The sequence below is a fragment of the Abramis brama genome, assembly GCF_963993115.1.
Source record: "Abramis brama genome assembly, chromosome: 20".
Taxonomy (NCBI): domain Eukaryota; kingdom Metazoa; phylum Chordata; class Actinopteri; order Cypriniformes; family Leuciscidae; genus Abramis; species Abramis brama.
In genome coordinates, this window is record NC_139982.1 from 26,845,668 (window position 1) to 27,130,667 (window position 285,000).

General features: G+C 37.8%; 12 protein-coding genes and 1 long non-coding RNA gene across 26 annotated transcripts in view; 7 read left to right on the forward strand and 6 right to left on the reverse strand.

The window, feature by feature from the left end:
* Positions 1-21,032: 21,032 nt before the first annotated feature.
* iftap (intraflagellar transport associated protein) lies at positions 21,033-38,437 on the reverse strand. 6 transcript variants are annotated; one of them, XM_084094597.1, is made up of 8 exons: positions 38,322-38,437; positions 32,294-32,436; positions 32,036-32,202; positions 30,498-30,572; positions 27,548-27,602; positions 23,556-23,695; positions 23,317-23,430; positions 21,033-21,946 (listed from the first exon to the last, which is right to left on the reverse strand). In XM_084094597.1, exons 2-7 carry the CDS (start codon positions 32,424-32,426, stop codon positions 23,320-23,322), a joined length of 681 nt encoding a protein of 226 aa, XP_083950723.1. In that variant the 5' UTR covers positions 32,427-32,436; positions 38,322-38,437; the 3' UTR covers positions 21,033-21,946; positions 23,317-23,319. The 6 variants fall into 6 exon arrangements, with proteins under 6 accessions (XP_083950723.1, XP_083950724.1, XP_083950721.1 ...); XM_084094598.1 differs by lacking the exon at positions 38,322-38,437 and adding an exon at positions 37,535-37,637; XM_084094595.1 differs by lacking the exon at positions 21,033-21,946 and adding an exon at positions 34,450-34,999 and having other exon boundaries at positions 22,725-23,430; positions 38,322-38,342.
* On the forward strand, positions 37,769-40,629 carry rag2 (recombination activating gene 2). The gene is made up of 2 exons (XM_084094592.1): positions 37,769-37,900; positions 38,692-40,629. The coding sequence occupies exon 2, from the start codon at positions 38,706-38,708 to the stop codon at positions 40,296-40,298; it is 1,593 nt and encodes a 530-aa protein (XP_083950718.1). The 5' UTR covers positions 37,769-37,900; positions 38,692-38,705; the 3' UTR covers positions 40,299-40,629.
* Positions 40,630-41,224: 595 nt separating this feature from the next.
* Positions 41,225-49,046, reverse strand: rag1 (recombination activating 1). Of its 4 annotated transcripts, none has more exons than XM_084094757.1 (4): positions 48,906-49,046; positions 47,485-47,817; positions 46,222-47,357; positions 41,225-44,483 (listed from the first exon to the last, which is right to left on the reverse strand). In XM_084094757.1, exons 2-4 carry the CDS (start codon positions 47,796-47,798, stop codon positions 42,736-42,738), a joined length of 3,198 nt encoding a protein of 1,065 aa, XP_083950883.1. In that variant the 5' UTR covers positions 47,799-47,817; positions 48,906-49,046; the 3' UTR covers positions 41,225-42,735. The 4 variants fall into 4 exon arrangements, with proteins under 4 accessions (XP_083950883.1, XP_083950882.1, XP_083950885.1 ...); XM_084094756.1 differs by having other exon boundaries at positions 47,485-47,820; XM_084094759.1 differs by lacking the exon at positions 48,906-49,046 and adding an exon at positions 48,713-48,867.
* A 13,055-nt stretch (positions 49,047-62,101) lies between these two features.
* Positions 62,102-65,812, reverse strand: LOC311071593 (uncharacterized protein). Its single transcript, XM_084095997.1, has 4 exons — positions 65,316-65,812; positions 65,014-65,207; positions 63,455-63,646; positions 62,102-63,368 (listed from the first exon to the last, which is right to left on the reverse strand). The coding sequence occupies exons 2-4, from the start codon at positions 65,201-65,203 to the stop codon at positions 63,058-63,060; spliced, it is 693 nt and encodes a 230-aa protein (XP_083952123.1). The 5' UTR covers positions 65,204-65,207; positions 65,316-65,812; the 3' UTR covers positions 62,102-63,057.
* A 1,640-nt stretch (positions 65,813-67,452) lies between these two features.
* accs (1-aminocyclopropane-1-carboxylate synthase homolog (Arabidopsis)(non-functional)) lies at positions 67,453-83,009 on the reverse strand. The gene is made up of 15 exons (XM_084095327.1): positions 82,116-83,009; positions 79,693-80,297; positions 78,455-78,514; positions 77,371-77,441; positions 77,190-77,259; positions 76,994-77,060; positions 75,580-75,677; positions 75,370-75,447; positions 74,476-74,576; positions 72,376-72,465; positions 72,017-72,062; positions 71,790-71,931; positions 70,961-71,103; positions 70,692-70,845; positions 67,453-69,369 (listed from the first exon to the last, which is right to left on the reverse strand). Exons 1-15 carry the CDS (start codon positions 82,711-82,713, stop codon positions 68,963-68,965), a joined length of 2,730 nt encoding a protein of 909 aa, XP_083951453.1. The 5' UTR covers positions 82,714-83,009; the 3' UTR covers positions 67,453-68,962.
* A 1,457-nt stretch (positions 83,010-84,466) lies between these two features.
* On the forward strand, positions 84,467-172,910 carry furinb (furin (paired basic amino acid cleaving enzyme) b). Of its 2 annotated transcripts, none has more exons than XM_084095923.1 (16): positions 84,467-84,935; positions 89,261-89,539; positions 132,460-132,558; positions 136,668-136,763; positions 140,037-140,165; positions 142,770-142,846; positions 156,482-156,570; positions 157,711-157,883; positions 161,241-161,453; positions 164,944-165,044; positions 167,522-167,625; positions 167,727-167,844; positions 168,040-168,219; positions 169,994-170,118; positions 170,600-170,728; positions 172,063-172,910. In XM_084095923.1, exons 2-16 carry the CDS (start codon positions 89,360-89,362, stop codon positions 172,713-172,715), a joined length of 2,466 nt encoding a protein of 821 aa, XP_083952049.1. In that variant the 5' UTR covers positions 84,467-84,935; positions 89,261-89,359; the 3' UTR covers positions 172,716-172,910. The 2 variants fall into 2 exon arrangements, with proteins under 2 accessions (XP_083952049.1, XP_083952050.1); XM_084095924.1 differs by having other exon boundaries at positions 84,866-85,003.
* A 3,854-nt stretch (positions 172,911-176,764) lies between these two features.
* man2a2 (mannosidase, alpha, class 2A, member 2) lies at positions 176,765-204,255 on the reverse strand. 4 transcript variants are annotated; one of them, XM_084094410.1, is made up of 25 exons: positions 204,139-204,248; positions 201,810-202,638; positions 199,975-200,130; positions 198,634-198,870; positions 197,275-197,419; positions 195,013-195,184; positions 194,319-194,446; positions 194,036-194,209; positions 192,834-193,020; positions 189,935-190,112; positions 189,428-189,630; positions 187,416-187,598; positions 187,111-187,225; positions 186,959-187,026; positions 186,718-186,883; positions 186,398-186,634; positions 185,415-185,537; positions 185,211-185,325; positions 184,958-185,091; positions 184,624-184,765; positions 183,351-183,484; positions 180,436-180,513; positions 179,069-179,263; positions 178,763-178,876; positions 176,765-178,614 (listed from the first exon to the last, which is right to left on the reverse strand). In XM_084094410.1, exons 3-25 carry the CDS (start codon positions 200,104-200,106, stop codon positions 178,462-178,464), a joined length of 3,513 nt encoding a protein of 1,170 aa, XP_083950536.1. In that variant the 5' UTR covers positions 200,107-200,130; positions 201,810-202,638; positions 204,139-204,248; the 3' UTR covers positions 176,765-178,461. The 4 variants fall into 4 exon arrangements, with proteins under 4 accessions (XP_083950536.1, XP_083950535.1, XP_083950534.1 ...); XM_084094409.1 differs by having other exon boundaries at positions 198,634-198,891; XM_084094408.1 differs by having other exon boundaries at positions 180,436-180,603; positions 198,634-198,891.
* Positions 204,256-204,653: 398 nt separating this feature from the next.
* unc45a (unc-45 myosin chaperone A) lies at positions 204,654-213,107 on the forward strand. Its single transcript, XM_084094412.1, has 19 exons — positions 204,654-205,002; positions 205,344-205,545; positions 205,619-205,794; positions 205,884-205,973; positions 206,060-206,227; positions 206,322-206,490; positions 207,172-207,342; positions 207,473-207,644; positions 207,727-208,027; positions 208,120-208,214; positions 209,372-209,513; positions 209,610-209,750; positions 210,150-210,277; positions 210,550-210,616; positions 210,719-210,832; positions 210,908-211,023; positions 211,302-211,419; positions 211,514-211,669; positions 212,492-213,107. Exons 2-19 carry the CDS (start codon positions 205,344-205,346, stop codon positions 212,771-212,773), a joined length of 2,808 nt encoding a protein of 935 aa, XP_083950538.1. The 5' UTR covers positions 204,654-205,002; the 3' UTR covers positions 212,774-213,107.
* A 1,018-nt stretch (positions 213,108-214,125) lies between these two features.
* On the forward strand, positions 214,126-215,627 carry gdpgp1 (GDP-D-glucose phosphorylase 1). Its single transcript, XM_084095443.1, has one exon. It carries the CDS (start codon positions 214,208-214,210, stop codon positions 215,252-215,254), a length of 1,047 nt encoding a protein of 348 aa, XP_083951569.1. The 5' UTR covers positions 214,126-214,207; the 3' UTR covers positions 215,255-215,627.
* A 5,684-nt stretch (positions 215,628-221,311) lies between these two features.
* rhcgb (Rh family, C glycoprotein b) lies at positions 221,312-234,334 on the forward strand. Its single transcript, XM_084094314.1, has 11 exons — positions 221,312-221,565; positions 225,795-225,987; positions 226,510-226,660; positions 227,714-227,861; positions 228,004-228,170; positions 229,283-229,420; positions 229,899-230,035; positions 230,603-230,727; positions 231,044-231,117; positions 232,407-232,483; positions 232,932-234,334. Exons 1-11 carry the CDS (start codon positions 221,349-221,351, stop codon positions 232,960-232,962), a joined length of 1,458 nt encoding a protein of 485 aa, XP_083950440.1. The 5' UTR covers positions 221,312-221,348; the 3' UTR covers positions 232,963-234,334.
* Positions 234,335-244,762: 10,428 nt separating this feature from the next.
* On the forward strand, positions 244,763-256,986 carry LOC311071269. The gene is made up of 4 exons (XR_014603804.1): positions 244,763-245,022; positions 246,191-246,403; positions 247,712-248,008; positions 256,511-256,986. It is a non-coding gene; the product is annotated as an uncharacterized lncRNA (long non-coding RNA).
* A 4,344-nt stretch (positions 256,987-261,330) lies between these two features.
* On the forward strand, positions 261,331-272,976 carry polg (polymerase (DNA directed), gamma; the record flags this gene model as incomplete). The annotated part of the gene is given in 24 exon segments (XM_084094258.1): positions 261,331-261,520; positions 261,929-262,528; positions 262,614-262,809; positions 263,633-263,800; positions 263,878-264,024; positions 264,291-264,370; positions 264,471-264,653; positions 264,917-265,068; positions 266,579-266,702; positions 266,794-267,018; positions 267,103-267,223; positions 267,310-267,384; positions 267,940-268,056; positions 268,133-268,293; positions 268,398-268,451; positions 268,532-268,649; positions 269,777-269,912; positions 270,021-270,267; positions 270,508-270,630; positions 270,720-270,897; positions 272,017-272,225; positions 272,306-272,466; positions 272,896-272,948; positions 272,950-272,976. Coding segments are annotated over 23 exon segments (3,621 nt in total). The 5' UTR covers positions 261,331-261,520; positions 261,929-261,962.
* A 33-nt stretch (positions 272,977-273,009) lies between these two features.
* Positions 273,010-285,000, reverse strand: part of fanci (FA complementation group I) — an 81,709-nt gene continuing 69,718 nt past the window's right edge. Inside the window, exons 16-38 of one of the 2 annotated variants that reach the window (XM_084094257.1) lie at positions 281,308-281,378; positions 281,103-281,217; positions 279,721-279,843; positions 279,527-279,595; positions 279,339-279,440; positions 279,074-279,253; positions 278,355-278,476; positions 278,094-278,258; positions 277,576-277,755; positions 276,924-277,090; positions 276,760-276,839; positions 276,526-276,642; positions 276,393-276,444; positions 275,507-275,634; positions 275,284-275,349; positions 275,102-275,198; positions 274,423-274,607; positions 274,258-274,314; positions 273,843-273,902; positions 273,681-273,758; positions 273,451-273,546; positions 273,239-273,346; positions 273,015-273,153 (exon numbers count right to left, since the gene is read on the reverse strand). In XM_084094257.1, coding sequence (XP_083950383.1) covers positions 273,091-273,153; positions 273,239-273,346; positions 273,451-273,546; positions 273,681-273,758; positions 273,843-273,902; positions 274,258-274,314; positions 274,423-274,607; positions 275,102-275,198; positions 275,284-275,349; positions 275,507-275,634; positions 276,393-276,444; positions 276,526-276,642; positions 276,760-276,839; positions 276,924-277,090; positions 277,576-277,755; positions 278,094-278,258; positions 278,355-278,476; positions 279,074-279,253; positions 279,339-279,440; positions 279,527-279,595; positions 279,721-279,843; positions 281,103-281,217; positions 281,308-281,378 — 2,481 coding nt within the window. In that variant the 3' untranslated portion in view covers positions 273,015-273,090. Of the gene's footprint in view, positions 273,347-273,450; positions 273,547-273,680; positions 273,759-273,842; positions 273,903-274,257; positions 274,315-274,422; positions 274,608-275,101; positions 275,199-275,283; positions 275,350-275,506; positions 275,635-276,392; positions 276,445-276,525; positions 276,643-276,759; positions 276,840-276,923; positions 277,091-277,575; positions 277,756-278,093; positions 278,259-278,354; positions 278,477-279,073; positions 279,254-279,338; positions 279,441-279,526; positions 279,596-279,720; positions 279,844-281,102; positions 281,218-281,307; positions 281,379-285,000 lie in introns of both variants that reach the window. The other variant, XM_084094256.1, reaches the window with a different exon arrangement.

A 285,000-nucleotide genomic window follows, 5' to 3' on the forward strand; every position in this document is an offset into this window, starting at 1 on the left:
GACTTTTTTTGCTAAATGTTTTTTGTTAAATACACAGTATATATATATATATATATATATATATATATATATATATACACACACACACACACACATTTCTATATACATATCTACATGTCATTAGCCATGTTGCACTAAACCTGTATGGCTTTCTTCTGTGAAAGACAAAATGATGGAAGCTTTCAAGATTCAAAAATGATGCAAAAGCACCAGAAAAGTATCAGTAGCCCATATGATGGAATTATTTAGTGCATATAGTCTGAAGTCATCAACTGATATGATGATATCTGTTAACCGCAATGATTAGATCATTGAGTCAGTGGCTGCGTCTGAAATCGCATACTCTCTTATAGGTACTAATTGTGAATAAGTAATTACTTTGCAGCCGCTAAAAAAGTATGTTCTGTATAGAATGAATGTGTGTAAAATGAATTAAGGTGTTAATGAAAGTACTACATTTGCTATGTTGTCATTATCATGTGACTTCACTGTCATTCACAAATCCTCTCCAGTGGCCTCATGGGATAGTAAAGTGTCCATCATATGCAGACTTCAGAATCTCGCCGGAAGAAGAACTGTAGGTCATTAGATGAGTACTGTGAATTTGGACATACTTCTTTTGTCACATACTGTTTTTCATCTACTGTATCGTAGGGAAGTGTGTGTTTTCGGATGTAGCCACTGAGTTCAATTTGAGCGAGCTGAATCAGTTTGATTGATGTATGAACCATTCAGACCAGTTTTGTTCAGATAAACCCAATTAATTGAAAGATTTAGACTCATCACTACTTCTCTCACGAAAGCACCAAGGACAGTCAGGAATATTTAGTAATGTTCCTTTTCCATACTTTAAGCATCAACGGTTCAATTCTCAAATCAATGTAATAGTATAGGGGGAAAAACAACCTGTACATCAATCAAAAATTTTATTTTTGTTACACAGAATAAAGTTACAGAGGCTTGGAATGACATGACGGTGAGTAAAATTATTTATAATTAATCATTTAAAATAATTAATGAACTATTCTAAATAGTTTTCGGGGTCAATGCATATAAAACTCTATCGGTAAGTCTTATTACACTGCTGTTAAAGTTTCATTTCACGTTAGTCCTCTATTGGAGTTTAGTGCGGTGGAGAGCGCGGAGCTGCGGTGTTTGTCGAGGAGGGTTAAGGGGAAAGACGACTTCTAATTACATTTAGCCTCATTAGTCGGACCCTCTGACTCTGCCTCGCCATCAAGTTAATGTATGTGGCCCTTCAGGATTGGGAAGGGAAAATGGATTTGCACTGCATTAGTTGATGAAATGTATAAATTACATTATGAACCACAATGTGATCTTAATGTCACTCATTCAGCCAGAGGGAGGGCTTTTACAGCAGACTCCGCCCGCATCCGTGGTCAAGAGACTGTCCTTCTCACTGGACAAGAATGATAACTAAAGATTTTTATAGTTTGAACTGAAACTTACACACTTTGTGTAACTTTTGGCCCTCTAACAGTTAAAAAAACAAAATTGCATGCATTTTGCGGAAGAACATTGCTTGGTGACTTGCTCTGTGTGACTGTGCGGATGAATATGGTTATCCTACTGCTCATAAAATATTCACTACTACGCCCCGTTTTTCAGGTTCGAAAACGCGAGGCACACTATTTGTATTCAAATAGAAAATAGTTATTTTAAATTGTAATAATATTTCAAAATATTTTAATGTTATTACTGCATATTAATCAAATAAATTCAACTTTGGTGTGCTTTCAAAAAAAGTTCAGAAAGCCCTACCAATCCCAAAACTTTTGAATGGTACTGTATAAATTTGAACTTAAAATTGAATACTCTAAAAAAGAAATAGAAATGCCCCCAACACCAGAAAGGAGACAGACAGACAGATTATATATAACACATTTTCTTTGAGCAACCCATAAATTATAGTAAAGTCATACATTCATAGACATAGTCATTAATGATGGATTGTCAGCATGCAATGACAGCTAATTTGGAGTGTTTTGACTAGAAAGGCATGAAAAACAACTATTTAAGATCTTTCAAACCATCAAGACCACTCTGGCTTCACGTTATGGAGTCAAAACTCAGACAGAGAGCATTCAACCCACACAGATCTGGTCTGCAAATTGCAGGACCAACATGTCATTGGTGACAGTGTCAAGGTGAAAACCAGGGGTATAAATGAGGAAAAACACTCTCTTGCTCTCTCCCCACCCCTTTGACTTTTTCAAGATGTCTTTGACTTGTTTACATGATTCAAGTCAATATGAGATTTCTCAGTGTAGAGATGTCTGGCCTTTTAAGTGATGAATTTAACTTTGGATTTTTAACTGTTTGCATTTTAGTCCATCTGTACTTTAATACAGATACACAAATATCCAACCTACTTAAATTAAAGGGGTGGTATGATGCCCTTTTCACAAGATGTAAAATAAGTATCTGATGTCACCAGTGTGTGTATGTGAAGTTTTAGCTCAAAATACCCCACAGATATTTTTACATAGCATGTTAAAATTGTCACTGTTTGAGGGTGAGGGTTCCTTTAAATACAAATGAGCTGCTGCTCCCGGCACAGAGGGCGGAGCTTCAACAGCTTGTGTCCTTTTACCTCACACAGACATGCATTGAAAATTTCTAAAACTTTTAGCCTTTTATGTTCAAACCGGAGTCAGAAAGATGAAGAGACTCAAGAAGAAGTGAAAACATGTAGACAACATTTCTGAATGGTTAGTTGATGAATTTATGTAGCTTATGTGCAGTTGTCTTCTAGTCATTGATTAGCATATTCTGTCATGATAATCTATAATACATAACAATGATTGAAATTTGAAAGCTGTAGTGTATAGACTAGACCATTTTAAAGGATGGATGCATAGACTGCCACTATTTGTAACCAAATGCACTCTTAAATAAATATGCCATTTATGATTCGTATTTGAGATTACAAAAATAATAACAGAAAACCCTCCCAAAACAATGACAACAAAATCGTATTGTTCTCACTCGAGCTCACCACAGCACAGATGAAGATGAAGACGTTGACATGCATCACGTAATTGGCTGATTGGTCTGGGAAAATTAAGGTTTAGGCGAAGACGCCGCAACTGCACACGGTGAAACGCCCGCCGACCCGCAAACACATCACAATTCCAGCAAACAAGCACAAGCCATCTCAGAGAATGACAGATTACCAAAAACACACACTGTTGACAGGCAAATACCGTAAACTCGCTCACATGATGAATAGCGTACACGGTATCACATTATTGCAATGAGTAATTTAATCAGCTATCGAGTCAAAACAACCCACCTCCAGTTATTTACACACAGAAGGTGAAAATGAAAAGCACATGCGTGATTTCTAGAAATAAAATTATGGGGGGGGGGGGGGGGGGGTTCACTATTTCCTCTTTTTTCATTGCAATTTCTCTCAGTAAGATCAAATACAGGTTTTAAAGGCAGTCAACAAATGCAGTCTTACCTGACTGTGACATTTTGCGGTCAAATAGTTTTATTCATTTTCCATTTTCTATTTCCAGTCTCTTTTCCAAAATTTGCCTAATAATAAAAGACAATACTTTTCCTTTTTTACTCTTCTTCCCTTAAAGGGATAGTTCACCCCCTGTTTGGTTGACATTCTTCAAAACATCTTCATTCGTGTTCAGCAGAATAAAGAAATTCATACCGGTTTGAGGGCGAATAAATGATGACAGAAATTTAATTTGGGGTGAACCATCCCTTTAAAACTGACTTTAGCAGTGTAATTTATTTTATATTCCAAACCCTTTGAGATTGTGCTGAACCGAATGCTCTCTCAGCATGGGCACCCTCAGTGTCAGATAGCCTTTCGTCATTGTTGTTACTCTGCGGTTAAGTGAAAAGAGCTGCGACGCTCCAAAATTACAGCTCTGTCCCTCTCACTCGCTTTCTCTTTCAACGCGGCAACATTCACCGCTTTTTCTAACAGCGGGAAATGTGAGCATCTTTTGTTGAAGGCCTTTGTCTTTTCAGAGCATGTTATCAGCGTACGACACTTTTCAGACTCCACAAAATAGGTATTTAATGGGAGTCCTGTCCAAAGACAAGACCTAGGACAATACATTTGAAATTGTGTGCTGAAATTCATTCGAGAGCATTTTTCATGAAAACAAGGGAGAAATTTTGTTTACAAAGACTTATTCAAAATAAGGGTAAATGGATCACTTAAATTAGTGACATTCATCATTTTGTCATCTTGTGTGTCCCTTTTTCCTTTTAATGTAATGTAAAGGAATAGTTTACACAAAATTCAGAATCTGCCATTATCTACAACGCCTCATGTCGTTCCAAATCGGTAGTCTATGACTTTTTCTTGACAAGAAAAAAAAAAAAAATAGACCAACAGACCAAAAAATATAAACTGTCAGATCTCATTTGTAGGGATTTGCCGATACAGATTAGTTAATATTTTTACTATATAAACTATAACTGGCTGATATGCCATTTTATCTAAATTAATGAAAAATAAATAAAATCCTTAATAATAATTTAAATGCTACAAGTGAATTTATGCATCACAACATCCTACATTATGAAAAATGCATATTCATTTTGAGATTTGCTAAAGATTGCTTTTAACAGTTTTTTAAAGATTCATTTTAAGTGTGCATTAAATAAAGGCAAAGGTAATCTAAATTTAAAAAATAGAGTAAATTACCATAAATATCCAATAAAAACCCCAAAAATGTACAAATCTGTAAAATATTTCAGTACACTACCAGTTTGGGGTCTATACAATTTTTTTTTTTTATGTGAAAATTTCATTTATTTACAAAAGACACATTAAATAGAAATCAAAAGTGACACTTAAGACTTAGATTGTTGCAACAAAAAAAATCAAATAAATTCTGTTCTTTTGAACTTTCTATTCATCAAAGAATCCTGGAAAAAAATTATTACGGTTTCCACAACAAATTATTATTTTTTTTTAAATCAAGCAGCATAACTGTTATCAACATTGATAATTAAAAAAATTCTTCTTGAGCACCAAATTAGCTTATTAAAATGATTTCTGAAGGATCATGTGACACAGATTATTCAGTTTTGCCTTCACAAGAATAAATTACATTTTAAAATATATTCAAATAGAAAACAGTTCTTCTGAACTGTAATAACATTTCACAATATTACTGTTTTACTGTATTTGTGATCAAATAAATGCAGCGTTGAGGAGCAAGAGACTTCTTCCGAAGACATGTTTAAAAAATCTAACCGAACCCAAACTTTTGAACAGTGGCTGGCAAATATGACACCAAACCCCATTGTTTGCTTGAGAGAAGTTTAAATTTTAATATGAAGTATTCAAAAGAGATTTAAGAGTTGCATGCGTGGTTTTAACATTCTGACAAAGCTCTTCTTTTGTACATGTTCCACAGCAACAATTTACATTTTCGGTTGAACTGTTTCTTTAAACAAGTCGTGTTGTACTAGTCACATCACCACTGAGCTGCTACATCTAGTAAATGCAAAACAGTGACTCATTCCAATTTCACAGCGAAGTGCCACCGCACACGGGCGAAAGGACATTCTCATTCTCTCGAGGATGGTGCAAATGCAGGGAAAAAAAAAAAAGTTTCATTTATCAACGAAAGCAATCGGGCCAAGTACAGTCACACTCGTGGGTTGGATGCTATTGTTGGTGTTTACATCTTAAAAACAAAAGAACAAGTCACCTCTCATATTTCATTTCTTTTGAACCGCTCGATTTCGCAGAGCTCATAACAAAAAAAAGTCAAACACAAATCCGCAGGAAGCTTATAAAGAAAACTTGCCTGCTTTGATCCATTTTAGGAAGCAAGATGTCACCTTAGTACCATCTTCACCCCTAAGCATTTATCAAAACTTTATCGAAATGTCAAATGGGCTTCAGAGATTTAAGTAAAACAAATATAGCCCTTTCAGAAAGCAGATTCTTGTTCCCGATGCTGTATTTAAGCCACGTTCTGAAACAAAACAGCATCGGTGGCCTAGTTATATCGCTTTGCATTCAGCCCTCAGCTCAAAATTCAATGGTTTCGGGTCTCTGCGGGATAACGTCTCTATGTTAGCTTTAAATGAAAAAAAAAAAAAGATGTATGCCATATAAGTCCTGTGGAGGAAAGTAGGAAGTGTTTGATAAGGTTGTGCCTCTCGCTTCACTGTCAATAGGGCGGCTGTCTTTAAAATTGAATGATAAATCCTGGCTTCTTAAAAATGATGATCCCCTCATGACAGCTTTGAAAATAAAACACATTATTCAGTATTCTTCCTATTACAATATTAGGCAAACTTTCCCCTGTCACGGGTCCGGCCAGCAGGGCACACTTTTGCGTTCAGAATCAATACATCTTCTTTGTACTCATTGTCTTGAAGTGCTGGATGAGTGACAGATGTTATCCTCGGATGCCAAGCACAGAGGTCTCTCAAGCAAGCCATACAATCGGAACAGCTGCCAGAAGCCCTTTCCATCCCGTTCTAAACAGAGCAAAGGCTGTTGGAAAGGAAGTTTGGCAATAACAACCGGGCCGCCACAACGTCCTTCGGTTTCAAAAGCAGCCGCTCAGAGTGCTCTGCCATTAGCGGCTGACAGGATAAATGCACAGAAAAGGCTGCTGTGCATTCGCTTTGTGTCTCACAGTAGCAAAAAGAAAACAAAAAGAGTGAAGTGTTTTATAACCTACCTACATTTAAGCCATATCACAGAGCTTTATATTGACATGTGGACATGTTTCAGGCCCATTTAGACCCAGGTGAAGTGCTTTTTTAGCAAATGACACTGACATACAGTATACGTTCAGTGGGAAGAACTGATGTTTTCATTTTTGTTTATGTTTTCATTTGACAGTTCACCAAAGACAAATCACTAGATTTGTTAAAGATTTGGGCTTGTAACTGACGTCACAAAAAAAAAAAAAAAATGTATTATTATATTTAGTTTAACTCTGTTAAAAGCCCTTTACAAATGGTCACTGAAGAAACAATTACATTACATTGGCAAACAAAGATGGACGTGCTATGGATTCATTAACATAACCATAAACAGAATTTAAACATAGACCGAATGTAGGCCCAAACATGGGCTACAAAGCATCTCTAAAATGCTTTTAAAATGGTAGAACCACTGATCTATATGTCATTCTATATAGATCAGTGGGTAACACAGAAGTCTTAAAATTGCCTTTCAAAAAAGTAAGGCTGCCATGACAGTACCATGATACAGTGATGGTGTCATTGATAATACCAGTAATAATATCAATAGTAACTTATCAGACATTGTGGTGAATAATTACTGGTCATTTTTACACTGTAACGTTATGTATATAAAAAAAAAAAAAAAAAAAATATATATATATATATATATATATATATATATATATATATATATAAACATTTTTTTTTAAATGCATGCAGTGCTTAACAACTTTTGGTAATTTGCGTGCTTTTGTGTACTTATGTCTTTACCTGCAAGTATGTCGTTGTTGACTCGACAACGTGACCTTGACTTGTTGGGTAGCCGCGCGAGCAAGTGTTGTTGAAATTAAAGATCTTCTGTATCCCTGTCAAACTTATTTCCATGTTTTGTTTCAACTGATTGTCGATTGACATTCACTTAATACAGCGCTCCTTTTCTCCCTTCCGTTTTGACGTTGTACTGTTTTAGTGATAGAGAAAAAAACTGCATCCAGCAATTCAGTGCGTGACTGAGTTGATAAAATGACTCAGATTAGCGAGCCGATTCAGACAGTCTTAGCCAGTTTGGTTTCAACTGAAAAGAATCGACTCAGAAGATTTATTCACTCACGAATAGATCCCAAACAACTGACAGGGAAAAAAACGAACACGCCACTGTTACTGTTGAAATATAGTGAGGGATGTGAAAATCTTTCGCTACCTCGTCAGGCAAAGATTTATCAGTAAAACTGTTGCACGAGCCACATTTTGTTCGACACATCTTAAAATTGGTGCGTTAAATCGCCGCCCGCCAGGAGATGGCGCTCCATGGAAGTCTCTATTTGGGATGTAACCAAAGATGATACAAAGGGTGGTTTCTTTCAAACATTGTAATATTAAAGAATATCTTTTCATCTTTAATTCTACTAATATAAGACACTTTAGATTTAAGTGTCAGATAAACTACAATTATACTTGAGTATGCATGTAATCTGCGCAGCCTTTAGAAGCTATAACTTCAATAAAAACTCACATTCCATGTCAAGGCATGAAAGCTAAGACTTTTGACAAAAGTGTTACATATAACCTGAACAAAGTCACTCAGTTATTGCTCTAGGCGAGGATGAAAGCATGCAGGGGTTTTAGGCCAAAATGGGAGAGAGGAAAGTTTCTTAAAGAACAAAGTGTACTACAAAGTGGCCTCACAGAAGGAAAAGTTGGAAAATGTTAAATTAAAATGTCCATATATTCCATCACACTTCTTTAGGTGTTATTTCAAGATTAAGGGCAGAATATCAAGGAGATGTACGATGCCATTTCCTGACTCTGTTCCTCAGTGCGCCGTGATATTACGGAAAACAAATAGGCTTGGAGAGCAGAAAGGAGGGGAGGGGTGCCGCTTTGTTCGTGCGTATGTGTGAAGAACGCATCCCTTCCTCTCCCATGAAGGTTGCAGAGCAACAAGATTAAAGGATTGTCAGTCAGCACTCCTAAATGCGAGAGTCTTCCTCCAGAAACAAGAGAGGAGAGAGATTGCAAAGGGCGGATGGAGAGAGGTGTGAGAGAGAAGTGCAGCGAGTGGAGATATTGTGGAGGAGATAGAAGAGTAATTTGGGTGAGATGGACGGAATGATGATATGTGAATAAAAGGGTGACGGACACTAAAGAGACGGAGAGAGCGAAGGATGGGGGAGAGAAATCGCAATTGTGCAGCATTTGACACCTCTGCAGAAAACACCTTGCCAGCCTGTCAATCACAGGGGCTCTGTTGATTGATTTTCTCCTGTTCTCAATCAGGTTCTTAAGAGGGTCCTGCTTCTTCTCTTTCTTTGTTTGCCTGACAGCTTTTCTTCCCCATCTCTTTACCTCTCAGGCCCTCGCCCAATCCAAAATATCACCTTATCCTTTGGCACGTATCAATCAGAGCCATAAATTGGATACTTGGTAGAAAAAAAACATAGTTAGCTTAAAAAAAAAATATATATATATATATATATATATATATATATATATATATATATATATATATATATATATATATATATATATATATATATATATATAACAAAATTATATATACTTAAAAATTTAAGGCAGCAACTTTTTACAGTGGGAAATAATTGTGATGAATGCATTATTATTATGCAATTCATTAAATCATTATTCATTACAACATTTTTGTACAATGACAACATTGATGTAACAAGCCACTTAAAGTAAACTAGGTGTGTGTTGTTAGAGCTACACATGATATAAAGTGATTCCTTTAACTGTGGTAGATTTAGTTCAAGTTAAAGTTCAAGTTAATTTTATTTATAAAGCACATTTAAAAACAGCCACAAGACTGACCAGAGTGCTGTACAAAAAAAACACACACACATTAAAATCAAAATATAAGCACTTAAAGGCACAGTACTGACACAAATCCACAATAAAAAACACCAGTTAGTAAGCCAGGGAGAACAGATATGTTTTTAAAAGAGACTTTTATAAAGTGGCAATCTAATCTCTAAAGGCAGGTTATCCGTGGCCCAATTAATAATGATTAATTAGATTATTATGCAATTAATTAAATCAAAATTCTCGACAATGATGTAACAAGCCGGTAAACTAGGTGATTTTTTTGTTATGTAGAGCTACACACAACATAAAGTGATTCTTTAACTGTGGTAGATTTAGTTTAAGTTTAAGTTCAAGCTAATTTTATTTATAAAGCACATTTAAATTTAAAGTAATGCTTATGCCAATTAATATAGTTCAATATAGCCTGTTTATGGTTGCCAAGCAACATAACAATTTAAGACTATATGAAATAATTATATATATATATATATATATATATATATATATATATATATATATATATATATATATATATATATGAAAATGTAATTAAAAATGTGTTATAAATAAAATAAATAAATGAAGGCAAATACAGTAAGACAAAAGAACAAAAGAGAAAAAAACAAAGGATAGGGAATGAGAAACATGGTAACCTTTTCATCTCTGGCTTAAAGGTTAATAAGCAGCACACAAAACCAAAAACTTCCCTTCTGCCTCATTTACAGAAAAGACAGGACATCTGCAGGTGTGTGTAACTTCTTTCTCTCTCACACGCACACACACATTGTGTTTTATTGGGACTTTCCATAGACATAATTCTTTTTATACTGTACAAACTATGTATTTTATCCCCTACCCCAAACCTACCCATCACAGAAAACTTTCTGCATTTTTACAGTTTCAAAAAACATCACTTGATTTATAAGCTGTTTTTCTTATGGGGACCAAAAATGCCCCCACAAGTATTTTGGATATTGCCATCTAACGTAGGGTTTACCTGAAACACACACACAGTATCAATACAAAGCCGTTAATCAATTTCCCTCTTTTCTTGTGGAAAAAATGTTTTGTCTGTTTTCCGTTAAGTTCCCATTGATTTTATTGTATTGGGCACCAAAAGATCTCTCAGAATGCTACAGTCAACATTTACACAAACTAAAAGTATAAAGTTTCTTTTTATATATCAGGGTTAATCTCAGAAAACATGTCAAGAAAACTCCAGGTCATATTTCACCTCAAAATCAGAAGTCTCAGACACTTCTTTATGGGAATATACAGTTCTTGCTTTCCTTTTTCACCTGCAAACTGTTTGCAGTTTTGCAGTTTGCAATATATATATATAGTAGTTTATATATATACTTCAGTAGTTTATACATTATATATATTAAATGTATAAACTACTGAAGACAGAAACATGTACAGCAAGCTCTGAGGTTGAAGGGCATCTGGAAGCCAGCAGTGTAATTCCAAATTCACACACATTAAAAATGTTTAAATGCTGATGCGCCATGCAAACAGGAATGAGAGGAATGATTCAATGACTTATATAATTATAATGACTAAAATAATATTCATGATGATGTAAAATTAATAATTATGTAAGATTCTCCAATGTTTCTAGGTTACTAAATAAACACATTACATTGAATGCTGCTGCTTACAAAGACATCTTTTAAAAATAAACGTTTCTATATTACTTGTAATGAAAACATGCTTAAAATAAAAAAAGAAGAAAAGTAAATATTCACTTGCGGTCTCCAACTTTTGGACCCCACTGTAAGTATGCTATATGCTAATGAAGCTAAGTTGAAAACCTGATACACAGAAACCGACATAGAGCAAGAGAGAGATTGAAGATAAGTGTCTCTGGCTCCCCACACACATACAGATCTGTGTTCGCATGAAAAATTAAGATATGAAAAATGGAAATATTTCATTTTCCACCTCAATCCCCTTTCTGAGGAACGTAAGCGGCTGTTTGGGGACGGAGGGGATTTGTCATGTGATATGCGGAGGAATCGATGGACGAGGGACTTGAGGACTGTACATTTACTTAACAAGATGAGGATCTCCATCTCAGCCTCCGCACTATCAGATACCGTGTGGGAGAACGAGAGACACAGCCAGCTAATTGAGAAAGGAAAGAGAAAAGAAAAAGCTGAATAAATGATACGCACATAGAGGAGAGTATGTTGCGATTCTCTCTTTCTCTTTCTCTCAGCTTGACGCACTTTCGCACCAGCCCATTTAAAACCCCTCAACTGTCAATTACCTCGTCCAATCATTCAGTCGCCATGGCGAGGGCAGGAATCAATCACCTAGGCGTCCTCTCGGCCAGGATCTCAATCATGCAGTCTGTGAGCCTGGCATTTACCAACAGATATTACATACACGTATAAAATATATGACACAGATTAGATATGTGATTACAGAGTCGGTCCCACCTTGCCGGGACCAGAACAGCGAGATCTAATCGAAGGGCCGGGCTGAACACGGCCTGTATTGAGTTAGGAGGAGGGGACTACTGAAGCAGGGAAATGAAAAAGAACCTGGTCTCATTTCCTGTGCGCTATCCGGCAACCTCCGACTCACCGTTGGGGCCTGAGAGCTTATATATGCAGGTGATACATATCGCTAAGGGTGCAATTTTAAATACAACTCAAAATCTCTGCCCTTTTCTGTCATGAGGTCTGTAACAAACTATGCTGTTTAATAATTGTGGCACCCTGGTAATTGTGCAACCCTGAAAAGGCGAGAGCCTTAGCATCTGCTTGAGACGTGCAAGTTGCATATATTGTTGAGAAGAGAATTAAATAATACAGGTGTGTATATATATGAAGAGTTCAGATGCAAAAGCCTGCCATCTGAAATTTTCTTCTAGAATGATCATTTTTATCAAGCTCGTATATTTAAGTTCAGTAATTTCACTTAAATGTCAGTTAATAGGTAATTTTCATTGCCATTTAAGTGAAATTACTGAACTTAAATGTACAAGCTTGATAAAAATGATCATTCTAGAAGAAAATTTCAGATGGCACTTAGAGGCTTTTGCATCTGAACTCTTCATATATATATATATATATATATATATATATATATATATATATATATATATATATATATATATATATATATGGGCGTTTCTCATATGGGCACTTTTAGGCTTGTGAAGTTGAATAAAAAAAACTTGTTCAAAAGTCACGTAACAGTCTCATAAGTTTAAATAATTTGTCTAGTTTTAAGGTCTGTAAGAGGACAAACTTAGATTACAAGAGAAATTGTTAATATTTTACATTTTTGTACAGCAATGAACAAATGTCATTTCCACCACATCTCTATATACAGCTGTTATTTAAAAACAGAATAACTTATGCCACTCAAGAATTGTCTAAGATCATTTTTGTAACTAGTTTTATCAGTTTTTCCATAATGTACAATAATTATACATTTGTCAATGAGATAAATTAACTGCCCTAAGGACCAAATGGTGAACTGTACACCTGTCACACTCTGAAATTTAATATTGGTTTGGGCAAGAGCTTATTAGAAAATAAATAACTTGAATTTTTATATTAAGTAGAGCATGATCTCGTAAATTGTGGATACATTTTTAATGTGTGATGAGAACTTTTTAAATGTTTTTAAAAAAATGTGTCTGGTGATGGAAATGACAGGGTGGTGGTGGAAATGACAATGAATTACCGTGAATGTAGAGAAACAGTAATATTTCGAGAAATATTCATTTGAAAAACTCTTAAACTCATCACACTCAGTAAACTCAATTCACAAAGTCAATCTACTCTTGCAATCTATATCAATTGTACTTTGTAATCATAAATGTCATTTCCACCACATGCTGTCATTTCCACCACAGAGGGCAGTGTGGTGGAAATGACATTTCTGTATTTTTTTGTGAAAAAATGGAAGATAGCTTCACTGATCAGCTTTGAATTAATAATCAGCATTTCATGCATGCAAAATACTCTTATTTAACTTAATTTTTGTTACTTTGTTAAAAACACCCTTGAAGGTACAGCATGTTTCCACCACATGCTGTCATTTCCACCACAGAGGGCAGTGTGGTGGAAATGACTGTGGTGGAAATGACATTTCTGTAGTTTTTTGTGAAAAAATGGAAGATAGCTTCACTGATTAGCTTTGAATTAATACTTAGCATTTCCTTTTACGGTCTATTTTGGACTTTTTCGACAACGAGGACTCATCCTGTGACTCAGCATATGTATGAATGAACGGTGTATAAATAACCGTGCAGTGCATCCTTTTAAAATTGCCGCGGCAGTGACAAGCGCCTCTCACTGCTCTGCTCCTCCGCTTCTGTTGGCTTCAGTCACGTGACGCTGGTTCTGAACGAAAACGCGTTGTGGAAACGCGTTGGCCTAGTACTTTTTGTCCCTCTCTGCTATTATAGTTTTTCAAGATGGCGGAACTACATGGAAGCCTCCGTGGACCTACCCGTCCCATGTATATAAAGATAATAAATTCTTCGTTTACGAGGATTAGTCTGATCATTGGCATAGGTATTTGTACACCATTGAGGGCATATTTATTAATAAAAATATTGATTTTAGATAATAAAATACCTAAAAAGCTACACATAGTCCCTTTAAGGGATAAAATTATTGACTACAGGGGGACTTTAAGTAAACTAATATCTCTATCTAGGTCACTCTTATGACGATGGCTGCATCTGAAATCAAATACTCTCTTGAGTAGGTACTTATTTTGAATAAGTAATTACTTCACAACCGCTAAAAAAGTATGTTCTATATAGTATGAATGTGTGTAGTATGAATGTAATCCAGACACATTACATTCACCTTCTTGTCATTATCATGTGACCTACCATTTGTCATTGACAAATCCTCTCCTGTGGCATCATGAGACAGTAAAGCACACTTCAGGATCTCTCTGGAAGAAGTAGGTTACCCGGGTACCTTTTGCTTACTCTTTTATGAGTACTGTGAATTCAGAATTCAGAATACTTCTTTTGTCACATACTGTTTTTTGCCTACTATATAGTAGGGAAGTATGCGATTTCGGATGCAGCCCGAATCTTCATTTTATGCGAGTTAACATGATTTTAAACACTTTTGTCAAAGGTACTACTTATTTCTTTAGATGTAAAACCTTCAAAAACTAAAACATTAAATACATTGCAGATGCTACAGTATAAAGCCTTCAGTCCATATTTTATTGGTCTTACTTGGTCATAAAAGTTACGTTTGTTCAAAACGGGTCAATAAACCAATGAAAATTCAAAAAGAACTTTGTGTTTTCTCTTTAGAGTAGAGATGCAAGTCCTGTAGTCGCTGAGTAAATGCCACCGAGACTATCTCTTGACAGGATTTATTTTGATGTGCTTTTGCATGGTTCTTCAAGATTACAATGTCTGTTTTTACCCCACACTCAAAGGTTTGCCCAATGTCATCCCTTGACTATGTGACTGGGAGGAAGTGGCGAAAAGGAGGGAGAGAGCAAAGGAGAAAGTTTTGGAAGTTCGCCATATGCTGCGTGACGCATTTCCCCGGCTTGCACGGACTGATCCAGCACCAAATCCCAGCTCACGGAGGTGCTGAGCCCCCATGTCGCTCCCTCTCCAACTGTGGAGGGCAGCCGCGTGAAGGCGGCCAGACCAACGCCGCCTAACTGGGCCTTGGCAAGGTGACTGCCAACCCTAAGGGGAATGAGAGAGAATTTACATAAACTGCTTTGGAGATCATCAGACCTTCCCCTCCTCTATCTCCCATCCCTCTTTCGCTCATTCTCTCTCTCTCTCTCCCCTGCGGCATGATGCTTTATTATCAAAGGCTTTTATTGCGCCATGATTTCACCTGTTGTAAATCAATGCAACCTGAGTGCCGGACACAGGAGTGGAGACGCATATGGCGGAATACAATCGAATAACACACAGACAGTGTTAACTCCTGTTTTCCTCCACTGTAAAACCTGATGAAAGGAAACTGGCATAAATCTCAGCACCGCCATTCCATTAATCCAAGCTCTCCCACAGGAATCCATCAAGGGCTTTGGCACCAAGAGCCATTACTGCAATAATGCAGTGAGGAGAAGATGAAAAAAATAGAATACTCAAAGGCTGTATTGTTAATTTAGTCACTGTTCTTCCAAGACCCTCAATATTGCCGTTCAGGAGTGCACTCAACCTTGAGCCAGGCGAGTTTTGTGTTCCCTGACGTTCCTGGCAGATTATTTATTCATGGAGGCAGATTGGCAAAGGCGTGTAAGTCATGACAGTACACAATCCTTATGCACTGATACTTTTCAAGATTCTTTTTAGTCTTGTGGTAGCACAAGGCACATTGCTCTTGTTTGCACTAGTAGAGTGCTGGAAAATTACATACTTGTAGGTCAATATGGAAGTTGGAATCACCCTGCTTCCCTAGACAAAAGCCAATAGGCTTTTTCCACTGATTTTGGGGTAAGCAGAAAATGAACTGTGGACAAAAAAAGTTTATGATTCTTGCAATAAAAGCTTAAGTTAGCGACCATTTACACAACACCTGCAAAAAATGCAGTTAGCTAACCTACAAGCTATACTAAATACATAGCTAACTACATTGCTAGCTGTTTGCATAAATATCAGAAAAATTGACGGCATAAAGCAGACAGTCATTTGCAACCCATTTTACTTACTTTATGTGACGTATTTCTGAGTGAAACAGGATATTCAACGAGAAAAATCTGATTTGAACCTGATTTTATCCATATGGAATTGACTGGATAGTAAACAGTGTGCCTAAAAGGTCAATTTTGAGCTCATATTGTCTTTAAAACATAACTAATCACAATATACTGCAAAACAGCATAGAATATCGCTGTAATTAATCAATCTTGCCAATGCTACTTGATAGAGCACTGCACAACAACGTAAATAAATGCATTTACAGCAATAGGTCATCCAAAAGTGAACCTAGAACAACATCATTTGAATATTCAGTTTGGAGTGAACTATTCCTTTAGGTTAGTAGCTTCGATGCTTTTAATTTCTAACTCTCCAACCCTGGCATACACATGTACGGATAACCAGCACCCTTTGGTATGTAAGTAATTAGCATCTAAATGTGATTTCATTCGGCGCATGGATGCAAATGGCGTCCATTCCATACCCTGCAGGCTCCACATCTCTCAGCTCTGTAGAAGAATAAGGCAGAAAATGGAGGGGAATTGAACCTTTGGTGTCTGCATCTGTCTGAATGAATGTTTCAGCTGTACTACTGGGCTGCCCACTAGCCGGCCGCATTATCGGAGGGAATATTCAGACGAATAAGCTCCTGCCAGCAGATTTTCCTGAGGTGTACGCCATATGTTCTGCAATAGTATGATTCATCAAGGGCACTGAATGCTAGTCAAGGCCCCAGAGGAAGCATTTATATGTTACATGGATTTGTTGGGTGGCACAAAGTTTAAAACCCTCTGTAAGGACCTGATTAGCCCTGGATGGTTGATTTTCAACAGCTTAGCCAAACTAAGACTAGAAAAGATGCATTTAACAGTGGTTTTCTGTGATTACAGTTAAGGCCGTTTTACATGCTACGCAATAACCGCAAGTTGTTCATTGTCAATAGATCATTGTGTACATCTTAAAATGGAATAGCATCCACAACTTCTGGCGCCAAACACTGAAAAATAAAAATGTATTTTCATGCCTGAAACATGCCATTCAAAACCAATCAAATTATGAAGCTAACCATGCTAACCTTATGTGGTCAAAGAACAACATGGAGGAGGTTTCATCCTAGCTAACAAAAATAATGTTCGAAGAATCTTTTGCTAACATTCCCACGTTAAAACATTTTTCAAACATTATTAACGTTACATTGGAATGTTCTCTGATCATTCTGAAATAAGTAGTAACATTCATAAATGCTAGAAGAACATCCAACTACAACGCCCACTACAACCACTTTTAACATGGAATACAATTTATAGGCAACCTACAGTAATCACCTCACTCAGAAAGTCAGCATTTTTTTAGTTAGTTAGCACCTAGCTGAAGAAGCTAGCATCCTTCTGAACCAGTAGTGGACTTAGCTGTTTAGATTCTAGAAGAATCAGTATTAGGCATTGCGTCTGTGAGGAAAATGTTAGGTCAAGGGGTTAAAGTTGCTAGATGTCAGATTTAAACCCTATATTTTCAGGTCCTGCACTAGCTGAGCAACTGCCATTGAGATGAATGGGAATGCTAACAGTTAGCTTTCTCTAGGTGCTATCACTTTATTTTTAACATAAGAGCGGGAGTAGTCATTTTTAATTTGCTTCCGGTGTCAGTCACTTCCAGTTATTTTAGCTGTACAAAACAGGGTTATGCAACTTGATTTTGTAAACTGGTATTTGTTGTCATAATATTTCTATTTATTGATGTTACTCATAAACTCTCTTGTTTGTAGCGTGAACAGTTTTACCGTTTACTCCAGTTTGTTGTTATTTAGCCGCTAGTCTCGCGTAGCCAGACGGCAGACGGTCTGGACTCTATAGCAGCTTTCATTGGCCAAGGACTGCCCAGAGGCCGTCTGACTGACATGTAAAGCAACCAATCACAGTTCGTTTAGTTCAGCGTCATGTTTAGGGGTGTGAAAATGTAACACTGATGTTCCTACAAAATCCAACATTTAGTTGATCCTGATAAACTCTCATTGTCACAGTTGTTAACATGATGGCTTTCTTCTTCCATGAGGGGGTTTGGCATCACAACAGCTTTGTTTCCAGGCGGACCGTTATGGAACGTGACACACACGTCTCCCAGACATCCTGTAGAATTAAACCAATCAGATTACGCCTTTGAAACTCTTGAACTTTCCATTTTTTGTGCCTTATGCTTCAACCGTTCAGTCAATGTTCCGTGGGTGTGACATCTGAGGCTGAGACTATTTAGCATCTAATGTAAAGGAAGTCTTGTACATTCATAGTAAATAGTTTACTTTCGTATTGAATAATAAGGTGTGTAGGTATAGACCTTCTTGGAAAACACCTGTAACTTAAGAAAATTAAGTAAAATTCCTGCTAGTTTTTTTATTTATTTATTTTTATTTAAATGTAATCAAAAAGGTTTAATTATAATTCAGTGGTCATTTTAAGTGTAGAAAGTGAGCCTTGTGTGTTCTCTTTATGTAGATTTATGTAAATATGCTATGTGTGTTTCTGGATGTGGGTTACTTGGTTGGGCTCAGCTCTGCAGATGATGCTCCTGGAAGACAGACAAGAACAGTCTTGAGGCCAACTAGCAACACAACAGTGACACCCTCAGGAGAGAAACACTGAAAGAATATAGCCCACATCTCACTCAAAAACACACATGGCTGCTAATAACTCAAGAGGATGCTGAAAGACAGCTTTAATCAGGGGCAGAGCACAGGCACTCAGAAATAACAGTTAAAAGAAAGAAAATGCAGAGTGCAGAAAGGCTCGCTTGGTCCGATATGGTCAAGCTATTTAGAAATGATTGGCATGTTCAATTAAAGCAACAGTTACTGGACGCTGGTTGTGATACTGACCGAGCAAGCTAGTAAATTAGCATATGCTCAGTGATTCGAGAAATTCAATCAGTGAGGGGTCGTGGAAATTAAAGTCACATTTTGTTCTTCTCAACTATGTTAAAAATAAAATTGCTTTAAATAAAATTGGTTTATTTACTATCTTAAGAAATGTCCCTGATTCCTGTCCCTGCACACTTCATCAATGCACATTATTCTTAAAAAAAAAAAAAACTTTCTTTCAGCACAACTAAAACATGATTTTAAAAAAATAATTTTAGAGAGATTGCACTAAAAAAATACATGTTTTATTTATTAAAATATATATTTAATATATATATACATTAAAATTACATTTAAAAAATGTATAATTAAATTATAAATTATTATAAAAATGTCCCTGATTTCTTAAGATTTTATGTATGATCTGATAGAAATCACAAATTTACAATTCCCTAATATTCTCTGGTTTTCCATGACTGTGGGAATATTCTAATAATATGAAGCTCTGACACATAGGTCAACCATTGTTCGATAAGGCACAGTTAGCACTGGCTAAAGTTAAGTTGCCTCATCCCAAAGAAAGTTTCTTTTTTCCTTCGCCTCATTCCCTTATTATGCGTGGATGAGCATGTCCTTGATAAATCCTTAATTTAATTAATGGATAATCAAAACTTAAACAGCCTATTAATGAGCTATTAGGGATATGATTGGGTTTTGCATTTCTGAGGATGTAGAACAAAATGGTGAATCTGGCAGCCAGCCTGGAGCAGAGCAACAGTTTAAAGAAACATCTTTTAACTGGTTTCTTAACTTTTTATCACCTGGGAGAGACTGTTGGTGCCCCACAAAACCCTTTTTTTTCTCGTTCTCACGCACCTGTCTCATATTGCGGGGGAAGGAACGGGGTTGCCCTCTTTATCTCTCCTGCAATCTCTCTGGTTTCTCTAACTGAAAGAGTTGAGGTTGTGACAGTGGGAACCCCACCTGGCAAACAGGAGCATCCACCTGGTACTGTAGGCCACTCGCACTGGAAAAGGTCTCGCACACACATACACACACATTAGAAATCTTTCTGAAACAAATCATGAACAGATCCAAAGCTGCAGGCACGGTTTGAGCCGAGATAAAGTGCTGCCGTTGCAGTGGTCTGCGATCTTCCACATGCTCGTTTTCATTGCTCAACTATTGCTTAGCAACAAGGCCAAGTTATAGAAACTGCTTTAAGCTGATTTCACAAATCAAAGAACATGAAGACAAAGTGTGCAATAAACACTTATTTTACAGTGTCAGTGTATAAAAGCATTTATTTGATTACATATTGTTCAAGACCGAAGCAGAGGCATGGGCGTTTATGGTCTTTAAAGGGAAATTATTTACTCGACCTCATTGTTCAATGCTGTTATTTTTTTCTTGAACACAAAATAAGTTTTCTTCCATAAAACAAAAAGGCCAATTCACACTGCACCGACAGACGCCAACCAATGCCGACAGTCAGTACGTCACTTCTCAGACATTCCGTGACCCGACAAACGCCATGTCAATATGTTTGAACTGAGAACATTGGAGCCGACCAACGCCAACAAAACACCGACAGGGGTAACACTGATACGACAGTGTCTGTTGCGGTCTGTCGGTGCAGGTTGAATTGGCCTAAATGGTTAATTGCTTTGTTTGCACAAAAAAACATAATTTACCAGTTTATTTACAATGTCTTAATCTCGAACTCACGTTAATGAGAGCACCACAGCGCATGTGTTCTGTGTTGACGCGAGAGCAGACGTTGATGGCGTTGGAGATTCATATTTTGTAATAATTTTGGGGGGGGGGGGGGGGGTTCGCACAAAGAACTTGCATCGCTTCATTAAATTGAGGTTAAACCACTGGAGTCTCATGGATTACTTTAATGATGTCTTTATACCTTTTTGGGGATTGAAAGTGGTAGTTGCGTAGCTGTCAATGGAGGTACAGAAAGCTTTCAGATTTCATCAAAAAGATCTTTATTTGAGTTCTGAAAATGAACGAATGCCTAACATATTTTGGAATGACTTCAGGGTGAGTAATTAATGACAGAACTTTAATTTTTGCGTGAACTATCCCTTTAAGACAACAAATATGGCACCTGGGCTGCTAATTGTAACATCAGATGTCATTGATTTTCACTTGTTTTGTGACCAAAAACATCATTATGTCAAACCTGCAACATATTTGAATCGAGAATAAGTGGATGAATTGCTTTGAGGGTGAATAATAGCAAATAAATCATGCAAAGCTAGTGTATGACTTCAGAGCACTTGGAATATAGCGCACGAGTCATATGGACAACTTTTAGGGTGCTTCACAGAAAGAAATAGCATTTTATAGGTTTGGAACTATATGAGGATGTATATTTTAACAGCATTGATCGGCGGTTTGCAGAAGCAGCAATCGCATGGAGCGACGAGCGATTTTTGTAGGTTGTGCAAAAAGACTGATTTCAGTGAAGTTTGATCAAAGTCCCTTTCAGGCAAGTCATTTCACTCGGCGGCCATCTTTGAAATGCCCCTCGGGCCGCTATTTCAGTCATGCAAGTGCAGCTCCTCTCTTTGAATGGAGAAACATCAAATTCTCCAAGCTTATGATAACATTTCATATTTCCATATTGGCTCTTTTATTTAGAAGGCAGGACTTATTCCTCCATATTACACATTATACTTTCTCCCATGCGTACGAGAGCTTAAAAGGATGGATGGAAGGATGGAAGGTAGGAAGGCATCATGGCACGTTCGAATCCAATGTTAGTTTCACTTCCTGTCTCCTGAGATACCTTCAACTGACCGATTTTTGAAGGCAGCATAGATGTATCCTTCACTGCCTTTGATATCCCACAATCCTGTGCTTTCCATTCTGTGACAGTTGAGCTAAAAAACAAAGATGGCATCTGAAAGTTGCGGTTGGTGGTCAGTTTGTGCATAAATGTAAATTTTGACCAACATTTTCCACTTTTTTAAGTCATTTCTAGTGAGCATGTTGCTAAGCTAACAGTGCAACACTCTAATAATTATAATTACAAAAAAAATTGGGTAAGACAGTCAAGTATTACTATTTGTCAATGCACATTATCATTAAAAAAAAATTAAGTAATATAATATAGCCTAACATTTCTAAACTTGGACTACAGATGAAAAAAATAATTTTAGAGAGGCAGCACTTAAAAATAAATATTTTAGAGCTGGTTATTTTTCAATTAATTATTACTTATACTTACTTATAGCCTAAGTAATATGTAATGTGTGTGTGTATATATATATATATATATATACAGTATATATATATATATATACACACACACACACACACACACACACACACACACACACACACACACACACACCTATATTGTGAGATTTCCTGCTGTATACATACATATATCATTTATATGTCATTTAAATGCTTAAAAACGCTCCCTCTGTAGGGAGTTCATGTTTGGGAAAAAGAACATTTCTCTGGACATTTTCCCATTGGGTCACAGGGTAACAGGGTACAAAGAAAAGTAACTTTTGAAAGTAGGGGAAATGAAGGGGTGGTGAAAATGAGAGGAAACATGCTGGGAAACAGCAAGACAATTCTTTTACGGTACGTACGGACATTCTCTGAAATGTCTAAAACGATCAATTCAAGGGACAGATTCTTTTCATAGACATGTTGTGGGCTTTTATTCACGTTATGAGGTTTGTACGGAGAACAGAAAGAAAGTCCCTGAGCGTTTTGTTCAAGTGAATAAAACACAGTTAGACAGAGCGAGCAATTAATTACTTTTCCAAGTACATCAGAAAAAGAGTTACACCACAGGTCGCCTATTTCAGCTGTTGAGTCAGAAAATGAAAGCGTCTGAGCCTAGCTAGTTGTAAAATAATAACAATAATAATCATAATGACTACAAAACGAATACACATCATATGGTTTGTTTATGCAAAGTGCTTTTAAAGTGAAAATACACATTAAATTGACTATTTACTTTTTAAAAACATGCTCCTGGTCTTTTTATGAAGGATTCATCAAAGCAATTCTGCCTTCACTCAGAAGCAAGTCACTTTATGGAAGAAAAATGGGTTGTTTCTTAGTTTCAGTGAACTAACATTAGTTTACTGAGTAGTACAGTTTCTGAAAACGGCAAAACAGCTGACATTCATCTTCATCTTCCTACTAGTTCTTTGGCGAAATGAAAACATTTCTGATCGCCTCAACAAGGACTTTACTCTGCAAAATGAGAGATGTTAGAAGCATTTACAGCTCAAGATGGTCTGCCGTTCTGTTCCTGGATCACGTATTTGTGAGACAGCACAACGTTGTCGTAATCAAAGTCCTCATCCAGATGGAAAGGAACAACCTCTTCACTTTCATCCTGGAATAAACATTTTACAGGTTAATTCAGGATTTTACAGAGTCTCTGTGAAATGCAACAGAAAAGTGCATCTCAGTCTCTGAGTTACTGCCTGAGCTTGACTGCTCTCAGAGAGTTGTGTGTACCTGATTCTCAGCGGCACTGGGTGTGTGTGTCATCTGGTCTGTGAAAGTCGAGGAGATCTCCAGCAGTGTGTGGTGACAGAGCGATGAAGAGGAGACAGCTATCAGATCTTCTTCAATCTCACCTGGCAGTGCACATGTACCTGACAACACACAACAAGACACGCATGAATAATCAGTTTCTTTTACGCAAAGCCGTCCATCAGCAGTCATTTACAATCAGTTTCTTCTTTTACAGAGAAACTTCTGTCATTATTCACAGAAGAAGATATTTTGAAGAATGTTTGTGCCGCCGGCGATTACCATATAATGAAAGTGGATTGTGACTGATATTGTCAAGCTCCAATAACAATACGAATTACTCACTGTATGTATGATATTATGAGTTTTCTAAAGCCATTTGGTACATTTTTGAGAGAGAAAAAGAAAATTCCAGTCATTATTTGCTAAATATCATCCCCTCCGTTTTCTGCAAAGTGAAATTTTCACAAAAACATAATAAAACATAAAATAGACTTTTGGTGTAGACACAAGAAACTTTCACGTTTATGGTTTATTGTGCGCATATGAAATTTTTAGGGGAAGATTTTTTTATTTTAGAGATTTCTTGTGCATGATTTTTTTTTTAACAAAAAAATTTACATTTTGAAAAAAGTCTCCACATATGGGAAGATTTTATTTTTTATTTTGACAAGATTTTTGGCAAATAAATTAAATTTCGTAAAAATATTTTTTGCACACATCAAAGTTTCTTGTGCAAATGCAAAAGTAGAAAAACATATTTTAAAGGAGACATATCATGCTTTTAAATCGTTCCTTTTTACATATAAATCATACATTTGTAGTCTATATAAAGCGGAACTGCAATGCTTGGGTCTGAATTCCTCATTATTATAGCTCCACAGGCCCCTTTTCTACCCTCTTTCTGATGTGCGTCTGAGAGCAACTCGTTTTGGTGCGGTCTCTTTAAATACAATTGAGACACTTCATACCCCGCCCCCTCTCCAGGTTGTAGCGGTGACACTCGGTTCAACTCCACCCCGTTCGGCCATTTTTGTAGTTTGATAGCAGAGATACGATTATCTAGCGGCACAGAAACGTTTTATTCACACGTTATTAACAAAATGTCAACAACGGAAGACTTGTCCAGCCAGCCTTACATGTTCGAGCCAGAGCGAGATGAAAATGAAGACGACGAACCTGTAGAACAACGTCTTCATACGGATGTATCGCAATGGTGTGTTACTGTATTTACACATGAAACTTTGGTCTTCCGACCTTTTACCACCGTGTCGATTTATTTTGATTAATATGTGCGAGGGAAAGAGGGCAAGACAGCGTCTAGTTTGGAGATGGTGAAGTCTTGTTTACACTTTCGCCTGGCTCTGAAGAGAGAGTGAGCGCGCGCGCGACCGGGTCTCTCTCTCTGCTCGTTCTTTCAGTTAGACATGCAGCCTGTCACAAGCGCAGCAGTTCATCTACATTAGACGGTGTAATTAAGCGTGTGGGTTACTACATCCAACAACCGAACATTTTAACTTACCCTCTCGTATCTTCTGCATCCTTTAGCTTGGACTACAAAATTGCAGCGAGAAATAAAAATGGCGGATTGCTCGAAGTGGTGGGCCGGAAGTCAATGTCCTTATTTGGCAGTTCCGCTGCAAATACTGTGACGTAATAGTTCAAAAAACGTCATAGATAACAGAAAAATCGGAACAGGTTGAAAAATATGACCAAAACAGAATATAAAGATATCAACGAAGCACCTGAAGAGAATAATTTCAAATTTTCTGTACTTCTAAACACTCCAAATATACAACAAAATGTATTTAAGGGCTAAAAAAGTGGATTTAGCATGATATGTCCCCTTTAAATATACGCAGAACAACTTTCATGTTTGAGGTATCTCGTGTGCACAAGAAAGTTTGAAATGTAAATTTTAAAAAAGTCTCATCGTTGGGGAAGGTTTTTTTATTTAGACAAGGAGATTTTAGACAAATAACAAATTAAATGTCGTAAAAACGTTTTTTGCACACATCAAAGTTTCTTGTGCAAATGTAAAAGTAGAAAACGTTTTAAATATACACAAAAAACTTTAATGTCAGAGGTATCTTGTGCGCACATGAAAGTCTGAAATTTAAATTTAGAAAAAAAGTCTCATAGGGGAAGAATTTTTTATTTTGAGATTTACAAAATAATTTAAGTTTTGAAAAAAAAAAATCACAAACAGTGAAGTTTCTTTTGCAAATGTAAAATTTTACATGCACACAAAAAACGTTTTCATGAAGTTTTCATGCATGTGTAGATAAAATTGTTTAAAAAGTTTTCTTGTGCACAAATAAATGTCTGTTTTTCTCAGCAAATGTCTCTAGGAGTTTTGTAAAATCTTCAAACGTAGCACACGTCACAACAAATGTGACAAAACTGACGTCAAACATAACTGATTAAACTCATCTTGTGAGTGATTCATAAGAGTTTGCATGTGATGATTTGAACGCAAACACAAATTAGATTTGTGCTTGCGTTTTTAGTTTTTTATTGTGCTTTTTTGTCCCTTTTAGAGCCTTCTGGAAAAGGCATTCAGCAAACAAAAATTACGTTCTAACGAAAAAAATAAAGTGTTAAGAGTCTGGAACAACATCAGGATCAGTACATTTTGATTGAACTTACACTTTATGTTAAAAAGGAAGGATTAATGTGCTAACAATCAGTTTTCATGTCCTGCATCTCTGGATTTGTGCAGTAGCTTATGTGTGAGTGAGAAAGACATAAGGTCTGGCAAGAACTCGATTGATGCTGATGTTAATTAAACAGCTAATTACTGTCACAGTGAAAGTCATAGTTTCAGCTGCTGAGTGAGGACCAGGCATCTGGGGTGTAGCATGCATTTCTGCGTGTTTGTTTGAGTGTATACAACACCATGTGTGTGTGTGTGTTTGTGGACTGCACACTTCTAAAGAAACCCCACTCACCCACGGCTTTCAGAACAAGGTGGTCTCAAAAACAAGACCATTAACCAGCTCACTAAGGAAACACAGAAAGAAGCTTCACGCAGCTAATGAATCTGAAGGCTGTTGCTGTGATGCCATGTCGTGAACCTCCCTGACCAGCATGCGGAGGCGTGTTTCATTAAAACTGTAGGTACCCTGTAGCTCTTTTTGAGCTTTGATCCGCTTTGACCAGAACCGCCTTCCCCTCAACCCATTTTAAGATTTAGTTTTCATTCAGCTCTAGTGCACTTTTATATTTTCAATCATACATTTTTTGCCAATTGCCATTTTTATTTTGGTTACCAATTTTTGTTGTTGCTTTTCCATCATTTTAGTTCAGTTAGAAACTTGCAGCAATAAAATGGCTGGAAAGTATTAATCTTATTCAACTATTTTATTTATTTTTGTATTAAACTGGTCATTGGAGTTTAAATGAGCCTCTCTGGCACTCAAGAAAAGAGCGACTCATTACAAGCCTGCACAGCGAGCGCTAAGCCTCGCCAAGCGAGCGCTTGCCCCCGGCTCTAATGATGAGGGAGCGGTTTAGAATTTGCATGCATTGAATATGTGTAATAAATGGTAATATATTTAAATCAAGCTGTATGACAGCTCTAATTACAAAACATAGCATGCACATGATATCCACTAAACCCTATTAAAGGTAAAGTGAGACCATGCAATCCTTACATATGCACATGAAAAGAATATTTATGCGAGCATTGCGCACTTAAAATACATCCATACAGGTGATGCCAACATGTCGATGTATATTATGTGAATATTATGTGAATTTGTGATGGATCCAATTCCATTTGAAGCTGTTGTGAAATATGAAAAAGATGGCAAGAATTCATACTGATGTGCTTTACATAAGAAAAAAAAAAAGTGTAAAAAAACGTAAATAAAGACAAAATGTGCATCTAGGCCAGTGTAATCTAGCTAATCTAAACTGACTCGGTGTAAAGTGACATGTCTTTAAATGATGTTTTTTCAAGAAATAAACACCTGTAGCGTCAACATTTTCCTCTTCGTCCTCCGAATCTCCCAGATAATTATCAAACTGCCAAGGAAAGAAACAGTAATTAAATAATCATTTTTACAAACAGTTATTTTAGAATTGATAATTAGCTTCACACAGAAAAGTTCATTCACAACTAACTTAAATAGAGTTCGACATTTACATATTGCTAAGCTAACATCACATTACTCTAATAAGCATAAACATATAGGCCTAGCACACACCTATTAAGTAAATAGTCAATTTTTATTAAACTGATTTATTAAACTGTTTTGGCTAACAATTGTTTCCAATAAAGTTTGATAGTAGCATGTTGCTTAGCTATGACAACAGTTCAGTGTTAACAGGTTAGCTTAGCATACGTTGATGATCTTAAAAAGGCACAGTACAGATAAATATTTTGTAAAATACTACTTTTATTTTGGATTAAAGTCTTGATTTGCTTGATTCCAACAAGAGTTTAAAGGTCCCATGACATGAAATTTTCACTTTCTGAGGTTTTTTAACATTAATATGACTTCCCCTAGCCTGTATATGGTCCCCAAGTTTCTAGAAATTTTAATCGGTGTAAATCAAGCTTTTGCTATCTTTCTCTGCCTTTGAGAAAATGGAAGCTCAACCGGGCTGATCTTGAAACTCCTCCTTATGACGTCATAAGGAGAAATGTTACCTCCCCTTTCTCTGCTTTGCCCGCCCAGAGAATATTTCTCGCCCATGAGAAAGCGAGCTAGGAAGTAGGAACGCGCGCGCGCACGATTTTAGTTCGTCCACGAGAGATATCATGGCTTTTGAGCGAGCGAAGCATAATAATTGCTCAATAATTGGATGTACAAATGAACACCAAAGGGACAATACAGAGCTGGGCTTGCTGAACGTCTGAAACTAAAGTCTGGATCAGTAACGTTACCAACTCTCTTTGGCTACACACCTCGGACAAGTAAGTCAACTAATGATATACAAGTGTGTGGCTTTACTGTTATGGTTACCTAACGTTAGCTTGTTACACGTAGAATGTGGCTGTAACATTACCTATGCAGTTACTTGCGCTAATGTAAAGGTAGAGAGCATCAAGTATGTGTGTGAATACACACACTGTAACGCGAGTGTTGTATTGTACACTTCTTTGTTATTTGGATAACCGTTTTCCTGTTGGTTATATGGCGCGCGCGATATCCGCATTTCAAGATCGCAGAGCTTGATGTAATTGTAATAAGATAAATTACAGACGTTACAGATCTCTCATGAAAAGGCAACAGTAGGTTAGGTTAGCTACATGATAATAACTGTAAACCATCCGAATAAAGTACCGTATCCAGACATAATATTTTAAACTAACCATTCGGAAACGTCCTGCTGGAGCCGCTGAGTTGCAACTTCTTCATCCGTTGCTTCTCCATCTGGATCAGATTCTGGGTCAAACTGAAATGCTTGAACGACTGCGTGTCTTCGTGCCATTGCAATATATCCAACGTAAACATGCATGGTACCGTTGCGCAAGATGGTCAAGGCCACACCCACCCTCCACCTTGCGCCGCCTTTCTCCTCCTCATTAGTCTTTAAAGCTACAGACACCGAAACGGCCCGTCTGAAGGAAGCTCATTCTGGGACTGGCTTGTAGTGGCTATAATTCTGCACCGAGGCTGAATTTTTGGAAAGAGATTTCAGATACAGTACTAGGGACCACTAATGGCGCTTTTCCACTGCATGGTACGGTACGGCTCGGTTCGGTACGGCACGCTTTGGCGCTTTTCCACTGCATGGTACGTTACGGCTCGGTTCGGTACGGCTCACTTTTGGCGCATTTCCACTGCATGGTACGGTACGGTACGGCTCGCTTCGGCTCGCTTTAAATGGTACCACCTCTGTTGAGGTTCCAAGCGTACCGTACCGATACTAAAATGTGACGTGAAAACATTGCAGATCACTGATTGGTCAGACAGAATCATCACTACCAGCGTCATTGTATTTACGACACGAGACACTAAACCCGCTAGATTTAAATAGCCAGTATAAACTTCAAAAAAAAATGGCTGAATCGTGGTCAGTGGACGAGGTGCAGACGTGCCTCTCGTTGGTTGCCGAGGAGTGGATGGGGAAACACGGAATGAAAAATTTGCATTTAATATGATGATATCATGGCAGTAGAGACGGCAACTATAACGATCAGTCCCACCCACTTTGAAGCGGTACTAACTGCAGTGGAAAAGCAACCGAGCTAAAGCGAGCCGAACCGTGCCGTACCGAGTCGAGTCGTACCACGCAGTGGAAAAGCGAAGCGAGCCGAACCGTTCCGCGCCGAGTCGAACCATACCGAGCCGAACCGAGCCGTACCATGCAGTGGAAAAGCGCCATAAGGCCTATATTAAAGCCTACAAAAAGTAGCATGTCATGGGACCTTTAAAGTTAACATTAGCTTAGCATACTCTAATGATCTTAAAAATGCATAGCACAGAAAGATTACGTAAAAGTCCTTTTTACTCAATTGAATTCTTGACTATTTCCAACACTTTAACGTTATCGTTAGCTTTGCATACTTTTGAGTTTAAAGTTAGTGTCAGCATACTCTAAGGTTAAAATGTGTAACACACAAACGTTAAGTAAATTAGTTATTTTTTATTAGACTGAACTTTTGACTTTATTACAGTAATTGAATGTAAGTGTTATCTTATCATAATCTAATGAGCTTATATACACACAAACATTAAGTACAATAGTTCTGAATGAAATAACAGCCTGTTTATAGGCATCTTGGATGAATTTTCACTAAAAACATCATATTGAATTCTGAGATTGCATTCTCTGTGGAAGATATATGCAATGCTGCCTTAGAATATATGCAAAATAAGTTTTCTTCAAAGGCAGAATTATGTTGCTTTCATCCTTAAAATACTGTCTCGCTAAGTAGCTTGTTAGGTTTTGAATGTCCTGACCATTTACCTTCACAGGTCTGTCTGGAGCAGAGCTTGATGGGCCGCCCAGTCTTCCTCCAACACAGCCGCCATCCAACAGCACCTATACAAGCACACAAACTCATAAACTTACTATCTCATTTCCTTTAATGATGCTCTGAAATGACAGCAGCTATGAGAATTGGTGTGATTACAATCAAAACAAAATTATAATCAATACAGCTCTTTTTCTCTCCTTGTGGCGGAGAGCTAAATAATGCAGAGGCTTCTTTTTTTAGCATTGACTGGCCTGGGATGTTGGCTGATGTGCTTTGTGTTATTGACAGTAACTGGTGCTGTGGCTCGCCAGAGCCCCACTGAGATCAATACGCAAGCCAGGCGGGAGTCTTAAGCACCGTTCACACACACACACACACACACACACACGCACACACACACACACACACACACATACCGACAAGCAAAACACACATTGATACACTGAGAGGAGAATTCCAAAAGCCTCGAGGAAGAAATACACCAAAAAGCCAATGGCTTGCCCACAGCTACATTGCTAACTTGGTTGCTAAGAGGTTTTAAGCTATAATTGCTATAATAATTTCTGAGTGAAATTAAACATGTTGATATGTGGTTGCTAGGTAGTTGCATTCAGAAGAAAAATTATAGCGTGCTTACAGTACAAAAATCACCACCATAACGCAAGGTTGTTATGCATGGTGGCCAGAGCATTGCTATTGCTAAGAGGTTCTTAAATGTTTTAATTGGATTTAAACATTTCTATGTGGTTGCTATGTTGTTGCTAGGCTGTAAAAATATGAGTGGTGCTTAAGCATAGAAAAATCATCATAACTCTAAATTGTTATGCATGGTTGCCAGCGTTGCTATATGATTGCTAATAGATTCTGTTTGATTGCTAATAGATTGTGAATTTTATCCTGTTGATGTGTCATTGTTAGGCCATTGCATTCTGATAAAAATATGACTGGCGCTCATAGGTTGTTTTGCATGGTTGCCAGAGCGTTGCTATACGATCACTGAGTGAATTTTAATGTGCTGATATGAGGTTGCATTCTAAGGAAAATGTGAATGGTACCCTGTTCAGTCTCTATGAAGCCCCTCCTTCCAAAAAGTGTAATGTGCTCTGATTGGCCGGCTGGACCAGTGTTCAGTGATTGGTCAACCACTTTTAGTTTCTGAAAAGTCACGCCCCTTACCATAACCGCGAGTTTCAACACACTACTAGCGCAACTCAACTAGCCCTTTTTTTTAGTATGCCTTGGGCTGGAAATTTTTAATAAGGAATATTGTGACGCATTCGTTCCCAAAAGAAAACTCAAGACTACAATCGAGGCATTTCAGGGAGTTCAGAAACAGTGCTGGACACAGTGAAGGACCTGTATGTGAGTGTGAGTGTGTGTGTGTGTGTGTGTGTGTGTGTGTGTGTGTGTTAAAGCAGAAGACTTAATTATTTTTTAAAACTTTGACTGAAGAGAAGGAGAGCTCTGCCTGAACCTCTCCCAGTAAAGACTTGACGGTTCGAGCGGTTTGAATCTATAAGGCTGTGACCTCTTCCTGATCAGCAGTCGGTGAGCAGCGATTCGCCTGTCCCATCCTTCGGTATACGCTCTCCTCCATCTCTGTCACTCCATCCTCTCTTTGTCGCTCTCGGCTGCTGTCCATCTCTCTGTCTCCATGTCCTCTAGGAGCAGTCAAACGCGTATCCCTCACGTTCTCTGCAATGGGAAACGACAGTGAAGACCACAGGCGAAGGATTTACGGACGTATCCGAGGAAAGAAGATGTATGTGGCGTTCAGTATGCTCACCTGGGGTCAGGTTCGTGAAGGTGGACAGGAACTGCTCATACGTTTGCTCCGGGGAGTTGCAGAACTGCTCCAGAGCTTCAGTCATGGCTTGGTCATGGTTGTCCACAACTGAGCCATTAACTAAACCTGGCATCCTGTCAAACCTATCCACATTGAGAAGAGATACAGAAAGAAACAGAGAAAGAGATATTTAAAGAGATATTTGTTTACACCATGCAAACCAGAGAGCCTGAACCAAGCCAAATGAAAAGGAAGTATTGGTATAAAAACCTGAGAAAAAGAATGAAGGGATTCTGCTAGGCTGCACTTTTTTACAGGTCACTTATCATAGCGATATGCATTATAGCTGCATTAGCCCTGATTGGAATAAAATTATCATTTTGAAGTTCAGCTTAATTACAATCAATGACGGCCGGGGAGGGGGGCGGGCAGTGATTGCCGTGACATTAAAATATAATGAAGAATGGCGTGATAATCGTCAGAAACTACGAGCTGTCGCCGTGTCATTCATCACGAACACGCCCCAGGGAGAGCCTTCTTCAGGTGGCACATTAGCAGGGACAGAAACAGGTGCTACACTAGAGTCTAATTACTCTCCTCTATCAATAATACAGCGCAAGTCCTTGCAGGGCTTCAGGCGTCAGCTGCACTGCTGGTCCACCTCTTCCTTCTCTCTTGGAATACAGCTTGTGCCAGCGCAAATCCTCTTTTGGCATTAAAAAACTACTGTCAGGATTTACTAAAGACACGCATTGAAAAATTAGCGATGAAAGCAGTGGGCACAGTTATTGCATATGCATTTGTAGGAGTTCATGGGAGGAAAGTATTTAAATGAATCACGCAAGGTGATTTACTAAAGTTTGCACTCGTCAATTTACTGTTGTTTGCGGCATTATTTACCTGCCAAAAAAAGCACGTCTCAAACCAACAGACGCTAACTGGTAGATTGCGTTGGTTATTATGGAACTGATCTGTGTTCTTTTATTTTATCAGAACTTTCCACTCCCATCGGCGCGGTTTTGGAATTGTGCTCTCACGTTCTCTCACGCTAATTTGCCCTGTTTAGTAAATCTGGTCCATAGACTGTTAGTGCTACATGTATTGAATACCCAGATTTGCTAAAAAGTGCAGTATAGGAAGTTTGCGAAGTCCTGTATACCACAATGTACTGCATTTAATTAGACCTTCCATTTAAGTCATATAAGCTTAATTTTATATACACCTAAAAAAAAGGTTAAAATATGTATCATTGCATGCATACTGTTTTTAAAGAATAAAACCAATGTTGTTTTTGGTAACTAAATTATGTTTATTAAAATAAAGCTGAAATATAAATATTAGATGAAAAACTTTTTAAAAAAAACGTACAAAACAAAAAATCAGAAAGGTTGCATTCGCAACAAACTGACATAAAACAGGTTTAAGTTGAAGTAATTAGCCAATTAGAATTGAGCCATCTCCTGGAAATTAGTTTTTGCAGGGTTGGATGTCTGATATCAAATCATGGGCGTCGGAAGCAAAAAAAAAGTGGGTGGGTCCTCCCCCAGAAAAATGTTACTAATAAAATTTCATGTATTCTGATGCCTTTTAATTAAACAAGTAAACTAAACTCGCCACCACATTGTGCATTAAATGCACAGCTATCCGTGGATTAACCTGCTGATACCATGGTCATTTGCCAGCATTGACAACTTAAAGCGATGTTTGCAATATTTGACTGGAAGGGTACAACGGGTGTTTTTTTCGTCAGTTGCGGCTCGTTGAGAAATATAATGTAGCTATTTTAGCGGAAATGGAGTTTAATTCATTAGGGCATTCCTCAAGTGGAATGGATTTGACTGACGACGCTCTGAAAAGTGAACAGACATATGCGCTGAATGTAAAAGTGAGTGGGTCCAATATCATGGTCTTAAAAAGTGGGTAGGTCTTGTCCCACCCACATACAATGGTTCCGACGCCCATGTATCAAATCATTGCATTCGGACCAAATTCAATGATTGGACGAACATTTTGTGGTCATACGCCTTCCGCAGACTCTCTCTCTCTCTCTCTCTCTCTATATACATTTAGACCACTTTACTTAGTGATTGCTATCAGGATGTGAAGAGACTTTCAACCAGCATAACAAAAAAATGTTTCTGGAACGAATCACCTACCCTGCTTTTAATGATTTGACCAAATTGATTCTTTAAAATGAATCGGACACCAAACACAAGAAACTACATGCTATAATCAATGAGGTAGTCTGAAAGTGATATCCTTGTTCATTATAATGCAAGCATTGTAGTTTTGTTGTGTTGTGTTGCGTTTCAGCCTCCCTTCCGTCTCTTTGTGACAGAGCTGGCAAACAACAGCATTTATTTGCCTGCGCCGTATGCAAATCCGCGACAGGACTCAACAGGTTTTTTTTACAGCATCTGTAAGTGTGAACACCGGCATGTAAGTGCACTTGAGCGAGAGGATAAAGCTCTCCTATGCGCTTGGAGACACCGGAGGAATTCTTTCTGTGTGTGTTGCGCCTCAGGGGAGTCGCTCATCCTCCTCTTCATGGCCCTGCTCTTCAGACACAGGTGCTCCGCTGTTTGTGTTTTTCACTGTTCTTCCAGGCACTCGTGGTTACGGGTCTTTGTTTTTGCACTCTCGCACACACACACACACACACACATTTCTCGGCCTCCAAAACAAACACGCAACTGCACGAGGGCTCTGAAACACAAAAACATTATGCTAATGAGACCGGCACAGCTGTTCCCTTCTTCTCCCTCTCTCTCTCTCTTTCTTTCAACACCAGTCGCCTAATTTCTTTCATTCCTTTAAAGAGCCGCCAAGCAGAAACAGTTAATGCAAATATAAGCCTGGGGAAATAAGGAGTATTTTTACAAATCCGAGCTACCCCTCCTGCCAAAATGTGATGTGTGACTCACGCATTCTGTATTTGGTGTAATGAGAGTGAATCATTCTGCTCCTCACTGAACCTGATTGCACACAGACCACTCAGATACACAGAGGAGACTATTTTAACAGCACATTACATAGAGACGGGCTACACTGTCACAGATGCGATTATGAAGAGTGTGATTTTGGTGTCGAATGCAGGTCATAAAAGAACCCGAAATATATGTGATGGCAATGTGCAACGTGACACAATCTCAGCCAATAAAAGATATTTTGAGACTTTTCAATTCGAGTGCTCTAATATGCATTAATTCATGCTTAACTAATGCACAGATAATCACATGTTAATGTATGATTCATGAACTAAACCACTCATTAATGATTACTGCATCAGCAACTAATAAAGAGTCTAAATGATTGATAGATTAAGTAATACTGTATATGAATTGCTATTGACTAAATGCGTCATCATGTAATAATTCCTTAACACAGGGGTCTTCAATGTTTATCAGGACAAGGACCCCTTAACTTAGTATTAAAGGTAGGGTAGGCAATTTGTTTTATAAACACTTTTTGTTATACTGGTTTAAACTCTCTTCACATCCTGATAGCAATCAATAACAGAAGTGTTCTAAATATTAAAACGTACATATATCTTCAGTGGAAGTCTCAGGATCAAAAAATGTTCATCCAATCATTGCATTCGGTCCTGAACCAAAACAACGAGCTTATGCAGAGTCCATGTCCAAACCGTAATTACGTTCTACCCTGAGTTGATCACGTCCTCAAACTCAGATTTATGCGTTTCCATGTGAACACTATCAATGGGGAAATGAATCAGTAGCAGTCAGGTTGTGCAAGTAAGAGCTCTGTTAGTTGTTAATGTTCACTTTTTTTGTAATGTTAATCTTTGAGACATGAGGTAATTTAACGCCGTCTCTCGTGACGCGTCGCACAAACTGCTGTGCGTTCATGTGTTTTGAAGGATGCGTGACTTTGGAGACGCTCTGAAGGGAGGGTGGGATCTCATGCTTTCAAAGCTAACTTGCTATTGCTAGCCTCTCTGCAACTGCCTACTCTACCTTTAACTAATAGTGTAAATGAACGCGTTAATTACCACAATTGGTCAAAGCTATGTACTTCAACTTTCAGTTGTTGCTTTAATTTATCATTAGCTAATGATTTGCAAATTTGGCACATGACTATTAACTAATTGTTAAGTTATATACCATTATGGTTATGGGTTTTGACATCCCCTCTAAAGGTCTGCAGGGCAGTTGCACAGTTGAATGTAATGTCACAGAATGTGTTTGAAGGATGGGTAAGTTGGGCAGCACACATATCAGCACACCAGAATCTGAACTAATTACACCGTGATTAAACTTGACGTGACCATTGTCACATCATGCCACAATACAGCTGTCTACACTGGACGTCACCATTGCAAGTCCATTTGTCCTTCGTAACAGAAGTCTTGTAGTACGTCAGAAATAGAATGTGTCATCAGTTTACTGTGGGTTGTGTGGCATCGCACCACATCCAGTGTAGTATCATTTATTATAATGGGTTCTATTGTCTTCGTCCAATCTAGACACAGTGTTATGAAATAGCAGTGCCTGGCCGCATGTTCTCACTGTTCTGCCTTTAAATCTTAGACCTCAAGATTAACCTGACATATTCCTGCGCCATGAACAACAAGGTACTGGATGGGGCAGTTCATCTGGCACAGTGGAATCCCGGTTGTAGACGGCTGGAAATTGAAATCCATGGCTTAGTGTGGATGTCAAAACCAAAATGACATATTACTTAATTAGTTTATGCGCCACAACAAGTAAAGTCATAACATTATAATACCTTTTCAAATCATTAGCTAATGATTAATTAATGCAGATGACTGGAAGTTGAAATACATGGCTTCGACCCATTCTGGTAATTAACACATCAATTTTACGCTATTAGTTAATACTATATGTTATTAAGGAATTAACATATTATGACACATTTAATTAATAACAATTCATATATTACTTAATCTATTAATCATATAGAATCGTTATTAATTGCTGATGCAGTAATCATTAATAAATGGTTTAGTTCTTCATGAGTCATACATTAACACGTGATTATATGTGCATTAGTTAAGCATGAATTGATGCATATTAGTTCATGCGTATTGTAACGTTTTACCGGTATTTGATGTTTAATTGAGTTACATGTGAGTTATAACTTAACAATGTTTGATTTATTGTTAAACATATGTGAGTGTGAATGTATATAAATTAGAATTATTATTATTATTATAACAAGTGCCAATCACGCTACATAGTGTTACCATGGTAAGTGTACATTTTGGAAGATGAAAGTTACATCTGGGAGATCCATAATGTATGGAAAAAAACATCAACTCAGCTGATTTGCAAACTGACAAGTGAATGAATCATCAATTGAACTGTAAAACACAAACACAAAGTCCATATTTATACACAAGCCAATAATACACCGAGTTTGTACTTGTTTTCATTCAAACTTGTGCGAGTTGTGTTCAAACACCTGTTGTTAGCAGCAGTTACAGGCAGTTAACCTCAAGATGAGCCAGTCAACCTTCACAAACACTGAACCTCTGCCACTGTCACTAACCATTTGCTTTAATATCTCAAATAAAAGTTAGCAGCACCAAACAGCTCCCAGATTTCGGAGTGCATTGACCAGGAGGTAAGAAATATACATATTATTAGGATGAATATTGTTAAGACTATATTCTAGATATGGAATATTTGGACTGTGGTCGGCTATTCTGGTGCCATATAGAGTAACGTTAGAATTAAAATAAGCACGTAAGTTAATGGCGTGTTCTTATAATATAATTATTAAAGTATGTCGTGATTTAAAAGATTGTTATCTTCAACTTGTTGTAGTGTATCACTAGTGTTGACAGACAGCGCTTGCTTAACGTAACGTTAACGTTAAACTTACTTGTTTTAATAAATAACAAAAATCTCTAATTTGATTACCTAAAGACATTAATCAAACGACAAACGAATCTAAAAAGTGTAAAAAGGAAAAACGCTGCTAGCTGTTAGAAGACAGTAAGAGAAAAGGAGAGAGGAAAGCTTATAAAATATCTCAGACGTACCGTTTAAATGTAGAACGAGAACCCCCAGTTTCGCATTGGATGCTGGGTAATGTAGTCGTTTTATTGCAAGCTTAACGCGATCATCTAAGAAAAACGGCACTAAAGAAAACTACAACTTGTTTCTTGTGGGAATGTTTCTGTGTTATTATGGAAACAGGGAAAGGGTTATATGGTTCCGCATTTTTTTCATACTTTGATTTTTTTTTTTTTTTGAAGTTAATTGCATACTACTCTTACTAATAGGAGTATGCTGGTATGCTATTCAGAATTCATCCTTACGATCGTGCAATTTACCTGAATTTTATTATGTAATATTTTATTTATCAATAAAAATAATGTTTGTTTTTTTTTGTTTTTTTTTTTTACACAGCTCACTGCAAAAAGATGTCCTTACAGCCTATAACTGCTGTGAACTGTGCTGGCCTTGTGCAACCAGGCTTCTCCTTACTAGAGCTGGATGGTGATGTTTACCTCTTTGGTCAAAAGGGCTGGCCGAAACGCTCATGTCCAACTGGTGTATTTGGTGTCCGCATAAAAAACGGAGAACTGAAGCTGCGAGCCATTTCATTTTCAAACAACTCCTGTTATCTCCCTCCCCTCCGATGTCCTGCGGTAGCTCATTTTGAGCCTCGTGATGGCAGCCCTGAATGTTACCTCATTCATGGTGGCCGAACTCCCAACAACGAACTGTCTTCAAGTCTCTACATGTTGAGTGTAGACAGCAGAGGATGTAATCGTAAAGTCACATTGCAATGTCAAGAAAAAGAGCTGGTTGGAGACGTCCCTAGCGCTCGATACGGCCACACCCTCAGCGTGATCCATAGCCGAGGGAAGACCGCCTGCGTTCTGTTTGGCGGCAGGTCCTATATGCCCCCCACCGAGAGGACCACGGAGAACTGGAACAGTGTGGTGGACTGTCCACCTCAAGTCTTTCTTATTGACCTAGAGTTTGGTTGCAGTTCAGCCCACACCCTCCCCGAGCTCACGGATGGCCAGTCATTTCACGTAGCTCTAGCGAGAGAGGACTGTGTCTACTTCCTGGGCGGTCACATCCTCAGCTCTGATTGCCGACCACCTCGTTTGATCCGCCTACGTGTGGAGCTTCTCCTAGGAAGGCCTGTCATCACCTGTAATGTTCTTCAAGAAGGTCTCTCCATCACCAGTGCCATAACCTCTCCCATTGGCTATCATGAGTACATTATTATCGGCGGGTACCAGTCTGAGACTCAAAAGCGCATGGAGTGCACCTACATTGGCCTGGATGATGTCGGAGTCCACATGGAGCCACGCGAACCTCCACAGTGGACCAGCGAAATAATCCACAGCCGTACTTGGTTTGGTGGCAGCCTGGGCAAAGGAAGTGCCTTTTTTGCAGTCCCATCAGAAGGAAACCCAACCCCACCAGATGCCTACCATTTCTACCAGGTAAACTTCCAGAAGGAACCAGATGGAGAAGCATCAACTCAGGGATGCAGCCAGGAGTCCACTGACTTTGAGGACTCTGCACCTTTGGAAGACTCTGAGGAGCTCTACTTTGGCCGAGAGCCTCATGAGCTGGAGTATAGCAGCGATGGAGAGGGCGACACCTACAATGAGGAAGATGAAGAGGATGAATCTCAGACAGGCTATTGGATCAAGTGCTGCCTCTCCTGTCAGTTGGACCCCAACACCTGGGAGCCCTACTACTCTACTGAGCTCACCCGACCTGCCATGATCTACTGCTCCAGGGGTGAAGGTGGACACTGGGTCCATGCCAAGTGCATGGAGCTCCCTGAAAGCCTTTTGCTTCGCCTCTCTCAAGGCAATAGCAAGTATTTCTGCCTGGATCACGGAGGCCTGCCGAAGCAGGAGATGACTCCACCACGCCAGATGTTGCCATTGAAGAGAGTCCCAATGAAGATGACCCATCGCAAGGCTCCAGTCTCACTGAAAATGACCCCAGCTAAGAAGAGCTTTCTGCGAAGACTTTTTGACTGAATTGTTGATGTTCTGTTAAGTTATATATCATGATATAATATCATTTTACATTGTTGTTGAAGTTTATTTTGTTGTTAATTTTAAGAATATCAATTGATTTTTATATTAACAAAAATTGGAGAAGTGTATTTTTTCATACTGATAAAAACAACAGAAATGAATGGTTAAATCAATGAAAATGCTTATGGCAGTATTAAATGCATTTTTTTTTTACAAGTCTTGTTTATTATTACTAAGCTGATGATTTGTTGCTTTTTTAAATGTGTGGAAAAGATTGTAGAGTATGATTTTCTGTTTTAATAAAGATAATTACAGAGAGATTATATTTTAACCTCATGTTATGTTTATAATTATAATTATGCACATATTATGCAAACACATTAGATAAGTCAATAACATATGTGTGTTTGTGTGTGCATATATATATATATATAGTTCAGATGCAAAAGCCTCTAAGTGCCATCTGAAATTTTCTTCTAGAATGATCATTTTTATCAAGCTTGTATATTTAAATTCAATAATTTCACTTAAATGGCAATGTAAATTATCTATTAATTGTCATTTAAGTGAAATTACTGAACTTAAATATACAAGCTTTATAAAAATTATCATTCTAGAAGAAAATTTCAGATGGCACTTAGAGGCTTTTGCATCTGAACTCTTCATATACACACACACATACATGTTCTTGACTTATCTAATGTGTGTGTATATATATTTATATATACACATTCACATTCAAGAACATACATATATATATATATATATATATATATATATATATATATATATATATGTGCATGTTCTTGAATGTGAATGGAACATCCATGTCAGTCTTATCTACTCTGTTTGTCTCCAACCACATACAAGAGGACACACACACAAAAAAATTACAATCTCAATAAAATTTTTGGTGATTTTTTTTTATTTACCAGATGGAATTGGAGAAAAAAAGTCATTTATTACAAACCAATTATATTCAATAATTCAGAAAAAGTCCACAAGTTCATGAATTACAGCAATCACTGTAATGTTCTTGCACAATGAAAGAAAAAAATAACGATAGGTCATTACAAGAACATCACCAGTGCCTTTGTGCAAGTCTACACAAATTTTGTACACGTGTAGACAACTGTTTACGAACAGTGCAATGCAGTGTTTTATTTCAAATTAAAAAAGGAACATAAAGCAATTTAAACAGATATGTAAAGTTTAACACACACTACTTCAATCATATTTTTAATAGAATGATGTGAGGTACCTTTGGTTTATTTTTAAAAAAAACTTCCCCAAAGTACAAAGAAAAAATTCAAGCATTTAGAAATGTTGTATAATGTATAATATCAAAGAATGCAACGACATAATTCAAATCATGACAAAGAAATCAATCAAGTAAAGACACAAAGAAATCAGTAAAATCATTTCACAAAGAAATCAATCAAGTAAAGACACAAATAAATCAGTAAAATCATTTCACAAAGAAATCAATCAAGTAAAGACACAAAGAAATCAGTAAAATCACTTCACAAAGAAATCAATCAGTTCAAGTCGAAGTAAGAAATGGATCACTGAAATCCTCTCGTTTTAAGAGAATACAATAAACACAATGAATTAAACAATACTATTAAACAAAATAATAGTCAGAAACATGATTAATAAATTGAGGTACAAGTTTGAGATGAACAGAGCACATCTCTGAACTGCAACAAAAAAGAAATTCTGACAATAGTCAATAGGTTTTATCGAGTAAAATACACTGCTATTTCTTCAAGAATATTTGAAAATGTGTTTGTGTGAATGGCATGGTGCAAATGTCCTGAGGGACCTGTAGGATTGAATACTGAGGTAGAAATATAAGGTAAGGTCTAAATAAATGTGCAAATGCTCTAGCATAGTGTCTATGGGAGTCATTTGTGGACCAGTTGAGCACCATCAAAACACTGCATTGCTAAAATAATCCTTCTCTCTAGACCTCCTGCAAAGAAGACAATTTGCGTTTTCTAATTTCATTTTGTCTTTGTCCTGTGTGATATATTAGTACAGCCATCATAAATGTGGGTCTCCTTTAACACAATTTCAGTGACTTACAACTCCCTCATAAGTTTTCATAAACAACCCTTCTGGATGAATTCGTGAAGTTGTCACAACCTGGCAATACAATGAAATCCCTCATATTTCACAAGCAGCAAGAGATAAAACACAGACAATTTGTCTGTCAAATCTGGGGAGAAAAAAAAGCTCTGCCCATATAATTTTATCTCTGCCATAAAACAATTTAGCTCACGTTTATGCACTGGCTTCAAAAAAATAATGAAGTGAATAATAAAGCCATTAAACGTGATATTACATCTCATCTCAAGAAATAAAATCAATTACGGAACAATATTTTCATTAGCAAGAAAAACGGTCCATTAAAGAAAGTCAAGCAGAGAAAAACTCAAAAATCTGGAACTTCAAGAGCCACATCAACTTCATCTGGGGTCTCTTCTGGGTTAAATGTGGCTTGCATTGCTTTTACTGAATTCTTATGAGCCTCCATAAACTTCTGAAGAGACTTGGAGGTGTACAGCCAGTGGTGTTTCAGTACATCTTCAAGTTCAAACGTTTTGGACTGCCTCGCATTCATCTTCCGAAAACGTCTGAACAGCTTGTTCCCAGACTCATTGCCTTCACTGGCCCATGCTCCGATAGACCCGTCTCTCTCCACAATCTCAGGAACATGGGCCAGAGTCTTGTGGAGGTAGTTGGTAATCTTTCCATCATAGCGGTACTTAAATGTGGTGGAAAGGAGGTCAGCAAATTGCTGAGAGTTGTAGCTATATTGACAGAGTTGGTCCGGGCAGTCTCGGGAGGGACAGGTGGCTCGCCACACAGGCTTCATCTGGAGGTAGAGTTCCATCAGTCTCTGTAGAGCCTCACGTCGTTCCTCTGAAGGAACCAACTCACAGACCACCTCCACAGCCTCGCGTGTCATCAGCCGGCGCGCATAGTTTCCATTCATCCTCATCACAGGCTTGAGTTTCAGTTTGTTTCTTAGCTGTTTGTCCAGGGTTGACCGCCAACGACGGCGCTCCTCTCGACTCGGATTGCTCCTCTGGTAGACTTCGCCGATCTCATCCTGAAAGATCTTATAGAATTCAGTCGCATTGCCAATGTCGCAGTGCAGGGCATCCAGAGTAGGCTGGGTCTCCATGAAAGGCTTTGCGGAAACCCCTTTGACCCGGTCACGGAGTTCATCGGCGGACTCTGAGAAAGGATTTTTCCTCCAGATCTCGTAGCGCTCAAGATTTTCATCGTGGCTACGTGTGATGGAATGAAGCACCATGTTTTGAGAGGCTTCAGCTCGGGTTGAGTCGCAGAGTGTGCATACATAAGTGGAGCCTGATGCTTCTAGCCCTTCCATTTCACGAACCATCTTCTCATCATAGCCTGTACCCCGGAAGAAGAATCTAAATGAGCGTAGCAGACCACCAACAGATATGATAAGTCGACTTTCCATCATGGCTTTCCGCTCTGCTACCACAGGCCCCAAGATTGCTGTCAGGGTCTCGTGGTCGGACTCATCCACAAACATGAGGCACAAAGGTCTACAAGAGAGCTCAGAGTTTGGCTTTGGTTCCTGGAAGATGGTGATGCCATCATCCTCACCCTCAACTCGGATGGAGATGGACATGACTGTGAAGGAAAACCTCACCGCCTTCTCAGGAACCGCTGGACCGTTTCCATGCTTCTCGCTGACATCTCCCATACCATCACATGATTCTTTCACCACCACAGTAAAGCCAGAGGTGCAAATGCTGTCATCTAGCCCCCTCTCTCTGAGTCCTTCCATTATGTCCTCCTCCAGGTCTTTTAATGCAGAAACCAGTGCCACATCGTAGCGGAACCGTCTGGAAATGGTATCCGCAGGGACATCCTCAACAAAGGTTGTCCAACCGGAGAGGCCATCAATGATGCCCACATCCCAGGAGCTGGAAACGTTTTTTAAAGCTGGCTGCCATTCAAATTGGTGGAACCCGGGGAGAAGCTCTTTCTCAGCATTACGTAGTGTGTGCAGGGGCTGGAATATCTGGCGGCCACTAGTGGCCTTCACAGTGCGATACATCTTGTGGTACTGACTGCAGCTAAGGAAGGTGTTGACCCTTATAGCCAAACACACTGCAGGATGCAGACCAAATCCCCTGCCTGAAAGAGAATACAGAGGGAAAACAAAACTGTGTGAGATAGAGTCAGAAGTTTGAATTCACATAACTGTTTATCCAGAATAAACTCAAAATAAGTGAGACTGTGAGCCTGAATGTGTGATTATGGGCTGATTTCAGAGCACCAGCAATTGAACGCAACAATATCTGTAATTCTGATTATAACTGCAGCATGGAATATGTCCTAATTGTTCTAGATCAGAGAGATTATTAATGCTTAAGTTAGAAGAGAGGTGACTCAGCTGGGCTGGAAATACTGATATTGGCTGCTGATGAAAACAGGCACCAGCTGGACCCTGTTCCCCTGGGGGGTTTAGACAGTATCTATGTCATTTGCAGATACAAGGGCTACTGATGTTGTTTTCATCCTAACAGGCTCTTTACAAGAATTGTTATTGAGTACTGAGTTTCACATACACTACCAGTCAAAAGTTTTGGATTTGTAAGATTTTTAATGTTTTTAAAAGAAGTCTCTTCTGCTCACCAAGGCTGCATTTATTTGATTAAAAAAAATAAAAAATAATTATATTGTGAAATAATATTACAATTTAAAATAGCTGTTTTCTATGTGAATATATAGTAGTGTAATTTATTCTTGTGATCAACAGCATCATTACTCCAGTCTTCAGTGTCGCATGATTCTTCAGAAATCATTTGATGCTCAAGAATTTCTCATTATTATCATTGTTGAAAACAGTTATTTACATTTTTATTTCAGGATTCTTTGATGAATAGAAAGTTCAAAAGAACAACATTTATCTGAAATAGAAAGCTTTTGTAACATTAAACGCTACTGTTCAAAAGTTTGGGGTCAGTAATAATTTATATTTAATTTTTTGGGGAAGGAAATAAAATAAATCAATACTTTTATTCATCAAGAATTAATGAAATTGATCAAAAGTTACAGTAAAGACATTTATAATGTTACAAAAGATTCTATTTCAAATAAATGCTGTTTTTTTTACTTTCTATTCATCAAAGAATCCTGAAGAAAAAAATATTTACACAACTGTTTTCAACATTGATAATAATAATTAATGTTTTTTGAGCATCAAATCTGCATATTAGAATGATTTCTGAAGGATCATCTGACACAGAAGACTGGAGTAATGATGCTGAAAATTCAGCTTTGATCACAAGAATAAATTACATTTTAACAGTTATTTTCACTTGTCATAATATTTAACAATATTACTGTGTTTTTTTTAACAAATAAATGCAGCCTTGGTGAGCAGAAGATACTTCTTTTAAAAACATTACAAAATCTTACCGATCCAAAACTTCTGACTGGTAGTGTATGTGTGTGAGTGTGTGTGCGAGCACATTCAGTAAAGTGGTGCTTATTCTATTTAAAATGACAGTGAGGCACATAGGAAAATAATTCATACATTTTTTATATAGATAACCTCGTGGATGTGTTTAATTTTTCATATCTAGTTTCAGGTAGTAGCCTAAACATGAACATAATTGTGTAAAATTACATGTTAAAGCTGTTGTTCCATGAAAAATGAATACAATTACTGCAGTCAGGCATTGAAAATTAGGCTAGTTCATTATACAAAACAAATGATGCCATATATTAGGTTGTAAAAACGTTATTATTGGTTGCTCTCAAGCTTATGTAAGTCAATAATGCATTATCTGTTCATTCTATTTGTATTCATCTGACAACAACTGCTTTGACAGTCACATATTGTGGGTGACGTGTTTCTTGGCATTACCTTGCATCATAGCTTCCAGTTCATCTGCTTGTTTGTGTTCATTCCCGGCTCTCAATGCCAGAAGGAAGAGCGTCAAACAGACAGACTTCACATCCCCTCCTTCTTCCTTTTCAGCAAACACCTTCACCTGGTTCTTCAGGTCTCTCAGCCTGTGTTTTTGAGCCCGACGGGTCAGCGACAACAGGTGCTGTCTAGGGCGCCCACCTTTGTTGACTGGCAAGTAACCATTGAGATTCTTCTCTGAAGGTGTTTGTTCTTCCTGAGACTCTTTTTCATGGTAGTGGTTAAGGCAGTGTTCCCTAAAGGAGTCCAATCGGACCCAGTCGCTGCATCCTTCGCTGGGGCAGAGCAGAGGAAGAGAGCTGAGGGTGGCAAGGAAGAACTTGGCTGGCCTGGTCAGGTGGGTTGGGTTCAGGTGTTGGCTACAGGTGGGACAGTTCGGGCCCAAAGCTCGACTGTACCTTACTATGCAGACCCGACAGAACAGGTGCCGACACGGTGACTGGACAGGGTCGGAAAGCAGGTGATCACACACTTGGCAAGTAACAGCACGTAGCAAGTCCGCTGGGACTTCGGGAGGGATGAGCTTAGTGCTCAGATGGTCCCTCTGGCATTGTGTGATATTCTTTACCCATTGTCCTCTCTGCACTGATAGTTTTAACCATTCTTTCCCACCTGATCCCACAGGATTCTCTGTGGTCTGTCTCCACAATCTATTGGCACCTGAAGTTTCTGGGGAATCCCTCTTGATTCTCTTTGGAAGGCTGTGTGCACCTTTAAGTGGTTTGGCCCGCTTCCTTCCCATTCGCTGAAAAGAGATCTTCTTAGGGAAGCAGAGGTTGCAGTTGGAAGTGTGGGACTTCCAGTCTGGGATCCGGGTCCTAGTGAAAGAACAGAAACCCCCTCCCCTCATGGCAGCAGTCCAGCATCTGTGACAAAACAAAGACGGATGTACCGTCTCCATGTCGGTTGTCACATCCACCTTGAAGACCTTCAAGATCACCTCCGGCCAGGTGACCAACTTGCAGCCCATTTTGCGCAAGGCACACCGGCTGGACTCTTCCAAGTCTCCCTGGACTTCATGTGATGGACCTTTAGTCTTCCGTATTGTGAGGCCACAAAGACGACACAGGCTTCTGCAAAAGACGCAAGAAAAAACTAAGCTTGACCCTGATTAACAATGATATGCTTTCAAATACAGTATGCACAAGTCAACTGAACATTCAGAATTCATAAATCACTCAATATTATCATTAGACTCACTTGAGAAGATTCATATGTGTATCAATCTCCTGCAGCTTAAGGTCCACTCTCTCTCGAGTGCTCTCCACGTTTTCCTTACTCTTCCCTCCAAAACAGAGCTTCATAACACTGCCTGGAGAGCCTGCCATCTCCATCTCCACCTCCACCTCAGGCTGGTTTTCCTTTTCCACCGGTGTTTCATTAGACAGAGGGGCCTTCTCCATGGACTTGACCCGAAAGAGCTTAAACTTCCATTCCGAAAACTTAGGATGAGACAGTTCGTCAGGCATGGAGGCTCTGGGAGCATCTTCAGAACTCCACCTCCCTTTCTCCATGGCGTCAGCTTAGATTCCGCTGCTTTCAAGAGAGAGAAAAGAAAGTGAGAAGGAATAAGATTAATTCTTTATGAATCGAGAGTTTATGAGACTATGAGATTATGAGATTAGTTTGGCTGCCAAGGAATATTCTTAGGTGTAATAGAAAAAGGGGGTTTCAGGATTACAAATCCACAAAAGAAGAGGAAAACAACATTATTTCCAGGGCTGTGACACAATCAGACAGATTTACTTAAGTCTACTGGCATTGTTTATTAAAAGCAGCCCTGAAATCCCAGCCCAAGCTTGAGAGCTTTGCTCTGACCCAGAGTACAGCATTATACCATAAGTGGCATTTAGTGCCTCTGTAAAATGCATGAGACAAGCGTTAAGAAATCGATCCACTGCTGAAAACTTCATTTCTCTCCTTCCTAACACTCTCGCTCAGGGACCCACCATGTCCCTTTTTCTATCCCTCATCTTTTTTCATTCCCCCCCCTTTGTTAAATGGACACCTCTAGGGCTGTCAATCAGTTATAATAGTCATTTACTGTGCTGAAACAGGAGTTTAAGTCCGTAGAGGAGCTTGCTGGCATTTAACGGAGAGCTCCAGAGAAAGAGAGAGAGTCCAGTCTTATGATGCACAGCGATTGACTGAAGTCAGATGAAGAGAAATTGTAATGCCAGCCATTCCCTATGAATCAGACCCTATCCTGTGTTTCAACCATGTCACTCACTGAGTACGAAGATATGCATAAACAGGCAAATAAAAACAAGGACTAGATCAGAAGTCACATTACTCGGACTAGCAGTAGCTGTCAAACCCTTGCAGATTCACAAAACAACTGTGTCACGATGTGACACTCCTCTCTCATCCCATCCGCAAGAAGGCAAAATGGTCCTCTTCCCTGATCAATAAATCAACAAGGGCTTACCATAACACTCCCATGGTGAATACATGCTGGCATTTTCTCTTTTTTATCTCTCTCTCTTTTTCTTTTTCTCCCTCTCAGCTTGTGTTTGCACCCTGGGTTTCTCCAGCTATCAGCTCTGAAGTGAACTATTGAGACATGCATACACAAAAACAGCTGAGAGCATTCAGTTTGTCAGTCAGCTGGGTTGTCCTACCTTGTTTTTGAGGCTCAGCTGGCGAATTCTCCCCTGGGGTCTTTCCGCATGGGGGCACAAGGGAGGCCTAGTGCGTTTCTGTGTGCGGATGTCTTCCAGGCTCTCGATTTAAGAGTGCCTGGCTGGATCTCAGTCACTTGATGCTCCTATAAAAGACTGTGTCTCTCCATAGGAAGAGAGTCCTATTTATACCCCACTATGGGGTCCCTAACCGACACATTTTAGCACCTGAGAAACATTGGAGGTCTCGGGAAGGGGGTGGGGGTGATACTAACCACATTCACACACACACAAACACACACACACACACTTTTACTAAGCTACCTAATGAGGGCATGCCATAGATTTCTTGTTTGTTTTTACATTATGGTAATTATAATTGGCATACATATTAACTCTAACCCTAAATTAAAATATTTTTTCCAAATCAAGACAAGCCTAAAGGACAAATTGTGTAATATTTAGTAAACTTCTTGGACATTTTTTTCACAAACTATTTTAAAGTAAACCCTTACACACATACAGTATACACCAACACGAGACATCATAGACCTAACATCTGAACAACCGTCCACAGACACTCCAATACACAACATAAATCATGCATTAAGACACACAAACATATATACACATTCTGCATAGTAATCGTGTCAGTGCAAGGCACATGGATACAAACTAACGCATCCCCCTGCTGTTTTCACCCGGTGCTCTCTGAAACTCATCTCCAGCAGGTGGTCCAAGCCAACATGCTGCAGCTTTGCTATTTGATCCTCCTCTATATAGAAAAACAGACACTGTTAAAACACATCGGATCAAAGGAATACATTTAAAAGAGAGCTGACAACCATCTACTCAAGGCTGACTGACTAAAATGTCCTTTATGGTATATTCAAAAGTTGGAAAAGCATAGCAAATATAGGCTATAGTCCAATTGCATTTCACAATTTCAGAATCCTGCTGAGACATGGTTATTTTTCGTTGACTTTATAAACAAATTATCCATAGTAGGGGAAACTAGGATGTCACTATAATGAGCATAACTCTACAAGTGGGCCTTGGTGCAGTCCCATTATGATCTGTGTTGGTGTCATTAGCAAGTATGAATTAAATGGATTTATTCGTTGATAAATAAAGCAAGGGTGTATTTGCAGAAGAGTTATATGCTGTAATTGGTCCTGTGCATTTCTGAGGCGATTCTGTCTGGACTTCTCACAGACTAGTCATTAAATAGTCACCAAGTGCCTGCAAACATTGGGTGGCCTCTCTCATCTGAGAGTCACAAATTCTGCAAACCAAACAAAGAGAAAACATCATAAATAATAGGTCATTTTACAACATGGTTGCTATTTGTACCCTATATATAAATGTATAAAAAAATGACTGACTCTGTTAATATTTGCAACAACAACCATAGAACGACCCATAATACTAAACACATTAATATGAAAAATAAATAATTATTTAAATTCACATTATTTGAATACCTTTAAATGGACGAACAGACAGAGAGAAAAAAAAAAACAGAGGAAATAAATAAAGCCTCATTATTGTGAGTAGGCTAATAAAGGGACGGAAAGTCATTTTTATGCAAAAGAGTTTGCTTTCGGCCAAAGTTTAATAGCCAAGTCTATAAACTGAGCAAAATTAGAAAGGTCATTGAAAATGCCAATTTTTACAAGTGCTCATTCATCCTTGAGGACTTGAAAAACATTTGAAAACATTGAAAAAAAAATTATTGATCACGATAGAGGTCACGTGTGTGCATGTTTATTGATATAATCTGTCATCATTTACTCACCCTCATGTTGTTCCAAACCTGTATGACATTCTTTCTTTTGAGAGGTATTTTGCTAAATGTCCAAGCTGCTCTTTTCTATACAATGAAATTGGACTGTGATTCACTCTATTAAACAAAAAAAGTGAGAAAAACAAAAGTACATGCAATTTCTGTGTTTTAATGAAGTAAAAGTCAAATGGGTTTGGAACATCATGAGGTTGAGTAAATAAAAGAATTTTAATTTCAGGGTGAAATTTGCACTTTAAAGCAGTAGTTAGGCCTGCCAGAGCCTTCTGTCTTCACAAACCTAAAGAACGAGATGGAAAAACAGAGAGAAACTGTAGGTCTGTTGCCATGGCGAAGCAAACAGAGCTGCAGATGTCCATCTAACAAACAAGCGGTGACCCCTAGAGATCCGCGCCTCTCTCCGCCTGCTAATTGACTTGTTATTGATCAGCCCAATGGCAGTTTGATTTATGTGAAAAATGTCTTCAGTCGACAGCCACCTGGCATTAAGCAGGGTGTTTATTCTCCACTGCATGTGTGAGTTTTAGGGGATAAGTTGTTGAGGTGCTGTCTTCACCAGACCTGCATGTGGGGTCAAAGATGTTGGTGTCAACGCAGAAGGCAAAATCAAACTGCACACCAATCAAAAACTTTATTTGAGTGAGAAGGTGGATCATTGACACACATCTTTTAAAGAGCACTAATCTTTGTTTAAACAGCTTATCATCCTCTGACATTTATGTGATGTTATGACGTCAAGCTGCCATTTTTCGTCTTTATCGTATCACAGAGTAAACACCTATCCCACAATGAATGCAGTGCTAGGAAGTGCATAGCTCCACTGCTAACAAAGCATATTGCAGCATACCTTTTCGGTAAGCTACTTGCTTGTTTGGGGTAGGGTTGTCAAATGTAGCGGTACTACAAAAAAAAAAAGTTAACGGTACCAGCATTTCTGCAGTAAGCTACTGGTAGTACCAAGTACCGGGAATATACGGTACCCGCTGATAGGCGCCGCTAGACGTGTTTGTTTGAGGTTTCTATTAAAGGTTTCTATTAACAGCATGTTTTTTACAAGCGTTGAACATTGTAGCCAATCGCAATCATATCTGTTGAGCACATGAATGCAACAGCCAATCAGAGATACTAATAAGTAAGTTAGTCAGAATACGCTGAAATATTTACTGGTAAATTGTACTGGTATTGGTACCGACTACTGAAATGTTGGAACCATGATAACCCTAGTTTGGGGGGAAATGTTTAGCATGTCTAGCTAGTTAGCCTAGCCCTTTCTGTTGACAAAAAAAAAAAACAACAACAACATATTTTGGCCATCTAAGCGTATTCTGACAAAGTCACAATTTCACAATAATAGTCGCTAATGAAGAGCTTAGCTGTATTCAGTCTTGTGGTGATATTCGCCGATTTGCAATTGATTGGAAAAATAAATTAAGTCCGAAACTGAGCATCCAAAATGGCACATTTCCTGTGCTAACCGAGCACCTGTCTATGGGAATGCTACAACTATATTTCTCCAGGTATATATCTGACTTCCTTGTTTGAAATCTAGAACCATTCTAGAAATAACACTCATTATTAAGACTCATCTTTAAATTATAAGAAGCATATAACCTAAAAAGCTATAATTTTAAAGTCTTCACAAACAATAATGTCATGCAATTAAAACATGTAAATATATCTGTGATGTTTTTCCAAAGTGGATGAGGCCCTGTTTCAAGGGGTTAAACAAATTAATTCTTCGCAGACCTTCCTTTTTCCTCTTTCCTCCATCTCTGCTTCCTTAAAGTTTATTTTGTAAATTAATATTCCAAGCAGTGGTCCCGAGTGAACAGCCATTAGTCAAAGTTAGCTGACAGAAACTCTCCCTCTCATCACCTTCCCCTGAGCTCTGCCTAATAATCATTAATGCAATTATCAGGATACACACTATTCATTACTGTCCTTCCATCCCTCTTTTTCTCTCTGTCTGTGTCTGATCTGAAGGGTCTCTCTCACGCCATGTAGCCGGGGCCTGGAAAAAAATAGACATGCCATTGTTTCTGTCTGGCCGTTTCTTATGCTGCCTTCAGGTTCTTTACTGTCACTCTACCGAAATTTAATTAACTTCCAACATTGTGCCATTCTGTGTGTCGTATAAGCTTTTCTCGTTATCCAATAATACAGAATTAGACTCAATCTACTGCAGAGAAGATGGCGTTTGTATTCCTCAAACATGTAGTAAGACCTGCATGTGTTTGCGTGTGTGCTCAGGAGATCACCAGATGCACGCTATGTACTCAAGTAAACCTTCAACGACAAACCCCGTCAGCTTGAATCCGGGACAGTCGGGTGAGAGAGAGTGGAGGGAAAGGAGCCGGGTGTCTTCAATCAAAATAACAATGCTCTTTAATTCTGATTTAATTAAATCTGCTTTTTCCCCCCCGAGTGAGGCGCAGGATCAGACAGCCGTTAGAGACTCGCAGCCCCACAAAAGTCTCTCCTCCTCCGGGTTTGTGTTTAATCATTGCTTCTTTACACTCCGTCAGAGAGCTTTTGATTCCAAACTAATGCTGGTTTACACAGCTGGCCTTCTGAAATAGAAAAGCTTAGAAAAGTGAACATTGAAACTACCAGATTTCGACTTGATCAGCACACAATGAAATTTGACAGATATACAGACAGAACAGACAGACACATATTCAATATTTGTATTTTTCTCAGGGTCTCGACTTTTGCATGCACACAAGAAACTTCTTGTGCCCTTGAGAAACTATTCACATGCACACATCAGGGAATTTTTTGCATGCTTACGCAATACAATTTCTAGTTTTATATAGCCTATACTATAAGCTATTTCCTTTGTGCGTCACTGCCATCTTACTAATAAGAAAACAAGAGCATGGATGCACATTAATTAATTAATTGAGATCTATTTGGTCAAATTTGGCTTTCCTTATAGGGTAGTACCTCTAATATCAAGGGCTAATGTCCAATCTAACGCATCCTCTGCGGTGGCAGAGAAACCATGACACGAAATGGGCTAATGGCACAATACGGCTGTGTGCATTGTCTTATTTGGCAAGTTCAAGGGTCTATAAAAAAAGACGAGTACTGTAAAAAGGTGTTCAAAATCTGGCTTTCGTAGAGGCAGTATGTCATATTTCAAGACCATAACTCTGTGGCGGCCAAGAAACCACACCGTGCGAAATGGGTGCATTGTCATGCTAAGTTTAATGGTTTCTCATGCGCACATGAAAGTCTGTATATATTAAAAAGGATTGTTGTTGTTGTTGCAAAGGTCCTTTTAGAGGCTCTGTAATACGGTGTTAAGAATATCATGAAAAGAAAAACAAATTTGCATAATGAAAAAGTGCACCTTGAATTCATTCTATCCTGTTTGACAATCACTAAACAGTTGCCATGAAAACACACATCTTGTGTGATAGATTTATTTTCATTAAATTCTTAATTTTCTATTATAGAAAAAAAACTAAATAGGGGCAATCATCTGGAAATGCAAATATTTGTTCCATACTCTGCTTTCTTTTTTCCATACTTTTCCAGACGTGGAAATTACTGATATCAAATTCCATACTTTTCTATACCTTTCCAAACCCTGTAGTTAGACCGACAGATACATATATATATACTAAACAGCTATCTTTGTGTTCCGGTTGTCGAAATGAAAAGAGCTGAAAAGAGCAGCCCTGTCTCGTCATCACAACTGAACCTCGTTTGTCCCTCTAAAGTTGATTCCGCAGGAGTGACAAACGACGTCCGCTTTCCGCGATTAAGTCTGCTTATTATTTCCCTGTCCTTTAACTAAAAGTCCATTATGAGAAATGGCAGGGCTGCTGTGGCCTTTTCAGAGGCGCTGGTGTCACACCGCAGCCATGAAGACAATAGACCCCCTGACAGCTGTTAATTCAGGGCCACCTTAAACAGTCTGATCTTTAAATCTACTCGCTCTGTAATCATACTGGAGGAAGGAGGGGTGAGGGTCCACCTGTCAGAGCACAGAACTGTGTCCAGGGCACCACGATACGGTCAGGCAGGGCCTGAGATCGTGGCAAGTGAGCATCTGTCAAAATATATTGTTTGTTTACAGCAAGAGATGGCCGCTGGGATAGCATATGGCGGCCGCTGATGGGTACAGCGTAGCAGTCGATCAGAGACGGAGAAGGCGAGCAGATGCTGGGTGAAGGACTCAGGAATGGGCCGCTTTGTGGCACCCAAGAGGAAGATATCATTGCTCAAGCGTTGCTCAGAGTTCTCATTTATGCACCAACCTAAAAATAGAGAAATACAAATGAGACATGCAGTAAGAGTATATAGCACTATAACGTTAATGTATATAGCAGCTTAGGTAATTTGATCTTGAAATTTTAAATAAAAGTAGAGTTTGAGTATAAAAAAGACACAAAAGTAGTATTTTAGTTTCCACCTCAGAGAATTAAGAGTATAAAAAAGTATTAAAAGAACAAAAGCTAATTGTGATATAAAGTTTAAAGTATAAAAATGAATACATGAAACTTATAAATAAATAGGTAATTGTGAACAAGTTTAAAATATAAAAATAAAATCTGCAAATGTGAGAGAGTTGCATTAAGGTAGAGTGGGGAGAAAAAAAAGTCTAAGTAATAAATAAAGTTTCAAAAAAGATAATTATAGGCACAACTAGAAAATATAAAGTTGCAATCATGACAAAGGCGCATTTCAGTCTATGATAAACAACCAAGAAGTGATTTTCCTTTCATAGGGACGCCGTCTTGGGAATGGCATTACGAGTTCAGAGGATTGATGAATCATGGCAAGTTTGTTGTGACTCCACATTGCTGACAGTGGTACAATTACTGAAGCGTTGCTTCCTGTTACAACCACACTCACTGCAAAATGAGCCACTTATTGTAATGATGGAAGGAAACAATTCTTCCCCTTTCTGTCTCCCACTTTCTTCTCTACATTTCCTGTTTCCTCTCTCGGCCCCCTGGGGAGCGCATCGTTCTAATAAAAATGGCTTTTCATTCTCTTCCACTAAGCTGATGGATGAAGGAGGAACGTGTGAGTTGTTTATTCTAAAATAGGTGGCTGAAATAGATTTGATTTGTGGTAAGCAGCTTCCGAGATCAGGCCAAAGTGACACAGCTGACACAACGGCGGACGATAATCAAAAGTATACATGTTTGCGTGGTTGTAGGTATGAGTATGTAATGCCAGGAGCGTGTGCTGGCCATGTTGCAGCCACTCTCAGAGTCAAGTTGACATATAATCTGTGTCTACACTACTACAAATCAAATCCTTTTATTCACTATCACGGTAGACGAGATTTGTCGCTTGCCTTACCCTAGCCTGTCTGTCTGATTAGCATTGCCTGTTTGATAAAGGTCTCTAGGCCTCTGAAATGAAGCAAGTTGACAAAATTGAGTTTGGAATGAGTAACCAGCTAAATTTTTGGTTCCCAGAACGTTCTTTTTTAAGGTCTGATTCTGGTTAGCCAGGAAAGTTTTCTTAACAGAAATAGGGAGGTAGTTTTTGGTTTGTAGTACGTTATTCTAACGTTCCCTTAACGTTATTCAAACATTCCCAGAACGTTCTTTTGTTTTTGGTTAGTTTTTGGCTTGTAGAACGCTATTCTAAAGTTCACAGAACGTTCCTTTATTTCCTCCCAGTGACTTCAACACAATCAATGGTTTTTATATGAAATTGATTTCAATTTCAGACATTAAAAATAAATTAATAATAATTTGACTTAAAGTAGGACATCATTACATTTATTTCTTAACTCTTGTACAGTTTATGCTTCTTTTGGTCTGTAAACACAAGAATTTCTTGATTAGGGTTAGGGTTAGGTTATCTTCAATAAGGGTGTCAAATCTCTCCAAAATCATATTTACTCTCATATCTATATTAATTATAAGTAATTATTCAATAAAGAGATAGATAAATTAATGATAGTCAGTAGGCTACACCAGTAAAATGTACTCGAATTACTAACGTAACTTCGGTGATTACGGGAACGAGTACTGCATCGCTAGAAAAAGTTATAAAAAGAACGGTTCCTAGAATGTTATCATTTGGTTCTCAAAAAAAAAAAAAAAAAAAACAGAAACCAAATACTAACATTAAGGGAGCATTCTGTGCAGTCAAACAGATGTAAAACAGACGAGTGACACGTAGTGCAGAGCTATACTCTCTCTTCGCTATTGAGCTGATTATCAGCAATGCACATTTCAAAACACGCCCACATGCTCATGCACTTATCCGCCGCAGATGCGCCCCACAGCGCCCACTCTGTCATGAAGCTGTCCTTCACAATTAGCAACAGACAATCTTGAAGTGAGCTGACTCAGAATGGAAACACGCAAAACAACTGAGAGAGTAGCTGAGGTTAGCACAAGAGTGTCAGAAATGGCACACAGTTCTGATTTATCCTGTATCCACATGCTTGTGGATGAGTCAAAATGCATACAATCTTAGCTAATCATAGCAACTACTACAACTCTATGAAATTCATAAGCCTTTTTGGATGTACAGTATACAGCACTGAAAAATGTATGATATGAACGCGAACGCTATCTATGCAAGTTTGATTTCACACAGTGTTATTCTAAAATGTGTCCGAACAATTTAACAGGCTTTAGCATAAACTCTGCTTCAAAGCAAGCTTGATTTAGATACATCATTGCATTTCATAACATAAAAAAAGTTGCATTCTAAGTGGTATAATGGACTTTAACGTAACCGTCTGCTTTTACGCTAAGAAAGCTTGATTTAGATACATATAGTTATAGGCTATAGTACATCATAGCAATTCTTAAGACAACAAAGTTGCATTTATAGCGGTTGTGACCTTTAGCGTAAATTGTCTGCTTCTGCCAAGAAAGCTTGATTTCATACATCATAGCAATTCAGAACACAAAGTATTCTTAGCGGTATAATTGGGGTTTAGCATCTGCCATACACTAAACAAGTTTGATTTAGCAACACGCAGCATTTAGCTACGTTATAGCAATTCATATCACCAAAGTTGTATTTTCAGCAGAGGGCTTTTCACCACTAGCTTTCTGTCAGCTTCTACTCAAGCTTGATTTAGCAACATGAGCTTGCTTTCATGCCAAACTGCATCCCTAAAAATGTGTCATAGCAATTCATAACACAACAACGTTGTATTTTTAGTGGTATACTGGGTATTAGCATAAACCTTTGCATCAGTTTTTTTCTACAACAGTTTCAAGAGAATGTCACTGTGAGCTAAACAGTTGAAATGTTTATAACTATAGCATCCCCAATAAGATTAGTGTTTAATTGAACTCAATTACCCTATTAAGCGCTAAGGTTTGTTAGCGCAACAACAGTACAAAAATGCATACCAAACAGGGCTGCAACCTTTGCACTGAATTGAACAAAGATTTGTGTCTATATTTACGTTTAACCAGCAAGCAACACCCTGCATAACAACATGCTAAAAATCACTCATAGCATACTAACAGCTACATTAGCACCACTCACATTTTCTCCTGAAAATCTAGTTATTTGTCGAAGATAGTGAAGCCATATGAGGAAAACATACTGTATAAGAGCTAGTCTTTCTTTTTCCTGAGACCATGTGACAATGATAGGCCTGAACTTCAATTTATTGGCAAAGTTACACATTTCAGAAAGCTTTTCTGCTGTGTAAGGATGTTTCGCTCCCATCAAAAAGCCTATAAAAGAAAATACTGCCAGCACAGAAAATATGTACCAGGAAGCTGATTTAGATCCTTTTAACACAAGCAGTTGTCAGTGGACTTGCACAAAGGTTTTAAACAAATCCTTAATCAGCATTTTTAGGTAGAAATGTCTTCGTATCGACCTTTACTCGCTCATCAAAAGTCAAAAACAAAACGTCACATTTCTTTAAAACTCTCACGATTACTGTTAGCTAGTAGTGTTTGCTAGTGCAAGCTATCATTGCTAACTTCCAACAGTAACCGTTCACTTGTGCAGCGACACGGATATGAATGATACTTTAAATCATGTAGCTATTCGAAAAGAGGTGTGCCAATACTTACATGCTAAAATATAAGCAAGTAACATACATTTTAACACATTAGCAACTACTATACCTGGCATTGTGACAGTCTTGCTACTCACATTTTCTCATCAAGTTCACATTTGTAAACAAATTGCCAGCGTAACTATTGTTTTAATTATTGTAAATAACTATTAGCTAAAAGTGTATGCAATAGCACCTAAGCTACTCTACTCCCCTGATGATAAGATTGATTGAGGACTGTAACGTATTGAGATTTGGTTTTGTTGGTGGAATAGCTCAATCCCAAAGCTCTTCCCCTGGTTCCCCACTTCCAGATAATAAAGCTTTAGTGTGCTAAAAAGAAACGAGTATGATCAATAACAGCTGTTAGTGGTGTAGATGATCAGCCTGACACCTACATAAGACAAGTCATAAAAATGACCAATGTAGGGGCCAGTCTCACAGGCATAGATTGATTTCAAGTCTAAGGCTAGACAAGATCAACCATTAGCAAGGACACGAAGTGGAAAAACTAGCCTCATCTTGCACACAATCTGTTAAGAAAGACAAGAGAGGAGGTTAAAGAGGATTTTTGCAAAGTGAATTGTACTTCAAAGTCCATTTTAGCGGGGGAACAAGGACCTGCTGGGAGACAGGTAGTCAAATATAATCCAAATTTAAGGTGACACTCGATGGATTTTATTCTATTTTACACTCATCTCCTCTGTCATATCAGGTTTTCCCTCTTTCCATCTCTCATCATGGCATTTTTTTTATACCAATTTATCTAGAATCGGCGGTCTCTCTCTTGTTGTTTGACTCTTTGTGGTTAAAGCTGAAAGCATGCCTGGTAAACCATTAAAAAAAAAAAAGTCCAATTACACCAGGCTGAAAACATTTTATAAAAAGCTAATGAATATTTATTATTTATTATATTCCAGAATACTGAATATTGTCTGGTTTTTAGACGACATTTTGTCCAGATGTGCTGAACAAATGAAGCAGTCCACAGGTGTAGGCACACTTTTTTTTTTCTCTTTCGCTACTCATACACATACAAGCAAACAACCTCTCTGCATGAAATAACCTTCTTGATTTCATTATTCTTCAAATAGGAAGAAATGAGACATGGAATTGGTATCTTTTCACAAGACACGTTACAACACTGTCACCAAATGGCGATGTCATATAATTACACCTGTTTCGAGCACAGAGTAGAAAAAATAAACACACACACACACACATACAGAGGGAGAGAGAAAGCACTGAAAATCTGATTAAGGTCGGCTCGCCTTGGCAGCCTGTGTCTTTATTTATTTATCTCAGTAAACACACGCTCACTTTATTCTGGGAATGTGAAGCGTAGCATAATTAGCTGAACATGGCTCCCTAATTGGGCTTTAATTGATATGAAGAGTGTTGCCAGGGCTGAGGCCTTGCGTAGTGCACATGCTGAGCAAGTGGGCGTGGCCTAACTGCCAATCAATCCCACTGGCGGCTGATGAGGAGCCATTAAAATGGCCGCCTCCAACCAATTACTGAGTGAGGTTCGGTTTACAAGCAGAACACAGGTATTTTAATTGTGGATAAATGTTTATAGAACTAGAATGATTCTAATAATACTATCAATATACTGCAATCACTCGGTTTAATTAAACTAATTTCTGCAAAGCACCAAAAAGTCAGATCTGAGATAGCCTATTCCTACTTGAAATCTCAGAATAACGATATAGAAATAAACTCAATGGCATATTGCTTGCGCTTATTTTGCAGGAGTTAGATTACTAACAGAGAAGCTCATTAATTGTTTTACATGCCCATCTTTGCAGATGTTTGCTAAATAGCTTTTATCATAGCAGATAGGTAAAATAAGTCCTTATATTAATGTTTTATCCATTTGAAACTGATTGATCATGAAAACAGGGAGCCATATATTGAGCCATATAATTTTGAAGAGCAGGCCTGAAAAGTAAAAGGGATTTGTGACATCAGCTAAAGAGAGAGAGAGAGAGAAAAAAAAAGTTTCAAAAATAACAACATTGAAGGAAACTTTAAAAAAAAACAAAAAAAAAAAAACACATGATTTGTGCATTACTTCACTACTTACACTTGTCCAAATTGGAAATTCTGATTTACGAGTCAAATGGAACACAGTAATATTACTACTGTAAAACAATGGCAATGTCCCAACTAGCACACTTCCCTTAATACAAAGCAAACAAGATCAGAATTAGTGTGTTAGTATTCCAAAGGTACCATTTCCAACAGCATGTATGCTTTTTTTAATCAATTATTTATTTGTGCATTGCCATGGAGGAGTTGTGACAGTTCTATAGAGTGTTTAAAAACAGCAACATATGCTGCATCTGTACAGTTGAACTAGGCTACTAACACTAACATGGAAATGAAAACAGTATGTGTCAGAAATAATAAAATATCATTTTATGACATTGTCTTACCAATAAATGAATACAAAGTCTTTGCAGGGAACAAGGACCAAATAACCAAAGTATTTTTGTAGTAGCCTAACTACTGTAGGAACTTTGGCTGTCCTGTTATAAGGGTAATCAGAAGTTAATTTTGAACAGTAGACCTGTATGCCCTGACCAACGGGGACACTTAAGGCCAGGCTAAAGTTAGCTGTCTTTTAAGTGGAAAAAGAGGTCCCAGCCTGGGAACAAACGATCATAAATAACACTCAAAAGCGTAGCCTACACCGCAGAAAAAGAGCACACCTGCTTGTCAGCATTGTGGACAGCAAGTTCCTCTGCTCTGACAGTTGCACTGCACTGAAATTCTCCTCAAACGAGCATTTAAGTGGCTTCTTGCATCCAGAACACACACCTTCCACACACAGAAACCGTCGATGTCAACCGGTGTGCACTCAATCTCCCGGCGTCACAACCTTCAAGGACACTCGAGTTGTGTTCTGAGGGTCAATTAATCTCTTTCCTGATAGTAAATTTAAAAAACAATTCTCTGTGGATTTAATAAGCACTTTATTAAGCACTTCTAAAAGGACAGAACTGCATTTTAATTAGACCCGCACCTGATTAATGCACAATTAACACAGCCAGTTCATTCATCTCGACGTGGGATCAGAATGTAAACACAAAAAATAAAATAAAATAGAAATATTGCTTTAATAACTAACTGAACTAAACAAGTTTAGGTTGATTCACTAAAATTACTAAAAACAAACAGAAATAAATTAAAGCTAAATTACAATTTATTTTATATTTATATAAAATATTGCAAAAATAATATAACAAAAAGAAAATGCATACAAATCAGAAAACGTATTTAAATACAAAATATAACTGCTTCTAATGGTGTTTGACCCCACCACCAGACAGACAGACAGATAGACGGACAGATGGACACTGACTCAACTTAATGTATACATTTCATTTATTAAAAAAAAAAAAAAGTACAAAAAGAATAGTTAAAATAGTTTATATAGACATGATGCTCTTTGTACTATCACCAGTAGAGAGCACTGTTGGCACTTTTAAAAAAAAAGATCAACTGGAGCACCATCAAGTAGTGTTGAATTCTGCATTAGCACCTGGGAGTCCCTCACATTAAGTGTTAAGCAGTAGCCTATAAAAGTGCTTTGAGACTATTTGAATCAGAATATTCTGTAAAACTGTAGAAAACTCTGGAATAAAAAAAAATCACAACTGCCAAATTTCAAATTAGATAGAATTCTTACGGTTTTTCAAATGTTTCAGTAATGAAATTAGTTATTCAGATTGTTTATTATCAGGTATCAGCTATTTTTTTACAGTCTATGGTATCAAGGAATGTGTTTGAGGTAACCATAACATTACACTGATTGAACGATTCCCATCGCAATCTATTTCAGCCATTACGCCGATAAATTATTGCTATACACATCACTTTATTATAGGTTTGCAAAAACAAATTTAGTGTTTTTTTTTTTAAAGATAACTGACATTTAATTTTATATATATATATACACATATATATATATATATATATATATATATATATATATATATATATATATATATATATACACACACATATACATATACAAGATCCTTTCAACTTTATGTTTCACACTTAGACCGTGAACTCTGATGAGTAAAAAACACATTCTGGGGCATCCCCGTCCAAGTACAGCTGTGAAATCACTGCCAAAGCCGGCACAGAACCTTAATATATCCTGTAGCTTTGTGTCCCATATCCTGGAGAACAGTTACAGGTTTCTTATCCTGGTCCTTGACACCTGTTTTGAGACAAATGCTGTGCTCATATATTTGGCTACAAGACCAATGAGACGAGAGTCTCTTCTCTTGTGCATTTCCTTGCTACCTCTTTCCTCTTGTTCAAGGCATTGACATGTACCTCCTGAAGTCAGGATGAGACTTGTGCTGTGAATGAGGGCAACCTTCACTAAGCGATCGTGCGTGTGCAACCTCCGGGGCCTTCCACCACATATCGGTGGACTCTATTAGCTCCGGCAGGATGTCAGGAACCACAAACTTCTCCGCCAGGAAGACTACAGGCAACACAGCCAATAGCAAACCCCAACCCATCACTCCCAACCAATAGGACAGTCCAAGTCGAGTGATGTCATCCCTGATCTCACCAATATGTTGATGGGTGAAAAGCGCCCAGCTGAGAAAAAAGAAAAATCCTGTGGGGAGGAAAAAAAAAAATGGGGAGAAGGTTAAAACATGTGCATTACATTGCAAAAAGAAAGCTAAATATGGAGGTACTGACCTGTAGGTATTAGCGTGAGCATTAGCAGGGTGGTCGGGTCAAGCGCCTGGCCTGCCATCAGCAGAGAGCGAGTGTTGGAATAGGAACGCACCGTCTGAGACGTCCAGCACAGGCCGAACATGAGACACAGCACTCCAGAGCTCACAGACATCAGGAAAGCGACCACAGCAAACACTCTCTCAGCCTCCAGAGCTGTTGAAACCAGACCAAAACACCTTTAATATTCAAGAATTTAATATACAGCGAATGTGGTTTGGTATAGCCTGCTCACTAGACCCCAAGGAAGGGGGTACCCCTATTAACACTGAATTTAAGTGATGACCCTGTCCAGAAACTAAACAGTTATTGAGTTTAGACTTGAGTTCAATTATTTTATGATGATGATTCTCCACTGAATGGACCCTAAGTGTATAAATTACCTAATTAATTTTATACAAAAAAGACATACATATACACACACACATTAAGTCACGCCTTAAGACACTGTCCATGAAATTTTTTTGCTATCATTTTGTCAACTCGTGTCATTCCAAACCTTTATGCAAACCTGCATTTCTTTCTTCTGCTGAACACAAAAGCTAATATTTCAAAGAATGTTTGTTTTGGTTCCCATTTCACTTCCATTACATTTGTTCTTCCACATAACGGAAGCCAATGGGAACAAAAGCTGTTTAGTTCACAACATTCTTCAAAATATTTTCCATTGTGTTCCACAGAAGACAAAATGTTGACTATCCCTTTAAGAACATCCAGCATGAAACCATGACAAGTAATTTCAGTTTGAGTGCTCTTGAAGAACATCACATTGTGAAACTATTTAAAACTGAACTGATCTGTCATAACGTCATCCATCATCATTTTCATTTGTCTTGTTCTGAAGAAGAAATGAACTAAGGGGAAAACCAGACAGGCTACAACTAATAAAACATGCAAATATTGTGAGTTCTGCATCTCATAGCCGGTCTGCTGCAGCCCACCGAAGTGTAGAAACCCCACCAACACAAAACCATATCATTACTTTACATCAACGTTGGAAATTTCAGAAAAATTCAGGAGATGTTTTCATTTCAATTCCTCTCATTTGGCTGCTCTGTACTTCTCAGCAGGTCAAAACTTGCAAAAAATGCCACAATTCCTCTAAAGCGTTCAGCCCCCATGATCAGACCGTATGGTATTTTTAGACTCAAAAAAGCAATGCTAGCAAAGGCCTAAAAAAGTAAGATACAACAGGAATGCATTATTAATAACGTATGTTTTATAGAAGCCACATGAATGCAAGTTTCTAAGATCCAAAGCAGTTGTATAAAATGAATGTGGGCCACATGAGGGCTACTGAAATGTTTCTGTCCCCCACGTGTATTTAGACAGGTCAAAGCCAAGTTAAAGAGCTTCGGAGGCGTCATGAACATATGGTTTTAGAGGGGGCACTAGTAGCAGTCATGATTCACTTCTTTCCCAATGCAAGATAAAATAGGACCAGAAATATATATATATTGAATGACACTTCTGAATAGCTTTCATTTCCGAAGGTATGTGAGAAAAGCAGACACATCACATACCTTTAGTGATGTCCTCGTTGGACCAGCTGATGTCCGGTGTGGTCTCATTCCCTGAGGACCACAGACCCCTGTCATCCAGCCACTGAGGTGTCCAGATCGCATAGCTGATACACAAACAGCCCATCAAGCCAAGACATGATTCAATAAATCGAAAACGACTCCTCGAGTCCACCAGTTCTGGTCCTTGCATTGCTCTGATGATTAAAAAACAAATAATGGTTAAACATAATATTAACTGAACAAAGTGTAGCTGGAAATTTAACTCAAAACAATAGTCGTTAATCGCTGATGGGTTTCCTTACCTTGACTGGCTGTGAAGTCTTTAAAATGAATTCAAATGATTTGATTCCACACAGTACAATGACAGTGACTGATCACGTTCAAATATCAAATGAGTCAGACGCGCAAAACATGAGATTTTAGAGGATGTACAGACACGTTCTCACTTCCCCCTCACAATGCTGTAAAATGAGACTGTAAAGATTTCCCTCTGCCTACAGTGGAGACCCACTCGCAATGGAAACTCCCCCTTACATAAACTTACACAAAAACACAGGGGTTTCTGGGGGAATTTAACCACTTGCGTTGTGAAACCGTTACAGAAACCTCTTTGAGTCAGTGAGGTTTGGAAAGTGAAAATGATATTTAATAAATCAGTCTACAGTGCTCAGAGAAGAATGTGTAGCCTATATTTGACTATACTTGCATCAAACATCTAGAACTGGGTTATAAGAAACAGATACTATAACAAACTATATAACATACATACACATATGTACTGTGTATGTGCATGTATATATATATACACTACCGGTCAAAAGTTTTAGATCGGTAAGATTTTTAATGTTTTTAAAAGAAGTCTCTTCTGCTCACCAAAGCTGCATTTATTTGATTAAAAATACAAACAAAAACAGTCATATTGTGAAATATTATTACAATTTAAAACAGCTGTTTTCTATGTGAATATACAGTAAAGTGTAATTTATTCCTGTGATCAAAGCTGAATTTTCAGCATTACTCCAGTCTTCAGTGTCACATGATCCTTCAGAAATCATGATGATTTGATGCTCAAGAAACATTTATGATTATTATCAATGTTAAAAAAAGTTTTTTACATTTTTATTTCATGATGCTATGATGAATAGAAAGTTCAAAAGAACAGCATTTATCTGAAATGGAAAGCTTTTGTAACATTAAACACTACCCTTCAAAAGTTTGAGGTCAGTAAGAATTTTAATTATATTTTTGGGGGAAATAAATAAAATAAATCAATACTTTTATTCATCAAGGATGAGTTAAACTGATCAAAAGTTACAGTAAAGACATTTATAATGTTAGAAAATATTCTATTTTAAATAAATGCTGTTCTTTTGAACTTTCTATTCATCAAAGAATTTAAAAACAAAAAATTGTACACAACTGTTTTCAACATTGAAAATAATAAAGAATGTTTTTTGAGCATAAAATCAGCATATTAGAATGATTTCTGAAGGATCATGTGACACTGAAGACTGGAGTAATGATGTTGAAAATTCAGCTTTGATCACAGGAATAAATTACATTTTACAATATATTCAAATAGAAAACAGTCATTTTAAATTGTCATAATATTTCACAATAATACTGTTTTTTTATTGTTTTTTATCAAATAAATGCAGCCTTGGTGATCAGAAGAAACTTCTTTTAAAAACATAAAAAATCTTACCGATCTGAAACTTTTGACCAGTAGTGTATATATATATATAAAAAGATATATATACACACATATGTGTGTATGTGTGTTCACATATATATATATATATATATATATATATATATATATATATATATATATATATATATGTATGTATGTATGTGTGTGTATGTGTATACGTACGTACGCACACACACACTGTGAATGTATGTGGAATCGACTAAAAATGCTGTTATGCTGCCAGGCCAGTAGTTAGTGGTCACTTTGTAAAGAAACACTATGCGCCTATAGACATGGTGTGTCAGTTTTCACAAATTCACGTTTTTTTTTTAGTTTACACGATAACAATACAAACTTGCACTTTTAAAACATTTTTTTAAAAATTTGCATTTTCAGTTCCCCAAAAAAACAAAATGCATTTCATTTAGTTGAAAACGGTAGCATGTAAATGGCCTTTTTTTGCTTTTATTGTAATAGTGGTGACACCAGAGGCTGAACCACAGTGACCATAGGAATACATCACGTGTTGCTGTGTCGTCATGGCAACAGCTAAACGGCACAGGAAAGAAAAGCTCTGCTCTCTCCGGCAAGGTGGGCTCACCGGAAACCCCTAAAAATGGTTACTTCCTGTTGCTTGCTTTCTGCCACAGAGCTGAGATCAGTTTAGCCATAGTCTTACGAATACATGCGAGACAGCGGCCTCTGGTCCCAGTTCGTTGTAAAGGAGCAACATAACACGATGAAAATATAATTTAACATAAAACATTTTAATTGACGATGAATTCATTCGTTCAGTCAGGAGCCCTTAAAACATTTAACACCAATGAAGATCTCAAACTAACAGCTTCCAAAGATGTTTTCCTTAGAAACTGAAAAACACCCCTGATGGTGTCAAGAACAAGGCATTTATGTAACAAATTCATCTTGTAAAGATAAGTAGTGCTGGAAAGTAAAGAAATATTTAAAACGTGAACTTCCCAAAACTGAGAGCATAGTCAATTAAAAAGCTTTTTTTTCCCCAACAAAATCAACAAAAATATTTAAATCAATTTAGAGGGGTCATAATATACATTATCATTTCACCTGAGGTTCACTTTATAATGTTAGTAACATTTCATCTTTCTTTTTTATACATTTTGCGCTCTCTCTGACACTTAATTAGGTCTGTTTGCAGCATTTAGTCAATAAAAGTTTTTAATTTAATAAAAGTCTCTTCACAAAGCTGCAACAGATTTTTGTTTTGTTTTTTTGCAACAGCTCAAATTAACATTTTACTCAAAAGCTCAGGGGTCTTCTAAAAATAAATATCTGTCTCTCATTTCAAATGTTGGGATCTTTAACAGGATAAATTTACTTGAAAAGCAATAGCATAAAATATTGAGACTTGACAGACTCTATCTTGAATAGACTTTTATCTTGCTGCACTATCAAATACAGTTTCACTTGTATTAATGATATATGCAGTAATGCTTAAAGGGATAGTTCACCCAATTTTTTTTATTTTGTCATCACTTACTCACCCTCATGTTGTTCCAAACCTGTATGAGTTTCTTTCTTCTGCTGAACACAAAATAAGATATTTTAAAGAATGCCAGTAACCAGACAGGTGACAGTAGCCACTGACTTCCATAGTATGAAGAAGAAAAAAATACTATGGAAGTCAATGGGGCCCATCAACTGTCTGGTTACTGGCATTCTTTAAAATATCTTCTTTTGTGTTCAACAACATGAACAACATGAGGGTAAGTGATGACAATTAACATTTTTGGGTGAACTATCCCTTTAAGTAAATTCCTCTTGTTTTAAGGATTTCCTTGATATTTTAAGAGGAAAATTAATAATGCGATTGTTTTTGCAGCGAATAGCACTGAGAAGCAAGTTTTAGGTTCAGAAAGTTACAATATATTTTCATTTTTAAAAAATAAAATCGGTTCCTTATGATAAGACCCCTTTAAATCAATTTAAAGATAACAGAATGGATACTCAGAATTTGAAATGAGCGCAATTAAAGGGCCAGTCTCCAATTACAGTGACGGCCAAGGAAATAATTGAAGTATAAAAACACATCCAAGAATAACAACACCTTCCTATACTGCTGCGGTGACTCTCCACAATTCTGTTTCAATCTCTAATTACAGGGTTTGCAGTGGTGCCGTTTCTGCAATAACAGACTTTGTCTTTAAACTGTACATAAGGTGAACATATCATTCATTAAAAAAGTATTTGTTTTGTAACTTGTTTCTACCAACTGTCACTCTATTTCCTGGCTTTTTCTAGCAGGTCTGTGAAAACATCCAATTGCGTTGGGTCCTTTCCGGGAGCTAGCTCAGGCTTGTGCTTCTCCAGCCAATCAGACGAGCGGATCTGCTGCCGCAGAGTACCAATCAGAGAGTCCAGACTCTCGGAGCGGATGTCGGATTGGCCATTTAGAATCACAAAGCTCTCATCAGCCAATGAGACGGGCTCTGCCTTAATGTGCACAGTGTCATGTTTGGTTTGAACGCTTGAGTTCTTGAGTGTTTGTTCTTTGCACTCATCTATTGTCTTAGCGTCTTCCCTCCTCGCTGTCCCGCCGCCGTCATCCCGTTTGTCTGTCGTCCGTTGTGTTTCAGGTATCAAAGAGTCCTGAAGCTCTTCTAATGCGTTTTTAATCCTCTGCACACCTGAAGAACAGTGATGTGAGAAGAATTAATGCCAATGTCAGATAGTTTGGGTTAAGCTATGCCACTTATTTAAATTGCTGCACAACACTTTTTGCACTTTGATAAATTAGGAAATGGGTTTTTATTCAGAATATTTTGAAGTCAAAACCGATTTTTAATCAATCTGCAATATTATTTTTTAAATAATAGGAGTATTTGTCATAGTATTTCCTGCTTTGGAGGCAAAACTTAGTCACAAGTTTAGTCCCTGGCACAGTTTACCCCAAACCCTGTGAAACACTTTACCCCACAGGATACCTTCTTATCTTTGAAATAAAAAGGTCTTAAAAAAGGTCAACAGATAAATAAAAATATACTAATAAAACAAAAAGGAACAAATAAAGCAAAGCATGCAATGACTGTGGCAACTTTAACCATAGAAAGGATAACTATGACAAAGGTATCGCTTTCCTTTTTCATGAATATATGATGTACCCGAAGAATGAAAGCTGTGTCAAATACTTGAATATTTATATGAGCAATATAATGCCCATAGTCATGCGAAATGTCTTCATATCTATATCAGCAAGCATAAATTTGCATGAAAATACTGTTTCATTGAAATAATTAAACACTACTTTCATATATATTGTCTTTCAATAATCCAAGCACTTTTTAAGAACCTCTTCAAAAATATGGCTATTTTCAAGGGTTTCCCAGGACTTAAATTTCAAAAAGTCAAAGTACTTCAAGCACCTTGTACGAACCCTGTTATTTAATCATTTTATCATTATTAATATTAATAAATAAAAAGGTCACATAAAAAAAAAAAAAAAAGCAAATTAGTGACACAGCTTACCCACTGACACATCTTACCCCACTCCGCCAAACTACATATGCAAACTGCATATGCATAAGTCGCACGGGTATATTTGTAGCAATAGCCAACAATACATTGTAAGGGTCGAAATTATCGATTTTTCTTTTAGGCCAAAAATCATTAGGATATTAAGTAAAGATCATGATCCATGAAGATATTTTATAAATTTCCTACCGTAAATATATAAAACATTTATTTTTGGGAGTGAATGCAGCACAATCACGAACATAAATGGACAATTTTAAAGGCGATTTTCTCAATGTTTAGATTTTTGCACCCTCAGATTCCAGAATCCAGAAAAGTCAGATCGGTCAAATATTGTCATATCCTAACAAACCATAAATCAATGGAAAGATTATTTATTCAGCTATTTATTCACCATGTGACTGGTTTTGTGGTCCAGGGTCACATATAAGATACTACAAGACCGGAACTAAAATGGAAAAGAGATTGATCAACAAACCTAGCTGTAGTTTGTGCTGTTGATCAGTGAAGATGATTCTGAACCAGCCTGGAGACCCACAGCTGAAGGCCTGACCGCAGCTCAGCAGAACCCTGTGCTTGAGGAAACACCTCCACACAGACAGCTCCTCAGCAAACGTCTTTTCCTTCAGAAACTGCACAAACATCACACACAAACTTGTTGAACTTTAAAGAGTTTAGATGCAGACATCTGTTCTAAAGGTGCTGTGAGAGGTTATTCTGTAGTGTAAACGCCCCCAGTGACCTCACCTTGTTCAAGTCTGCCCAGATGAAGAATCCCCCTCCCCTGTGCAGGAAAGGTATGTCCAGTTTCTTCAGCTCTTCCGTCAGGAAGATGTGAGCCTCTCTTAGCCTGCGTCGGTTCTCCGGGAGGAACTCACTATTCAGCCAGTCTGGAAACAGCAAGAAAACTCCCTTAGTTATTTGCTGTTGTGAACGAATCATTCTTTTGAGTCTAAATGATTTGTTCATGAATTAGGCTCTTATGGTTCTTGAGTTCAACTCAATGACTCAAATTGCCCACTGGAAGGAAAGATTATTAGGAAATAATGTGTGATATTTTGGCATATCCATGGACTTAGAAGGCTTTTAAATGTAGTCATATAGACCATTTTAATTATACTTGTATGGTGCATTTTGGAAGCTTGAAGGCTAACATTTTAAAATGTAATTCATTCCTGTTTCAAAGCTGAATTTTCAGCATCATTACTACTCTAGTCTTCAGTGTCACATGATCCTTCAGAAATCATTCTAATATGCTGATAGAGAGACAATTTTCAAACTTTTGCCAGTAGTGTAGATACTCTGAGTAAGAATTAAGCCAAGTATGGGGACATTTTGGAATTCCACAACAGCATAAAAATCTTTTTAATATAGAAAAAGAGAGCCCTTGCATTTAGCACAAAGGGTTTAGTCCATAAAAGCATGGTGAAAAAAAAAAAAAAACAGAAACAGTACTATCCTTTTGACATAATGTGATTTGGGACACACTAATACTAATCTTGCATAATAGACAGAAAAGAAAATATGGGAACTGTGAATCGGGAAAATGTTAAAGCAAGGAAAACAATGTGTGTACCTCTATCTCGGAAAAGCTGGGCCATCTGGTATTGTGTGAGTCCCGGGACTCCGTGGAAGGCGCCCAGCTGATCCAGGGCCTGTACCAAATCTCTGTTCTCCGAGTGGACCACACCAACTCGCATCCCTGCCATTGCAAAGTCCTATATTTGTACATAACAGAAAGTCTGAATGCAGTGCTGCAATGCCAAGAATCCGAGGAAAGGCTTTTCTGACAGTTCAAATTACCTTACTGACGCCCCACATAACATGGGTTCTCTGGGGATCTGGCAACCTGTGGAAACATTGGTGTAGTTTGTGATGATTAATACAAACACACTCACACGCACCCTGAATAAAAGCAGCCATTTCAGTAAAGATTAAAATAATCATTAAAATTTTAATTTGGACAACATTTTCATTTATGGGTTAAGTACACTTTTAAGTGGTTTGACTTGAATTCATTAAAATATTCAATTTAACTTGACACCTAATGATGCATACTTCAATTTAAGCAAAGGGCATATCAGATAAAAATATGCAAGACTAGGTAAATTAGAATAAACAAAACACAGAAATAATAGAGAGTTTATGTGCATGTCTCTCACCCGTCCAAGCTGAGAACGCTGTGAAAAGTGTCTGTCTCGCTGAACACAGAGAGCATGTAAATCTCATCTATGATCACATGAAGCTGGTGCCTGGAGCATGTGAGAGAGAAACAATGCGTAAATGAGTGCAGTTGAGGCTAGAAATTAACATTCATATGACATGCGTGAGCACAAATGCAATTTCTCATCAATAATGTGCAACTTAATGAAGCATATGAAAACATTTGGAAAACAATGTGTGATCAGAGACCCAGTTAGTTAGCCAACCAAAAAATTAAAATAGATTTTTTTTTACTCGTTCACTCGTCCTCATGTTGTTCGAAACCTTCAAAGAAGTTTTGATGAATGCCGTTTTACATACTACAAAAATATAAAGTGACTAGAGCAGCACCCTGCTCTCACTATTCGCTTTCATTATATGGACAAAGAACAGCATAAGCATTCTTAAAAACAGCTGTTGCGTTACACAAAAGTAAGTCTAAGTTTGGAATAAGGGTGAATAATATATGATCATTTTCAAATTTGGAATCACTATCCCTTCAATATTTTTATATTGACAAAATTTCACTGGCTTCCAGATATCAAAGATCTGAATCTGAATGAAACGCTAAGCGCCGGTTTCACAGACAGGGCTTATATTAAGCCAGGATTAGGCCTTAGTTCAATTAGGGCATTTAAGTAGCTTTAAAGGGGACCTATTATGCAAAATTCACTTTTGTATGGTGTTTGGACATAAATGTGTGTTGGCAGTGTGTGTACACAACCACCCTACAGTGATAAAAATCCACTCACTCCTTTTTTTTAAATCCCCATAAATCATAAGCAGTCTCTCCAAACGACCCGTTTTCAGAATGTGGCTTTAGTGACATCACTAAAGCCACAGGCCCCGCCCCCGAGTGTTGACTGACACTGCCGTTATAACTTAGACCCGCCCTGATCGAGTTCACTGCGAGTTGTACACATCAGCCATTGCTGCAGCAATGCACTCACGAGAAGCGTCGAAGCATCTCCCAAGCGTTGAAGGTGTTGTAGCTGGATGTATTCATTCACATAGCTCTCTCTATTTACTCTTGAAATCTGCCAGCCACTGAAGATGAGGTGGATTCATTTTGTTTTCAAAGAAAATGCTCCCTCAACTCTACAGAAATTTATGTAAATTACTTATGCACTTCGTATACTGTTTACTCAGCTCTAACAGTGATTTTCTGAAGAAAAACTGATGCTTCATCTTTTGTGTGACATACAGTAAACTTTATTAAACTCATCAGTATATTTTGTGTCATCATTCAGACAATTCAGATCGTCAGACGGAGTCCTACAGCAGGCTTGCATTAATAGTGTATACAAGCAATGCCAAATAGGTTATAATCGTAATTAAACTAAACTATACCTGTTCCAACATATATTCTCTGACTCTGTAGGCATTTTTATGGTCAAAATGAACACCATTACTGTGACTGTCTGTTTTATTATTATCATCTTCCCTGTTCTGGCTCTGATCGCGGCTGCTTAGGCTCCGCCCCCCGTGCCGTGAACCAGCAGCTCATTAGCATTAAAGGAGAAGCACTAAAACAGTGCGTTTTTCACAGACCCCAAAAATGATGATTTAAACGTGCTGTAAATAAAATTCTGTTGGGTATTTTGAGCTAAAACTTCACATACACACTCCGGGGACATCAGAGACTTATTTTACATCTTGTGAAAAGGGGCATAATTGGTCCCCTTTAATAAACGTACCTTAGAAAAAACATTATTGGTTTGCATCTTAAGACAAAACAATGACACTGACATATTTTAAGATATGTCAGTGCATGTTGCTTTCAGTTAAAACAGCTCGAAAATGCATTTTAGTCTGGGACTAGCTTAAGCTGTGAAACCAGGGGTAAGTGTGTTCGACTTGAAGCGGCGCTGTGCAGGCCAATCGGTGTATGACATCAAAGCACTGTTAAGGGCGATTAGAGAGCCGACGGCTCCATATGCTTTCGAATCATTCTCACTGAACTTTGATGTCATACACCGATTGATCTGTGCAGCGCCGCTTCAAGTCAAACACACGTAACTGTTTTAGTTCAATGCTTGTGAGAAACTGTTTGAACTCACATTTTGGCAAATTGTAGAAAGCTGGTCATCTCTTCAGCCGAGTACACTTCTCCAAGTGGATTCTGGGGGTTTAACAGGATAAGGGCTTTGATGTTCAATCCCTATATAAAGAAAATAAAATTTTAAGAGATCCATACATTGAGTTTTAAGTGAGTACAAGTATCTTTAAGTTAAAGTGTCTTCATTATGTATTTGAAAGGCTCCTAACTGTGTTATGGAGGTCGCCAACAATAGGTTTCAATACATTAAAGGTAAAAAAACACTTGAATTTTCTCATAATAAACATTGCACATCACCGTCATTGTTCGAAGATTCAGTCTCTATATATCCCTCCTTTCTGAGAGCCTACTCTGCTCTTATTGGTCAGACGACCCAGTCTGTAGTGAACTTGTGATTGGTCTACCGTTTACAATGAGTGTCGAAAACGAAACGGCGATTACCATATCTGAAGTTCACCACTGGATCTTCCTCAGCACTTGATACACAATGATACAAACCGTAACGACGGTGTCAATTCCAACGCAAGTCCTCATCCGCAGTGCTAAAAATGACCTTCTCGACATGTTGACAACACAAACCTAACTCTTCCAGGCTTCAGCTACAACTACAGTGTTTGAGGGTCAAAGTAGACGTTGTTCACAGGTAGCCAATGAGGACCACAGGCTGGCATTATGCAAATTTGTTACATTGTTACATACGTTTGTAACAGCAAGAGAGACTGGAATTGCTGACGACTCGTTTCAGCAGTTCAGAATCTATTCTTTCTTTTGGGAGACAATAAATGTATTTATCGTGCACTTTGCAGACCTTTTACATTCACAAACAGCTACATTACACACTGCATGAAAGGTAATATTAAAAAACGCATAATAGGAGCACTTTAAATAAAATAACCTCTTTTTTGGCATCTTTAAGGGAGTTCTCCAGTTTCTCAACAGTTAGCTGGAAAGGTCTGACATCACTTCCTGTGAGCTGCACAAACACAAAAATATACAAATAGAAAGATAAACAGAATAGCCACACAAAACAAAAATAAAATGGAAAACCACTGTAACATGTCAGTGTTACATTATTAAATCTTACACCTGAGCTTTCGCTAAGCACCTGATTATAAAGTGGCACATGGTGTAGTACGACACTGCTGTACAAGCCTACGTCCTCCGTTATAACACCATAGAAGGGCGACGGGATGAGAATGGCATCTGTAAAACAAGCACAAAAAAAAGAAAAAGAAAAATGTCCTTCAATTTGTATATGTGAGGCTAAAACACAGATGCGTGTTTGAGATTGATGCACTGGTAAAGAAAATCACTGAAATGGAGAAGTTGAATTCGGCTGAGAAAAATAGACTGTACAAGTACTTTCTGCATGAAGATATCTTACACAGGAAAGTTAAAAGACTGCAGTGAGTAATGCACAAGACAGGAAACGCATCAGCAATCGGTCATGTCACTGATGGTTATCAACCTAATTGAATCTATTTGAACCAAATTGAACAATTACTGTCTAACCTGCCAAATACAAGAGCTGAAAATTGATTTAGAGTTGTTCCCTGTGTCCCCTGTGGTTGGCTGATGCTTTTTTCGAGTTAGAAGCAGAAACTGATGTGTAAAATTCCCAGATAACTCAACACAGATTCAGTTCACATAATATAACAAACAAAAGAAGAAATCAAAGAAGCTCAAAGTCCAAGATCCATTGAGAAAATGTTACTTTACATGAGAATCTTCAGTAAAACATTTTCTCGATGGATCTTGGACTTTGAACTTGTTTGGTGTGTGCATTCCTTCTTTTGTTTTTTTATATCAGTAAACCAAGCACACATTATCAGGTAATATTTTCAGACACATATGGTCACTTATTTGGTTTAATTTTGCTCAATTTTGATTTCAATGTTTACACAATTACTAAAAAAGCTAAAAAAAAAAAATATATATATATAATAAAAGTCAATATTTTCTCAAATCAATCCACTACTCTGTAAATACTGTAGAAATTGTTTATCCATATCCAATGATTTATATATATTTTGAAACACAAAGGAGAACTAACATTTTGTTAGTTCAAAGCAGCCAATGCTACTGGTCTATGCTAGTCATTTCAAAATGGCTAAATATGAACTGATTAATTAGTCTGGCCAATATACCCTACCATTCAAAAGTTTGGAGTCCGTATGATTTAAAAAAAAAAAAAAATTAATACTTATATTCAGCAAAATGCTTTAAATTGTTTAAAAGTGACAGTAAAGACCTTTATAATGTTACAAAAGATTTCTATTTTAAATAAAATCTGATATTTTGGACTTTCTGAATCCTGAAAAACAAATATTTAGCAAATATTTTTTCAACATTGATAATAAGAAATGTTTCTTGAGCAGCAAATCAGCATTTAGTGTGATTTCTGAAGGAACATGTGACACTGAAGACTGGAGTAATGATGCTGAAAAAGCAGCATTTTCAGCAATTCATAGTAAGTATGAGATTGAGAAGTATTCTGTAGTGATCAGATGGTCTCATACCTCCTGGGTCGCAGAGCGTTGCTGCTAAAGCCGAGAACAGAGACCCACAACCGTTCATAACAACAACCTGCAAAAAAACAAAGAAAATAAGCATGTGGACTGGATTTATCTTTCTAAAGAAAGAGGAAAACTAACAGAAATAACACAGATGGTTTAATAATATCCTGCTGATGTGTGCAAAAGCAGAAAAACTCACATTCTCTGGTTTTAGAGGTTTGGGAGAATGGCAGTAGTCTGACAGGAACTTAGCAACTTCCTCTCGAAGGCTTTGGGGGAAAAGAATTCAGACACGAACTTTAATACTGTGAAATAAAAACCTAAGCACTTGATTTCAAGGAATTTTAGTTCCTACACAGTTATGGGTAATGTAAACTTACAAACTGTGGCCTTTCCAATCGTGGTATTGTAAGAAAGCAGGGTCAATGTGAAGCATGTCAGGTCGCATCAGCTGTCGGAGAAACCAAGAATCACAATGTGCAACAAACATTGAAAAGTGATATCCAGGCAGTGTGACAATTCTTTATATTTTTGTGCATGCAACGATTTTTGAAAGGCTTTCTTTTTGTAACACTTTATTATTCTTCTGAAGACAATGCAAGTGGCACTTGCATGTCCACAACTTAATAGAGTGGTTGCTAGGACATTGGTATGCTGTTGCTAAGGTGCTCTGAGTGGCATTTAGCTTGTTTTTATTCATGGTATGAGGTTGCTATAGGGCTCTGAGAGATATTCGGTTGCTAGGGTGTTTTGGGTGGTTGCTCACTGTCTAAAATAGCACATCCTCAAGACTCCATGATATTGTGATATATAGCTCACATTCTTTTTCTAAAGTAAGGGAGTGCTTACATAACACGGCTGTGTCTGAAATCGCCCCCGTAGCCTTAAATGGTGCACTATTTGAGGAGACAGCCATTTGTAGTGGTGTCCAAAACCAAGTGAACATGGACGTAAAGTGGACGTTATTGAGTGCACTCGTTCAATCCCACAATGCACCACCAAAACTGATGTACGTTCAACAGCTAGAGAATACCCATAATGCACTGTGAGAGTCGTGCCGTGTTAATTCCATGTCTGACCATCCGCAGCTGAATCATCCATTCATTATCCAAACTGCTGGTCCAATGTGGCTACAGCGTCATATCATACAGGCATAATCCCTACTTAATTATTACATTGCTTAATTAAGGTTTATTTAGTTTCCATGACAGAGTTAAAGATAACTCTTTTCATTACTACTGGGGCTACTAGTTTGCGAAGTTTCAATTGATTATTAAACAGCAAGCACAAACTACGCAAAACTTCAGCCCTTCAAACACACTCATTATCTGAATTCACTCACTCATTTACATTCACTCCCTCAAGTGAACTATATAAGTGGACTAATGTAGGGAACAGTGAACAGGGAACTAATGAAAAGGATCTTTGCTAATGAATGCAAAACAAGTAAATCACATCTCTTACCCTTTTCTGTAGGAGGTCAAAGCATAGCTTGTTTTCACTGGTTCCCAAGTTTATAATGCCCTGAAATAAATAGTATAAAAAAACACAGCAAATTACCACACAGCAGAAGCAAGATAAACACACACACACACACACACACACACACACAAAGTGTATTAAAATGAGAAAAACCACAGATTTTCAGTTGAATTTCCTAGAAGTCCCAAGAGACTTGTGGCCACTGCGTTAACCAAAGCAGTGCCTTAAAACCAAGACTTGCGTTATACAAGGCTTATAATATCAGAACAAGCGAGAACTCTCAGACAGAGACCGAACTAAGCAAGTGACTACAGATGGGTAGTTGACATGAAATGCAGTAATTTGTCTCAATAATCTCTAATATAAGCAGATTTTATGAAATCATTAAATCAGATATTACATGGAATATTATCCTGTAATTGGAATATGTCAAACTGCAAGATGATTTAAAATGAACTAGTTAAAGAAAAAGATTATTAAAAATTGTACAAAAAGGCCAGGCACAGAAATGTTCACTTTTCATATGTTCATTTTGAAAATATGAAATGTTCAGTTAATTTAAACTAGGTATAGCCCCTCCTAACTAACTCTTATACATTACTATGATTTACTACCATGAGGGCCTGCACTGTGAAGTAAAATGGTTTTTTTTTTTTTAACTGATGGTGTATGTCTGGATTTGGAAAAATAAAATATACATTTTATACCTTTATATACTTACACAACATTCAAAAGTGTGGGGTTTGCAAGACATTATAAATGTCTTTAATAAATTTAATGCATCACTGCTGAATACAATATATATATATATATATATATATATATATATATATATATATATATATATATATATATATATAATATATCTTACTGCCCCTAAACTTTTGAAGGGTAATGTATACATACTACCCTATCTATCTATCCATCTATCTATCTATCTATCTATCTATCTATCTAACTGATAACTTATCACATCTAACATAAAAGTTATATTACATATTTACAAACTTTTATGTTAGATGATTTGACAGCACATACATATATAGACTATGACATGAGAAACTTTCCCTAAATTGTAAGGCTGATAATATGATTTGTAATGCAAATAAAAATGCATTAACTTTAAATGTAAACTTGCAACATTTTCATTAAATTGTGAAAACACTGATAATGAATAATAATAATAATAAAAAAGTGGTACTGTTTCCAGGGAGACTAACATGAGGGTTTGAATTCTCGTCGTATTTGTTGTCATGATACTGGTTGTAGCCTTCCCGCAGGATTCCCTGGTGCAGCCGCATGCTGTTGCCACGGCGAGACAGGTACGGGCTGTAGTGGGGTGTTTGATCACCCCAAAGCATGTTGGGTACAGCTTTGGCACTGTTGGGTATCAAGGTTTGTGAGGAGCTGGGCACAGGGGGCATTTCCCTGCTGGTGATGGCGCTCTGGTCTTCCGTCCCACGTGCCGAGCTCAGGACTCTGGTTAACATGGACATAAGACGAAACTCATGTTCTCTCTCTTGCTTCGCTCGTCTCTCCTCCTGCTGCTCCCTCCGTTCCTCAGCCCGCGCCTCCTGCCGCATCCGGGCCTCCTCCAGAGCGAGGAAACGCTCTTCTGCTGTCTGCTGCCAGCTTAGATACCCAGCCATAGCGCTTGATAACCCCCCATCTGCCCCGCGAAGCACCCGCCGACGCTTCCTCTGATGGAACGATCCGGAAACCCCTTCCTGTTCACCATGGCTGCCTCCGTCTCTCATCGCCATGGGAGCAGTTGCCGGGGATACACCTGCACCGGAGGAGCCGGTCATGTTCTGGTCACTGCAATCTGTGGTGTGATATATATATAAAAAAATAAACATTAAATCAATCCTGTTTAAAGTAAAAAATGTAATAATAAAAAACTCATCAACTGATAACATAATTAAAGATTAAACAATCCTCTCAAAATTCTATAAAAACAACAGTTGGTGTGATAACATGCCAATGCTGTCGAGAACATCTGCGGTGCTGAAAGTAAGGCACTGGATAACAAACAGTGCCAAGAGCAGACACAACAATTCACTTGGCATAAACACTGCAATGCCTATGCACTGTTAAACCACACAGTCCGCCTAATTAAATATGGATTATCAGTTAAAACTGGTAGGTCAGGTGACAGGTCCATAGATATGTATACGTAGATGCCACATTCGAACACTCCAGATACATCAGCGTGTGTCACTCACAATGAAAATCAATAATGCCACAACATTTCACAGGTGAGAATGTGTTGGGTTTGTGTTATTATATGCATTAACAATATTACAGATTTTTACTATGGTACTTATTAACGGATTTACTTTTACTATGGTAACTTTTTAATGTTGTGTGCTGCTGAAGTCTTTTGCAGATATAGATATTCATATTCCAAACCTCTAAGACTTTTGTTCATCTTCAGAACACAAAGGAAGAACTTTTTGATGAAATCTGAGCCAGTTCTGACAGCTACGCAACTACCAGTTTGATGCTTCAAAAAGTTAATAAAGAGATTGTAAAACTAATCTATATGAATAGAGCGGTTTAGTCCAAATTTTCTGAAGAGACTCGATTGCTATGATGAACAGATTGAATTTAAGCTTTTATTCACATTTAATTCATATGGATTAGTTTTACGATCTCGACTTTATGAATCAAAGTGGTAGTTGCATAGCTGTCAATGGAGGAACAGAAAGCTCTCAGATTTCATCAAAAATATCTTCATTTGTGCACCGAAGATGAACAAAAGTCTTACAGGTGTGAAACAACATGAGGGTGAGTTTAATGATGAAAGAATGTTCATGTTTGGGAGAACTATCCCTTTAAAAATCTTGATGTTTTTCAACTTATCAAGGCAAAAAAAGTTAATTAAATTGAACAAAAAAAATTCAAGTAACTATATAATGCTACAAAAAGATTTCCATTTCAAATAAATCTGGTTCTTTTTTTATACATTTCTCTGTTCATCAAATAATTCCACAAAAATATTAAGCTGCACAATCAATGTTCCAGCATTGATGATGCTGTTTCTTGAGCAGCAAATCAGAATACTAGAATGATTTCTGAAAAATCACATGACAAATTAAGCTGTCATCACAGGAAATTATTACATATTTAAAAAATATATATATAATAGAAAACAATTATTTTAAATTCTAATAATATTTCACAATATAACTCTATTACTAAATTTTTTTATCAAATGAATGCAGCCTTGTGAGCATAAACGTCTTTTTATCATTAATTAACAGAATAGAGTAGATTAGAATAGAATATTACAAACCAACTGGTAATAGTATTACATCACATGCACATGTCAGACCTACTGTCTCCTAAAATAACCCTTATTATTGAGTCACACTCCCATACACACTCATCTATATCTTTCTATCCATATAGGCAACAAGTGCGTGGGCCTGTATTGTGCAATATCTGTGTATATGTTCACTACATAATGCAGATGCTGTTTGGTTACTGTTGCACTGAAATCACTGACATTTGCATCCATAAACATCCATGTTTGTTTATCTATTCATCAACTGAAATCACTGACGTGACATGTGCATCCATATGCATCCATAAACATCCATGTTTGTTTATCTATTCATCAATTGATTGTGTATGATACCTGACGGGGAACAGATGACATGCGTGTTTCCCTGCTCTCCGTCCATCTCAGCCTGTTCGTCTGTGTTTGGACCAGCATTTTTGTGCTCAGCACCGGCTTCATCCTCCTCATCAACAGGTCCGAACTCGTAGAGCATCTCGGGAGGGCCCGCCGCTTCATCATCCGAGCTCATCACCTCCGTCTTGATCTCCAGGATTTCACCTGGTCTGGGCTGGTTAGTCTCTGACCCCTGCAGCCCGATCACCTGGTTCGCAACCGAACCGCTCCACAAGGGCAAAGTAGAACCCGAGGTTGCGGCCGATCGGTTACTCTGAGCCCTCTCCATCAGCTCGTAATACCTCGCGGATCTCAAAGTCTTCTGTTTGTACTCAAGCTTCAACTTTTTGATCTTCTCCCTGCATTGATCCCCGGTCCGGTTGATGCCCTTCTGCCGCAGAGTGCTGGCGATTCTGTTGAACACATGCTGGTTTCTGAGACAGGTTACCAGCTCGGTTTGGACCGGCACGTCCGACCAGATCTGCAGCAGCTCCAGTACCTCTGGTTCGGACCAGTTGCTGCCGCGTTCGTACTTTTTACCGTACACGTGAATCAAATGCATCGCAGCACTATAAATAAAGCTACAGTGTTATATTTATAGATTGCTGCAAATATGTCCACGCATTGGTATGGCACCGCCACCGCGTTTATGTGACTAAAAGCAAATGCATTAAAATATTAAAACTCCAGCGTGTGTTGCTGTAATCAATCATCTAGAACGAGCACTGGTCGCCTACTTTACCCAGACCGGAACCAGATTCCTTTACTTTCTAAAACAGTCTTGGTGCATTTTCAGCTCGATGCTTTTGTTCTTTTTTGAAACAAGTCCTGATACATCCGGGTTCACGGCACATGCGTGCTGTCCTTATTCCGGGATAAATTTGGACCGTGACAACAAAGAACGGCGCTGCGCATGCGCTGAAAGAGGCCCTTTGAGGAGACTCACTTGTTGCTCGGGCGCGCCATCTAGTGATTACATTAGCATTTTGAGCCACTGCGCGATACTTATTCACATTTACTTATTAGTGAGGTGGATTGACATTTGTTAATAATATTGTATTAGACAACAAACAAATTAACATATGTTATAATGACAATTAAATTATTTATTTAGTGCGTCTGGATATATTGATCATGCACAGTTGTATTTTATATTAAAGTTACAAAGATTAATGTTGTAATAAATGTAATGCTTATTGTTAGTTAATGTTTGTTAATTAATTAACTAATGGGACATATTACTGTAAAATATTGAAAGTTTTCTTATGGTGATTTTTATTATTGCAGTATTATTCCTACTAGACATACCTTCATTGTTGTGCCCCTGATATGATTGCCTGTGAAATATTTGTTTTCCCCTCCTATTTTCTAAAAGAGATTGAAAATGTGATGTAAATAAAGCATGGTTTAGTATTTGAGGGAGCTGCAGGGTTAAGACAAGGTAACCTGTGCAGCCATTTTCATTTCATTTAGATTATTTCATAACAATTAATATATATATATATATATATATATATATATATATATATATATATATATATATATTATTCATTATTTTCACTCCTAGCTTATATGAACTATAATAAGCCTGTATTTGCATTTATTCTTCATTTACATTTTTTTTGTGATAACTTTGGCAATAAAAAATAAATAAAAAAAAGTTTCAAAATAATAGTAATAAAAAAAGAGCTGCAGGGACTAATAAAATCAGCTTAGCAGGAGTAGAGCTGGGTCAGCGAAGAGAAATCCTTGAGTGAAATTCTGTTTTCATTTCGTGACTTGCATGCTACTGCTTTCGGAGTAAAAAAAATATTGGCAAAACTGTTAATCTAATTTATGTCTGTCAAAGTAAAAACGATGCTGGTGATTACACGTAGCCCTTGCTCCACATTGAGAAGGATCCAAATGTAATCTAATTCATTCACAGCAAAAAATAATAATAATTATGTTATCATTTACTTATACCCTTAAGTTTATGAATTTGACTTTCATTGTGTGGAAAAATACTCCATGAAAATTAACAGTTCCTAATATTCCCAACATATTTCCAAAGAAAATAAGTCTTGGAACAACATAAGGATGGGTAACAATTAAAATTTTTGGGTGAAATGTTTCTTTAAGAATTTCATTTCGACGCTAAAGTAACGTTAAATACATATTTGCTACTGCATTTGAAAGAGCTTTGCGATGAGGGAAAATAATAATTATTTTATTGAAACAGTGTGTCTGAATCCTGCAGATGGAGCCCAAGAATAGCAGACCACAAATAGTCCAGAAGCCTCATACCATGACGTACTTCCTGGGAATTGTAGGCCATTTGTGATTAGTAGAGATTTGTGTACGGATGTATCCCGTTATTTCCATAGAACAATAAAGCAGACGCGACCGATGACACATGACACCGGCACAGAGCTTTTCATTTTATTTGCAAACATTTAGATAATAAGTATAGCACGGAGATCTGCCAGACACAAGATTTATAAATAATTAAAATAAAGGAATAACGTTACATTTCAAGGAAGACGCGCGCACTGTTGAAAGTTTCATCGATCTGCGCGCGCTCGCCGCGTGATGCTGAGTTGAGTTCGCGGGGTGTCGCGGAACGACGCGAATACACTCCGTTATGGTTTCTCAGAGGATATACTTAACATTTCTGTCGTGAATGGAGTTCAGTCCGGAGCTGTAGAGAGAAATGTGAGCTCGTTACCGGATTCCGAGGCTGTGTTGAAGCGCAATGACAGCTCGGTCTGTGCTCGAGGAGGGGTCAACGGTCTCATTTCTGAGGTAAATGACAGTTCGTGCGTCGTCTTTATTTAATCTAATAACACCGGAAAACTGAGGTGAAGTTAACGGTAAGAAAGTTTTGATTTATTGAATTTCTGCCATGGTAAGCTTTTACGTTTTCGCCCAACTTCTGAGAGACATTTTTTACAATTTGAGCGAAATAATTGTGTGAGGTTTTTTAAACCCTTTTTATTCATTCGTACAGTATATTTTATTTGTGGGTTTTTTTTTTTTTTTTCGAATGGCAAGACAAATCGACCGTTAAGTTTTGCCTTAACATACACATTTTGTTAAACTGTATTATTTTGTAATGTCAAAAAAGGTGACTTAAAGAGATACTTCTCTCAAATGATAATTCGGTCATCCTACTCACCCGAAATAACGTTGTTCCAAACCAATAGCCTATGACTTTATTTCCTCAGTAACACAAAAGGAGGAGAGATGCTCGGCACAGTAACGCTCACCGTTCACTTTCATTGCACCTGTTTTCCATACTACTAATATGAATGGTGACTGGTCTCTTTTTGTCTTCCACTAAAGAAAGAAAGTCATTCTAGCGCATAACAATATTTTAAACGTACACAAAATCCTTCATAGACGTATCATCGTATTGCACGCCCAGTGCTTTCAGCGTAATTGAATGATTTCCGTTGGTCTGACTGATTTACGGTGCACGTGAGCTCCTCTTAACGCGTGAACCCAATGAAAATTCATAGCGTTCAGTGCAATAAATTAATGTAGTATTGTGCTATTCTTTGTGTCATGTAGTTCATATGATGACTGTAATGATCCTCAGAATAAATAGCATTATTATTAAGTGTCTTTTCACCTCGAAACATTCATTCTGTTGGCAGGTTTGATTATGAAACATGTTTTGTTTGTTTTTTACCCACAGGGCTTTTTTATAACAGGCAGTGTGGTCATTTTCTGTATTGATCTTAACAAGAGAGAGAGGAAAGAAAGAGGTAGAGATAAACAGAGTATTTGTGCGCTGTCTGTCCCTCTCTAATGAGTGACTAAGCACTTCGGTTCCTGCCCTTACGCCCATCATGGATCATAAAAGGTTTAGTTGTAGTTGTGTTTGATGAGGAGTTACTAAGGCATAGTAATTACTGTTCTTTCTTCCCCAGAGAGCACGCTATAAAAATTTGGCCCTCCTTAGCCAGCATTACAGTAGCATCGCCCGGGACTTCGCCTCTTGCAAGCATGCAATCTGTCAGATCTTCAGAGACAGTCAGATAATCGTACTCTCCATTTGATTCAGGCTTTAATGGGTGCTCAGAGTCATTAAATATGAAAAATAAGTCATTTAAAGTGTTGAACAAGATTGATGGCCCGACCTCCAAAATGTTCTACGTGACTGGCTTCACATTTGAATGTCATTTTGGCTTTGTGACCTGCTCCTGAAGCATCAAGAATTCATGATTTACTAGAAATGCACAGATGTTCAGTTCTAGGAAGGCTGTTGATGACCAATTATTTTGATTTCGTTTCTGGTCAGTGTTGCGGTTGCAATGCAATTACCAGAATTCCCTCTGGACTGGTTCCACGTTCTGCTTGTAAACTGAAAAAAAAGTGGTCTTCTGTGTTGTTTCCAACAGAAAAAGCAACACAAAGACCTTGTCAGACCAAATAAAGAGAAGAAAGGACAAGCCACAAGCCCTGTTTGTATGTCAGAACAGCAATAGACTAGGAATCAACAGCCTTTCTGTCACATCTTACATATGTTACGCTCTGAAGGTGAGCCCTTCATTACCTCCAACATTTATCCATTAGAAGAAGCTTTCACAAGTGGCTGCATTATTAAATTAGTCTTGTCGAGACAGGCGAACGATTGAATAAGGGGGACTGGTTAACCTGAAAGGGAGTTATTTGACAATACTGAAAATGTCTTATGTTTAAGAGTGCTAGAGGCGGCGAATAATTTTCCAAGAGCTGACCTCTCATCCATTACCTTTTGTAGATTTGTCTTAGCTGATAATTGACTCATAGAATGAGCTTAATGAAATCTATTAATTGGTTCAAAGAATCGATTAGGTTTAGATATGACAGGCATTGCTTTTTCTGTTACTATAAAACGTGCAGGTACAGTATCTCTCTCTCTCTCTCTATCTCTCTCTCTCTCTCTCTCTCTCTCTCTCTATCTCTCTCTCTCTCTCTCTCTCTCTCTCTCTATCTCTCTCTATCTCTCTCTCTCTCTATCTCTCTCTCTCTCTCTCTATCTCTCTCTCTCTCTATCTCTCTCTCTCTCTCTCTCTTTCTCTCTCTCTCTCTCTCTCTCTCTCTCTCTCTCTCTCTCTATCTCTCTCTCTCTCTCTCTCTCTCTCTATCTCTCTCTCTCTCTCTCTCTCTCTCTCTATCTCTCTCTCTCTATCTCTCTCTCTCTCTCTCTCTCTCTCTCTCTCTCTCTCTCTCTCTCTCTCATTTTCTGTGCTTGCGGAGGTGTGACATTCACAGGTTTCATCAGTAAGACACACATGGTTTTCTCGTCTTTCCTCTCCAGCTCACTGCACTGTGCCAGCCCTTAATGAGCTCTGTAATGCAGATTTTAGACGTGACGATTTGTTTGTTTCTTCAGCAGGCCTTTTACCAAGATCCTCACTTCTTCCTACCAGGAGCTGCTATTTAAATGCCTAACTCTGCATTGTAGCCGTCATACTCGGAGGAATTGTTTTGCTAATGGCACTCTCTTGTTTTAAACGACATTGTGAAGGTTGGCGCTATAATTTTAACTCTATTCCTAGACCTCATGTGTTATGCCTTTATTCTAGCAGGAAAATACTATGAATTTTCACGCTTGCTTTCTTTGAAAGCACACGCCAGGCTGTATTGTTCATGCTCTGTTTTGTTGTAGAGGGTGTCTGGGGTTGTACACCATGCCCTGAGCCAAGCTTTGAGCTTATTTACACAGTCAGCAAGAACTGAGCTGTCTCTAAGGAGCTGCTCAACTCTCACGGGACTCCCTCTTGCTGTCGGAGAGAGCTTCTCAGATGGATGGTGCAATACTCAAGCTACAACATTGTCATCATCCCAATGTATATGTCAGACCTTGAATAAAACACATTCTGTCATTAACAGACCCTGACTGCTGTTCCTAAAATGTTCTTCTGGTAGAAGAATTCAAGGGCATTCTAAAAGTAGTCCATACTTATACTGTATATACACTACCATTCAGTAGTTTTGAAAGAAATTAATACTTTTATTTATCAAGGATGCATTAAATTGATCGAAAGTGATAATAAAGGCATATATATATGTATATATATATATTAAATCTATATATTAAATCTATACATTAAATCTATATATTATATATATATATATGAAGAGTTCAGATGCAAAAGCCTCTAAGTGCCATCTGAAATGTTCTTCTAGAATGATCATTTTTATCAAGCTCGTATATTTAAGTTCAGTAATTTCACTTAAATGACAATTAATAGGTCATTTTCATTGCCATTTAAGTGAAATTACTGAACTTAAATATACGAGCTTGATAAAAATTATCATTCTAGAAGAAAATTTCAGATGGCACTTAGAGGCTTTTGCATCTGAACTCTTCATATATATATATATATATGTAAATATATTATTCATTTGAAGTCATACTATAGCTTTGAGAACAACATTAATTTGATTTCTGAGAGAATCTTTTTGACCAGTTTTGTGCATTGAAGCAACTGATTCAAAAGTTAATTCATCCATGAGGTTGAATGAACCATCCATCCATGAGGTTTTCAGTGAATAATTATTTGAATTTCCATCTATATCTCACACACAGCTATTAAATGACAGATCACACTACTTTTATGATACTTTCATGGTGCTTTTATGCCCTTTTGATACATGAAAGCTTTATTTTGCCTTGTAATTGCATGAAAGATAGAAAACACTGCACATTTTTGTTTTTACAGAAGAAGGAAAAGTCTCAGGTTTGGAATGACGAAGGGGAGGAAATGATAACAGGATTACATTTTTCGGTGAACCTTTCCTTTAAGACAAGCAACATCAGCATGTCCTTTTTTGTGAAAAACATCAGCATGTCCTTTCTTGCTCTAGATACAAGCACATAGCAAGTGGGTACAAGTTGTGAAACGCACATTCTCCTCCTTGTCCTACAAAGCGTTGTTTGTATCCCAGTTTCCCTTTGTGTAGTGCTATCAATAGCACTCAAGACACCTTTATGAAAATATATGACTCGCCACGGTCCCTCTGAGGAGGTTTTCTGACAGAACAGTTATGCTTAGATAACCTGAGCTTTATAGAAAACGATGGGCCTCCTGGTGCTCTAGTATTTCTTTTCTGACACTCTGTCTTATCTTCTCCAGGTTATTACAGCGCTGAATTTACAGTGCAACCCACAGATGCATTAGAAAACAAACTCCATCTAGAAGACCAGAAGGCTTGGAGACGAAGCACTCCTGTTCATGGAGGGCCGCTGGACCGTGCCGCTGTTTCTGGGGGCGTACCTGGTCCTCCTGGCTTCTGAGGTACGCTTGATTACAGGCCAAGGCATCTACACCAACACGTGGGCCGTCCACATTGAAGGGGGAGCCGAGGAGGCTGAGAGGATTGCACAGAAACATGGATTCATCAGTCATGGGCAGGTGAGTGGTATCAATGCTTTATCAAAAATTCATCTCCTGTTTCTTGTGAGAGTTGCTATGTTTGTGTATGTGGATATAATGCTGCAGGAGGTTTGTAGTGATGTTCTAGTACATCACTCACCTTCTTGCCGTCAAGCTCTGTTGCTTTACACAAGAGGAAGACAGATTTGCACAAACACACATGCTCACACAATTTGCGACGGCCCCTCCGAGAAGTCCTTGTAGATGCTTGTCGAGTCGCCTTTCCCTTGCATCTGTCACCGTTCAATTCTTTAGAATGGAGATGCGTCAGCTGTGATTGGGGAAATTAATTTCGGCTTATGTTGTATTCTGTTTCCCTGCTGCCCGCATTGTCTCATTTGTCTCGCCAGATGTTCCCTCTTCTGTTGTTATGGTATTAAACGCTTAGCTGGGAAACGAAAAGCAGGAATGTATCTGACAGCTGAAACATTGTATGTGAATTAATCCCTGTGAGTGCAATGCCCTCTGAGCTCGCTGTGAGGAGTCTGTGAATAGCACATGTGGGAGGACAGGAGTGGAAAGAGCTGCCAAAATGAAGCTCTCCTATCCCTTCTTCTCCTCTCCTTTCTCCTTCCCTCTCACATTTACCCTACTGTAAATCAGACCACAAACAATAAACACTTCTAACCCTGCTGAAATCCAGATTATAACAATTTAAAACATTTCTTGACCTAGTTGGTCCAGTAATTCTTTTTGCTTGCCCTGCCAACATTTTCACTGGCCCCACCACGAAATGATCAGTTCTTATTTTTATCATGTAAGTTTTATAGAAATAATAATATTTTTCTATTAAATGCTTTGTTCTTATTTTTTCCAATAAGAAATTAAACCGCAGTAATGTAACTCCATAAAAGCTTCTTTCTTGTCTGTCTGAATTCTCCTTTGGGTCTTCTTGTGCTTGAACAGACAAATACACACAAAACTGTCAAAATGTCTGTCTTGGCGGGTATTAGGGCTGCACGATATTGAAGAAAAATGCGATATGGGATAACTCATTAAATAATGCAATATTCGATAATGCTTCAAGTGTGTAAAATAAACTTAAATTGTCTTTAAAATATGTTTAAATTTTTTTATTTTATGACCAACATACGTGTTTCACATTCTTTTTGTGACAAGAAAACATCCCTACAGCTTCTGAAAGTGAACAGCAGTGTTTTACTGTAGCATAAGAAGTGTTACTTTAACATCAGTGTAAACCACAGGGTTTAGGGTTTCAGGTTATCCTACATTAGGTTTATTTAACAACAGAAACTGAATAATCAAATGTAAAAATAAAACACTGCTTAGTTTTCACTGTATGAATTAAATATATATACTGATTCTTATTAAAGCTACAAAAGTTATTCAGCCAAGAGCAGTGAGTGATTTTCTCTTTGTCTTTTGTTCAAGACCCCAGTTGCAAGCCGTTGCGATATGCATATCGCGATATATACATTTGCGATATTTCGATAATTTCGATATATTGTGCAGCCCTAGCTGGGTATCCACGTAAACACGGTTGGTTATTAGTGTTGGGCGATGTTCTCCATGGTCATATCATCCTATCGTCAAAAGTTTACTTATTTGATTATTAATTTACTTGTTTATTTATTCGTTTTTTAATTATTTACTTTGTTTTATAATCATGGAGAATGATAATCTTTTTCCATCATTTTGCGAGCAAAGATGGAATTTGTGATGAAGAAAAATGTCATGTTGCTTAGAAATATTTCACCTAAAAGGCGAGGCCTTTTCATTGATGGCTGATTTGTGCTGTGTTCGGACCTAAAGACTGTTATTAGGCCTATATAATTTTAATGATATTATAATTATTAGTAGTAGTATAAATAATAATTGGTAATTGTATTGTTATTATTGTCATTAAAGGGTTTTGTTTATCTATCCATCTATCACAAATCGCCTCTCTAATGTAAACTAACAGAGCTGAACTAATTAAGTCACTCATTTTTGACCGATACAAACCAGCGATTCTGATACACACATCTCAGAGCAGTAGCAGTATTAGATAATTCAGTTTTAATTCCTCTGTTTATGCAGTGTCAGAAGTCAACCAAACACATTAAAATAACTATTCTAGTGGAACCTCAATTATTCCTCTGATCCAAAGTCATGATATTACGCTGCTTGAAAAACAAATAACTGGAGTCCGATCAGTAGGAAAGGGCTCTACCTATTAATAGAAGCATGTGAATGTAAAAGTTTCCATTGGAAGAATGTCACATTAATGGTTATGTGTGTGGGGTGACGAAAGGCAAACAGTGCCCTACAGTGCCAGTGAAAATTAATGTGAGCAAATCTCGCAATTTTTTTTATGCACACCACTTCAAAAAATTGTGCACTTGTGTATACAATACCTTCAGGGTAAACGTGTTATTATTTAGTTGTTGGTCATAGCACACATGCATGAATGTCTTTGGCCATTCTATCAAGGCCACCGAATTCTTTACTTTAAAAAAGCATCTCAAGACCCTGTATTTTATTCTATTCCATAATGGTCTGTCTAGCATCTGAGGTGATTTTAGGGCCTATTTACACTTGTCACTTCATGTGTAAGATAGGCCTAGCTGTCTGATTTGTTCAAACTGTTCCATTTACAGTTGGCCTCATAAATGTGTTTCCGCAAAACGAATATAAATCCGATCTTCAATTCCCACACTATATGCAAAATGATGCAGTGCCGAACGTTGAGTTTCATTTGCTGCAGTTTGCACCTCTGCTTGCTGAAGAGAGATGCTCATCTCGGCAGGCCATATCTGTGGAGATGCGTGTCGCAGCCATGCTGTGGTATCTGGCTACAGGGAGCTGATAACACTCTCTCACACCTTTATTTCTTGCCATTTAGGGAGGAGTAAATTTACAGATGCTGGGCTCCAGACAAAAATAAATAAATTAAGGAGCCATTGGCTCCTATAAGGGGAAAAAATAGGCGCCAAATAATTTTTTTTTAGTGCCACAAAAGAATAAATGTGTTTTACTTTTGTCATGTGTTGTCACGTCTCCCCTCCTTTTACAGCATCAGCATCTGCATACAAGAATTGTTCTTTACACAGAATCTGAGGCAGTGTCACAAACCATAAAAATGTCAGCATCACTTGGCCAATGAGTATAGTTTGGCCTCCTCCTAATGCATCCTATAAACGTTGTAGTATGTCTTGCACACACCCAATCTATTTTCTTCATTAGTAATATCTGAGAGGTAAATTTGGTGAAAGGCAGGTCTTTATATGCTAATATACGGGCGGTGTTGAATTACATTTTTTAGCTCCTTGCAAGTAAAAATATAAGGATTATGTGATATAGTCCATATATTTAGCAAAATGCCCCTTTCTATAGTTATTTTTCTTGCTGACTAATGAGTTTATGAGCATTGAATGGCTTTTCTGAGGTAAATTTGACATTACGTAACATGATTGTTCTCAAGCTGTTTTATACACGTTCTTTTTAAGGTCAAAATGCTGATTGAACATTCAGGACACTTTACAGAGCGCCAAAACGACATTTATTGCTTGTATATTTTGTGAAGCTGAAAACAGCGTGATTGATTCTGTGGTACCAAGGGATGCACCGAAATGAAACTTCTGGGCCGAAACCAGCAATTCTGGATGCACTTGACTGAAAAACGGAACTGAAAATCCTAAAAAAAAATAAAAAAAATAATTCACTGTCCAAATATTTTTTGGAGCCACCGTAGCTTTCATCTATTTTCTCCTATTTCCCAAATCTATTCTGGTTGACTTGACTTCATGAATTAGAGTCTTGAACTTTAAGAAAAACAAAAATGTAACTTTAATGTAGGTATATGAGTGCTCTTAAACAAAAATGTGAGTGTAGATGACCCTTTAATGACTGCACAAACCACCATTCAAGGTGCACACGTAGACACGCATAAAGTTTGATTTAAACAGCTTGAAAACTTTTTTCACTCCATCGTTGTTAAAAAGCTTGCATTGTGATAGATTGTAATGTGTGTACGTGCTCTTTTTGTGTTTGCACAGAATTTCTGGCGTTCATTAGTGTGGCATAATGAACAAGCTCTTCCTGCATCTCCATTTATTTATGCCTGACACTGACCTGTCAATCAAACACGGGACACTTTCACACCCAGCACGGCAGATTGATTTTTCATTATTCATTTCAGACTCTCAGACAGATTGTGAGAGTCCTTGAAGGATCCCTGTGTTCTGAGTTGAATTTTTGATGCCATATGGTGCTTTCTCTCGTCTCCATCTCTCTCTCCTCCATTTGATGTTATTTTTTGTCTGCTCAGATAGTGCAACTTTAGCTAAGAGATTTGCGATGCAGCTCTCTGGGTAAGAAGACGTGGCTCGCTAATCTGAGCCGCTGCCGTGGCCGTGTCTTGGCGTGGAGCTTCCTTGCATCAGAAATCCTACACCTCTGAAATGATATTGCTTCAAAAATGTGTTCTATAGAGGGAGGAACAGAAAGCGAGAGGCTGTGATGAAAAAGAGATTGTGAAAATGGGAAGAGAATAAGTAGCCAAAAAAAATGGATGAAAGCAAGAAAATTATTCAGAGAGAGCTGAGCAGTAAGGCTCTGAGATAACAAGAAAGTTGAGCAAAAAATAGGCAGGATATAAAGACCAAGATATTAGACATGGACCAAAATACTGCAAGAAGAGATGGAGATTGTGGCCTGATTAAAACAAAAAGTAATAACACTTTTTATTGAGTCATGCCTGGTTCAGCCACAGTATAATACACAATGCACCTGTTTAGTCTGTAGTGTCTTTGGTCGCCCCTGAGGCTCAGCAAAAGCCCAAAACAGTGATTACGGCTTACAAAAGTGACATCAGGTCAACAAATGACCCACCCGAAATGACAGAAGACATCTTATTCATCTCTGAAAGCTCCTGTCACTCTCCTCTGAAAAACGTGCGAGACATTTATCCAAACCCATAATTGCTTGATTGCCTGTCCGGAATCCTGCGGGGAAGGCTTCGGCCTGTTTGCAGACGAGGATGGAGATAGATGGAGATGAAGGAGCGAGAGTGGGGCTTAAATGTCATGTTTCTAGAGCTGTCATCCCTCAGAGCGATAGGATGTTCCTGTGAGGAGGTGGAGGAAGGTGGAGGAGACTCGGGGGGTAGTAAGACTGAGCCGCACACGCTCTCACGCTGGAGGCTGTGAATGTCACTGAACAGGTGAAGAGTGTGTGTGTGCATTGTCTCTTAAGCCTGCTTTCAACACCTTACCAATCCTTGGCCATAACTAAAGCAAAATTCCTGCTGAGCAGGTAATTGTACAGTTCAGTTAAATACATCTTGACCTGTTCCCCGTCATTTCCAGCACCATTTCAAGAGCTCGCACAAGTGCACTGTATAACACTGTGCCCTAACTACACGCGCCGCGACACGTGATAAAAGGTATCTTTTCCATGTTAATCAGAGTTTTTGTCCTAACCAGCCGTGACGGCGACACGCGACGATTGTATTTTAGAAACGGTTTCTATTTTTCTGCGACGTCGCGATGGAACAACAAACACAAAGTGTGGCACTGATATCTCAGGTACTGTTTATGTGCTTTATTTAATGTTAAAAGCGTGTAATGTGACTTTGAATATCATTTAGTGCTCCAGCTTTGTAGCTGTAAAAGCAATTCACTTCAGATCTTGAAATTAAACAAATGGAAACAAGAATGTTCAAACTGTGAACAAACAAGTGTAATATTCGACAAAGATTGTTTTAGTAACTCAGTAGCCTATGTATTTTTAATAAAGTTTAAATGGTGTAATATTTGTGATTTTGATTATGTAGCTACTTATCCATTTTCTTGCAAGTGCCGTCAAGATTACTCTCTGGTGCTGTGCACTCGCCGAGAGACTCCGCCCACACGCTGTTCTGATTGGCTGTGGGTTTTGATTGATTTTGACGCATCTCGCAGTCGCGTCGCGTCTAGTGTGGACAGACAAATTATTTGTCACTGGAATCTTATCGCATCGCGTCTGGTTAGGACATGGTGTAACACACAAGCTGAGTCAAATTGACTTTCCCATCTTCATGACTACTAGACATTTCAAGGTCCTCCCATTGTCCACAAACCTGCCACTTTTCTCCACCACTGTTGTAATGAGCATACCTGAGGAATGTAGACGTTCAGATGGGGAATAAGGAAAAAAACTGAAACAACTGGTTCTTTTTGCTGAAACTAAAAGGAACGAGTTAAGGGAACATTTCAGGAAAATGAATCCTCAACATGAGAGTTGTGAACAGCTGCTAAACCTATTCAGCGGAAAAGAGATAAAATAATTAGCAGCAGAGAAACGCCATATGCTCTAGTTGTGCATTAGGGTGGTTCGCTGCTGTAGCTTTAGAAACCATTGACACCTTCTGTGTCTTAAAGGTCAGTAGTCATTTAGCATACCTTTTTATCTGTAGTGATTTGCTATACATAGAAAATGGATAAAATATAGCACCCTGATGGGTTTTTATCCACTACCTTTTGCTTTTCTACTGCCTGAGGTCCCACAAGTCTGCCACTCTACTTCTTGTCCCCAAAAAGCATGTTATTATATTTCCAGTACCCTTCCAGTTGCTCATTGGGCTAAACCAAAGACTGTAGTGCTGAATGCCGAAGGCATTGTTTCAGAAAAGAAGAGGAGGGTTGGGGATTTGCATTTGGAACAGGATTCTAGCATTTGTGAGGGTTTAATTTGGGATTTGAGCAGCTTTTCATTGTCCTGACTGCAGTTGGTGTTGTTTTTGCAAGTGCTGCGTTAATGTTGCGTGTTTGTTTGTGTGTGTGTGTGTGTGTGTGAGAATTGCAGCTTAACAGGCAGCTGATCAGCACACTTTAGTGACGCATTTCACCCATCTCTCCCCACCTCTCTGCGTCTGCACACAAAAACACTCGTGATTGCTCCCATCGCTGAGCACGGCTCTCAAAGGCCTCTCTGCGCTCATAGCTGTTGGTGAGGGAAATGGTGGCTGGTGTATTGTGGGCTGATTGCTTTTGCTACAGTGCCTCAATATCATTGTCTTCTGTTAGTTTAGAATCAGACAGGTCCTGAGATTTGGTACACAGATCAAGTCTTTGGTATCTTGCCTCCAGTGATTTTTAGTGTTTGTCTGAACACACAAGTACACTTAACACCTAAAAGGGAGTGATGATTTGGTGCTAAAAGACTAAAGGAAATGTATATGTGATGTTGAAAGATTCTCAAACGACACCAGCATGATTTCAAATCATAAAAGTGTTTGAAACAACCACTGTGAAGATGATGTTATAGAAATAGCATTATTATAATATATCAAAACAGCAATGTGTGTCCAACAGGGAAAACAAGATCTCAAACTAGAAGAGTTAAGTTTCTAATCAGAATGTGGCACTCTGTACGATAATTGGCGTAGTATCTGTTTTATTAGCGTTTTTCCCCCGTTTCCGCTGCTTGAGCTTAAATGCTTTTGTTCTTTATATTTTTTTGTTTACACATATTGTTCAATGTTTTCAACTAAAAGAAAACCTTAAGATATATCATAAGCTTGTTGTGTATATTGTCTAATCGTAAGCTTGTTCAGAAATGGTGAAAAAAACTTGAAAAATGCCAATCCCTAATTTACACAGGGCTCGACAATAAAGACAGCCTGGGGCCAGTGTGAACGACTCCACGACTATCACTCTGCATCATCATGAAAGTTTATCATTTACACGTCATTTACGAGCCGTACCAATTTAAATATTCAGTCACAAGTTTTTTGTGTGCAACACACACCCGAAGCACGCACCCAAAAAGCCACGCTTCAGACGCAAATACTCATTGCAAAAATACTGAATTGAGTTCTCTTTCATGTCTTCTTGTGTTTGAATGGACATATTCACACAAAATTATGTCAAAATGCCCGTATTGGCGAGTTTCCTCGTAAACAGTCTGTTATGTCTGAAGTGAACATAAATAGTTGAGAAATAAAATGCATGTTTATCAGTATACACAAATCCGCCGCAAACTCTATGGGCGCCGCCATCTTGCCTGCCGCCATTACTGCGTGCCTGCGAAGTGTGAGGGTGTGACACTTGCCGGTGTCCTCTAATGACATTTCAATGAAAGCAGATCCTGGGGCTTAAATATTGTGGTTACTAAACATTTTAGTTACTAAACTGAATTTTATTAGGTTTAGTGACAACATGTTGCAATGTTTATATTATATGGTATAATTTCTGGTACGTTTTTTTTTATTATTGCTTGAAACAATTTCAGGATTTCAATTCAGTTCAATTCTTGTGATTTGTTTTAATATTGACTAATTTGGATAAATATTAGGTACACAAGATAGGCGTTATTTTTTCTCAAGAAAAAAAATTCTCACCTAATGCTGTAAGTTAAACATACAGAGAGCCTTATCAGCTGGCAGTATTATTTAAGGTTAAAAATAACTCAAATTAAATATAATGCGTTTTTTTTATTATAATAACAACTTTATTTAATGATATAAGAAAACATATAATAAATATGTAATATAGTACACATATTTAGCAAAATACTCTCTAGCTTTTTTTCTTTCATGAGGTAAATGTTATGTGACATAATTGTTCTCCAGCTGTTTTATTGACCCTTTCCGCGGTAAAAAAACACTGATTGATCGATATTATGTATGATGAATATACATTTCGGTAGGTTATGCTACTGTTTCTTTTAACATTGTTCATTCGTGTTTTTTTGCTATTAAGTTATGATCGGTTCACGTGCCATAGGGATCTGTCACGTCACATTTACAAACGCCAAAATATTTATTGTTTGAATTTCATAATAAAATTGACAGAATCTGAGAGCTGAGCTTTTTTTTTATATCATAACTAACCTGCTCTGTCTAGTCTGTCGGTCTCCGTGTCCTCTTTGCTTCTCGATTTTTATGTGCGTGAGAAAATGGATGTGTGGCGTGAGAGTGTGTGAAAAGTGTCAATTGCGTGTGTCTCACGGTGAAAGCGTGAGAGTTGGCAGCTTACAGGTATTCAACATTATTTTATTAATCATCTGGCATGCGAGCTTTAGAAACTAAAGTACAGGGCATTGATTGAAGGTCAGAATTACATGAGCTCCGGATGGATTGGCCAGATACTGCATACCTTTGCAGATGAGCTCACATTAAAAGGTGTCGTGCGGTTTTCACAGGCAGTGAACTCGTACCATAATGTTTCAGTAACAATATAGAGAGAAAACTGCAAAGTTCTCGAAGTAGTGTGTGACTGCATGGCCGGCCGAGGGAAGTGTTGTAGCCATACAGCAGGGCGACTGTACAAAATTAAAGATGAATAGATAAAAATAACATTTCGTACAGCTACATCTGCTACAGCCGCCTACGGGACCAACGCTACTTCGCAGCAAGGCACGCAGTAATGGCGGCGCTGCTTTACTTCCGTGTTTCGCCGGATTTGTCTATATTGGATCCGTGCAGCTCTTAAAGTGAGAGCAGCCTAATAAACCTGCAGCGGTCTCTTTTTAATGATAAAAAATCACTCACTGCTCTTGACTGAATTAACTTCTATAACTTTAAGGATTACATTACATCACATTAATCTATATTTAATTACACAGTGAAGACTATGCAGTGTTATTTTACATTTGTTTACTTTATTCAATTTCTGCACCTGAAAACTACTGTTAGACCAACCTAAAAAACCTGAACAGCACTGTTTATTTCATTTGTATGTTTGTTCTATTGTATCTATTTGTTCTATTGCTCATAATTTGATTTCTTATTTTATGATGGAGCATTTACTTGTCTTTAACAACATTTGAAGTTCACGAGTAAAGGCCTGTTCACACCAAGGACGTGCAAATAAGTGTAAAGATAACAATAAGGATATAGTTCTAAAAATCGTTCTCAATATTAAAGAATAGCAGAGTTCACACCACGGCTATAACGATAACGGCACAGTATATCGTTGGAATCACTTTCAAAACGATTTTATCCAGCTGATGAATGATAAAAAAATTGACAGCCAATCAGAATCTATCCTGCTGTAACGAGCTCAAGCATTTAAAGTGACAGAGATGCACACGTTTAGAATAAACAGAACGGTATCGTCTGCTGGTGTGGACGCTAATATAGTTATCTTTATAGTTATCGTTCTTGGTGTGAACAAGACTTAGCCTGTCAGTGTTGAGCCTTGTTACATCATTTACCCTCATGTTGTTCAAAATTTGTATTCCTTATTTTCTTCTGTGGCACACAAATAATAATAATTATTATTATTTATTTTATTTATTTATTTTCACAAAATGAAAGTCAAACATTCTTCAGAATATATTATTTTCAAATTTTCAGTTTTGGGTGAATTACCTATATAGCATGTATATGTATATAGATACATGCTATATAGATACATGATATATGCTATATGTATATCTTTTTTCTTGTAGACCAATTGTCTACAAGAAAAAAGTTTTATTAAACATTTGTAATATTTAATCTAAATGCAGTAAATTGCTTGCCTCTGAAATGACTTTCCTTTTTTTCCTACTTTTTTCCTTTTTTTCCCCTGCTCTATATTCGCCATGAATCTCCAATTAATATAAAAACAACTTCCAATCAATTTCTGATGGGAAAAAAATTGTCTCGGCCTGGGTTGTAAGCACTGTTTCTTGTTGACTTCATTATAGAACTCAGATAGCACATTGTTACATGTAATTTATTTACAATGACGTAGTTTTTTGTTTGTTTTTTTGGTTCCCCACATTCAAATTTCAAATTTCTTTAATCTCAAAAAGTCTTTAATGTCAAAAGTCCCCAGATGCAGACACTAATCCTGGCCATCATTCACGTATACACATCTTTAATGAAGAACTCTCACTGCCTGGCTGTCTGTTTCTTTCCTGTTCTTTCTGTCTATCTACCTGCTGCCAAAATACTTTCAAAGGCTTTCCCCTCTGCCAACTTTTCAGAAATCATTACTCTAAGATGGCTGGAGAGCTAGAAAAAGTTGGAAACCCTCCTCAAGGCTCTTAGCACACTAAGAAAAGAATACATATTGTTGGACCAGCTCTGCAGTCGCAAACACACACACACACACACACACACACACACACACACACACACATCCACTCAAAGATGGAGCTGAGATGAGACAATATATGAAAAGTCACGTTTACTTTGACAGGATTGGTGTTGAAATGCAATCAGAGGTTTGTCAAGAAAGTTTAGAGCACAGATTTACCACAGAGTTCTAAGACCTTGCAAACAAACATACAGGGACAGTTCAAACAAAATGTGTTTGCATTCCTTTTTTTAACTTCATTTTTGTATTATTTTTACATTTATCAGTTACACTGACATCTTTGGCCATAATGCTGATTTCAAGTTATTTTAGTGGATCAACATCAACTTTCAAGTAGTGGGCCAATCAGAAGAATCTGTGGGCTAAGCATATTTACATATTAACAAGTGTATTTACATATAGAGAAGTGAAGTGTTTATATTAGCGATTAGTGTTGTCACGATACCAAAATTATGACTTCGATACGATACCAGACCAAAATACCTCGATACCGATACTGAATCGATAGCACGGCAAAAAAACTAAAACAGTAAAAGTAATTGAAAAATATGACAGAACTTAATCATTGTTTTATAAATTAATTTATTTAATTGTATCTTTGTAATTAAAAAAATAAGCAAAAAAGCAAATTACAAACATTATAACAAATATTATAATAGACAAATAAAATAAACAGTGCTTAATTTCTTTTTTGAAAGCTATAGACCTTCTGTAGCTGAAACAATAAGGTCTTCACTCTATAAATTAACTATAGACTGATTCTTAATAAATAGATTAAATTTATTCAGTCAAGCATTGGGTGACTGTCTATTTTCTTTTGTTGTTGGATTAACATTAATCACACAGAATATTACGCTGCCGGTCCGGCCCTTTAAGACCTGCACGTATCCAATACATTGGAACATATACGATTTATTTTTACAAGCGGTTTACATTCACTAAAGACATACCCGACTGTGTTTACGTGAATACTCGCCAGGACGTGCATTTTTACATATCATTTTGACTATTCAAACCTAATAGTCCGCGAAAGAGAACTGAAGTCGCGATCGTATGCTGTCTGAACGGCGTGTGCGCGCGCTTCAGGTCTGAGCCCGGCAGCGCGAGCACGTCCCGCACTTTATTTTCTCATGCATGCACGTTTCTTTGTCAAGTGCTGCGTGTATATATTTTACTGTTCTGCTTCCGTTGTTTAGTAGTGAATGTACACGTCCTGACTCCTGCTGTCACACAGCTACGCAAATTAAGAAATACTGCTCTTATTATTTACTGTCACTCTTAAAGTACCGGTACTAATAAAAGTTAATATCGTATCGTTTTTAATAGCAGGGTATCGCGATACCTTCCTAGTACCGGTACATCGTGCAACACTATTAGCGATGGTGTACAGAAGTTAATACGCCAATAAACACACCTTCTGTTCTATTCCGTTGCGCTCTATATATCTGTTTCTTAAGCATGAACACGTCCTCTGTGAAAGGCCCTTCAGCCTGCTGCATTCTCTCTGAACATCTGATCCCTCCTGGCAGTCTGGTATACAGAGGAATACAGGATCGTGCTGTTTGCTGCAGGGCCGGTTAGACTGTTTGCTTTGATCTGGTGCCGTGACCCGGAGCTTTCATTGCTTTTCAAGTCTGCCTGGGTTTTGACACAATTCACAGCGGATTTCAAAAGCATTTGTTGATTTGAGATGATGAGAAGTACGCGAAGAAGACACGTTAATTTTTAAGACTAATTATCCATCAGCCTCAAACAGCACTTCCTCTAATCTTTAAAGAATTCATCTGTTTTGTGTAGCCCACAGCACTTGAGAGAAAACTTTTAGTTACAAAGCGCTTGATGAAAAAGTTCTCCTTTTGCCGACTCTAACTAGAGGAGAAGAGAGTCTGTCTTGCAGCTGGAGACGATTCTGTGTGATGTTCTGCAGGAGGTCGATGTGAGATTGATCCGATCAGCAGAGATGGTGGAACTTGAAATATCATGTCCTGGCGAGCTCAGTGTGACTCAATGTGGAGGAAAGAAAGTGAGAGCACTTAAGCAGTGTGTGTGTTCAGTAACTTCACTAAGGCATCCATTCAGAGCATTCAGAACTGACTCGCAAGATTTTGGCATACAGAGTATGTTTAACACTTTTTTTTCCCTTCTTTTTTTGTGTGTGTTTGCCGTTACCAGAGTTGCATGATTTCTTTAGTCATTTGGTTGCTAAATCTCTGTAAAAAGTGCTATTAGTGGGCACAGTTAATTCTGAATCAATTCCCCACACACTGTAATGTATAGTTTCTACATTCAGAACAGAGATTTGACTTCTCATGTGCAATTGGAATTTATTTCTCATAAATAATACAGCAGCCCAAAGCGGCTGGAAACTCTGGATGTCTTCATGCAGTGATGTCCTGATCAAGAAGCTGCATCATTTGCTTTCTGGCAGGAGTTGGATTTTAGACTTGAAAAGGAATACATGCATGTCAACGCCTGTGAAAAGACTATCTTAAACACAGCGCAAAAAGATTAGGGTATTATTAACAAGAAGATAAAAAAAAAAAACTGTTGTTTATTTCCAGTCTGTTTCATCTTATTTGTTTGTGTTGTTACTTGACTGCACCTTTCTCCAAAGAGAGCTGTCAGAAAAGGAAGATTTCCATCAAGCAATCTGTCATTCTCTCTCCCTATCGCCCATCTTCACTCGTTCTATTACATGTCGCCTTTCTCTCTCTGTACCGGCGTTCCATAATAAAAGGAGATGAATGTCTCTCATTCTCTGTTGTATCGTTATTTCCATAATTCACGGTACAGATAGAGCTGTTCTGGGTGAGTGAGTCACAGTAGAGTGGGGTGGGAATGAATATTCATAAGGCCAGCGACAGCACTCCCTGAACCAACTCATCCGTCTCAACTCACGTGCCACCGCCGGGCATTGTTTGTTGCAAGAGGGGATGACATCATGATCCTTCGCTTTCTCAAACAGGTGTCTGGTAACAAATATAGGATTATTTAGGTCAAATAATTTACTTTGATTTTTTTTATTTATTTGTTGCTTTAATGTGTTTTGTATTATTATTAAATATAAATCTAATAAATTCTTTTATCAACTAAATTTTTTTGTAAATATTTTTAAGCACTGGTTTAAAGGGGATGAATTTAGAGATGTAACTTCTCTTCAGGTTATCTCATATTTCGTACTACTCTTATAACCTATTCACTGCATTTAGTATATTAAGACAGTTACTGATGGATGTTAAATCACTTGCCTCGAGCATGTTCTCGTCGTTATACGTCAGTGTTTCCTACAGAATTTAGTTTTTGATGTTATTTTTTTTTTTGTCTGACTTATAATTTGTCTCTATATCATGATTCTTATTTGAATCCATTCGTCATCTCTACATCAGAGCCTAGAAAAGATTGGTCTTCAAGGACATAAATACCTGGACAGAATGAAAAGCAACATTCTGCCTCATCTTGAATATAGTTATGAACCTTAGACCAAAATTCCTGTATTTTAGAACAGGACCAGAGAGCTTGCATCAGGTGTCCAGCGATTCGATAAGACACGCACATTTTGATTCCTCTTATCGATTCCTTTGTGTGTATTTTAATATGACTTTAAACCATTCAAGCACAAGGAGACCTACACACTGTTTTCTGTGATGCACACACATCCAAAACAAGTGCACAGAAAGATGCCTCTCATTCTGTATACTGCGCAATACTGTAGTTTTCTTCTGTGACAAATACACACAAAAATGTGTCAAAATATCCTTGTAAACAGTCGGTTATGTCTTGAGTGAACATAAACAGTTGAAGAAAACGCATTTGTACAGTATATTGGATCCGTGCAGGTCTTAAAGTAACAACAGCCTAATATTCCTGCTGCCATCTCTATAATAACATTAATAAAAAAATAAAAAAAAGACAGAAAATTCGCTCGCTGTTCTTGACTGAATAACTTTTGTAACTATATTTGTAATACTACTAATAACAATTTAAACCGCACTAAGGATGAGCTGATGGGTTCATGAATATTAATCACGTCTGCGTTTGTTGCATTAGTTTCTGCTTGCTCATAAAGAATGAACCCAAATGAACTCTTGCTTTCTCTTTGAATATGTGAGAAACACTGAGCGCTCTCAGCAAAGCGACGGCGAGTCGGGCGTCTGACACTTGTGTTTACTGTGCGTCAAATAGGGATGGGTATCATTAAGGTTTTAACGGTATTCCTACTCTTACTGATACTGCTTATCGATCCGGTACTTTAACGGTATTCTTATCGGTTCTTTTTGTTATAAAAAAATAAATATCTATGGCAAAAGAAAAAGCAATGCTTTAACTAAACCAATAAACATCTATTTGTTATGCAGCAGTGTGCAGGCTTTTTTGTGTTTTATATACATAGGACACGATAAGCAAATACAAAGTACAAAAACATGGTAAAAAAAAAAAAAAAGTAAACAATAAAACAAAGATACAAATTATATACACAGTGCTTTAATTTCAGGAAGGTCTACTAACATTACTGTTCAGGTAAGTAATATGGCCTAAAAAGAAATCTAATTAAGTAATCAAATGAAAGATAACACTGCATAGTTTATCATAGATAGATAGATTCATTCTTATTAAATAAAGTTATTCATTCAAGAGCTGTAATTGATTTTCTCTTTGCTTTTGTCATTTGATTAGCATTATTGGCGTAATCGTCAGCAGGTTTAATAGACTGCTGCCCCTTTAAGACAGAGTGCTTCTGCACCATATTTTCTCCCAACTATGTCCATTTAACTGTGTTAAAATGAATAAACTGTGTTTAAGTGAATCTCCAAGCCGGTCATTTTGACATATTTTTGTGTATATTTGATCAGTTAGTATATAACGCGATACTGCGTCGCTTGCGCAGATTTTTGTGCTCATAAAAACTCTTTTTACTATAAAACACATCCCGTAGTTTAGCAGCAGTAGAGACTGGATTTTACAACAATCACCGATTGTACTGATTCTGACGTTAAGTTTTAGTTTTAATAAGAATCAGAATCGATAAACGGAATCAGAATCGTTAATATTCAAACGATACCCGTTGACACTTAATCACAACTCTGAATTAGCATTTATCTAAGTAACCTATTCTAAGAGGACGATCCTGCTCTCTCTCCGCTGATCTGTGCTTTTTTCCTCATATATTGGATGAGGGATTTTGGGAATAGCCGGTCAAGGCCACATCATGCCTCATCCTTCCACTTTTTTCTCTCAAAAAAAGTTGTAGTTAGGAATTTATAACAAGGTCGTTCACTGGCATACTTCTCGTGCCAAAGTGCATCCTGATCTTCTCATTTCTGTATTTTCATTTACGATTTTAGGTGCAGTGGCACCACGCCCCGTCTGGAGCACACGGGTACCATTTGTCTTCAGTGATGGATTTTTTTTGTATCCTAAGCTTGTTATTTGAACAGTACGCACACATACACAGGATGCACACATCGTGAGAATGGCCTTGGTTTTACAATGTAAAGTGAGTATGTCTGATTATGGGGTATTTTTCTGCCTTTGTAAAGTTCCTCGCAGGAGACTGCTAAATAATTACTCCCCCACTGCTTCTGTTCTCTGCAGCTTTTCCTTTCTCCTTTCACCATCTCTGCTCGGTCGTTTCCTCTATCTTTTCTGCTTCACATTCTTTTTTTTTTCTTTTTCATTTCTTATGCTCACCAATATAACTATATACTCTACTGTTCAAAACTTTGTAGTCAGTAAGATTTTTTTTTAAATGTTTTTGAAAGAAGTCTCTTTTGCTCACCAAGGCTGCATTTATTTGATCAAAAATACTGCAAAAACTGTAATATTGTGATATTATTTTAAATAACTTTTAAAAATTATTAGAATAGAAAAGCATTTATCTGTAAGTGCATTTACTGTAATTTTTGATCAATTGAGTGCATCCTTACACTAAAGTCATACTGTCCCCAAACATTTGAATGATTAATTGCATGGTATATTGATGCATATAAATAAAAAATATATTTGTTACATTAAAGGCAGGGTAGGTAGGAATGGTCTAAAAAACTTCTTTTTCAAATTTGTTTAAACTTTATGTACATATCAATACATAATTAAAATGTAAGTACTCTGAAAAAGAAAGTATAAAAATCGAGTGTCTGTAGACCTCTCAGGACTGTTTTAAAGACAGTTCATTATTTCCATTCACTCCACCCCCTCCCTTCTGGGCTCCTTCCAAAGCCACGCCCCCAAAACACATGAACGCGCGACTCCAACCGCTGAGCTGAAGACGCATTATTTACCTGAGAGAAGCAGAGAGGAAGGAGCACAGTGCATGTAGTGACATCATGTCAGAATCACATGTAATAAAAAAATCTAACGCTAATTGCTTATGAATATAAACAAATAAGATGTATTTTAGTACTCACTATCAAGCTAGCATATTGATATTGGTAAATTTAAAATATATATATTTTTTGATTCGCTAACGAGCTAGTTATATAAGCTAAAAACAGGTTGCATTGATACACTTTTTTACATTACCATCAGTTATATTGTGATGAAGATGAATTTCGTGTAAGATTCATAACATATATGGTGTTCTGCATGTAGGGGTGGGAGATATTGACAAAAATGAATATCTCGATATTTTTTTCCAATATCTAGATATCGATATTCAGGCGATATTTTTGCCATCCTTCAAAGAAATGTGAGCAAACTGGCAAAGAAGGTCCAGTTGGTCTTTTGACTTGCTGCATTTGACCTATATTATTCTAGGCTATAGAAAAAAACAATAAAGGAGCTAACTAAACAGAATCTGTGGCAGCCCCTACTTTTTCCACTTACAAAAAAAAAAAAAAAAAAAAAAACTTAACTAGGCACTTCTTGCAACAGTGATTATTAAATCAAACAACAATATTGTTGATGATCAATTCAAAGTAAAAAAAAAATAACATTTTCAAAACGGTATAAATCCATTCATTTTTCCCCCAAAACGCTATAAATCCATCTTTTTTTTTTTCTTCTAAATTTATGGTTTGTCTTTTTAAAAAAGTTTTTGTCTTTTATTTTTCGTGTTTGCATTTATGAGGAAAAAACAATATTACTTGACAGTTCTCCATTATGGACGCGAGCGCTCTGAAAGCTGCACTAAGACTTTCAAACTTTAACAGAGACCTCAAAACAGAAAGCACAAAGCCTTTCTTTAAAACGAATTTCGTTTTGTATTAATTGTATCTTAATTTTAATATTTTTTTTTTTCATTAATTCATTAATATTTTCATTCCTGGATTAAATACATAAAGTAAATATAGGCTAGCACAACATAAGGTGCTTGAACTGGAGATTATATCATCGTGAACCGAACCGTAGCCTCGCCTCACAGGCCTAAAAAATGTGGAATATATTTACAGAAATCTGGTTCTAAACAAAACCATCCAAAACAAAATAAAACTATGTAGCCTAAATGTGCATTTCTCCGGTGCATGCGTTCACTAGCCTACTGCGAAGATCGCGAGTCAAATATCGTCAACTTCATCTTTGCAGCCGACACAGAAATTAATAAACAATTAAAATGTCTTATTGCAATATTTTACACATTCATAATCATTACTTTTGCTGGTTCTTTGAGGCAGCTTTTTAGGTTTATGGCGTTTTGGAAAAGAGCTCTTCACGTACGTACAAACACCGTTTCACCAAGGCACAGCAGCCCTTCAGCACATAAGAACAAAAAGAGAAAAAGCACGGACTTACTAATTACGAAACTTTGATGTGGTTGAACAGCTGAAACAGTCACAAATTCCTTTGCAACTCAAACCTTCTCAGTACGAGTTATGATGGAAGAGAACAGCATTACAGTTTTCAGCGCGTCCTCCTTTGATTGCTGTGTTGTGACTGGAAAAGTGCATGCAGGAGCACATGCGCAAAATGTAGGTTTGTAAAATGTCCTTTTGTAAAATAAAAATAATTTTAGGGCGAAGCAGAGGAGGTCGTGCAAGAGGCCGTGGCGTGCAACTAGGGTCCGAGGAAGTAGAGGCTGAGGACGGGGTGGTCGCTGGAAAGCCACGATGATATTGACACGCGTTTTATTTCTTTGTTTATCCAAAGACTTTTTGTTCATTACCTTTTCTTGTACTGTCTTCTTTTTTTGCCTTGTTTGCCTTCACTAACTGCATGCCGGTAATGTGAATTTTGATTGCTCTTTCTCTGCCATTGTTTTGCTATTCCTAGGTTCCGTGCCTCTCGAATTCCTCAAATCAAACGTGCGCGCGCAAGAGGGCAGATCCCGTGGCAAAAGGGTGGTTGCCATGGTTGCGAGAGAGAGTGACAGTCGCCTAAGCCAATCCTTTGATTCGTCCCGAATCGAAATAATGAGCTGTGTTTAATACAGATTAAACGGTCTAGAGTCACTTGATTTTTATACTCTTTTTTTCAGAGTACTTACATTTTAATTATGTATTGATATATATAGAAAGTTTTAACAAATTTGGATCTTTTATTTTTATATAGTCCTACCTACCCTGCCTTTAAGAGTAAACATTAAGCTGGTCTATTTCTACAATCTTTAGGAAACTATAACACTATATTCCAAATATTCCGCAAATATTCCAGATATTGCCCCACACAACTTTAAAATAATTTATTTCTGAAATAAATTCCTGATTTTGTCAAATAGATGGACACAGACTGACAGAGAGAAAGAAAAGTCGTTGCACACACCCTCAAGAAAGGGCTTTTTGCTCGGGGGCTCAACAGCAGTGTTTAGAGAAACTGCCGCAAGCTGCTTCTGAATACGAATCTTTATTCATGGTACAGTGATCTCAACCCATGTTTCGAGCTTGAAAAGAAAACAAGTCTCTCGTCTGTCCATGCACACTGTTTTTCTGGACTGATGAATGCATCATATTTTTTTAAAATACACTGAAAACATGTCTGATCTTCCAGGCCTACAGTATTTCTTTTCACACTGTCAACTGTATACTACAGAGAAAGTCTCCATAGAAATATGAAGTGTTAGAGGACGTTTTCAGTCTTATTACAGCTCAGCCATGTGAGAAATCCCTCCAGAGCCGTCATCTCTCAACTACAGCGGTGTTTCGCACAGACAGAAAGACTGAAGGAAATGCACTGGCTAGTTATTATAGTCATTACTGTTCTAAAAGCATTCACAATAAGCACCAAAGCTTCAGGGAAGATGTTCCTTTCTCTGTTAGAAAAAAAGTATTTATTTATTTTTCCTCCGAAATGTCCTCATGCACAAAGGAAGGATTTCAAGCGAAGCAAACGTTATCATCGTAATTATTTCACAAACTTTGCGTGGAGGAAGAGCTTTGCAGGGCGTATTATAATGCTTGACATACATCTCCAAAGAAACATAATGGTTATTTTCTGTTTTTCAAATGTCACATCCCAGAATATCTCATGGGCTGTTTGGCTTTAAATATCTTCTTTCTTTTTTTTAGGCAGTGATCTTTAAGCAGATCTGAGGTCTGATTTTTGACTGTAATGTTCAGTGCTGGTTTATCTCAGCCTTCATTGTCATCTCCTTTGCTTGGCAGTGTATGAGTTTAAAAAATTTAACCCAATGCATTTCTAGATACTTGGGGCTGGGCTCTTTTGAGCAACGACCCAAAACACCCTAGCAACCACATAGCGATAAGCTAGAAACACATTGACAACACCATAGAGCCTATTTACACCTGATCGCTTAAAACGCTCTCATGTGTTTATATTTTTACATTTTTGGGAGGAGTACATTTTCATATGTGGCTTTAAACAACCCGATGCATTTACACTTGTCCAGTTTCATCTGTTGATGTTTCAAACCACCTCCTAAAGTGGTTTGAGTGATCAGATTTACACCCGTTCTTTTCACGATCGCATAGCTATCTGATCAGAGAAAATGCATGAAGTGACCAGGTGTAAACAGGCCCATAGTGTCTGTGTTTTGCATGGACATTTGCCAAACATTTTTAGGAAATGTGGAAATCAAGATATTAGACTTGCATTGCTTGCATTACAGCATTTTTACTTTTCCATTCAAAAGTATTGGGTCAGTACATTTTCTTGTAATTTCTGCAAGGATGCATTAAATTGCTCAAAATGGACAGTAAAGACATTTATAATTCTACAAAATATTTCTTTGTCAAATAAATACTGTTATTTTTAACTTTCTATTCATCGAAGACTAGTAGTGCTGCTGAAAATTCAGCTTTGCCATCACAGAAATAAATTACATTTTAAAATATATTAAAGTGGGAAACAGTTATTTGAAATTGTAATATTTCACAATATTGCTGTTTTATGTGTATGTTATGATGCCATGATTAAGTCCAGTTATTTTCAAAAGGCCAGTTTGTGCAGACGCGGCTAGGGAAAGACTTTCTTACTCTTTCATGCTGAGCTTTTTTCCAAGGCAGAGAGAAAGCTTGTCAGGGTAAAAGAGGCTGAGAGAAGGGATGAAACCTCCTGTTTCTGAGTTACAAACACCTTTGAAATGGCTGACATTAAAGTGTGGATGATGTGGTCTCTCTCTCTCTCTCTTTTTTTCTTTCCCTGTCCCATCATTCCCACATGGAATAGACGTACGCACAAACATACACAGATGCATGTTTCATCTTCAACTGGCACATCTACTGAGAGAATTATATTGGTGTCACTTTGAGGTTTTTTCTCTTTGAATGTCATCTGTATCAGGTCCCACCAACTGGAGAAAGTTACTGACCGCTTAGGATTACTGACCGCACCGGACTGCCGGTGGTTTTTGTCACAGTTGAAGTCGAAATTGAAAGGTTTCCTTTTAATTCAAGGTCTTTCCCAGTACAGTTAATTAAGTCATTTTAATAATCTCACATCATTAAAGCTACATGTAAGATTTTTGTTATAAAATATCCAAAAATCACTTGCACAGTGTACTTACAATATCCCAAAAGTTCCCAAAGATTTTTAATTTCAGAGAAATTCCCATTTTAAATAATGGCTCGTCCCTGTTCACTTGTCGCCTGTCAATGACATAATATCCGCGTTATCCCTGGTTTCTGCTCGTACTGCTATAGTAACCATAATGACAGACGTGGACAACTGCGTTACGTTTAGCGGCACGCTCATGCTGTTGTTGTTTCGTTCTAACATTATGGACCATGGCAAGCAGAGTTTGGGACAAAAGGAGAACTAAAACGAGGATCAATATCAGCGTAGCGTTTTCGAGATGCCGAGAGCTCCACGTCCGTGACAAACTTCGACTTGACAGAGATGCCGCTCCTGCATGCACTTTATTAGACAGGTGAGCAAATGTACATAAAAACAAATCAATGTTATATGGCTCAACATGATGAAATGTTAGAATATGATCAGTATGTTATTCTAATGTTGATCTAGCTTATTGCTAGTCCCGTACAGACAAACTAACACATAGAATAACATTATAACTTTCAACACACTCAAACGCAGTTTAGTGTGAGTGTAGACCAAGTGAAACAGCGCTGCGTTAGCTCACAAGTTTAATTCATCTAATAAACTGACCTGTGTGAGTAGGAATTCAGCACTTGCGGGTAGTTCGGTAGAATGAAATGTCCTTATTCCTTTATATCCGCGGGACTCGTGTGTGGCGTTGATATCTGTCTCTCATTAGCAATCGCGCCCTGCTTCATACCACAGAAATGTTAAAAACATCAAAGTATTCACTCATCCATAAACATTATTAGATCCTTCGGCATGACGACAAGTTCCATAATTCCGCTTATGCGTCATCAACCTACGCCTTTGTTATTGTAAGAGGTTAGCGACTCCTAGTGGAGAAGAAAGCTTTAATATAAAGTAAAAGCCACCTCTATGACACACAAGTATTTAGAGATGCTCAGTATAATTCAAACTGCCATCATTCTGTTGGGAAACATATTCTGTGAGTGTCTGTGCAAGCTGGTTAACCTCGGCCCAACAGCCATCAATTCTCGGATCACGCCTCCGTGAGTTTCACACTTGAATAAAACATCAACAAGCAGACCTTGTGTTTTTTAAAATCACACACACACCTCTGAGATTCAAAAGAAAATGAGCCACTGTGGAGAAACGGGCATTACTAACTCTTGCTCAGGGACATCTGAGCCCCATCGATTTGTTACCGAATCTCCTGTGTGTCAATGCTGAAGCGCACGGGGAATGAATCATTGTCATTACGGCATTTGTGTAGAGGACGTTTCAGAATAAGGTAAAAGCTGGTCGGGACAGGTAATGGCTCTCTGGAGACGTAGCAAAATATTGTCAGCAGACGTATTCCTATTAAGTCGATCTGAGTAATGAGCCCTTTTGAGCATTTACGCTGGGCTTGGGATGTAATTCTGGGTCTGTGGAAAATACATCTTCTTTTAGGAATTCTTTAAAAGGTCATAGTTCGTAATATGCAGCATTTATAAGAGTGATCCCTGGGTTGATGTTGATGAATGCTCCAGATGGTGCTTAACATGACTCTGGAAATGAATTATTTCATTGACCTGGTGTTTTTTTCCCGTTTTATCTACAAATCTTTGTGCATCTAAGTTCATCCCCTACAATGTGAAATGTGAAGTGGTAAGGTTTTGACCGTGTCAAAGTCCCTGTAAAGCAAGTTGGTTCACTCGACAGCTTTTTTTTGCCTTATAAATACAGCTTGTACATCTAATCGAAAAGAGAAAGACCGAAATCTGTAGTCAACTGGGTTAAAAATGGTCTTCGATGGTGGCGGATGAACACAGTCATTCACACAAAGTACCCTCCCCATGTGAACTGTGAATCCATTTCTGACAATAAATTAATTTAATTGCAAAGAAACAGTTTTTATTTTTAACTCATCTCATTCTATTTAAAATAAAAAATAATCACTGTCGGACAGATCATAAAACAAAGTTCTTAGAACTATTTTATATTTAAAAATCTGTAAATTTAAACTAAAAAGTCACTGAATGAATGATTTGAAAAGTGAATAACAAAGTAACACATTACACAGAAAAAGTGGCTGGATTATACATTTGCACTCAAAGACTGCACAGATCATTCAGATTCATGATATTTTTCTTAGTGATATTTAGCGCCAATTTATCAGGAAGTGATGATTTTGTTCTCTTCGGCTCACTGGATGGAAATGGTGTTTGTTTTATCAGATATTCCAATTTTGCACACAAGTTAAATTCGCAACTTTGGGTGGAAACATAGCTACAGTCAATCGGATTCAATTGCGTTTAAATTCAGTTGTCAATCCAGAAACTTTGCAATATGTCGTTTGCAGCATGAAAAATATATATAATATACAGAAAGCAAGCAAAGATCGCTGCCATTATAATCACTGAATCTGTCAATTGCATCACAATGTACACAAAGTTGCACTCCCATTATAATTAAGTGTGCTTGCTGAAAGATAAATTATTCCCAGGAGATAAATTTTGGCCAGCTCCTGCGCATAGGCCCTTTGAGACAGAGACACCGTTCCAACTTTAAAACGTCCGGTCAGTACCGGTGTAAGTTGCTCGCGAAGATGACATCACAAGTCCATGTCGTTCGTCCGCCATATTGGATTGAACAGAAAGCAAAACAAAATTTTCACAGGTCACAAATGTGGTCCGAACTTCACGAAACTGGACGTACATGATCCTTGGACCAAGCCTCACAAAAGTTACTAGAAGGATTTTTGATTTTCGGAAGCATTTGCCCGTCACAGCCAAACGAAATCGGCGGCGTAGTCGCCAAACAGGAAGTCGTCCATATCTCAGGAACTCTGTCACGTATCGAAACCAAACTTTGTACATGAACTCGGGACTCCAATGTGAGGATGCACAAGATCTGAATTACTATTATTATTTTTTTATTTCAGGCTAATTGACAAACCCATTTACTTATGTCTATGCAAAAGAGTTTCACCTCACACTTTTAATGTTAATGCATTTAGACAGTAGGTGGCACTGTTGTATTACATTTCACAGAGCTGCCAATTCTCAGATCAAGCAAACTTCAACGCACCCTTATCCACTACCTGCTAACGTTGAACCGCACCCGAGCAAGCACACTTCGCAGTTCCTCCGGAAATGCATTCTAGTTAATTAAGCTGTGCAATAAATCTCTTATTGACATCGTGATTATACTTTGCTGGTTAATGAAAGTATTCACGAGTGTGCAGAACTTGCGATGAATAAAAACTCCACCGTTTTGAGCAGATTCTGACTAACTTAAACGCCTCTGATTGGCCATTGCATTCACACGCTCAACAGATATGTCTGTGATTTGCTACATTGCTCAACGCAAAAACATGTTGTAAATAAAAACTTTTGATGGTCTTCACAGAGCGCTGTCACAAACACTCACGGGAGCGGGAATCAGCACATACCAGTACTAGAGAACAGCAGGTATCTCATTAAATTATCACATTAAATTATCAAATAAATCTTTGGCTGGACAAATATTCGTTTTGGCGGCCGTCAAAATATTTTCAATGCAGGAAAAACCGTGGAATTCTTGGGTTCAAACCACTTGTTTGATTTGTTTTGAAGTGTTCGAAAAAATGGCTTTAGTGAATGATTCATTGACTGACTCATAATGACAGGTACTTGTTTTGTTCCTGAATGAATCACTTGTGTAATGGTTTCACTTAAAAATAGGGGTGTGCAATATTGGGACAAAATTATATCTCAATATTTTCTGGGTTCTTGTCGATAATGATAATTAGACAAAATTTTGCAGAGTATTTTTTGCTGGTCGTGTTTTTTTTTACTGAAACAACAATGTAACAATGTAATTTGCAAAAAAAGAGTCATTGACAAAGTAGTATGTTTGTTATAGCCTATGCTGTTCTGGATGCCTCCACAGATCTGAAAAAGGGCCGATCGCACATCGCAATATTGATACTAAAACGATACATCGTGCAGCCCTTATATTTATATTAATCAAAGCTTTTTTTTTTAGCTTGCTCTCAAAATTACAATGTGCATTGATGTCAGTGTGCTCAGTGCTGATTATTAATTTGCTCACATAATTATGAAAATTAGAGGGAGCTTTATTGTGACTAGGTACTTGGCCGGAGAAGCTTGAGAACCATTGGTTTAGACCGAATGTGGCTGTAAAGCACTAAAGCGAAACAAGCCTCATTAGTCACCATCAGAACGGTGTAAATCTCTGTCTGTCAGCCTCAGTGGTGTGTGAGAGGAAGAGAGAAAGCTGGAAGCAATTGCTTCATGAAATGAAAAAAGAACACTGATTCATTCAGGAGAGCTTAGCATTCTCTCACCTCTTCACTGCAACTCTGACCTGCTCAAGGGAGCAACGATATCCCTTTAGTGCTGGTTGTCATCTGCCTTACACTGGCTTACAACTGGATTTGAGGACTGAAAGCAGCACCTAGATCAGTATGAATATGCTGTTGCAAACAGGAGTGATTAGCAGATGCCAGATTCCACTATAGGTCAGATCAATAGATCAGCATGGTTCTGTTGTGCAGGCTATTCCTGTGTACAATGCTTGTGGAATGTTTGATTGCCTTTTCTGTGCTCTGCTTTTTAGATTAAAAATGTTTTCCCTGCACCTTTTAATAAGACCTTTTATGTCTTTACTAATGTAGAGAGCTTCTTTCACAAAAAAGGCAGAAAAAATAGTGTAAATAAATTAAATAAAGAATAAAATAGATAAACAAAAAGTTAATTCAAATAAATAAGTGAATTTGACATTTATTATGTTTTTCTTCACTGCTATTCAAATTTTGTGGTCAGTAAGGTTTTTAAGATGTCTCTTTTGCTCACCAAGGCTGCAATTATTGTGAAATATTATTTCAATTTAAAATATCTGTTTTCTATTTTAATATATTTTAAAATGTATTTTATTCCTGTGATGTGATGGCAAAGCTGATTTTTTTAGAAACCATTACTCCAGTCTTCAGTGTCACATGATCCTTCAGAAATCATTCTAATATGCTGATTTTCTGATTTACTGGTTCACTGATAATTATCAGTGTTAAAAAGATTTGTGCTTCTTTCAAGATTATTTGATGAATAGAAGGTTCAAAAGAACAGCATTTATTTTAAATTGAATAGCCAACTTTATTGAAATAGAAGACATTATAAATATCTTTACTGTCACTTCTGTTCAATTTAAAAGTGCAGTAGGTGATCTGGTAAATGCTAACTTTAGCCTGCTAGCATTGAAAGCATACGATCCCAACCTCCCTGCAAATCGCCATTCGGACTGAATTAAATGATTTAATGGTCCTACGCCTTCCTCAGACGATATAGGCTATATTTATAAAAATACATTTAGACTGCGTAACATAGTGATTGCTATCAGGATATGGAGATTTTCAACCAGCATTATTAAAAAAAATATTCTTTGGAGAATCACCTATTGCACCTTTAATGCATCCTTGCTGAATTTATGTATTAATTTCTTTAGAAAAAAAATCACAGACCCCAAACTTTTAAACGGTAGTCTACATAAATAAGTGTAGTGGTCGATTTGGTATCTATTAAATATCGGCATCAGTTTTTCTGTTTGGCCGATGTGTTGGGAGCAGGACTTTTATTTTGACGGCGCTGAGAACACAGTGTCTTCATTAGTTATGGTCTCTGTTTAACTATTTTGTCTAATCTGTTGCTAGATAGAAATGTTGATATCGGCATCGGCCATCAAAAAAACAAAATCAGTCGACCACTAAATCAGTGTGCTCGTATTAAAGGTTTTTGTACCTTTATTCATTGAAATGTCCTTCAACTTGATGTCCTTGGTGTTTTTCAGAAACCGAAACCTGTTGATAAACACAAGCTCTGATGAACCGCTAGCTTGGAGCGATGCCGTGTGATTGTCCTATCACGTGGAAACCCCTGATGGTATATAATGAGTTGTTTTACCAGATTAGTTCAGTCACCCTTTCAGTAGGGGTCTAGACGACAGTGAAGATCTCACAGTTCCCACTGATCATTTCAATGAATCAAAGGCAGATTTTAATGACAGTAATAACGACTTCTTATGAATAATACATTGAGAGATTAACATGTGTGTGTGTGTGTGTGTGTGTGTGTGTGTTTGTGCGCATCTGAAACTCCCTCACATCTGAGTGGAGCTGAGCAGAGTGCTAATGATCTCTCGTTTTGTCCGTGTGTCTGTGTGTACATGTGTTTTTGGTTAGGTGTGTGTGTGTGCATTCCAAACTTGGAATGCCTTTCTCCGTGTCATTAGTTCTGTCTCCGTTTCCCAGGTAATGACCCCTTTCCTCTCGGCAGCAGTCTGACTTTGTGACTGTATCATTCTGTCTGCCTCTCTCCTTTTGGCTTCAGACAGTCATTTGCCTTTTGATTGTGAGGTGTTTCTTGTGACCTTGGACTGCCTTTGAGGTATAAGAATGTTTTCTCTCTTGGAGCTATAAAATGTTATAGTCTGAATAATTCAAACATGTTTTCGTTGACGTAAATGAACTCTCCAGTCATGGATTTTCATCGTTGACTGATTTGCATCCAATTTTAGCCCACATGAAATTCCCATCCATTTGTTCTCAAACTGACGTGCGTTCACGTTGTGCGCACAATGACATTGAGGATCTTGGGGTGTCTCTGTAATGGATAACCAATCAATCCCGGCTGCTGTACTGATTGCGTAAAATGACAGTGATGATTAGGTGAAATGGAATTTCATCTCGATAACGATCGCCAACACCAGTCATCTGATCTGTGGTCAGGTGAGGGTTAAAGCCACCGTGACTTTTTCTGATAGCCTCAAATCTTCCTTTCTTTTTTTACTCCCAAGAAAGTCATTATCAAATGAGAATTTTGCTGTTGTCACACGGCACACCTGATGATTTGATTTCTTCAACATGGAGACGAGTGAGATTTGGGTAGAGAAAGAGAGGTGGAGGAAAGAGAAGAAAATAGACTGGTGGAGAAGGAGCGAATGTGCGGCGTACGTGTTGACTCACAGTCTGTGGGGATATAGACTGGAGCGAGTGTGTGTGTGTGCGTGTGTGTGTCTTTCAGGGAAACAGAATAGAAACAACATGACTGCAGAAACAGAAAAAGGGTATGGACTGTTGAAAAGAAAAGTAAGGTTTATATTCTGCGTGTGTGAAAGAGAGTGAGAGAGAGAAATAAATGGCGTCTTATTACTGTGGCTGTGCAAAAGGTTTTTCGATATTGCGAGTCTGCTAATACGACTTCTGTTGAACTGATCTGTTGGCCTTGACTGAGGAATATTATATAAGCAAACATTTGGGCTTTAGCACTGTGTTTTTAAATTATTGATTTGGTCTATAACATCATGCAGTGTGGTCCAAAAGCTTGACACCACATTGAAGATCTAATTTAAACCTGTAAATGATCAATGTTTTTTTTATTTTATGTCTCTGTTTTGTTTTTGTCCATATAGTGGTGTCCATTGTATGGGCAAAAACAGCTGAACATTTTTCAAAATATCTTCTTTTTTGTTTCGCCTGACGTAGAATAAACAGATTGTGCATTATTTCTAGGTCACAAATCAAGGGAAAGTAAATTTCTTACATTGAGCATGATTCAAACTAATTATTTTTAGGGAATCAAAAAGGTACAATGTGAGCAATCTGGTTCGATTCCTGAACGAATAGTCTAACTCTTATGAAAATGTTCTTTGTAGTGAATGAAAATATTCTGTGTCAACAGTGAAGTCTGATTCACTGATTCGAATCACAAGAGTCTCAGCTTTCCAAAGATGTGTGACATGTTTAGCTTTTCATTTTTGAGTTGTTGAATTAGTATAGTTTAATTCCTGAACTGACTCCAATTCATTTCTTTGTATCAAACTTCATGTTTGTTTTGGAAGTATTCTCCAATATTCTTATTGTTAGATAATGCAGTCTTAATCCATATGTTATTAATTAACTCCTGAGGTCATTCACTCAATTCAATCACAATTTTGCATTTATAGTGCTTTATTGTACTAAATGGTATATCGCACATTCCTACTATGGAAGAGAAATCAGAGAAAAGGCATGAGAGAGGTAAAGCATCGGTGGATATAGATGACTACATATCCCTCTGTGTCGGTTGAGGAATGTGGAAATATGTGAAAATCTGGCCCCGAGAAAAAAGTCACTCAGCAGGGGAGATAAATTACTGCCACCTTTGTTACAGTCATTTATTTTTTAAAGTGCACCATCATACAGGAAGACACAGACCCGACTGGGCTCGATCATATTCCATAGCAAATTGCTATTAACAAGTCAGTAATCAAGTTGCGATTATACATTACATTACCTAATGTTTGTAGCCTTCTCCCTTGTGCCTGAATTTGATGCATTACAATAATCCTTGCCAAGAAAGTTCCATCCATGTTAAGCCGCCTTTCCACTGCAAACGACAAACGACAGCCGTCGGACCGGAAGTCATTCATTTCCAATGGAGAGTCGTACGGGAGCTGCGGAGAGTTCCGATCATATGCGTATGCGGAAATTTCGGATCCGATTTGAGCTTCGGATGCGTTGAAATATCTGAACTTCTGCGGCTAGACCGTATGCGACCGGTCGACCGGATGTGATGTATTCTGATCAAAACTATGAGCGCGAAGCTAGAATTATCAATATTTCAATACTTTAATGTAAACGCTATTCCTGCAAAATGACGGTTATTAATAATTAATGGCTGAAAAAATATTTGTATCATTATTAAATCAATATTTATATTGATTAGCTCTATAAAATCGACTGTTTTTTATATTAGATGTATTGAGGGTCATTCGTTTTGTGTGGATATATTCATGCATGCATTATATTCATTAAAATCATTAATTTTACAATTGTGAATAGCCGAGGGTAACGGTTGCTTCACGACCAATTTCAAAGTTCCTTGCGACTGACACCAGGGGGTGAAATGCGACAATCGAATGCGAATGTCGTGCGCAGTGGAAAGGCGGCTTTATTCCGATTGAAAGAGCACGCTTAATCCACTCATTATTCCAGCTTCAAAAGTCCACTTCGTGTCTCGGTGTCGGATGACAAATGCGACTTTTCAGTTTTGCATTTTTGTATCTTGAGTCAACTCACATAATATGATAACTTCGACTGTTTGCCCTTTTGAAGTATAATAACGATTGCTCGTTCAGTGCATTGGCCGCTGACGTTAGCATTGCTTGTTTGCGATCATCTTTGTGCTCTCTGAGCCGAGTCTGACCAAAAATTTTAGCTATAACTAGACAGTTCTTTTATGATATGAATAATAAAATAGGAGAAAGAAAGTGCTTGCACATCCGCGTTAGCTGGAGCGACCTGAAACAAGCTTTTTAACGCAATCATAGAACAATGTGACAGTTCATCACAGATTTTGTTGCTGATTTGAAATTTGTTATTTAAATGTGAGTATGCAAGGCTGCAAGCAGTTTTTGAGATTTTAAGTGTGTTTGCATCTACTGTTGCACAGAATAGGAACAGAAAAACTCAAGATCACGTGACCTCGCATTAACTCAGTCCGCACTGCTTCTGACGGCTGCGGTCACCGTGTTTTTTTCACCTTATTTCCCGGCATACAAAACACACTCGCAGCACTTACTGACTCTGATTACGGCCGGGTTTTCTCAGATCGACTCGGGTATTACACACAATGTTAAAAATACCCGGGACCCGAAGTAATAGATTGGGACCCGACCCGGACCTGGCTGACTATTTAAAATAGGTTCCAAGGGTCTCGGGTCCTCCATGAAGACCTCTACAAGATATCACACACTTATGTGCTTTCATTGCACTCCACTCCCTCTCTATTTCTGCCCTTCCTTCTTCCTTCTTCCTTCATTTTATTCCAAAAAATGTAATATTATCAAAGAAAACCTCAATGGTTGAAAAAGGTCTCTCATCGCAGTTAGATTAATGTTATCCTTCGTGACTGTGGAGGTAGGACAGAAATACTGCTCCATCACCCCTGTCAGCCACTGTAAAGCAACTCTTAGATCTGAATGTGTATAAAAGAGTGTTTCATTTTTAAGGCGAAAAACGTATGAAACACTGCCAGCAGATTCATATCCTATGCATCATCGACCTGAGGAAATATGTGGCGTATACTAATTTAGTTGAACATATTCTTCAGCCCTCTGGGAGGTTTAAAACTTATGATTCAACTATATGGATCCTCTTGAATTTCCTGCTGCAGTCTTTCTGGATTTGTCACACACACACAAACACACACATCTCGGTTAATTAAACACAATCCTTATTAAACACCATCATTGAATGTAGGGATGTCCCGATCAGGTTTTTTTGCCCTCGAGTCCGAGTCCGAGTCATTTGATTTTGAGTATCTACTGATACCGAGTCCCGATCCGATACTTTGATAAAAAAGAATAAAGAAGAGCAAAAAAAAAAAAAAACAGATCCAGGATGTTCCTTATTTTTTTATTTAATTCACCTTATTTTAACATTTAACAACTCTTACAAACACTGCAGAGCACTTCTGTGAGGTAGCTTGAACAATCATTTATGTAATAAATAACATAAATTCTTCACCTTTGCAGGGCTTGAATTTTCGGTGCGTGAATGCGGGGGTTGTGCATAATTTAAACCATTCCCGCAAGGTTAGCTTTTATAGTGCGAGAAATTCCCGCACAAATATATTTGCTTCATCTCAGAGCAATTGATTTAAAAAAAAATCACAGATGCGAGAAAAAATGTCAAACTGTCTTTTATTTTCGAATTTAATTCGAATTTAATTCATCAATCAGCGCTGGACCGGCTTTCTCTGTCTTCCGCTGAGTCCTGGCCGTAGACAGATCATATGTTTCACGCTGTCAATGCAGTGGTCTGCGTTGCGCTGATCTTATTCACACTATCGAGTGTAGGTGCAGCATTCTATCATTTTGAGTCATAATGAGCTGTTTGTGAAGAAATTACAGTATCCGCTTCCAAATTATGCCATTTTAATCAAGAAACTGAAACATTAAAAAACATGTTGCTCTTTATGGTGTGCGAGTGATAGAGCGCGGCAGCAACGAACCAACTGATCAGCTTACAGCGTAACAACATTGCATGCTCGGCCGAACAGCTGATCATAGCTGTACAGGGCGACTTATTATTTTTCATCTCCATAAATATATCTAGTAGTAAAGCTAATGCAAGGGCTAGAAATCTACTTTGCTGATACTTCCTTGTCATCATGGAGAGCGCAGTTCATGGTTGCATAGCAACGACAGACGCCACAGAGAGCAAGCGCTTGAAGGAGACAGCGGTGCGCCCGCGCTTTCACTTGGTTAGTTTACACATCATACGTCTTTGCAACAAAGTGATGTCATGCCGCACGCGTTGCTGTTTCTGTGTGGATTCTAACTCTGTGCCACCGCATAACTATAGATGTGTTAAAAAATAATGAGAATATATACATATATATCCGAGTCCTGATCGGGAGGTAACATCCGATTCCGATCGAGTCTGAAACCACGTGATCGGGCCCGATTTCCGATCACGTGATCGGATCTGGACATCCCTAATTGAATGTCAATCAAAGGGCATCATCGTGGTATTAAAAGTTGTGGATGTGCTCGCTACAGTTATTTCACAAATACAGACACAGATATTGGTTTATTTTAGTCATATATGTTTGAACCAGAAACTGATTCAGAAAAAGAAGAGGAAGAGTGAGTTATACAGGCAGGCCTGGGTTTAGTCTGAATCAGAATCCATCAGAATCCAATGAACAAAAACCACGGATACACTGCCAATATCCTTCTCTGTCCATCACCTAGGCCTTGACTCCATTCAATTCTCCCCAAAAAATGGGATTTGAAAAGGATGCTTGATAAGATTCCTATTGATCGAAGGCCATTTCTGCTTCAGTTCTGTATTCGTAAGGTGTTCTGTCTTCTCTGAATTGAATTTAGCTGTGGAGCACTACGAGCTCAGTGTCAGTGGCTCCATCGCTTACTTTGGAGCCAAGTGGGGCAGTAAAGGCTGTTAAGATGATTTCCCAGAATAGTTTTTTCCCCCACACGTCCCTGCATCCAACATGAATCTATTCATTACCACTTACTGCGATTGCAATTATGAAAAATTGATTTTTATTGATTTGTGGTATTATGTAAACCAATTATGCAACTACCATTGATGGCAGTGAGTAACATGATCAATAGCTGTCACATGTTTTTCAGATGAGATTTGGCGTTCTGTTTGGTATTGCTGGTTACATCATTGGCCTAATTCAATAAAAATATCTCATGACTTTCTAAACATGAGACTGGAAATGAGCACTGCGCCCCTGAAAATCTATTTTAAGCAGGTGATAGAAAAATAATTATTCTTATAATAATAAAAGAATGCTTGAGGGTGCAAAATTCTCATTTATTTGTATAGCACCTTTCAAAATGCATGTCTTTTCAAAGCAGCTTTACAAAAAAAATGCATGTTTCTACATTTACCATTTAGAGTAATCTGCTATCAGAGGTGACGGGCTGGATATTGGCATGGGGGGTCACGATAGATGTGTCACGATACGATACATCACAATATATTGCGATATATTGCAATACTTCAAATTTTTTTAATTATAGAGGTGAAAATACAACTTGCTGTGGACCACCTGAGGTATTCTGGTATGTGCATCACATTATATTGATAACTCAGCAAAATAATACTAACTTCCACTCCAATTTATTAGCAAAGCTATTTGCATTGCACAGTGTCACTGAACAGTGAACACACTGAAATGTATGAAGTGCATATTGTGTAGTCAGTAGCCTATGCTTTATATTTAACAATATTATTGCTCTGCCTGCATTGACACCATTATATGAGAACTGAACTGAGCTGATCGATGAAATCACTGTTTTCTCCTGCTGTTTTGTAAAAAGCGCTAGACTATATAAATAAAGGTGACTTATTGTCATGATTCCTGTCTTGTGTGCCCCTTGTCTTGTGTGGACTTATGTTATTTCCTGTTCTGTGCCATGTTTTGTAGTCCTTTGTAGTTTTTCTTGTTGATTAGTCATTATGAGTTAATTTGTCCCAGCTGTGTCTCGTTTCCCTGATCTGTTCTGTGTATTTAAGCCCTGTGTTTCAGTCTGTTCCTTGTCTGTCGTTGTTGCGTTATGTTTGGTTGTTCTGTTCACGTCTGTTCTTGTTTATTGTTTCTTGTGATCCAGTTTATGATTGTTAGAGTTTGTTTAAATAAAAACTGCTGCAAGTAGATCCTGCATCCTTCCCTGCTTCAACCTGCAGCGTTACACTTATTCCCTACTATGCTGTAAACAATTTTTTGATATTTGATATTTTGAAAACTCATCTGCGAGTCCGATTCGGGATCACAGCGCGCATCCATAGTGTTCACCATATGCCTCAGGGCTCGACATTAAGGCTTGTCCGCTTGTCCGGGACAAGTGGATTTTTTTGTAGGACAAGTGGAAGAGAAAATTAGTTGTCCCACTGGACAAGTTAAATTTCAAACAAAATAAAATGCCATGTTACTTCACGTTATGTGCCACTCATTACGTCTATAATTTTACAGATTTAATTTTACCGATTTGAGACGTCGCATAACTGCCAGATTCAAACTGTGCTTTCGCGCGTTGGCTGGCGCTGAGCCAGAGTTGGACACGTTCAGCGCTGTCACACTCACATATCACAACTAAGCAGTGTTTTCAACCTCATAATGTTTATTTTAGGTTTCAGATATTTAAATACACATAAGCACGAGTAAAACAATACATTTGGAGTTTGTAAAATACACACTGATGTCTGTGGAAGCAGCAATACTAATCTATTCAAATATAATTTGCCGACATGTGTTATTCATATCAGACAAACATAGTGGAAGTAACTATAAAGTTTACTCTATTCTTCTCTATTCTTCTCAGTTCACCGGCCACTTTCTTGCATTTATTTCGGGAGAAACTGATGAATTTACGTGCTGTAAATCTGACTGACAGGACAAATTGCGGCGCCCATCTCGTGTTATAGATCAAGATTATTTATAAAGGTTTTTAAACGACCAAACACACTCACTTACACGTATTTGAGAATCGGAATATCAGACAGGCATGTTGATGACATGGTAAGCAAGTCTGTGAATATTTTGAATAAAAAAGAAAAAGCGAAATAAAAGCGACACATCTGTCATATGGCGCTTTTCCACTGCATGGTACGGCTCGGTTCGGCTCGGTACGGTTCGACTCGGCGCGGAACGGTTCGGCTCGCTTCGCTTTTCCACTGCGTGGTACGACTCGACTCGGTACGGCACGGTTCGGCTCGCTTTAGCTCGGTTGCTTTTCCACTGCAGTTAGTACCGCTTCAAAGTGGGTGGGACTGATCGTTATAGTTGCCGTCTCTACTGCCATGATATCATCATATTAAATGCGAATTTTTCATTCCGTGTTTCCCCATCCGCTCCTCGGCAACCAACGAGAGGAACGTCTGCACCTCGTCCACTGACCACGATTCAGCCATTTCTTTTTTCGAAGTTTATATTATACCAATCAGTGATCTGCAGTGTTTTCACGTCACATTTTAGTATCGGTACGGTACGCTTGGAACCTCAACAGAGGTGGTACCATTTAAAGCGAGCCGTACCGTACCGTACCGTACCGTACCATGCAGTGGAAATGCGCCAAAAGTGAGCCGTACCGAACCGAGCCGTACCGTACCATGCAGTGGAAAAGCGCCAAAGCGTGCCGTACCGAACCGAGCTGTACCATACCATGCAGTGGAAAAGCGCCAATACAGTGGCTGCGGTGTATCGCGTGACGCGTCGCCATGGAAACATTAAAGGGAACTTTCGCCTTGAAAAAACTCACTCTGGGGGTGGGGGTGTCAGCTAGAATATTTTAAACTTACGCGTGAAAGGGTTAAAGAAAAGATCAAAAATAAATATTTGTGTGTGCTGTAAAGTGGTTAGAAAAAAAATAAATCGGAATCGGCAGGTCAAACTCAATGAAAAATCGGAATCGGCCTAGAAAATTGTAATCGGTGCATCTCTATCTCTTATGTCTACAAAATTATTTTAGATATAGTATACAGTAAGTCTAGCTAGCTTGCACATACTGAGGATACCTACAAGAGTCACCACTTCCTCTGGTGATACACTGCTCACCAGCGTGCAAAGTATTACTTTGTATTATGGAGTCTGGAGATCTGGAGTCTGGAGATCCTTATTTCTTGTTGAAGGGGAACTCTGTTCTTGGGACACGTTCCTTTCTACTGTTTCAACTGAATTTTATTAATATTGATAGTGTTTGGATGCTTTCAATGGTTTGTTCGAATTCTGCATTAGCAAAACACACAAAAAAAAAAAAATGATAAAATTATAAATCTTTACCCGGACAAGTGACTTTTGTGCATGGACAAGTAAAACATGAATTTACTTGTCCGAAGGACAAGTGCCTCAAAAAGTTAATGTCAAGCCCTGCTGCCTTAAGCCAGGGTTTTCAACAACACTATATGGCCGCAAATCCTTACAAATGAAATGCACCACCGACTCCATTATGTTCTTATTACGTCTCTTGAGGTAGACGGAAGCTTGTTGGTGTTATTATCCAGTAGTTTGCCTTGAATCAACAGATTTCGGCTGTGGTTGAAGTGCCTCCATTTAATCTGTGTGGTGTCGTAAGTGATAATGCAAGTTGGTTTTCTGAATATTTTTGTGTAGCCTGGCAAAGCTTACAACTAGCATTTGTTTAATCTAATTCATTACTCCCTGACTTACTTTAAAAACAAAGTGCACCAACACGTCGGCTCTGCAAGCTGGAGGCGCTCTTATATTTTCCGCCATTGCTCGCTCCCTCTTACTTCTCAGACACTGGCCGTATGAATGTATATGACGGGCAACTGTGAGCGTTTAAGACAGCGAGTCATTGATCTACAGGAACTGAGGAGGTCGTTTGACACAGAGGGATTTTAAATCTGTTTAAAACATGATTAAAAAAAAAAGTATCGATACTAGAGGTTGGAATATCGATACACTATTGTGGAAAAAAATATCACGATAGTTAGCTGTAGCGATATTTTTGCACAGCCCTAGACGTGACTGTGTCCATATGTCAAAATTGTACAGTTCTAAGATAATTCAAATCATGCAGTTAGATTATTTAATTCAGGCATAAACAATGATGTAATTAACACAATTATTGCAAGTTGTGATCATAATGATTAATTTGACAGTGGTGCAACTATTTGGAGAATTGAAAATTCAATTGCCGGTGTAGCTAAAGCCAGTTAGACTTTTGGGAAAAAAAAAATGTAATCTCTTTTCTAAGTCACTTTTATTCTCATGCATATTGCATGATGTCTGGCTTCATGCAGCTTCTGATAGTAGGGGCGTTTAAAAGGTACTTTGCTGATGTAATATAATTTTCTGGGAAAAAGCATCTGGAAGCATCAAATCTTTTGTTTGATGCAAGTAGTACTGAGCAAACACAACCATGATCGACACTGTATTTTACAATTTTTCTTTGTCTGTAAAAAACTTGTACTTGTTACTTTCGGACAAAAGTCTACATTCATTTCTGCTCTTTATGTTTTTCTTTCATTGTTGTCTGTACAACCGTTCATCGGATGAGAGGGATATGACAGCCATTATTTAAAATTTCTTTCTTTCTTTATTTTCTCAAGATGATTTATTTATTTTCTCATTTTCTCTCTGTGTTTTCATCTATTTCATATAAACCCACCCAAAATGACACATAAGCAAAAGTAATTGTGTTTGACCCTTTAAATTACTGAAATGTTCTCTCCATGTACTAGTAGGCAGCTCTTGACCAAAATAAGCTGCATTCGATTAAAGATTTAGCTCATATGAAAAACAGTATTTTTTTCCCTTAAACATCCTTTTTAGGTTTGAAGATTAGAGAGAGCGTGGAAAATGGCCACGAAAGAACCAGAAAAGTTGACTAACAAAAACTGGTTCAAAAGTCTGGAATATGACCCTTTTAAAAGTTGACATTATTTTTACAGGATGCAATAATTACAGCAGTAAAGCACTGTGGTAACATGTATGCCTCACTTCACAGACGTTTCTATGTGTGAACCTTCCTTTTGTCGTCCAATAACTCCTTCTTGGTGTGCTGTGCTAGCAGGCTGCCAGTAAAAGTGACCTCACCATCTTTAGGTCTAATAAAGGCACAGTTTCTCCGTATGTGTCATGTCCAGAGGAATTGGCTCTGAGAGCAGTGAGCTAAAAGCAGTGAATCTTTCAGATCTCTGGTCTGTGAGTTTATGAATTATATACTTGCACATCAGGCCAAAGAGAGTAATGATGTTCACTTTAACTTCTTCTGTAGATCAAAGTTAAATGTTATCCAGCTTTCTCTCCATCTCTCTTTTTTCTCTCTCACACACAAATGCTAGAATGTGCTCACAAACACACTTATACACACACAAGTAGTATTAAAATCTTATTATAGGTGTAAGAGAGAATAACTGTGATTGATAAATTATAAAACGAGAGTGAAAAGAGGTAGAGTGTTGTGTGAATTGTAGGGCTGGGACAATACACGTATCTCCCGATTCGATACTATCACGATACTTGGGGGCCGATATATGTATTGCGATTTAAAAAAAAAAAGAAGTGATTCTACAAGTATTGCGATTCGATATTGCAATTTATTGTGATTATTTTTTTTAACACTAGACCATGGGGAAAAGATAAATCATACACTTAGACAGACTGTACATGATGTTTAAGATGAGTCATATTTACAAAAACAATTGACTTATTTCAGAAGCATCATACAGTACTACATCCTCTTTAATAAATGATTCAATAACAAATACATTTTTTAACAGTCACTTGAAACAATGTAATCGATAAATGAGTTAAAGTTTCTATCAAAAGCTGATTTACTCTATTCTGATCGCTATCGTAAACATCAGTGTTCATATTTGAACTTTAAACATCTTGTATCACAGAAATAATGATACTATGAGGTTGAAAAGACTGTGAAGCTGTTTCATGACTACTCTTATTTTCTCCCAGAAAATTGTGACACATCTGACAGCACATGCATTGTGATTTGAGCTGTAAAAGCTAGAAGCTGATCTCAGCCTCCAGAGCGTTAGACCTCATCCTAGTTAAAGGGGTGGTTCAGGATTTTCGACATCGGACCTCATTCCTGAACCACCCCTTTAACAACATGCTACAGGAGTCCTGCAGACTCAGTCCGCCACACTGAGGCAGATCAGAAAAAACTTTATTGTTTACAGGTTACTCTTTTATAGCCCAGGAGGCTTAGGCCGTGTCCACCAAAACGTTTTTTTCACGCGGCTGGCGTATTTTTGCAATTGTTTTCAGTGGGAGCGCCGCGTTTTTAAAACGCCATGAGGAGCTGAACGTTTTTTTACGCTGAAGCGCTGAGCACTCACCGTTTTTTACAGGTCGCCGAGAGTTGAAGAATGTTCTACTTTGGGTAAAACGCAGCGCTCATCACTGTCACTTTTTACACAACTGTCCAATCACAGTGGAGGAGGGGTGGGACAAATGCCACACCGACCAACCGCCACATTCTACTTGTACAACGTCAACAGATGACGACAAGCATAATAACGGAACAAAATAATTTAAAACAAAAGCCAGAGAAAATATGTTACATTGTATCGACATTTTAATATAGAATCAACACAGAAACAAAATATGTGTGAAATGAGATACTAGTAACACTTTCGCGGATATTCCGTATCATAACAAGCAAAGCGTTTCAACTGAAAAAAATGCTGCGCTGCCAAAATGCTCTCAAGCGCCAATGGCTCGACGTTTTCAGCAGGCTAAAAACGCTTTGGTGGACACACGGCCTTAATGGAGCTGTTACGTAACTTTAGCAAGGATGTTTATCATACAATTACTTGAGGAGTAATAACTTTTAAAATTGTATGAGATACTAACTAGATACTACAAATTTTTAAGTCATTATATGTTTATTTAATATTTATTCTGTTACCACCCTAAAGAATTCAGGGAGCAAATTGTCAGTAGATTCAAACCAAACTTAAACTTTGTGAATGTTTTTGAAGGATTTTATTGAAGGAACTGGTTCATAAGGGTCATTTGTTCCTGAATTGGACTACACTGGCTATGCTGTATGTTTGTGTTTGCATTCTGAAGATTGCATGTGTTTCTGTATTATTTTCGTGGTGCCCCGATCTGTTTATCTCATCACATTCAAATCAGTCTGCAAACTCATAACTCAGATAAAATATAATTTGTTTTGCCGTGGCGCTGTACATTCAGCAGCTCCGCAAACACTAGTTGACATAAAGTAGGAGTATAGAGCTATAACATAAAAATGAATATCAAAGCTCACATAATTTGCTTAATGAGAATTTTATTATTACTGAAATTTCTGATTTTAGATTGCAGGCAACAGCTGGCACAGTTTGTGACATTGTTGAGATCTTTTCAAGAGACAGTTTAGCAAAAGTCTCTATTTGCTTTGTTCTCACTGCTGTCTAGGATAAACAGCTGAGATATTAATGAGATCAGTGATTTTTCTTTTCTGAGAGGTTCCAGAACACCGAGCAAGACCCTACCCAATTTAGCACTTCAGACGCTCACGCTGAGTCCTGCTGGTCTCGGAAAGCATTTCTGTCCTCGTGTGATCCCAGGGGACACTTCTGTAGTTTCAGCGAGACAAGTAGATGATGGCAGCAGAGGTCATGTTATTGATCACGAGGACATGGAGTGAGAGAGAGAGAGACGGAGACGGCAAAGGAAGCATCAGGGGAACAGAAGCCCAGCAGGGAAGCATTTTGATAAATGAATGTCATTTTAGGAAGGAGACACTTGACTATATAGTGCAGGATCTATTCATTGACGTCACTTCTGAAAGAAGTGTGTGGGTATTCGGCCATCTAGAAGTTGCTTTCCGTGTTCTACTGGGAACAGAACAAGATGAGTAATGATAGAGGCATGATTCTCTCACATACGCACACACAAGCTCAAAGTACCCAGGGTTATGAGCTGCCCTGCTGAGTGCCAGATCCCACACATCAGTGTGTGGCGGTCCAGATACAGTGAAATTTTTGCTTCTGTGTGATGCTTTATTGAGCCGAAGCACAACAAAAACACAGCTTCTGTGGATTATTGAAAGAAAGGCATATCTCTGCATATGGATATCTTTTCCATCCCCTTTGCTTTGCTCACATTTCAAAACTGTGTATTTTGCTCTGTTTTGTGTGCAAAAAGTACCTGAAGCTGCCTTTCATACTTTTCACATAATTTGTCCCTCAGTGGGAAGATTTTTTTAGGGTTTGTGTATCTGTGTTTTTGGATCTGTTGCGTGTTTTGTAGGACTATAAGAAATAAATGTGTGTGGCTGAACCTGCAGCTCTGCTCTAAGTGTGTGTGTGTGTGTGTGTGTGTGTGTGTGAGGCGCGGGCACGATCGAACAGTGGAAACATAAAAACATACTCTGTCATTTTGTTTATACAGGACATCATTCAAACTGCAAAGTGTTTAAGTTACTGTTCATTCAAATTTTAAGGAAAACAAATATATTAATCTGAAATGTAGCAAATTCATTTTCAATTCATTCAGGTACAATTACCAAACCTATCTCAAGGTCTTTTTGTCTTTTTATTAATTTAATTAATAAACAAATTATATAAAACTATTGTTAGTGCACTACAAATAAACTGGTTCTATGCCTTTACTTTATTAATAAAACTTATTTAAAAAATACAAGGCTTAAGTAATTTATTTTCCTTTGGTGGTACAGCCTGAGACATGCACAAGCCTTCTGCATTTTTGTTTTGCTTTTCCCTCCATTGTACCGAACTTGTACCGAACCGTGACTTCTGTGTACCGTTCCACCCCTAGTGTGTGTGTGTTGGAGAGAAAGATGGCCAGGTCTGTGAGCAGGTGCTGGAGTTAATGAGTGTGTTTCCCTCTAGAGTGTAAGACCATATGACCTTGTGTGGTGGGTAAGACATGGCTCCTTTGGAATAACACACTAATATATCACCTCCGTGTGTGTGTGTGTCTGCAGGTTTTCAGGGACTATTATCATTTCCAGCACAGGGGTGTGGTGAGGAGATCTTTGTCCGGCCATCACGGGGTTCATGTCCGACTGCATGCCGAGCCACAGGTAAAAACCAGCCACACGCAAAGTCACACACAAACACGACTGTACAGCTCACAAAGAGGAGATCGGAGGAGAATAGAGATGAGAAAAGAGTGGGAGGTGATGGAACAAGAAGAGATGAGAGAACACGAAAGGTGAGGAGATGAGAGGAAAATGAATGAAAAGAGAAAGGGGGAAGGAAAAGGAGAAGATATGAGAGGGGGGGAAGGCAAGATAAGAAATGAGGAGAAATTAAAAGAGAAAAAAGAGGAGAGAAGAGGAAAACAGGAGATGAGAGTGAAGATGACAGGAAGGTTTGAGATTCGATGAGAGGTGGAGGAAAAAAGAAGAGATGAAAGGAAGATGTGAAAAGTTAGGAGACAAGACAGGAGGAGATGTGATGAAAGGGAACAAGAGGAGAAGAGATGAGGGAAAAGGGCCACAGACGAAATAGGATGAAATGAGATGAAGAGATGGATGTGAGAAGAGAAAATGAGAAGGAAGGGGGGACATGAGACAGGATGAGAGAGGGAGAGAAAAAAACAAGATAAAAGGAGATGGGACAATCTGGTGCCGATAAGTTATCTGAGAGCAGCTCAGGCGTCCCAGGCGACTGCGTATTTAGGCCGCTGGCTGCAGGCTCCCATAGATCTTCTGCTGACCAGCCTCTTATCTTCACTCTCTGAAGCTCCAGCCGCTAGTTAAAACTCTGTGCACGCTCCGGAGATCCAACTACATGGCTAATACTGATGCCCTCCCAGACCCCACCTGCCCACCAGATGCCAGCGAAAGACATCGATGACTCCTAACACCGATCCATGACAGCAGAGAACGAGAGAGGGGAAGATACAAGCTGGATTACTGCTCCCTTGTGTGCTAGCCTCTATTTATGCAAGGCAAACAGCGTCAGGGTTCCGCTCTGGGCCCATTTCTGTTGCGGTGGGTTAAGCGTTCTTGTTGCCAGGGTTCATCTTGGCACAAGCCTCACACGTACAACGCACACACATGCAACGCCTGCTCTGCATTCCGAGTTCAGCATGGTTTTATGCTAATAAAGCAGATTTCTCAAGGCTGCCGCTTGTAAGCACATTCCCTCAAGCGATGGGAATTTATACAAAATTGAATGCAAGTACGTGAACGTCTACTCCCTTGCTAACCGGAATTTCATTCCCTCGCAAGAAGTCAAATTGGAGTCCTCAGAAGTTTGCTGCTGAACGAAGGGCAGCAAGACGTGAAAGGAAGAGGAAATGCATTCTTCCTCCAAATCTGACCTGGCCCTAGTCCACATTTGCTTTTTTCATGATAAATTTAGACCAGTGCTGGCATTACTGTAAAACAAGGGCGTAAAGGACGACTCACTCAAAGGATTTTGAGTGTGCGTGTGTGTATTGTGTTTGTGTGAATCTCCGTCATCTTTCAGCAGAACACTCGCTGTGAACTCTTGCTACTTAAAAGTATATAATAATAAAATGATTTGTATTGTTAGACTGGAAGGATTAAGCTCATTGTTTTGCACTGACATACAAAAAGTGCACATAAGCTGCAGTTTTTAGATGATCCTTTGGTTTGGTTTGAAGCACATTACATTGCCATCTGGTAATGCAAATCTGGGATTTTAACAACTTTTTGAGTAGTGGTCGACCGATTTATCGCCAAGGCCGATATATCGGACGATATTTAGCATTTTTAAAATATCGACATCAGCCAGTAAGTTTTTCTGTTTGGCTGATGTGTTGGAAGCAAGACTTTTATTTTGACTGCGCTGAGAACGCCGGCTCTGAGAACAGCAGCGCCTGAGCACACATCGCTCCCATTCTCCGTCTTCATTAGTTATGGTCTCTGTTTAACAGTTTTATCTAATACGTTACTAGATTTAACTAAACAAATAAAGTAAACTGTATATAAAAAAGTATTATAGCGTTTGCTTTTATATTATTCGTAACAGAAAGACAAACACTATTAATACTTTCTCATTTATCGTCAGCATTCAGCAAATACGTATTTAAATAATTTACTTAAATCTTTGAATATCTAATAAACACTTAATCTGCAAGTAACAAAAATGTAAGTATCGGTTTCGGCCTAGCTCTGGAAAAAGTGGTATCGGTGCATCGCTAATATATATATATTTTTTATATATATACAAAACAGTCACATTGCATTTACTTCCTCATATCACCTATCCATTAACCAATAGATGACTTGTTTTCCACAGACACTGAAATAAAAAAGAGTAAATTACTACCTCCAAGCACACATGTAATTATGTAAACAATGCTGTGTGGTGAAACGCCAAAGTGTTGTTCAGGTGTCTTTTCCAAGAAGAAAGTTTCTTCTAACTTATCTGTGGGAGTTTTTCAGAGAAGTTGATAGAATTGATTTAAGAATGAGAAAGAGGCAAGAGTTAATCGATTTAATCTGTGGGCTCTCTGGTCGTCTCCTTGTGAAAAGAAAAATGAATCCTGTATATGAGGCAGAGGGTCCGTGGACCTTTAAGCTCATTTAAAACAGTTGTTTTGCAGAGAGTGCACTTCATACGTCCATAAGTCTTTGGGCCCTAATTAGATTTCATACTCCACTGCTAATACCTCTCAGTTAGTGTGAATGCTAATGTCTGAGCGCTGTGTTAGTCGTGTCCATCTCATCACACAAAACTGCCCAGAGGACTTTTTTTGTTTTTTGCTCAGAGGTTGCGCCTTAATAGCTCAATAGACTTAATGCAATTCTTAAGTTATGTTTCATGTAAGTGTTTGTCTCAGATGTTTCAACTAAAATTCCCTTAGAGAGAATAATAGACAAACAGTAAGTGGATAAAGTGGGTAGTATTGCTCAGATAATTTGATATAGAAAGAGATGAATGAGGATTATTTGAGTTCATATACAGATCTCTCACTTTGGAGATTTGGCATCATTGCAAATATGAGCTAAATGTGAGGCGTTTTGAGATCTCGTATGAAACACTAGACAAGAAATGTGTGTGATTACTGATCTTTTTTTAGGAGAAAATATTGAGAACCCATTTTCATAATTGCTGATTAAAGGGGTCATGAACTGCATTGTTTTATTGTTTTATAATGTTTCCTGTAGTGCACTTATAATTTTCCTACCCTGATTTTAGCCATCTGATTTGAAGGAGCGTGTCTGCTGTGAGGCTTTAGTGAAATGCCCACTGCTGTGATTGGCTTGCAGCTTTTGTATATGAAATAGCTAAGTATTACATGTTTAACTCTCTCGAAATCTTTTAGCAAGTTTTTACTATCAGTTCTCAAGGTTTACCAATCGTGAAAAGTGTTAATTATAGCATTATATTTAGATCGTGGCATGAAAGGTTGCAGTGATGTGCATTGTAGTCGATCACAGACATGTTGAGCGCATGAATGCAGTGATCTCGTTATTGCAACTCGATTTCTGCACACTAAGGAATGCTTTCATCATAACTAACAGTGCAAACACAATGTAAATAAGAGATTTATTGACTATAACGTGAGTTTTGGTGTGAGTCCAGAATAAACTTGCGCTGTTTGATTGCAAAGGGAGCATTCTTTGATCGCTTTCTATATGTAATTTAATCACAGATTAAATAGATTTTATTAGATTTTATTTAATAGATTATTAAAATAATAGATTATGTTTATCCTACTAAGATAAACAATGTGAAGTTGACCGTTTCGTCACTGGTCTGATTTACTGACACAAAGAACATCTGAGTGTATGAATCATTATATATCAGAAATCACTGGTCACAGATCAGGCATTAGAATTAACACAGACTTACATGTTGTCGCATTACTGTCGAAAAGTCGTTAAACTCTAGATTGCTGTCGTAGAGATAAAAATTATATATCAATGAGATCTTATTTATTTATTTGGGTGGGATACAGAACCACATAAAAAAATAATGTGCAAATGCTCACACAGAGCTAAATGAAACGCTATAAAATACAGCAGATTGAAAAGATCAGCGGGGGATAGTGTGAAATGTTGTTATTTTTAGAGTGAGGACAAGCTGTGCAGAAGGGACGTATACCTTGAGTTAAAGGTGAAAATAGAGAAGAGTGTGATTTTTCAAGGATGTAGGTGTGTAATATTTGAAAAACTGCCTCTAATGTGTGTGTGTGTGTGTGTATTTTCAGGTGATTTGGGCAGAGCAGCAGATTTCCAAGCGCAGATGCAAGAGAGACATTCATATTGAACCCACAGATCCAAAATTCCCTCAGCAGTGGTACCTGGTATGTTAAAAAGTTACTGTATATATTTATTTGTGGTTGTACATTGAGCTTTTAAATGCAATGTATCTAAAGTGCTTCTACAGTGGAAAGGCATCCACCCTTAATTTGTGAGCTTTCACATTCTCTCTGATTCTTTCCCGCTCTAAATCCCCCATGTCTGTTTTGAAATATATAAATATTCTGTGTGCTCATAGTCTCAAGACGACATAACATCAAAATAGACCCTTTTTTCTTGGTTAATAAATGTCTGCTCTTATTGTAAAAGAAAAATCAGTGCATGTTATTCTAAGGAGAAAAATGTTTGTCCGAATTTTTCATCACAATGTAAAAACTTTCTCAGCCTCTGAAACAACCTTTTTGACCTGACCAAGGACTGAACAGCCGAAGAGTTCATAAGAGGACGATAAAATGGGACACTTTCAGCTTCCCCTGTATCACTTGCTACACGGAAGTGGACTGAATGTTGTCTCTGATGTGCATTTAAGTAGAATTTAAATCTAACCACATAAAGCAGGTGTGATGAACACAAAGAATACATTCAGAGAATACGAAGATGCCTTATGAGTGATATCTTTTACATTATATATTAGAAAACAACTATTTTAAATTGCAATAATATTTCTCATTATTATTATTATCACATTATTAATTTCATTGTATTATTCATCAAATAAATACAGTTTTGGTAAGCATATGATAAATTCTTACCAACCTCATGCTTTTACTTTTGAATGGTAGATATATACAAAATAAGACATGAAATATTTGTCAGATAAGCATACATTTAAATATATGAATTTTAGGAAGTATAGAATGTTATTTTAATTATAATTAGCTAAATATTTTATTTGGATAAAAAGAAGATAAAATTCAGGAGTATTATAGACTAATGTGTTTATATCCTGTCAAATCACAGTGGATAACGCAAGTCCTGCCCTGTATTATTTCCTGCAGAATATTTAGTTTGACTCTAAAATACATCACAGATGTATTCAAATCAAATGGTGGCATACATAAGCCGTTAATATACAGTACCAGTCAAAAGTTTGGAAACATTACTATTTTTAATGTTTTTGAAAGAAGTCTCTTATGCTCATCAAGCCTGCAGTTAAAAAAAAACAAAACAAAAAAAAAACAGTAATATTATGAAATATTATTACAATTTAAAATAATGGTTCTCTTTTTTAATATACTTTTAAAATGTAATTTATTTTTGTGATGCAAAGCTGAATTTTCATCAGCAAGTACTCCAGTCTTTGGTGTCTTATGATCCTTCAGAAATCATTCTAATATGCTGATTTATGATCAATGTTGGAAACAGTTGTGCTGCTTAATATTTTTTTTATAACCTGAGATACTTTTTTCAGGATTATTTGATGAATAAAAAGTTAAAAAGAACTGTATTTATTTAGAATAGAAATCTTTTGTAACAATATACACTACCGTTCAAAAGTTTGGGAACAATAACTATTTTTTTTTTAAAGAAATTAGTACTTTAATTCAACAAGAATGCGTTAAATTGATAAAAGGTGATGGTAACGATTTATATTGTTAGAAATGTTTTTATTTTGAATAAATGCTGTTTTTATGAATAAATGCTGTTAACGTTTTACTCATCAATGAATCCTGAAAAAAGTATTCCAAAAAATATATTAAACAGCACAACTGTTTCCATCATTGATAATAACTGAGTATCAAATCATCATATTAGAATGATTTCTGAAGGATCATAAGACACCAAAGACTGGAGTACTTGCTGATGAAAATTCAGCTTTGCATCACAAAAATAAATTACATTTTAAAAGTATATTAAAAAAGAGAACCATTATTTTAAATTGTAATAATATTTCATAATATTACTGTTTTTTTTTTTGTTTTTTTTGTTTTTAACTGCAGGCTTGATGAGCATATGAGACTTCTTTCAAAAACATTAAAAATAGTAATGTTTCCAAACTTTTGACTGGTACTGTATACATATTTATTATCAGGTTAGTCCCTTGACCTGCACACACACATACACACAGGCAGTCACCAAAAGAGAAGCGAGCTAATGTATTGACAGTCACGTTTCGCTGACAGAGACACAACATCATATTAACCTTCGCAGAATCTTTTTAAATCATTTTATTATGTGATGACAGAGTCTGACTCACTTGAGTATATACAAAACTTGCACAAAATAATGACTGTGTGTGGGTGTATGTATGAATGCCCGCTCACATCTGTGTGTCTTCAAATGTTTGTTTGCGTAACTGCTTTTAAAGCTACGTTCTGTATTCAGAGCACACGCCGTAGTCTAAAACATATTAATGCGTGAACCGAACGACCAAAGATCATCCTAGGCCAAGGATGACAAAACAAATGCGAGAGCTGCCGTTCTCCATTAGCATACTTATTTGTTAAAGTTTTGGCTCCTTCACAACCTTTTTTAATCCACATCTGTACGTGTTACTATCAAACATCACCTGAAACGCTTGTGCATTGTGCTTTTATACTAGAAAATGTGCGATTTTATCATTGTTGACAAGGGAATGAATGCTTTTTAAGTTGTTTACTCTGAAGAAGCAACACAGAATGATGAGCAATTTTATTCTGTCTGCTTAATTTTATGTTTTTTGTTGGGGAGAGAAGGCTTGCGAAGGGGGCAGTTACCTGAAGACGTGCCCATTTAAGTTCTTCATTGTGTTTTTGCAATTTCCACATTTCTGTTTTCTGTTCGTCTTTCCACGTTGAAGGAAATATTCAGCTGTGCCGTTTTAACAGATGGCATTGAACATAAAGCAAAGTGTGAAGAAATGAACTAGAGCGAGAAAAGGAGATAGAACGAGAACTTCACTGGGGAAAAAGCTGTCGGCTTAAAAGGAATGAGTTTCTGCACCTTGTTGGGATTGTTCTGCTGACAGGCTGCCATCTGGGAGGGAAAAGTGTGTGACCGTGTGAGCAGTCATCTTTCATTTACATTAGCTCCAGCGGCTGGACCTTTCTCAATGGCAAGGGTAAAATATCAGCATGTGTGAGTAAAGTACTGCAGTTTGGCTTTCCCCTACTGGGAGGTCTCGGTCAAATTGTGTGAGACTCAGTTAACTCCCCTCCTCCCAGAATGGCTTGGAGGGCTCATGTTCCTCTGCGCCGCACACAGGAGCTTTGCTGAGTCCAACGTTTGCCTTTGCTAGGGGGAAATAAAAGACCTGAAATATTATTTCTTGTTTTGCCCACCTCTAGTGAACTTGCATGTAAAATCTTAGTAATGGTTAAGAGTCTTTTTCCTTGCAGTACAATCCCAGTCACGGAGATCTGAATGTTAAGGAGGCCTGGGCTCAGGGCTTCACAGGAAGAGGAGTGGTCGTGACCATCCTTGACGACGGCATTGAGAAAGATCACCCTGATCTGGCGAGAAACTATGTGAGCCATCTTTTTTTCACAAACTGTAAAGAAGGCTATTTTAAGAGCAGGCATTGATATCTATTAGGGCTGGGTATTGACACAAATTTCACAATTCGATTCGATTTCGATTCACAAGCTTACAATTCGATTCGATTACGATTACGATTCGATTCGATTCAATATCGATTATTTTGGATATCAGGTACAATACATTGCAAATTTTCTCAAGGAAAACAAATCTCTTAACTATTATTGTAAACTGGGAGTCAGTTGTAGCCTATAGGCTTCATTAGCCTACTATAATATTGAAGGTAAAAATTAACTGATTTGTATACAAACACTTAAAATACACTTATTTATTTTTATAATAATAAAGTTATATGAAATTATATAAAAATTTAAATGGTGGCTGTCATAAAAAACTTTCCAGATTTATTCAAACATGCATTAAATATTGAAGAACATAAAAAATTATAATGAATATGTAATATGGTGCATATATTTAATGAAAATACTCCTCTCTAGAGTTAATTTTTCTAGCAGACTAACGAGTTTATGGTCACTGGATATTTTTTTCTGAGGTAAATGTGACGTTACATGACATTGTTTACTAACGTCTTTCCACGGTTGAAACACTGATTGAGCGATTCCATGTGACATGATACGGACTTCGATAAGTTGTACTCTATCTTTTAACACACTTTCAGATGCTCATTCATGTTTATTTCGCGCTATAACTGGTATTATTAAGGCGGAAGAGAAGGTGGAGGGCACATGACCTTCTGGAGCGCTGCTGAGCCAGAGCGATCTCACGCCACAGCGCCAAAACGGTAATTATGTTTTTGAATTTCGTAAGAAAATGGACGTAATTTGAAATCTGAGACTTCGTTTCATATCAATAATAACAAAGCACAAAGATTATTGTGATTTATTGGATGGGATGCGCGCAACAATATTCCATTCATTCATCAACTGAAAACAGGATGACTAATCGATTCTTGGGATTTAAGAATCGATATCGTTTCGTAAAAATGAGAATCGATTAAAATCGAGAAATCGATATTTTTTACCCAGCCCTAATATCTATATACTTATGTCAATATCAAAAGATTGGGGTCAGTCATTTTTTAAGGAATTAATACTTAATGAAGACATTAATATTAGTTTTGCTTGTACACATTAAATTGATCAAAAGTGACATATATACAAATACATTACAATCGAAAACTGTGATTTTAAATTGTAATATTTCTCAATATTACTGTTTTTTAGTGTATTTTTGTTTAAATAAATGCAGCTTTGGTGAGCATAAGAGTCTAAAACATGATCAATTACAATAAAACAATCTTAACCCCAAACTCCAAACTTTTTAACGATAGTGTACATTTAAGTAGAAATACATTTATATAATTTATTTTGTTGTAATTTAAACTTTGTGAAATTAAAAGATTCCTTTTTGAACTACAGTAGAACAAATTAAATTAATTGAAATACAATTGTAAATGCAATGAAAAATATATTTTTGTTGTGATCAATCAATTATCATAATAGTCTGATGTCTAAATTATTATTTTTTTTAAACATGCAGAAATCTATTTCTTATTTAAAACTTAATATATCAGGCTTTATAGGGTTAAGACGAATAGACTTTACAGAGATTTAATTTTCTATAGCATGCACTGATGATCTTGTAATCGTTTTTTAGTTTTTTTTTTTTTTTAGAAGTGGTGCGATAAAGGGCATGAATTAAGAGATGCAACTTTTTGGAGATATTTATAGCATGTTGTTGGCATGTTGTGCTGTTAGTCTGTCAGCACTGTCAGGGTAAAATCTGTGAAGTTGCATCTTTAAATTCATAACATTAGAACAAATTAAATCACACTTCTTCTAACACATCTTTTATGAGCGACCCAGAAGAAACGCATCTGATCTGTGTGTGGTGGACGTGACCCTAAATCAGCCTAATTATACAGGGCTATTTTAACAGTGATGAGTCATTCAGATGGCCCACATACTAGTCGGTTTTGAAATGTAATTTTGAACATTTGTGGTCCACTGAATTCTTAATGTTCTGATTCACAAAAACATCATTTCCTGTTAAAGTACTTTGCACAGTAGAAGTGTAGTTTCAGTAATATACTCAGGATTATGAAAACTTTGCATAATACCTAGTTTTGCATAGAAATTACACTCTTCACAAAGGCTTCATGAGGTATCTGGAGATGTTACCGAACATTCCCGTCCAGCCTTATTGTACATTCTATCCCATAATACTCTCTGCTCAAATTGTTCTTGCCTCAGGTGTCTCAGGGCTTTGCGGCATTTCACCATAGCCATCTCTACCAATTGAATTCAAATGAGCAGGCAGTTAGCTCCTTAAGAGACACGTTGGTGTGGCGGACATGACCCTGAATTAGCCTAATTATACCAACTACTTGATTATTAAAAAATGTAATTTTAATAGTAGTGTGAATATCCAAATATGTCTGTGATGCCTAAAAATGCAGTCTAGGTAGGTGTGCATCTAAGCAATGCAAGAAAAAAATCCAGTGTATTCTCAGTGACAACTGAAGGTCGAGTTTTGCAGTTTGATCCTTTTGATTTATGCTGTGTTATTTTAAGGATCCCGATGCCAGTTATGATGTGAATGACAGAGATCCAGACCCTCAGCCCAGATACACACAGCTGAATGACAACAGGTAAGAATCTCTCCCTTTCTCTCCTGTCTCTTTCTTCGCCGTTCCAATCAGTGCATCCACAGCAGGGTTGCCAGATCTGTGGGGCTGCAACAAACATGCCATATTGCCGAAGCTCTTAGGTGGTAAATGTTTTAGAGGTTCTTTCAGGTAAGAGTTGTGCAAGCATGCATACTGCTAACTGTGTTTGAAAAGCTAGCGAGCCACTTACCTAGATAGCATTTTTGGTGCTTTTGATCTAGGTAGGCTGCTCGCTAGGTGTTGCATCTGCTTCTCTCCTCTTTGGTACACTGATTTAAGCTGTGATGTACCACGAGTAACTGCAGCTTTTAGTGTTTTGTTAGGGATATAAAGTGGTTTGGAACCGTATCGTTCGGTGGGTTTAATGCTGTCAGCGAAGCACCTGTAGTTCAGAGACGTGCACCAACGGCTGTTAAATACTCATGAAAAATGCATTTCAGAGGAAATCTCATAACTGCACAATGTGCCGTCGGTTCCTCCATAGGGAGCTCTTCCTCAGACTTTTGCTTTGACTGTCTTTCTTTTTTTTGCATCTCTGTCTATCAAGTAGTGCCTATCAGTTGCCTGCTGCAGCACCATTGAAATTAACTGACTAGTCTCTCTCTCGTCTTTCACTCTCCACAGCACTTTCCATTTTTTACATCATTATGTTTTAAGAGCATTTTGAGCACGATTTAGAGATGCACAATCCACAGTTTATCTGTCTTCCGTCTTATCTTCCTCTTGCTCCATAAAACGGCTCAGATTTAATTTAGCGCACTGAAGACGTTGGGATGTTTATTCTTTCTTATTGATAGACTCATGCCCATTAAGCGTCACTTGATCAGCTATAATGGAGGGAAGATCCATTTAACCCCCAGACCGTTTCTCCATCCCTCCATCCTGAAGCCCATCTCCCAGCAGCCCATCACTCTGCTGTCAGGGGGATTTGCTTCAAATCTCTTGCACTCTGGGTTTCCTGCCAGAAATCTTTTTTTCCTGTTACTTTCTCTTGTTTTTTTCCTATTATGTTCAGAATCTCGCAGCAGAAGCATGGAGAGGAAAGACTCCAAATTCAGTATCTCCTCAGAACAGTGCAGCTTACAAAGTTGCAGAAGCAAATCTTCTTTAACAAATCTGTTAACGCCGCCATAGTTGTGACGGAGGGCCTCACTCAGCTTCTAACTCGCTGAAGTTACTGTCTTCATACCTGCTAATACCCTCGGCAGCTTCTTAAAGTGTGACAGCCGCTCCGTGGCAACAGTGGAGCTTTAACAAGCATTCATAACCCTTTTGGTGTCCAGGCGCCACATATCATGATCAATCAGTGGATAGAAATGGGGGAATCCATCCCCACACCTCGCCAACCCGGCGCACAGGAAGTGCAGCACATCTCGAGCGCCTTGGCTGTCAAGATCATTATCCTGAATCTGAGTCCATGAAATGAGAAGCAAAATGCATGACTGTGTCAATAACCAGAAACATTGAGGCGGTCTCATAGAAGGCAGATTACATCAGAGGGATTTATTCATTGGCACATTATGGATTCTCATCAAAATTATATTTTGTAAAGAGCAACCGAAAAACGGGCTTCTCTTATGAAAGGCAGCTTGTTTTTTTTTTCTTTGAATTCCCTGTAAAATCTGATCTTGAGATGAATTGGAGCCTCGGCTATTGAGAGTCATCAAGCGTTTTCACTGTGGTTAAATTGGAGATGGTGCCAGTGTTGCCAGATTAGCGTTCATGCATCTTTTGAAGACAAAAACAAATGTATCTATATAGCCTATGTATTGACACAGGCGTAGGTTTCCAAATTGAAGAATAATTGTTGGCTTCATGGCTTTTATTCACGGACGGCTACCAGTGATTTTAGAAGCAGAGGCTTTTCATTGTTTTGTCAGGAAGATTGAGGGGTAGTACAGCTTTTAGACCGATTCTTTTTATTTATTTATTTATTTATTTTACAGAAAAAAGCTTTCAGTCTGTCACTGTATTTTTCTCTGCATTCTCACTTTATAAAGGAACTGAACACATTTTTGGTCCTTATCAAACTTGAATGAATATTGGACACTTTATAGCTCAAGATTCTCATGATGATGTTGTTGTCCTTGATGACTGTCCTAAAATTTCTCAAAATAAATAAGAATTATGGCTGTCAGTCGATTAAGATGAATTTATTAGTCTTATTTTGATAGCCATAATTAAATTATAAACAAATAAGACATAGAATATGTAGAGCTTAAAATATATGTGGATTGTATCACTACTAAAATGTTTTGTTTTAGATGCTGATTACAGACATTAGGTTCCCAACAAGGCTTAACCAATTAACTTAACCAGTCAGACTTGCTTTGTTAACCAGCTCACCATCAATGATTTGCCGATATAGGTTTATTCTGAAACTCTAACGGAGAGTCTTTTTCTCAAGAGAAAAATCTGAAAAAGCAGAAGATGGTTCTCCATCTGCTCTCCATTTCTATCTTCGAGAAACAATTGAGATCTCATATTAATACATAACATGTTCTTTCCTACGGGACGTCGCCAGGTGCTCAAAATAATGCGCTGATCCAAAGACAGCTGCCGTTCTGTTCTCAGAACGTGGCACCAAGAGACTATTTGAATCCGTATCTACTGAGAGAGAGATGAAAGCAAACACAGAAACTTAGACAGTTTCCTGTATTGAAGGGCATCGTAAGATGTTAATTTCTTTTATATGACCTTCATATTCTCTTTGTTCCTGTGTATACAGTAAATGCTGCTTACATTTCTTTGAACCTACTCCACACAGGCAGTGCAAGTGAGCTGAATGCTCTGCGTCATTTTAGCAGCATCATGCTAATGTTAGATATTCATCCAACAACTGAAGAGGGTGGAAGATGATGGCGTACGCCACAATTGCATACACCTGCTTTAATCAGAACCCCCATAACCCATTTCACCAGCACTCATCATTTCCAGGATTTAAGGCTTTTACAGTAGTGTTCAGTGGATCTAGTTCATTTGGATTGAACTCTCTGACAATGATGATTGGACAGTAAAGTGCTTATTCTATAAATAGCGGTAGCAGAAATGGTTTGGCATAGACTGAGAGCTGTAAGGACATCTCTACTTTTCTCTCTTTGTGCTGTGGTTCTGATAAGTGAGACGCTTGCTGTTGTGGGTTAGTAGGAAAAATATGGGCGTACTTGTTCTTGTATGTTTTTTGCCGCTTGAACCACCGATTGCAAATAAATGTATGCATTTTGTTTTTCATTTAATTTTGGAATTTTAATTATGCATGCTTATTTCCTCAATTTTTATATTTAGAATACCTTTCTTTAATCTTTCCTTATCCTTAATCTTTAATTACATAATGACTGATTTAATCTGTAAGTGAATATTCATTTATCACACTACACATTATACTATTGTGATTCAGTTGTAGCATTTAAAATAATTGATTTTATTTCATTTTTATATATATAAATATTTGAAATGTTATAAGTGTGGAATTGTAAAATAACACCCTATAAACCTTCTAGTAATGCCTTAGCAACCATCCAGAACACCGTAGCATTGTGGCGCAGGCTTTTCTGGCTTGACATTTATATGAATATCTTAACTGTTTATTTGTTGTCTTAATTGTGGTGTTTAAGTGACTAATCTTTTGCAATTGGGCAGAAGTCAGCTTGGAGACTCTTTGTTTTTGTACATCAATATCCAGGTCTCGTTGGCCTTATTGAATCAATAAACGAGACCTTAAAAGTCCTCCTCCTTCCTTTCTCTTTCTTTAATTCTAATAACGCCTGTGATGGATGGATTGTGTGAGATGGCTGTCAGCCAGAGGTCTAAATAACACTGGTAGGCTCGAATCCTCTGCCTCTCCACTCAACCCATCAGCTCACGTGACCCAGAACTGCCAGCCTGCCTTTCCAGCGCTGTCGGGCCTCTGGAATCTCATCAGAGATGCTGGAAATCTGCCCTAGCATCCACTGCTCCATGCCAGCCAGGCAATTGAAGCTAGAGACTAACCATGACAGGCTAGAGATGGTGCTTCTGAGTTCAGGAATGTGCTTCTGTAGTAGAGTCAAAGACTTGGCGAAGGTTTCGCCGTCACTTCCATCATCCTCTCATTTCTCATGCCATAGATTCTCTTTCTCTATTACTTGCTGATTCTCTACCTCCTTCTCTTTCTCCATATCCCTTTCTCATTCAGGACGTGTGTTTCCGAAACCCTGCCCGAGGGCTGAGATTAGATGGCTGGAAAACACACTAATCCTTTTAAGAGTGCTTCCTAATCCAGGTCTATTGAAGAGAGGAATAGAGATGCTCTACTCTACGACACATGGATGGATTCCATCAGTCTACCAAACAGCATACTGTACACAGACACATCACGAGTTTTCAAGGGCACATCTATGCATCTGAGCAGGGGAATTGTAAATGCATGAATCAGGGAATTGAAAGGAACATCAAACAAGCCGATAGAGGGCTAAAAAACAAGGAGACGGAAAGAATTAGAGCTTGTCTCCGGTCCTAGTTTCAGTGTGGTGGGATTGTTGCTGGCAGGGAAGGATAAAGAAAAAAACTCGACTTCTATTCAAGTTCATTTACACTCTCTTCTCTGCCTCTCCCTGGTGGGCCTTAGACAGATTGCTGTGGTCTCCGCAGGGAAGGTTGAGAAGGATTGTTGGTAATTTTGCACCTTAATAGAGGTAAGACAGGGAGGGAAGTAGAAAAGAAACTAGTGATCCAGTCCACCATGTTGTTTTTTTCTTCTTAGAGGTAAGAAGTTGTATCCACAAACACTTCACTTTTTGCCTTTAAATGGATGGTTCACCCAGAAAAGAAAATTATACCATAATTTATTCAACCTTTATGTCGTTCCAAATGACTTTTTTCTGCAGAACACATAAGAAGATATTTTGAAGAATTTTTAATTCCCATCGACTCTAAATGTATGGACAAAAAAACCCCCCAAAAAAACAGAGGCATTAAAGAAAGAAAGTCATACATGTTTGGAACCACATAAGGTACTGTATTTTCCTGACTATAAGTTGCAAAAGAAACAGATTCGTTGTTTCGTGTATGTAAATATGTAAGTCACATTTTATTATTACATTCACAAACTATAAGAAATACTGGCAAATACAACAAAATGTTTACAAACTATAACATTTACAAACACTATAACACTTACTTTAGCTCCCCTCACAACAAATCCTTTAAATTGAATGTATTCAGAATAGAACAGGAATGAAAAATAAAGTATAATACAAAGATTATATAGACATTATATAAAGCATATTGGCAAACAACATTTATTACAAATGCCAAGCATAAACAAAATTATTTCAAGTGAAACTGAAACTACCAGTGTGAGGGAAATGCGCTATACAAATAAACCTCTCTCATTAAGCACAAATCCAAATGTGTGCACTGTGTCGGAGTTACTCTGACGTTGATGTGTAGCCAATTAATTAACATTTTGCCACCTCCGTCTTTTTACAGTTTTATGGTTGGACCATCATTTATGTAAAGGGTGACAAGGACACTTGCATCACATGTTAGCATTCTTTTCCACAACTACACATCATCAAGTTGTTTTCAGCTCGTCAGCTTTATTGTGACGCATGGCACTTTAAAAATACTGAGACCACAGTTATCTGAATCAGTGTTTTTGCACCTCGCTGAGCTGTGAAAGGTAAATTAGCTGAACAGCATCTCTGTGGAAAAAGCTTTCTCTGTGGTAGGGAGCTCTAATCATCTGGAATGAGGTTTCGGATTTATAAAGCCGTAGATTTGATCTGGTCACAAGGTACCAAATAAAGTCTGATTGTGAAACATTACATGGACTTGGCTATGAAACAAAGCCCATGTTTGAGTCACTATCAATGATCGTTGTGAATGAATGAATGCTGGTGCCCCAGGTTTACATTCACCACGTCTTTTAAACAAAAACTAACTTTTTACGAATTGACAGGCACAGGCTGTGCTGTCCACACTCAGGATTAAATGATAGTTTGATTGCTTTTATGCCTGAATGGCTGCCAGCCAAGTGACCTTGATGTGTTTCCTGACTTTAGAAGGAAAGACTTTTTCCTTTTTTGTCAGGAAGGACTGTTTGTGATTTAAAAGGTTGTGTTATGGTCCTATGACTTCTTTTGAAAGTCACTGTGTAAAAAGAACTGCCCTTATCCTTGGCTGTGCCATAACTCTATAATGATACCCATTAAGCCCTTGAGTTCAGGACACGGCCACTGATCTGTCTTTCTGACTGCATGTGGGTTTGTTTGAAAGTTGTGAATGGGAATATGCAAATCGAAGCAATATTACAGCATCAGACCTTTTACAAGGTGCATTTCAACAAATTGTTTGATCATTACACATCCTTATAAGATTATACGGCCACTCACCTTTGAATCACTATCAGTCAATCTCAAGGAATTCCTGTACAATTTTAATTTATTTGCTTTAAAGGGGTTGAGTTTAACCTGCAGTCTAAAGCTGCATTCACATTTAGAATTCTTCGGCAAATAATTTTCAATAGTACGGAGCACCTATAAGTACATGGTGATGGAAAAAATATAAGAAACAGTTTTTTTCAATGCTTTTGCATTCTCTTGCACAATTTTGCGTTCCCTCAAGAAACTTTGCATTCGCTCGCAAAATTTTTGAGTTTGTCTGAGAAACTTTGAATTTCCTCACAAAATCTTTTTTTGTAAGTGAGCACTGAGTTTCTTGGTGGAATGTAAAACATTTGTGGAAGAACTCAAAAGCATTTAAATATAAATTTTTCTCCCATCACATATTTTTTTCCATCTCCCTTTAGGGTCTCTGTACAATAAAAATTCGCACAAACTGGAATTTCGTGTGAGGGCAAAATATTTGGTAACACTTAGGGCCCTATCTTGCACCCAGCGCAATTGACTTTCCCCTCCACAGACGCACGTCGGTAAATTAGGAAATGAACTTGCGCTCCCGGGGGCGGTTCAGCGTAAAGAGGAGCCGTGTTCCGGCGCAAAAGTTCCCTGGTGCTATTTTGCAGGTTTAGAAAACAATTCCGCCACTGACCAGGAAAAACCTAGTCTAAAGTCAGTGGCGTGTTGCGCATGTTATTCATATGCTATTTTAAGGGCGCATGCTTGGCCATAATCAATGTAGCGTGTGCACAACTCGCATGCACTTTGCTTATCTCATCTACACACAGACGCAGCAGTTTTCATTTTTAGAAAACCATACATTATTACAAGGAAAAATATTGACACACGAGGGAAATCATTGTTGTGTCCATGAAGATGTGAAAAAATAGGCATAAATCTAGCTTACACATTTACCCAAATTATTATACGCCTGTTTAACCAAAGCTAATTTGGGTGTGTTTCTCCCATCCCCATACAATGTCACTTCTCTGTCTTTTATGGCCCTGACGAGAACGTCCAGGGCCGGCCCGAGGCATAGGCGGAATAGGCAAATGCTAGGGGCGCCACTCATCCATAGGGGCGCCAGAATGAGTGAACGAGTGAAATTTTTTTTTGAAATTTTTTTTATTTTTTAAAATACTATTTAAAAAAAACATTAATTCGAAATACTACCAAATAAAGCAAAAAAAAGTCCGGCTCATCAGACTTTTCCCCCGACCCCCGCCCAGCGAGTGCTTGAAGTGCGTCAGAAACATAGCGCGCGCGATCATTTGTTGGTAATTTGTTGTGTAGCGTGCGCGACGCCGCATCCAATGTAGACAGCATTGCTTTTGTTAACACGCAGCTCGTAGAAACGGGCCTGGCAGCAGCTCGCGCCAGTTCTAGACACGGTGAAAGTTTCCTGATTGTGACGGATGGCCGAATTTACATGACACATTATAAATGAGCATATAGTCTGCGATAGATACAGTGCCAAAAAGAAGAGAAGAGGATAAAAGGGGATAAAGACAGAGGTAAAGTGATGTAGTGAATGAACAGTTTATCTAATTGCAAATGAGTAAGATACTATAATTTCATGGCAGTTATTTTTACCTTAAACTTAATGTTAGCAGTTGTTCTGAGTTCTCCAGAGGGCCCAGACTGTGTGATTTTGTAACAATCATGTCAGTTTTAAGACGCATTTTTTTATTATCACTTTTTTTTTATTAATGTTTTACTCTACAGTTGTGCAGTTTTGGGGGGGATACAGAACAGGCCAAAAGTTTGGAAACATTAATATTTTTAATGTTTTTGAAAGAAGTTTCTTCTGCTCATCAAGCCTGCATTTATTTGATCAAAAATACAGAAAAATAATAATATTGTGATATATTATTACAATTTAAAATAATTGGTTTTCAATTTATTAATTATCATTTATTTCTGTGATGCAAAGCTGAATTTTCAGCATCATTAGCCTACTCCAGTCTTCAGTGTCACATGTGACATCCAGTCTATCACATGATCCTTTAGAAATCATTCTAATATTCTGATTTATTATGAGTGTTGAAAACAGTTCTGCTGCCTAATATATTTGATGAATAAAAGGTTAAAAAGAACTGCATTTATTCAAAAAATATATATATATTTTCTAATTATATAAATCTTCTTTACGATCACTTTTTATCAATTTAACACATCCTTGCTGAATAAAAGTATTGATTTATTTTAAAAAAAGAAAGAAATTACTGACCCCAAATTACTGACCAGTAGTGTATATTGTTGTTACAAAAGATTTCTATTTTTTTTTTTTTTTACTTTTTATTCATCAAAGTATCCTAAAAAAGTATCACAGGTTATGGAAAAATATTAAGCAGCAGAACTGTTTCCAACTTTGATAATGAATCATCATATTAGAATGTGTGATAGACTGGAGTAATGATCCTGAAAATTCAGCTTTGCATCACAGAAATAAATGATAATTTAAAGTATAATAAACTGAAAACCAATTACTTTAAATTGTAATAATATATCACAATATAATTTTTTTCTGTATTTTTGATCAAATAAATGCAGGCTTGATGAGCAGAAGAATCTTCTTTCAAAAACATTAAAAATAGTAATGTTTCCAAACTTTTGGCCTGTAGGCCTACTGTATATGGCATTTTTTAAATTTATTTGCCAAAATTAATAATGATATTTATTTACAGGTTTATTAAAAATAGCAAAGTTCACATTAAATCTGTATTGTAAAACGTGCTATAAAAGATAATGGGGACTTGACTTGAATGCTAGATGTAATGCTCTTGGTATTTGTGTTTAGGCTGTAATGTGTGTGTGTGTGTGTGTGTGTGTGTGTATATATATATATATATATATATATATGTGTATATATATATAGGCTAAATAATCATGAACACAATGACGGGGTGAAATGGGTTGTGATGCATGGGGCACCAGGTAAAATCTTGCCTAGGGCAGCAAATTGGTCAGGGCCGGCCCTGAGAACGTCGGTCTCCTCGGGTGTGAACCGCTCCTGGCAAATCCGCTGCCTGGCAAATCCGCCGCTATAATAGCAATCCGCCATGGAACAAGCGCGCCTGCTCTTAACCCTCTGGGGACCACAAACGCGCCCGCGCGTTTTGCTCGTTTTTTTTTTTTAGCAATGAAAATAAACACTAAATGCTCTGTTAATTTTGATCTTTCATTTTCGTGTAATACATCAATCGATCCTGTTCAGTTTCTATTTTTTTTCTGTATACTCACAATAAAAATAAAGTGTTTTGCTTTTTGACAAATAAAGAAAAATTAACATGATGCGATTTCTGCCTTCTCTCTGTCAGTAAACTCCCATTTGAAACGCGTTCGAAAATGATCTATAACTCCGCGAAAATTCAGTCAAACAGGCAAACAGACCCACGGGCATAAAGCTTGAGATCGCATCTTTTAAATGAAGTCATTTATATAAAAATTAAATATTCTCAGCTTCTGTAATCTGTATAAAAAGAGAGCGACTCCTGTCGAGCTCATTACGAGCTCATTCACAGTAATGTGACCACTCCCCGGAGAGCGCGTGCTATTCAAACGCAAATTCTGAGAACTATTTCAGAGCTGTGAAACGCCCACATCAGCTGTAAACAAAGCGCGTCGCGACTCCTCGCGAGTGAGACATTATAGCCTACCTTATGGAGAAAAGATTCCTCAGAACAGTGCTGATGAGGAGCAATATCTCCTGAAATGAGGAGCAGATTCCGCTGAGGAGTGAGGTAGGCTGTTTTCTTTTCTCACGTGTGGAATAACGTTATGGAATAACGTTAGTGTAGGCCTATGTAAACCGCAAAAAGATGAATCGCATTTCTATAATATTACTCGCCTTTCTGTGAGATGAATGAAGGGGACATATTTGTAAAGACTGTTTAGCCTAAATATGAATCGCGCGTCTGTGTGTGAAAGAATAAACTGCTTTGCTATAGCCTACTGAGATGAGTAAAAATCGACTGGAATATGTTGAAATAAAATGTATTTGTATAAGCAACGTATTAAACTGCAAAAAAAATACTATTTTTGTCAAAAATAAATTCATAGACTAAGATGTTAGATGTTCCAATGTTGGCTATATTCAAACTAATGAATACATATGATAAAATGTAGGCCTATAATCTTTTTTTTTCTTTTTTTTACAAAGAAAGAGTACACTTGAAATATTGTTGAAATTGTAATTATTGTTGTAATTGTAACATTTTTAATAAAATAGCAAAACATATTTACAAGAGAGATGTAAGCGAAATCTTAAATGGTCAATATAAGTCTTCTTCTAAATACATCTTTTGTCCTTGCATTGTGGCTCAGTCAGTTTCACACCTGAGTGAATGGCTCATTATGCAGAGTGGGTGGGACATTCATAATCTAAGGTGTAAACTACTCCTCCCCCTCGCATATTGGCTTTCCAAGCAAAACCTGTTTTACACCATTTAAATCAATGTATTTTTTTTGTGAACGATAAAGCAAGACTATTTTTACATCATTTTGAAGCTAGAACTCAAAGGGACAACATCCATTAGTCAAAAGTCTTGTGGACACATATTTAATATGTGTTTTGTGGTCTTAATTCAGCAACTTTCATTTGAATTTTTTCCAATAACCATGCATAAACATTATTCTCTTAAAAATACAAACATCTACATACACGTTGCTCGCATATTATGGTAGCCCTGTTTGTGCTATATAGAGTGAATTTACACCTTTGCCATTAACATGTTTATAAATAACTGAAAAAAGCACAAATGTCAGGGCATGTCAGAACATCTCAAGGACCCCAAAAACAGCTTGGTCCCCAGAGGGTTAAAGGGAATGTGAGATGTCGCTCTGATTGGTTTATTTCACGTTACGCCCAAACCACACCTATGAATAATGAAGCTACTTCAGACCAACCCATTTTAGATTTGCATCGGGCGTAAGAGTCATTTATCCCGCCGGTATAATAGCAACAGCGCCTGAGATCCGCCCACAAAGTTACTTGCGTTTCGCGCTTGGTACTTGCGTTTCAGATCGTTAAAATATGGCCCTTAATTTTAATTGTCAACTTTAACTTTGCAACTACATATCAACTACGAGTCATTAGAGTATTAGTTGACTGTCTGCTTAATATCTGCTAACACTTTATTTTGTTTGTCTCTCAACAGACATTCTACTGACTATAAGTGACTTTGCAAGTACGTCAACTTATTCTACTTGCTGTAACCCAAACCTAGCAGTCTACTAATACTCTAATAAGAGTTATTTGGCATGTAGTTGCAAATTAATGAGGGTTAGTTGACAAGTAATTGCAAAGTTACTTATAGTTAGTAGAATGTCTAAAGTAGACTCGAAATTAAGTGTAACCAAAGATTTCCCAACACAGAATTTGCATCCGGTTCAGTTGGTAATGCGAATTCACCATTTTGACAAACAGAAAGTTGCTTGGTTTGAAAGTGGCTTCTGTGTGAGGTGTGCTTCGTACATCGTTGTCATTACGCTAATGTAACCACACCTTAACAGTTAAAGTTAGCACAGAGTGTACTGAACACTCTAGTTTAACTTGCTTCTACCTGACTAGTTGGCCATTCTAAGCCTTCCTCAAAATGGAGTAACATATAATATAAAAGGTGTGCATAAAATCTCTTTTACTGTTCCCTTATGCAATACATTATAGCTGCAAACAACCTCCTAAGCAAGCTGATATAAAAACTGTATTGTTTATTCATGAGGTGTTCCCTGCTATCAACTATTCATCATGATAACTGTCACCGCACACAAGACAAAAGGTAGAAAATGATGATTATTGCAAACGAAGGCTTTACACCCTCAGCATGGAAGGTATTTGTTGTTGAAATTCAGGGCTGTTGCCCTTCATATGAGCATGGATAAATGTGTCTGCATTATATTTATTGTGAGGAAAGGGACATATTCAGGTTAACCAGCTAACATGCTTGTTGGCATAAAATAGTTTTGATCTCATTCACAGTTTGAGAGAGATAGATCCTGATGGATGTATCCGAATGACTCGTTTTCGTCTCTATATGATAAAGGGCTTCACCCTGAAGGTATATACTGTAATTCCTCATGCCCTGGAGAATATATTCAGACACAATTACAGTTCGTTTTCAATTACTTGTACACAGCAGGTTTTGTGGAAGGCTGAGAGTGTTTTCATGTCTTGTATTTGCTCAGTAATCAGAAACAGATCTTAACAACCTGCATATGGACACCTCCATCCTCAGCAATTATTGATTTGATGAAATGCAATACATCCAGTGCCCTAATTAGAATCTATTATTGCCCACCTGAGCTTTACACACTTAAAGAAATCACCCATTTTTGTACCTGCTCCTTGTGTTCATGACATGTGGGTATAATGAGACAGATTTTATTTTATTTTAAACCATTTGACTTAATGGGTCAATGATTTGTTTGCATTATCACTAAAAATGTTCCTGGATGTTCCCTTTGGCATTTTACATGCTTTGTTTTAAGAAATACTAAAATATCATTATCTATGATAAATATGAATACATTTAATTTTGTAATTTATTTTTACATTTGCTGCATTTCTTTTTTTGTGTTTTTATAGCAACAATGGCTGAGTGCTTAGTGGCCAAGAGTATGAAGCGTATTGTTTTGTGTCGTTTTTGTGTTGTGTTTATGTCTTGTTCTTGAGTGCTTTTTGTCTCTGTTTGTAGTGAAGGCTCTGGTAAAGAGATGCTGCCGTTTCAAAAACATCTGCAGTCTCATAGGCTCTCCAGTCCTAGTCTGGGGTCCCTATCGTCCTCTTCTCTGCTTTGTCTCGAGGAAACAATGAGCTCCAATAGGACGCAGATGAATGGAGAGAATAGCTCTTGCAGTGCACATACAAAACCCAAAGCCTGCTGCTATTTCTTTAAACAGTGAAGTTCATCCCCACCATGACACAGAGCTGCTGAGATTTGTCTGCTGTACTGTAGGGACGATCAGACACACAAGTGACAATCATAATCAGCCATTTATTTATTTATTGTCGTTGATGTCGCCTGCAAGGATCTAATTAGATTTTAATTAGAGGATAAAGATAATGCATCTGTATTTGGGTGCACTGAGAGCTGCCTCTCCGTTTCAATGACAGCGCCCCAAGAATTTGTCTGTACAAACGTGGACTGAATTTGAATCGAGTTGAACTGAATGTGAACTGGATGTGAACCCTGCCAATGCCACACTGTTCACTAGTGCAAACTCTCTGTCTCTCTAGACACGGGACACGTTGTGCCGGGGAGGTGGCGGCCGCAGCAAACAATGGTGTCTGTGGAGTGGGTGTGGCCTACAATGCCAAAATTGGAGGTGAGTGAAGAATGATTGGCGGTTAGACTTTTGCATATGGTAATAAGATCAATCAAAGAGGTCATGCATTATAACTATCCAAGCACTCTCTCATTTCCTGCCCCCTCTGTGCATCTGTCATCACGCTTCTCTGGACTAATCTAAAACGCTTTATCTTTCAATTATAAAACACATCTATTAAGGTGAAATATCTTTGAAATATTCTGGTCACATTGAGCGCCAGACATCGCTGTAGGCGCACACAAATTCCATATCTCTTGTTTTAATAGTCTTTGTAGGAAAATATTTTTCCATCTAGATGAGGGTGATTACGGCAGAGGGTATTGCCTGAGCCCGCATGTAATTTCTGTGTTCTTGTGTGTGTATCTTTGTAATAAGAGAGTAAGTGTGTGTGTGTGTGTGTGTGTGTAAAGAGAGCAGATGTTGCTGATCTCTAATTGGCCGCTGGGCCGTGTGTGGGGGTGCGTGAAGTGTCTGAATCCTGTTGCTAGGATTATTATTAATCAAATAAATAGCCACAGAATCATTCTTATTAATTAGATGCTCTCTCCCATCTTACATCATGTTCTAGCAGGACACCACACTGCAACAAGCAATTAATCTCAGACTAAAGAAGTCAGACTTTTGAAAATTAAATTTTCAAAAAAAATCTTTTAACTTAATTAACATTTTTGCAATGAATTTGTTTTATACATTTTTTCTCACGTTAGCCTCATAGCATAATTGCCTAAGTCGTATTTAAAAAAAAAATTACTTAGGCAATTATGCTATTAGTATATATATATATATATATATATATATATATATATATATATATATATTTTTTTTTTTTTTTTTAAGGGGTTCATCACAAGTGAATCATCATATTTGTGGGTCCTTGGCATCAGAAAGTTTAAAAACCTCAGTCAAGTCCCAAAATATTCTGGTCGGCTGTGGTTTTGTCTTTATACAGCATGTTCGCTTTCAGTGCCAATAAAAAAAATTGTGCTGGAAACTTGTTCAACTTCCTAATTTGCTTTTCATTTTCTTTTCCAAATATCCATCACATTTACAGACAGTACATTTTTACAAAACCCATTTTTCCCTTCTCTCTGGTTTCTACATTAACGTGCTTTCTGTCCGCCTGTGTTCTGCATGCAGGTGTGCGGATGTTGGACGGAGAGGTAACAGATGTTGTGGAGGCTCAGTCTCTGAGCTTGAACTCCCAGCACATCCACATTTACAGTGCCAGCTGGGGCCCTGAGGATGATGGGAAGACAGTGGATGGCCCTGCCAAACTGGCCAAAGAAGCTTTCCTGCAGGGGGTCACCGAGGTCAGATTTTACCACTGGAGGTCACCTGGTCATAGTACTGTTAGTTGCTAGTTGGCGTTTCTGCCACTGGAAGCCTTATCATTGTTGGTGGATTGCATAACTGGCCATAGCTTTTGAAAATCTGATTACAAATGAGATGTATTGCCAATAACAGAAAGATTTCCTTTTATTTTTACAATAATTCCTTCCTGCTAAAAAGTGTTTGTATATCAGTGCGTAATACGTTATAAATGCTGAAATTTTCTGTCTTATCTATTATTTTTTTATATCTGCATGTGGGCAGAAACAAGTCCTCTCAACTATCTGATAGGAAACACATTGATGCTAATTTGCATAAATTTAAACTTTTCTCAATTTTGTCACTAGACACACATACAAATCACTCATGTCACTAGAAATCACCAAATCTCATTGAAAATGAATGACTTTCATTCGCAGTGTCGCCTCAAGTCAGTGTCAGCATGAATGCTCATGTCAGGTCATCCAAGCAGATTTTAGATCCGTTAAATGTGTCACAGCTGCCATCGGCTTCGAGGACAGAGGAACTGGGCTGGACGGGGTGAGCTGTTGAAGATGTCATCGCCTGTTTAAATGCTTTTACAGAGAGAGAATTGAGAAGGATTGTAGAAGCACAAACACACGGTTATAGAGAATACTTTATTTAGGGAGATTTCTGTGATCTTGGCAGGAGATGAGCATTTGTTTTCTGTTTTCGTTTTTGATATGTTAATTCTTTCTTGTGTGCCACACATACCATTATCCCTTGTGAGTTTATACTTTGATAGAATTTCAGCATACACAACGTTGCACTATGAATATGAAAATCAATTTGTTTTATCCATGATAAAACAAGATGGCTGTCTTTTTCCATTTTTCTACTGTTTTGTAGTGTTTTAAAAGGCAAACACTACTGTTAATTTTGCTCATACACTACCATTTGTGGGTCGTTAAGACTTTCAAATCTTTCTAAAAGAAGTCTTATGCTCACCAGTGCTGCATTTATTTGATTAAAAATACATAATTTTCTATTTTAATATATATTATATTGTAATATAATATATTGATGTAATTTATTCCTGTGAAATCATTATAATATGCTGATTTGATGTTCAAGAATCATTTCTCATTATCAATGTTAAAAATGTGCGGTTTAATAATTTTGTAGTAATCGTGATAAATTTTTTCAGGATTTTGAATGAATAGAAAGTTCAAAAGAACAGCGTTTATTTGAAATAGACTTTTTTTTTCTAACATAGTCTTTGGAATGTCTTTACTGTCACTTTTGATCAATTTAATATGTCTTTGCTATAAAAGTATTAACATCTTTCAAAAGAAGTATTTCAGACCCCAAACTTTTGAACAGTAGTGTATGTGCGAGAATGGATATAATCAAACCCCTAAATTTCAGCGAATCACACACCATTTGTGCTACCGACAGGAATGATGCCTCAAATCGTGCAGCTTACAGAGAAGAGGCTATTACTGAGCGCTATTACTTTTCTATGCAATCAGACTTGTGATTTTGCCCGGGGGATGATAAAACAAGTGAAAAAAAAACAATTGAAAGAGATACTTGAGCCAGATGTGTAAGTCTAGATCTTGCTTGTTCATTACAATATTATGTTTATTCCACTACCTTTTATAAACCTTGTGCTATCAAGTGTTTTAAAGCATATGCTCAGAATCTCTTTAGGCAGAATTTCACGGCAGCATTAATGAAAATTCGCACATCTTCACCTCGTGAGTGTTGACGCATTCTAACAGCTTGCGTTATCTTCGAAGTAATTTAGTAAAATATATTAAATGGAATTAAATCCAAACCACCTGCCTTTGTCTCGCTCTGCAGAAAGTATGAGATTTGATGCAGCGAGAATAGAGCGTGTCGTGTTTGACAGGCAAAGGATCTGACCTTTTTAGGACGGCTGCCCGCTGCGAGTGCCGCTTCTGTTTCATCCCGAACGTGTCCTTGGTAATCACAGACAAGCTTTTGTCGGAGCGCTACAAAAAGATTTTATCTTTTGTTTCGTCTGTGAGAATAATGGCACTATGAAACAGCCGTGCAGAATGAGTTTGACTGCTGTTAATTTTAGTGGTGTTTAAAACTGATTTCCCCCTCTAGTAATTTACTCAAATTATGCATCATATAAACATCTGCCTCAGCGCAGTGACTCGCTTTTTATTTCTCTGCACTACCGTTTTTTTATCCCCAATTTTTTCATTCTTAGAATTGTGCCTCTGAATATTTTGAAAAAAATTGCGGCATCTCAAATAAACAAACAAACAACCCATTTATTGCCACAATAATCCTGAGTCAGTCAGCTGTAAACATTACCCATATGGACTGCAGAAGATTAGAAACAGAAACTTTAATCAAATTCTGCTGACGTGCTTGACTGCAGCGAGAGAGGAGACTAATATATGGGAAAAGAAAAGTGGAGCTTTGTCAGCTGTCCAGCCAAAATTACTAAAGCATTAAATACAGCAGATTTCAGAGGTCACAGTATTGGTTCTAAATTAATCATGACAGCCATAATTGGCTCGTTCAATTGGATTTTTGTGGGCTATTGTAATAGAGATGAGGCCTGTATGCACAGACATTAATGGACACTACACAGATGTTTGATTCATAAATACATTTGTCTCACATACCCAGACATTTGATTTGCATAAAAACTATCAGCAGCTTATTACGGCCAAGAATCACCCACTTACATTTTTTTAAAGATTTGATGCCACAGACCTCGCAAATCCTGTGATTATTTCTACCTTAGAATGTTTCTGTCAGCCCAGCAACTGTAAACTGCAGTTTGTTTTCCAGGCGGTAAAAACCTGTGCACCAAGTCTCAAAAGGCCGGCCAATCAGATTGGAACTGGCAGTTTTCAGTTGCCGCATGCCAATTATGTGAACTGACTGTGGGATGAGACTATAATACATTTAGACAGCAGGTGTCTGTCTCTATTTACGCTACTGTTCAAAAGTTTGTGGTCAGAAAGATTTTTTTTTTTAAAGAAATTAATACTTTTATTCAGCAAGGACACATTAAATTGATGAGTGAGAGTAAAGGCATTTAAGAAATGTTTCCTTTAGCAGCAAACCAGCATATTAGAAAGCTTTCTGAAGGTTCATGTGACTGAATACTGGAGTAATGATGCTGAAAATTCAGCGTTGCTAGATTTGCATAAATTATAATATTTCACAAAAGTGTTATTTTTACTGTATTTTTCATCAAATAAGTGTAGCCTTGGTGAGTAATAGAGATTTTTTTTTTTAAACATAAAAAAAAGAAGAAAAAAAAGCTTTTGAATGAACTATAGATTGGAAAGAGTGAATGACCAGGTTGAGTGCATCTGTTTTAGGGTCGAGGTGGGCTGGGCTCCATCTTCATGTGGGCATCGGGTAACGGAGGGCGAGAGCGGGACAGCTGCAACTGTGATGGATACACCAACAGTATCTACACGCTCTCCATCAGCAGCACCACGCAGTATGGCAATGTGCCGTGGTACAGCGAGGCCTGTTCCTCAACTCTTGCCACCACCTACAGCAGCGGAAACCTCAACGAGAAACAGATTGTATGTATTTAACACTCACGTTCATATGTGCAAACAAATTTTTGTAGTCACACATTAGACTAGAGTCATATAATAAACTCATTTTTCTTTGTATTTTCATACAGAAACAGAAATGCATCTTCTCACAGAAAATATTCTATTTTTATATTATATATATAGATGTATAAATATTATGATGAATTTAATAGTTATGAATATTACATTTAAATATTTTTTTGTGTTTTAAGCATGAACTTCAGTTTATAAAACAAATATATAATGTAATATTTAAATAAATGCTATTCTTGTGAGCTTTCTGTTCATCAAAGAATCTTGAAAAAAAATCATGATTTCCACAAAAATATTAAGCAGCACAACTGCTTTCAATACTGATAATAAGAAATATTTCTTGTGCTGCAAATGATTGATTTCTGAAATGAGAAATGAGGCATTTATATAGCGCTTCACTATGTACTGTTGTACACCCAAAGTGCTTTACAATCATATCAGGGGGTCTCCCCTAAACCACTACCAGTGTGCAGCATCCACTTGGATGTTGCGACGACAGCCACAGAACAACGGCGCCAGTGCGCTCAGCACACACCAGATAGGTGGAGAGGAGAGAGAGTGATAGAGCCACCTGAAAGCATGGGGATTATTATTTGGAGGCCATGATTGATAAAGGCCAATAGAGAGACTTTGTCCAGGACTCCAGGGTCTCGCCCCTACTCTTTGCCTTTGGATTTTTTATGACCACAGAGAGTCAGGATATCGGTTTAATATCTCAACCGAAGGACGGTGCGTATTACAGTATAGTGTCCCCATCCCTATACTGGGGCAATAGGACCCACACAGACCACAGGGTGAGCACCTCCTGCTGGCCTCACGAACACCTCTTCTAGCAGAACCTGGTTTTCCTAGAAGGTCTCCCATTCAGGTACTGACCAGGCTCAACCCTGCTTAGCTTCAGTGGGCAGTTGGTCTTGGGCTACAGGGTGATATGGCTGCTGGTTCTGAAGGATCATGTGAAACACATACACACTTTGCTACAATCACGTCTCATTAAAGGCACCATACATAGAATATATTCACATTTCAGCATTGCAGCATTTACATGTTAACAGCACACAGACAAACCTTCATTTCTTCACACAAATACTGCCATTCTCAGTTGTCAGCAGAACTGTAAATGTCAGAGAAACAACTTGTGTGTGCCAAATTTTCCACACGGTTTAAATGGCCACATCACGACTGTACATGGGGAAAGTGAGTGATGGAGTGCCGCCCTATTCAGCGTGCGGTGGAGTTGAAGTGTCAGGCGGTGAAATGATTTCCACATCTGCTGCTGTGATTTCCTGTGGGCTATATGAAAAAGAGCTCAAGAACACCATGCCCTAAGGAGGCAAAAAATCACTTTAGAGTAGCGTCTGAAAACTTCCCCATCACAGGTGCTGCTGCTGCATGCTGTACACATCTGCTTTTCTGTCCCCAGCGTGTCCTCCAAGAATGGAAATGAGAAAAGTGTGTCTGAAAAAGCAAAGAGAGAAAGAGCAGAGAAATTAGACCAAGTGAAAAAGCAAAAGACAAGAGACAGCAATTTTTGAATACCAAATATGCTGCATTGCAGAATCTTTGGATCTTATTTGCAAGTTTTGTTCTCGTTTTCAGTTACATACCATTGTCTTATCTGCATAAGCTGTATTTGAGAGTGTCTGAGTAGGCTTTTTAATTAGAGCACGTTAATTAGGCCAAAAGACGCCTATAAAAAGAAGTTCTAAAAGTCATCTTGATGGTCTTTGCCTTTGGATCATCTTGAGCATTTTTGCTCTTAGTTTGCACTGTGGAAGTGTTTTCTGCTAAATTTAGAAGTCTTTTCAGAAAAATCTGTCAAATACTCAAACTCGTGTTGTTTTGAAGAATTACCTAGTCACTCTTTTCTATATAATAAAAGTGTATGAGGACTGGAGATGTCAGTATCGATAAAGGCACCATAAAAGCGCTCCATATAGTTTAATATTTTAAGTCTTCTGTCATAAAATAGTCTTTGTTTGTTTTTTGTAAGTCTTTCAAGTCATAAAATAGCAGTTGTGTGAGGAACTGACCGATAGACAAGTTGTTATTCACTGAAAAATTCCCCTAGCTTTTCTTGGTTCTTACATTTGTGTGCTGTTCATTTGAATCAACTGATATTTTTAGTTACTTGGTTGATTCATTGATTAATGATTGATTTGTTCACCTAATTTGGAATGATCTAATTAAGACTTTAATTAAAAGATTTGAAACACTGATTCATGATTTATGAATGATTTGTTCAATTAAATTAGTATGATCCAGTTGAGTCAGTAATTTAAAAATCTGATTCTGAATGATTTGGTGGGGTCATTGATTCAAAGATCTGATTCATTGATCTATGATTGAATGATTTGTTCACTGGAATTTGAATGATGCGGTTGAATCATTAATTCAAAGACTTGGTTCAGTGATTCATAATTTGTGAATTTTGTTCATTGTAATTGGAATGATCTGTTTAAGTCATTGATTGAAAGATCTGATCAAAAGAACTAACTCAAAATATGACACATTTTAGATATTTTTAATGGACAAATAAATAGTATTTTTAAAAATAACTGCAATTTTTTTTTATGTTCCTTAATTTTATATAGCTAGCAAAATAAATATTGGATATTCAAACTGATAACGTGTGAACTTGGGTCTTTTTGACCAATTTAATTCCGTTCAATTCAAACTCACATTGAGGGGAAAATATGATTTCTTGTGCTGTGGGTAGTTATCCGAGCTCTGTTTGAATCTCTGATATGCTCATTCCTGTGAAAGTGATTTCAGACTCTCCAGGCAGGTCTATCTCTGCCAGCTCACTGAAGCTCATCTGAGATGTTTCTGGTGGCTTTAGAGTGTTTGTTTGCTTGATGTCAAGGCTGTCCCAGTATGTCTGACTGCGATAACTCCCTCTCTCCCTCTTCTGAGACCCCTGTTCCATTAGGATGACAAAGGTAATAACAGATTCGATTTAAAAATGGACGCAATCTTGCCGACAGCAGTGGGGTGGGATTTTATGTGTCTGTGTCTGTACATGTTTAAATCAGACTGAAAGGGACAGAGACAAATAAAACAATGATAAAAAACGAGTATGTGTGGGTGTCTGGCAGGTACTCACCTGTGTATGCTCTGATGGTTCTGTAGCCTCGGGCTGGACTCCCTCTCATCCTGACCGTTGTCAATCACACATGTCCCCATGTCTCCTACGGCATGATTAAAACCCCAAACCCTCAGGTGTTGAGGTGCCAGCTTATTAAGTCTCCCAAGCTGTCACACATCTCATCGAATGAGGTTTCTCCTTCCCTCTTGGACTTACATTGTTGTCAGGCACTTTGCAGGCGCCTCTGGCTGACAGACGCCCACACCAACACCTCATATATAGCTACAACCTATGTCCTTTCTGATAACTGGCCAATAACACATCTGACCTTTCCATCTAACTTTGTTTGTACAGGTGACGACGGACCTGAGGAAGAAGTGCACTGATTCGCACACGGGCACGTCCGCCTCGGCTCCCCTGGCCGCTGGAATCATCGCTCTCGCTCTGGAGGCCAAGTGAGTGATGACAACAATGACACCTGTCTCTACGGACAGACATACGCACACATGTTCTACCCACTCCTGTCCATCATTCCCCCTCATCGGTTAGACTTCATTACCCCATGCACATCATCTTCAGCTCTCTGACACACTCTGACATTGCCTTGACATTGCTCATCCAAAATAAAGAAGGAGAGATGGAAAGAGACGTGTGATGGCTGCCAATCTTCACTCCTCGTTCAGGGCCGATTGACCCCAAGGCACCTATACAACATCAAGTCATCATGCTCAATTAAAAGATCCTGCAGAGTATTTAATCCTGTATGCTGTGAGGCGGTAATAAGACATGGAATTCACGTCTCACACAAGCGTCGGGTTTCTTTGTCTTTTTTGTGTGTGGTGGAGTCTCAGGGCTCCTAGTTCGTACACAGTGTTTGTTTATGTGTGAGTTCGCCCCCTGCTGTTCAGGGCTGTAAACCCCGCTGGTGCTAGCTTTGACTGTGCTTTCCCCACAGTGAAAGAGACAGGAATGTTTTTGGATAATTTTTTTCTAAGGTCCTAGATTTCTATTCTCTTTCTGTCACAACTCTGCTCTTTTCATCGGGCAGAAGTCTTTGTGATGTCGCGCTGTAGGGGACTTTTGAACGTCTGTGTGTAAGAAAGGCAGTCATACTCATTTTCCACTGAAATTGTGCTTGTGCCTGAGCCAACGCTTGGCCAGGGGATCTTTGAACCTGTCTCAGAGGTAATTTTGCATTTTAATTTGTAATATAACAAACATTAAAAAATCTATTATGTAAAATGTAAAATGTGTGTATACATAAATATATTTGGGGTCAGTAAGACTTTTTTGTTTTTGAAAGAAGTCTCTTATACCCACCAAGGCTGCATTTATTTGATTAAAATAAATACAGTAAAACGACAATATTGTGAAATAATATTAAGATTTGTATATATTTTAAAAAAAAATATTAATGCATTCCTTCGATAGCAAAGAATTTTAAGCATTATTACACCAGTCTTCAGTGTCACATGATCCTTCAGAAATCATTCTAATATGCAAATTTGATGAAGAAATTCATTCAGTGTTGAGGACATTTGTGCTGCTTCATATTTTTGTGGAAACCATGAATAATTGTTTTTCAGGATTTTTTTAATGAATAGAAAGTTTAAGAATATAATTTATTTAAAATAAAAATCTTTTGCAACATTCATTATAAATGTCTTACTGTCATTTTTGATCAATTTAATGCATCCTTGCTGAATAAAATATTAATTTCTTTAAAAAAATTCTTTCTGACCCCAGCCTTTTCAAATGTATTTGTTATATATATATATATATATATATATATATATATATATATATATATAGTATCATATGTTGTGTTTATATATATATATATATATATATATATATATATACAGAGACAGAAAGCAGGATTGGGGTGTCTGCCAAATAAATGCGTGTCTCAAAGCTTCTAATGTAATTTACTGTTTATTATAGGAGTGATCTAGTGCTGCTTTGCATAAGTCTAGCCGTATTGTTGTTGTTTATGAAACCTGTGAGTGGTGAGGGCATTCTTCCCCCTTTCCATTAATTTTCTGATTCCTGGTTTGAGTCCAGTATGTTTAAAGGCTCTGGCATGTTTTCCAGCACTGGCACTTCATCCATATAAAAGGGGTATCTGTTCAATATCTGTGCAAGTCCTTCTATGTACAACATGAGAATTTCAGTAGTCTGGCATCTATTAATCACTGAATGTAAATCACTGCATCTGTGCTGTGTCTTTGGGTTTATAAATTGTGCGTATGACATGAATTTACCCAAGAATTGACCTAAGTCATTTATTGTGAGGTCAAAAATATTGAAAGCTTATGAATTGGATCACCTTCTTCATAAATCACCCTGAAAACTATACGGATGCCAGAGCAGGATGTTTTTTTTTAATACTGTTCCCTTTCATCTTTACGCTAAATCCATTTCATTTGGGTGGAAATGGCTTTTCATGCAGGTATTTTTGTCAGTTGCAAACGTGGTTTGCCCAGAAATACCCTGTTGAGAAATAACAGGCTTTTCAACCTTGCCCATGGGGCGCACGAGTCCCAAAGCCGCTTGTTTCCACCATGTAGAGCTACAGCCGACAAAATGAATAAGCTGGAGTCGTGAACCAAGGAAAAACTGTTATAAATTGAATCTGATATTTGCTGCATTTTCAGGGAATACAATTTTGGGTCTTTAGTTGGGGGAGATAAAGGCCTCGTCTGCTGTTTAATTGCAAAATGATGCATGACCCCCAGGACGAAATATTTCCATTTGCAATTTTCTGTCTCGGGTAAAAGAAAAGCTTTAGTTATGTGTCTTTCAAAAAGACATCCTGTCACATCCAAGAGGGATAATTATGTGCAAATTATCTTTTGAATCTAAAAATAAATCTGTGGCCCTGCTGCCATGTAATGCTCATGCCGCTTTTCATTTTTTGTACGACATCCAGCATGAACCTGACATGGAGAGACATGCAGCATCTCGTAGTAAGAACCTCACGTCCTGCCCACCTAATAACCAACGACTGGAGGACCAATGGCGTGGGCCGATTAGGTAAATGACAATTCACGTGACCAATCAATTTAATTATTTATTCATTGGACATGTCTGACCTTGTTACTTTTTCCATCTCTCTGTCTCTCTCTATGTGGCAGTGAGCCATTCTTACGGCTATGGTCTGCTGGATGCAAGTGCCATGGTCGCTTTGGCCCAAAACTGGACCAGTATTGGGCCACAGCACAAATGTGTCATTAATATGCTGACCGAGCCCAGGTAATGACGGTCAAACACCTCATGCAGCACAGGCAATACATCAATACACCAGATAGGTAATGCCCACTAATGCTTGCTACCTGGGGAGACAGAGGTCACCTTTTAAGGACAGGCAAACTAGATTCTATTATATTATACTCATTATACAGTTGCTTGTGAGAGTGGAGTATAATTTCAGCTTCTTCTGTGTTGTAGGGACATAAGAAACCACCTGATCTTTAGCAGAAGTGTAGAGGCCTGTTCGGGGCAGCCGGACTTTGTGAGCTCTTTGGAGCACGTGCAGGCCAGACTCACCCTCTCCTATAACCACAGAGGAAACCTGGCTGTTCACCTCATCAGCCCACTGGGAACTCGTTCCACGCTACTGGCTCCACGGTAAACACACTCAGACACGCTATTAGCATATATACATTTGCATACACTGAAGTTCAAAAGTTTAGGGTTGGGAAGATTTTTAAGTTTGTTTTTTAAAGGGACTGTGTGTAGGAATTTCTCCCATCTAGTGGTGAAATTGTATTTTGCATTCAAACGTATAATGCTCTCCAGCGCCTCACTTTTTCAAATGCGCGTTGCATCTACGGTAGCCGTTATGTACTAAAAAGCTATGACAGGATGTCTTATAATAGTACTTCGAGTTTTTCCTCGGGTGAACAGGTTTGTTATTTAAAACAAACTGAAACTTGAAACAACGAAAATAAGAATGCTACAGTATGAATTACTGACTGTGAAAAACATTAACTATGGTAATTAGTAGTAATGCCTTCTTTACTCGTTATATTTTTTGAAGTACGTGCATTGTTAGATATCATCATCATCAGAGCCTTCTCTAACGTTACTTTACTCAATAGCTGCTATTCATCAAAGAGCCTGTTTAACTTTTAACTATAAATGTTCTACTGTCTGTCTATAAAGTACACAACCAAGCAATGAAAAAAAAGCTTGTAATTAAGACCGTAACATTGACTTACCTGTCGAGAAGAAAGCAGGCAACTTCAGGGTCTCTTTTGAAAGCTTTCTCCTGCATTAGCTATCCCGACATTAACCCTTGTTTTTGTAATCTCCAGTGACGTTTCCTTTTACGGTCTATTTTGGACTTTTTCGACGACGAGGACTCATCCTGTGACTCAGCATATGTATGAATGAACGGTGTATAAATAACCGTGCAGTGCAGGATTTTAAACTTGCCGCGGCAGTGACAAGCGCCTCTCACTGCTCTGCGCCTCCGCTTCTGCTGGCTTCAGTCACGTGACGCTGGTTCTGAACGAAAACGCGTTGTGGAAACGCGTTGGCCTAGTACTTTTTGTCCCTCTCTGCTATTATAGTTTTTCAAGATGGCGGAACTACATGGAAGCCTCCGTGGACCTACCCGTCCCATGTATATAAAGATAATAAATTCTTCGTTTACGAGGATTAGTCTGATCATTGGCATAGGTATTTGTACACCATTGAGGGCATATTTATTAATAAAAATATTGATTTTAGATAATAAAATACCTAAAAAGCTACACACAGTCCCTTTAAAGAAGTATTTTATGTTCACTAAGGCTGCATTTATTTGATCATAAATATATTAAAACAGTAACATTGTGCAATTATATTATAATTTCAAATAACTGTTTTTTTTTATTTTATGTAATTTAATTGTGCTGAATTTTCAGCATTACTTCAGTCTTCAGTGTCACATGATCCTCAAAAAATCACTCTAATTTGCTGATATTTGATTCTCAAGAAAATTGTTAATTGTTGAAAACTGATAACTGTTTTCAAAAAAATTTAGAAAGTTCAAAAGAACAGGATTGTTTAAATATATAAATATTTTGTAACAAACTTGAACTTGTAACTTGAATTTAATACATCCTTGCGGAATAAAAGACTTTTGAATGGTACTGTGTAATCATTGAACCGTAGCATGCATATAGACTCAACTAGAATCAACTATAAAATACACAACTACAAAATAAAATACATCTGATGCCCAAGAAAACACAATTACACACTTTTCTGGCCACATACAAACACAATTCACACCATTATCTTCATGACACATAATTATTTGTATTGTAAATACACACTCAATTCATCTTATTGACACATCTCAGATAGACTTGAACACACATAGAGATCTTCTTTCTCTTCTGTTTGTCTTCAGGCCTCAGGATAACTCAGCCGAAGGCTTCAATGACTGGGCGTTCATGACCACCCACTCCTGGGATGAGGACCCTCGGGGAGAATGGACCCTGGAGATCGAGAATGTGGCTGGACTTAATGACTATGGTACTGCAATAAGCTTTTTTTTATAATCAGTGTTTTTGTCTTGTTTTTTACTTCAAACATCCTTTAAAACAAGATCAAATGATGTGACAAAGGAAAATGGTTGGGAAGAAGATAAAATGCATTTCAGAGTATAAATCTTGAATTAAGTTTATTTTTCTTACCCCACTGGCAAATAGATTTTTCTAGTTTTAAAAAGAAATCTCACAAAATTTTGTTTGAATTATGCTTGAAAGAAAAAAAACAATTTGCCATTGGGATAAGAAAACATAAAATTAATTCAAGATAAATTCTCTGAATCTTGCATAAATTGCTTCTGAAGTATATCTATCTTATTCCAAGGAAGTTTAAGTACTTTTACTGCAAAACGAGAAAAAAAAGAATAAAAACACTGATTAAGAAAAGGATTCTTGTGCTGTGTGAATTCTATTTGGGTTTTTGTTGACGGTCACAGCTTCTTTAAAGTTCAAGGTCTTTTCCACAGGTGTTCTTTCTCAGTTCACACTCATCTTATATGGCACCGGCTCTAGTGCAACAGATCCGTCCATTTCCGATTACACCCGGCCTTCAAACAACAGCTGCAAAACCTTTGACACCCAGCAGATCTGCATTGGTAAGACACATGCCCTGGACCAAAGGGCATTCAAATAAACATACACAAGCTTTTATAGGTGAAGACATTCATGACCAGAAGGAAATATTTACACACAAACACAGCAATTCCCTTGGCAAAACAAGGGAATTAAAAAATGTTCATATGTCTCAGTATGACTACCCATTGTGCTTATGAATATTAATATTTGTTTATGAGTATAAATATTGCACTTCAGAGTGATGCCAGAGAGCTTTAAATTAAATAAACGGTGCATTATTAAAGAAGTCGTACACTCCTTCAGAGGGCAGTAAACAAACCTTAATTTTGTTAAATGAATATTGTATTATTTAAAGTTGCTGTGGAGATTTGATGGATTTCTCCATCATGGCCTCATATTGTGCCTGCAGTACTGCAGAGTGCTCAAGGACAAACTTTGCTAAAAAGTTATTTCACTCATTTTTCATAAGGTGTTCTCACTGTGACTGCAGGTACTACTGAATTTTACAAGGTCAATAATTTGTCCTATTAGGAAAATCAGCATAAATTGACCCTATTGACTTAAATAAATGTAGCCTACCTGGTCTTATTCCAAAAACAAATGCAAATACTGACGTGAATGTTTAGCTAATGTATTGAAAGTTTGCAGACCGTAGTATGTACTTACTGTGTCGTATTTAGTGGCAACAAATCATAATACTAAAGGGTGCAAAGTAAATTCCTTCAAATTTCTGCTTCATTGTTTTGACCAGGAAACTAGTTATAAATATGTTGACAGTTTAACTGAAGTTAACAGCCACCTTGGCAGTAGTTGAGCTGATAAGTTACCTAAATGGCCGCTATTTGCTTTCTGACACATTTCAGATCTCTGTGTGGTGTTAAAATTGCATAGCACAATATTTAACATGAATTAACAGTGAACACTCCATTTTTCATACATTGTATAGCATTGATGTTAATTTCTACATATACAAACGTGTGTGTGTGTGTTTTCACTCTTGCTATGAATATGGCTGGTGTAGCTGGCATGGCCTAAATTATTAACAAACAAACAAAAAAGTTAATGATAACTATTGCATTAACTAATGGTAACTAATGTAAAGTGTTACCAAAATGTTTATTTCCATATTCACTGTCATCACAACCTCTGAAACAACCATTTCTCTTCTGCTGACATAAACCAAGGCTGCATGAGTGGGGGAAAAATAATATTAACCAGTATCATAGCCCACAATCCTTTTTGTTTCTCACAAAAGTGTCACATTACAGAAGTAAAATATGTTTAAAATGCTATTTCGTGTTTTTTACAGATTCGTAACATCTGCGATTAAGCGTTCTTCTGATCTGTTTTCCAGAATGCAGCACGGGTTTCTCGCTTTTCTTGCAAGGCTGTGTGAAGTCCTGTCCTCCCGGCTTCAGCTCTGGGCTGCAGGTGCTTAACTTGTCGCTGGACAACTGGGTGGAGCACTCTACCGTACAAGCGTGCTTGCCCTGCCACCCGGCCTGTCTGACGTGCTTCGGGTCTGGGGAGAACGAGTGTCTTTCCTGTCCCCCCCACAGTCACTTAACGGTCACTTCTTGCTTGCACCAGAACCAGGTGCAGCGGAAATCCCCCAGCATTCCTGTGCTCCAGCACGAGGTGGATCCGAGCTCGGAGGAATCCTTGCGTGAACCTGGGCTGTCCTCGAGACTGCCGGTGCTGGTGGCAGTGCTCAGCTGTGCCTTCATCCTGGCCACTTTCGCAGCCGTTTTCGTGCTGCTTCAGTTGCACTCCGGAGCAGCCAGCGCCCCGTTCTGTCGGAGGACCAAACTGCCGGTGACGGACACAAGCGGAGGGGGGATACGAGTCGGCTTTGGGTTTGGACTCAGCCGGGGGAAAGTGTCGTACCGGGGAATCCCCACTGTGTGGGGGGACGAGGATACGGCGATGAACTCTGAGTCAGACAGCGAAGAGCTGGAGTATCACAGCGAAAAGACTGCCTTTATACGGACTCAGAGTGCCCTTTAACGCCCCATGTTGGGCATTTTTTGTACATCTGTCTTCCTCGTACTGGGATACAGAACTAGTCTGCACTACTTAGACTTATAGATCCACTGCGAGATGTTTGTGTGTGTGTGTGAGCGCGAGAGAGAATGCTATATATGAGCTATAATGTTGCAGTTGTGGTTTGACCCGAATGTCATTAAACCCAGGACATCTCCACTGCGCTGAATGATTCCCTTTATTTTCACTTTTATCTGTCCTAGTGGTCTGGCTCTATTGCCCTGAGATTTGAACCACTATAGAGGATCAATAACATCAGTGGGGTGTGTGTTTGTTTGCGTGCCACAGCGCGTAGATGTGTTTGTTGTGAGTGTGCAGGGTTTGAGTAAACTTTGAGCAGATTTTGTAACACGACAAGGGCTGTAATTTGTTCCAGTCAACTTTTTATTAAAAGTTCGGACTGTTTTATGCACAAAACTAATTGCACTTTCTGTAACTTCCATTACTCCATTGGCATCATTTGTGCGATAAGTCCTTGCATCCTGAAAATAAAGTCTGCGTTCTGCTCTCTCTGCTAGTCAAACGCAGCTCCGGGACATTTCCGCTGATTCGATCAGGGATGATTTAACTCTGCATAACTTCTGTTGCAATAGAAATGTTGCAACAACATCAGCAGAGTGAACCATAACATCATGGAATTAGATAACACACACAACCCTCTGCCTGCTAAGAGCCTCCGGCACGGATTCAGAACAGTGGGAATCATAGACAAACGATCGAAATGCTGAACTGAAACAGCTCTATGTGCAGAGATCTTATCTGTCAGTCAAGCTAGAGACAGCACCATCTCTCGGTAAAAAAACAAACAAAAAAACGTGAAAAACATCACATTTATGATTTTTTGTTAACTTTATTTTACAGTACTTTTTTTCTTTTTAGATCGTTTATGTTTGTTTTGTCTCTGAGGTAATTAGCTTGTTCTTTCTCAAATGGCTCAATGGATATTTATAGTGGGTTTTCAATATTAGTATTTGAGCAAAAAGAAAACTTTGTCCCAGAGGTTATTTTAATGATTTTCACACCAGATTTTGACTTCAAAACTCGTCTGCGCTAACACAGAGGAGCCTCAAGAGGAAATGTGTCATATATATATTTCTCAAAAGGTCAGTATCAGCCCTGAGATATGAATTCAACTCCTATTTGAGGAGCTCTTGCTGGGTTCTTTCATAATCATGTGACATTTGAGTCGTACAGAAATACAATTGCACTACAAACCCTACGATCCAACTGATCCAGAAAGCTAGTATACTACCTTCTAAGGCAGCTTGTTTACCGATTTGGAGAGCCACAAAGACATCCAAACTCATAATTAATTAAAATAGAGTTGACTAAGCATGCTGCTAAGCTAATGATGAAAATAATGAAATATGAAAAATGCACTCAAAAATGGGTAAAATAGCTCATTTATATTTAACTGTTTACTACTTGAAGGGCTAGTTCACCCAAAAATTTAAATTTGCCCTCATGTTGTTCCAAACCTGTATGAATTTCTTTCTTTCTGCTGAATACCAAAGAAGATATGAAGAGTTCAGATGTAAAAGCCTCTAAGTGCCATCTGAAAATTTATTCTAGAATGATCATTTTTATCAAGCTCGTATATTTAAGTTCAGTAATTTCACTTGATGACAATTAATAGGTAATCTTCATTGCCATTTAAGTGAAATTACTGAACTTAAATATACGAGCTTGATAAAAATGATCATTCTAGAAGACATTTTCGGATGGCTCTTAGAGGCTTTTGCATCTGAACTCTTCATATTTTGAAGAATGTCGCTGACCAAACAATTGATGTACCCTGTTGACTTCCATAATATTTTTTTTTCCATACTATGAAAGTCAATGGGGCTCATCAACTGTTTGGTTACCCATATTCTTCAAAATATCTTCTTTTATGTTCATCAGAAGAATGGTTCATTTTAACAAATCTATCAGCATTACATTAAAGCATTTAACATTTTTGTTGCTGCTGCCAATACTGCAATCATTAAATTAATTACAAACATCTGTTGCATTCATGTTTGATGCCATTTAAAAGTACTTGAATATCTGTTGAAATGTTTTTTTTTATTGATGCCAATTTGCCATAATTCACACGGATACATGCACCATAAGTCTAAATTAATAACACACACATTATGCACTTCGCTACGATGTGTGCAGTGGAGGATCATCAACATTTCATGTGTACTTTATAGGATGGCCTAAACTTTTTATGTTTCCATGAAGGCAGAGAAAAAACGTACACAGACTGTTTTTCAGTTAGATCTCAGTTAGATCTCTCAGGGAGGAGAGATCTAGTTTATGGAAATGGCACATTTAAAATGCTTTCCATAATTAGCTCAGCTGGGAGAGACAGGATCTCATATTCTGCGCTGAAAGCTTCTGCCTACTTGGCATTATAAGTGAGACTGAGGCTGCTACATACATACTAATTGAGCAATAAGACAGAAATATGGATGGTCCAGCTACTCTTCAGAGTGATGTCATGATGTTTCTCATCTTCACTGCTCTTCTAAAGGGAATATTGGAAATACATTTCTACCATGCTCAGCTCATTCCCATTGATTTGCCATCCAACCGCTAATGTAAAAAGCATGTCTTTGACTAATAGTACTAATAGTAAATTACTTATTTAAAACTCAGTTCCAAACCTGTGTTTTTAATTCTTATTGAGATGTTTTTAACAATGTTCACGCTGCTCTTTTTCATAGAATGAATACAAGAGCTGTCAAGCTCCAAAAATAACAAAGCATTATAAAACTGCTCTATGTTACTTGTGTGCTGTTTTCCAAGTCTTCTGAAACCATATTATATTTGTGTGTATAATAACGAGCTGGTAACTGTTATAACGAGACAAAGAAACTATATCAATGGATTTTCTTTTTTCTTTTTTTCAGCTGATGAATGAAAACATTGAGAGCCAATCAGAATCCAATCTAGAGTTTTAAAGCAGCAGACGACAAAACCACAGCATGCGTGGATAATATATAATTATCGTTCTTGGTGTGAACAGCCCTTTAAAAGGCACTTATAATAAAAGAACATTATCGTGCATTTGTGCGGACACTATATAGATATCATTAGTTAGATATAGACACTATATAGATATCATGGGCCTTGAGTCTCTTGCCGAAAAATCCTCTCGAATATCCTTTTCACTTTCACATTTTCAAAAATTGCGTTTGGTTACGAGACATGCAAGAACCGATTATTTTGCAGAGAACATGATTTTCAGTGGTTATAATATCTTAAATTTCTTTCTGTTCGCCTTAGAATGATTTAGAATACAGCGGAGGAGTCATATGATCTACTTTCTGGAGCTTTTTGGTCATTTTCACAGCTTGACAGTCCATGGTTACTGTACTTCATTGTATAGGAAAAGTGCAGCTTTGACATTCTTCTCATTTTGCGTTCCATCTGGGAAAGAAATCATATGGGTTTTAAACAACATGAGGGGGAGTATAAATGACATGATCTCTATCAGCGCCTCTCTCATTTTATTAAAGTCCTCTGTGGCGATATTGAGTTTTATTGCCGTCTCAGCCCTCAGACTTATTAAGAAGAATGGCCTCTTTCTCAAACGCCTGGGCTCAGAGAGCAAGTTGCCCTTTTAGCACAAAAACCCATCTGCTGTGGAGAAAACCGAATCTGGTCTCAACTGAGCATGAAAGGGCATCTAAAAAAATATATACAAAAAAAAAAAAAAGCCAGTCTGATTTCAGTAGACCTGTCAGCTTACTGAGAAGATGGTGGTATTTCCAGCTGTCTGGGAAATCAATACCCGATATCCCAGCTATCATGGAGGGTGTTTAGATATAAAAAGCAGCATCTCTTGTGAGCTTTTGTTAACTGTACTCAACATTTCACACCCCACGCCTCTCTTCCGCTCAAGCCACATTAAATGGCAGACAACTCCCTACTGCCCCCTGTCTGTGATTCAGAGCACAACAATTAAGCTTCTGGCAACAAAGGGAAACAAATGCGAAATATCACTTCAAAATGTGCACAACCACTTTTTTTTTATCATGTGTGATCTTTATTAAACGTCCACTTTAATATCTTTGCATTTCAATCCACTTTAATTTCTTAAGAAAGAAAATGAAAACAAAGTCTTTTCCATCTCAGAACATACAACAGAAATAAAAGACATTAACAAAGACATGTTATCTGTCAGATCGGAAAGCGTATGCACAGGAAAAACAAGCATGGCAGTGAAATGCACAGACAGCGAATTTGAATCAGATGAGACCGAATTACAGAAGGGAGAACATTCAGGAATAGCAAACACGCCCCGCGTTGGGCGCCAGAATCTGTTCCAAAGCAATCGGACAGACGTTTGGCACTCCATACTCGGAGTTCCTCCTGAGAGGAATTATAGGACGCTTTTCTGGAACTTGATTAGCTGGAGAAGACGGCTGATGGTCTGACTGATGTAAATGGACGTGGGCGTACAGAGAGATAATCAGGCGAGGAGTTGAAAGTCAGAGAAGTGAGAATATTTTTCTGTAATTTAAATCAGAGACAGTACAGATTTTCCTGGGTCAGACAGACAGGATAGGAGAAGCGATACACGAGACGACACAAAAGGTTGACAGACAGCATTTTCATGTTCAAAATTGTCAGATTCGAGCAAACCGAGGTGACAGACAAAAGCCAGAAGGGACGACTGAGATGGCTCTGCTACACATTACAGATGGGTTTCCTACAGCGAGATAAGGCCTAAATGCATTTTCATGGGGGAAATTGGCTAAATCTGACCACGGGAACCCGTTGCTACCCGCACTGGTACCTTTACCTGAAAGTATTGTGAGAAGGTATATCAAGCAAATATACTGAGTCAGCTCTCATCATGCGATTTGAGCAATGACCTATTAAAGAAACAAAAACAATGAAGGAGCTGTCTGAAGACCTGACCGCTGCTGGGTCGTGGACGTCTTCTGCTGTCAGCGAAGTGTTGCGAGCCGCCCTGAAAGAAAGAGCTGTAAATGCCGCGTCTGTTACAGCACTGACAGCCTTCGCAGGCCGAGCGTGGTGATTGACATTCATAGAAAAAAATTAAAAACATGTGGCCGTCGAGCGTAGGCAGAACTGTCCACAGTAGAGCTAAAGAAATAAAGAACTGCGTGAGCTCAAACGACAATGACACGGATTCAAGCGTAGTTAGCTTCCAAGGCTTTATGAGTAAAAAACAAATAAAATGGAGAAATAAAACAGCAAGAGAAGCTTCACATATTGCACTGAGTCCCACAATTTTGTATAGATTCAGGTGTGAATGTAGCTTTTGAGATATTTACATACAGTACGAACTAATAAAAAGATTGTGAAACGGTCAGCGGTTCCAGCCAAAGACAAAAGGGGGAAAAAAAAAACAATACGACGGCTGAAAACAATGGTCGGCACTGCTGGAATAAAAAGAAGTTGATCAATTAGTGTTCTGCCTACTATAATCTGATTTTTTTTTTAAAACAATCATGGACATTCTTATCTCAGCAAACTCTACCAAATATGACTTTGGCTGGAACGCTCTCCTCCTCAAGTTTTTTCCCCCCATTTTGAGGGTATAGTTAGCGCCTTCGTGTTGATTCAGATACGTTAAGTCTGGATAAACGATCTCCGAAAGAGTCCTCTGCTCATCCAGCTGTGGTTCTCTGCTTTAGCACAGGTTCCGAGGGTCCACACGGAGAGCCCGGTTCTGGTGCAACACACCACTCTAGCACAGCTTGAGCTTGTAGGCGGAGATCTCCATTGGCTCCAGATTGATGGAGGAGTCGTTGGAGAGCGGAGGCTGAGAGTGCATTAGAGACAGAGACATGGGCTGCAGGAGCTGGAGATCCAGCCCACGGAACAGCCCAGAAATGGAGAGCTAGGAAGAAAGATCAGAGACTCAGATTCTAGAAGACTAAAAATAGCCTTTATCAGACCTACATGCATCCACACACTATGTATATTTATGTGTGTTTGCTCATTATTTTCTTTTTAGGTAAACTAGTTTTGTCTGTAAGGACACTGACCTGGCCTTGTGTGGTGGAGCAGTTGAAACCAGGGTTCTGGGCCTGCAGACCACAGTCCAAGCCCAGTCGGTGGAGGAGCAGAGCCGTATGAGGAGATGGAGAGTGAGCGTCCTGCTGAAAAAATTAAACGATATGAAATAAATGTTGATTAAAATAAATCTCCCACAATAAATCCACAAGATCTCAAACACTTAAAATGTGACTTTTATTTTCTCCTTCTCATTATGAACTCAAGTCCTCATCAGTTGCTCAGCGGGTGAAATCAATACGGACACACTTTTTTTTCCTCCCAGGATTCTCATTTACCGGGTTTTGGATGCTCCTGAGGTTCAGCAGGTGGAAGTCGCAGGGCAGGGTGCCAGCCAATGGAGCGAATGTACGCATGGGTGGCACGCCATGTTTCCTGGGCAACACAGGCAGTGCCAGCACCTCGTGGTTCAGGATGGTGGAGGTCATGTGACTGAGCAGCGACGGGAAGCTGACTGGTCTACTGTCCACCGGCTGGAAGACACAGACATGCATCAGGAAACACACAAGTAAAACAACCTGATGAAAGTGCACTTACCTTCACATGACACACACTATAACCGCAAAAAGAATTTGGACATGTTTTGGGGTCACTGTATGAGATCAGATTCTCAATTCAGATTCTGCCTCTATATTCTACGGTGACCGGGAGGGGACATGTTCGGTTCACTTAGTTTTGTCATGGCCACAACATATAAACTTGTGGGACCGTGATATTAAGTCGTGGGAACGTCATAATATCTCGCGGGCACGAGATCGCATGTTGAGGGAACGACATCCGTTTCTCATGGCTACGAGTTTTATAACGTGGGAACCGAATCTTCACACGCGACACAGGCTCCTCCTTTTACCCCGGTCATGATTTACTTTGTTATTTGTTCATTTAAGTTTCTCATAATTTGTTTTTATTTATTGCCTTAAACGGGACTTTATTCGTGACCCGAGTATTTCATTCAAGCCAGCAAATTTCCGCCGAAAAAGCCCATTCAACTTAAGAATGTGCTTCAGGTGTCTTTCACTTATAACGTACCCATGTCTTAATGCCAGAGACCGCACTATATCTTTATATGACATTCCTAATTCAAAGTAAAATGTTATTTCATCAGTCGTCTCCATCTCCGACTGCTGTATATGGTTACAGTATTGACTGGTGTGGTTCCCTCAACATAACTCGTGGCCACGAGAAATATGTCGTTCTCTCAAAATATGAAGTCGTGACCATGAGAAAAATATATCTCTTTGAATGTGTGAGACTTCTGATTCATTAGCCACTATAGGTAAGTAACTAGAAGAATAACAAAGTGCAGTAACGATAGATCTATACATTTACATACCAGTGTTCATGATTATGATAATGAATTCGGTTTACAATATCAACCAGCATAACTGACAGTTTTTCTACAAGTAAAATATCTGGAAGCGAATGACTCCAGAAGCCAAAGTGCCAGTTGCCTCGCCCACTCTTACGTTATAAAATAAGGTGAAAAAAAGGTTTGGGGGCTCAGTGGTAGAGATAGCAGACAGGCAACGACCTTTGGCCTCTTAATCCAGGTGGAAACCTGTCGCTTGTTGCTATGGTAACAAGCTGAACTAGGGCTCTCAAAACTGCTACACAGTACTACTCTCCACCACTGCAGTAATGTTACCTCTTCCTGGTCGTCTCCTAAAATACCTGCAATGATTTTGTTTATCATGTTGGTGACTTTGGCATAGGAGCCAGCAGGCTGCATGCATGAGGAGAGAAAGACATGATGATAAGTGATAGACAGACAGGAACAAAAAACAAAAAGAGGTTGTGAAATCAATGAGGAGGGCTGTAATGAAAAGAAACACAAGAAGGAGCTTTGTTAAATCCCCTATTTTATTATCCAATATCACTATATTATTTATAATCTTTCAGGCGACAGCATGATTTGAATGAAAAAGTATATCATTAAAATCAATTCGAGCTGGCGTGTAAAAACTCTAAAGCCCATTAACTATTATTACACACTTGCCAGCTTTTAGACACTAGTCTCAGAACCATACTGTCCCTGGAGCCTTCTCAAAGCTCTCATGAGTAACGATAGAGAGCCCCCTACAGGCCACTGAGTGACATTAGGGTTTATATACTGCTCACACTGATACAGGACATGCAGGACATTTGGTATGCATAACAGTGTCTCTCTTGTGAAGCCGAAATTGCAGGCTCCAATCAGATTGATCATCTGCTACACGACTCGTGCCAGTCAGAGCGCACAGGGTTTTATCAGACAGCCAGGAAATAAAACTGGATTAAAAAGGTATTGGGCTGCACTTCTGAGAAAGAACCAATCATGGTTTGTCACATCTAATACTAATACAGATTCTAATCTGATATAATCAGAAAAATCTAATACAGATTTTTTTTTTTAAATCTATAGAGTTATTATTAGTAGTAGTAGTAGTAGTAGTAGTATTGAAAAAAACATGTAATAAGACATGCCTCTACCCACAAAAATATTTTTTACTTTAAAGGTGCTCTAAGCGATGTCACGTTTTTAAGGCCAAAACATTTTTTGTCACATACAGCAAACATCTCCTCACTATCCGCTAGCTGCCTGTCCCCTGAACACACTGTAAAAAAACGCGGTCTCTGTAGACAGCCCAGGCTCCACAAACGGCAACAAAAACAAACTGGCCCAGCCTGGACCACGAAACATAACAGTGTTCCAGCCAATAACCGACAAGAATGATTTGGGGTGGGGGTTGGGGGTTAGTGCGCGTGCACATGAAGGGGGGTGTGGGGAGTGGAGGAGAGAGAAGCATGAAGAGGGAAGTTAGCTAGAGGAGAGATGTCCTAGACAACGACTAACGTTAAAGCCACACCGCGGAACTTTTGCGGGCGCTAGGGGCGCTAGACCTGTAACTTTCACGTCTAGCGCCCCTAGAGGCCACAAGCGCCGCAGCACTGTCGCAAAAGTCTGCTCCATGAGTATATCAGAGCCTATGGTCACGTGATGGCCGTAAAGCGATACGTTCTCCAGGTCACATGACCTGGCCAACGACGGTCCGTCTTCTCCAAACTTACATAGGCGGTATTTCAAGAGGGCAGCCCCGCTCGGAGCATTAATAGTGTCAAACGCTGTATATTGGCCTGAGGAATCATTTAAAATAACTCGTATGCGTCAACTCTTTAGGTCACAAAGTCCGCGGTGTGGCTTTAAAAATGTATATTCTTGAGAATTTTGATATGGCTGACACATGACCAAAGAGATGACGTTCCGATGAACAAATAGCAAAGTACAGGGAAAAGGAGAAGGAACGCACAAAGTCCCAAATTTACATCAGAAAAGTGTTCAAAAGGTGGCGAGAACTCCAATCCGAAATTCAGGTGGCTCTGTTTTTGCTGGACAGGTGGGTAAATCCAGTTTGTTTTTTCTAAAAGGTTCATGACTGTTTCAGGAAGCACAGAAGGGAGGGGGAGGGGAGGGGGGGGGGGGGGGGGGGGGGGGGGGGATGAGGAGGAGGGAGGGTCGAGCTAGTCTCCGTTTTGTTTGACAATACTTTGAACATCAACAAGAAGTGACGTCACCCAACATCGCTTAGAGCACCTTTAAAAGAAGATCTTTTCATTTTAACTTGTTTTAATTTAATTTATATTGTGTGATAGGCTGCTTTACATGTCTGTCAGGCAATCTCTTCCCCTAAGTAGGTGGAAATAAGCGTGTACTAACCTAAAGTCTGGGGAAGAACTAGTCATGGATTTTGTCATATAATTTCATTCAAACATATTTCATTTAATTTGAGGTACTAAGTACCAAGTAAACTGTGTTCAGTTTTTTTATGTAATTTTAAATTATTATCATTACAGATTATTATTACAGAAGAATCTTAAAGGTGCTGTATGTAATACAGTCATTTTTTGGACCGAACTAAAGCACAAAAATACCATGATATGTTTGCTGAGATTTAGGAAACATGTTAAGTTCACTTGTTTCTCCAAAAAAAAAAAAAACAACAACAATGCTACAGTCAGTTATTCTAATTTGAAATGTGCGTTTCGTGTCGGGATGTCTAATTGTTTTGGTCTCTGAGATCCCGCCCACTGACAATTTACCCAATAGTATTTAAACACCCTGGGTTGCCATTTGATGGAAAACACAGCGTATTGTAGCCATGGATGCCAGCAAACGAACCAAGTCAGAGATCGCATATTATACCTGACTAAAAAGCCTCGGCATGCATCTAAAAAGCTCTATGTCCAGAGGCATATTAAAACGCGGCTAAGTCAAATCATCAACTTACAGCGTAAAGCTCGTCACCTTGTATTGTCAACTGCGCTCGTTCTTGTTGCGTGTCCTCAATGTGGCAACCCGCGTGAGCAACGAGTCTAAGGAGGGGGGCGGGAGGATTTGGACTCCAGTACTCAGTTCAACCACTAGCTCTCAATATTACATACTGCACCTTTAAATGTAATTTTAATTTGTGTGACTAGATTAGTTCATGCTTATTCTGACCAAGAACCGCCAAATGATTGACATGTAAAAGTTTGAGTTTGACTGGTTTAGTTCATTCATGTGCTTGTGCAATCAGAACTCACATCTTCACTGCTGCTCCTCTTCTCCAGCAGAAGGCGGAAGCAGTTGGCCGTTCGTTTGTTGTCCTTCAGGCCCTGCCCTAGACCCCTGTTATCATCTTGCATCAGTCTGCGGTCTAGGATCACCTCCAGCTGACCTGTAGAAGATGGAAAGAGCATAAAAGGGAAAGATGAAGAGGTAGAGGAGGATAATAGGATAGAGGGAGGCAAAGCATTAGACAGTACACTCACTTCATCTTCATTATTGGATACATTGCATCAAATCAATATAGAACCTGAGCGCTGTCCCACTGTTAGTGTTTTCCACCTTCCTGCTGTCTCAGTCCCTAATTCATGTTCCATTCTGCTAAGAACTCACTGCTACGGACCTAAAAAGTACCGGTACTTCGCTACTAGGTCGATACTCAATTGAAAACAGCATAATGAGGCAAGTTTTTCAACAGTATTGGCAGCTCTGCAAGTTGGGCAAATATACAAAAGTTGGGCTACATGCTGTCATTTTAAAGTTTATGTGAATAATATCCAATTAAAGTGGTGTGTTCATTAGTTTTTGCACCAGGGCTTGACATAAACATCCGCCAAATGCAGGTGGATTTCAGCAGTGGCGTGTAACGCAGTCATTCCTACTAGCCAGTTTGGCGGGTTGAAATTTATAAAGCCTATAATATATACATTTTTCAATTGTAGTCTTTTATTAAAAAAAGCATCTGATATAATAAACTAAATGCAATGTAATTTTGTCAAAAATATAGATTTTTCAATACATATCGATACTGAAATATCTTCCAATACTCATTTTCCGCAGAACAGATACACGATACCAGCTGCTCTTGCTCACTCTCTCTCATCTCTCTGACAGCGAGTGACACACAAACCCTCCTCTCCTAAATCACCCACTTCATTTGCTCCAGATGAACACTGTTGGTGTTCCAGGGCTTGAATTTTGCCATGGGATGGCACGTATTGTGCATATTTGTGCTCACACCCAAAGTGCGTGCTCATAAATACACCTCTCAATACTAAATTTAATTATTTTTGCTGCTTATTGCGCTTAAACAGTCAAATACACACAAAATGCCGGTCTTGGCGAGTATTCACATAAACAGTCAGTTATGTTTTAAGTGAACGTAAACAGTTAAGAAAGAAAACGCATATGTAACAGTATAATGGATCAGTGTGTCAGGTCTTAAAGTGAAAGCAGCCTAATATACCAACTGCAAAATGATGAAAAAAAAAATATATATAATATATAAATATATTTGCAAACCCCACTCACCACTGGACACGCTGCTGACCCCCAGGGCCTGGGCCGTATGGAGCGTGAGTCGGTACTGGCTGTCCTGAATATATGCCGTGGTGGGCATGGGGTAGAAATTAGCTTGCAGTGGAAGTTTCTGGAAGTACCGACGAGGCTGCATCTGAAGAGGAGGGAAATGGTGGAGCATTAGCTTGAGAGTCTGGTAGAGTAATCTGGGTCTAGGCCTATGAACTTTTGCTCAATGATGCTTTATTTTATTATTTTAAAGACTCAAAAGAACAACACGGAAGAATGATGTACCACATCTGTTTGAACCTGACAGATTAAAAGTTTGTAGACATGTGGACTTCACCTGGAAGCCGTTGAGGTCTGTGAAGAAAGTGTCTTCGCTCTGGATGTCGGTAACCAGCCGCATGGCCAGCTCCTTGTTATTTTGATCTCTGATGTCCACCATGATGGTGATGTCCAGAGAAAGACCATCAACTCCTGAACGACAGAGACAAAGAGTGATATGTCAGGAATAAATTATCAGACAGGACAAGATGTCCTCACACGATCGAACTTGTGTGCCGAACAGATGGACGCCTGAAGGATGGAGGGAGTACCTGGAACATTATGAATGCGGACCGTCTGCTGGAAGTGTTGATAATGTGCAACAACCTCAGAGAAGAGAGGACCTTCCACCACACGCACTATAGGGGCTTCTCTCTGCGAATAGGGCTGAGAACGAGCGGAAAGGAAGGTGTTAATTCACCCCACGTTGTTTGATAAATCGCTTTTCACCCCAGTCAAGACTACCGGGACACTACCTTGGCATTTCCGTCCGGCAGGAAGAGATAGGCCCCGCTCTTGTCCTTGGAGGGTCGAGTTCCGTATGTGAGGAACTGAATCTGTACCCTCACCTCCTGGGGATCGTCTTTACGTCGAATGCTCTGATGGAGAAAAGAGTGTGAGAGAGAGAGAGAATTAATCATTTTAGACTTATCTGCTGACTCAGATTCTAAAAAAGGACACGACAGCATATGTACTACAAAAATAGGACAGGGATGCGTTTCATTTCATTTGGCAACCAATAAAAATAAAAACACTTATCCAGATGACTGAACATAAAAATAGACTGCTGATGTCATAGATTGGAAACTTCCTTTTTTATTAGCATGCAATATTTGCTCAGTGGAGTTGATTTTCAGCATTTTTCAGGGCATTCTTTCCCTGCACAGATATTACAGTTATGGCTGATGCTGACAAGCTGATAATTATCGTTAATGTATTATAATTCATATTATGGCCGATATTAAAATTCAGTACTATTATCATCAACATTATACAGTATAAAAAATAGATATTCATTGTGAGATTTGCTAAAATTACATTTAACAGCATTTAACATGAAACGAGCATGCACAATTAAATATCCAATACTAGCTGATATATACACCATATAGATGTCAATAAATTAAATATCTCTAATATTGGCTGATAACTGATAAATGGCCAATATTAAAATTCTATACTATTTTGCCAAAAAAAAAATTATATATATATATATATATATATATATATATATATATATATATATATCTAATATTAAACACTATATTGGACAGCCCTGTTTTTTCTTTTCATATGAAACCATAGAGTGAATTCACACATACATATAAGCAAAATAACAAACAGGGGAATTCACTAAACTTCTTGTGACATTTTTGCTTTTTACCCTCAGCCCTGGTTCATTTCTCACTTTACTTCCTATATTTAAAAAAAAAAGTAATGCATAAACATATCATCTCACCTCCAACAGGCCTGTGGTTCCAGAGAAGCCTAGAGTGAGAGACTGGCTCTGGATGTAGAATGGTTGGGCGTCTACCGTTTGCGATCGCACGGGCAGAGGGTCCAAGCCTCGTATGCTCTGACCCCGTCCTGGTATCCTGAGCAGCGTATCAGAGCGCAGGGTCATGGGCGAGTCAGCAGAGTCGTACAGGTGGAAGACGGCCAATCCCAGAGCGGGGAGGCGTGCCATGAAAGAGGCCTGAAGGAAGAAACAAGCATGTAGGTTTTGAGACTACATTTATTTAAGATGCTTCCAAGGAAAATAGACACAATTGGACACACCTGGTAAACCTCTCCACTCATCTCAACGGCGGACATCCACTGCGCGCTGAGTTGAACCGGTAACGTTTGCCCGTCTTCTGTGAGCACCCTCACTCTCGCCGAATTCACCAGAACGGTGACCACACACAGACGCTCCTGCTCGACAGGGTTAAACAGCACTAGATACCTGAGGAAGAGGAAGATGATGAAAATCACATGACCGCATTTGAGGCATTCAAGATCTGTGGATGACGCATCTCACCTGGGAGAAGATTCCAGCTCGATAAGTGTGCGCTGCGGGAGAGAATCCTGTGTGGCGCGTCTATCGTCCTACAGTCACATGGATGGACAGAGGTCAAAGGTCAGACTCTTAAGCTCACTGGCTGATTTAGAAAAACCAACCCTGCTCCTCACCGTCTCTAAGAAAGGCTCCGTCTGGTAGAAGCGGTAAATGTCTTTATTCTTTATTACCAGGAAGTGTGCAGCATTCATGATTACTCGTTTCAGACCGACCAGAGAACGCAATAGCCTGCAAAGGGGGAAAATAAACGAATCAAGAACCGCTTACAAATCAAAAGGATTCAATCCTGTCAATCCAATCCTGAAAATGGCCCATCAAAGATGATATTTCACAAATATCACCCTGAGAGACTTCCTTCGATCTCCTAACATCCTCAGTTATTTAATGAGGATCAAATCTGCAAGTTTTATCCAGAGACCTGTTTCCATAATCGATGACAACAGCCTCTTTGGCAGTGCCCGTGATGGCATCATGGTGCTGGAACAGCCCTATGTTGCGCCTGGCATCGGTCAAGAGGGAGTAATCTGAAATGGGGTAACGCCCTTCCATGCCCGCACGTCTCGCGTGAGCCACCGCCAAACTGTAGAGAATTTCTGCCCCTCTACAAGAAACGAAGACAAACACAAAACCGAAGCAGTTTTCAAATGCAGCAAGACTAGACAAGCAGAAAAACCAATGATAATAGAATTTTAAAAACGAGTAATAACAGTAATTAGGCAATGCCTCGTGCTTAATTTAGGAGAAAAACGCTCACCCACGTGGAGAATCACTATTTTAATTATTCCCCAGTAATACCACAGAGAACAGGCCATTATTCAAAACATAATTGAATCTCTGGCAAATAAAAACAGACACTTTCCAAAGTTGCTAAAATAATGGATTAAATTCAGATACCCCGATGGCAGTTTGTCGGTGTAAATTTAAATGTGTTGCCAATTAAAAATTAAAAGGCCTCCACAAAACCTTGTTAGCAAAAATGTTTGACTGAAAGGTACTTGTTGAATTGTTAACAATGTGTTAAATAACAGCTTTGTGCATAAAATGCTCTTCAATCCCAGCTTAATTTGCAGAGACGGTTATAAATGAACCATTTGTAACTAAACAACTAAACGCTGTGCACTATGCACTGATTAAAATTACATTTTTATATGTTATAGCCAAAAACCAATAAATAGCTGCTGTTAATAATTAATACTTTTAAATAAAACACTAAAACTACAATCAAATAATTTTAAATGCTACAAGTTAATTTAGGCATCAAAGCCATGTAAAGTATAAAAAATGGATATTAATTTTTATATTTTCAGATTACAGGGTTGTTAAATTATTAGTGCTTATTGATTAATAAGTGGCTTTAGAAGACTATATTTTTTAATAAATGCTTTTAAATTAACATTTTAAAATAAAACACTAAAAACTAATATAATCATTTTAAGTGAATTTAGGCATCACAATATTATAATGTACAGTTCAAAAGATATTAATCTAGGATTTGCTAAAGATTACATTTAACAGAGTAATAAAATCATTAGTGTTTTTAATAGATTGATTAACTTTAATTGAACGCTAGATGATGGCAAATGTAATGTACATTGCAATGTAAAAATTGGGAAATGAGCATGAACAAATAAATATCAGCCAAAAAAACCACACCGGGTGACACTCCTGTCAGCTAAGAAAAGGAAACTGAGCCAACAATTCACACAGGCTCATCAAAATTGGGCAATACAAGATTGTCTGGTCTGATGAATCTCGATTCTTTCAAGACGTTCAGATGGTAGGGTCAGAATTTGGCGTGAACAGCATGAAAGCATGGATTCATCCTGCCTTGTATCAGCGGTTCAGGCTGCTGGTGGTGTAATGGTGTGGGGGGAATTTTCTTTTTCTATTTTTCTATTGTCTATTGCCCCTTAATACCAAATGTGCATTGTTTAAACGCCACAACCTACCTGAGTATTGTTGCTGAACATGTCAATCCCTTTATGACCACAGTGCATCATCTTCTAATGGCTACTTCCAGCAGGATAACAGGCCCATGCCACAAAGCTCAAATTCTCTCAAACTGGTTTCTTGCATATGACAATGAGTTCACTAAACTTAAATGGCCTTCACAGTCACCAGATCTCAATCCAATAGAGCACATTTGGGATGTGGTTAAACGGGAGATTACTATGATAACTATGTGACGCTATCATGTCAATTTGGAGCAAAATCTCTGAGGAATAATTCCAGTAGCTTGTTGAATCTATGCCATGAAGAATTAAGGCAGTTCTGAAGGCACTAGCAAGGTGAACCTATTAAAGTTTCTGGTGAGTGTATATAAGCTACTAACTATAATACCAATATAGCACGCATCCCTGACTAAATCAATTTCTTTTCATCTATTAAAAGTGAAATATTAGACATAAGTTGGATGTTTCTCTGACTAACCGTAAGTGAGACTCCAGCACACGGTCCAGGTTTTTGTAGAAGGGACGTGAGGTGTAGTATCCACTCCAGTAATGGTCCTCTCTATCCGCATAGGCAAAGAAGTCTCCACTCAGCACAGGGTAATCGGGTGGTCTCCTCCCCTGGGAAACTCCATTAGCCTTGTACACCGCATTAAAGTAGTCTGTCAGCGTTGCAAACTGGGCCTGAGAAGAACACAGAGATTTGCTTATAGGGCAATTTCAATTAATTCTGCATTTTCCTAAATCAAAAACATTTTCACTCTTTTCTTCACTCACAAACAAGTTAAATTATTCATTTAAATTGTTCCTAGTTGTACATCAATGCTGAGGTAAAAGAGCTGTGTTGGTTTAAAAAAAACTATATTTTTGACATTGCAGCAATAGGTCCAGACCTGACCAAAGAATCCTCCTGGCAAACATGCAGGCAGTTATTGTAGCTTTGTATCGATAGACAGGTCAGAGCCTACATGTTTATCTGTAAACATACCTTCACATGCATTTCTGGGTGGGAGTTCATGTAATCGAACAGTTTCTGGTAGTTGAAGTACTGCTGGTCCCACTCTACTGCTTTGTCGTAGCGGAAGTCGTCCCCCAGAGGAACCAGCAACACTTTACTGCGGAACAGCTTGGACTTTTTACGGTATTGATCAAGCAGAACCCCAGCTCTGAAACAGAAAATGTCAAGTATAAAGTAAACCCACTGGATTGTTTTTTTGTTTTTTTATTAAGGCTGCCAATCGATTAAAACAATTTCAGCATTAAATAGACTTAAAATCAATAAGTTTGGGCTCAGCAGATTTTTAAATAAAGAAATGTGTACTTTTATTCAGCAAGGATGCATTAAATTGATCAAAAGGGACAAAGTGCCCTTTAAAGTTTAAGTGTTTTAAAAGCTTTTTTCACATTAAGCGTTTTGGAATATCCCGAGGAAAACCAACTTGTTAACGTTGGCCGGCAGAAGTGCGATCATGGTTTTCCTGATGCTAAATCCTGGTAGTCGAATCAGGCTCCTCCTATTGAAGAATCGAATCTTTGACTATTCGGGGTCACCCCTAATATATACAGGGAACTACACTGCGACCTTTTGAAATGCCATTGCGACCCTAATTTTTAATGGGTCGCAAATGTATCACTGATTTTTTTTGTACCTATGTTTTAGGCAATATGCTATGATTTACTATGAGCATTTGTTAAAACAGAAATGTGTATTTTAAGAATACGTTTTATAACGTGCTCTGAGCATTCAACACATCAAGTTGGCTTCAGCCCCGCGACCGTTACTACGTACCATTGTATCAGTGCTGCGCAAGCTCTCTCTCTCACACGCGCATACGGACGCGCGCACACAGAGAGAGAAGATAATTGTAGAATGAAAATTGACGGGCTATAGTTTAAATTTTGTTCTTGCTTGTTTGTTTTTTTCTGTCAAAATGCCAGAAAGCATTTTGTATTATCCATCCGTGTTTTTAAAATTCGTTAAATGACGGACGTTTTACTGTTAAAGGAGCCGTATGTAAGATTGTGGCCAAAACTGGTACTGCAATCACTTTCAAATTACTGTAGAGCGGGTGTATCCCCTCCCCCTCCCCCCTGACTCGAGGTTTCCAGATAGGTTGCAGGATCCAGCAGGAACGTAGGCTGCTATGTAGCTGTGGTAACTAGAGCAGAGCTGGCAACCCGGATGCTGAAACACTACTGACTTCGTGATTGGTAGATAGGTGGAGGGTGGAGCATCAGGCCAAAACACAACATGACAACATCAACATCAGTTGAGGGCTGCAACTTCACTTTTTAAATGACAATATCCTGGTCGTACTACTGTTGTCAGTGATATAAGTATTTGAAATGAACATGATTTCTTAATGTCTAGTGACATATCAGGGCCATTTTATGATTAATTGAAATACATTTCTTACATACAGCTCCTTTAACACAGCCCTCGTTATATGTCGGATTCGTCTAACTTGTACTTGATATTATTTTTAGAATAAGTGAATCGTTATGCTATTATTGGACTCCTGTCTATTCATTGTCAACTGTTTTCTATAAATATGTTTGTATTGGCTAACATTTATGCAGCTAATGCGTGTCCTGTTTAAAATGTGCAATGTTCAAACGCAAAGACAGCACGTCACAAATAGAAGCCCTTTTCCCTGTGATATTTAGTGTCATATTTGGATATTGGAATAATAAATTAAGTAGCCTATCTTAATTGTACACAATGTTCCTGTTTTTTTTTTTTTTTTACTGTTTTCTAGGGGTTTCTTAATTGTAGACAAGTTGACCAGCACACATTATATGCAATGCAATGCAATATAATGCATGTGTGTCCTATGTGTGACATATTTTGCACACAGGTAAAGGTGCCCAATATCAGTCATTTCTAAAGTAAAAAAAAAAAAAAGAAGTGTTTTGGAAAATATCTCTTTATTTGATTATCAGTAAATTTGTTTTCTATACAGAGATATCTGTATCGGCCATAACAGCAATATTAATATCGGTTATTATCGGTATCGGCCACAATTTTCACATCGGTGCATCACTACTTAAGAGTTCAGGAGTCTGCCCATCTGTGCCAACCATAGCATGTTGAAGTCCATTTTGCACTTTATTGTGTACTGTATTTTCTATTACAGTAAATCTATCCCAACCAATGTTAAAGAAAACAAAAACAAGAAGGCATGTGGTTTAAAAGATGGCAAGTAAAATAAAAAGCACATCTGTATGCAATACAGTTTCATTATTGTTCATTATTATACAGAGCGGCTTACATAAATAATTTGTGCGACCAAATCATGTTTTGCGCCAGTAACTGAAAAAGTTAGTAGCGCAAGTTCCACCAGTGGAAAAGGTTAGTGTAGTTCCCTGATATACCCTTATATTTTTATTTTAAATGCATGACTATATATTTATGTAGGGGGCATAATTAATTGTGTTCATTTAATACATTTTTATAAATACAAGATACTCATTTAAAATAAAATTAATATTTTTATTAAAGTTTTAAAGTATTCATTTTAATAATTTATTGACATTTGGGAGGAAATTACTCATTAAACTAAAAGTGTCCTCATAAAACCCTCTGCCTATTCCAGTAAACCTCAAAGACCTCTGAAGTGTAAGGACAGGTGCAAATTAATTGCTACAAGCTTGTTAATATCCGGGTTTTCTTCTATGGAGCTAAAGAGAGAGAGAGAGAGGTGGATTTGGGTTTGAGCCCAGTTCAAGCACAACCCATATAAATACAGCTGGCGTCAGCTGGGTTATGGACAAATGAATTTTGTTGGCTAACACAGGAAATTAACCTACATTCATTCTTTGGCTAAACGACCCGAATCACATTAATCTCCTGGTTTCGTGTTAATCAGCCTTACAGCCAGCCTCACCTCTCGGCCACGTTGGCATCTGAGATTGCTCGGGGCGGCACCTTCCAGGGGCAGTTGACTCGACTGCCCGGCAGCCTCTTGAAATCAAACTGGCAGCAAATCTTCGGGTCTGGGCCACACGTGTGAGGCACGTCGTAGCTGTAAAACGGCATCATGTGGCAGAACATGTCTGTGCTCGATTCAATATCTGTAGATTAAAAAAATAATAATTAAGCTCAGATGTGTAGGTCTCTAAGCCACTGAGATGGGTTGGCATTGGCAAGACTCGTTGGCAAAGCTTTCAAAAATGGCTGCCAAGGGTTTGTGATTTCCTAAAACTTCATTAGACATTTAAAGCATTTCCAACATGTAGATAATGATTACAAATTCTATATTCTGATCTATTATAGTTATTAACTAGATTTTAACATCAGTGCTTCTGTAACCGGTCCAACTCGACCCACTCCGAGTGGGATTCGAATCGGCGTCTCCGGTATGGAAGGCGGGCGCGTTAAATAGGAGTCTCTAGTGTCAGTTGCTAGTGGGGCTCTTGAGGATGGGGGAGTGAGGTTTACCTGCACAGCTCTTTACTAACTGGCCTCTGTTACACTCGCGCCCCTAAACCTCCCATCCGGGTCACGGCACCAAATATAACCGGTCCTACTCTACTCACTCCGAGCGGGATTCAAACCGCCATCTCTGGCATGGGAGGCGGGCGTGCTAACAAGGACACTAAAGACCGCAGTCTCTAGCACCAGTCGCTAGTGTGCCTTTTGAGCCCAGGGGGGTGAGGTTTACACGCACAGCTTTTTACTACCTGGCCTCCATTACACTTGCTCATGCAAAACACACTGCCACAATGCTAGGGTAGTTGCTAAGGTGTTGCTATTGCTTAACTTAAAATGAAATAAATAGCCTTGGCAACTAACTGAAATAAAAAAAAGTTGAAGTACTAAAATGACTAAAACTGAAATAAAAATCGAAGCTAAATAAAAATATTAAAAAATAAAACAAAAACTAATACAAATGACAAAAGCATATAACATAATTACTACAATCAAATTTAAATAGAATCTGAAAATAAAAATATTAATAAATTACAGTATATAAATAATACTAAAATAACACTGCTAATAAGGTAACTTCATGCATTTTATCTGTACTAATTTGAAACCATGTGGATTTAAATGTGAATGCATGTTTTTATATTTTTAGTCATTTACCCCAGGCCTGCCTCCACATGAACTCAAGGCTCCGAGTGGCAGCAAAGTGCTTTTTGATGGAGTAATGGACCCTCTGGATCAGCATGCTGGTTATGTTCGCCCGTTTCAGTAGGTAAGGCATCGTGGCGCTGTGCCCGAACGGATCAATGGCCCAGCCTGAGCGAGGGATCACACCTGCAGTAACACACCGATTAAATATTCCAGTTTTACTGCATCTCCCGTATCTAGAGCAAATGCAAATACGGTAACCACTAGGCCACACCACCCCACAAAATAATCATACCCAGATTTCTCTCCAGCCACTGATGGCCTTCAATGAGCTGATCGATCATGGCGAAATAGTGAGCGTTGGCTTCATCCGTCATGACCCAGCCTCCTGTCACCATCTCAAGCTGTCCGCTGAGGATCAGCCTGAAAGAAAACGGGTTTAAAGAGGATTCTTAAAACACAGATCGCAAGACGAGGTGAGGAAATCCACAACATTAGATCAGGCTATATAAGGAACATCTCACTTGTACCAGCATATGGACTAATTAACCTTCAGCAGATTACCGAGTTAAGAAGATGAACTGATCAAGAATGGGCACGTGGGGCTGAATCACACAACAGTGTGAACAAGAGCGCTGATTGGATTGATTGAACTGAAAAATGGTCTGTTTATGACAGGTTCGCTACCGTTCAAAATTTTGGGGTTGCATTTTTAAATTGTTTTTTAATTTTTTTAGTATTTTATGCTCACCAAGGCTGAATTTATTTAATCAGAAAATGCAGTAAAAATAAATATTATTACAATTTTTACAAAACTGTTTTCTATTTGAATATATTTTAAAATGCAATTTATTCCTGTGATGGAAAAGCTGAATTTTCAGCAGCCATTAAAAACAGTCATTTCAGAGGTGTTACATTTTGATAAAAGATTATGAAGACAACCTTAGACCTTTAGCTTCAAATGTTTATCTGATATAAAAATTACTCACTTGCGCATTGCCTCTTGTTTTTGTACATCCGCACTTTCCCACCATTTGGCGAAGTATGATATTTCCGACCAAATGAACTTCCGACGAGGATCTTCCGCCAGCTTCACCAACATGTTGTTGAAGATATGCTGGGTCTGGTCATAGTAGTACTTGTCAAATGTTTTGATCCATCCTGTCGCAAAAGAAGTGCAGCGTGAAATCACAGTTAAAATCATAGGCATACAGATCTGATGTAGTCGCCACCACCACACAATGAAGTGACAACAGAATATGTGCTAAAAACAAACGTTCTTTTGATAAAACACTAAAAAGTGTCTGTTCAAAATTTAGAGGCACTGCAGATCTTTGTTTCAGCGCAGGAAGAACAGAAGAGTTGCGGAAAGCGGACTGAAACATATTGGAACGCTTTCAGTATTACACAATCTGCATTAAACACGCATCACCACAAAGATCAGTGACACGGTACCGACACCAATAAAACAACAGGGAAACGGGTCACTGGCTTTAATGTATTAGATTCACCCCTACAGTTCTTTCAATCATAATGCTGCAAGAAAATGCCAACTGCAGGGGTTTCGCAAGCAGATTTGGAAACTTATCTGTCCTGTGGGTGATGCGCATTGTGTTTTTCATAAGGTGCTTCACAAATTGTGCCTACGCTGCAAAACGCAAGCCCAGCATTGACCCACTTTACCTGCACGGCTCTTTCAGATACACATGGCTAGCTTTTAGACTGAGGATGCTGCATCAACAACGAAGTAAAATGAAAAATGTTGCATCCACTTAAGGACTGTGGGTGAAAACTTTATGGGAGAGACTGAAACTTTACAACATTTTTATGTTGCTTAGAGAAATTAAAGTAATTTAAACTTCAAAAAAGGATAAGAAGATATCATGAAGTAGGCAATGTTTTTTCAATATTTTGTCTTCAATTAAATATTATCCAAACCATGTTATGCTAAAAGCTTTCCATTTCAAATAAATGCTGTTATTTTGAACTTTCTATTCAATTCAAATTCAAATTTGAATTTGAATTGAATGTTATGCTAAAAGCTTTCCATTTCAAATAAATGCTGTTATTTTGAACTTTCTATTCATCAATGAATCCTGAAAAAGATCACAGTTATTTTAAATTGTAATAATATCTCTCAATATTACTGTTTTTAATGATTTTTGACCAAATAAATTGCAGCCTTGGTGAACATGAGAATCTAATGCATGTTTATAAGGAAATACGCTTAATATCAAATTGATATTAAATATAAACTATAGGTGTGGTTAATAAAAATATCTAAATATAGAATTATCGTATTTATTTATTTTTAAGATTTTTTTGGGTGATTTTTGCCTTTATTGTGATAGGATAGTATAGAGTGGACAGGAAGCGAGGTGGGAGAGAGACGGGGGACGGGATCGGGAAAGGTCCACGAGCCGGGATTCGAACTCGGGTCACCCAAAGCACAACAGCGCCATATGTCAGCACGCTGCCCATGAGGCTTTTACTTTTTAATATTACTTTTTTTCCTTTAATGAAGGGAACATGCACTTGTGAGAAAGCGACTGAACAGCTGCTGCTGTTAATATCATTTGCTCAAGATTTTTTTTTTAATAAAGACTTATAACCCGGGTTATTATTATTTCGCCATGTCTGCTTTAGCTGTTGGCGAACATCAAAAATAACAGTTTTGCAAGCTGTTCATAGTCTTCATAACTCTCATACTCTACCTCTGAAAGTGAAGTCGTTTGCATCAAAATATCAATAAGTTATGTGCTCGTCCAAGTCGAAAGATCACTAATTAGTAGCCATGTGATTGGAGCATTGCTACATAAAGGTCCATACAACTCATGTGCTTCTGAAGCCATATGATAGCTTTAAATGAGAAATTATATTTGTTAATTTAATGAAAACTTTCTCCAGTGGGAGGTTAACTGATAATCTAGGGAAGATATAAACATTATTAGTGAATTAGTGAAACTTTTGATACTTTTATTGTGCTTGTGTGTCCGTTTTGAAACTTGAGGCTTTGGTTCCAGTTACACCAACAGAAATCCCAAAACTATAGTTACGCTTAAGACCAATGCATTATGCATGTAGCAAGAAATCCGATTACAGGACAACTTGACATATAAACACAGCTAAAGGCTTGACTCGGGTTTGCCTGTGTAGAGTGAATCAGCTCCAACTTCAAAAAAGAAAACTTTATAAATTCTTCAGTACAAGAGGTTGATGCATGTTTGAGTGAATGAAGTTTCAATCCCTACCTGGATCGTTGTGTGAATGAGGGACCACAAACACTTGCAGGGGCTCGTCGTCCCACTCGTTGGGCTCATAGGTGATCTCAAAACCTTGCTTCCAAACACCTCCGTCCACATTATCAAAGTTTAGCAAGGAGTATACATCCAGCATCTATGGCCAAACAATCAATACAGAGATGGTGTTGAATGACATTCCACTGATCCATCTTGAAGTCTTGATCCATTTCAATATTTCTTTTAAAAAAAATCTTTACAAAAGCCTCAGAACCTCCACTTGGAGACACAAAAATGTGATAAAGATGTTACATTCAGCGATTTTCCACAAAACAGGACATGGCACTGACTTCCTTAGAAATACCACATCTCATGGCAATTTGATATAACTGACAGATGACAAAGGAACTGTATTTTAGAGTAGGCGTGAGTATGCCTGAAGCATAACAATGCACCCAACGGAGATGAAAAGTGCCTGTTCACAAGCATCCATGCATTGTGTTCATGCATATTGGGGGCTGAGCAATGAAGGGTTGTTTGGGTGGATTTCAAATACCAACAGTTTTACCGTTATCAAAAAAAAGCACATTTGATATTATGTTGACTTAAATTGTATATTATGTGTGGGAGCCCCTTGACAAAGCAAGCATAATAGAATACTATTGCCATTCTTGTGAAATACAAGTCATCACTATTCTATTAGTCATTACATGAGTAACTGCAGGAAGACAAAGTCAAAAGTTGCAGACTCAAAACTCTGATTACTGTCAAAAAGTACCGACTTCGGTACAAAGTCGGTACTAAAATTTTTAAATTGTGACGCTTTGAGCGCTGTTGAGCGGAATCGTAAACACCTCTGATTGGCCATTGAACTCATGTGCTCATCAGATATGTCTGTGATTGGCTGCAATGATCAGTGCTTCAAAAACGTTGTAAATATACATCAATGACTCTCTTCACCGAGCGCTTACACAGATACACACGGGAGCGTTTGAAAGCAGGAGTGGTCCGCTGATAGACACATGCTTGTGATTTCAAAACTCCCGCTCCCGTTTTTTTAAAACATTCAAACACTTCCGTGTGCTCTCAAACGCTCCCATGCATTGATCACTGTAGCCAATCAGAGACATATCCGATGAGCGCGTGAACACAATGGCCAATCAGAGGCGTTTACGATTCCGCTCAATTTAAAATTTCGCTCATTTTAAAATTTCAGTATCAAATTGGTACCGAAGTCAGTACTTTTTGACTACTCTAACCACAAGTTAATCCCAAAGCCGCACTGCAATCCGCTCCCAGATAACACTGCATTCAATTGTAGTCCTTACACACACACACTCCAACCCACTGAGACGCTGTTTCGATTCTCACCTGCAGGTCAGTTTGGCTCCTGCGGCCCAGTGCGAACTGGCAATCCAGTGGCTTGACGGAGAGAAACGTGGGCCTGCCATCAAAGGGCAGCACCCAGGAGCCATTGGCGCTCCGGAACGGGAGATGCCCGCTGGGAGAGATGGCCCCCGTATCTGTGAGCTCCAGCACAGAGTCTTTGATGTGGCTGATGATCTGATGGTTCTCCTCCAAGAGCTGCTCCAGCTGCTCGATGCGGTTCTGCAACACCGAAATCTGGCTCTGAAAACAAGGAGGGGGATGGAGGTGTAATCTATCTACCACCACAATCTACAACATCACACGGCCCACCTGAGCGCTCTAGAGGGGACGGCACACCAAGGCACACAGGACTGGCGTGGCTAACCTCTAACACGGCTACAGTACCATAAACAAACGAAACTTTTACATTTTCGAAAGAAAACTTGAGTAGAGTCCTCATGATTCTGAGTGGGGATGCACTGATAATTTATACTTATGACAATTCCCGATAATTTATTTGTAATGTTATGGTCGAAAACCGATAGGGCTGCCCCCTTATAGTCAAAAGAAATTATATTCTAGTACTTAGATATGTATCAAGTCCATTCTTCGGTGTAAATTTATGGGATTTCTTCTGCCATTTTATCATCCCCCAGGCAGATCACAAGTCTGATAGCTTAGAAAAATAATAGCCCACCTCTTCTCAACAAATTGCACGATTTGAGGGATCATTTAGATCCGTAGCACAAAGAGTGAGGGATGAGTTACATGTTAACATAAAACTTAGGATTGGAAGTTTGTTTAAATCCCTTGCCTTAGCAAGTATTACTATTATCAAGTGTCACAGCAGCTGTAAGTGTTCGCTGGTGCAAAGCTCACTGACAATCAAATTGAAAAAAAGAATTATTACAGGCTTTGGATACAAACAATATCTGCATTTGCATAATGTGCGTTATTTTTCCCGAGGCTTCCGATATGAAGCGCATAAAATGTGCTAATTCCCACACCATCAACTATGTGTCATCCTGCATGCAATTTCTAGAAGAACACCAACACATTTTTCTAATAATTAGGTTTTTTGCATTTAAAAAAGCCTTTGGTTCGTGATAGAGAAAAAAAAGCCAGCACTCACAGAGAGTTATTCACTAGCTAATTTAGTAGTTAATTAGCTCCAGACAGAGCCAGAAACAAATTGGTCACACCACTAGCTTTACACTTGCTAGGCTGAAAAAAACAAAACACAGAAGGCTTTGACAAATGGAGCCATTCAAACAGACCAACACAGCAAAAAAAAAAAAATTTAATCAAGGACAAAGGGAATTCATAAAGAAGTCACCGACTCACCCTCGGAAAGTTCCCGGCGTTCTGTCTCCTGGCGGGATCGTGCTGGACGCGGTCCAACATCAGGTAGAGAGAGAAGACGGCCACACAGAAGATGGCCCCGCCACAAACGGTCACCTGCTTCTTCAGCTTCATCCTCCTCTGCTTATCTCACGGACGCTGATGTCGAGGTCAAGGGAGCGGAGACAAAAGAAGAGAATCTTAACATGCACCAACCAGGTCTGATGACGGTGTGTCCCAAAAGTGAAAAAGTGCAGTGTTGCTGGAAAAAACTCTGTGATGGATGCTTAAAGTCCACCTCTGCTCTCCAAATTCTAGAGCAGGGGCTCGTGGGATAGGGGAGGCGGTGTATATATACACGGGGGACACTGATCAGTGGGAGCCCAGCAGTAGTCTGTCAACTGTGACCAAACCACGGCCAATTTCAGCCTCCTTCAAAGTGCCCCTTGTCCTCAACCATTCAAACCCAAGAAAGGAAGAGGGGGGGAAAGAATAACACAGGTTCTAAACAGTGGGAGCCCAGACAGGGATCTAGTGTCCCTCCGGCAAAGCCTGTCTATGTGTGTGTGTGCATATAGATGTCGTTACGGTGAGGACATGTCCCCAGCACTTTATCAAACAGCTTCCGACAGGGGTGGATGTAATACTGAGGAAGCATCTCCAGTTCTTGGGCAGTTTTCATTTTGTTACTAGGTAATGTTCGTTCCTGCTCTGCTCTCAGAAACGCATCGTTAGACTGAAATTACAAAACTAAATGCAAACAAATGTGCGGCCATTCATGAAATTCATCGGGGAAAAAAGTTTATATAAAAGGGCAAATTAGAGCCTACAACCCTTCAAATGAAGTTGATAAAATACATATAAAAAAACACAATATACATACACACACACTATATATATATATGCACACACACACACATACCATAAAATACAAAGAACAATTTATTGTACAATATAATAAAAATATATATTTAATATAATATTTATATTAGTGCTGTCAAATCGATTAATCGCATCTAAGATAAAAGTTTGTTTATATATATATATATATATATACGTACATGTATTTACAAACACATATATACATATTGTAAAATATATACACACAAATTTTTGTTAGATACGATTAATCGATTTGACAGAACTAATTTATAAATATTAGATATAATTCTTAATATTGTTTAAACAGTCTTGTTATTAACTAAAACTCAAACTAAAACTATTAAAAATTATTTGTTTATTGAAATAAAGCTGAAATGAAATAAAATATAAATATTAGGCACATAACTTGAGTATAACAATAATGAAAATTAGAAATGGTGCCTTGCCGACTAACAAGGGTTTAAGATGAAGTTCTAAAATTTCTAAAACTAAAATATATTTAAAAAAAGTAAAATAAAGTAAAATATATTTTACTATTTTTTTTTATAAAAACAATTACAAAAAGCACATACAATTAGTAAAATATTATTCATAAATACTTGAATATTATATAAATAATACTAAAATAACACTGTGTATAAATGATTTTTGGATTTATAATTGTAATATTACTTTTCCAAGTACTGTTATCAGTTTTGACTTGGAAATGAGCAAATACTTAACTCTGCACAACTTAATTAAAATTCAAGAGCTTTCCAAAAAGTATTTTCCAATTTATGATGTCACAACCAGCACATCAGTACCACCCAAGTGTCTTCACCTTGTGATGTCCGTTTGTGTGTGTGTGTGTGTGTGTGTGTGTGTGTGTGTGTGTGTGTGTGTGTGTGTGTGTGTGTGTGTGTGTGTGTGTGTGTGTGTGTGTGTGTGTGTGTGTGTGTGTTCGTGTTCTCACTCACAGGGTAGAGTGTAGTCCTTCACACGGCAGTGGTCGCTCCAGTCTGAGTCGGTCGAGGATCCATCGTAACGAATGCAGGTTTCCACAAGCAGAGAAAGGACCAGAGTGGAATAAGAACGACCTGCCTCAGAACGCCCCCTCTTTCTTAAGCTTTTTTTCTCTCTTTCCAGCTTGGCTGATGGGTCTTCTCGGACACGGATGATGCAGATCTGCTTGTCCACTATCCTTTTAACTCCATAATGTATCCAACAAAGTCACCAGTGTTAATATTTTGCGGCCGAACACGAGCAACGTACCTTTTCTGCACTCAAGGACGCCTGACCTTGATTCTGAATGATTTTGGATTATAAAGTCCTACGACAGGAGGCAATTCTGGAAAGTGCACGAATTGTGCCAAATTTGACAATGGAAGGTGGCGTCTCGCATACAAGATTCGATAAAGAAAGACAAACCCAGAGCAGCGTGGCCTGGATTTGCCTGTAAAAACAAGCAGGTGTTCTTCCTCCTTTGTCTCGCAAATCTAATATGAAGGTAATCCTGTCAGCTCCGAGTCAGGCAGTGTCTTAGCGCTCTCCAGAAAGACTTGGGATTAAGCCTTTCCTCCAGCACTGCTAAACGGCTCAAACGATCCCATGTCCAAAATGGAGAGGTTCCAGGAATGGCTACATAAAACTGTGAAGGCTACAAAAGGGAATCTGCTCTTAATGGAAGATAGCAAACCTAGTTTTAGAAAACTAATGAATAGGGTTGGTTTGAAGGTCTTTCTTCCATGTTTTCTATTTTGAAGCTCAGATTTCCACAGCGAGTCTCAGAAGCGGAGAGCCGAGCACCTGTGAAAACAAGTGAACAGTGTAGTTTAATGCTCGTCCGCTAAAGCGGAAATCTGAACAATGGAAGTCAATCAATACAATTAAAAAACACACATTATTCCCAATGCAAAAGTAGGGACTATAGTCAGTATTAATATTTGTTACATTATATTACTTTTTAATTAGTTTTTTTAGAATTGCTTGATTATTATACAAGCCAAAGATTTTGAAAACAGATCATATTAAATGATATAATTAATAATATAAATAAAGTTTTGGAGGGCCAAAATCTTCGACCAAAACAGTGACTTTTTAATTAACGTTTCTCCAGTGATGCGTTGGAGAAGCAGCGGGAAGCACTTCAACGTGTCAAAAAATTATGCTAGATTTAAAATATGTCAAATTTGTAATATGTAAAACACATTGAGCAGCAATTACCCAAAATGAATAACCGAAGCTTTATTTCCGATTTCAATTTCAGTTTACGGGTAAATTAAAACTTTATTTTCGGTTTCTGTAAAAACATTTTAAAAATAAATAATAATATATTAGTGCATCACTAATAGTCATCCATCCATTCTTTATATCATACATTCAAATATCTGAATAAAGCATGCAAATTTGATTGGAGCTTCACTGTGAATAATGATAGTCCGATATATCGGCCAGGTTGATTAGATTGACAGGTGTTTGATATAGTTGGCTGATAATTAAGTCTGTTTAACATTTTGAATGAATATTGTGTAAAATGGTTTTCTTTATATTGGTCATCCAACACCATCTGTATTGGCTTCAGTCATTAAAAATCCCACATTGGTCAAACACTAATTGTGAACACTGCAACAGAGAAAAGAGTGTAGATTTATAATATCGGCGTTTGCCCATAATTAAAAAATAAAAAATGATATTGGTGCATCCTCGAGACTCAAAGAATCACTGACTGCTTTCAAATGAGAAAATAAAAAGATGTTTAAATGTACAGATACATTACAATATAAGATAAGCAAACATAAGTGAGGACAGAGATCAGTATGTAAAACTACAGGAGCTTGATCTTGCCCTGAAAGTCTCAAAGACCTCAACATGACTGCAGGAGAATTATTTGCAAACTAAGATACCTAGAAATATTGCTGAAATAATTATGTGGGAATGTTATCAGCAGCACTGATATCAGACAGACCATTTAAGCTCACAGTTCGTCATTAAACCAGCTTGTTGCCATAGACAGATCCACTGATATCCACTGCAAGCCTTAGCCTATATCTGCATATGGAGGCAAGTTACTCGTTTAACGCTTTAGATCCGATCTGTCCACCTCTGACTGACATTCCCACTCAAGATCAGACATATATAAGAGTTTATCAGCTTGATCCGCAGGGGAGATCGCGTAGTATTCGCGTGCAGCATGTAAATACATCTGCTCTATTCTTCAACACAAACGCGCGATCAAGCTACAGAAAACACCTTTCTAACGTTTAAAATCATTACAATGCACTTCTAACGCTTTTTGAAACGGCTTACCTGTTGGTGGCGAGGATTTTAGACGAGAAAGCAGTCACGGGACATCAAATATTTCCCCGTTATTTCCTTCTGAAAGACGTCTGTGATCCTGTGCAAGAGCTTGAGAAGGAGCGGAGCATTGTGGGAAGTGAAGTTTTCTGAGGGCTGAGGCGCACTGGCCTCTGATTGGTTAGATTATTGTAGGCGTTAAATGGTATAAATATATAATTCAGATGATGAATTGTATAACTCCCTTATCATTATATGAAGACCGGGGTTAGTTGAAAGTTAGTGTTATAGATAGATAGATAGATAGATAGATAGATAGATAGATAGATAGATAGATAGATAGATAGATAGATAGATAGATAGATAGATAGATGAGAGTTTTAGCAATTAAGTAATAATTAATTGTCACATATTGATAGCTAATTAAATACAGAAAATGAAATGTAGAAAATGAAAATATTCTCTCAGCAGAGTAGAAAACAGAAATGTAGGCCTATGTTTAATTTTATTGTCCTATTCATCATCAGTGTGCAACTGAACTCTAACGTTGGACGTTATTGGACTTATATGGTCAAGACGAGAAAATGAGGCGGAGTTTCGAATCCTACAGCGCTCCAGAGGCTCATGAATATTAATGAAGTAAAAAGACGTTCGACCAGTAAGATTCGGCAGCGTCATCATCGCGCATCAAAACCAGGAAGTGTACAGGCAGAACAGTCGAGAACAGAGTGAACAGAACTACTGCAACTCTTTGGACCACTAGGAATATTTTACGGCGTTTTTAAAAGAAACAAACAGTGTAGACTGTATTAAAAACCCCGACGTTTTTTTTTTTTTTTTTTTACTTGAAAAGCGAAGACAAAGACGCAGAGAAAGGTGAGATTGCATTTGTATGGTCAGTGGTCACCATGCAACTTCACTATAGTTACTGTAACAGCTCTAGACACAGATGTTATGATGCCTGTATATTACAACACACACAATGCAATGTGTATTATTTGCAAAAAAACATTTAACATAATTCAGTACTTTATACATAATTCAACGCGTTTGTTTATTGCCTCTTATTGTCATTTATTTTTTATATTCATTTGTATTGCACAATTTTACCTATTCAGTATGTACGATTTCGTTTGCCCCAGTCAATTGGCAAAAAAAGATTTGTTCTATTGTATTCTATTCTGTTTCCAAATGTAATGTGTTTTATGAATATTTAGATGACCCAGGACTCCTCTGCGCTGAGGGAAGAAGGAAACAGCCATTTTAAAGCTGGTGATGTGCAAGAAGCTCTCAGCTGCTACACCAAAGCGCTGAAGATCAGCGACTGTCAGTCCGAGAGTGCAGTTCTGTACCGCAACCGAGCAGCATGCTATCTTAAAATAGAGGACTATACCAAAGCAGAGGCAGATGCCACCAAAGGTAACAATTATTTTAGACTATTACCTTCATCAGCAATCTCATTCATCACTCTAACCGAGTTGTGTTCCTCAAGCTTTGGACGTAGATCCAGGTGACGTCAAGGCCCGATTCCGTCGAGCGCAGGCTCTGCAGAAGCTCGGACGGTTGGATCAGGCGTTTATGGACACTCAGACGTGTGCACAGCTGGAAACCAAGAATAAAGCTTTCCAGGATCTGCTTAGACAGTTAGGAGCACAGATCCAACAGAAGGTGGGAGGTTATGAGGGATGCTTGCAAAGAAACATATCACTGCTACTATTTATGATCTGAAAATGAAGCCATATTGTGTTTATACATAGGCAGCTCAGCTCTCCTCCACAGACTCACGAGTTCAACAGATGTTCAAACTCCTTCTGGACAGCTCAGCACCGATTTCAGACAGACATAAGGTGGGCAAGACTCCCATTAAACGTATTATGACTTGTAACATGCAGTCTTTGTGATGTTCTCTGCTTATCTTTGCATTTTTAATCAGGCTGCTCAGAATCTGGTGTTTCTTTCACGGGAGGACGCAGGCGCAGAGCAGATCTTCAGGAATGATGGAGTCAAACTCCTCCAGAAGCTTCTTGAGTCCCAACAGGAGGAACTGATCCTTTCTGCTCTCAGAACCCTGGTTGGCCTGTGTACCGGACACCAGTCGAGGGTGAATAACTTCCCATTATAATCAAGTTTGATAGTTAAGCCCATAGGTTTGGTATCTGAAGATTCTCAATTTATGCAAATTGTTGTGGTTGTAGACCGTGGCCATTGTGAATGAGGTCGGCATGGACAGGTTGTGTGGCGTCATGGGTTCCGCTGCTTCCACCGTGTCTCTTTCAGCATGCCATCTGCTCCAGGTCATGTTTGAGGCTCTTACGGAGGGCATGAAGAAAGAGATCAGAGGGAAAGACGAAGCCATACTGCCAGGTGAGACCGACCTTCACTTTGAGAGCTCAGTTCAGCGACCCACTTTAAGCCCATGACAAGACCAGAAATAATTTCCTGCAGAGAATATCTGTTCTACTTCTTTAAGACTGGGTTATGGCAGTGTAGAGTCTAAAATGAGTGTTTATGGTCGTAATCGCAATATAACATGGATCAGACCCCTGACTTTGTATTTGTTTTATGAAAATGCCTGGCTTACAGTACATTATCACACTTATTACATGACTACTCAAATAAGTAAATAAAGAAATGCAAACATAGACACATAAATAAATATTGATGAAATTGTGAGTTTTTTTATTGTATTATTCAAGAAGAAATAGTTATATGAAAAACTAGCACTGCTATGCAGGAAATCGATTTCCTGGGACAGCAAAATTGAAAAATTATAAATATTTCACTACAGAATTCTGCGATTGACCAATCAGATTCAAGTATTCCAGAGAGCCATATAATCATTTTCTTCACATTTTTTATATTTCCTCCAGTCTGCAAACCTTTAAAACAGTCTTCTAAAACATAACTGTAGGAAATTGCTCTAGTAATATATGCAAAACACCCCTTGGTATTATGTTAATACTATTAAACATTTCTGGTGTAACTGGTGTAAAAAAAATAAACTGAAAATGCATCGATTTTGAAAATGCTTTGTATGTATTGCAGAACCGTCCCGTGAGCTGCGTTCCATGTTGCGTCATCTAATTGAAATGCTCCCTGCATCCAGCGTGTCTGGAGCCGGCCGTGACAGCGCCATCAACCTGCTGGTCAAACAGGTGCCGCGGAAATCTTTGAAAAACCCAGACAACTCGCTCACACTGTGGGTCATCGACCAGGGTAAGTTTGACAGTGTTTGACCACAAGATCTGCTCGCATTTGAATTTTAGTTTGGACTGGTTTTTGGACTGATGCTAAACAATCTGTGACACCTGAACAGATTATTTCATGGTTTTCCTTTTCCTTTCAGGGTTAAAAAAGATTCTAGAAGTAGCGGGAACTGTTCCTGAAGTCGAGGGTGGGCTGCCGCTCACGGACAACACTCCCATGAGCTGCTCCGTTCTACTTAATAAGCTTTATGATGACCTGAAGAGTGATAAAGAGAGGGAAAACTTCAGCAAGCTCTGTGAGGAATATGTCCAGTAAGTGACATGTTATATTATATACTGTATTTGTTATTGCTTGGTAGAAACTAGTTTCACTGTCCATTGCCGTTTTCTACAGGCATCACTTTGGCAGCTCAGACATGGAGAGGAAACTACGAGCGATACAGACGGTCTCTGTTCTGCTGCAGGGCCCCAGTGATGTGGGAAATTGCACCCTGGAGCTGAGCGGGATCATGGAGGCTGTCATCTCCCTCTGTGCGTCTGAAAACATCACTCACCAGCAGGTGGCAGTGGAGGCGCTCATTCACGCTGCGGGCAAAGCCAAGAGAGCATCATTCATCACAGCCAATGGTGTGGCTCTGCTGAAAGACCTGTACAAGAAAAGCGAAAATGACCGAATACGTGTGCGGGCGCTGGTGGTGAGTATTCAGACTCAAAGACATCTGCGTTTGGAGTTATCGTTTGTTTGAGGAATGCTGTATGGTGCCCCTGTGTATGTGTGTTTTTTTAGGGGTTGTGCAAACTTGGCTCTGCTGGAGGCACCGATTTCAGCATGAAGCAGTTTGCAGAAGGTTCAACACTTAAACTCGCCAAGCAGTGCAGGAAGTAGGTTTTGAGCTTTGCTAATAACATCGTAGCAATCAGTTATGCATATTAGGCAACCATACTCAGTGTGTAAAAAATCTAGTCTGAATGGGTTTTCAAACTGATGTCAGGGCCTGAAAAATAGGAGATTTAGCTAAATGTTTTTAGGCACTGTCAGTGTAACATATTTAGTTTATATAATAATATGTTTAATGAAATAATTTATATATTTATTAGTGCTGGACAACGATTAATCGCATCCAAAATAAAAGTTTGTGTACTGTGTATAATTATTTTGTATATATAAATACACGCATATGCATGTATATATTTAAGAAATATATTGTATATACTTTATATATATATATATATATATTATATATTATATATATATATATATATATTTATATATAATTTATATTTTATATAGATATAAATATTTTATATATAAATAAAAAAGATTCTTAAATGTATACATGCATATGTGTGTATTTAAATATACAAAATATTTATACACAGTACACATACATATATTATGTAAACACAAACTTTTATCTTGGATGCGATTAATCGTTGCCCAGCACTAATATTTATAATATGTGTTTATTAATGTATTATTAATTGTTATTCAGTAAATATTTTTCATTTATTAATGTATTACTTTTTATTTTTTAAATATTTATTTAATAAATTATTTTATTTTATTCTATTCATTTTGCTTTTTAATTTATTATTTTTATTTAATTATTTGATTTATTATTTAAAATCTTTATTTTATATTACATTATTGCATTGATAAAATAAAATACAATTAAAAAATATAAAATTATGTAATATTAGAATCTATACATCTACATAAATCAAGTCTTTATAATAGTATAATGTCTTATAGACATGAAACATTACACAATTTTCACACATTAACATATATTGTTGCCTTTATATTTTAAGAAGGAAGTCTGTCATATTTTTTACTAATCAAAGACTAATCAGAATCTGCTCGTGTTGAGCTGCATGTACCATTAGCATGAAACCTATGTATATGCTTTAGTTTTCCAGCTGCAGCAAAAGCAATTTTTGCATGGGAGTGCATGTGTAAATTAGACCTCTTTAAAAGGTTGATCTATAATTGCTAAGGTGTTATGTGCAGGTGGCCTTCAGCTGTCTTTCTCCTCCAGGTGGCTCTGCAACGAAGCTCTTCCACCAACCTCCCGGCGCTGGGCCATCGAGGGTCTGGCCTACCTCACGCTGGACGCCGATGTGAAAGAGGACCTGGTGGAGGATAAGAAAGCCCTTCAGGCCATGTTTGAGCTGGCTAAGGTACCGCCCTTCCTGCTGTTTTGGAGATACACATCCCCCATTATACTAATCCTTGACCGCTACAGCAACTCCCTCATGTTCTCATTTTCTTTGCAGTCTGAGGACAAAACAGTGTTATTTGCTGTCGGATCCACACTGGTTAACTGCACCAACAGCTATGATGTTGAGAAACCAGACCCTCAGATGGTGGAACTTGCTAAATATGCTAAACAGCATGTACCTGAGGAGCATCCAAAGGTAACACATAAACACTCAATCATATATCCTCCGAGGATGGATACATCCACCAAAAATGAACGTACTATCATTATTTATGTAATCTGTATCCATTTGTCATTTCAAACCCATTTCACTATATATATGTATTTTTTTTTTTGCGGAGCACAAAAGATGTTTAGCAGAGTGTTAGCATGCTGCTCTCCTCTGTACAACAAAAGTATTCATTGACCAGCGCCTGTCAAGCTCCACAAAAGCACCATAAATGTAGTCATTGCAACTTATTAATTTGCGAAAACAGACCAGAAGTCATTATTTGCTCATCTCTTTCCTGTTGTTTTGGAAGAAAGAAAGTCGAACAGGTTTGAAACGCCATGAGGGAGAATAAATGACCACATTTTTACTTGTGTTTTTGTGTAGGATGCCCAATCGTTTGTAGAGAAGAGGGTGATGAAGCTATTGGAGGCTGGAGTGGTGTCAGCGTTGGTTTGTATGGTGAAACACGAGAGTCCCGCTCTCTCGGAGGCCTGCAGAGAGTGCATCGCCAGGTCTGTTCACTATGAAGCTCAATCAATTTGAAAAATTCTGGCTGAATTCAAAGGCTGCTACTGTAAAAGTACTTTATTTGCACTTCAGCTTTGGCCCTGTCCCACTGCTGGCACAACTACTGTCCCAAATTCAGATTAAGCCTTGGATCAATTTGCTCCATCAGAGGAGATTGTTTGAAAATGGATTTTAGTGTGCAAAATGGTTGATTTCCATGCAAGAAAATGGCCCTTTTATCAGATGAAATGAGCGACTCCCTTTCTCTTCCTGACAGGGTGATTTTGGCTCTAGTGGAGAGGCATGAGGACAGAGGTTTAGTTGTGGCACAAGGAGGAGGAAAAGTACGTATATGCTCTCATCATGCCTGTTAAGCTTCACTTCCACCCAAGACCTCAAACTTTTGAGTGGTAGTACATGACAGTTTTCTCGTTTGCTTGATGCAGGCCTTACTACCGTTGGTTTCTGAGAGCACAGATCGGGGAAAGATCAAAGCAGCACAAGCTCTAGCAAAGATCACCATCACATCCAACCCTGAGATCGCATTTCCGGGCGAGAGAGTACGTCAGCAAACTGTTGAACCTTTCTCACTGATTTCAATCAGGAATTATATGATGATGTATGTGTTTGTGCAGGTCTATGAGGTGGTGAGACCCCTGGTCAGTCTTTTGGCGCTTGACTGCACGATGCTGCAGAACTTTGAGGCTCTGATGGCCCTCACTAACCTGGCTGGCTTCAGTGAGAGACTCAGGTCAGCTGCCAACAACTAAAATTAATTTGTTGTGACGTATAGCTTCTCGAACAAGAAAAAAATGTAGAGCGAGACTTGGTTTTGTCCATCAGGAATTGAGTGGATGGTTGTGGTTTGCTATTGGTCAATCTCATGTAAGTGACAGGTTATTTATAACAAACACTGCAATATTCCATTAAAAAAAACAACAAGAATTGTCCATTTTGATTTCATGGTGTTGACTTTAAGCCTCTGAACAGCAGAACAACCCCCAGTCAAACCACATTTCAACCCCACAGGCAGAAGATCATTAAGGAGAAAGCTGTGCCTAAAGTTGAGGGCTACATGTTTGAGGAGCACGAGATGGTCCGTGCTGCTGCCACAGAGTGTATGTGCAATCTGGCCTTAAGCGCCGAGGTACGTCACATGACAGCATTCAGTTTTTGGACCTAATTTTGAGCTAAATCCTTCTGGAAAAGACTGATTTTTATGGTTTTGTTTGATGCGTCAGGTGCAGAAGAGTTACCTGGTTACAGACAGTGACCGTCTGAAGTTGCTGGTGCTCTACAGTGGTGAAGATGATGAGCGACTGAGGAAGGCTGCGTCAGGCACACTGGCTGTGCTGACAGGGGAACTGCCCGAGCTGTGTACACGTATTCCTGACACGGTGAGTAACGCTTTGATTAAAGTGCGCCTCTATTATGCTGTTTTAAAGGTTCCTAATTTTGTTCTTCTTCAATAGGTTTACATGCATTCAAGGTCAAAAAACATTTTACTTTTCTCATAATATACATTGCACATCACCTCATTTCTCACAGTGTCTGAAACGGTTTGATAAAGGATTCGGTCTAAATCCCTCCTCTCTCAGAGTCTACTCTGCTCTGATTGGTCAGATGGCCCAGTCTGTTGTGATTGGTCTACTGCTTACAGCGCATGTCAGAAATGAAATGGCCATTACCATATCTGAATTTCATCTTCCTCCGGGCTTGTTGTTAAAAAGTGATACGAACAGTAACGATGGTGTTGGTTTTACCATATCAATTTGAGTCCTCATCGTTTTGAAGTGCATCAAAGTGGATTTGCTTTCACAGCTCAGACAACAGGGTCTTCTTGACATACTGTCAAACCAAACCCTTCCAGCTTCAGCTACGACTACAGTGTTTGAGGATCAAAGTAGACGCTATTCATTGGGCACTGCATTGGGCAGTCAATAAAGAGCATAGGCTGCCATTATGCACATTTGTTACACCTCTAAGTAGGTTCTTGCAGGAAGTAAAACTGGATTTACTGATGACTCGTTTCATGCAGTTTAGAATCAGTTATTTTTTGTGAGACAATAACTCCATTTATCATGCACTTTGATCTATATTCTAGCTATATTACACACTACATAAAAGGTAATTTTTGAAAAAGCATAATAGGTGGACTTTAAGAATTCTCGCATTCTTCATCTCATTCTCCGCCCTCTTTTTCTCCTCCTCTTCTCTAGACGAGCCACTGGCTGGAGATCTTCCAGGCTCTGTTGCTCAGCGAAAACCAGGACCTGCGGCATCGTGGAGTGGTCATCATAATGAACATCATGCAGGCCGACAAAAGTCTGGCAGAGAAACTGATTGAGAGTGAGGCACTGGAGATCCTGTCTGTCCTGGCTAAAGGAGACAATCCCAACCAGGACTCCGTTCGGAAAGCCGCCCAGCGCTGCTTGGATCTGGCTTTGGAGTACGGCCTTATCCGAAACAATGAGGGAGGAGTTAATGGTAATTCCATGTAATGCCATCTAATGGGGTTCATTTCCCAACCTGGAGGTTTGGAGCCTTTTATCCATAATGGATAAAAACATAGCACACATTTCATACTGCCTAAATAGACCAAATATTGAGCTTGTTCACTTCCATTCCATTAAATGCACTCAATTTATTTTACATGCACATTCCAAGATATTATACGATTATTCTACTTAAATGTGTGAAGAGCACACACTGAAAATATTAAGCATGTGTTATTTATGCTTTGACCGCCTCACCATGTGTATTCAAGTCTTAATTGTTGAATGTGAATTGTGAAATTATGCTTTTTGATTTTATATAAACACTACTTTTGTTTGAGGTGTGGTGGTCTTGTTTTTATTCTTGCTTGTGTTTACTCGCAGATTAAGTAGATTTGTTTGGGTTTAACAATATTGACTTGCAACTACCAAACATTCAAAAAATAACTCAATAAAAATTGTAATTTCTAAAGATTTAATTTTTATTTATCGCCATTTCCTCTTTGGAATTGGTTTGAATATTTCAAAGGCCATTTTCTAGTGGCAGTTTTCTTGTATATTCTTGATTTTTTTTTTTTTTTTTTTTTTAAGTTTGAGAGGGGTTTCTAAAAATATATTTTTCCTAAAAGGAACAAAACATTAATTTAAATAAAAAAAATGTTTTAGATTTTGTTGAATAAACATTTTAACTGATTTTCTGATTATAAAACAAACAAAACAAACTTGTCATTTTCAGTGGGGTCACTTTTGATGTAATATGCAAATATGTGCATATTTAACTAAATTATTATTTTCATACACTACTGTTCAAAAGTTTGGGATCAGTAAAATGTTTTTAATATTTTTGAAAGAAGTTCACCAAAGCTGCATTTATATGATAAAAAAATACAGTAAAAATTGTCATATTGTGAAATATTATTACAATTTAAAAGAACTGTTTTCTATTTTCATTTATTTTACAATATCATTTATTCCCCTGATGGCAAAGGTGAATTTTCAGACTTGTGTCACATGATCCTTCAGAAATCATTCTAATATGCTGATTTGCTGCTCAAAAAACATTTATTTATTAATAATGTTGAAAACAGGATTCTCTGATGAACAGAAAGTCAAAATGTTCTTTTGGACTTTCTGTTCATTTGAAATATGAATCTTGTCTTTACTCGATCAATTTAATGCCTCTTTTCTCGGTAAAAGTATTCAAAATACTGAACCCCAAACTTTTGAACAGTAGTGTAAATGAACTACAAATCGCGTTGAAACAAGCGGCACGAGCCCTCTCTCTTTCCATAGTTCTCAATTGTGTCATATGACTCTTCGTGACCAATCAGAGACGTTCAATACGTGCTCTACTTGTAGTCCTTTCATTCATGCAGCACTCACTGCACATGTTGGCGTTAGTTGAATGGGGAAATAGTTGTTTACAAGTGTAATGTAACTATGGATGATTGTGCCATTTTCACCTACACTAACAAGGACTTTATAAATGATGTTTGTTCCGGAAATCCGAACCGGTCCAGATTTGACGTCGCGCTGCGGTCCGGGTGGACAGAGAGGATGAACACTGGGTTGTTTCGGTACCAGCTGGACGATCTGGAGACGCGGATCCTCCCCGGTCCCTGTGGATACATCGCTCAGCTGAACATCATGAGAGGCATCGAGAGACGAAAACCTCAGGAGATCCTGAGCGTCCGGCAGAACTTTGACCCAAAGCAGTTCAATTTCAACAAAATCAACCTCAAAGAGCTGCTCTTTGAATTACAGTGTGAAGAGAAATGCCATCAAAATGGTTCAAAACGGAAGTGCAAAGTGATAATAAACGTGAGTCCGCTGGAATTCGGTCACTGTCTGCTCGTTCCTGAACCGGACCGGTGTCACCCACAGATACTGACCCCTCTGGCGGTCCAGATGGGGATAGAAACGGTTCTGCTGAGCGCTGATCCAGGATTCAGGGTTGGCTTCAACAGCCTGGGTGGGTTTGCCTCAGTTAACCATCTCCATCTCCATGGCTACTACCTAAATCACGGACTGAGGATTGAGAGCTCCCCAGCAGAACTGATCCTGCCTAAAAAACACTTGTATGTGCTCCTGGACTTCCCAGCAGGCTTTCTGTTCTACACCCAGGGTCCAAACCTGGATTTGACAGTCAATGCAGTATGCAATCTCACTGATATTTTGGTCGACAGGAACATCGCACACAACCTCTTCATCACCCGAGGTTGTCCTCCACAGAGGGAGCATGAACAGTCTCCATCACGAATCGGGGTGAGGGTCATCGTATGGCCCCGGTTGTCTTGTTTTGGGGCCAAAGAAGAGTCTGCCTTCAATGTGGCCCTGTGTGAGCTCGCCGGTCACCTTCCCTTCAAAAACAGAGAAGACTATGACACAGCCACTGAGGACGGAGTACAAGACATCATCCGGAAATATCTGCTGCCACAAGAACAATTCATGGAATTGCAAAAGCATGTCATGAAATGTTTATTATAGATGGCACTTTTATTCTGAGCACCGATCAAATTATCCTATATCTAAATGAGAATTTCAGGGAATATATAATACATGTTGGTGTATTAAATATAAGGATTTATTAACACAAATGTTTTAATCTGTCACTTTAAGTTGCATATGAAGTGCTGCTAAGATTACATCTATACATATAGGCCTATATATAATATTATATACAATAAAACTAAACTATTAGAAAATTATATATGTGTGTGTTAATTGTGTGCATTTTTTTTCACATATGTGGTGTAAAAAAATATGTATACATATTCACATTTGTATTAAATTATATATATATATATAAAACAAGTGACAGTGCCATCTACAACAATACAATAAACAATTCAAACAGTTGTGTGCTACATTTGTTTTTTGTTTTTTTTTAAAGAGAATGCACATTAATAATTATTAGCACTCGTGTCCATCATATAAATGTGACAGATTTAGCCATACAAGCTCATTTTCATCTGCAGTCCACTATCACGTGACTCCTTACTTCACATTTTGCTTTTTAATCCAATTTTGCGAAGTCAGATCAACTATTGAGTCAGAAATGATGTACATTTATTAACTGTAAAAGGAAAGACATTGCATTGTGGAATACAGTATTTCAGCCAATAAGCTCTGTTGGATACTTTTGCAGAATTTGGAGTTGCATACTAGCATACTACTATTCCTGCCATTGAAAGATGTGGTAAAAGTAGTATGCGGTTCTAAGTTCAGCATTTATTTTAGCAGATATATTTGGTAATCGGTATTTTATACATGCAAAAAAAAAAAAAAAAATGTGCACAACATACATGGCATATACTACAGCAAAGTAGCCTATAGTATGCTTCCATACAGCTCAATACTTGATATCCTTCTCTATAGCTCTCTCTAGTGGTCTGTGAGGTTCAAATATTTTAATTTGGGAAATAAAATAAGCATTTATTTGGATAGTAGGCTACATTAATGTCTCATTACTTTAATTATATTTCAGGGTTCCCGCGGATCCTTAAAAAGTCTTAAATAAGATTTGTGAAATGTAAGGCCATAAAAACTCTCACTTTTACTTATGAAAGGTCTTAATGACACTTTGACTTAGACGTATCTAAATGCTTTATCAATTAAAACTATCTAATTAGCGAACATATTGTTTTTTATTATTCTATCTTTTTGGATTTGCTTGTTCACGTGACAATTCGCGTCACATTCGCGTCATATTAGCCAACGTCTGTCTCCTGCACGCGAAAGGAGGACAGAAGGAGAAGAAAGTTGGTAAATGTCAGTTCAATTGTAAGTTCATTCTTTGTGTGCTTAGGGTGTGTGATATGTATTGTCTATGATGATATTGTAATCATTGTTTTAATGATTGCCGCTTCTGTGTCACCTCTGCACTGCAAAGATGGATTTTGAACTAATGATTTAAGTTGACTGGTAAGAATGGTAGCCTTCTAATATAATTTAATTTGAATGTTAGAATTTGACATAAAAGGTTATGCATACCTCTAAATAATTTTAGAAAAAATGTACATATATATAGGTGAAAATGCCCCTGGAAATCACTGCTGTCTCACAGCATAGAATATGAAAAATATGAATATCTTAGTGAGTCTGCTGTCAACAACAGGCCTAAACCAGCCATGGTACCAGTACAAAAACACAATCAGTAAAATATCATCTAATTATTATTTTTAAAACTTTAAAAATATTGAGATATATTTGGTCAATATTGCGCACCCCTAATGTATGGTATTAATTTCGATTTCTTCAGGTCTTAAAAAGCCTGAAATTGATACTCAGTTATTCAATACTTCATTTATTTCATTATAAAATTACATCAACCATTAATTGTCCATCTCAGGACCAGTGTTGGGAAGTTACTCTACAAAAGTTATTAATTAGGCCTACACCTTCAAAAATGTAATTAGATTACTGAACTAACTCAAAATTATTTGATTGCTTGTTACTTTCTAAATCCCATATGAACCTCTAACCAGTTGAACAATACAAAACACAAAACTGCACTTTTGATTCTTTCAAATAAACAATATACAGTTGCATAAATTATTCTTGAACTAGCCAAACTGTGTAAAGGGAGAAGGTTATGTTAAAAACATACATTTTAACATTTGCAGTTACATCAGAAGTAGGCCTACTTGAATTACAGACATTTTTTAAGTAATCGCTTACTTTACTTTTTCAAGGGAAAAGTAATTAAGTTAATATAATTTGATTAGCCTGCTTGAATAATTACACCCAACACTGCTCAGAACTAATACGCTATAAACATGATTTCTGATAATATCACGGTTCCATTACGGAATGTTCCATCCAAACAAACTGAACTGAGTACACAATGGCAGTATTTCATAGAAACGGCAAGTAAGTGGACACTATTTCGTCTGAATCAGTTCTTGATCGGATTGTGATGAACAAAGCAGGTTGTGCTACGCCTTCACGCACCGCCCAGCTAACGCTCATTCAGGCATGAGGTGTATGTTTCTTCATTACAAAAGGAGCCTGAAAGAGAAGCTAGTTTGATGGTGAAAAGATATTAATCTTCCCTTGTGGCTCATAATAGTTATTCAACAGGAATTTCACCTCAAAGCACAGTTCGACTATCCTGTTTACAGCTCAGTGAGGTGAATATCCCTGCCACATGTCGAATCGAAACCGCACGCCTGAGAGGATCAGGCCCAGACAACGTACATGTGGCCGAGAATACCTATTAATTCCAGGTGATGGTTGCTGTAACTAACACTAAACCGGTCTGAGGAGACCTGTGTCATCTGTTTCACACCACAACAAAAGCCCTGCTGTGCATCGTGTACAGACCCTTTTATCTGCAATCTAACCTGGTACCACAAACACTCCAGAGGCGATACATTAGCCTTGTACTTTACTGAACTGATCCTTTACTGGTTTGAATCAACCAATAGAGGTCAAACCCTGACTTGATTTCAAGTACATTCAGCATCAATCAATAAAACAGTGATGACTAAACATTCAAGGTGCAAATAAGGGTTTGATGGCCCCTCATAACACCTAAACAGAGGACATGCTTATATATAATGTGTCCAATCAGTAAAATCATATCTGTTCAATATTATAAAATTCCAGTCAAATCTGCCAAAAATTAACTTTAATTGGCCAATACTGAAACAATACAAAATAGGTTGAAGGACCGGAGGTGGCAGTAATTTATGATTAATAATTTCTACACGTTAGGCTAATCTCTTTAATTGGTACAATGCATTACATAAGTGAAACAAATCTTATAAGAAAAACACACACATATTCGAATATGAGCCCCTCTCCTCACAGTGTAGTGACCCTTGGGACTTAAACAAGGGAAAACAGAAGTTGAATTTAAATGGAGTGAGTATGCATGACCTTTAAAGCAAATAATAATGTTTTGTTTTTAAATTTGCAAAGGTAAAGAATAAAAAAGAAAAGTCTTGCTTATGCATAAAGCCACATACTCCATGAATCAGTAACAAATATTATTCAGCCCTCAAAGATCCAGGATAAGCAGCACTGAGTGACACCAGCAGAGAGAAGAACGTTAGCAGAGCGCAACGGATAACATTTACATTACACATGAAACGTTTAAACCCTCCAGCACAAGTTCAAAATAAACTGTCTGGATCTAACGAGAGCATAAACATGTCAATGTCTAGGCAGGTTATAGTGGCTACGGCAATTCCCTGAAGCATATCGAGTAGTTTGTGGGACAGAGTGCAACTTATAAAGTGTTAAAGACAGAGCTACTGTGAGCTACGTAGGTTTTTAATCGAAGGTATTTGCTTCTGTTGAAGACATCAGCCCGCATTATTTTAGCTTATTTTAAAATAATCATGTTTAACAGTAGAATTTGTGGTCAAAACCTACATTACCCACGATGCTGTTGTCACGCTGAGTGTCTGTTATAAAGCGCACAGCAATGGAGAATTCAAAACAGTCTTTAATAAACAAAATCCAAAGGGAACACACAAGAAACTTACAACCATTATAACATAAACAACATGGCACAATGAACAGAGGAAACTAAGGGCTTAAATGCACAGGGAGTAATGAGGTAACTGAATGAACAACAGGTGAACGTAATCAGGAACTAAGTAGCTAATAGAACAAGAAACAGAATGAAAATTAAACACCAAGAAAGACTGAGACTGAGGTCGAGCCGGTGGAACTGAGGACCAAGGTGGAGTCGGAGGGAAGGCGGAGTCTGACGAAGCCGAAGGGGTGGAGGGACGAAGTGCAGCTGAAGGCCCAGAAGTCCATGGCGCAGGTAGAGCGATGACTGACCACGGCAAAGCCGGAGGGACGAGGAAGCTCAGTGGAGCCGACTGGTCGACTCGGCGAGGTGAAGTGGCGGATTCGACGGCTTGTCCCCTTGTCAAGGTGGAGCTGGAGACCGCAAGACCCGAGGCAGATCTAAAAAACTAAACAGAACTAATAATCCTGAAAGCTGTACAGAAAATTCCTCCAATCAGAGAGTCAAAAGATCTCTTTAGCTCTGTCCACTCCCATGAAGCACCCTCTCCCTTTTTTGAAATACCCATGGGAGAAATGAATGGAAAAATACTTCAGGAACCAATCCCACTGAAAAAGTGGGCATGCAATGTTGCACTCTATAAACTCTGCCTTAGGAGCCTAAGAAGCATGGCGTCCTAAGACCTTGCTTGTCCTCCTCCTGGTCCATACTTTGGTGACGTAATGCCACATAGCCTGTCAGAACAAATGGAACATTTGACAACCATGTAAGCCTTGTAAGATCACAAGTACACATTAAGTGAGCCATTTGGGACAATGTCAAATACCCAATGGATACAAGAAATGGTCTGTTTAAGCAGGAGGTTTAAGGTGTCCCTTTTCTAAAAATATTCTGAGCCCCGGGAAATACTCCTTCACCATGTCAAAGTTCTCAATCTTCACAATTAATTACAAGGGGAAACAGTGAAAATTAATGGTCTCATTCATGCATACAAGAACATATTCTGTCAGATCAATCATTAACAAGTTCAATCCACTGCCGTCAAACACATCCATTGAGTCAATGCCTGGAGAAAGAAAAGGTTACCAAGTTTAACTGTAACATACGTGCACGTTGCACAAATGAGTGCATTATGTACCAATGATGAAACTGGTGAAAGTTTAAAAATGCTCTACAAATAGGGATAATTACCTCCTTTAGCAAAATACATCCATCCATCCATCCATCAGATTCAGCAACAATTGCAAGAATCCCAGCAAAAACAATATGTTCCTAAAAATGTTTCAATAATTGAATTCATGTATGAAACAAAATCCAAGCACTGACATATCAACTTTTGAGGTAAGTTTGACAGCTGATAGCCAGTTCAACTATACATATTTCCAAGCATTTAACTACTTTTCATCAAAGGTACACAAAATGCATGGCATTCATTTTCTATTAACAGAAAAACAGTTGCAAATTTACCCTAAATAAATCTAGCAAGATAGTTTGGGACCAAATGTTAATTTGTAGGTATTTATATAATTCTTCCAATAAATAAAATGGGGGGAAATGCTAGGTTAATTTCAGATGAGTCAAACTTATCTAATAGGTCTCACAACAAATCACGTGATTTGTATCTTTTCAAAAATTAATAAAATAATGCTTTTAAGACGTCTTGTGAAACCTGAGTGTATGGAAGTCAGGAAGTAGCACACTAGCTGTTCATTTAGAACGTAGCTAAATAATTTCCCGCGCAAATTACGACATCTTAGTAGCGTTTAATGGCGTCAGTGCGATCAGTCAGACGTTTTACCCCGAAATATCCGAATACACATATCAGAACTGAACTGACTCCAAATTCCCCTGCATCAAAACAGGTTCTTTAAAAATCAAACTCAAAAGCATTCTCAATTTGCAACATGTTGCATAACTTAGCAATCAGTCATCCTTAGACATTTCTCGCAAATGTAGCCTATGTTTTCTTTCCTGAGGAATGGGGCGAGTATTGGAGATACAGACACACCTCCCGCTCCCACCGTTTAAAAGTGACACTAATGCGCGTCCACGTCTCTTAACAACATCACCAGTCCTCAGGAACAACCTGCAGACATGGGGAACTGCACTGCAAGCATGTGCGACCGGCCAAAGAACACTAACATCAAATTTAGTTTACCTGCCGTGTGTTTCGTCTGGCAGTTGTCTATGATTATTCTTTTTGGGGTATTTGTGCGGTATAATGAGGAGGCAGACACGCACTGGGTTGACATCAGAAAGGAGAAAAATATCACAAGTGATATTGAGAATGACTTCTACTTCAGATATCCAAGTAAGTGCATCATTTTATGGATCAAACTACGATAAATATAAGAATCTATGATATATAGCCTATTAACAATAACAAAAATCTGTATATATAGGCTACCTAAACAATAATTAACTTATATTTTATTAATATTTGTTGGTTTAATGTCATGGTTTCTTATATATTTTATATTATCCATCTGTCTGTCCATCTTTCTTAAAAATCCAACAAATGCATCACTGTTCATTGATTGTGGTGTTAATGTTTATCAGTTGCTTCATCTGTAAGCTTTTCTCTTGACAACATGCATACCAACTTATGCACATGGGACTGTGGTAGTGGGGGAGGTAGAGGGTTTTATTTGCTCTTTGGTTATGTAAGGATCAGTATCCATTGTCATTTTTTGAATCTTTGAAGGTGTGGTTGAATTTTTCAGTCATGTATAGATCTTTAGTCTTCTGGTCAGACTATCCACTGTTCTCCAACTATCAATGTTTTAAGTGTTGGATGACAGGTGGTATATGATCTTGGACACAAACTATTGTTTGCAGCCCGATCAGATATCATTGGACATGTTTTGTCATGGCTGATGTGTTACTGTCGCTGCAGAAATTCATCTTCTAGTAGTCCACTTTCAGAGTGGTTATGAAAATGTTTACTGATTGGGTGGAGCAAGGATTGGGTGGAGTGCTTGGTATAAGCACAATAGTGATGATGATAAACTTAAGCTCATTTGTTAGCTGTGTGAGATTTGATAACAATTAAAGGGATAGTTTACCCAAAACTTATTGAGTCATTGATTACTCACTCTCATCTCGTTCAAAACCTGTAAGACTCTTGTTCATCTGCAAAACACAAATGAAGATCTTTTTGATGCGCAACTACTAATTTGACGCTTCAAAAAGTTCCTATGAACTTTTTGAACCGTCTGAAAGTTCTAATCCATATGAACTGAGCGGTTTAGTCCAAATTTTCTGAAGAGACTTTATGATGAACAGATGAACAGATTGAATTTAGGCTTTTATCCACATAAATATTAATCAGCAAACATTAACAGAAGCTCAACCGATGCGTGAGAATGAACCTCATTGGTTCTTGCAAAAGCTCAAATGTTCTGCGTGACACGAGAATGAACCTCATTGATTCTTGTAGAAGCTCAAACGTGCTTCGTAACACAAAAACGAACCTCATTGGTTCTCGAAAAAGCTCAAATGTTCTGCGTAACACGGGAATGAACCTCATTGGTTCTTGTAGAAGCTCAAACGCGCTTCGTAACACAAGAATGAACCTCATTGGTTCTTGTAGAAGCTCAAATGTTCTGCGTAACACGGGAATGAACCTCATTGGTTCTTGTAGAAGCTCAAATGTTCTGCGTAACACGGGAATGAACCTCATTGGTTCTTGTAGAAGCTCAAACGTGCTGCGTAACACGAGAATGAACCTCATTGGTTCTTGTAGAAGCTCAAATGTTCTGCGTAACACGGGAATGAACCTCATTGGTTCTTGTAGAAGCTCAAACGTGCTTCGTAACACAAAAATGAACCTCATTGGTTCTTGTAGAAGCTCAAACGTGCTTCGTAACACAAAAATGAACCTCATTGGTTCTCGAAAAAGCTCAAATGTTCTGCGTAACACGGGAATGAACCTCATTGGTTCTTGTAGAAGCTCAAACGCGCTTCGTAACACAAGAATGAACCTCATTGGTTCTTGTAGAAGCTCAAATGTTCTGCGTAACACGGGAATGAACCTCATTGGTTCTTGTAGAAGCTCAAACGTGCTTCGTAACACAAAAATGAACCTCATTGGTTCTCGAAAAAGCTCAAATGTTCTGCGTAACACGGGAATGAACCTCATTGGTTCTTGTAGAAGCTCAAATGTTCTGCGTAACACGGGAATGAACCTCATTGGTTCTTGTAGAAGCTCAAACGTGCTTCATAACACAAAAATTAACCTCATTGGTTCTTGTAGAAGCTCAAACGCGCTTCGTAACACAAGAATGAACCTCATTTGTTCTTGTAGAAGCTCAAATGTTCTGCGTAACACGGGAATGAACCTCATTGGTTCTTGTAGAAGCTCAAACGTGCTTCGTAACACAAAAATGAACCTCATTGGTTCTCGAAAAAGCTCAAATGTTCTGCGTAACACGGGAATGAACCTTATTGGTTCTTGCTGAAGCTCAAACGTGCTGCGTAACACGAGAATGAACTTCATTGGTTCTCATGTCAAACGAACATGCTTGAGCTTCCACAACTGTAAAAGTACCACAACTGATGTGTGCGTTGATGAATTTTTAGATGTGAATAAAAGCCTAAATTAAATCTGTTAATCATATAAAGCGATCGAGTCTCATCAGAAAATTTGGACTAAACCGCTCATTTCATTCCAATGATTAGTTTTACGATCTCTTTATGAACCCTTTGAAAGTGGTAGTTGTGTAGCTGTCATTGGAGGGACAGAAAGCTCTCAGATTTCATCTAAAAGATCTTCATTTGTGCACTGAAGATGAATAAAAGGCTTTGGAACTACAGGAGGGTGAGTAATTAATGACAGAATTTTCACTTTTGGGTGAATCAACCCTTTAATGTTCCTGAAAACGAATGTATCACACCTGCTGCATCCGAACGAACTTGAGTTACTTGGCATAGAAAATGTCTTGTGTATAAATACAACTTAGCAAGACTTGTAATTTATCCGGGCAGCTTTTACCGTAGGAGTTCTGCTTTTCTTAGTTATTTTTTACACCAACCTGAAACCTAGAGTTTTACATCTCCTGCATCATCGGTTGAGAAGGTTTTCAAGGTGAAGCTTCATGCCAGGCCAGAATAAAAGGACAACCTTGCCAAAGAAGCAAGAAGTGTTATCAGTTTCTGGGAGTGATTTCACGATAACGCTTTGATTGCCGTCACATAACGATTGCCAGCAAGTTCTTTTTCTCTGTGGAAATAAGGGCTTGTTCAGAAACCACAGCTCTGTCTGTTTTCATTAGCAGTTTTCTATTGTGTTACCAGCATCTAGATGTCCTTGTAGTGCATTTCTACCAGAACATCTTCACAGTAACCAGCCCAGCCTGGTCCTGTTGAAGAAATTGAAGTATCATTTTTCATCTCTGCTACATTTTAGTCGAATTTGCTGCTGCTTTGACCTCAGTTAAGTCACCAAAAGGCTCAGATTACAGTTTGTGACTTGCTAAAACACACATTTGTCCGTAGTCATCTGAGGGTGAATTAAGATACTTATAAAATGTTTAAACATCATAATTGTTTATCATCATTTTTTTTTCTAAAGGCAGATGTGAAGTTTATGATGCTAACTTAAAAATATAAAATAATGCAAATTGTTTATATTGTAATTCAGATAATATTTCTGAATATAAAGGTCTGATTTCATATAATGACACTGTTTTATTTTAACATTTATTTTTACCTGAGTTAAAATGATTTAGTATTTTTCTCACACAGTTTTTTATACACTACCATTGAAAAGTTTGAGGTCAGTAAGAGTTTTTTTTTTTTATTCATACTTTTATTCAGCAATGATCAGTGTATAAATTGATCAAACGTAACAGTGAACACTTTTGTTACAAAAAAAAAATAATCTAATAAATATTTAAAATAAATGCTGTTCTTTTGAACTTTCGATTCATCAAAGAATACTGAAAAATGTATCACGGTCTCCACAAAAATATTAAGCAGCACAACTGTTTTCAACATTGATATTAAATGTTTCTTGAGCAGCAAATCAGCATATCAGAATGATTTCTGAAGGATCATGTGACACTGAAGACTGGAGTAATGATGCTAAAAATACAGTTTTGATCACAGGAATAAATTACATTTTAAAAATATATGGAGAGAAAAAAACCCCGGTAATTTTAAAATGTTACAGTATTTCACAATATTACACTTTTTACTGTATTTTCTCACCCCTGGTGAGCATAAAAGACTTCTTTCAAAAACGTAAAACAAATCTTACTGACGCGTTTAAATGGTAATCTACATAAAAATATATAGCTGTATATGTATAGTATAGCTGCCTCTATATATTAGGAAGGAGATCATCATTTTTGTCCTACTCTAAAGGACATCCGTCTTTATGGACATGCATAACCACCATAGACCCAATATTCAGATGTTTTTCAATTCTGAATATGTGTTTACACCCTTGACAACACCTCCTTCTATTTGATTTCTTATGATCCTCGCTATGATTTTGATTGACTGAATTGGAAATATTTTGTTTGTTTTTTCCTGCAGGTTTTCAGGATGTTCATGTCATGATCTTCGTGGGCTTTGGGTTTCTCATGACCTTCCTGAAGCGCTATAGCTTTGGCGCCGTCGGATTCAACTTCCTGATTGCGGCTTTCGGCATCCAGTGGGCTCTTCTGATGCAGGGCTGGTTCCATTCTCTGGACCCAGCTGACGGAAAGATCAAGATCGGGATTGAAAAGTATGTTCTTTTTTGTGAGTTATTACAGTTGTCAAGGGGGCCAAAAAAGTTTATACTCCCCTAATTAATACTGATATATAAATCTCTGCATCAGAATTAGCTGATTGTTTGAGGATTTATGTAGAAAACCTGCAGTTTTTGCATGTGAACCCAATGTTGATAATTTCGGACACAATGCAGACAAACCAGTTTGCAGGTGTCTCTTCCCTGCGGGAATGAAGGATTTGTTTTGTATTTAAACAGTAATTAGAAAAACAGCCTGACCAAACTGGAAAGTGAATGACCCTATTATGCAGATGCAGGCACCACTGTTTATTTTATAATCAGCACTGTTTGCTACTTTGTATGAAGGACATGAACCTAAAAAAGTTATAAAAATGCCTAAATTTATTGTCATCTAACACTTATGGTTGTGTACAAAATACAGACTCTCCACACTGAATTAAATGAAACGTAATGTAAGTTCAAGGGCTGAAACGAATGGAACAAATGTTTCATTGAAGCGATGTCCCCTGTGTTCAGCTTGATCAATGCAGATTTCTGTGTGGCGGGGTGTCTGATCGCCTACGGGGCCGTGCTGGGGAAGGTCAGTCCCGTGCAGCTGTTGGTGATGACTCTGCTCGGGGTCACGCTGTTCGCTGTTGAAGAGTTCATCATCCTGAGCGTCCTCCTTGTGAGTCTGATCGCTAGGCTGTCAAAGATAATGTACCATATTATTCAAATGTTTTAACATATAGGGCCCTATCTTGCACCCAGCGCAATTGACTTTGTACACGACGCATGTATCATTCCTATTTTGCACCCGCGCACAGCGGACTTTTCCCTCCATAGACGCGCGTCAGTAAATTAGGAAATGAAATGCGCTCCCGGGGGCGGTTCAGCGTAAAGAGGAGGCGTGTTCCGGCGCAAAAGTTCCCTGATGCTATTTTGCAGGTTTAGAAAACAATTCCGCCACTGACCAGGAAAAACCTAGTCTAAAGTCAGTGACGCGTTGCGCATGTTATTAATATGCTATTTTAAGGGCGCATGCTTGGCCATAATCAATGTAGCGTGTGCGCAACTCGCATGCACTTTGCTTATCTCATCTACACACAGACGCAGCAGTTTTCATTTTCAGAAAACCATACATTATTACAAGGAAAAATATTACCACACGAGGGAAATCATTGTTGTGTCCATGAAGATGTGAAAAAATAGGCATAAATCTAGCTTACACATTTACCCAAATTATTATACGCCTGTTTAACCAAAGCTAATTTGGGTGTGTTTCTCCCATCCCCATACAATGTCACTTCTCTGTGTTTTACGGCCCTGACGAGAACGTCGGTCTCCTCGGCTGTGAACCGCTCCTGGCGCGCGCCTGGCAAATCCGCCGTTATAATAGCAATCCGCCATGGAACAAGCACGCCTGCTCTTAAAGGGAATGTGAGATGACGCTCTGATTGGTTTATTTCACGTTACGCCAAATCCACACCTATGAATAATGAAGCTACTTCAGACCAACCCATTTTAGATTTGCGTCGGGTGCAAGAGTCATTTATCCCGCCGGTATAATAGCAACAGCGCCCAAGACCCGCCCACAAAGTTACTTGCGTTTTGCGCTTGATACTTGCGTTTCAGATCGTTAAAATAGGGCCCAAAGTGTTTTATACAATTTACAATCACTGTAGTGTTCATATGTTATGTGTGTGTGTGTATGCATATTGATCAATGATTCAATCCTCAGGCCAAAGATGCTGGTGGCTCCATGGTGATCCACACTTTTGGAGCTTATTATGGTCTGTCCATTTCATGGGTTTTGTATCGACCTGATTTGGATAAGAGCAAACATATGAACGGGTCCGTCTACCACTCGGACGTGTTCGCCATGATTGGTAAGAGTCTTGTCTTGAGGATTAAACATGAATCGTTTTAGAAACTGAAAGGACTGCTGGAGATTCTGTGCAGCTTGAACTAAAGCTTGCTTTATTGAAGGCTCAGATAGTGTTTAAATGTACATTCTGGTGTCTTGTGCAGGAACCCTCTTCCTGTGGATGTTCTGGCCAAGTTTCAACTCTGCCATTGCTGATCATGGAGACGGTCAGCACAGAGCTGCCATCAACACATACCTGGCCTTGGCCTCCACCGTCCTCACGGCAGTCGCCATCTCCAGCCTGTTTGAGAAAACTGGGAAACTAGACATGGTGAGCATCCTTTATTATTATTTTGGCAGACCTGATTCACTTATTCGTAAGATAAGACTTAAAGAAGATCTAAAACAATTGAATTAAAGTAGATTCAATTTCATTTAATTTTTACTTTATGAAATAAAAAAAGTCATGAGTCATGAAAAACCTGGAAATGTGATTTCCAGATATCAGTATGAGTGAGTTTATAGAGTTACACCTTTTACAGTGTCTGCTCTGCTTATATTGTTCTGTCTTTCACTCCATATTAGAAAGTATCAAAGTAGAACTGAAGTGACACGATTAGAAGTTTAACTGGCAAAATACCAGAAGTGGCGCATGTCACGGACGAGAATCCATGAGCCGTATTATTAGACTGTTTTCTAAGGCTGCACAAATAGGCATTTGTTCTAATACATAATGTACATAAGTTGATTGTTTATATTATCTATATTACATTATGCATTTTAACAGTATTGATCAATAAAACAATGATTAACTGCGTTTGATACTTTATTTGAACCAATTATTATTGCCTTATTGTTATTACACATGCATTTTTAGTCATTTTAAAGGCTATTGTTCACTTGGGTCTAATTTTATTATAACAAAAATTACTCGATTAATCTGCGAAATAATCATCGAATTGCTCTATTACATACATTGACAGCCGTAGATTAGTTAAAACATTTCAAAATGCACCTGCATTGTGATGTCTTTCAGTCGAATAAAAGACATATTATTTTGTCATTGAAGATCTCTTAAAAATGGAGTTAAAATATGGTCTCGTTCTCATGAACCCAATATCGTGTATTGAATCGTCACACCCCTAACTATTACTATTAATTAATTTGTTTTTTATTATCCAGTAAATGCAATGACAGGACAAGTCTTGGATTATCATTGGTGGTTGACCAATACATTTCTCTGATTGTCCAGTCAGTAATTCAGTTGTACAGTCAGTAATGCATGTAGTGCTGGAAGTGGGCCTTCTGTATTTGAATCTGTAGCGTTTTTCTTGCGGACTGACACTTCTCACATTTTTTTCCCCCACTTTGAGCACTGTGCATATGTGAATTTGAACACAAGTCCTGCTCGAGGTTAAAATGCCATGTTTCTTCCCCTTCCAGGTTCACATCCAGAATTCCACGCTGGCTGGCGGAGTCGCTGTGGGAACAGCAGCTGAGTTTATGCTCATGCCATACGGCTCTTTGATTGTTGGTTTCTTCTGTGGCATTATTTCCACGATGGGTTACATTTTTATTTCGGTGAGTCTTACCTGTCAGATGAATTGTTCCAGTTATTTCTTCCAGACAGTGACCTTTTAAACCATCTGCGTTTCTTTAATTATTTATTTAACTGGATTTGACGATCAAGAACGTTGTGACAGTAAAAGCTTTGCAGAAATTGTCTTTTGTTATAGGGATCACAAGTTATTCCAAACCTGTATGAATTTCTTTCTTCTGCTGAACACTGTATTTTGAAGATTGTCAGTAACCAAACACTTGGCGGTAGCCATTGGCATTCATAATATGAAGAAAAAAAATACTATAGAAGTCAATGGGGACCAGAAACTGGTTTGGTCATTGATATTCTTCAAAATATCTTCTTTTGTGTTCAACAAAAGAAAGAAACTCATACAGGTTTGGAACAACATGAGGCTGAGTAAATGATGACAGAATTTTCATCTTTGGGCGAACAATCTCTTATGATTGCATAAACCCCTGATTTGTCTCTGCTCCTCAGCCGTTCTTGGAGGAGAAACTGAAGATTCAGGACACGTGTGGAATCCATAACCTGCACGCTATGCCAGGGGTCATTGGAGGAATTGTGGGCGCCATCTCAGCCGCTGCCGCCACCACCACCGTTTATGGAGAGTTAGGGTCAGTGAACAATCAAATAAAATAATAATAAAACAATATATGTGACCCTGGATCACAAAACCAGTCACAAGTCGCACGGGTATATTTGTGGCAATAGCCAACAATACATTGTATGGGTCAAAGTTATCGATTTTTCTTTTATGCCAAAAATCATTAGGATATTAAGTAAAGATCATGTTCCATGAAGATATTTTGTAAATTTCCTACCGTAAATATATAAAACATTTATTTTTGTGAGTGAATGCTGCACAATCACGAACATAAATGGACAATTTTAAAGGAGATTTTCTCAATGTTTAGATTTTTTTGCGGCCTCAGATTCCAGAGTTTTAAATAGTTCAAATATTGTCCTATCCTAACAAACTATACATCAATGGAAAGCTTATTTATTCAGCTTTCATATGCTGTATAAAACTCAATTTCAAAAAATGTACCCATGTGACTGGTTTTGTGGTCCAGGGTCACATATGTAGCCTATTTCATGCAAGATATTTTCAGATTGTATAAAAAAAAAAAAAAAACTTTTCTTAATGGTATTTAATTCACTGCAATATTTGTCCATTTCAGGTTGGAAAACACATTTGACTTTACAGGAGCTATTGCGAAACGGGTGCCCACGGTCCAGGGAGGATACCAGGCAGCGGGACTCTGTGTGGCCTTGTGTTTTGGAATCGGAGGCGGTATATTAGTTGGTAAGAGTCTTTTTAGAGATTAATCTAAAAATGGTGCATATTGTAATGGCTTCTCGTTGTGTGCCGCAGTACACCATGCAATACTTCTGAAAAGCTTGCGGATCTGAAGGGCTTTTGTTGCAATTGTTTGTTGCGTCGTGGTGTGGTGTGGTGCTTGTAACATGAAAGCTAGAGAGGACAGTGTAGGATGACGTTTTGATAGTCTACAAATAACCTGATCTTCAGCTAACGTGAATGGACAGGCGTATTAGATTTCAGTTTGTAATGGAAATGTCACATTTATCATGTTGACATAGCTGTGATGTTACATCAACAGGCCTGGTTCTGAAGCTGCCCATCTGGGGGGATCCTGCAGACGAAAACTGCTTTGAGGACGAGATCTATTGGGAGGTCAGACAATTGTTTTTTCTTTGAAATGTTTACAGAGAAATTGTTTTACTTGCAAGGCAAAACTCTGTCTGTCTATCTATCTATCTATCTATCTATCTATCTATCTATCTATCTATCTATCTATCTATCTGTCTGTCTGTCTGTCTGTGTATATATAAATATGCAAAAAAAAATAATAATAATAATAATATATATATATATGTATATATACAGTATGTATATATGTATGTATGTATATATATATATATATATATATATATATATATATATATATATATATATATATATATATATATATGTATATGTATATGTATATGTATATATATGTATATATGTATATATGTATATGTGCATTTTTTTACATATTTATATATACACATACACAGATTGCGTCAAGAAGAAAAAGTCGATTCTTTTTTTCTTTTTGTCTTTTCTTTTTCTTCTTGCGATCAGGGTCATCATCCCTCTTTTTCTTCTTCTTGGGATCAGAATCTGAAGGGGTTTCTGGTGGTAGAGGGTATTTTGAAATCTTTTTTGTAAGTTTTATTTTGATTTAAAAATTATTTAAATTTTAAATTGTAACTTATTAGCTTAGCTTATTAATTACTTAATAGCTTTTCATTAAACTCACAAATCACCTGCAGTTCCATCATGAAACCCTGACGTAATCTAATCTAATGCACTTCATGTTGTTGATAACAAAGAATGCAATATACCGGTATTTTCTTTCTCTTTAAATTTTTATATCAATATTGTACAAGATTGTCCTCTACAAATCAATGTGATAAACGACTCGAGTAAGGGTCAAAAGTAATCTAAAAGTATTTAAAAAGCAATCAGATATATTACCTTAAATGTGTAATAAATGTAATGTAATGGTAATGGATCACGTTAATATATACAAATTTTTGTCTTGTAATTTGGAATCATTAACCGACTACAATTTGTAAGTGTATATATTTATATAAATCAAAATAAAACTTATAAAAAAAGATTACTAAAAATAGTTTACCTGCATGTCATATGACCATTAACCGACATCAGAGAACCGTTAACTTATTTTTATTAATAAATTATTAGTGTATATATATATATATATATATATATATATATATATATATATATATATATATATATATATATATATATATATATATATATATATATATATATATATATATAAAATATATAATATATAATATATAATATATATAATATATAATATATAATATATAATATATATATATACAAATTATATTTACAAAAAAAATTGTATCACTTCATTGCAGGTTCCAGAGGATGAAGAAAGTATTCCTCCCATCCTGACCTACAACAACCACATGATCCCCAACAAACATGCAAACATGTGAGTACAGAAATAAAACTGTGAATGTCTTCTTCAGTTACTATTTCTTTAGTTAGTGGTTTATGTGAATTCTAGAGTAAAATTCTATCTGGTATCCTATAACAATTTCTTGTCATACATAAAATATCCACCAGGGGGCATATGAAAATGCTATGCATACATAATAATAGCCACTGAATTGAAAATGCACAGTGAATTAATACATAAATTAGCAATACTCGTAGTTTTCTTTATCATAATAAAATAAATAATAATTATTATTATTATTATTTAAATTGAAGTTACATTTATTTTATTAAAAGAAAGATTGAAAGATAACTTGGATGCATAGCTGCCATCTCAGATCATGTGATCTCTCCACCACAAGGTGGCGCTTGATGACCGCGTTTAGTTTCGGACCAGCAAAATCAAACTGAAAGCTGAAAGTAACACATGGTTTCTCATACAGGACAGAGACAAACTTCGTGGAGCAGCATTAACACATGGAATCAGATCTGCTTTCCTGCGGTTTCCCTGAAGACAACAATACTCACTACCGGCCAAAAGTTAGAAAGAAGCCATGAAGCACAGATCCACAATATCTTAATGAATCAGAGAAAGCATTTATTTGTATCCAATTTGCAGATCCAAATAACTACTTAATATATTTGCATATCAAAAAGATTATCAGATTATTCAGAATTATACAGTTAAAAAAGGGGATGATTCCAGAATCAAGTGACTTTCCTGTGAATGTGTTCAGAGAAAATGTGACCAAAAAACCACAACCTCTAAACCTCCAAGCTGTTACATTTTTAATGAAATTAATTTTACAGTTTTTCATTTTAAGCATTGTTATTCAAGCCATCATTTGGTCATTATGATGTAATTATTTTGTTTTATAAGATTATAAAAATGTTTGTCTTATAATTGTAGGTGAGAAACTGCATGTTGCATTCACATATAAAATCAAAAATCTATAATCTTTTATTTATAGACTCAATAATTTGCATGTCCATGTCAATCAGCATGCCTGCATAACATCTCTAAATCAAATATTTGTCATTTTCTTAATGCTTTAACAAATTTGACTAAACAGTGGCAACAATGTGCAATATCTGTAAATATTCCTACATGTTTTTCCTGTCTCTAATAATGTAACCTTTAATTTGTTTTGACCTTTCAGTGTGTTACCTTTATTGTAAGATTGTAAAAAAAAAAAAAAAAAACTAATATTAAACATTTCACTACTGTCTAATACCAGATTAAATTATTGAAGTGATTCTTACCTCAGGTTAACATGCTTCTTTTTTTCCTCTGCAATTCCACACTCATTCGTAGCACATAGACAAACAAAAAAACATGAAATATAGCACTTTAGAATCATTTTAATAATAAATATGATTATGCCCACTGGTCTTAAAACATTTCATTTGGTCCTGTTTTGTGATGTGCTAATTAAGGCTACTCTTTTTGGCTAAATCTGATTTATTTATTTTGCATATCCAGATTTTATTCAGATGAGTTTTTTGAATGTCTGGTCAGCAAAAAAAACCACATAATCTTTTAAAATATAAATAAAATCTGATTCAAAGCACATTTGGAGGTGGTTTGAAATGTGATTCCACTCAGACTTAAAGTGATACATTCAGTTATTATTATTATTATTAGCCTACTATTATTATTATTATTATTACTATTACAACTTTCATATCCAACCAAATCCAATCGGATATTGACGTCAATCTGACGTTTGTCTGACGTTGGGTTCTGACGTCAACCCAACTTTTTTTAGACTGGTTTTGCAATAACATCTCTATAGCTAGGCCTACATGGTTTTGTGAGATTTTGAACTAAAAATAAAAAATAAAAACTCACTTGTTTACACTCTGCCTCTTTCTGCAACTTTTTTGCAGTAGGCTACAACGTTAAAGTGCAAGGCTGATGCTTTGTAGTAGATTCACACATAGCCTACATGAGCGTCGCGAGGCAGTTTCATTCCGATTGAAAGGACCCAAAACACGCGAAACCGCACAGCACACTCCCAGAATCTGTAATGGTGCGTTTTCACTTCATATAGAAGTTTAGCTTCACGAGCTTAAAGCTCAACTTCCATTGGAATGAATTGAAAACACTCGCTCTGCTCGGTTCCAGTGGACACGCTAATATGGGCGTTGAAATGAAACGCGCGAATCTGGCGGTAGATCGCACGTCCACAATTTTTTTTACTTATTAGTAAAATAATACACTTTAAACAAAACATTCAGGGGATTTAGAACGTTCTGATGAAAGGATATATATATATACAGGCCTATATATGCCTAGGCTAGAAATACGTTTGAGAATGAATCGTTTAAAAGAGAAAAAGATATTTGCGTGGTGCTCCTGCATGGGCACTTAGTGCCCAATAGGCTATTGTTAATCCGCCTATGTATACCAGTCTGTTTCTCAGGGCACTTGGAGAGCGAGATGATGCACCACCTCCATTTTTCATGCATCCGTTTTGAAAGCCTCGTCACTTTTTTCACTTTTTTAGAACCTTTTTGGCATTAAGGTTCTTTAAAATTGAGTCAAGAACCATCAGGTTCTATATAGAACCCCCTGAACGTTTTCTTCTAAAAGTTTACAAATGTTAATTGTTAAAGAAAGTGCACTTGTTGAAATACAGTTTCATCCACTGAGCACTAGAGGAAGGATGTTCTGCTGTGTAAACTTTGTTTGGACCCTCTTGAGGATTCCAGTCCTTTTTGGCCAGTGACCATCTTGATGTCCCTTGTAGACTCATGGTGGGGTGAAAGGTCATGACCTTTGCTTGTCTGGGGTCGATTGGTTGATGTCAGAGGTGATGATGCCACATGTTTGTCTCATTAAACACAAGACCAAACAGATATCTGGATGTTGGAGGTCAAAGGGTAGAGGAATGCAGTATAAGACATTTGGAATTCAAACAGCATACACTACAGTATATTATTATTATTAGTCATTTTTTTGCAGGAAATTATATTCAAAATATTTAGCAGAATATTAAAATGATTTCTGAAGGATCATGTGACACTAAAGATTGGAGTAATGATGCTGAAAATACAACTGCATCATAGGAATGAATTACATTTTAAATTATATTCAAATAGAAAACAGTTATTTTAATTTGTAAAAATATTTAACACTATTTCTGTATTTTTGATTCAATAAATGCAGCCTTGGTGAGCATAATAAACCTGAATTTTGACAGTTTTTATTTTATTTTATTAAATGTGGAAAATGTGGTATTTGAAATGAATGAAACTAACAGCCGAAAGTTTGGAGAATTGAATGAATTTGTTTCTCGTTTTGAAATGTTTTGATCAGAAGGTTTATTCTTAAATGCTTAAAATTATTTTTGTAGACACATATAGGCTACGTTGTGTAGAGTGTACAGTTATAAAGTGTTTTTAAAGAGATGAAGAGGATAAGTTATTGAAGATAAAAAGCCAACAAATTCCCAGCACACGTCAACTCTTTCCTGAAGTTGGTCACTACACAATTCTCGGTTTCACAGTTTCGCACGGCAAAACATTTGATCAGAAAATGTCTTCCTGTCTGTATCCATGAACGCAAGCCTTAAATTTCCCCTCTCTGGGAAGACAGCATGTGACATACTTAGATCTTCGCTCCCATCTCGTCAAAGGACGTGAGGAACAAACAAACGTTCCAATTAACTGCTTTGGGATCCTGCAGAGGGAAGCGGGAAACCCCCTCCTTTCTATTTGCACTCACACACCCCTTCTCCACCTTCTCAGCATTCAGATCCCTCGCTCTCATTCTCTCGTCCCTGCAGGCCTTTCGCGGCTAATGTATATTCATTTACCACTTAAAGGACGGACACAGCACCCTGTTAAAACTAAATCAAGCTCCATTCATGACATGATCCTTTTCGCCAGGCTCAAAGGGCCCCGGTCTCAGGGGGGCCGTGACCCTGAAGACGCAGAGAAGGGTAGAGCGAGGGAGGGGTGGGTTTGATCCTATAGCCCCCTAAAAAAGACAGCAGTGTCTGCCTCTGTGTGATTAAGCCGACCAATGGTGGACACGGCGAGCCCGACGGCGGGAACTTAGAGGAGGCGTGCTGGAGATTAAAATATGTCACGCCCATTCAGAGGCGCTGGGATAAAGGAATAAAGGAGCGTTATAGGAGGGAATGAAGGGATGGTGGGACGAGGTCTTTTCACGGCTGATGACTGATTGCCCGTCTTTTGATTGACAGCCAGTGTGGAGCTGAAGGGTGGGAAAGTTCTGGGTGGGGTTGATGTTGAGCTGTGAGAAATGAAGGTTGGGACATTGTGTGTGTGTGTGTATGTGTGTGTGTGTGTGTGTGTGTGTGTGAAGAGAGGCTTTGGTGAGAATCTCCACGCCGGTAATTAACTGTGACCGTTACAGACGCTCAGTAGCATGCTGGATATTACAAATAAATGTTTTACCAAGATTAGAAAGGATAATGTGGAATTAAATGTGGGCATTATGGCTCACGAAATGTGTTGAAATGCTCAAACCACACATAAAAATGTCATTTATTGCAGTCAATAAAATATCAAAACCAATATATATATATATATATATATATATATATACAATATATACACACATATACATATACATACATTATGAATGTGTGTATATTTGTTTTTTATATATTTTTATTATAAATGTGTATAATCGTATATCTGCCTTGAGTGTCTAATATAATATTTACATTTTATTATTATTATTAGGTTTTAAAGGAGAACTCCGGTCAATTTTAACATTGAGCTCATTTTTTTGTAAATTTGGAGTGCTGTCAGTACAGAGAACAACGACAAAAATCGGTGTTGCCTACACCGTGTTATCCTCTTTTTAAAATTTGCACCCTGTTGACTTCAATGGGGCAAGTTTTAAACCTGCTTTTAACCTCTTAACATCCTTGATGTGTCATTACAAGTGCCCAACCATGGTTTACCTACGATCAGGCGTGTGAACTCGACAATCGACTACTGTGGACTTCGACCGAAAACAGGAAGTAAATACAGGTATGTGCGCTGGCTGAATTAACATCATTTTTATTCATATCTTTCACATCTACTGCAGTCAGATTCACACGCGTTCACTCTGAAGGAATCACTCACATTGGCTGTGCACTTGTAATGACACATCAAGGATGTTAAGAGGCTAAAAGCAGGTTTAAAACTTGCCCCATTTAAGTCAACAGGGTGCAAATTTTAAAAAGAGGATAACACGGTGTAGGCAACACCGATTTTTGTCGTTGTTCTCTGTACTGACAGCACTCCAAATAACAAAAAAATGGAGTTCTCCTTTAAAGCAGTGTTCATTGTAAATGTGATAGTTAACTACAACAATGTGAATTTGAGGAGGAACTGACTTCATACCTCCAATAAAAAGTTCATTAAGGGGCGTTTTACACCGTTTTCAACTAAAAACTGAAAACTTTTAATGCGTTTTGCCCGTTCATTTACACAACAACGGCGTTTTGGGGGCCTTAAGATGAAATCAAACTTTTGAAAACTGGTTTTAAAATGCACTGTTTTGAAAATGATACCGTTATCATCTCCGTGTAAACTACAAAATAGCAAATTTGTGAAAACGGTGACGTCATGCGCGTGCGTATTACATGTTCAGTCGTGTTTCTTTTCAAAGTGACATCGCCATCTACTGGCCTGGCATGAATAATACAGCATTTTTAGTCATTTTCTCGGATCCGTGTGAACAGGATCATTTTGACAACATTGTTGTCTATACGCAAAAAAATGCAAAGGTAAAACTTTTCCATTTTAAATACATCGTTGTCGTTTAAACGTACCCTGCAAAAATGAATCAGAAAAGTTCTGTTTGATTTTAAGGGCTGTTTACATGACACCGTTTTCGACTAAAAACGGAAAACTTTTTATGTGTTTTGGCCGTTCATTTACACGACCACAATGTTTTGGGGGCCAAGTTTTTGAAAAAGATACTGTTGTTAAGGCCCTTGCACACTGAGTCCAAAATTATCGCATGCGTTTTTTCGCTTTCGTGATTCGGTGGCTCTGAATTGTCAAAACACCATTCAAAATGCTTGCTACGGATGCGAAAAACGCAGAAAATCGAACCCGATTCGATTTTTTTTTGACGGACGATAGTTTCGGAGGCAGTGTACAAGCGTGATTGACATAACGTGAGGTCGTATTTATTTTTTAACGTGCGAAAATTTCGGACGCGAATTTCGGACTCAGTGTGCAAGGGCCTTTATCGTCTGTGTAAACTACAAAAACACAAATTTGTGAAAACAGTAACGTCATGTGCACGCGTATTACGTGTTCAGTCTACCTGTAGTGTTTCTTTACAAATTGATATCGCCATCTACTGGCCTGGCAGCAAAAGCGTTTTTAGTCGTTTTCACAGATCCGTGTGAACGGGGATCGTTTTGATAAAGTTGTCGACTCGTCTGTAGGTGAAAATGCGAAGGAAAAACGTTTCCATTTTTATTACATCGTTGTCGTGTAAATGTATAGTGTCCAAATACTTTTTGGAGTGCCTTGATGTAGATTCAAAATAGAAATTTGTATTTGTTATTTATTTAGCTTTGCGTTTAACGATTTAATCTTAATTCAAATGTTTTCCAGTGTATTTCTGCTGAATGTGTAGGAACCCAGTAAGATTGTGAGTTCATGAGTGTTTCTGTGCTCTACACTCATAAACCAGCCTGTAAATCCAGACACAGCTCCATAAACACGTTTACAAAGGCGCCAAACTGTCTTTCCCTGTCTTTGGGTCTGAGCCCTTCGTTTGAATTCTAGTTTCATTGAGGAATCTGTTAGTATTATGGGATGTTGGTGTAAATCTCATTCAGGAAAGGCAGCAGTAAAACCTTTTACAGATTGCTGGCCCGTGTTAAGATGCAGCTCTTCAGTAAAAAATACCTGATTAGTGTTAGTTTTATCAGGTTTTCTCTTTGGTTTCTGATGCACCAGTATATCGACCAGCCTGATTGTCAATATCTGTGTATTTTGAGCTCCAAAGCATCAGCTGATAACATTCATCCAATCAATTTTCAGCATCATTACTCCAGTCTTCAGGGTCACATGATCCTTCAGAAATTTGCTGATCAAGAAACATTTTTTTTTATTATTATCAATGTTGAAAGCAGTTGTGCTGCGTCATATTTTTGTGAAAACCATGATACACTGAATAGAAAGTTCAAAAGAACAGCATTTATTAGAAATATAAATCTTTTGTGACATTATAAATGTCTTTACTGTCACAGTTAATCAATTTTAATGCGTCCTTGCTGAATAAAAGGGTTAATTTCACACTTTTGATTGTGGCTTTAGCAAGAATATAAGTTTAAGAAGTGAGATACCAGTTATTTCATAATCTGAGGTGTTCCTGCTTGATTTATTTGTTTATTTGTACAATGGCCTCCTTCTGAACCCCCCCACCCCCACCTGTCATAATTGGCGACCCGCCGCCGGCTGTGCGCCTCGCACACTCCAGGTATCCGGTGACTCAAAGGGTCGGTGAGTGCCCCCGTCAGCACACCGCGGTGAGGAACAAGAGATTAACCCTAATCCAATCCACTCAATCCTTCTCCTGCGTTCCTCTCGCTGTTCCTTCAACCTGGAGGAGGAGCCGTGGCTTTCAGGTCAGCGTTGGAATCCCTGGCCTGAATAGAAGCCCACCAGGGAAAAAAGCCCTCGCTTCAGTGCGGTGACTCCGGCTGGTTGGCTTCTGAATGGCTCTCTGTGACAAAGGGTCTCTTTCACGGGGTAAATGAGGAGGATGCCACTGCAGATGTCTGAGACGTCTCTGTTAGCGTTTGACTGGCGTGAGGCTGCACGCTCGGCTCCTCGGCACCTGTCTGAGAGTGTGTTGAGTCCTCTGACCTGGAGATGGTGTGGAGGCCATGTTTCCCATCAGGCTCTGTGAGACTGCGTCATACACACACATCGGCCTGGGCATCACCTGTGTGATATGTGTGGCAAGACTCCTGCCTTGATGATCCCATACTTTTCTGAAAGCACAGCCATATTAGGTTTAGTGGAAGGAGATACTTTGTTTCAATACATTGCACTTTATTTTACAGTCCTGTTCCCCATGTACATTCTATGTACTTATTACAGTAATTACAATAACTGGGTAATATGTATAAACCCTGAACCTGCACCTAAACCTAAACTTAACCCCTAGTTACCTTATATTACATAGTGTTTTGTTTAGGTAAGTACACATAAAGTGCAATATATTATATTTGTAATGTATGTATGTGTGTACTGCATTCAGTGTTGCATTTAATATTTATGGCTTGAATGTTTTTGTTTTTGGCTTAAAAAGCTTTTAGTACATTTTTAATAGATAATCAACCAAGCTGAAGGGGAATGCTTTGGTAGTTCTGAACAACTATAAGGGAGTTTAAAATGTAGGCCTATAATTTATAATAAGTATGCAAAAGAACAATAGTGATGCAAGCACCATTAATAATAATTATGAATAATAATTAAAATATATAAACACTCTATGTTTTGATATGTAATAATAATATGATGTAATAATAATAACAACAATAGATTTTAATTAACATAAATAATAATTTATAAATATTTATTTCAAATAATAATTTATAAATATTATTCAAAACCCTCAGATAAATGTAATTGTGATAACAACAATTTACAAACATTCATTTAAAAATGTTAAAATGTTTTTTCTTAATGTTTTAATATGAAAACATTCAGATAAAATAACCTTACTTTTTTTTAATTGTCAATATCTTAGATAAATGTAATAATCATTTATAAATTTCAAAAAATATAACATTACAATATTGATAATAATATTTCAAATCATTTTTAGATAATGTTTTTCTGAATATCTTAATAATAATAATAATAACAATAATAATAATAATAGCCTATATATATTTTTTAAATGTTCAAATGTTCTTAAAATGTATAAATACAAAATACTGGAATATTATTACATCATAAAAACCAGGCTTTTTCTTTAACATTTGTCTTTTCCTGTATGCTGTACATTTTTCTAAGTATTTTTAAATTATGTAAAATTTTAATTAAATATCTGTTGCATTATTGTACATTATTATATTACATTATTAGAAATGTTACATTATTTTATATATTCAATATATATATATATATATATATATATATATATATATATATATATATATATATATATATATAGTAGGCACAGTAACAGTCATTCAAAAAAAAAAATTATGCATTGTTATTTTGAGACTTTCTACCATTTTTAGAGAGCATGTGCACAAGAGTCTGATGTAATATTTTTTAACACACTCATTATTGCTTTGTAAAACTAAAACTTTAAGAGTAATACTGTATTATGCCTTATCATTAATATTACAATAGTAATCAAGCCATGAATAAAGGTAGCTGTTTCCCATAGCGTGTCAGAGTGTGTTTGTGTATGCTGATCACACTCCTGGTGTCTGGCCCCCGTGCCCCAGTCAGAGCCCTGACGTGGGGCGTCTCACTCACACTTTGGGATATATGGGTACCACATTGTCCCAAACATGTCTCCGCTCTCCTCCCTATACTCCAGGACTGTCTGGATGTGTTTTCCCAGACAGCCACCCCCCCCTACAGGGGCTGAGAGAACCGTGACCCCCTGTGTGAGCACAGGCCTCCAGACAGCAGGGGTCAGAGGTCAACACCAGCTGTCACTTCACCCCACTGCTGCATTATAGTCCTGATTAAGGGATGGAGGAATGCAGACGTACATTCCTCGGGACGTCTCATCAGAGAGAGACAATACTGCAACTCTTATATATGACAAATAAGCGTGTATTAAAACTGCTCAAAACTTGGTCATGAAGAAACATATTAGTTTAAAGTTATATTTCAGCTATACAAATGTAGAGTTTTTATGATGAATAGAATTTTTTTTTATAAAGTATTTTTTAAATGTAGGCTACATATAAAATCTAATATGTAGCCTATTGTTCATATTTGATTTGTTAATTTCGTGATATGATGGTTTTAAAGAGCTTTGAAAGCTCATTTGTTCTGTGAAGAGACGATGTCCTTGAGCTGAAGTTCAAGTCCAAAGTCATTCAGTTGTCTGACTAATGTTTGTTCAGTGAAAGTCCAGTTGTATGTAAAATGTACATGATCTGAGACAGATCATAAGCGTTTTTAGTCAAAATTACAATTACACAAATGTGTGTTTTCTACAGCAGTGTGTTTGTTGGTTTCAAACACCTTATTTAAATGTATATATATATATATATATATATATATATATATATATATATATATTTTTTTTTTTTTTTTTTTTTTTTTTTAATACTTTTTGTGAATTCTATCCAAACTAAAATTCATGTCAGCATATTTTCCCTATGTAATGAAGAATTTTAACTGAAGTTAAACATGCGGGACAAAAGTAGCCTATATTTTTCATAAATGTCAAGCTTGGGCAAGTTGTTACATTTAACATGTTTAAGAGTTTATTCAGTTTATCAATTACAATATTTGTTGACCAGATTAATATGTTTCCTTTCACACTCCTGAATTGTTTTGTGTTTTATGATTGTTATGCTGTTTGGTTGAATATATATAGCCTATATTTTTTTTCCTGGGCTTTAAAGGTGCAAATGTCCAATAGCTTTTTTGGTAACACTTAACAATAAGTTTCATTAGTTAACATTAGTTAATGTATTTACTAAAATGAACTAGCAATTAGCAAAACATTTTTTACAGTATTTATTCATCTTTGTAAATGTTAGTTCATAAAAATACAGCTGTTCATTGTTTTAACTAATGTTAACAAATACAACCATTCTTTGATTTTAATAATGTATAAGTAGCCTAAATGATGAAATTAATATTAAGATTAATAAATGTTGAAGAGGTATTGTTCATTCTTAGTTCATTTTAACTAAGGTAGTTTACTAATGTTAACTAATGAACCTTATTGTAGAGTGTTACCGCTTTTTTTTTTTTTTTTTTTTTTTTTCAAGGCAAGACCTTATCTGTGCAGAAAATGATATAAACCCGCCCTGAATAAAATATTCAGTGGAGTACAAGTGTGACAACTAGCCCCGGTCTCCCTCACCGCGAGAAGAGCTGAATTCAGCGCGTTTAAAAAAAAGCGCGTTTCCTTTTAATGACCTCCCACTTTTTTCCCTTATAATTTTTCTTTTTTGAATTTAACTTTATTTTTTCTTCCTTCTCTTTTACCTGGTTACCAATAAGTTGGAAAAATTGTTGGAATAATGTTTTGATGTTTTAGCTAACATTTCGATGTTTTAGAGTTTTGACATCTGACCATTTTTTCGATCTCTAAATACATTATGCTTCTCTAATCCTTCAGATATGGTCATTTGTTTAACGAAAAAATCCTTAAGATCTGTTTTCAGGACAATTGTTGCACTTTTTCGTACAATCTAAAGCTTCTTAAATGTAATGCTGATATTAATGAAAGGAAAAGACACGTGTAAGGAAATATAATAATATGTAGGCTAATATAATATAATATAGTCTAATATAATAACATAATATAATATAGATTCAAACGAAAACTAATAATAACAACAACGTTCAGAGAAAGATAAAATAGCCTAGATCTTTTTATGCACAATCTGTAAACATTGTCATTGATTTGATAGTTCATTCCTTTTGATTTTATTTTTTAAAAAGTAGACAATTGTGTTTTGTGTTGAACGCAGATGAACTTTTAACAATTAATCCAATTCAGACAAAATAACACCTCACATTTTCAACCATTCTTCCTCTTCCTTTTTTGGAAAACAATTATAGCAAATAAAATAGAAGATTGTCTTCCGTGTTTTGACTTGTTATTTTGAAAAAAAGCTGCAAAATAATCAGTTTTGAAATGACACAATCACAAAGTACTGTGTAGCCTATAGCCAGTATTATTATTATTTTAGTCAAGGGATTAATACGGGATTTTTAATAGATTTGTCGTTCTCATTCGTTTTTGGCCAAGTCGCGTTTTATAACCAATAAATTGCGTGTTTATTTCATAACCATTTTTTTAAAGCCATAATAGTCAGTAAATGAATAAACAGGCTGATCAAAGCTCAGCCACATCTGTTCATTAAGAAACGTGGCATCGGAGCCTCGATCACATCATCTCACACCCCGCGCACAAAAGCGACCTGCGTCCTCGCGCTCTGATTGGCCAGTCCGCGGCGCTGCGCTCAGCCGAGGCTTTGATTGGCCGGTCCGCAGCGCACGTCACTGCAGGAGAGAACATACTGGGCAGGATGCTGAGGACTGGTACCATAGCTGTGAGACCAGCATCATCGACATCATCATAATCAATATAATCAATGCTGCTGTGGAGAGTTTGCCACCTGTTGTAAACGCTCCAGGCAGCACGCGACCAGAAAGAGTAGAGCGGGCTTGTTTTGAGGAGAAATCCATTGTTTGGTGAGTCCGAGAGGCACATTTAGGGAGACATTGTGGATTACAGACATGCTGCATGTTTCGTGTGTTCCATGTGCAGTTGCACGAGGATGCTGATGGTGATGCCATTTGCACGGAGGGATTCATGAGGTAAGCCGTGCACTATTTCATCTCAAATGCCTTTTGTTTTCAGTCCATTTGAATTAAGAAAATCCAGAAATAAATATCGTAACCTCGTTATTGATAGATTTATCATGCACTTGGCTCTTTGCGAATTTAGTGGTTCGCTATAATTAAAGTGGATCCTTTATAAACGCCTACAATTTTACATTGGATCAAAAAAAAAAAGAAAAAAAAAGAAAAGCAAACCCAATGGAGTTCGTTCATCCTTGACCGTTAGACAACAGATAACCTGTTTTCTCAGACATGAAAGCTGACTAATATCACACATATTGATGATGGTTTAGGCCTAATAAATGTCATATTTTAGCTTAAAGAGTGTTTAGCAAACTAGTGGTCAGAGGTTGTATATATAGTTCATCATAAGAGCATATTCTTAAAATAAGATTTAATAGAAGGGAGTTTGCCTGTGTTCTTGATGAAAGGCGTAATTATAGCATAAAGAAATAAAAGTTTCCAAAGAGGTCTATATCACTAAATGATGTCACCCGAACACATGGGTGCCTTAAACTCAAAGTGTGTGTGTTTAAGAAAAACTATCTTCAAAATAACGCCACTAAATGTGCTTAAACATATATAGAGCATTGAAGATTTTATGGTGAGATGACCTGCAATATAAGAGTGTGTATGTTTTTAGAAATGTGGATATGTGGAGTTTTGCACAACATAATCATTTTTTTTTTATATTCCAAAATATATAAGGCATGTATCTTTTATAGAATTAATCTTGTTTGATTATAGTAGTGGTTTGTTGTGTGATATGTATTTTAGACTGTTAAAAAAGCTTAATTTTGGATTGCAGGAATTGGCATTACATAAATGTGAGATTTGAAATGAGATTTTAGTAGAATTATATAAATATAAACAAATATTTGATCAATGTCACCTGAGCACCATAGAAAAAGAATTTGAATAATAAAAAATATTGTTTAATAATATGTTTAGTTTATTTAAAGATACACAATTGTTTTGTAAGTACATATTTAAAATGAAATATTAAAAGTACAATAAAATCAAATATATATATATACATATGTATGTGTGTGTGTGTTTTAGTTCTGGCCTGCTGATGTGTTTCTTCTGCTTTTTTTTGGCTGTTGATAATCTATTTAACGAAATGCTTGCAATTTCTTTGTAGATGTGTTTCTGCAGTAACATCCAGACCAGCGATGTACGACCACACACCGCTCGGGCCTGAAACCTCTTTCTGAGGGTTGGTTTCTCTCTTTGGTTATCTAGCTGTATGAGTTTTAACACTTTTCATAAAGCTAGATAACCGAAAGTAGAAATAATTCTCAAAATCTGTTGAAAATAACCTGAAAGCAAGAGAGAACGCCCGCTTTTACTTCAGGTAATTTCACATGGATGTTTTCATTTTTTATTTTTATTTTAAATCATCAAATTAGAATTATTCCAGATTGTGATTTGTTTTTCAGAATATGTTAACTCACAAATGATGTTTCCAGTCTAAAGCAGTTGTGTGAATGCAGATCAGAACATTGCCTCCACTGAAATGTGGATAATCTGCATTTGTAAAGAGAGTCTTTTTGTTCTTTTCTCTTGACAATCATTTTAAAAGATGGACCTGCACTATTAGTAACAAAATCGTGCAGTGCTTTTAAAACACTTGGAGAGATTCCCATTTTGCCGATTTTCGGCTCATTTTGATGATGTCGTCAGGTGAAGGGTATTGGACTCTGACTGGTGGGACGCTCACTATAGCTCAGCATTAAAAGAGGCACTTGAAGGCTATTTGTTGTGGTCTGCAGCCTAAACGGAGGCCTTAGGATTGTCCTGTAGTTCTATTTAGACTCTTTCTGCTGGATTTCCCCATGTGAAAGACAGAAACAATGGCAGCAGTACAAACACTTATTCATTCTCTGTATACACACACACAGGGAAAGCGGCCTATCATTGCATTCAGTGGCTGCCTAAATGAGGCTGCGTTTAATTCTTTAGGAAAAACCTCTCGATAGAACAGAAATCCATTGCAGTGGGTAATGATATACGCTGCTAATTGGTTAGACTCAATGTTAGGTTAGACTCAATGGAGAGCATTTTATAGCTTGAGTATAACATGTGGATATTCTCATGAGCTTCTGCACTTTCTGGATTGGACATCTTCAAAAGCATGCAAATAAAATGTACGTTTGTAGTTAATTTTTGAATAAAAGTTGCCTAGATATAACATATATATATATATAAAATGTAATATTATGTATATACTGTATATATATGTGTGTACTATATATATATATATATATATATATTATATATTCAATAAACTTGTTTAATATATGTAATATTAATTTTGTATAATAGTTTTTTAAATATTTTGTTTTATATTATGTACATTATATATATATATATATATATATATATATATATATAATTTATTTATTTTATTACAATTATTTTAATAAAATGTATTTATTTATTTATTTTATGCTGTATGTATATATATATATATATATAGAATTACACACATCACACACACACACACACACACATATATATATAATGCCATGGAATCAGCTTGGCAATAATAATGAAGTGTGTTTTAAAGCTGGTTTTTCATGTTGTCTTCTTGACACTTTCCATTTCTTTTTCTCTCTCTCATTGTCTTGTACTCACTCTTTCCCTCTCGCCTTTCATACAGACTCTTATTTCCATCCACAATATGGCACAATAAAGACAACAAGGGCACAGCCATCAGCGAGAGAGATGCTTGGAGGAACATGGCAGTTTCCATTTGCTACATCTTCCATTCTCCGCCTATACCCAGAAAGCCCCGGTGCCATCTGTACCCCTGTGGGGTGCGAGAGAATCCGTGCCAGTGCCAGCGGCAACACAACCCTCGACTGGAGCCCCGACACAGACGGCACAGGGAGAGAACGGAGGCCATCTTGACGGAGATCTTACACGAGAAGCTAAGATGGCTGGGCTGGCACATGAGGTGAGTTGCATCATGGGTCTTTTTTTTTGTGCTTGTGTGTGTTTATGGGGGATATTATAGCTCCCTTCATTTGCCCCCCCCTTGCTTCTAGCCTATCTGATCTTACTACACTAATTAGCGAGAGGGTTTTGGCGGGAGCTTGGCGAGGAAGGGAGGGAAGCAAAGAAAATAAATTAACTGGCAATGACTGTAGCAGCGACTGCCATCTTCCTTTGTTAAAGATGCACTGTGCCTCCATTATATATTAACAGAGATCTCAGAGTGTTCATTAAGGCATACAATCAGATTCATCGCCTAAAATCTAAAACTCACAAATTATGTTTGTCTCATTGTCCATCCATATACAGTGTATATATACAGTATATATATATATATATATATATATATATATAAAATATATTTATAATTTTAAATATGTACTTAAAATTTTCTGATAATTCTTATTAAACTTACAACAAATATTTATATACATATATTTAAAATTACTCAAATCTCTCAAATTTTAAATCTCTCTCTCTCTCTCTCTCTATATATATATTATATAAGTATTTAATAAGAATTATCAGACAATTATAGGTGTAATTAGATATTTTTTATGAATTTGCAGGGTGCTGTGCAGTTCAATAATCAAAATTAAATCCATTTGATGTACCAAAAGAAGTGAAAAATTATTCTACACTTTTGTTTTTGTCCTTTTTATTCCCCACAAAAAGAGATTTTTTTCTCTTTTAGCAGGCTTATTTACAATTCAGATTTTTTCCTTATAGCAAATAGCTTTGCTGAGGACGGATAATGAGGGGTGGGAGGATTAAAAAAAGAGAAAATAATGAAACTAGGGCTGCTAATGAGTGGCGCTAAGCTAAGATCCTCTTGACATAGATGCAGTGAATGAGAGTGAGGGCTGGTTTAAAGAGACAGGCCGCGTCCCAGCATTCCCTGTTGCATTCGGCGGGATTTATTCTATTTTCACACATTCAAAAGTTTTAGAATACCAAATCAGGCTCCATAAATACGAACGAACAAATTCATGTTTAAAGAATGAGCACATGATTGAATTAGTGAATGTACGTGTGACTTTATGCAATCTTTTGAAAAATGCAATCAATCCGAATGTAGATAATCACATTTTGTCAAATGCATGCAATTTAGAATTGCTTTGAACATTTTCCTCTCATTCAAAATACATAAATTCATACCTCTTGCCAAATTAATAAGATATTCAGGTAGTTGACGTGAAAAACCTTTGGAAACTTGGCCTGCGATGTATGTGAATTTATATATTATTTTGGTCTTTAGATCAATTGAGAGAATAGCTAGAATATTTTTACTCTAAAATGCATTTATCATACTTAAAATAAACTACACTGTAAAAATGATTTTTCAAAGCTAATAATAGAAAGATTGAGTATGCTTTACAGGAAAATACATCATTTCAGTCTTACTTCAAAATGGTAATACTTTACAATAAGGTTTCATTAGTTAACACGAACTAACAATGAACAAAACTTTTACAGCATTTAATGTTAATCTCAGCACCTGCTAATGCATTATTAAAATAAAAAATTGTATAACATTAGGCTAGTTGATGCACTGTGAACTAGCATGAACATGAAGGTCTGTATTTAACAAACGTTAATAAATGTGGTGTATATCGTTCATTGTTTGTTCACTGTAAAAAATGATATGATCAATAAGTTATGACAATTTTTTTACATTGCTTTATCTCATCAAAAAGCAATTTTCAACTTTTTTTTATGTCATACAAGATTCAACTCATTTTTAAGTCAGTTTAATGTAATTTAAGTTGAATTGACTTAAACATCCAAGTTGATTGTACTTAAAAATGTAATGCAGCAACCTTTTTTACAGTGTTCATGTTAGTTATTTCATTATTTCACAATTGAGACCTTATTGTAAAGTGTTACTGTTTAATTCAATGTGTTACTTGCTCTTTACAAGCAATTTCTGAGAGAAAATGATTAAAAATAGTCAAAAATAACATTTAAACAGCCAAAGGCCTGGTTTCAGACAGAGCTTAGATCAAGCCAGGATTAGGCCTTAGTTTAATTTGGACATTTAAGTAGCTTTTATAAGCATGCCTTAGAAAGAAGAAAAAAACATCTTGAGACAAAGCAATGGATCTGACATATTTTAAGATATGCCAGTGCAAGTTGCTTTCAGTTAAAACAGCTCAAATGTGCATTTTAGTCTAGGCTTAGCCTTGTCTTTGAAAACGGGGGATAATATTTTAAATGATTTTATATATACTTTCCCTAAAACGCATTTTAATATATAAGGGAAAGTATATATAAAATCATTTAAAATATTATCCCCCGTTTTCAAAGACAAATATTAAAATGCGTTTGAACCTAAAATCTTCATAAAAAGCTGAACTCGTGGAAGTCAGAGTATCTTGATGCTGCTCTTTGGCCTTCACACAGACACACAATGCAATTTTCCAAACAGCATGTGTCCCAGGCCCTGGCAGAAACGGCCCGTCGTGCCCCTGGCGATCTGGTTCGGGGGGTTTGTGAAGGGTGAAGCTGGTATGAGGGCCGGCAGCTGCAGCATGCGTGGCTTTAATGAACAGAACGTGGTGTCGGCCATTAATATTCTGCCCAGCTCGCGGCTGGTCCCTCGCGCTCAATGGAGGCCCCCTCCTTTATAAAGAGCTCCGCTTTCCCACCATTGTCAGGGCCGCTGCTCCTGCGGCACGAGAGAGGGGGCAGGGTGGGAAACACCGATGCAGACCAGACACCACCAGATGCCAAAGACACGAGACGGTTATGCAGATCGCAGGGGCCTTTGTGTGTGTGTGTACAGGGGTGTGTATGTTTACAGACGGAGGCTGTACGCCACCTGATCATCTTAATTAGTTTGCGTGTAGTTAATAGGTGTCTGAGTCTGAGTGCGATGCAGATGTAAATGTGCCAAGTGTGGGGTTTTTCTTCGCCTTACAGAATGTGCTGAAGGTTATTTTGTAGGTTTTCATTTCTTTATTGCATCCACATTTAGCTGTGTTAAAATCATTTTGAGTTTTTGATAAACGCTCTATTGTTTTAGATTTGATAAATTGGTAACACTTTACAGTAAGGTTTCATTTGTTAACATTAGTATTAACTAACATGAACTATTTATTAATCTTTGTTTATGTTAATAAAAATACAGCTGTTCTTTATTTGTTCATGTTAGTTCACAGTGCATTAACTAATGTTAACAAATACAACTTTTGATTTTAATAATGTATTAGTAAATGTTGAAATTAACTTTAAGATTAATAAATGGTGCAGTTCATTATTAGTTAATGTTAACTATTGTAGTTAATTAATGAAACCTTATTGTGAAGAGTTATCGATTAAAATGTAAGCTATCAGTTTTAAAGATTAGGGTCAATAATATATATTTTAAAAGAAATTAATACTTTTATTCAGGATACATTAAATTGACCAAAAGTGACATTAAAGATAAAATAAAAGATTTCATGCTGTTCTTTTTATGTTTTCTTTTTCAACTGTGATAATAAGAAGTATTTCTTGAGCAGCAAATCAGCATATAAGAATGATTTCTGAACGATTTCTGGATTAATTAATGGCTGCTGGAAATTCAGCTTTGAATCACAGGAATGAATTACATTTTAAACTATATTAAAATAGAGATCAGTTATATCAAATTGTACTTTTGTACTATTTTTGATCAAAATAAATGCAGTCTTGGCAAGACTTTGAACATGAATATTGTTTTATCAACCCTGAATTTTCTGTGTGTGTATATATGTATATACAATATATGAAAATCATTGCAGTATATAACAAAATATTAAGCTGAGTGACATTATTTAAATTATCACACAAATACATTTTTCCAGCACAATATTTCACAAACTTATCAAACATTAAGTGTGCCTTAGGTCTTTTTTGGGCCACTAAACATCATATTGGCATGTATATTGTATATTTAACAGGTAGCAAACAATATAAATTGATAGCAGTGCCAGTGAAACTGCAGTGATGTACTTGTTGTGCTTACTTCTGGTGTAAATAATTGAGCAATGTCCTCAGATATCAGTCCCTTCAGATACAGTAAAGAGAGACACTGTTTGTTGATGAAATGAATAGACCTCTGGGAAACGTACGAGGCTGCATGGGTTGGTGATTTGCATCGGCACCGTGATGAAGGTCATATGACATCAGAGGCGGGCACCTCGTGCACCGTGAGCTCCGCGGAGTAAAGAAACCATCAAACAACGAGCCCACCTCAGTCTCACCTCATCAAAGACAGGGCAAAGAGAGACAGAAGTCAGTGAAAACCATAATGCCGCTGATAATATGGCATTACAATGTTGAAGGTTTGAAAATTAAAAAAGAAAAGAAGGAATATAGGGATGGGTTTTAGTGACACGTTGCGAGATTGATAGATTCAGGGGATGGCAGGAAGGAGGGGCGAACATGTGACCAGGAGCCATGTTTCGTAAACCACAGGTCTGCATGCTGATTGGACACAAACATTTATCAGAATTAATATTATGCATTTGTTAATAGTCAGTTAGTTAATAGTTAGCAAGTAAGTTTGGGTTTGGTAACATTTTATAATGTCTCTATGCTCACCACAGCTCCATTTATTGATCAAAAATGCAGTAAAACAGTAATAGTGCAAACATTTTACTATTATAATAACTGTTTTCTATTTTAATATATTTTCTTATGTAATTTATTTGTGTGTTGGCATCATTACTCCAGTCTTCGGTGTCATTCTCCAGAAATCATTCAGATATTTGCTGCTCAATAAGCATTTATTATTATTAACTGCACTGCTTAATATTTTTGTGGGAACCATTTTTCAGGATTCTTTGATGAATAGAAAGTTCAAAAGAACAGCATTTATTTGAAATAGAAATCTTTGGTAACATTATAAATGTTTTTACGGTCACTTTCTATGAATTTAATGTGTCCTTGCAGAATAAAATAATTAATTTCTTTAAAAAAAAAAAAAAAAAAAAAACGTACTGACCTTAAACTTTTGAACGCTTGTGTGATATGTAATATCTGAAAACAATGTTAATGTTCTATTGAGATTGATTTTAATGGTTGGGTTCCCTGAGACCACAGACTGTGATATATGACTTTAAAGAACAATAATAATAGTCATTTTAAATGAACCTCTTATTTGGCCTTCAGACTCTTATTATAAGTTCCTCTGACCTAATTAAAACCCATGCAGCAGGAGGATATTATTAAAGCTTTAACCCTTTGTTTAATCACAGCAATCAGAGAATCTAAGTGTGTGAAAAGAAATACAAGATGTGAAAAAGGTTTGTAATTGGGTTATATCGACTTCACAAAACATTATGCTATTTGCATTAAAACGTGCTATTTGCTGTGATGCAGTGGATTGACTCACGCACAAAAAAGGTCACAAAAACATGCTAATCACTGAATAATACAGAAGTATTTCAGTGGAAGTCTATTGGGTTTATTTTATTTTAGAAATGTTGTGTTTTCTGGTGATAAGTAACTTTACCACTTACAGTTCTAACACTTTAAGTGCATCCTTGGTTGCTGTTTAAGAGCAGATGCAGTTGGTCGAGAGCGACTTCAGCCCAGTTTAAATAGCACACAGTCAAAGATGTATAAAGACGACAGACTTCTGCTCATGGCTGTTGACCTAAATACACAGCAGACATGATCTTGATTTAATCTTACCGGACCGTGTTAACAGATAGTGCTAAAGCAAGACGCTTCTCTTAATCCGGCTCGCGATCAAAAAGCGTGGCGATTGTCTATACAGTCAAGTGTTAAACATGTAAGCATTGTGCGATAGATAGAAAGACAGACAGACATACAGATAGACAGATAGATAGATAGATAGATAGATAGATAGATAGATCCGTCATGTACCATTCAGAGTCCTTACAGTAATCTTAGTCTCTTAGTGCAACTTTGGCCATGAAGAACTAATCTATCAAGAAACCCAGATCTTAAGGATCTTTAAAGTACAGACGGATATTCCTCCATCCTCCGTTTTAGTGATTATGAGACGAGGGAACCCCTTAAGATGAGCGGCAAAGCAGGACAAGCTCACGAGAAGCACTTGACCTGATTTTTGAGTGAGATTTCGCTCAGCTGCCCGATTTCTTCATCCTCAGATGTGTGTTGGTTTGTTTATGGTTTAATCGCTGGAAATGTGCATTAGCACACGAGCCAATTAAATTACCCGGGTATTGAAAAAAAAAGATGTTTATAGTTTATTTATTAGGGCCGCTCATTAGCTGATGCAAAGCGCCTGTAACCCTTGAGGCTCGTGAGTTCAATTGAGCCTCTGTGGTGAAACGCAGGAAAAGCCTGATGAAGACAACAACTCAAACATCAGCTAAACTAGGACTTAAAGAGATAGTTCACCCAAAAAGTGAAAATCCAGTAATCATTTGCTCGCCTTCATGTCGTTCCAAAGGGGAACTTTCAGACATTTTTTAAAATTATCTTATTTTGTGAGAGCGAGTAAAAGATAGCACAATTTTCATATTGGGGTGAACTATCCCTTTAAGGCAAGACACTGCAGACAAAACCTTTAACTCTATGTTTACACAATAACAATGTACTAAAAATGGAAATGTTTGTCCTTTGTGTTTTTGAAAAGTTTCGCTGACAGACGACAACGTTGTCAAAATGATCCCGTTCACACGGATGCGCGTATTTTAGATACTAAAAACTAGTACTGTATAGTGGATACTGTATTCTGCTGCCAGCCCAGTAGATGGCGATGTCACTTTGTAAAGAATCTATGCGAAATCTATACAAAGAAACACTACACGTGGTCATCGTTTACACAAATTTGAGTTTTTGTAGTTTACACAGAGTTGACAACGGTTTCGTTTTCAAAAACTTGCACTTTGAAACCCGTTTCAAAAGTTTTTGCGTTTTCAGGCCCCCAAAACGCCGTTGTCGTGTAACCGAATGGCCAAAACGCATTAAAAGTTTTCTGATTTTAGCTGAAAACAGTGTTGTGTAAACGGCCTCCTAGCAAGATGAAACCTTTTTTTTTTTAACCTGGCTTTATTGTTCAAATTGTTTAGTTCTGGATAAGATAAATCCTCATTTGCATATTTAAATACAATTTCAGAAAACTTAAACTTACAGGCTAATAATATTAATGTTTTATTTTTACAGTGCCTTTCCAAAACCCAATTGGGTTTTGGAAAGGCACTGTAAAAATAAAACATTAATATTATTATTTAATATTCATTTACTTAATATTCATTTTCACGACCTTAAGGTCGATTTTTAAGGTCTTGACACTGGGGAAGTATGGTGATTTATTAGGTATAAACCCCTGTTTACCTGTGGTGTCTTGCCTCAACTAATTCAGCCACTTCTGAAGGGTGACTGATTTTACGAAACGATGCGAACAGTCAATGAAGTCAAGTTCAAGTTCACAGATGTCTAGACCCGTCCCGTTCTATACCGTCCCTCTTTCTTTACATTCAGGGGGTCTGTCTGCCCTTTGACCCGTGCGTAAGTTGCTATGGAACGTGGGCGAGAGGGTTCAGTAATGTTCCTGTGAAAGGGCCGTGCTGTCAGGACTGTCTAGTGACGTCCCCCCTCCCCGCCTCTCTCCGCAGCTGGGCACGGTCCCGGAGCCTGGGAATCTTCGGGCTCAGACCTGGTCCACCCCCCACCGAGACTCAGTCTAGCCGTATTCTCACCCCACCATCTGCACCATCCCGCTCAGGGCCCAAGTTCAAATCTAGCCGCGTAATATCAAGGTGCAAAGGCTTAGTTGTAATTGCGGTAATGCATGTGTGTTTTTGCGCACTGTTCAATAAATATAAATGGAGATCTGCCAAGTAAGACCGGCGTCGCTTGTCGGTTTTGTAATTGGTTGTCGATGCTCTGAAGGTGCGTGTTGGAGTCGGAAAGAGAATTACTGTGTGTAAGAATGTGTGTGTGGCTGTCGGGCAGCAGGAGGGTAGCCTATAATAAAAGGAGACATTTGCATAAGCTGCATGGAGCCCAAAGAGGGTGTTCGGAGGAAAACAACAAGGAAGGGAAAAAAAGGACAAATCCTACGTTGTGTGGGCAGAAAGAGAAAGCGAGAGCTCGCGTATAGAGGAGAGGGTGGAAATTAACAGAGAAAGACTTGAAGCTGCTCCCCTGTGGTAATGAAAGGCATCAGGAACCTCTATGCATAATATTTGAACACTGTGACAGAGCGCTTACACTGTTTACAAAGCCTCATTGAAGAAGAGAGAAAGAAATTGATTACGGATCATTTATTTTGCTTTTGATGAGCGTGGAACGTGAAAATATTAAAATTGTATCATCGTCACTCTCTACGTCTCTGTGTGAAGCTGTACGGGATTGTGTTTTGAGCGGCAGGTACAACGGCCCTGATCATTGGACTAATAATGACCGTGCAATTAAAAAAATCACTGTTTGAGGAAGCAGGTCTGTTAGATTGTAAGTTAATGCACCTCTGGTAAAGCATTGATCTGTTTCTCTTTTACAGAACTCAATGGATACACACTTGTGGGATGAAAATCGACTAATTATTCATCCTGAGAGAACAATGGGAACCTCAAGCACCTGGAAGTTTAATGTTGATGATGATGATGATGATGTGTGTGTGTGTATATGAGAGCAAAAGTATTGTGTATTTAATAATAAAAAAAAATTATTGTACTGCATTGTATTTTAATTTAGATCATGTGAATCATAGCTGTCTTATTATTCATTATTCTTTACTGTTGCTTAAAGATATAACATATTTCTAAAGTAAAATTTATTTATTCATTTATATAGCCTAATGTATTTTTTTGTTGTTGCCCTGACTACACACATATTTTTATTTTTACAAAAATGTGTATTTTTCCATGTTTTTTAATTTTATATTTTTATTATATCTATAAATAAAATATTTATTCTCTGTAGTGTATTGTATTGTACTGATGATTCAATAAAAAATAAGTGTGATTCAAACGTGAATGATATGAATAAGAATCCACTTTAAGCTTTGCAATTGTATTTAATTGAGTCAGGCTTTGTCACACCTGGCAAACGTGTGAAGAGTTAATTACTGTGAGTTAATTGGCTATTTTTAGGCTACATAAAACACTTGTATTAATGTTGAGATAACATCTCGAACAGCAAATTTCAACGAGCAGCGACACTTATGCAAATATCTGTGATTTATTGACGAAGTTTTGTAAAATATTTTATTAAAACACTTAAAATTCTAACAAATTATTTTAGCACAATTTATTTCAAATCCAAATTTGTTAGCTTTTTTTAATGATTAGGTAGCCTACACCTTTAAGAAATAGGAAAACACCTTGCAAAAATGTAGCAGATTAAATTTGTCATGAAAACGCTGTCTTTATCATTTAGTAGGCTACCGTACATTTGAGGGTCTGTAAGTGGATATCTGGATTTTTTTTTTGTGCCTATATTTATTGAAAACAAATTTGACAACAAAGCATGTACATTTTTCTATCCGTGTGGACTATATCAATTTCTGTTATTCCTCGCGCATCTATGCAAATGACTGTGAGAAAGTCTCTATCAGTGACCTCTAAACCAGCTTGCATTAAGTGTTAATTAGCCGATGAATGGAAGAGATGTGACGAGCAGAAGCTAAAACGTGCCAGGAATCCCGTACGCGAATTCACTAATCCTACTATTGCGAAGGATCGTCAATTAATATTCATAAACTAAGCCTTCAGCATTGAAAGGATACAGAGCTACGTCAGCGAGACCTACTTAGTATTCATGACACAAACGTTCACCATTGGACGGTTGCGAATTTCGAATTACGAATCAACATCTGCGAGGATAAAGATCAAATGAATATTCAAAACACAGCTTTAACCATTGGACGTTTTACCAAGAGACGTCAGATGTACTTTTTTAATATTCAAAATGTAGCTTTCGCCATAGTAAGATTAGTAAATTCTCGTCCAAAAATGGATTTCCGTGCAGAGTCAGACACACTGATAAAATATGCTGGGTATTTGTGTGTATAGTTGTAGAAATGAGGGGAACCCGGTAACTAAATTAGGAACACTAACGCCTTTAAAATATTTTACTAATCATTTTATTTTAAAGAAAATGATTGTCTGAGTTGTGGCTCAGTATCCTACACATTCATTCACAATAGTTTTAAAATCTGTAATGGGTTCTACTGAGAAGAACAGTTTGTTGAAATAAGAACAATTCCACCTTTGAAGCATTTATAACATTTAGGACAATATTTACAACCATAGACAAATGTAATCTGGTAGAATGAAGTATATTATAATAGGATATTACTTATATAAAATTCCCATCATTAAATAAAGTCAAATAAATATTGGTTGATTATGACAATGGGAATTCAAACTACTAATCTACTAATGTTTCCTGTAATTTCACACACACACACACACACACACACACACACACACACACACACACACACACGCACACACACACGCACATGCTCACACTATTACATTTTGGGGTTTTAATTTATAGGTAAATTTACAGGAAATATATTTAGTAATTAGTCATCTTCATTTATGGACTAAATTGAATTAAATGGTTTTATAAAATTTGTATTGTGCTAAAAACAAAACCACAAAATAAAGGAATAAAAACAAATATGTAAGAAGCAATTTGGTTCTTTCTTGGTAATGACCTTGACCCCTTAGACCAGAGACCCCTTAGACCAGAGACCCCTTAGACCAGAGCACTAAATGGACACTTGATGGAGTCCGGATGAATGAATATCAGATGGACACGGACTGGCTGGACGCTCCCTAGAGGACAATTAACTGGACCAAAGCCACAGGTCAGAGTTCACAATGACAGGTCAAGAGCTGCTAATTGAGTGGAGTTTTCCTCTTTCTCCCCACTGACAGTGACCAGTGAGGGCGGATGACACTGAGCTCCCTAAAACATCTGCACGTCAATGAACCCTTGACCATTATAGATACAGTAGACAGACAGACAGACAGACAGACAGACGATAGATAGATAGATAGATAGATAGATAGATAGATAGATAGATAGATAGATAGATAGATAGATAGATAGATAGACAGACAGACAGACAGACAGACAGACAGACGATAGATAGATAGATAGATAGATAGATAGACAGACAGACAGACAGACAGACAGACAGACGATAGATAGATAGATAGATAGATAGATAGATAGATAGATAGATAGATAGATAGATAGATAGACAGACAGACAGACAGACAGACAGACAGACAGACAGACAGACGATAGATAGATAGATAGATAGATAGACAGGTAGATAGATAGATAGATAGATAGATAGATAGATAGATAGACAGACAGACAGACAGACAGACAGACAGACAGACAGACAGACAGACAGACTGACAGACGATAGATAGATCATGAAAGAAAAAGAACATTTATTTTCATTCCACAACTGTTGATTTTCTTTTATTCCACAGGATTTCTGTCTCTCTGTGAGGATATATGTATTCTGCACGTTAGCATACCAATAGAGCCGGAGCCTGTGAACCCCCCTGACCCCTCGACCCCTCTCCCCCAAACATGAATAGCATCACTCAAGGCCTGGACAGGCTTTTCAGCCGGCCTGAGTCGTGCCTAAGCTCCTAAACATGATGATTTAATGTATCCTCAGCCCCCCGGGTAGCTTTTGCAGGGACTAACAGAAGTTTGTTTAAGACACAAACCCCCCTAAAGACATGCCTCCCCATCTAACACTCTCTCTCAGATACACACAGGCAAACGTCCCGCCCCTCCTCTTCTTCAGGCTCCACACTTGGCAAAATTAAGGGTCTGATCTAACAAGGGCTCTTTCATCCGCTGAGAGAGTATCTGTTCAACTGGCTTCTATAGGACTACACTGGCAAAGAAAAGAAAGAACATTTACTCATTCTGAATCTGAACTCAACCCATAATAATCTACATATTAAATCACTGGAGAAGACATGAGAGAATGACCTGAATAAAGACAGAGAGAGAGAGAGAGAGAGAGAGAGAGAGAGAGAGAGAGAGAGAGAGAGAGAGAGAGAGAGAGAGCTAAAGTCATGGTAGAATTTACTAAATCGTTCTAAATTTACAATATTTATAGTCATATTTTTTGTTCCACTGACTATATAATTACAATTAATATAAACTATAGGATTATATGTAAATAAAAGTCTTTAAAAATGCTAATATGTTGTTATTTTTGGGAAAAAGTTTTTTTAATTATTAAAACAACAAAAAGAACATTGTGATTTTTTTAAAATTTCAGTTTAGGTTAAGTTAATACTTAACCTAAACTGAAATTTAAAGAAAATCACAATGTTCTTTTTCAATGTTCAATGTTCACAGGGCAATAGGCTCAGTATATTTTGATGTTTCATCAAATATTTAGATTTTTCAGTTGTTATTATATTATAATATATTATATTATATTATATTATTATAAAAATGTTAAGTTACAAATAATTCAAATAATATATATATTTATAATATATAATAAAAAATACAAATAATTGTAGTCTCTTTCTCTAAGATGTGCTCATTTCCTATGACGATAGCGCCCTCATGCGACAATAATAAGAATGCGTATTGGATATTGAATTCGACTGAGGTTCATAGACAACTATTTCCAGAGCGACTTGATAACTTGATAAATGAATGCACTTAAAATAATGTCTTGTTTCTTTTAAACGATTCCATTGAAACGAATCATTGCATCTGAAGCGAATCATAATGCTGTATCAAAGGAAGCCGAGAAGTGACCCATAAAACCGCAACATTACTGGCTGATACGAGACGGTTATGGTAATCGCTCTGTTAATGTTATTTGTTTCTCGAGAACGTGGCTTACGTCTGTAAGGATTTTTAATCATAAGAAATAGGATACAATATATAAAGAAAAACTTCGACCCCGGCAGGACTCGAACCTGCAATCTTCTGATCCGAAGTCAGACGCCTTATCCATTAGGCCACGAGGCCGCTTATGACAGTGTTTGAAAATGTCGTCTACTATGTTTATTACATCATGAAATATCAGAGACTATTATCTGGCAGAAAAAAAATCAAAAGAGGATGTGAAAAAAGCGAAATTATAAATCCTACTATGTCTATGGGTATCTCATGAATATTAAATCATCAATTCTGACGTTGCACGGTAAACTTCCATTCACGTTACAGGCAAGTAACTTAGGATCCGAACATGAATGTTGATGAGCGGAAAGTAGTTTCGGATTTTCATGCTTTCCAGCGTCTCGAACGTTGATGTGGTCCCAAACCACTGGGTGTCGCTGTGAGGCAAGTCGAGCTTTGCAGAAACACAGTATTTCTTCGGATAGCGCTGTAGTAGTATGCGTGTGTGGTGCATCCGAATGTTTCTGTTTAGGGTCAGTTTCTGCATTTGGGAGCAAAATGTTTACATTACTATAAAGAAAGCGGGTTGCAAGTACAGTAGCATGGAAGACCAGCCAGCGTCATATTTATCCAACGGTGGTTAATCAGGTATTCTGAAGTAAGGCTGTCCATGTGAAAATTGACTTTGTGAATTATCTGATGAAATAAAATAAGAAACATGCTTAATCAAACTATTTAAAATACTTCGAATTTATGTCTGCAGTAAATAAAACCGAACTTCTCATTGTAGCCCCAACTAACTTATGTAGGCTACTTTAAATTTTAGCTCAGGAAAAATAATAAAACCAATAATAATATTAACAACATTGTATAATAAAAACAAATTAAATGTAAAAATGTATATATAGTATGAATATTTATATTAAATTTATAAAACTTAAAAAAATGTAAGACACATTGCTTTGAAATAACAACATCTTCAAGTCGAAGGAAACACATAGCCAAACTTGACACGGTTATTTGTGGTCTGTTAGATGCATTTCTGTTTTTATTTTTCATTTTCCAGGTTCTTCCGAGTATGTTTCATCCAAGGCCCTAATATGATGCTCCGTCTGATATGTCACCGGTGGCAGACCGTCGTACAACCTGCAGTTCGGTTAAGGTGGTGCTCCACCTCAGTGAAGCCCAAATCCCAGCAGGGCTCAGACCAGACCCGTCTGAACCCCCTCAACATCCAGATGCTCTCCAGGAACCTGCAGGAGCAGATATTCCAGGGCCGGACGCAGGTGTACATGGACGAGGATGTTGAACGCAGTATAAGACACTTGGAGCAGCATGAACTCTGGGGGAAAGAAACAGACCTGTTACCTGACGTAGAACTCAAATTACCTCAAATGTACGGCAATGACATTGACGAACATTTCCGATTACTTGCCCAAAAGCAGAGCCTTCCTTACCTTGATGCGGCCAGCCAGCTTCAGGGAGCACGGCTTCCCGGGATGCCCAAGGAATGGGCTTGGGAAGTGGGCTGGACTCGGTATGGGGCGGGTGGAGAGCAACACAGGGTGAATTTCCCAGATGAGAAGGCTATTGTGTTTGATGTGGAAGTCTGCATGGCGGAGGGACACTGTCCTACGTTGGCCGTGGCGGTTTCCCCAACTGCCTGGTGAGGGTTATTTACCATAACAGGTCAGTATTTACCATTCATTTCACCACTGATTCCACACAAACTCTTTTATTTGGTGTTTCAGGTACTCGTGGTGCAGTAAGAGGCTCGTAGAGGACAGATACACCTGGTCTAGTGATCTGACGCTGGCTGATCTCATCCCGCTGGAGACCCCCACAAACTCCAGCCAGCCGCGGGGCGGTGAGTGGCAGGAGAGGCTTGTGGTCGGACACAATGTGAGCTTTGATCGGACACACATTAAAGAACAGTACTTACTGAAGGTGAGGGCCATTTCGGACTCATTTGAGTCTGAATTCTTCCTTTTTCTGTTGATTCTAAGGGTGCAAGGATCTTAAAATTCTACATTATTTCTAAAATCATTAATAAATGAAAAATGAAACTGTAAAATCTAAAATGCTAAGAATATTATATTGTACAGCAGGCTTTCCCAAATTGGTCTACTGGAGTTGATAGAAAGCTAATAATTAATTGAATCAAATGAATAAATTAATCATTAAAAAATAAAATGATCATAATAAATTACTTGAAATATTTTATCTGTTTATTTGCATGTCATGTGACCAGCATCAGAGGACCTTGAACATGCCGATGTGTTGTTAAATTATTAATATTAACTTAAAATCTCAGGTCGTACTTCAAGAAAATATTTGATGTAAAAAAAAGGGTTTGGCTGACAAAAAAAGTTTAGGAATCCCTGCAGTGCTGTTAAATGGTAAATACAATTAAATCTATTAAAAATAAGTGCTGAAGCTAAAATAAAATAAAATATGAATGACAAAATAAAATATGAAAGACGAAAGCACTTGACAAAATGACTAAAAATTAAACAAATTGAAATTAAATCTGGAAATATAAATAAAAGCTAATTCTGAATATGAATAAATATGTAATTAATTAGATTTGCTAAAGATCATATGTAAAATTATGTGTTTGTTAAGAGTGAACATGCACAATTTACACACACAATTAAATATCCAATATTAACTGATACTGATAAATGAAACAAAAATCAGCTCTAATATCGGCTGATAACAAATATGATTCTGAATTATCATGCATGCGCTTTTGGGTCGGTCTGTGCAGGGCTCCAAGATGCGTTTCCTGGACACAATGAGCCTCCACATGGCAATCTCAGGGCTGACGGGATTCCAGCGCTCGCTCTGGATGGCCAGCAAGTACGGCAAGAGAAAAGGCCTACAGGAAGTGAAGGAGCACATGAAGCGCCTCGGCCGTCGCCCTGAGGGCCCGATGGTTTGTGCAGACCTCACAGCTGTTGTCAGTTTACAGTGCTGTAGACAGTATTAAATTGTATGCATTTCCTTATGCAGATTGGCTCATGGGAATGGGTTGATATCAGTAGTATTAATAACCTTGCTGATGTTCACGCTCTCTACGTGGGAGGAGAACGGTTGAAGAAAGAACCAAGGGATGTGTTCGTGAAGGGCAGCATGTCTGATGTTAGGACCAATTTTCAGGTAAGCAGGATGTTTAAAGAGGCCATATTATGCCACGTTTACTAGAATAGGTTTTCATGCTGTCAGTAACGCTCTGTTTAGTTCCTGCCTCTATGAAGCCCCTTCTTCCGAAAAGCACAATGTACTCTGATTGGTCAGCTGGACCAGTGTGTTGTGATTGGTTAACCGAGGATGTTTCAGAAATGTCACGCCACTTACTATAACCGTGGGTTTCTCAGATGTAAACACTAAGGCTGCGTCCGAAATCTGTTTATTTGATGCTTCAGGAGCTGATGCAGTATTGTGCTCTTGATGTTTTAGCCACTCACGAGGTCTTCACAGAGCAGTTGCCTCTCTTTATGGAGAGGTATGACACTTCATTTACATAAACCCATCCTCCAGCTTTTCATTGTGACATATTATTGTTTAAGTGACCTGTCACCTTTGCCAAATCTGCATTTTTCTAGGTGTCCTCACCCAGTGACACTTGCGGGTATGCTAGAAATGGGCGTGTGCTACCTTCCTGTCAATCAGAACTGGGGGCGGTACCTGGAAGATGCTCAGGCTACTTATGATGAGCTGCAGAGAGAGATGAAGAAATCATTGATGATTTTGGCTGATGATGCCTGCCAGTTATTGGAGGATGATCGGTAAACATGCATTAGTTTGCCTCTTTCTTTTATAATATCCATTAGACTCCCTCAAAGGTTCATGAAACCCCTTGTTTCAGCACCGATCAGTTCTCACCACAGTTTTGAATAATGCTACATAAGTTGACATGGTAAGCCGTGGAGTGTAGGGGGAAAAAGGGAGCTTCAATTCAATTCTGGACTGGTGTAAAATAGATTGTGCTAACAGTTTTAGTGCTCAATAATCCAATATTTAGTGATTATTATTGTGGTCTGCTGTTTAGGTACAAAGATGATCCCTGGCTTTGGGACTTGGATTGGGACGTTCAGGACTTCAAGCAGAAGAAAATAACTGTAAGCAAGAAGAAAGCCAAACAGGAGGCTGAGGCAACAGCAGCAGCAGCCAACGGAAATATACCCAGAGACTGGGACGAGGGTAAGGGTTTTTCATTTGCACATTTGATCTTGCATTGTGAAGATATATCATTGCTTGAACATTTTGAACACATTTGGTACTGATTTTGCAGTAGCTGGCTTGAAACAGTATTTTTCTTTCTTGAAATGTTTGAAATAGTTCACTGTTAGTTAAAGTTCATTAAATACACTAAAGTTCAAAAGTTTGGGGTCGGTAAGTCGGTAAGTCTCTTCTGCTCACTAAAGATGCATTTATTTGACCAAATTTCTCTATTTGAATATATTTTAAAAATGTTATTTATTGCTGTGATGGTAAAGCTGAATTTTCCACATCATTACTCCAGTCTTCAGTGTGACATGATCCTTCAGAAATCATTCTAATATGCTGATTTGGTGCCTCTCATTATTATTAATCAGTTGTGCTGCTTAATATTTTTGTGGGAACCCTGATACTTTTTTTTTTTTTCAGAATTCTTTTATGAATAGGAAGTTCAAAAATTATTTGAAATAGAATCCTTTAAAACATAAATGAATTTACTGTCACTTTCAACCCTTCTTCTAAATATATTTATCTGACTTTTTCCTCTGTGGATCGGTTCTATCCACTTTTTTTCTCCTATTTACACAGCCACGACTATGTACAAACACAATTTTTTGACATTATTGACATTAAGCAAATATTCACAAAATTGTTGATCTAGCCTAACCCAGTGATCTCAAACTCAATTCCTGGAGGGCCACAGCTCTGTTTAGCTCCAACCAGCTCCAACTCACACCTGCAAGGAAGTTTCTAGTAATCCTCTAGACCCTTGATTAGCTGGATCAGGTGTGTTTGATTAGGGTTGACGCAAAACTGTGCAGAGCTGTGGCCCTCCAGGAATTGAGTTTGAGATCACTGGCCTAACCCTTAAACACATACCATTGACTACCCTCCTCCTCCTCATTGATTGTTTTAAAGTTAGACATCAATCTTTTTAGTATTCCTCAATCAATTCATTATAAACAATATAACTAGAAAAAAATATATAAAAAAATACTTGTTTTCCATTTTTTGTAAAAATTGAATAGGGTCGCTAAAGACCCGAGGTGTGTAACATGTAAATATATTTTTTTCTGCACAACAATACTTGAATCTTTGAAGACTGAATAAATGCAGTTCACCTTTATTCCACAAGTTGGAAATGTCTGATACACAATGATAAAGTGACGTTTCAGTTACCGCAGGCAGAAAACAAAAGAATAGGAAGCATCATCAGCAAAACTTAAAAATGGCTCAAAGATTTACTGCAGAGCAAGTACTGAACGCAATCAACTATTAGTGTCACTATCACTTGATGGTGGATCTGGTGAAGAAGCTGTCAGCAATCAAAATATCGATTTTGAAGATGTTGAAAATTATCGTTTTGAGAATATGTTTGAGATTGCTGAATCTACTGGGAAATAAAACATTCATGCATTTAAGGGTTATATAAGGGTGCAGAACCCTGAATCAGGATAAGAGGAACAATAACATTATTAACCCTCTGTTCCAGACCCAGGTCCTCCTCCAGAAGAAGTTGAGGCTGATCCAGACCCCAGCAGAGAGCTTTTACAGAGACTGAAAGAGACCGTCAGCTGCCTGCCAAAGAGGAGACAGCACTTACCGGCCCACCCCAGGTGAGTGCCGCCCCTCCTTATCCTGTTTGGGTAAAATAACACAGGGTTCCACATTGGATGTGTGCATATTTTGTTTATTGTCTACGGTCAGCTGGTACCGTAAGCTGTGTGTGAAGATGTCTGAGGCCGAGGACTGGTCTCCTGGAGCCAGTCTCATCAGTCTGCAGATGAGGATCACACCCAAGCTGATGGGCCTCACGTGGGACGGCTTTCCCCTGCACTACACCGACCAGCACGGCTGGGGTTACCTGGTACCAGGCCGCAGAGATAACCTGGACATCTCAGAGGATAGTGAAGGACCTGTATGTCCATACAGGTAAAATAAAGTGAGGATAATAATGTGTTAATTAGGAAAATATACAGTGGCTTGACATCATCTTTCCTAAAACTTGGTTTCCAGGGCAATTGAGAGCATCTATAAGGAGTATTGTGAGCGGAAGGGGAAGGAGCAGCCCCAGTATCTGGACAGCACACTTTCTGATGATGACCTCATGTTGACGGACAGTGCCGTGTGGCAGAAGGTTAGAGCTTTGGTGTGTTACTAAACTGGGTTTTTAGGGCTGGTATTTTCTGTGAAAGTGTGTGCATGTTTTTGTCACGTGTGTAGGTTGAAGAAGTGAGTCGACTGGAGGTGTTTGATGATGAAGTGATGAGTACAGCAGGCCCATCCAAGAGGATCAAGGTTTGCTCCATTTAAACCTTATGATAACCAAGAAAACCCCCCACAAAATTGTTTAAAAAAAAAAATATATATATATTTATAAAAATATATATTTTATTATATATTAAATAGTATTACATAATAATTAAATATTTTTAAATATTATCAAAAAATATGATATTATAATTTAATACTATCTAGTATATAATTTAATATTAATGATATTTTTAACTAATAATATTTTTTCATAATATAATACTATGAGGAAAATATAACATTATAAAAATAGGTAAAAATGAAATTAATATTAATTTATATATTAGATAACTTAATACTATCTGATATATTTTGTAGCATTTAATATTTTTAAGTAATGCAATTTTATATTTCTAAAATTAAAATCAATTTAAGACTAAGATTAAAATATTATTAAAATTATAAAAATATTATTCATATTATATGATATATTAAATAGTAATACATTATTATTGTTATTTATAATATTAATTAAACATTCAGATTTTTTATAGGATGAACCACTTTTTTTGTGTAATATTACCTTTATTTGCTCATTAGAAAAAACAAAATTCAATAAATGAAAACGGGGCCGACGAGTGTCCCTATCACCACGGAAATGGACCGTACAATGATGTCAACATCCCTGGCTGCTGGTTCTTCAAACTGCCTCATAAGGTACAGGATTGTGTTTCTGTCCGCTTCGCACAATGCAGTCATTGAAGTTTTACACTCAAAATATTTAAAATCACAGGACGGAAATGAGAACAATGTGGGCAGTCCATTCTCAAAAGACTTCCTGTCCAAAATGGAGAGCGGTACGCTTCAAGCAGGACGTGAAGGCACCAACGCCACACGGGCGCTAGAGATCAACAAGATGATGTCCTTCTGGAGAAATGCCCAAAAACGCATCAGGTTTGAGACTTCCAAATGTTCTCTATTTGAAATGTTTTGAATGTCTAGATGGTGCTTACCGCTGATATTTCATCTGAAATCTCTTATTTTGTCTCTCTTTGCAGCTCCCAAATGGTAGTGTGGCTCCGCCGAGCAGAACTGCCGCGCACCGTCAGACTGTAAGTTAACTTCTAGTGTCTTCTTCGTTTGATTACAAACATTGCAACCTTGTCTGACGTTCTCTTTGCTCCTTCATCAGACATCATGACTATGATGAGGAAGGGAAATATGGTGCCATTTTACCGCAGGTCATCCCAGCTGGAACGGTCACTCGCAGGGCTGTAGAGCCCACGTGGCTGACTGCAAGCAATGCTCGGGTACCACAACTACAGATAAAAATGACAATTCACAATTAATGAAGATAATCAATTATTTCCATTAATTAACTATTTTTTAATATGTATACTACTAGTCAAAAAGATTTGTACAAATACAGTAAAAACAGTCAAATTGTGAAATATTATTACACTTTAAAATAACAAAACTGAATTTCCAGCATTGTTACTCCAGTCTTCAGTATAACATGATCTTTCAGAAATGATTCTACTATGCTGATTTTTTGCTCAGGGAACATTTCTTATTATCAATGCTGAAAACTATTTTTGCTGCTTAATATTTTTGTGGAAACCGTGAATTAAAACTTTTATTAAAAAAGGTTGTATTAAAATAATCAAAAGTGACAGTAAAGACATTTATGGTGTCACAAAAGATTTCTATTTCAAATAAATGTTGGATCAATAAATTCAGATTTGCCATCACAGGACTAAATTACATTTTAAAATGAGTTTTTTATATAGTTGTAAAGATTTTTACCATGGCTGATTTAGCTCTGTCATATATGGAAGTGCATATCTGCCACATAAGAAGAAAAATAAGAAAAATCTTGCTTTGGTAAATCATAATTATGACATAAAAGTTATCGAAATTAACAAAAAGTCAAAATTATGAGAGAAACTGAGTCAGTTATGACAAAATGTCATAATTATGACAAAATCTTAATTCCATAATTCCAACTTAAGTCGTAATTTTGATGTTTCATCTCATTATGAGTTAGCATGTCATACATTTTTAACACTGTCAATTTCGACATTATGATGTAGTATCTCATAATTTCTACGTTTTACCAAAAAAAAATCATAATTTTGACTTTTTGTCAGAATTTCAACATTTTGTCATAATTATGACTTCTCATAATTTGGATGATTTATTGGTGTTATTTTACGTTTGTTTGATTTTTTGAGTTTGAAGCTGTTTATCTACAGCACTTTGGTCCATTTGTATGGTTTTGAAACTGCCTCATACAAATAAAGGTTGAGAATTTCTACTTTTTTCACATTATAATCATGATTTACCAAAGTATTCTTTTTTTCTTGCGTGGAAATGGGCTTCCATAATTATGACACTGAAATGGCATTAAAGCTGAGCAGTTTGTGTTTGTTTGCAGAAAGATCGTGTCGGCAGTGAGCTGAAGGCCATGGTGCAGGTGCCTCCTGGTTATCACCTGGTGGGAGCAGATGTGGATTCTCAGGAGCTGTGGATCGCTGCCATGTTGGGCGAAGCACACTTTGCAGGAATGCATGGTAATCCAGATGCTGTTTCCTAGCCATTAGATTCCAGGAGGCAAATTCCATGATGCTTCTATGGAACAAACTACACCCCGTAGGTCATTCTTAATCTCTGATTTCCAGGATGCACAGCGTTTGGATGGATGACGCTCCAGGGAAAGAAAAGTCAGGGCACGGACCTGCACAGCCGTACCGCAGATGCTGTGGGCATCAGTCGCGAACACGCCAAGGTCTTCAACTACGGACGGATTTATGGGGCCGGCCAGCCGTTTGCCGAGCGACTGCTCTTGCAGTTCAATCACCAACTGAGCCAACAGGAAGCAGCCAGTAAAGCTCGGCAGATGTACGCATTTACCAAAGGACTGCGCAGGTAGGCTAATTTATGGGTTAATTAACTGTGTATGGCAAGTTTTTTTTTATTATTATCATATATTCTGTCCGGGACTACAGATGAAAAATAACCTTCGGCTGACTCTAGCACAATTACAGTATATTAAATAGTGTTACATTCGGATTGTATTGTTTAAAATATTATTAAAAAGTTTTTATTTGGTGCTTTGCATAAAATAATAGAATATGTGTTGATATCACATTTTTTGATTATGTGCAGATATCACTTGTCTGAGGAAGGCGAATGGTTGGTAAAGAAGTTGGATGTAAAGGTGGAAAGAGCTGAGGATGGCACCGTCTCACTCCAGGATTTGCGTAAAATCTCAAAACTGGCATCTCAAAGGTCTGCTGACTACCCCGGCTGCCATGCATTTTATTAAAGTCTTATGTTGGACAAATCTTCATGTTATACTTTTGTTTTGATCCTTGAAGTACCACCAGGGGGAGCAAGAGGAAGTGGAATCTCACAGGGAAGCGCGTGTGGACTGGCGGGACAGAATCAGAGATGTTCAATAAGCTGGAAAGTATCGCCCACTCTGAGGAACCAGCCACTCCAGTGCTGGGCTGCAGGATATCCAGAGCTCTGGAACCTTCTGCTGTTCAGGATGAGGTTAGGGAACACTTAAGTTCCTTCAAGGTTTTTTTGCTTGAAGAAATTGTATTATTCATTATTTTAACCATTTATACCTCTAAACTGATGTTTCTAACTGCATGCAGTGACACAAACTGTATAAAATGTAAAATTGGTGAGTTATCTGCAGAATCATGGGTAATGTAGTTTTTCACCAGGAATTGTGCTGTTTAACACCATCATTTAAAAAAGTCAAGTTGAAATAATGTGGGCTGATGGCTTCAACAGAAGAATATACCATCGATTACCAACCTCACAGGAATGCTTTATTTAAAAGTTTTATTCAATTTCCCTAAGGAAAAAAGGGATGATATTTTTACTTCTGGAACCTGACTGTTGCACTCTATTATTAAGAGCCGTAACTGACTCCATCACTGTACTGCAAGTCTTTTAATGCTAATGTGTAATTCAAAATGATCTGGGAACCATTATTTGTGATGCATGCATACCTTTTTTTTTTCAAAAAGAGTGATATTGCACATGATGCAGTATCTAAATGAATGTTGTAAACCAACTGTTTTTAAAGGGGACCTTTTATCATGCTTGAATGTTAAAAAACACATTTTTCACGTTTTACATTGTTGCAGCACTTCTCTTCCCAGTCTGTCAGTAACGCTCTGTTTAGTTCCTGTCTATATGAAGCCCCTACTTACGAAAAGCACAATGTGCTCTGATTGGTCGGCTAGACCAGTGTGTTGTGATTGGTCAATCATTTCGAACATGTTTGGGAAATGTCACGCCCCTTATAATAACTGCGAGTTTCAACACACTATTAACTCAGGCAGGCCTTGCCCCATTTTTAGCATAATATGTCTTGGGTGGAAATTATTTAAATGAGACTGCAATCGAGGCGTTTCAGGGAGTTCAGAAACTGTTCATTGATATAGAGAATAACTTTGGAGTGACTTTGCAGTCCTTTTTCATGCTCAAGCAGCAACATCACTCTAAAGAAAGTTGAAAACGTAAAAAAGCATAATAGGTTATTTTTAAGACAATATAAGTATTGTTTATCTTTTAATTGTTCACATAAACCATAGTTTTGATGGTTTTAGTTAATTTAATCTCCATTTAATTCATGACAGTTCTATTGTGCTTTAGTTCATTACCAGCAGAGTCAACTGGGTGGTTCAGAGCTCAGCGGTGGACTATCTCCATCTGATGCTGGTGGCCATGCGCTGGCTGTTCGAGGAGCACGACATTGACGGGCGCTTCTGCATCAGTATTCACGACGAAGTGCGTTATCTAGTGACGAGTGAAGATCGCTACAGAGCTGCACTCGCCCTACAGATCACCAACCTGCTCACCAGGTGAAGACCAACCGTTGATTCCTGTTACTGGTGGCATTACCCTGTGAAGTGCATGCTTGAATATTTCTGTCCATTCTCAGGAGCATGTTTGCCTATAAACTGGGAATGATGGATCTGCCGCAGTCAGTGGCTTTCTTCAGTGCAGTGGACATTGATAAGTGCTTACGGAAGGAGGTGACCATGGACTGCGTGACTCCATCCAATCCCACAGGAGTGGAGCGGAGATACGGGTTAGCCCAAGGTAAGACTCAGCCTTAAAGTGCCCCATTATGCTATTTTAAAGGTTCATAATTTTGTTTTGAAGGTCTCCTACATTAGTTATACATGCATCCAAGTACAAAAAAAACACTTAAATTGTCTCATAATATACATTGCAGTATCAGCTCTTTTCTCATTGTCTGAAACGGTTCGATGAATTATCCGCTTACAGCGCATGTTGGAAACAAAATGCCCATCTATTTTTGGCTGGATGGTTCCTTAAGAAATTCACCAGATCACATGTAGACATTTGTTTATTATAGCAGCATTTTGTGAACATCAATAACTCATTACGTCTAAAAACTTGTATTAACAGCACAATGTATTAATTAAGCAAGAGTAAGGCAGGTATTCTTTAAATATTGTCGATGTGCTACCGTGAATAAAGTTGATCATGCTTTTATATCAACAGGTGAGGCGTTGGACATTTATCAGATTATAGAAATCACCAAAGGGTCTTTGGCCAAAGGAAAACGACAAGCTACAAGGTTAAAGTAATATCTGTGTCATGAAAGAATAAACGCAGGTCATGTGAACTGTCTCAACTCATAAATGGCCGTCCTAGTACGAACTCAAAAAAGTGCAAAAGAAGGACTAGAAGTTTTTTTCACTGCTTCCTCCTCTTTTTCTTTGGCGCTTGGTTTTCCTCCAAAGGCTGAGAGTCTTCAGTCTAAGGAAAGAAAGACACCATTGAAGATGAAGAAAGCAATCCCAGAGCTCAGTCTGAGGATGAACATGTTTAAACGGACACACACCTGTTGGCTTACGTCCTGCTGCTGTTCCTGCAGTGCAGCTTCCAGCGTAGCAGTGTTGATTCGGAAGTCTCTGGAAGTGCTCAGCTTCATATACTGCATCAGATTGACCTGCGTAAAGACATTCACCAATGTGCCGTAATGTTTCCGAGGATTTTGTTACCTTTTTTTGTTGTATATGCCGTGCATATGGGCAAAGAATTAAGAGACCTTACCTTGGATTTCTTGGAGAGAAGAATGAGAAACTTCTCATACTGTTCAATGTTGAAAATGAGGTTCGGGATGGCTTTAGTCTCACGAAGAACTTTAGCCTAGAAATCACATCAGATGCACAAAACGGTTTCAAGACTTTGCACTCCAAGGCCTAAATTTGTTACCAAAATATTTTCATTAAAAAAAAATCTTTTTTTTTCAGTCTCAGGTAATGAATTGAAATAGTTCTCACTGAAGCAGCTGCTACTGCATCATCTTCTTTTTTCTTCTTCTTCAACTTTTCCAGGCCTCCAGCCGTCAGTTCTCCACTCTGTACGAGACAACATTTAATAATGTGTTAAGACACTGTTGTAAAGGTTAAAAAACACCAAACTGAAAGAAAATGGGCACATACCTGTACATATGTGATGAAACAATAACACTGGGGAGTGAGATGAGACCCTGACAGCTTCACCTGGACACAAGAAATGTTTGTGAGTTGTTAAATTACATAATTTAGGATGTCATTTAGGTTGAATCTGGATCTACAAGAAACGCCTTGAATATTATTTTTAATTTACTGTGTTTTAGTTTTGTGCTAAAGATTCTGAATCTACTTGGCAATAATGGCTGTTTGGACAAATTGATGGTTCCTTTGGTGTGAAATGGTTAAAAGGTTTGTTTTTCACAAATAAAAGGTATAAATGTTGAGAGAGATTAAATTGTACATTCTTGCATCATTTCAAGATAAATGTTGTAACTAACTGGCATTAAATGTCAATGTTTGGTCTTGCCACCCTCTATACTCTAAAGAATTAGAAAAACCTTACCAGTTTCTCCAAACGTGCGGGGAACTGACCGGGTTGGGTCGCACACAGCTGAATATACTGAAAAAAAAAAAAAAAAAAGATTTCCCAAACCATATAGAGCAAATCAAAAAGACTGAATCTGAGATTATGAATCATATTACAGTCGTAAATCAGGATGAGACTCACATATTTGGTAAGTGTAGTGAGGAAGCTGTAGGTTCGACTGAGCTCTCTCATTAGAGTGTCCGTACAGGGTCCCGTGGGCAGAGCGGTCTGAACCAGCTCATGCAGAGCCGTTAACAGCGTGCCTAACTGAACCGTGACGGCCTTCTCAATCGGGTCCTGCTGGCCCAGTGGCTGCTGGGTATTTCCTAATGCACACAGGACATTTCTATAATGCTCTTTATCCTAGATCAGGGGTGTCCAATCCTGCTTCTGGAGAGTTTAGCTCCAATCCCAATTAAACACACCTGAACCAGCTAGTCAAGTGCTAAATTCGAAACACGTCCTAGCATACTACTTTTACTATTGTTACTAAATTGTTATACTGTATGGCAGAAATAGTAAGGGTAGTATGCTATTCTAAATTCAAGGCAAGGTCTTACAAGGCATACTAGAAACTTCCAAGCAGGTGTGTTGAGATAAGATGAAGCTAAACTCTGGACAGTGGCCCTCCAGGAGTAGGTTTGGATACACTTGTTCTAAATTAGGGAAATCCAATCCTGGTCCTGGATGGCAATAATCCTAATTAAACACACATGAGCTATTCACAGTCTTCAGGATTGCTAGCAACTTCTAGGCAGGTGTGTTAGAAGCCTTCCAGGAAAAAGATTGGACACCTCATGAGATTTTTGGTGCTTTTTACCTGAAATTGTTCTGTCTGAGCTTATCTGGCCTTTCTTCTTGGCGATCAACCAGTCTACTTCATCCAACACCTTTCCAACCTGAGACAGGACTAGAAGCTGGAAAGGAAGAGAGGCAGACGCTGCGCTCTTTTAACAGGTATGAAGATTTAAACATTGGTTTCTGAAGTGTGTCCGTTCTTACCGTGGTGGATGCAGCCGTCTTCATGCTAATGATGGCAAAATGAGATTGTTTCTCCACCTCTACGTCCTGATCAGAAACGGAAATGACTATTTTAGTGATGTACGATCAAATGTAAAGTCTCCAGTTGTTTTGTGCACTGTTTTTGTTGTTGTTTTTTTAACACAATTTTACTGCCTTGAGGAGACTAGAGAGGTTTCATTTGTTTTAGAAGAGGCCACAGTACCTGGTCGATGTCTCCCAGCTGGCTGTGTATGTCCTGGCACATCTCCCAGAGCAGAGACACTGGGCTTTTATGCAGGACTTGCAGGTTGAACAGCAGGGACAGCAAGCCCTTAGTGAGAGAGATGTCCTCTGAAAGAGAGAAACGGGTGAACGAAGGGTTGGGGATACAAAATGAAGAAGCATTGTGAATACTGTGATGATTTTAACAAGCTTTTTTTTTATTTGAGCATCACAATTCCTGAAGACTATATTATTATACAAGTTTAATAATCTCCCATCTCATCCGTTACTTAACTCTTATTCAAAATGTATATATATATAAATGTTTTAGTAAATGTATTGTTGTATTATAGTATGAACATTACCATTTAAAAAATACTGTGAAATACTATAAATTTAAAAATAACTGTTCTATTTAAATGTTTTAAAGTGATTTATTACTGTGATCAAAGCTGAATTTTCAGCATCATTACTCCAGTCTTCAGTGTCACATGATCATTCAGAAATCATTATAATATGCTGATTTGCTGCACAAGAAATATTTCTTATTAATGTTAAACAGTTGTACTTCTTAATATTCTTAAAAAAAAATGAAAAATATTATTTCTGTTCATTCAGTGAAAAAAAGTATTAAAACATACCTTTCTTAACTAAAACAGTAAAATTCTAGTTTTTTATGTTAAATATATTGAATCTACTTAGCAATAATGGCTTTTAGGACAAAAGTATGGTTATTTTGCTAGGAAATAGTTATCCCAAATGAAATGCATAATTTTTGAGAGATATATGCAATTTTTCATTCTTGCAACATGGCGAGATAAATGTTGGTTTGAAAACATCCCAGCTCCCCCTAATAAATGTTTCATCTCTGTACATGAATCACTCACCGAAGTTGGTTTCCTTGCAAATTTTCACAGTCCATGTGAGCATTTGCGTAAACTGCACATAAAAACAAAAAGACGATGTATTAAGATTCCTGACAGCCAACACTGCAACAACACGAGTGTTTCGAAGAGTTACCTGCTGAGAGGAAGGATCGAGCTGTCGTGACAAAACGCTGAGGATGCTGACCAATAACTGAGCTTCTTTACTATTGAACTCCTCCTCTCCCCCGCTGAGCTGGTTCATCAGCGCTCGCTGGACACAAAAGATCAACTTACAACGCCTGCTGGTGTGTGTTTTGTCTCCAACTCTGATTAAGCAGAGCAAATGGAACATTATGGTTCATTCTGGGTTTGAACATGAAGCTGGTACCTGAAACTGGCGGATATAGAAAGCCATTTGCGCTGTCAGAACAGACCCCTCGCCCTCTCCCTCTGCTTCCCCTGAAACATCTTTAATACAGATTGTGTTTCATTAAACCACCATTAACATACAAAACTATTATTTCGAAGTCACAGGAATGCTAAGACGCCCACCGAGAGAAGACAGGAAGCTGCTAATGCGTGTTGGGTATCGCTGTATCACCGTGGTGAAGACTCGCAGCAGACCCTCCAGACATAGTAATGATACACTCTGGCCCTTCTCCTTCTTCCCAGCATCCTCCACGGTGGACGGCACATTAGTGTAGCGCCACATTAGCACACTGCAAGAAGGGAAACCGGAAATTAAGAAATGCAGCATCTTTCAAGCACTGTACCCCTAAGTAAATCTAAAAACATTAAGCTTTTATGAGGTTTTTAAAGTCACCATGAAATCAAAATTGACAATTCTTTTTTTTAAGGAATATTGCAGTATTTATTATTAAAACATCTATCTGTTCACATCACTATTTTGTAATCTTTGATCAAAATTTCCCCTCCCTCTTGCAGCTCTGATGATGTGTTTAGTGGTGTGAGGGAAGGACAACCTGTCACTCACATGAGATCCACCAATAGCAACCACACACACACAACCATCCAATCAATTTCAGACGGATAAAATCAAGTCCCGCCCTACATATACTTCACCATAGGGAAAAGACTATCACAACATCCGTTTCATGCCAACTTTAACAAATGTTTCTTTTTTGAGGTTTGTTCAACTGAAGTCTAGATGTTTATGTGATGGCCAATAACAAAAAGCCGAGACCTGGTGATGTCACAGAGGTGGCGGAAGGTCTTGTCAGGGCTCTGTCCCTCCGGTCCGTCTGTGTGTCCGGTGTCCTCCAGCTGCTGGATCTTCTGCAGGGCCACGCTCACACAGTACCGCAGGAAGTCTCCACTGGAACGCAACACAGACAGGCTCTCCTCGCGGCTCTGAGTGCTGTCTCTAAAAGAAATTAATACTTTTATTCAGCAAAGGCGCATTAAATTGATCAAAAGTGACAAAGAAATTAATAAAGATACAAAAGATTTCTATTTTAAAGCTATTAGCTCTTTATTCATCAAAGAATCCTGAAAAAATGCATCGTCTCCACAACAACATTAAGCAGCACAGCTGTTTTTAACATTGATAATGCAGTCTTGGTGAGACTTCTTCATAAGAGGCTATTTCAAAAACCTTTAAAAATCATATACCGCTTTTGAACAGTAATGTACATGCTCTTATTTTTAGAGTGCCGTTGTACGGCAAATAAATCCTCATGTAGGTGCACAGTGAAACTGTACCTGAAGAGAGCAGTGAGCAGTGTGGAGATGAAGCCTAGAGACAGCAGGCTGCGGGGGGGTTTGCTGGACGATGTGGGGCGTCCCTTCCCTGCCCGCTCCCTCAGGATCTCAGACACTTTATGATAGCGCTTGAAAAGCTCCAGAATGTCCTCAAAATGGTTCTTACTGCTCAGCATGTGCACCACAGAATATGTTAAACACATCCAGCATGTAATGCCTGATTTAAAAGTATTCAAAAACAACGTTTTCACGAACACACACCTGTAATTAGCAGTGATGAAGTTGTACTCCATGAGAACCTCGTTCAGTCCCATCACCAACACAGCGTAGATGCTGTTTTTTATTCCAACACTGGAACTCGTTGAAAATTCAGCACACTTATCCTGAGAAGCAGAAAATGAAACATTAAAAATGCATAAATGTAGTTTTGTCAGTTGCAATTACCTTGACCAAATGCACACTATCAAAAGTTTCACGATTTTTCTAAATGTTTTTGAAAGAGGTCTCTTATGCACATCAAGCCTTCATTTATTTGATAAAAAAATACAGTAAAAACTGTAATAATGTGAAATGTTATTACACTTTAAAATAACTGTTTTTCTATTTGAATACATTTAAAAATTGAATTTATTCCTGTGATCAAAACTGAATTTTCAGCTTCATTACTCATGTCGCATAATCCTTTAGAAATCATTCTAATATGCTGATTTGCTGCTCTAAAAACATTTCTTATTATCATTTGTTTGGTTTAATGTTGTGTAAACCGGGATAACATTTTTCACAGGATTCTTTAATAAATCGAGTTAAACAAACAATTTATTAGATATTTTTGTAACATTATAAAATGTCTTTACTGTCACTTTTGATCAATTTAATGCTTCTTTGCTTGCTGAATAATTTCTTTTGGAACAGTATTATCCAAGTAAATAACATTTTCATTTAGACGTAACCAACCAGCAAAGGTAAGAATCATGCCGTACCAACTCAAAATCCTCCAGTTCGCTTTTAATCATGCGCTTCGTTATGCTTTCTAGTATAGCATGCAGTTCATTTTGGACTCCGCCCTCCTCTTCGTCATCTTCATCATCGCTCGCACTGCCACCTGACCGTATGTTCTGGTTCCACAGCAGGCAGTGAACCGTGCAGCACAGCAGGTGCGCCTGGAGAAACATATATGACCTGAAGTTTCATCCTGTACATGTTCAAGTGCAGTGCATCGATGTGATTGAGGCATGGCATCAGTACCAGAGGCTCCTGGAGGAAGACCTGATCTCCATGTGCGCTGATACACGACTCCAGCTTTAGAGGCGGAAGCAGATCTTGCTCGGGTTCAAAGTATCGTTTCAACTGGTTAACACAAATAATAATTGAATCAGTAGCATTGTCAGAACAGGAAGGCATAGGCTCTCGTTTTGGTAAAGGATGATACACACTTGTGACAGGAGGGTCTGCATGATGGAACTTGACAGCTGAGAGTTACGACGAAGGACATCGTGGAAACCCTAAAATCAAACAAATCACTTTCTCAGTACAGCACAGAAGTCAAATGGAAAGGATCGATCAATCACAGCTGTTTTCGTTCACTTCTTAATTTCTAAAAGGGGAAATGAGAGGGTCAGACCCAGACCTCATAAAGCATGAGCCGGACGTCAGCCTGCTGGTTAAGGCACCGGCGTAGACTGCTCAGGATCTCCAGGCAGAAGGCTTCATTAGCAGCAGTGTTATAGCGCGAGTGCACGTCTGCATGGACCTGCAATGGGAATCAGATGCGGTCACACAGTTAGAGGATTCTTAAACCGGACTGGCTGGCGTTAAAGCGACGTCACAACAACGTAGTAGCATTATGCCACACAGTTAAATATCAAATATCACTGATAATGATAAATAATAATAAATAAAAAACCTTCTAATATTGGCTGATAACCAATTTGGTACCGATATATTGTGCAATCTCCATTAAACATAAAATCTGTTTCAACTGGCTTTGATTTTGTTGTTTTTATGCAGAATTTTGCGCTTAGTAGGGGTGCAACGGTACAGATAGCCCACGGTACGGTCCGTACCTCGGTTTTTGGGCCACGGTCTCGGTTCGGTTTCGGTACATGTTTTGTGCAGAAAGAGACTGCTATTTCATCCCAAAAATATGTTTTATTTTTCTTATGAGCATAAACAGAATGTCACAGTAGGAAGAACATCAATGTATGGAATAAATTAACACTCTAGTCTGTACTGAACAACACTAAGTAATACAACCTCTTCAACTATCACTTATATGAAATACAAAATGTAAACAAACACACTTCAAAATATTCAAGTGGATCCCAATTCCAAACCTTGATAACTGGTATATGAAGTGATCAATGTGAAAGAAAAAGTGCACTTTTACCTTTGACAAACATAAATTAGCTTGTGCTTTGAATAAAAAAAAAAGCAGAGCAAAATAATATAATAAAAAAATACTGCATTCAGGATACAAAGTGCAATGTTATTTACTCATCCACTATTGAGAGATTCTTGTGCAAAAAGATGAGTCTATCAACACTGTCGGGTGCAAGGCGAGACCGGTTGGCACTAACGATGTCCCCAGCAGTGGAGAAAATTCTCAACTTTTCAGAATGCCGCAAGCGCACCGTAGGTCACGTGACAAGAACCAACCAGAGCGCGGCTGATGATTGCTTTAGCAACGACAGCCGCATCCGGAGCGCAACCGCCCTAGCGCTTTGGAAAAAGGAGAACGCGGCGCACCTAGCGTTTTCTACGCGTTTTTAGGCGCGATATGTGAACGGCGCCTAAAGCAAAAACTAAAAGGATCAGCGCGAACTCAGTGGCAAAACCGAAGTCCCGCGGGTAGATTGTCCCGTGCAGGGCTGACCGAACGGTCCGGGATTTTACCGTGTACCGTTGCATCCCTAGCGCTTAGTGAGGGCAGAAAAATAATACCAGTATGTAATGTAAACTGCCTTGTGCACAGTTAAGACGCGCAGAGTAAAGTAGATGTCTATAGTTTACCTGGCTGGTTGTAATGGCCTGACTGGCCTGGCTAGAAGCTAAACTCCCCAGAATATGAAAGTTCTTCAGTAGCAACAGGAAGCCCGCCACTGCTGACTTCCGGCCATCTAAATGACTTCAGAGAGATGATGATGATTCATTAGTACTTCGTCATCATTCAACACAGAGGAAAATACATTTGGATGTGGACCATTCCTTACTCTACCTGGAGAACATGGCCTTCCGAAGGACCAGGATCAAGGCATCTTTCATAGACATGCTCACTTTGAGCAGGGGCTGAGCAGAGGAAACATTAAACATATCAAAAAATGTAAAAAAGCATAATACAGGGATTAAAGTGAAAAAAATTCTTCTGACTGAATTTTTTTTTTAGGCCAAGTCATATTCCTTTAACTTTTTACATAGTCGAGACCAATAGCGTTTTAAGGGGAGACGTTTTAAACCGCTTTAATATTGCCAGTAGGCGTATTTTAAAAGCTATTTTAATCTATGAAAACGAGGCAGGGAGCATGTGTAGGCTACTGTAGAGCACGAACGGCAGCATTGTGACTAGCTTCTGATTGATGGTGACCTAGCACTTTTTTGCCATTATTGCCATATTGAAGTCTCCTGTGACATACTGTGCAAAGACACGTAGCCTACCTGGTTGTTTGATTTTTTTAGTCCACAAACTAAAAGGCTTGCCATTCTCCCCCCATTTCGCTAAGCCTTCCCCTTTACTTAAACTTTCGTTAAGTAAAGGGGAAAATATTATATATAGGCAAATTATAACACGTTAACACAAAATTTGTTAACACACACAAGTACTTTTCCCCTTTACTTAACATAAATTGTAAGAATATAAAGACTAGTAATAAATAAACATTAGGCCTATGCTAAAGCTATTAAATAGCAGTCCCAAACTAGTTTTTGTTAATACAAAGTTGGTATGAGCCACTATAGTCATTTAAAAATATAAAAAATAATACAAAGAAAAATAGTGGCATTTTGGGGTTAATATGGAAACGACAGTTAGCCTACCATGGCGAATACACAATATTAACAATAACTGTTAATGAAACATGGAAACTGCTCCTGGTGAATAGAATGAAAATCATCCCTGCATTACTTTTATTTCGGGTAATTTACAACGTAACGGCGTTGCATGCTCGTAGTTTCTTTTGCACTAGCTTGATCAGTGAGGCGATACAGCACGCGCCGCTGCATTTGCGCGTGCAATTGAGTGTGCGCTACGAGAACAGTATAACGGCTGACAGGACAAGAAAGTCCGTTTTTCTGAGGTGAAAAACTATATTTCAGCGTATACTCATGTCACTGCCTGGTAGTTCCTATTGTGCTGGGTTTTCTGAAGTAGTCATGATTCGCCTCTCATAACATGCTCTAATAAACACGCATGCAGAGTGGAAAAGGAGGAGCGGAGGCGCGGGGAGCAAGGATTACAGCGCAAACTATATCGATATATGCGATATAGTCTAATTCCATATCGCATTTCAAAAATATCAGGGTTCTCAAGTTTTATCAAAAGCTTGGAGTGAGATCACATGCGGTTGGGGGAGGAGCCATAATGGAGCCACGCCCCCACCCCCCAATTTTACCCAAATTAACCAGCACAAATTGAAACTAGATTAAAAAGTTCGTCGAGACAAACTTTAAGTTGCCTTGAGAAAGCCGGACCAGAAAGTTTGAAGAAGTTTGAAGTTTAAAGTAGTTTAAAGTTTAAATTAGTTTGAAGTTTAAATTAGTCTAAAGTTTAAATTAGTTTGAAGTTTAAAGAAGTGTAAAGTAGTTTTTGAAGTTTAAAGTAGTTTGAAGTTTAAAGTGGTTTAAAGTTTAAATTAGTTTGAAGTAGATCGATAGATGAGTTTGTTAGTTTAAATTTTACACACAGACACGCTCACTAACTCTCTCTCTCACACACGCACACACACACACTTATGCACATACACCCACACTCATGCACACACTCACTCACTCACACACACACACACACACGGACATACACTCACACATGCACACAGACATGCTCACTAACTCACTCACACTCTCTCTCACACACATACACACACGCACATACACTCATAAATGCACACACTCACACACACACACTAACTCGCTCTCACACACACACAGACACGCTCATTAACTCACATACACTCACACACATAGACACATACACTCTCACACACACACACACACACACACACACTCTCTCTCTCTCTCTCACACACTCTCACACGGACATACACTCACACACGCACACACCCACCCACCCACACACACACAGACATGCTCACTAACTCACACACACACACACTCACTAACTCACACACACTCTCTCTCACACACATACACACTTACGCACATACACTCACACATGCACACACACTCACACATAGACACACACGCTCTCTCACACACACACACACACACACGTTTTGAGTTTAGAGTTCATTAGTTTAAATTAGTCTCAATGGCTCATATAGTATATAGAACGGCAGTTTGGTTTAGTCTTCAAGGTGTTTAGATTTAAATTTTAGACATACACACACACAAGCACGCACGCACAGACTCTCACTCTCTCTCACACACACACACACTATCTCTCTCACACACACACACTATCTCTCTCACACACACACTCACTAACTCACTCACACACACACAGACAAGCTCATTAACACACACACACACACTCACATAGACACACACACTCTCTCTCTCACACACACACACACACACACACTCAGAGTTTATATGAGTTTAGAGTTTATAAGTGTACAAGTTTTTGAGTTACGAGTTTATAAGTTTAAATGAGTGTGTACGAGTTTTTGAGTTTACACACACACAAACACACACACACTCACACATAGACACACACGCTCTTTCTCTCTCACACACACACACACACACACACACATTTTGAGTTTAGAGTTCATTAGTTTAAATGAGTCTCAATGGCTCATATAGTATATAGAACGGCAGTTTGGTTTAGTCTTCAAGGTGTTTAGATTTAAATTTTCGACATACACACACACAAGCACGCACACACAGACTCTCACTCTCTCTCACACACACACACTATCTCTCTCACACACACACTCACTAACTCACACACACACACACACACACACACACACACACACACACACACAGACAAGCTCATTAACACACACACACACACACACAAACTCTCTCTCTCTCACACACATACACGCGCACACACTCACACACACACTAACTCGCTCTCACACAGACACACACACACTCTCTCTCTCTCTCTCTCTCTCACACACACACACACACACACACATAGACACACACACTCTCTCTCTCACACACACACACTCTCACACACACACACACACACACACACACACACACTAACTAACTCACACACACACACTCTCTCTCACACACACACACACTCACTCACGCACATATACTCACTCACACACAGACACACACACCCTCACTAACTCACACACACACACCCTCACTAACACACTCACACACAGACATGCTCTGTCTCACACACACACAGAAGAAAGAAAGAAAGAAAGAAAGAAAGAAAGAAAGAAAGAAAGAAAGATGGATTAGTTAGAAAGAGAGAAAGATAGATTAATTAGAAAGAAAGAAAGATGGATAAGTTAGAAAGAAAGATAGATTAGTTAAAAAGAGAGAGATAGATAGATAGATAGATAGATAGATAGATTAAAAAACTTTAAAGTAGTTTGAAGTAGATAGATAGATGAGTTTATTAGTTTAAATGAGTCTAAAAAAGAAAGATTAGTTAGAAAGAAAGAAAAAAAGAAAGAAAGCAAGAAAGAAAGCAAGCAAGAAAGAAAGAAAGATTAGTTAGAAAGAAAGAAAGAAAGAAAGAAAGATTAGTTAGAAAGAA

Coding starts and splice junctions, on each gene's coding strand:
- iftap (XM_084094598.1), bottom strand. Junction 23,696..27,547: donor GGAAAATGTTGACGCTACAG/GTGTTTATTTCT, acceptor GTGTGTTGTCAG/GTACATGTGCACTGCCAGGT. Junction 23,431..23,555: donor CCAGTGCCGCTGAGAATCAG/GTACACACAACT, acceptor TGTTTATTCCAG/GATGAAAGTGAAGAGGTTGT.
- rag2 (XM_084094592.1), top strand. CDS start 38,706: ATGTCCTTACAGCCTATAACTGCTGTGAACTGTGCTGGCCTTGTGCAA.
- rag1 (XM_084094757.1), bottom strand. CDS start 47,798: ATGGAGAAAGGGAGGTGGAGTTCTGAAGATGCTCCCAGAGCCTCCATG. Junction 47,358..47,484: donor ACACATATGAATCTTCTCAA/GTGAGTCTAATG, acceptor CGTCTTTTGCAG/AAGCCTGTGTCGTCTTTGTG. Junction 44,484..46,221: donor ACTGGAAGCTATGATGCAAG/GTAATGCCAAGA, acceptor ATTCTCTTTCAG/GCAGGGGATTTGGTCTGCAT.
- LOC311071593 (XM_084095997.1), bottom strand. CDS start 65,203: ATGCAAGGACCAGAACTGGTGGACTCGAGGAGTCGTTTTCGATTTATT. Junction 63,647..65,013: donor CAACGAGGACATCACTAAAG/GTATGTGATGTG, acceptor TGGTTTCAACAG/CTCTGGAGGCTGAGAGAGTG. Junction 63,369..63,454: donor GCTCACGCTAATACCTACAG/GTCAGTACCTCC, acceptor TCCTCCCCACAG/GATTTTTCTTTTTTCTCAGC.
- accs (XM_084095327.1), bottom strand. CDS start 82,713: ATGCATTTGATTCACGTGTACGGTAAAAAGTACGAACGCGGCAGCAAC. Junction 72,466..74,475: donor TTTCTACAATTTGCCAAAAT/GTGAGTTCAAAC, acceptor CACATGCTCCAG/GCACCAGCTTCATGTGATCA. Junction 70,846..70,960: donor TCTGGGCAGACTTGAACAAG/GTGAGGTCACTG, acceptor ATGTTTGTGCAG/TTTCTGAAGGAAAAGACGTT.
- furinb (XM_084095923.1), top strand. CDS start 89,360: ATGGAGGGCCGCTGGACCGTGCCGCTGTTTCTGGGGGCGTACCTGGTC. Junction 167,845..168,039: donor AATATGCTGACCGAGCCCAG/GTAATGACGGTC, acceptor TCTGTGTTGTAG/GGACATAAGAAACCACCTGA. Junction 168,220..169,993: donor TCCACGCTACTGGCTCCACG/GTAAACACACTC, acceptor GTTTGTCTTCAG/GCCTCAGGATAACTCAGCCG.
- man2a2 (XM_084094408.1), bottom strand. CDS start 200,106: ATGAAGCTGAAGAAGCAGGTGACCGTTTGTGGCGGGGCCATCTTCTGT. Junction 193,021..194,035: donor CATGTGGAGGCAGGCCTGGG/GTAAATGACTAA, acceptor TTTAATCTACAG/ATATTGAATCGAGCACAGAC. Junction 190,113..192,833: donor GATGCCAACGTGGCCGAGAG/GTGAGGCTGGCT, acceptor TTTCTGTTTCAG/AGCTGGGGTTCTGCTTGATC.
- unc45a (XM_084094412.1), top strand. CDS start 205,344: ATGACCCAGGACTCCTCTGCGCTGAGGGAAGAAGGAAACAGCCATTTT. Junction 209,751..210,149: donor TACCTGAGGAGCATCCAAAG/GTAACACATAAA, acceptor GTTTTTGTGTAG/GATGCCCAATCGTTTGTAGA. Junction 211,420..211,513: donor ATCTGGCCTTAAGCGCCGAG/GTACGTCACATG, acceptor TTGATGCGTCAG/GTGCAGAAGAGTTACCTGGT.
- gdpgp1 (XM_084095443.1), top strand. CDS start 214,208: ATGGATGATTGTGCCATTTTCACCTACACTAACAAGGACTTTATAAAT.
- rhcgb (XM_084094314.1), top strand. CDS start 221,349: ATGGGGAACTGCACTGCAAGCATGTGCGACCGGCCAAAGAACACTAAC. Junction 226,661..227,713: donor TCATCCTGAGCGTCCTCCTT/GTGAGTCTGATC, acceptor TTCAATCCTCAG/GCCAAAGATGCTGGTGGCTC. Junction 232,484..232,931: donor CCCAACAAACATGCAAACAT/GTGAGTACAGAA, acceptor TTTCTCATACAG/GACAGAGACAAACTTCGTGG.